This window comes from Cervus elaphus, chromosome 6, assembly GCF_910594005.1.
Source record: "Cervus elaphus chromosome 6, mCerEla1.1, whole genome shotgun sequence".
NCBI lineage: Eukaryota > Metazoa > Chordata > Mammalia > Artiodactyla > Cervidae > Cervus > Cervus elaphus.
In genome coordinates this window covers 6,835,386-7,123,743 of record NC_057820.1, presented here as the reverse complement: position 1 = coordinate 7,123,743, position 288,358 = coordinate 6,835,386, and the positions used below count along the sequence as shown (strand labels likewise).

The following is a 288,358-nucleotide window of genomic DNA, read 5'->3' as shown; positions in this document are numbered from 1 at the left end:
ACTCAAAGTGGCATGCTGACATAAATGTCTATTTGTTTAAATTCAGAACCTATGTTTAAGACACAATGAAATCACTTATGGACACGGGGAAAGGGGAGGAGAGGGTGAGATGTATGGAAAGAGTAACATGGAAACTTACATTACCGTATGTAAATAGACAGTCAGTGGGAATTTGATGTACCGCTCAGGAAACTCAAATGGTCTCTGCATCAATCTAAAGGGGTGGGACTGGGACGGAGATGGGAAGGAGGTTCCAAAGGGAGGCGATATATGTATACCTATGGCTAATTCACGTTGAGGTTTGACAGAAAACAAAAAATTAAAGTTTTTCCAGTAGTCATGTACAGATGTGAGAGTTGGACTATAAAGAAAGCTGATTGCTAAAGAATTGATGCTTTTGAACTGTGGTGTTGGAGAAGACTCTTGAGAGTCCCTTGGACTGCAAGGAGATCCAACCAGTCCATCCTAAAGGAGATCAGTCCTGAGTGTTCATTGGAAGGACTGATGCTGAAGCTGAAACTCCAGTACTTTGGCCACCTGATGCAAAGAGCTGACTCATTTGAAAAGACCCTGATGCTGGGAAAGATTGAGGGCAGGAGGAGAAGGGGACGACAGAGGATGAGATGGTTGGATGGCATCACTGACTCAATGGACATGGGTTTGGGTGGACTCTGGGAGTTGGTGATGGACAGGGAGGCCTGGTGTGCTGCAGTCCATGGGGTTGCAAAGAGTTGGACATGGCTGAGCGACTGAATTGAACTGAACTGAAAGCAATTATCCTTCATTAAAAAAATAAATGAAAAAAAACAAAAACAAAAACAATGAAACCAATAAGTCACTGCTAATTTACACAAGCAAATTACAGTTGAGGGCACAGACAACAGTCACAGTTTTCTGTAAGTTTCAGAATGTCATGTGTGTTTGAATTTTATTTGTTATACAGAATTGGATAAATTTCTTTTCCACACAGATTCGTAGCTGCAAAGGGCTGGCAGTTCCTAAGGAGCTCATCTTGGAGTGTCAACATCTTTGGTCTTCAGTAAAACTAGTACACATGTTACAAAACTGCATTGTTACTAATATTTAGCTATGGGATTTCATCCAGTGGTTAAGACTTCGCCTTCCAATGCTGGGGGGTGCAGGTTGGATCCCTGGTCGGGGGGAACTAAGATCCCACATGTCTCATGGCCAAAAAACCATAAAACAAAAGCAATATTGTAACAAATTCAATAAAGCCATTAAAAATGTTCGACATAAAAAAATCTTTTTTAAAAAAGCTTGACTGTGACTCCACACTCTTTATCTTCAATTTCTGATTCACATCAATAGCTCTTAAAATGGACAGTCATCTGAGAAATTACCTGTTGGGATTGTTGTCATAACACCAGGTCCAACAGTTCAGTTTCCCTCCCCCGGCCCTTACTTGTGCACTGAAGGAGTACTCTAGAAGGGTTCCTCTGCATACAGTTTTACATGAGAGGGCCTTAATTGAACCTGAATTTAGAGGGGGAAAAAAGAAAGAAAAGAAACAAACAGAAAACCAGAGCCTTTCCAGACCAATGCTACATTCCAAAAATATTCAAAGACTCACATTTTAAGCTATCAAGAAAGATTTACTAGAGCCTTCCCCAAAGTGAGATAATCTGGCAACTCAAAGTATCTCACTGATGGCCTCAGTCATCAATGAGTTAAAATGTAATCTGTAAGGCACTTATGTGTGTATTGTTTTATATAGACAGTTCAACAGCAATTTCAAATTGTGTGAGAAAAATTTTAAAAATACTCCAGGAATTCCTGAAGTGTGCTTTTTTTGAAAAAACTATCCTATGATTACATGTAGCTTTCATCAGTACATACATATATACAATGGGATATTACTAAGCCATAAAAAGGAATGAAACTGAGCCATCGGTAAAGACACAGCTGAACCTGAAGTCTGCAACACAGAGTGAAGTAAGTCAGAAAGAGAAAAACCAATATCATATTGACATGTGTGTGCAGAAGCTAGGAGGATGGTACAGATGAACCTACTTTCAGGGCAGGACTAGAGGCACTGGTGTAGAGAATGCCCATGTGGACACGGGGTCAGGGGGTAAAGAGGAGGGATGAACTGGGAGGTTGGGATTAACGTACGTTCCCTCCCATGTATAAAACCGACAATAGTGGGAAACTGCTGTATCTCACTGGCAGCTCAGCTCGGAGCTCTGTGATGACCTGGGCGGATGGGATGGGGGTTGGGAGGTGGGAGGGACTTCCAAGAGGGAGGGGAGATGCATATCCTTATACAGCAGAAACTAACACCACTTTGTAAGGCACCTATAATGTTGTTGGTAGCAGTGGCTAAGATAGACCCAACTCTTGAGTTTGGGTAGGCTCCAGGAGTTGGTGATGGACAGGGAAGCCTGGCATGCTGCAGTTTATGGGGTCGCAAAGAGTTGGACATGACTGAGCGACTGAACTGAACTGAACTGAACTTTGTGATCCCATGGACTATAGATCGCCAGGCTCCTTTGTCTGCGAGATTTCCCAGGCAAGCATTTCCTTCTCTAGGGCATCTTTCCGATCCAGGGATCAAACCCGCATCTCCTGCATTGCAGGTGGATTCTTTACCACTGAGCCACCTGGGAAGCCCAAGACAACTATACCCCAATAAAAAGTAAATTAAAAAAAAAAAAAAAGACTTCATGAAGGCTGACCCTTCTCCTTACCTGGCTGTCTTCTGTGAAATGGCATGGGTGGGTATGAGCAGAGGAGGATTTACCAGGAAGGTAAGACATTTGTGCCTCAGGTCTCTCTCTTACAGGAGTCTATTTCAAGGCACTCCTCCTGCCATCTGTCTTTTTGAAAACTTCCAAAATAAGAATTTGTATCCTTTTCCCAAGCAGGCCAGGCAAACTGAGTAAGCCTCAGGCTTCATGAGACCTGGATCTGGGCCCGGTCATTGGTCATGAGGAGTAAAAGCCCTCTGCCCTTGGTAGCTCTTCAAGTGAGTGTTTATTGAGCACCTACTATGCAGCAGGCACTATGAAGCTCTCTTTACTCCGACTTGGAAGTAGAGAGAAGGAAAGGGAAAGATTATGGTTCTGCACCTCACCCTTACTTCTGCCCCAACTCTGATGCTCCCAAGGACCGTATCTGTTTAGATCCTGCCTTGTGCTACCAGAAAAATGAGGTGACTCATGGGAAACACATTTGACAAAACTGTAAACCTCAAAAGTAAAACCCAAGTCGGTGGAGACACCAAACCGAGCAGGAGCTTTGTGGATGCAGCCCATCAAGTTGTTCCATCATCTAGGAGGGCGAACAGGAAACCTCAAAGCTGGCAGAGGTGGGAAGGGGGCTGCATGGAGAAGGAGTGTTAGGACCAGGAATGCCAGGGTGCATGGTGGCTGGGCATCAGCCAGAAAGGGGACCCAGCGGTTGTTCAGCCAGTGAAGTCGTTATCGCCAAAATCTTGGCTTTCTCTGCCCACCGAAGTCAAATACAAAATTACGGAGACAGAGTTGGGAGGAAATAGAAAGGTGGCTTTAATCTTCAGCCAGTGGAAGAAAGACAACAGTAGGCTCATGCCCCTAGATCTGTGCCCCGCCTTCCATGAGGAATCTGGAGGATCATATAGAGGAGGGCGCACAATCAGAGGCAGGCGATAAGGGACAAAGTTGTAAGCATCTTGTGTTCTTCCTCTTGCATTGTTTCAAACACAGTCATAGGCTGGTGTCTGGTAGCCTGGGTTGTTGGGTCCATTGTCTCCTGTTTATTGCACTGCGGCTTTTTTCTGAAATGCAAAAAGAGAAAAACTACAAGGGGTGGTCTGCAAACAGAGAGCTGTAAAGGTGATCACCAGATACAGGATGTGATGAAAAAGAGTTAAAGGATAATATACAGGTGGGGCAGTGGTAAAGAATTCGCCTGCCGATGCAGGAGACTCAAGAGACGCAGTTTCAATCCCTGGGTCGGAAAGATCCGCTGAAGAAGGAAATGGCAACCCATTCCAGTATTCTTGCATGGAAAATTCCAGAGGAGGAGGAGCCTGGCGGGCTACAGTCCACAGGGTCGCAAAGAGTCGGACCCCAGTGAGCATACATGCACACATGCACAGGGGCAGAATGTAGCTCATGCAGAGTTAGAGGGCGATGGGTGTAGGATGTAATTTACATATCAGGTTAGCCTCTCGAAAAACAAACTACAGATTAGGAACAGTTAAAATAAAAAAAGAGTAGTTACAGACTACAGACTAGGAATGGTTAAAGTAAAAAAGAACCCAGCAAAGGGCAAGAGAAAAAAGAAAAACTTTTCCCACTGCAACAAAGTAGTCAAGAGCAAGGCTTTGTGGGTCATGGATACTTGCTACAGAACTTGGACTTCTCCTGTTGGAACCTGGGAGACACTCAAGCATTGGGACCATCATGGTGACAGTAACTGGACTTGTTGGTGATGTGAGACAACTCTCAAGACTTTGTGGGAAGTGATTTTAGGTTGCTCAGAAGACCCTTTTACGCATTTTCCTACATCCAGCTGTCTTTTTCTTGTCGTTCAGTCTCTAAGTATGTCTGACTCTTTGCAACTCCAAGCTCACCAGGCTTCCCTGTCCTTTGCTATCTTCTGGAGTTTGCTCCGATTCCTGTCCATCGCGTTGGTGATGTTATCTTACCATCTCATCCTCTGCGGCCCTCTTCTCCTTTTGCCTTCAATCTTTCACACTGGTTATCTTTCCTTTATGCTTCTACCTGCACCAGCTGGCATGAAAACTTTTTCTCTTAGCCTCCAAGGTGGTCACAAGACCCAAGATCTGCCGTCATTCCCTGTCTTTTGAGAATCTGAATATTAAGTTAGACACAGAGATATGGTGGCCAGGGCAGCAGTTAGAGCAAAGTTTTCTTGCAGCAGCCAGGGGAGAGAAGGTTCACCTGTTCTACTCCCCAGGCCCTCAGGGCCTCCCTGGTTCATATCTTCCCCAAGGTGCGGTGACTGAGCCTCATTTCTGAAAGCTTCCCCAGTGTTCTTCAAATAGATTCATTTTGTGCTGAAGTTAAAGGACATTTCTGTTATATAACCCTTGGCATATGTACCCGCAAATATAACCCTTGATTTCTCCCTTGCAAATAGCTAATGACTATACTTTCTATAGTCTATTACTTAGCTTTTATCACTTACTGATAACCAATGGCTCTAGGCAGAAAAGACTGTGGATTTCTCTAAGTCATTTACATGTTAGTGTGAATTATTGCTAACCCTTTAATTAAGGAGTATCCTGAAAGTGGTAAAAGACAATAGCATGGAGGATGGGGGAAGTATGTCATTGGGCAAGAAAGAGGAAAAAGTTTCTAGAAAGCCCAGTTCACAGATTTCAGAGTTTCTCTAATGTTAATCCCATCTTCCTCATTCTCCTCTCTCTTATTTCTCCATTCTTGACAATCCCTGTTCTTTTCAAGACTTGTGGACATCTCTAAGAAATCCTAGCACCTGCTGATGGTGATGCTCGCAAAGAGAGGAGTACATTTCAGGTAAGTTAGACTCTTCCATGCACAAGGTCACGTCTCTCACAACAGCATGATGTCTGTAGATGGACACTCCCCGCTAGAGAAGGCTTGCTGTTGTTCCCAACAGTCAATTCCTGTCAGGGTTAGTGCTTATACAGAGTTGGGTCTGACTTCCTGCAAGGTTCACACATTGGCTCTAAGGTTTTTTCCTGAAACATGCCTGCTCTATCATCTATGGTTACCTTACAAACATTTGAAAATAGCCATCATGGGAGCTGGAAGATTTCTCTGAGCAAAATAGATCCACACAAGACTTACCTTTTCATTTGCTGTCCATCGCGTTGGTGATATTATCTTACCATCTCATCCTTTGCGGCCCTCTTCTCCTTTTGCCTTCAATCTTTCACACTGGTGATCTTTCCTTTATGCTTCTACCTGCACCAGCGTGAGCTCCTCATGCTGGATTATTTCCCCATCTTGTCATTGTCTTTTTGGAAACATAAGCCCTGGGGTTGGACAGGGAGCAAACTCCAGATAAGGTTTAATCCGTGCAAAGTAAAGCACACAGATCACGTCCTTTGACCTGGAAATGTACATACCGAGTTCTATCACCTATTTTGTTAGTTTTCAAAATAGCTGATTTGTTGCAAGCTTGGTTTTTTCGCATGATAAACAATGGAAAGTAGACGGAACAAAGTCACAGAGGCTCATATGCTGTATTAAGGTATTTTGACTGTTACCTATAGATGGTGGAAAGCATGATCTGTAGTCAGTTGGTCTTGAATCTCTTAAAAGTTTTGTTTCCAGTTGAGTTTTTTGAACCAAAATACAGGAGCTTCCATTTGCCCCAGCCTGTGTCCTGGATTGGGGGTTGCTCCTATGGGTTTGACCCTGTAGGGGCTTCACAGGGCCTAGAAACGGGTTGAATCGTACTCTATACTGGCTTCCTCCATCCAAAGAGATTTCCGCCTCTTATTTTTAAGCATAGCTACATCATCCATGTGCTGTACTCTGCTCAGATGCTCAGTTATGTCCAACTCTTCTGAAATTTCATGGACTGTAGCCTGCCAGGCTACAGAAGAACTAAAGAACCTCTTGATGAAAATGAAAGAGAAGAGTGAAAGAGTTGGCTTAAAGCTCAACATTCAGAAACTAAGATCATGGCATCTGGTCCTATCACTTCATGGCAAATAGATGGGGAAACAGTGGAAACAGTGGCTGGTTTTTTTGGGGGGACTCCAAAATCCTGCAGATGGTGACTGCAGCCATGAAATTACAAGATGTTTACTCCTTGGAAGGAAAGTTTTGACCAACCTAGACAGCATATTAAAAAGCAGAGACATTACTTTGCCAACAAAGGTCCATCTAGTCAAGGCTATGGTTTTTCCAGTAGTCATATATGGATGTGAGAGTTGGACTATAAAGAAAGCTGAGCACAGAAGAATTGATGCTTTTGAACTGTGGTGTTGGAGAAGTCTCTTGAGAGTCGCTTGAAGTTCGAGGAGATTCAACCAGTCCATCCTAAAGGAGATCAGTCCTGAGTGTTCATTGGAAGGACTGATGTTGAAGCTGAAACTCCAATATTTTGGCCACCTGATTCAAAGAGCTGACTCATTTGAAAAGACCCTGATGCTGGGAAAGATTGAAGGCAGGAGGAGAAGGGGGCGACAGAAGATGAGATGGTTGGATGGCATCACTGACTCAATGGACATGAGTTTGAGTAAACTCCGCAAGTTGGTGATGGACAGGGTAGCCTGGCATGCTGCAGTCCATGGAGTCACAAAGAGTTGGACATGACTGAGCGACTGAACTGAACTGAACTGAGCCTGCCTGGCTCCTCTGCCCATGGGATTCTCCCAGCAAGAATACTGGAGCGGGTTGCCATTTTTTATTCAACCAGGGGATCTTGCTGATAAAGGGATTGAACCCATGTCTCCTGCATTGGCAGGTGAATTTATTTTACCACTAGAGTTACCTGGGAAGCCCCACAACATTCATACATATATATTATTCATTCATTCATTCTATCCTTAACTTAAAAAAAAGAAAAAAACTTGAAATCTTGCATTTCTCCCTGTCCAATTTCATAATGCCAATTTTACCTTGGCTTTTTCTTTCAAGATCATGTAGAATTTTGATTCTATCATTTACCTTATTATCATTTACATTATCATTTACCCTATTATAAACCTCCCTGTCAGGTTTGTTTCTCCTTCTTATTTTCCCATAAACCTTCCATGTTTTCCCCAAGGCAGAGGATCCTGGCATAATTTAAGTGTTTCAGAAATAAATAAATGTGGGGGAAGACTTTGGAATCCCACTGACCATGGAATTATGGGATTTGAATCAAGCTACCAAGATTTCAGGGCTTCCCAGGTGGTGCTAGTGGTAAAGAACCCGCCTGCCAATGCAGGAGGTATAAGAGAGGTGGGTTCGATTCCTGGGTGAGGAAGATCCCCTGGAGGAAGAAGTGGCACCCCACTCCAATATTCTTGCCTGGAGTATCCCAGGGAAAGAGGAGACTGGTAGGCTACAGCCTATGGAGTGATAAAAGAGTCGGACATGAGTGAAACGACTTAGCACACACCCATGCACCAAGATTTCAATGGGCTGTGGGGTTCCAGCTGATAAGTGGGTTCCCCTGGAGAGATCTGACTTCAAACAGAAGTGCAAAGACACACTGATTTGCACCTCCTTCTAGGAGTCTGTTTAGGTGCTGAGGCAATGGAGGCAGGAGCAGAGAGGGTCATAAATTCTAAGGCAGAGTGGAGGGAGGAAGAAATTCAAAGCAGCTATTCCCAGGTTCCCCAGCTGGATCCACAATGACTCTCAGTCTATCAAAAAGCCCCTCTGCCTCCTCTCCCGCTGCTCCAGAGGACGGAAAAGTCAGCATTCTCCCCATGCTGATGACATCTGTTACTGCCAGGGATTAAGAACGGCCTCCAAAGATAACCGCCCTGTTATCTGTTATTTCCAGACTGAATAGCCTAAAGTCGCCCACTCTAAAACCAAGATTCCTTTTTTTTTTTTTTTTCTTGGTTTGTTTTTTTTTTAATGGCCTAGTAAGACCTGCTAGGGAAATTCTCCAGGCTATAATGATCACATTCATAATCTATGGAAATGGATGGCTCTTAAGCCAGCATAAGGAGGTCTGTATGCATCCTCAGCCTTTTCTCAATCACAGCGATATCACTTTTATATGTTCTTTATATGGGATTTCTGCATCGAATTTACCTAAATAATGAGTTCTACACTTTAATTAAGGTCTTAAAAGTGTTGCTGGGAGCTTTTTGAACTTAATCTCTCTTCTGTTTGTCTTTGGGTGGGAGCAGAGAGAGAGATATGGGTTTTCCTGGTGGTGCAGATGGTAAAGAATCTGCTTGCAATGCAGGAAACCCAGGTTCGATCTCTGGGTAGGGAAAATCCCCTGGAGAAGGGCATGGCTCCCCACTCCAGTATTCTTGCCTGGAGAATTCCATGGACAGAGGAGCCTGATGGGCTACAGTCCATGGGGTCACAAAATATCGGACATGACTAGTGACTAACATACACACATAGAGGGAGAAACAGTGTTTGAAAAAAGAAAACTGACTCTGCCCATATATTCTCTTGATTCACCTGCAGGTAGATGAGGCTGTGGCCATGTGTCTTTGTTAATTGCAAGAGATAAAACCTCTCCTTAAGTTTATCAAGGAGCATTCATTGGCCTGTGTAATTGGGAAGTGCAAAGGGTAACCTGCTTCAGGCATAGCTGAATCCAGGTGCTCAAAGGCTATCATCAAGCAGCTGCCTCTGCTCACATTCAGAGATGCTTTCTCTTTTCTTGACTTTTTAATTAATCAGATGACCAATTTTAAGCTAATCACCTTGCTCAGGAGATGGAGAATGCTTGCTGGCCTGCCTGGGTCATCTGTCCACATCTGTAGGAAGGCCAACAGAGAGAGAGGGGAATGTCTCTAAAAAGAGATGAAAGGAAAAGTGTTGGATGGACAAAATGATAAAAATTTATTCCTACCATTGTAATAGACTAGAGACCCCAGAAACTAAGGCATGTTTATGTAGAATCTAATATATGGATACAGATGGTTTGACAGATCAGTGGGGAGATGAGATGCTATTTACCAAAAGGTGGTGATAAAATGGTCACTCATCATGGGAGGAAAAAAGTGAAATTGGATCACTGCCTGACACCACAGCAAAAATGAATTTCGGATGAATGAGAGACCCAAGGGTCATTGTAAAAACTTTCAAACTCTTATGTAATGTAGTGAAAAGTATCTTTCTCATTTTAGGATAGGGGAAAAAAAATAAAGATAAGAAGGACTAAGTATAACAGACTGACAAATTTAAGAATATTATAATTAAGAAATTTTGTTAATCAAAAAAGACATATTAAAGAAAAGAATCAAGCTATAAACTAGAATATATACATACTACACACACCAGGCAAAGGGTTATTATAAAAAGACACAAATATCAAAACATTTAAGACCTCTCACAGTACAACAATATGATAAATCAATAGAAAAAAATAAGCAAAAGGCATGGAAAGACATATTACTAACCAAAAAAACATGCAATAAACTTAAGAAGAGCTGCTCAACCTCAAGGGTAATCAGCGAAATGCAAATCAAGATCTTGATGAGATTGAATTTTATGTTCAGGTAATTGACAGAAATTGACAGAAATTTAAAAGTCTAACAATATCAAGTGTTGATCAGAATGTGGAACAAAAAGAATGCATATTGTACACTGCTAGTTGGAATGTGTACTGGAATGTGTAGTCATCATTGTATAAGACAGTTTGGCATCAATATGTAAAGTTGAACATTTATTATCTATAAAGAAAGCTGAAAGCCAAAGAATTGATGCTTTTGAACTGTGGTGTTGGAAGAGGCTCTGAGAGTCCCTTGGACTGCAAGGAGATCCAACCAGTCCATCCTAAAGGAACTGAGTCCTGAATATTCATTGGAAGGATTAATGGTGAAGCTGAAACCCCAAAACTTTGGCTACCTGATGCGAAGACCTGACTCCTTGGAAAAGACCCTGTTGCTGGGAAAGACTGAGAGCAGGAGGAGAAGGGGACGACAGGGGATGAGACGGATGGATGGCATCACTGACTTGATGGACATGAGTTTTAGCAAATTCTGGGAGCTGGTGATGGACAGGGAAGCCTGGTGCACTGCAGTCCATGGGGTCGCAAAGAGTCGGACGTGACTGAGTGACTGAATTGAACTGAATGAATGAGGAGTTCACTCCTAGGTACACCCCTAAATGCATCTCTAACACATGTGTCAGCAGATGTGACAAGATGTTCATAACGATGCTAATTTTAATAGCAACCCAGAGACAACCCAAATGCCTATGGACAGGAAAGTGGTTACAAATATGGTGGTATATTTGGAGGGATTCTCTGGTAGCTCATCTGGTAAAGAATCCGTCTGCAATGCAGGAGACCCTGGTTCAATTCCTGGGTTGGGAAGATCCCCTGGAGAAGGGATAGGCTACCCACTCCGGTATTCTTGGGCTTCTAGTGACTCAGGTGGTGAAGAATCTGCACAGCAGTGAAAAAGATTGGCTGAGGCCATAGAGTACAAGAGATGTGGACCTTAGTGACCTAATGACATACAGCATACCTTTTCAAATACAATTCAAATAACCACTGAAAACAAAAGATATCTCTTTTAGGCATACATACATATATATGTGATAAAACTGTGTCTTAAAAAAAAACAACAATGACAAGGAAATGACAAAGTAATACACAGAACGATGGTTATTTTAGGGTGAGAAGGACCAGGAAAAGAGCAGGTGAAAACCACATAATTGTGTAAAAAGTTCTAGCTCTGGAGATGCCCTTGGCTCATGGGTGTTCGTTGTATGAATTGACTCTGACAGTGAGTCTTGACTGGAGGATTTCCATTTATCTGACTCCGTGCTCCAGAAATCCGTTTGGTTTTTAAATGGTAAGTTGTTGGATAAATGCATGCAAGTGTGAAAGCAAAGATCAGTGCTTAAGAGAGACAGTCAGAAGCTGATGGTTCGAAGATGATGTTTGAAGCCCTGGGAAGAATTTGGATGATGAGGAAGAAGTCAAGGAAGGGAGGCTTGTGGTCACCACTGTTTAGAGACATGGCAGAGAAGCTGAGCCAAGACGGGGTCCCGAGGAAGGAAGGAGAACACTTGAGTGCGGCATCTGCCCCCTAAGAAAATAATGCATCTGAAGAAGAAGGTAGTGGTTAGCTGTGTTGAGAAAGGTCAGGCCAATGAAGTGACCACTGGATTTCACAAATTCAAGGTCATTGATGACCTTGAGCAGAGAAGATCCTATGGAGTGCAGCGAGATGAAACCTCTTTTCCTCAACAAGTAAGTGTGGCCAGCATCTAAGACTGGCTAATGCTTCCTAGGTATGGCAAAGAACCCCTCTGCCAATGTAGAAGACCTAAGAGATGCAGGTTTGATCCCTGGATCAGGAAGATCCCCTGGAGGAGGGCATGGCAACCCACTCTAATATTCTTGCCTAGAGAATCCCATGGACAGAGGAGTCTGGAAGGCTATAGGCCATAGGGTTGCAAAGAATGGGACACGACTGAAATGATTTAGCACCCACACATAATGGATCCTCTCTGAGTCCAGCACGGCCAGTTCCTGGTTCCCTGGCTTCTTTGAATTGCAAAGGCTTTGGGAAATAAAAGGGAATTTTATTTTAAACCATTATTATGCGACACCAAAAGTGTTTCTTGTTTTGAAATGCCTAGTGACGACCGGTTTTATTTTTATACCCACCATTTCCTTGCAAAGAAATTAAACAAATAAACAGATGCCTCTCTCCCTCTGTTTTGGCTTGGGTCCATGGACAATGCAGTGCTTCCTGCACCATCTGCTGGCTCTGTAAAGGTAATTAACAAACGCACACTATTCCCAGATGAGGCTGGTTTCTAAAGGACAAATCACACCAGGCAAACGGGAGAGAAACAAAATTAGACCGTGGCAGGCATGCTGGCGGCTACAGACCCGGCCTCCACCGCGGTGCGTTGTTAAAGCCGCTTGTCAAATTTTAGCTCCTGGAAATGAATTCAAATGGATTTAGCTAAGGAAACTGAATTTCACTCCTGCTGGGAGGCCCTTAATAAGGGGAGAGGACAATTTCAGGGTGTCCAGGATGTTTGCTTCTCAGATCTCATCCTCTGTCTTTATTTATCATCATTTTCTTAAGATGGAGAAATTAAAACAGACCTCAACAAAAGCTCAGGATATAAGGCGGCATGGGAGTCTGAACTTCGGCTTCAGAGGCAGGTCGGTTCGGAAGCTCAGCGTCTGTCTGATCTGCGACGTGCTGTGCAGCCCCCCTGAGCCTCGTCCTCCCACCTGCACGCTGGGGACAGCAGTGATAAGGAATGTTCGGACTCACCGTCACAACGAACGGGATCATGGATTCAGCTCAGGGGCCGCCTCCAGTGTCCGGCCAGTATGGAGCCCACCGTCAGTGGTAGCTGCTGTTAACATCACCATCAGGTGAGGATTCAGGACAGGTGGCCTAATCCACCCTCAGTGGCAGGGAATTAATAACCCTTCGAGCAAGATCCATATTCTAAAAGGGGCAGAAGCACTGAATTTTGTAAAAGGAGAGACTGGAAGAGTTGACCTTAACAAAAACCTAACTCATCTGAAAAGACCCTGATGCTGGGAAAGATTGAAGGCAGGAGGAGAAGGGGACGTCAGAGGATGAGATGGTTGGATGGCATCAGTGACTCAATGGACACGAGTTTGGGTAAACTCCAGGAGTTGGTGATGGACAGGGAGGCCTGGCGTGCTGCGGTTCATGGGGTCGCAAAGAGTAGGACACGACTGAGTGACTGAACTGAACTGAACCGAAGTCTTAAAAAGATGCATTTAGGGGCAGAAGACACAATTACCATCCATACATGTTCAAAATATCTAAAACCCAACAGAGTAAGTGCTCATTTAAACTAGATTGAGAGGCTGGAGTAAGAGGTATGGGGTGGAGATTTAAAAAGTGGAGGAGAAAATGGGTTGCGATAAGATTGAAATAAGAATTGTGGAAGCAGAGAATTGTCTTCCTGGGAATAAGGAAATATTTGATATGCTTCAAGTTGTTGCTGTTTTTCAGCCGCTGGGTCCTGTCTGACTCCTTCTGTCCCCACGGACTGTGGCACACCAGGCTCCTCTGTCCTCCACTGTCTCCCGGGGTGTGCTCAAATTCATGTCCGTTGGGTCAGCGATGCTATTTAAGCATCTCACCCTCTTCCACCTGCTGCTCCTCCTGCCTTCAATCTTTCCCGGCATCAGGGTCTCTTCCAGCGAGTCAGTTCCTCACATCAGGTGGCCAAAGTATTGGAGCTCCAGCTTCAGCAATAGTCCCTCCAATGAATATTCAGAGTTGATTTCCTTCAGAACTGACTTATTTGATCTCCTGGCAGTCCAAGGGACTCTCAAGAGTCTTCTCCAGCACCACAGTTCAAAAGCGTCAATTCTTCAGTGCTCAGCCTTCTTTATGGAGTTAGAAAAGACCAAACAGGACATAATGAAAGACGGGGAATCTTGGCATGCTTCAGTCCATGGGGTTGCAAAGAGTCAGACACGACTTAGCAACTGAACAATGACAAACAGGAGATGGTTCTGTAATCTTACAGAGGCTCAGAAGATACAGAGTGAGCGGACGAGGATGGTGGCTTCTTTGTTTTCTTTGCCTCTGACTGGTCAAGTCAGGCGTCAAGGGACCTGCTTCTGGTTCCGCAGAGAAAAACATCCCAGAAAGCGCTGTTCAGTGAGAGACCCGGGGCTGCCAGAAGCAAAGTTATAACGTGGATGTTTGTTTTCCGATGGCAACAGAAGATGTCTCGGCCAGTAAAACGATAATGTCTGCGGTCCACGGTCCTCTCCCTGACAGCTGGAACTTCACTTTTGTGGAGGGAAAGAGTCTTCGTAAATGTCAAATTCACCCACACTCACTGCTGGTGCCAGATCTCTTAAAATGTCACCTGCTCAGGGGCACCTGGCCCATGGCCAGAGAAGCCAGCAGCCAGCAGACCGACCTGGAGAACAAAAGCTACCACCATCTATCTGCCCTGATTTTATTCAATGAACTCTGTCTTCTTCCTACTCGACAGCCTTTGATACTGACCTTCTCCTTGGTGACAGCTGGGAATTCAGAGCACGGTGACCTCACAGCATCCAGTTCTTCCTGTGAAATGCTTTTGGAATTCTACCTCTTCCGTGATGTGTTCCCGAAAATCAGGACCAACCGTAGATAAATGCTCCTCCTCGGTTCTCTCTTCATGTTAGGGGCATCCTGCCATCACTGTTCCTCGGATCTACTTCCTCATAAAAGAAGTAGCAATTACTATAGACAATACGGTAGTGGATGTGTTAACTGGGCACGTGATGGCAGAGAGAGGCTTCCTGTAAGAGAAAGCCCTCAGTTCTGAGTCAAGAGTTGGGCTTTCCTAGATCAATGAGGGGAGGATGGAATTCCAGTAGAGAGACTTGGAGAAGGCTTGGTGGGTGAAATCACCACTGTGGTCCTATTTTCTTGGCTGGAGTATTTAGTGGGCACAGAAAGTGGGTGGCAAAGCTAAAATCACAAACTGTTTTGCTTTGCAATGGCCAGGCCATGGAAGCAACCTAGATGTTCACTGACAAAGGAACAGATAAAGAAAATGTGGTATAGAGAGATCCACAATGGAATATTAGCCAGCCATATAAAGAACAAAATAGTACTGTTTGCAGCCACATGAATGCATCTAGAGGTTGTCATACTCAGTGAAATAAGTCAGGCAGAGAAAGACCAGTATCGTATGATATCACTTATATGTGGGATCTTTAAAAAATGATACAAATGGACCTATTTACAAAACAGAACGAGTCAACAGATGTTGAAAACAAGCTTATGGCTACAGAGATGGAAACTAGAGGGGAGGGATAAATTGCATGATTGAGATTGACATATACATACTACTAAATATAAAATAGATAGCTAATAAGATAACTAACCTATAATAGATAACTAATAGATGACTAACTATAATAACTAATAATAACTAAAAACTAATAAGTTTCCTCCTGTATAGAACAGGGAACTCTACTCCACACTCTGTAATGACCTATATGTGAATGTGTGCTTAGTCGTGTCCGACTCTTTGCAACACCACGGACTGTAGCCTGCCAGGCTCCTCTATCCATGGGATTCTCCAGGCAAGAATACTGGAATGGGTTGCCATTTCCTTCTCCAGGGGATCTTCCTGATCCAGGAATTGAACCCAGGTCTTCTACATTGCAGGCAGATTCTTTACCATCTGAGCTACCAGGGAAGCCCATGGTATATGAGACTAGAACCTAGAAAAGAGTGAATATATGTATGTGGGTGTGTGTTAGTCACTCAGTCACGTCTGACTCTTTGCAACCCCATGGACTGTAGCTCACCAGGCTCCTCCGTCCATGGGATTCTCCAGGCCAGAAAACCAACCTGGAGATCGTCCCAACCCAAGGATTGAACCTGGGTCTCGCACATTGCAGGCAGACTCTTTACTGTCTGAGCCATCAAGGAATCCCAAATATAGGTATATGTATATGTGATTCACTTTGCTGCTCAGCTGAAACTAATGCAACACTGTAAATCAACTATACTTCAAAAAAAATTAAGTTACAAAAATAAAAGGCTTTCCATGACCTGTCAAGGAATTTAGACCTTGTATTCAGGACAAAGAAATCTAGTCAGAGTCTAAATAGCGGTGACATGATTATATGTGTTTGAGAAGGCTCATTCTAATGGCCGTGGGGGGAAGGGATTGGACAGTAGCAAAGGAGACCAGGGTGCGGGTTATTGAAATCGTCTCTGTGAAAAACGATGAGGGCTTGAAATAAACAGTCAATGCCTTGCCTATAGAAAGTGCTCACGTGGTGACATCACTAGCAATGGGCACAACTCGGGAGGAATCTCAGCTGACAGATGACATCCAGGTTGCCCGCTGCCTTATTTGCTCAGGTCTAGGATTCCTCTATTAACAAGAGAGAGATTTGTGGACGGACTTTTCTCATTCACTTTTGCCTGTCCAATAACTATTTTGGTGCCTGATACTTCCCCCCCCCCCCACCCCTTGGATTGAGCGTAATTATTGAATTTAATGGAGCTTACCTGGGGTGGAGACAGAAGGAATAAAGTGTCCGGGTGGCAAATTTAATGCTTGGACAATGATTTTACACTTTTTCACAAACACAGGCTCTCTTGGTACAGCAGGTGCTTTTGAGCAGATGGCACTATCATCCCCCGATTTTGCAAAAGGGAACTGAAGTTGTAGGGACTGAGGCACCTGTGCAAGGCTGATTCCTGAGCAGTAGAAATGCTGAGAGAGTAGCTTAGAGCCCAGGACACAGCCTCTTAGGACAGAGGCCCTCGCAGAGCTCAGGGTATTCTCGGAGGAGGCGATAGCTTCTTTACCTGTATTCTCGTGGGCATCCTCTCCCTCCCAACTGGACCTGGCCCACTGGTAGCAGAGCACCCAGATGCTGAGGTCTGAGTTGGAAATTCTACAAACACCTGCAGTGGACACAAGGCCAAGGACGGGCATTTCTGGAGCCCCAGGTGAGGCATGGCTGGTACCAAGTCCTCTCTTTATCACCCCACCTCCCACACACGTGACACTGCTGAGATCTGTGATGATAGGTGACAAAGACTATACTGCAATCTCCCTGGGTCAGGGAGACCCCCTGGAGTAGGAAATGGCAACACATTCCAGTATTTTTGCCTGGAGAATTCCACTGGACAGAGGAGCCTGGTGGGCCTCAGTCCCTGGGGTGGCAAAGAGTCAGACCCGATTGAGCAATTGAGCATGCATGACTGCAATCTGGGGATTTCCCAGGTGGCTCAGTGGTAAAGAATCGCCGGCAATGCAGGAGGCACAAGAAACTCAGGTTCCGTCCCTGGGTTGAGAAGGTCTTCTAGAGTAGGAAATGGCAACCGACTCCAGTATTCTTGCCTGGGAAATCCCATGGACAGAGGAGCCTGGCGGGCCACAGTCCATGGGGCCGCAGAGTTGGACACAACTGAGTGATGGAACACAGCACATACTACAATCTAGGCTTCTCTCCACCCTTTCATCTGCTTTCTTCCCTGTTCCCACCCCTGAAATGGCATCGTAATATTTATGGAACAAGTTCAAGTTCCCCGCCTGGCACTAGAGAGCACCCTTGACCCCAGCTGTCTTCTCTTTCATCATCTGTCCTCCTGTCTTTACAGGCACCTTCTCCTGTAACCAGTGTGGATGACGTTGGCTTTCCTGCCCCTGAGGTTGCCTGTACACTGAGGGGGTCAGGTAAACTTGAGGTCAATCCCACGCTCTGTAATTTATTAGCTGTGTGATCTTGGGCAGGTTTGCTCAACTTCCCTGAGCCTCAGTCTGTTCTTTACCACGGAGCTAATTATCCTTTCCTTGCAGACTTGTGTTGAGAGTGAAGCAAATGTATGCCACGTGTTAGCACACACCAAGTATGCCGTACTATCGACACCCATCCTCTAAGATCAGTTCAAGACCAGCCCCTTCCTTATCCCTGACCATCACACAAAGCAATCTCCCTCCCTTCTGCCTCCTGGAAACATAATATTTGTTGAGATTTATTGAGTATTGAGGGTTTCCCAGGTGATACAGTGGTAAAGAATCCACCTGGCAATGCCAGAGACACAAGAGAAGTGGGTTCAACCTCTGGGTTGGGAAGATCCCCTGGAGAAAGAAATGGCAACCCACTCCAGTATTCTTGCATGGAGAATCCCATGGACAGAGAGCCTGGTGGGCTGCATCCATGGGGTCACAAAGAGCCGGACACGACTGAGCGTGTGCACACACGCATTGAGTATTGACTCTAGGCCCAGTACTATTTTCATGGGTGATCTTAGCTGACTGCACCACAAGCTTAAGCATCTTTCCTACCTGTATGCTATTGCTGTAGAAACTAAGGCTCACGAAGAGTCAGCTATTAGCCTAAGATCAGGTAGCTAAGTGGGAGGGGAAGGATTCCAACCCAGGCATTCTCATGAAGGGCAGGAACTCTTAACTGCGGTGCTGGATCTAAGATGTCTACACCTGAAAATGATATCCTGGGAGACGTAACTAGAGTTCCTCCTTCTGTGTGTTCGGCTTGCAGACATTCATGGAAGCCCTAGTATGTGCCAGCCATGTGCAGAGAGAACCAGCAAGCAAGGTCCAGTTGTAAGGACCTCAGAGCCAGTTGAGAAAAGGACACAGGTGCCCAAACCAATGCCACTCAACACTGCAGGCATGGCAGCTGAGCTTGTGTGCAAGTGAGGTCAGTGTCGGTCTGGGGAGGTCAAGGAGGACTTTGTGGAAGAGGTGGTCATGTGTCTTCCCATCTGGCATCCTTCTCAAGAATTAGTGTTTCTGGATCGTCCTTTAACTTCCATCTCATTTTCCTTCTCCTCTCACCCTTTGGAGGGAGAAGCTTGTTTTATAATCTTGGGGTGCCATAACAAAATACCAAAGACTGGGTGGCTTGAATAATAGATATTTGTTTCGCACGGTTCTGGAGGCTGAGGTCAAGGTGTCAGCAGGGTCAGGTCCTGGTGAGAGCCCTTTTCTCAGCTTGCAAATGCTGCCTTCTCACCGTGTCCTCACATGTCAGAGAGAGGGAGCTCTGGTCTAAGGCATCCTCTTCTTATAAATTTACCAAGTGCACTGCGTGCCTACCTTCATGACCTCATTGAGCCCTGATTAACTCTCCAAGGCCCTGTCTCCAAATACTATCCCACTGGGGATTAGTGCTTCAACATATGAATTGGTGGGGGGCGGGGGGGGGTGGAATAGAACCTTTTGGTCCATAATAAGCTCTGGGAGTTGGTGATGGACAGGGAAGCCTGGCATGCTGCCATCCATGGGGTCGCAAAGAGTCAGACACAACTGAGCAATTGAACTGAACTGAATAACTTTTCAGTCCATACAGAAGTCTTTAAAATAACCAAGTGCCTGCTAAGTCTCTTCAGTCGTATCTGACCCTTTGTGACCCCGTGGACTATAGCCCACTGGGCTCCTCTGTCCATGGGATTCTCCAGGCAAGAATGCTGGAGTAGGTTGCCTTGCCCTCCTCTAGGGGACCAGGCATAGAACTGCATCTCTTATGTAATTCTTCAGGTGTAATAGCATGGTGACATCATATAGTGAGAGAGAGGAAAATGAGGGAGTTATCTCTCTGCATTGTGGGTCCTCCTCTAAGGATCTGAAGCTTGGAAGATCCAGCATCACTACTTTCAGGCAGGAGAAAGTCAGCAGGCAGGAAGCCTCAAGGTTCCGAGGCAGTCCCTCTGGAATCCAAAGATAGAAGGACTGAGGGGGAGAAGAAGGAGGTTTCAAGAGAGGATGGGACTCCTAATTCACCCTTCCAGGTACATTCTGCCAGAGAAGGACAGGTTAAATGATGTGAAGGTGAAGACACGTTTTGTATCTTCATCCAGGCTCCCCGTGTACCTGTGACCCGCAGGGATCAGACTGATGTGTCCAGATGCCCTTCTTCACAGTGAGATTAATTAAAGTGAGAGACAGAGAGCAAGATCGTCTTTGCAAAGTCAGGAACGCAGCTCTGCCTCCTGTGTATAGACAGTGCTCCATCTGAATGTTGAACCCACCCTCAGAGGCGGCTCCCTCATCAGGCACTGAGTCGTGACTGATCACGCTCAACTGTGCACCCAGCCCATGCTCGTCTGTTTCCTCTCTCTGCTAGTCTAGACTTTGTCACTAGATCTCCAGCTCTGCACTTGGCTCCCAGCCATTCCCTCCACCCACGCCCAGGGGCCCCCACGCCTCTCCCTGTTCCCTATTCCGTCTCCTCCCTACAGTTGGTCAAGTCTGAAACTTACAAGGTTTGTGATCCGTTGCCATGGGGCTCTTGGTTCTATGAATGTTGCCCTTTTGGTGGTACAGGGCTCCAAGCTGGGCAGCACGGTGAGCATCTTTTACTGGGTGGGATGACAAAAAAGATCCTGGAGGTGGTGTCAGAAAACCTTCCACCTCAACCCCAGTTCCTGCACTTACTGGCAGGGAGATGTCGTGTATGTCCATCTTTCTGATCCCGAGCTCCCTCCTGCCAGGGTTTGTGAAGGTCACCATCACAGCCCAGGGGTTGCCACTGCCCACACCACCGCCTGATAAACAGGGGTGAAGTGTGACACCCACACACCAGGCCTGGTGAGAAAGCCCCATCCTGGGCCCTGTTCTCTAGAGGGCAGGGGTGCAGCTTCCGAGACTCCAAGCCCATCAGGCAAACAAGCCCATAAGAACCTGACAGGCCCCTTCCCAGCCGCAGTTAGGGAAACAAAGGCTCCCTTTAGGCTGCACCCTTCTCCCAAAGTCCCTGAGGCTGCTCCCTGCTTCTCAGGACGTCCTCAGAAACAACTGGCCCTTGTATTGATGATACAGAAAATCAAGATCAAAGAGACTGATGACTCATTTGAGGTCACTGGAAAAAAAGGTGTTGGATCTCTCCTGGGTTTCTGTTCCTCCCAGCCCTACTCCTCTGCTGCTAATTAAGAATCTACCTGGTGAGGCAACTGCATTTACAAAACTCCCTCTGTTTGCAAAGTGCTACTGAAATGTGGTTACAAGGGGAGTCTGACCTCACAAGCTGAGCCCAGACAAGTGACTGATGTCGTCTGATCAGTCCTGAGTGGTGCTAAGGGCTTGTCCTGAAACTGGAAGCAGGTAAGGCTGAATGGAAAGGGTGAGTCTGAGTAATATTAAGAGCAGCAATCACCAAGCACAGAGAAAATGGAGGAGTCGTCATTCGGAGCAGCTGCCAAATGAAAGAGGCGGGGTCTTGGTGGGTGTGGACCTGCCCACCGACTGCCTCTCTGGGGTCATCCTCCCCCATATCCCCCCATCCTCCACCTCCGGGCCCTCCCAGAAACCAGGACCCCAGTTGGACTTGCTGTTGCTGGAACATGCTGGGCTCTTTCCTGCCTCCCTGACTCTGTACACGGAGCTCCCTTCCCTCGAATGCCCCTTTCCTCTGTGTCTACAGGAAGAAGAAAAATTGGCTCCATCTCTCCTCTTCAATGAGGCCTTCGCCAGTTTCTATAGAGAGAGATGACTGCCGCTGCTTCGGGCTCCATTTGAATTGCGGTGAAAAGAACAATGGGTCCTTGAGGGCTTAGTGTGCATGCACATGCGTGTTTGTATACATGCGTATGTACGTGCGTGTGGTCTATATAGAGGTCAGTAGATAGCCAGATAAAGTGTTAGTCTCTAGTGGTGTCCAGCTCTTTGCCATCCAGTGGACTGTAGCCCACGAGGCTTCTCTGACCATGGGGTTCTCCAAGCAAGAATACTGGAAAGGGTTGCCATCCCCTTCTCCAGGGGATCTTCCCAACCCAGGGATCTAACCAAGGTCTCCTGCATTGCAAACTGTCTGAGCCACCTGGGAAGCCACAGAGAGATAAAAATCTCAATTCTTAGAGCAACTCTGCGCTATTAGCCCCGTTTTACTGCTGAGCCTCCAGAACAGAGGGCTAGAGACTTTAATTAACTTTCCCGAGAAGATTCAGCATCTGAGGTTGGACTGAGGCTCAAACTCTCGCTTCGTCTCTCAGACAGGCTGCTGCTGCTGCTGCTAAGTCGCTTCAGTCGTGTCTGACTTTGTGCGACCCCATAGACGGCAGCCCACCAGGCTCCGCCATCCCTGGGATTCTCCAGGCAAAACACTGGAGTGAAAAAAAAAAAAAACACACTGGAGTGGGTTGCCATTTCCTTCTCCAATGCATGAAAGTGAAAAGTGAAAATGAAGTCGCTCAGTAGTGTCCGACTCTTCGAGACCCCATGGACTGCAGCCTACCAGGCTCCTCTGTCCATGGGATTTTCCAGGCAAGAGTATCTCAGACAGGTGGAAGTCCTTTTCTATTCCAAAGATGGTGACATCTGATTCACCTGCTTCATGGCCACCCCTGCTATCAGGGCCCAGCTCTGGAGCGGAAATCCAACGCACATCTGTTGAATAGAATTGATTTGAAGAGAGCTGGCAATTAGAAGAAGGCTTTTGCAGACGGCGGTGGGACAAGGTGCAGTGGCATAAAAGATGAGTGAGGAAAGCAGGAGTCAATTAGCAGAGGATGCTTCAGCCTATGATAAGGAGCTTTAATTTGATGGGAGACAATGGGGAGCCATTCATTGCCGAGCTCGGGGAAAGGCGGTGACAAGCCCCTAACGACACACGAGGGCCTTTGAAACCTTTAATTGCTGCCTGCAATTTTCCTATTTCCTTGCAGAAGTGACGGGCCAGGCCCAGAGGATGAGCTGCCATTTCCCAGGCTGCCCCACCCACAGCAAGGTCTCCATGAGATCACCACCCCTTCCCCAAGTGCTGAGGGGGGAGGCTGCGAAGGAGCCCAGGTCACTGCCCCTGCCTGTACCTGAAGCCTGATCAAGGTCCTCCCAGCCTCTCACCCCCCCCCAGTCTATGTGGCTCTTGGGATGGAAGGAGTGTGCAGGAACCCTCGGACCCCTCACCCCGTCACAACCCTCAGTCACCATCACTGTTGGCCTTTCTGCAACCTTCTGCTCACCTCCACCCTCCCTGTCCCACCTATGAACCCTGCCTGGTCTCTGTCCAAAGAGAGCATCCATCGCTTCCCAGGATGTCAATTGCACCGAAGCAGGAGGCTTCCCAGCCCGCCCCATCGTCACTTTAAGAGCCCCCTGCACAGAGACAGAGGAAGATGATCGTGAAACCCTGCTTGTCCAAAGATGGCGGGCTGCTGGGGATTTCATCATTTATTTTTTCCAAGCTTGGGATCTCTCGCTTCTTCGGTCTGGCACAAAACCACCAGGAGACCAGTGCCTGGGGCTCTGGCCTCCCAAAGCCAGCAATCGGCCAACAGCAGGACGGGTTCCAGGCGTAAAGGACAATGGGCTCTTCAAGCCGCAGAAAGTCGCTTAGTGCTGTATTGTTTGCGTGTGAGGCGGCTTCTTGAGCACACACAAACACTCCCCCTACTTTTTTTTTTTTACCAGCCCCGTGACAATGACTTAATTACCGCCAAAGATGCTGAAAAGGATTCAAGCTGCAAACTTCTTTCCCCACCTTCCCCCCCAACCCGCCACCGCCGCCCGCCTCGCCAAAAGGGAAGGAAATAAAACCGAGCTCCATGCATGAGACTTTTAAAAAAGCTAGGCACCGGGCAGGAATGTGAACTCGGCAGCGGGCACCAGGTGCATTAATTACACTCGATTGCGTGTGGGTTTACGACTGCGATCACTGGCGTTCGATCACCGGCCCAGCATCTGTGCCCAAGGATATCCTTGGTATTTTGCAAAGCAAGATGAATATCGGCCAGATGGTGACTTCACAAGGGCATCACTCACGTAGCACTTTCTTGCCCCAACACAGATTTCTGTGAAGGAATCTTGAACGCCACGCCGAACAAAACAGAACAAGAAAACCCAGTTCCCCCCAGGAGGCGCAGCCGTAAACTGAAGATGAATGGTTTTGACAGTGACTCCGACAGGAGCCCACAGGGCCGGCAGGTCCCAGGCTCCAAGCTGCAGATCCTACCAACCCCGTCACAAAGTGACATCATCCCGGCGTCTTCAATGCCCAGTGGGAGGGGGAGGGGGAGCCCCGAAATGTCACTCTGCAGGAAACCGGCTCCCTTAACTTTTTTTTCTTTTTTTAATTAAGTGTGTGTGGTGACAGGTCTCGTCAGCACCTGCTCGCTCGGTAATTTGATTTTGATGGTGACCAAGGGTTCTTGCCTGGAAATCCCCACGGACGGAAGAGCCTGGCGGCTACAGTCCGTGGGGTCGCAAAGAGTCAGACAGGACTGAGTGGCTGAACAACAAAGGGAAGAATGTACTTTTGGCTTCAGCAACCAGGACTAGTTCCTGGGCACTGGAAGGGACGCTGAGAGCAAAGCAAATGTCTCTTAAAACAATCTTAAAGCTCTTGAAGCTCTTAAAAACAAACAAAAAAAGCCCTGGGGTTATCAGGCCACTCGCTAGCAAGCGACATAGCCCAGTTCCGAGTTGGTTTGAGAAAGTTCTTGCTCTCTGAGGAATAACGTGCGTCTGACCCACATGGAGTTAAGCGAGCAGGCGTCACGCACCTGCCAGTGGTGTTTGAAGTGTGGTCAGCCTGTCTGGAATCCATGCAATTTCTACAACCTACACACTTCAGTCCGAAACCACAAAAGAAGGACATGCAGCTGTAGGTCACGCTGCTTCAAAACAAGGTCAGCCCGAGACAGTTCAGAAGCAGATATAACCAGAGCATGCAGCTGGGGTGTGGCCTCTTCACGCCCGGGGTCTCTGCTCACAGACCCTCCAAGTCCTAATGAGGTGGGGCGAGACAGGACAAAAACCAGCCTGGAGAACAACGTCACAGCGTCGTTTTTCTGCTGTCGTTCCTTGTCTTCAAAGGCATCCTTCGGTTGTGTTAAAGAAATAAAATAATAGTAGTAACACCAACTGAGGACACGCCCATTTGCACACCTGCTGTCTGAGACTCACACGTCCCCGCCCATCATATAGCCTGCTTCCTGGTGTAACTGTCCAGAGGATGGGCCCTGGCGTTCAGTGTCCTGCTCCCCCAACCTGACTGCTGCGTGACCATTATCAAGTGACTTGACCTCTCTGAGAGTCAGTGTCCTCAAGAGGTAAACAAGAACAAGAGAACCTAGTTCACAAGCTGGTCGGGACTGACTGAGAAGATGCTTTGAAAGCGTGGTAGGGAGCTTGGCACTCGGCAAGCGCTCACGTTGTCGTTCAGTCACTGAGTCGTGTCCACGTGTTTGCGACCCCATGGACTACAGCTCATACCAGGCTTCCCTGTTCTTCACTAACTCCCAGGGTTTGCTCAAACTCACGTCCAGGGAGTCAGGGATGCCAGCCAAACCACCTCATCCTCTTGTCTCCTTCTCCTCCTGCCTTCAGTATGTTCCAGCATCAGGGTCTTTTCGCTCAGGAAAGTGCTTGTGAAAGGTCAGCAACTATTATTACGCAGCGTGGCAGCTCTGGAAGTGAAACAGGGCCTGCAGACCTCCTCCAAGGGCACATCTGTCTTAAGTGGTAAAAATAAGATCAGCGGAACCCAGGCCCTTCTGGGCTGTTGCTTCCTGCTCTGTCCGACGGATGCAAATTCGTGGCACGGAGCCCAGAGACCGCGGGGCCTTCTCCGCTGGCATGATTTGGCAGGCCACCCTGGCAAGCAGCCCACCTTACCCCATTAAAAAAAAAAAAAAAAAAAAAAAACCTCTATTGTTTCTGAGGAAGGCTATTTGATCCTCCAAATAAAATGCTATTCACCGTGCCCCTGGAACAGAAACAGCTCAGGGGAGCCAGCCCCTCCTGCTAGGAATCTGCGGGCCCCGACACCAGCCAGGAGGGGCCCGAGCCGGGTGACTCAGCAGAAAACGGCCTGCTGCTTGCTTACAGCCCGCCTACCCGGCAGGCCCGGAGAGGAAGGCCTCTGTGAGGCAAACAGAAAAGGACTCTGCTCCCGTCCCCGGGGCCAAAGCATCCTTTGTCCCCTGGGACTTTAGACAGGAACCGCCCGTGTTGACGTTTCAGCTGGCAGAACCGGCCAGGCCGGCCCAGAGAGGCAGGAACCCCCCCGGGTGCTGGGAGCCTTCGTCCACACCCTGCGGCCTCCTTCCTGAGCCCTTTCTACAGATTTGCTTGTTGAATCTCATGGCTATGAGTTGTCAAACTGTCGTGTTTGTAATCCGCACATTTAGGCACCAGGGTTTTCTCAACCTCTTCCTTTTTTTAAATTTATTTATTTCAATTGGAGGCTAACTACTTTACAAGATTGTGGTGGTTTTTGCCATACATTCACATACATCCGCCGTGGGTGTACATGTGTTCCCCATCCTGAACCCCCCCAACCTCTTTCTTTCGCTTGCTCCTCACCACAAACCTGGGAAAGACCCAGAATTCATGTCCCCTGCTGTGTCTACTGTGAGAAGACTGGGGATCAGAGAAGTTGTCACCTGGCCAGTGTCACAGAGCGAGTAAGTCATGGCTGGGATCAGAAGCCGGATTTTTGACTCCCAGCCAAAGACTCTTCCTTCTGGCCCAAATTTCCAAAACGCTTGGGGTTTTAATATCTTATGACCTGGGGAGCCAGATTTGAGACAGATTAAGGAAAATTCAGATGCGAAATGTTTTATAAAGAGCCTTAGTAGCCTTTCGTGTCTAAATCACTCCCAAACTGTAACAGTCACTCTCTGTTGTATTTGCTATAATGACTGTCATTTCTTATAGCAAATGGTGACCAATGTCAAAATGGTGAACACCGTGAGATTAATAACTGACGGGTGATGAGTGGTCCTGAGTGATGATGCTCCTAGGGCCTGAACCAGAGCACAGGTGCTGGTAACTTCAGAACATGTCTTGGAATTCGAGTCTGGAATCTGCCCAGCCCAGGTCTTGACTGGTGATGCCGTTGTTCAATTGCTAAGTCATGTCCAACTCTTTATGACCCATGGACTGCAGCGCTCCAGGTTTCCCTGTCCTTCACTATTATGCCCACTGAGTTGGTGATGTTATCTAACCACCTCATCCTCTGCCGCCCCCTTCTCCTTTTGCCTTCAATCTTTCCCAACCTCAGAGTTTATTCCAATGAGTCAGCCCTTTACTTATCTTTCATCCTCAGTTGCTCAGTCATATCTGACTCTGGGTGACCCCAAGGACTGTAGCCTGCCAGGCTCCTCTGTCCATGGGAGTTTCCAGGCAAGAACACTGGAGTGGGTTGCCATTTCCTTCTCCATTATTTCTGTTTATTCCTTGTTACATTTGAGTGCTCTATATCTTTCTTCCAAGGCAACTCAAGAGCTAGAGCTAAAGCTATAGACAGGGAGACAGAGAGCATGCACCTACCAAGGGCCAGTCTTGTCCTATGCACATTATATCCCTCACATTAGTTCATCCTCACAGCCATCAAGTCAGGTTAACTGGTTGTCCAATTAACAGTCCAATTAACTGGGACACCAGTAGGAGTGGTAGAATGGATAGGTCCCTGGCTTTGGCCTCTTAATCACTGCAGTAAATACCTAGAGATGTCTATCTAACATTCTGCCATCTCCACAAACTCAATCAGCCCAAAACTCACAGGGCCTCCTAAGTGCCTCTCTTTAGCTATTTGCTATTTAGTTACTAGGGTTTCCCTTGTGGCTCAGCTGGTAAAGAATCTGCCTGCAATGCAGGAGACCAGGGTTTGATCCCTGGGTTGGGAAGATCCACTGGAGAAGGGAAAGGCTACCCACTCCAGTATTCTGGCCTGGAGAATCCCATGGACTATAGTCCATGGGGTCGCAAAGAGTCAGACACAACTGAGCAACCTTCACTTCACTTCAGTTGCTAAGTCATGTTCGGCTCTTCGGCTGTTTGAATTTCCATGGACTGTAGCCCGCCAGGCTCCTCTGTCCATGGGATTTTTCAGACAAGAATACTGGAGTGGGTTGCCATTTCCTTCTCCGGGGCATCTTCCCAGCCCAGGGGTAGAACCCACGTCTGCTGCGTTGGCTGGCATGTTGTTTATTCTGAGCCACCAGGGAAGCCCACCTCTCTTTACAGACTCTCAGGTCCATCCTGCGGGCTGCCCACCCAGCCTCACATCTTGCCCTCATTCTGAGCTCCTCCCTCTCCTCACCCACAGCACCTGCTGAGCCCCTGAAGGCTGCTGCTTCCTCCTTTGTGTGGTTCTTCACACGCTCCCCTTCCTTTGCGGTCTCACTGGCACCCCCAAGCCCAGTCCTTCATGACATCATCTCTGAACTACTGTAATTGCTCCCCAATTTGTGTTCCTGATACCTCCGTCGATCTGTACTTATGATGATGCAATTAATCTTCCCAGAAGGTCATTTCACACACACTGGCTTCTCTATGCTTACACTCTGCAGGGGTGCCTCCTTTAATAAAATCCATGTCCTTCACCCCCTTCCCCAGCAACTCCAATGTGATCTACCTTCAACTTCTCAAGTAGATTCTTCATCTCCCACCAAGCTGGTTGTTTCTTCAACTATTTTCAACATATATTGTTGGGGTCAAACTGAGGTGATTCGCTACTTCAATGAGATTGAAATAACGTTGTATTATGCAATAATTGGAAACTTAAAGACTTGCAAGAACAGTTTGCAGGTTCAACAAGGGTTACCATCGTGCTACACTTGCTTCTCTTCCTGTGGTCATGGACACCTATTAATTTTTTCTGAAAACTGATATCCACATGCAGATAAATGGATGTGCACCCCATCCACAAAAATCAACTCAGAAATGGATCAAACATTTAAATGTAAGACATGAAGCAGTAAGATGCCTAGCAAAGCTCTGGAACATTCATCTTGGCAATGATTTCTTGGATATGACACTGAAATCACAGGCAACAAAGGCAAACATAGACAAGTGGGATTATGTAAAACTAAAAGCCTTCTGCACAGCATGGGAAATGATCAACAAAATGAAAAGGCAACCTACAAACTGGGAGAAAACAATTGCAAACTGTATATCTGGTGGAAAAAAAAAAGAAAAAAAAAAGTTAATACCCAAAATAGCCAAGAAACTTACTCCATGTCGTATCTCTAATCTTTAATTTTCTTTAACCTGGATTTCTTCCTCAGCCATTTCTTTATGGATGACTTTTGAAAAGACTACAGAGCGGTTGTTTTAAAAAATGCCTGTCAGTTTCCTGATGTGATATTTCCCTATGATTAAAGTAATGCTTTCTTTTTGCAAGAAAAAGAAAAAAACATATTTTTTTTTTTACCCCATTTCCATAGAGTTTCCTCTGGAGTTAATGGTTTTTATCTTTCTCTCCACCAAGGCTTTTCTGGTGGTTTAGACGGTCAGAAAACAAAATCCACCTTCAATGCAGGATACCTGTGTACGAACCCTGGGTTGGACAGATCTTCTGGAGAAGGGAATGGCTACCCATTCCAGTATTCTTGCCTGGAAAATCCCAGGGACAGAGGAGCCTGGCGGGCTACAGTCCATAGTGTTGTAAAGAGTCGGACACGGCTGAGCCTCTAACACCAACACATTGCCATTGGCCAGTGCATCGCCTGTCTTCTAGAGTTCCTTCAGGGACAGCACCCCCATGGAGCATTCCCCATGCACCCCGCCTATCCAGATCCTCATCACTTCTGATTCCTCTAATAGCTTCTGGACCACACATTCGGTTCTCAGCCAAGGATGCCTTAGTCATCTTTTATGATGTTATCTGGTCTCAGCTACTAGTTTACATACGCAGAATAGATCTTTGCTGTAACCAAACATCTCTAATTTTCCAGGACAACAGTGAATCAAAATTTGTGCTTGTTAAAAGATCATAAGCCCTGATTTTACTTCAGAAAGTAGAGTAGATGAAGATCTATATACCCCATTTTTATCTCCAGTGCTTAATGCAAGAGTATATAATAAAAATTGGCCAAGTCTGACTAGGTTTTTCTTTAGCCGTATGACAGCAGGTATGTCTCTTTTGCTCTCTTGGCCTGCTGTTTTTAAATGGTGGAGTTGGGTTAAAAGAGGGGTTGTTCTTGCTGTTGTTCAGTTACTAAGTCATGTCCCCCTCTCTGCGAACCCAAGGACTGCAGCACGCCAGGCTCCTCTGTCCTCCACTATCTCCCGGAGTTTGCTCAACTTCATGTCCATTGAGTCAATAATGCTATCTAACCATCTCATCCTCTACCACCCTCTTCTCCTTTTGTCTTTTGTCTTTCCAAGCCTCAGGGTCTTTTCCAATGAGTCAGCTCTTCACATCTGGTGGCCAAAGTACTAGAGCTTCAGCTTCAGCTTCAGCGTCAGTCCTTCCAATCAATATTCAGGATTGATTTCCTTTAGGATTGACAGATTTTATCTCCTTGCATCAACTCTTCAGCACTCAGCCTTCCTTACGGTCCAACTCTCACATCCGTACATGACTACTGGAAAAACTATAGCTTTGATTATAAGGACTTTGGCAGCAAAGTGATGTCTCTATTTTTTAATATGCCTCCTAGGTTTGTCATAGCTTTCCTTCTAAGAAGCAAGTGTCTTTTAATTTCATGGCTTCTGTCATCATCTGCAGTGATTTTGGAGCCCAGGATAATAAAATCTGTCACTGCTTCCACTTTTTCCCTTCTATTTGTCATGAAGTCATGGGACCAGGTGCCATGATCTTCGTTTTTTGGATGTTGAGTTTCAAGCCAGCTTTTTCACTCTCCTCTTTCACCCTCATAAAGAGATTCTTTAGTTCCTCTTCACTCTCTGTGTACATATCTGAGATTGTCGCTATCTCTCCTGGCAGTCTAAATTCCAGCTTGTGATTCACCCAGCCCAGCATTTCACATGATGTACTCTGCATATAAGTTAAATAAGCAGGGTGACAATGAACAGCTTTGTTGTACTCCTCTCCCAATTTTGAACCAGTCAGTTGTTCCACGTCCAGAGGGGTTGTGAGAATATAAACTTTGGAATTCTTAAAGCTCTAGAGACCGTTTCAAGAGTATTCTGGGAGAGAGGGTAAAAAAGGAGGTAAGTCAAGAGGTAGGGGCCACCTCTTCCAGGTCCTGACTCCTTCTGCAGAGATGCTCTTCTTAAATCTACTTCATAGGTTTATGTTTCATGCCTACAAAGCATTCTTCATGGTTTTAAAATATTTTAAAATTACTCTAATAGATTATTTCTAAAGGCTTTTTGTTTTTTATCTTTTGCCTGTTGCTGAGGATAAAGGAAAGGAATGCAAGTATTGAGTCTTACTATATGCCGGGCACTGTGCTCACTGCAGACACTCTGATTAACCCCATTTTATAGGAGACATGAGGGTTTGCATTAAGGCCTCATGGTGGTGAACAAAGTCAAGATGTAAATCCCCAGTGCAATAGCTATTACAGTAAGTCCCCTACATATGAACAAATTCAGATCTGAGAGACATCATTCAGAAGTCCAATTTGTTTGTAAGTCCGTTAAGTCAGACTCTTTGCAACCCCATGGACTGCAGCATGCCAGCCTTCCCTGTCCCTCACCATCTCTCAGAGTTTGCCCCAGTTCATATCCATTGAATCTATGATGCCATCCAACCATCTCATCCTCTGTTGCCCTCTCCTCCTTCTGCCTTCAATCTTTCCCAGCATCAGGGTCTTTTCCAATGAGTCAGCTGTTCACACCAGGTGGCCAATGAGTCAGCTGTTTGCAACAGGTGTCCAAAATTTTGGAGCTTAGGCTTCAGCATCAGTTAGCATAGGTGCCCAACTAACACAATCTGGTATATAGTACTGTACTATAATAGGCTTATAATATTTTTCACACAAATAATACATCCAAGACAAACACACATGTAAATAGAGAAAACATTTTTAGTCTTACAGTACAGTATGTTAAGAAGTTCAGTAATACAGGACCACAGCTGGCATACAGGGGCTGGCACCCACTGAACAGGCAAGAAGAGTTACTGACTGGAGAGGGGAGAGGAGACGTGAGATGATAGAGCTGAAGGGTGGTCAGCAATAGGAGACGGAGGGCAAGCTGTGATTCCACTCACGCCTGATGTTGATGGAGTGCATGTTTGCATCTTTGAAAGTTCACAACTTGGAGGTTCATGTGTAGGGGACTTACTGCACCTGGCTTTTGTGGGCTGTCCAGAGAGATAGGTAAGGAGCTGGAGCATGCGCATACTCCTCCAGCATTTTGATGAGAAGACAGCCTAAGTGATAAAGCAGGGCATATGACCTCTGCAGAACTTTTGGTCAAGGTGGGTCAGCCAGCTGGTCAACCTACGTCTCCTCTAAGAATGGAAAGCTTGGATGGGAATGCCTGTGATGTCCATGGCTGGCATATATTCTCTCTCTGACTGTGTTGGTTGAAGTCTGGAGGAAAGCTGGGCTTGCAGGGCTTTAACTAGACCTGACCTTCCAAGGGTTTAGCATTTCTGGCAGCAGTGCTGACCTCTCCAAACCGCAAACCGCAGCATGGCTCAGAACTCAAGGTATTGAATTGAGCCCAAAAGAGCCTTCCGGAAGCTTGCCCACAAACCAAGATACATAAGGCAGGTGTTTCTAGCCAGTGAATACCTTATGCATGACTATGCAAAGCCAAGACTTTACCGACGCTCAGAGACACTAGGAAATCTTAAATGGAAAATGTGGACAAAGGAAACTGGCAATTTGATTCAGAGAGAACGGGTTCCCAACTGAGAGTGGTCTCAAGACAAGCAAGACTTAACCTCAGTCAGACCATTTGCCTAAGATCCCTCACCAGGAACCAAATCACTCACACATTAAAATCTGTAAGTCCCACATACCCAGTAGAGCTGCCAAGGTGTCTGAGAGAGGCTGGCCCACCTGCCTATCAAGCCCATCAAACCATTTTCCCCTCTGCTGACAAGGGTGCTCTGGGTGCCGCTTGATTGGAAGCTAGATTACTATTTAGCAAAAGTTGTTCCATGAAGCCGATGTTCCAGGAGCCATGATTTAATTTTGCTGGGAAGTCATGAGCCTGATTTTGAAACTGTTGGTATTGTTATGGAAATTATTGCTGTACTCGATTCCAATCAATCATTTATTTACTTATTTTTCTTTTTTAAACTAGGTCAGAGGAATTGAATGAATGGGGGAAATGAGGCCTTTAGCAGAGAAAAAAACACAAGAGAGCATTTCAGAGGATAAATACAGTAAATTATAAAGCTTAAAGAAAAGAAATGGCATTTCTCTGAAATTCTACCCATTTTCCACCTCCTTCTGCTCATCCTTGGAGGCACCTCCTCGTTTTTCCTAAAACACTCACAGTTGCCTTAGCTTCTGGTACCTTTTGACACATCATCTCCTGATGTGGAGGTTGTAGGATGGTGAGGTCTCGCAAACCAGACTCTTAAGGACAGATAATAGCCCTTAATGGGCTAAAGGTCTATCTTTCTTCTGAAGCTCTCAATGGCCTAGAATAAGGCCCTGCCAAATAAGTATGTGTGCTCAGTCACTCAGTCCTGTTCGACTCTGCGACCCCGTGGACTGCAGACCGCCAGACTCCTCTGTCCATGGGATCCTCCAGGCAAGAATACTGGAGTGGGCTGCCATGACCTCCTCCAGGAGATCTTACTGACCCAGGGATCAAACCTGTGTCTCTTAGGTCTCCTGCATCGGCAGGCAGATTCTTTACCACTGAGCTGCCTGGGAAGCCCGCATGCACTAAATAAATGGAGCAGATGTTATTGAACTTCTATTTTCTGAGCAGAAAACTGAAGGAATTGACACCCAAGCAGAAAGCCCCTCCTAGATTAATCTTTTCCAAACCTGAGGAGTAACCTTTATGTGTGTGTGTGTGTATGTGTGTGTTTTAAGTGGAGGGAGAGGGACTTCTCTAACAGGTTCTAAAGAATAAAGCTGTTTTCATTTTTTTAAAAAAAAGTGAGAAAGAAGATGGAAGGAAGAAGGGAAGAAAGGGGAAGGATGGGAGGCAGAGAGCAAAAATAAAGTCAAGACTACAATCACACACTGCAGAATGAACCTACCAACAGAGATTTTCCCTACAGTATCTGTTGATTGGGAAAGCATATAGAAAAATAGATATGACTCCATCTTCTGGTAGTGTGAAGTAATAGCAGGAGCAAACGTCCATTTCTCTGATGTCTTTTTGTTTTGTTTCTCTTTTAAGGTACTCCTCGAGGTCTGCCTCTTCTTACAGCAATGGTCATCAGAAGATGTCTGCCTTATCAATACTTCTATTCCCTAAAGCAGAAACAGGACGAGGAGCAGCTTTCAAGGACGCTTCAGAGTCTGATGCTAAAACGCATCACCCATCTGTGTGCACAGTACAGAAGTCAGAGCTGCCTTCCTTGCACAAAGATGGGGCTTCTCTTGTAGCTCAGTCGGTAAAGAATCTGCCTGCAATGCAGGAGACCCGGGTTCAGTTCCTGAATCAGGCAGATCCCCTGGAGAAGGAAATGGCAACCCACTCCAGTATTCTACCTGGAGAATCCCTATGGACAGAGGAGCCTGGCGGGCTACAGTCCATGGGGTCTCAAGAGTCGGACACAACTTAGGGACTGAACCATGCACAAAAGGAAGCAACGCCCTTGGGATTAGCTCAGTGAAATAAACACTCACCATGGACCTGAATGTTCTAGAAAGATAAATGTCAACAGGTGCTGGGTGACAACCCCGCCCCGCCGCCCCAGCGTAACAGGACGGTGCCTGTTCTGCAAGTAAGACGGGTCAGGGAGCATGACCACCACCCTCACCTGCTTCTCAACAACGACCAGTTCTTCCCCAGATTTAAAAAAAAAAAGTGCTCACACAACCCAGACCCACCCAGAGCACATTTCTGAGCAAGAATCCTGTGAAATGTTTGTGTGGGGGCGGTGAGAACTGAAGGACAGAGCAGTGCTGACAGGAAGATGTGGTCATGCTTTCTTTTTCCTGAGATAAAACGGAGAGTGGTGTGAGAAGCCGCTGGCGGAGTCGGGGGGCTGGACAAGTGCCTCACTTGGGTTTCCTGCCTCTGTGTCCCCCAGGACACAGCCTGGCCGTAGAGCGTGTCTTGGGATTGACTACCAGGGTCTTCCCAGCGGGGGTGGGCTGGATGCAGGGTTGACCCAAAAGGCACATCATTCCATCCCTCAATCTCAAATGAACGTCCCCAACATCCCATGGAAACAGCAACCTCTGCAGAGGTCAGATGATAGCAGCGCTGTAAAACCCGAAACAGGAGGCAGGAGCGGGAAATGAAGTACCTACCTGGGCGATAAAATCAAGGCCATGGGCCTCCTCGTTCTGAAGCCAGGGAACCGTCTCAAGTTTCAAATCAAAGGACAAACTAAAACCAAGAGGAAGACCCACACGTGACATCTCGTGGGATCAGCGATTCCTCTAGAGGGCGCTGCCCCAGGCCCCACCTGCTCCCCACTCAGTCCTATTCTGGGGGGATTGGGGAGCTCAGCTGAGGATCAGTCTCCTTATAATCATGATATTGGCTACAACAGTAATGATAACAATAGCACCCAATCAAAAAATGGATTAGTCAGTCAGCTCAGTAGCTCAGTCATGTCTGACTCTTTGCAACCCCATGGACTGTAGCACGCCAGGCCTGCCTGTCCATCACTGACTCCTGGAGCTTACTCAAACTCAGGTCCATCAAGTTGGTGATGCCATGCAACCATCTCATCGTCTGTCACCCCCTTCTCCTCCTGCCTTCAATCTTTCCCAGCATCAGGGTCTTTTCCAATGAGTCAGATCTTCGAATCTGGCCAAAGTATTGGAGTTTCAGCTTCAACATCAGTCCGTCCAATGAACACTCAGGACTGATTTCCTTGAGGATGGACTGGTTGGATCTCCTTGCAGTCCAAGGGACTCTCAAGAGTCTTCTCCAACACCACAGTTCAAAAGCATCAATTCTTCAGCGCTTAGCTTCCTTTATAGTCCAACTCTCACATCCATACATGACTACTGGAAAAACCATAGCTTTGACTAGATGGACTTTTGTTGGCAAAGTAATGTCTCTGCTTTTTAATATGCTGTCTAGGCTGGTTATAGCTTTTCTTCTAAGGAGCAAAAAATGGGTGGAAGATCTAAGTAGAAATTTCTCCACAGAAGACATGCAGATGCCTAAAAAGGCACATGAGAAGATACTCGATATCAATAATTAGGAGAGAAATGCAAATCAAAACCACAATGAGGTATCACCTCACACCTGTCAGAATGACCATTATCAAAAAAATCTACAAAGAAGAAATGCTGGAGAGGGTGTGGGAAAAAAAGGGAACGCCCCCCCCCACCCCGACTGTTGGTAGAAATGTAAACTGTTGCAGCCACTATGGAGAACGGTATGGAGGTTTCTTAGAAAATAGAGCTACCATATGATCCAGCAATCCCATTAATGCACATATATCTGGAGAAAATCATAATTCCAAAAGATATATGCACCCCAAAGTTCATTGCAGCACTATTTACAATAGACAGGACATGGAAGCAGTCTAGATGCCCATTGACAGAGGAATGGATAAAGAAAATGTGATGCACATAGAATGGAATGAAATAATACCATTTGCAGCAACATGGATGGGCCTAGAGTCTATCATACTGAGCGAAGCCAGTCAGAGAAAGACAAATACCATATGATATCACTTATATGTGGAATCTAAAAAAGGGGGCACAAAGGAACTTACCTATAAGACAGAAATAGAGTTACAGATGTAGAAAACAGATTGATGAGTGCCAGGAGGTAAGGGTGGAGGGATAAATTGGGAGATTAGAATTGTCATATACACACTGCTACGTGTAAAATAGATAACTAATAAGGTCCTACCATATAGCACAGGGACCTCTACTCAATACTCTGTAATGGCCTATATGGGGAAAGAATCTAAAAAAGAGTGGATACATGCGTATGCATAACTGATTCACTTTGCTGTACATCTGAAACTAACACAACATTGTAAATCAACTCTACCCCAATAAAAAACAAAAGGAGAAATGACCTAATTGTCCAGTTATAGAGTTGGTTAAATGACCTACAGTATAGTCACCTTCCAGAATCCAATCCTTTTCTTTACCTGAAAGACTTGAAGATTTCTTCTTTGAACTTCATTCATTTAGCTAGTTGATTGTTCACAGTTGATTGTTTCCGATAAATCTTTCCTAGTATCCTTTAACTCTATCAACTTGTAGATTAGGGCTTCCCAAGTGGCCCAGTGGTAAATAATCTACCTGCCAATGCAGGAGATACAGGTGACTCAGTTTCAATCTCTGGGTCAGGAAGATCCCCTAAAGAAGGAAATGGAAACCCACTCCAGTATTCTTGGAGAATCCCATGGACAGAGGAGCCTGGCGGGCTACAGTCCATGGGGTCACAAAGAGTCGGACATGACCGAGCATGCACTCAACAGCAACATGTAGATTATGGGACTTTTCTGGACTTAGAGTTTTAAATACTTGTTCTGGTCCATTGTTTTGATTCTCTTCTCCAGTCATAGGTAGGCTGGGCCACCTTTGCCAATTACTTTGCATTTCACCCACTTTCCCTCTGAAAATTTTTTCTTCCATACCCCTTATTAAATTTTTTACTCTATCAGTACTCTGTAATGTAGTCTTCATTGTGTGTGTTAGTTGCTCAGTCATTTCCAACTCTTTGCAACCCCATAGACTGTAGCCCACCAGATTCCTCTCTCCATGGGATTCTCCAGGCAAGAATACTTTCATGGATTGCCACTTCCTTCTCCAGGGGATCTTCCTGGCCCAGGGATGGAACCTGGGTCTCCTGCATTACAGAATCTTCATTACTGATACATTTTTTCTCCATGTCTCTCCCAAGTCTAAGTAGTTTTTTTGAAGGAAGGGGGGTCAAGGGGAGTCTATTTCTGGTCTTAGCTTTTATATTTCTGATTTTAGGTATTATTTCCTATTCCTAAATGAATTTACTTTGGTGTGTTTCTTTCCAGTAGTTTTGAGTTTTCTTCTGCTTCTTTGAATTTTCCGGTAAGGCTTTTCATCAGGAGAAATGCTTTGATTCTCATTTTCAAATGTTTTGCAATAGTTTTATATGGATGTGATCTGCTTTTCTGTGCTTTTATTTCTTTCACAAACAGGGTCCCTAGTTTAAGAACTCCTTGGTTCTTCCCCCTTTTGTACCATTTCTTTTATGGGTAATTTGGGTTATGACGGCCTGGGGAAAGGAGGTTTATTTTTCTGAGAGTCCTTAATCATTCCTACCTATTTCTTTCATTTTTTCATTGATTTGTCTCCAAGGGGTATCACCTTCTCTCTATGTATCTGTAACTCCCCCAGAAGTAATGCTTCTCAAATTCTGCCTTTCCGTTCCCACACACAAAACCCTTCCCTGCCTCCAGTGCTGTGAACTTCCAGTTGCAGCCTGTGTTTTGTACTTTCTCATTTAAAGCTGACTTTCTATATCCAGGGTTAGTTCATTTGTGTTTTATCAAGGTTCTCTGCTATCTTCCACCCTTCTCTTAAGCCTCCTGTTAAACTCACACCCTTTCTGTTGGAATTCATCCTCTCCTCTACTTGCAGGTAAATGAAAGGTCATGGTATCTCTGTCTCCTAGTAACGTCATGATCCTGTGTATCTTTGTTTGCTCTCCTGGTTGTTTCTATGTGTTTCCTGTTGGGAAGCCTCCTCTGCCTGGTTTCAGAGACAGTCAGCAAAGCCACACCTCTCCTCAGCTCTAAGCCTCACTCAGTTACCGCTTTGGGTCGACAATATGTTCCAAAGCTCCAGCCACCCGTTTCTTCTTGTTTTCAACTTCCCCACAAAGATGCAAGGTTTTCAATGATTTTGTCATTGAAAGAAAGAAAATCCTATTGCCTAAGTAATAATTTCTTCATTGATTCACTATAGCCAACAACATCCTGTCTGAAACCAGTCTTAGTGGAGTTGATCAGGTAACCATCAAGCAAAGAGGCACTTCATGCAGCCAGAGCTAAACATTTAATGGTGAATGTTCAGTATTCGTTAAAACTATTTAACACTGAAAATCACTTGTGAGTGTTAGTTGTTGCCTTTATAAATGCAGTCTCTAGGTTGGGATTATTGCCCTGTCCATTAAATCTCATTTAGACAGCAAACATTTACAGGCAACTAGGGTTACAGAGCAGAGAAAGCAATGGCAACCCACTCCAGTACTCTTGCCTGGAAAATCCCATGGACGGAGGAGCCTGGTGGGCTGCAGTCCATGGGGTCGCTAAGAGTCGGACACGACAGAGCGACTTCAGTTTCACTTTTCACTTTCTTGCATTGGAGAGGGAAATGGCAACCCACTCCAGTGTTCTTGCCTGGAGAATCCCAGGGACGGCGGAGCCTGGTGGGCTGCCGTCTATGGGGTCGCACAGAGTCGGCCACGACTGAAGTGACTTAATATTAGTAGGAGGGTTAGAGAGAGGAAGAACTGTACCCCAGCCATGAAGAAGGTCTTTATGGATGGGGCTGGGGGGGCGGTGGGGACAAATAAGTGTAAATTATCATTCAGGGTTATAAGGACCTGAATACATGTTTGTTCCTGGTAGAGTAGGGTCAAAGGAGAAGAAGGATTAAGCCTTCTCGGGTGAATCAGAAAAGATTTCATGAAGGGTATGTCTAAACCACTTCTTAAGAGGATGAGTAAGGACCTTTATAAACTCAGCTTGTTCCAGGAATCAGTGCCTCTCAAAATTACGTACCCCAAACAGTCAGAAACACAAGTTGGAGCTACCTCCACACCTTCCCTCCTTGAACACAGAAACACACATACACACACTTAAACGCAAAACTCAAGAGAAATTGAATATATTCTGTTCTTATTTTAAAGTGATTGTTTTAACTATGGGAGCTTATCAGAATCATCTGAAGAACTTTTTAATCTTCAAAACGCCCAAGCCAGAGACCTCTCTGTTAACAATCTTGCATCACGCAATCACTGACATCAAGGTTTACACAACCTTGCTCTCTGATGCAGAGAGAATTAGACTAAAGGACCCCTGTCTATCACTCTAGATTTCCCCAAGGCATGGAAGACTTCTCTCTATGGAATTAGAATTCTCCCTTTTAGACTGTAAAGGCGTGTCAGTCAAAATAGCTTTGAGTATTTCTAGGGTAAGACATGGAAGGTTTCAGTTCTCAAAGAATAAGTTCAAGAGCTCTACGGAGGTGGGAAGTGGGGAGACAGGACTATTTCCCCAGCCCCCTGTAAGGTGAGTCGAGTCAAAAGTACTGTCTGAGCACTCTCAGGGAAACAGAAAGTCACTTTTCCCAGTGCTTTCTTTCTTCCAGGAAAATATAAACCCATTGAGTTGGTCACTAGTTCATTCCGCTTCACTTGAACAATGTGAGCAGGGAATCTCCTGAGAAACCTCTCTTGGGTGCAAAGGCCAGCTGAGTCCCATCAGCCACCCCTCCCAGTGACACCCAACTGTACCTGATGAAAAGCTCTGGAGCTTCGTGCATCAACCTTCTGGTTTTGCAGGACGGCCGCAGTCGGATGATTGGCAACATGTGGGCACATATCCCAGGAAAACACTTTGGATTTTAAACTCAGGGACCTGTTTTTCAACTTTTCCAGGTCCACGCTGCCTCAGGTCAAGGTTATGGGGGCGTGGGGATAGTAAGAAGGATCAGAGATGAGTTATCTTCTTTTCTCCTTTTCAATCTCAAATCTGGCAGGGTTTACAGACTTCATGGGCGGGAGAGATAAGAAAACCTCAGGAGCTGACAACCATCCACTCATTGGGCACTTACGGTGAGCTGACTCCTCTTTGAACTGCTGGGGAAATACATGAGAACAGTCCCTGCCTACTTTTTTTTATAATAGATTGGCACAAACTTTTCTAAATTTTTTTTTTTAATTTGGCTGCACCGGTCTTGGTTGCGGCACACCGGACTTTCTCTTGCGGCATGCAAATTCTTCGTTGTGGCCTGTGGGAATTTAGTTACCTGACCAGAGGTCAAAGCTGGGCTCCCTACATTGGGAGCATAGAATCTTAGCAGTGGGACTACCAGGGAAGATCCCCCCAGTCCTTGACTTCTTCGAGCTCCCTGCCTAGGCAGAGAGAGAGACAAAGACACAGCTGGATTTTAAAGCACTCAGCATCCTTGCAGACACCTAGGCAGGAATGCAGCTGCCCCCAAATCAAGCAGCCCAGTGACCTACGAGCCACCCTGCCTTCCTCCCCAACCTCCCCTCGCATTCCCCCTACCTTTCTCTCTGGGCACATTTATTTCATACTTGTTGCTAAAAATCGCGAGGCATTTTCTCTACTCCAGGCCTTTGCATTTGTTGTGGCCTCCGTAGGAAAATACATTTTCCCCAGGTTTTGCCAAGTCTGCCCCATTTTTGTCCTTCAGCTTGTTTGTCTCTTCCTTGAGGAGACTGTCTTTGAAGTCTCCTCCAAGTCAGAAGCTACAGGTTTTACTTTTACCATTTTAATTCCTCTTTAAAACTTTTAACACGGTGAAAAAAACAAAAGGGCTGGACTTTTAACTGAAATATTTTGGCAATTCATTTGTAACTCCTGCTTTCTCCAGCCCCTGGCAATCAACATTCCATTCTTGGCTGCTATGAATTTGGCTGTTTTAGACCCCTCAAATGGTTAAAAGCATACAGTGGTTGTTTTTCTGTGCCTGGTTTATTTTGTTTGGCTTGTCCTCAAGGTTCATCTGTATTGTTGCATACTGCAAAATTCCCTTCTTTTTAAGGGCTGAGCGGTATTCCACTGTATGTATAGACCATATTCTTTATCTGTTCATCTGTTGATTAAGATTTAAATTGTGTCCACATTACAGCTATTGTAAACAAAACAATAGCTTTTGATTGTTTTGTTTGTTTGTTTTGTAAAAAAAAAACAAAAACAATTTTTCTACGAATACTGTTGTTGTTGTTTAGTCACTAAGTCAAGACCGACTCTTTGCAATCCCATCGACTGCAGCACTCCTGCCTTCCCTGACCTTCAGTATCTCCTGGAGCTTGCTCAAACTCATGTCCATTGACTCAGTGATGCCATCCAACCATCTCATCATCTGCCCCTTTCTCCTCCTACCCTCAATCTTTCCCAGCATCACAGTCTTTTCCAATGAGTCAGCGCTTTGTATCAGGTAACCAAAGTATTGGAGCTTCAGCTTTAGCATCAGTCCTTCCGATGAATATTCAGGATTGATTTCCTTTAGGATTGTCTGATTTGATCCCCTTGCAGTCCAAGGGACTCTCAAGAGTCCTTTTCAATACCACGGTTCAAACACATCAATTCTTCAGTGCTCAGACTTCTCTATAGTCCAACTCTCACATCCATACATGACTACTGGAAACACCGTAGCTTTGACTATAGGGACCAAGGAACACAGGAGTGCTAAAAATAGAGAGGACTGGACTCTTGTTAAAGGCAAGAAGACAGGTTTATTCCCATGACTGCTGTAAGGCAGTCTCCAGCGGAGACTGAGCTCCACTGCAACTAAGGCATAGGGGGCTGAGGATTTAAGGGAGACAGCGAGGGAATATAAGAAGGGTGTTAAGGGAGCTTAAAGGGAGACCACCAAAAAATGGAAAATTGCAGGAGGGGAGTAAGTGGAGAACTACTGAAACTGGCTTGGCAATGTGGCACATTCTGCCCTTCGGCACTATTGTGTTTTCTTGAGTAAAGACTCAGCCCAGGGGTGACCTGTAAGGACACCGCCTACTGCAGGTAGAAACCAGACGAACGTGTGGTCAAATCTCCCAGCACGTGTTCAGTTAAGTCCTTTGTGCCATGTGGGAGTTCATAGTTTTCAACTGTACTTAAGGTGTTTTGCTTTTTTATTTTACCAATATCTAGAGTTAATTGGAGTCTATAACTTCTTCCTAAATAGGATGAACTCTAATCAAATTTTAAATTCTCACATTCCTTTGGTCTGCTTTCAGTTACCAAATCTGGATTTATTTATCATATATTTTAATAATCAAAACACTTTTATTCTTTGAAATACATTTTATTGTTTTTTGTTCTCTCTTTTCGTTTTTTACCCCATATCTTCTTTTTAGATTTATTTTGGTTTGTTCCATCAAGTGCAATTTCTAGCAATTGTTTCAGTCACATTTAAGGAATGGCGAAACATCCCAGTCACAGAAATGTGCTTATTTTAACCTCTCATTTTTGAATTGAACAATATTTTGACTGTGTATAGAATGTTGATTAAACAGTTATTATTTTCCTCTCCCATTCAATGATATGGATGAGAAGACTTATGCTAATATGATTCTTATTCTGTAGAGAAGCTTTTCTCCCCCCTTGTCCAAAAGGCTTCTGGACTTCCTCTTTTTTGGTGGCCCATAATTATTCTACAATATTTCTGGATGTGGTCATTTTATATCCCTCCTGCCCAATACCCAGTAGTCCTTTTTAATTTAACTCATGTATTCCTGAAATAGAATATGTATCTTTCATTATTTGTTGACTCTTTCTATCTATCCTCTGCGTTCTTTTCTTCCAGAACCCCTCTTAGAACTTCCTATTTTTAATCGTTCTTTAACGTATTCATTTTTGCTAATTAACTTTGCCTTTTAAGAAAATTTGTCAGCAGCAATTTTCCAACTATGAATTCTCTTCTCAGTTCTGTACAGTCTGCTATTCAGCACATCTACTAATTTCCCCTTTTAGTTCAACAACTTTCTATAACCAAAGTCTCCAGTCGAGTCTCTTTATTTGAATTCAGTGTCCTTTCCCATCTCTCTGTATTTGCTACATTAATTTGATATCCTTAGTTCTCACAACTAGAGTTGGTTGAGTTTGCTGACTTGATTGTTAGACTGACTTTCTTTTTTTTTTTTTATACTGACTTTCTTAAATGTTGCCTAAGTCTTGGTTTTCTGCTTGTCTTCGTATCTTTGATCAGTTGCCAATTTGTGAGCTGGATAATACTACCTGTTACCAGTGATGATAAACTAAAAGTGGAGGTACTATCAGCTAGGAGGTCACTAGCTAGTCTTCTAGTCATTTTTGTTGTTTAGTAGGTAAGTGGTGTCCAGCTCTTTGAGACCCTCATGACTGTGGCACACCAGCCTCCTCTGTCCTCCACTCTCTCTCAGGGTTTGCTCAAATTCTTATCCAGTGAGTCAGTGATGCTATCTAACCATCTCATCCTCTATTGCCCTCTTCTCCTCTTGCCTTCAATCTTTCCCAGCATCAAAGTCTTTTCCAATGAGACTGTCCTAGGGACGCCTTATTTCCCTTGAGGGTGACCAGCCACCCAGGGGCCTTTTGCCTCTCAGGTCCAATGCCTCCACTTACTGCTTCAGTCTAGAGGCAGACCCTCCTGTCCCCACCCTCAAGGATAAGGTGTGATGGCAGTGGGGAGGGCAGGGACCAAGCCGTCTGGACTCTCCTACCACGGCATTGTAGAAGCACTTGGGCTGCTAAGAGCTCCTTAGAGCTCTCTCATGCTCCAGTATCCAATCCTCAGCCTTTAGACAGAGTATCTGAAACCACTCCCTGCTGGGAACAAGCTCCCCAGGGTGGGGTTAGGGCCACAGCCTCATCAATTATTCATATCCCATCTGCCTCCAGCCTTTCAGAAATTCCTTATCATTTCTGGTCTAAGGAGAATAATCCCTTTTGTCTTATAGTACTGTTATAGACAATTTTCTCCTATATACTTAGAGGAGGAAAAGGACATTATAGCATACGCTCAGTTTATCATCTTAATAGCATCTTCTGGGTTTAATTTGCAAATTTGTTTTTGATTAATAGCTGTACAAGAACTATAAGCATAAGGATATATATCCAATTTATTTGTGCACATTTAAATAATATTGCAATTAAAATAATTGAACAACACAAGGAAATCACTATGCATTAGAATATTCTTGGAAATGATGCCTATATATTATTCCTGTTGGAGAAATATAGTCTGGGTTCTTACTTGAGAACTTACTTCATCTAGAGTTGATTGAAAAATTGCAGAGGGAAACACTAAAAGCAATACTTCCCCTGCCTCAGCTGTAAAGCCTTAACAACAGAAGCAACACAATTGTTCATGTCCTCTGTAATGACCCCTACCTTCTGGTTGAAGCAATATATTTTGGTCCTGCCAATCTCCTGGCCAAGCAGAACAGGTAGAAGGGAGGGAAAGAAAGCTGACCAATAAATGATAGGGCTTACGTAATATTTTCAGCATGCCAACTAACATTCAAACACATTACATTGACTTGTCCTGACAATAACCTAGATGCCTTGATGTCAGAGAGTTGGGTATTAACCTCCATTTTACAAATGAGAAAACCAGAGGCTCAGTGAAATCAAGTGACCTGCTTGAGGTCCCCAACTACTCTTGACTAGGAAACCAACGTCTTTTACAAGGTGTATCAGTTAGCATCCCAGCAGGACACAGATGACATGCTGAACTTAGGAGAGTTCAAGATGGTTTAGTCAAGGGTTTGGACTTCCCAGGTGATGTTAGTGGTAAAAAATCCACTTGCCAATGAAGGAGACTTCACTGTTACCTGGGTCATGAAGATCCCCTGGAGGAGCGCATGGCAACCCACCCTAGTATTCTTTCCTAGAGAACCCCATGGACAGAGGAACCTGATGGGCTACAGTCCATAGAGTTACAAAGGGTCAGACATGACTGTAGCGACTTAGCGTGCACACACACAGTAAAGGGATTACTTAAATGGTGCAATGGAGAAGGAAATGGCAACCCACTCCAGTATTCCTCACTGGAAAATTCCATGGGCAGAGGAGCCTGGCATGCTACCGTCCGTGCGGCTGCAAAGAGTCAGACACGATTGAGTACAACACATGCAAATGGTGGGGCAGGGAGTAGAAAAATGATCAGTGCAGGCCGCCAAGTCAGTGAGAGAGAGCGGTCCCCACCACTAGGCTCAGTGCAACAAGGAGGGGAGGTGATTATTGCACGGATTCCTAAACTTTTGTCAGTCTGGGGGACCCAGAAGACCCCAACTCAAGAATAATGTTTTTAAATGAATTTGATAAAATACTTAGAATTGCCAAAGAAACCAATTCTATTAAAAAATGATGCATAACATATTCAAATAAAATATGTCTGTGATGAGTGAATGAAAGTCATTCAGTCGTGTCCAACTCTTTGCAGTCCATGGAATTCTCCAGGCCAGAATACTAGAGTGGGTAGCCAATCCCTTCTCCAGGGAATCCTCCCAACTCAGGGATCATGTCTTCTGCATTGCAGGTGGATTCTTTACCGTCTGAGCCACTAAAGAATCCCCAAAATAAAGACATGTTGTATTAAACCAAAATTCTTCCAAATAAATAAATAAAGGTGTGTTTTGATTTTCTCCATTAGCATTTACAGACCTTCTGAACTCGATCCACAGGCCCCAGACTAACAACCCCTTGGCTACGGGAACCCAGAAGGAAAAAATAATGCAGAGGCCACGTTGGAAAGAGCAGTGGCCTTTGGCAGAGGGACACACATCCATGCAGCCAGCCCAGGGAAAGGCCACCAGGAGGGAACTGGATAATACATACCCCAGTGTCCTTCGCTTCTTCTGTCCGATCACACGTGAACTCTCCACTTTGGTGTAGTTCATATAGGATGCCTTCCCAAGGCAGAGAGCAGGGTGAAGAAGGCTGGAGAGGGAACCTAGGGGCAACTCTTCAAAATTCTGAAGATCTGCCTAGTTTTGCACTCCACTTACATGCAACCTACCTCTTTGCTCCAAAGTGGCAACTGACTTATTTTAGTTCTAGAAAGTACTCAACTGCTTCCAACTTCAAGAGACACCCCCCACCCACAACCCCAGGGAAATTTTGCCTAACCATCATTCATATCCTATTATGCTTTCTCATTGAATAAGCTCATTCCCATTCCATATCAATAAACGCATCATTTACATAAGTATTTGTTTAGTGTTTTGGACCAAGGGGAATAATATTTGGTGGCTTGTACAAAGTGGCTCAGCTAGTTAAGAATCAGCTTGCAATGAGGGAGACGTGAGTTTGATCCCTGGGTTGGGAAGATCCCCAGGAGAACAGAAAGGCTACCCACTCCAGCATTCTTGCCTGGAGAATTCCATGAACTGTAAAGTTAATGGGGTCGCAGAGAGTCAGACACGACTGAGCGACTTACACTTTCAACAAAAATCCAAAGCCGAAAACAAAGGTTTCAACATAAATACATTACCATGTGTAAAATAGATTGCTAGTGGGACATTGCTATATAACACAGGGAGCTCCGCTGGGTGCTCTGTGATGACCTAGAAGGGTGGGATGTGAGGGGAGTGGAGGGAAGTTCAAGAGGGAAGGGACATGTATACACTTATAGCTGATCACGTGCTTATAGAGCAGAAACCAGCACAACACTGTAAAGCAATTATCTTCCAATTAAAAATTTTAAAAAGATATGTAACTGATACATTAATTGCTTTTACTACAGAACAAGAAGTCCCAAAGTAGGCAGGATAGGAATAACTACATGGTACCTTGTGATCATGTTGTGGCTTCATAGGCACAGGGAACAGTGTCTGCAAACCTATGGAGGCTTGAGGACCTCATCTTTGCAAGGCATAAAAACAGGGAATCATTATGCTGAGAAGATAAAATGTGGTGAGAGATGAAAGGTGGGGAGGGACGGGGAGCAGGTTCTGAGTGTCTGCAGTGGGTTGGGTCAGCCTCAAAGAGAGTGATTCATGTGGGAAACTGGGTCACAGCAGTTTCTGATGAAGGCAAGGATTAATGGCGATCTGTGTGTTACTGTTCTTATTTTTAAAAAAAATTAATAGTATGACTGTCTTCCTTAGGTCTGATGCCTGTTCCCAGCTTGGTCTCTCATTTAATTACCCGCAGAGGACACGAGCACTAACATGATTGTTGCCTCCGCCTAGTTTGTGACTCATGATGGGAGTTTCTGAATAACAACAGGTCCTTGTCACCCCGAAACCTCATCTAAGATCAGGCTTTGGGAAAGACAGGCTGAAGACAGTCTGTGCCACCAACACCTTTGTTGACTACACCTTCTCTCCTTTTTGTCTCATTTTCTCTCTTTCTTCTTTCCCTGTATTTTATCTTTCCTTCATTTTTATTCCAACTCAGGCTAGTGATGTAAATGAAAACTATGTCACATGGCAAAGATTTGACCAAGTCCTCAACAGGCAGTCAGCCAGCCCAGCAGATGGAGAAGACAGAATCTAGCTTAGGGTCACCTGCTCCTCATCCCTACTGGATGGCTTGAACTTGCTCAGCCTACTTGCACCTCGGTGGGCATAAAATAGAGCAGGGCCGTATGGTACTTTCCCCCCTGTCCTCTACCTGCCTTTGGTCTGTGGAAAACTTCAGTCGAAGAATAAGTTTAATCAGAGAAATGAGAAAATGCAGAAACAAAGGAGAATAGTCAAAGGAGACCAGAGAGTCATAATGTAGTCATCGAGCATAGTCGAGGACGTTTCATTCCTTCTCAATGGCTGTAGATAAAATTCTGAGCCATCTTATAGATACTGAAACCCCCACCAGGAGGAAGAAGTTAGCTGCACGATGGCCAGGCTGCAGTCATGACATAAACTGCTACAATCCTGAGAAGTGGCCTCAAGGAAATGCAAACAAGACAACCCTGGAACTGAAGAGTAACTGTACCTAAAACCACTAAGATGACACTGGTCAGACCATCAGCGATCAATCTGAAGATGACTGGCAGAGCTGACTGTGCTGTTTCATCATGTAACGCCCTCCCCCTTTCTATAAAAGCTCTGATCCCCTGCTTGTCATGGGAGATGTCTGCCCTCCCCTCCCCAGCAAGCCCCACCCTCCAGCTGCTGGCATCTGAAATAAAGCGAACTTTCCTCTCCACCAACCTGGCCTGTTTATCGGCTTTTGAGCAGCAAGCAGCCAGATTCCACATCTTTTGGTAACAGGCTCACATGAATAGTTCTAATCAATGGAAGGTAGGGGAAGCAATGTTTTACCTCCAGTCCGAAGGACTTCAAGTGCATGGGCTGTCTCTATACTCTTGCTCCTCCTTTGTCACTTGGCAGGATTCAGAGGAGGACCCCAAGAGTCTCAGAGAAGACAAACATTGGTAAAGAGAGGACACTGATCCACAGTGACTGTGCGCAGCAGAGAACACCCAACCTTACCCCCTCCCAATTTTGATATCCTTTTTTATAAATTTTTATTGGAGTATAGTTACCTTACAACTTTGCATTAGTTTCTGCCTGTACAACAAAGTGAATCAGTTATACTTGTGTGTGCACATGCGTGTGTGTGTGTGTGTGTTAGTTGCTCAGTCATGTCTGACTCTCTGTGACCCCATAGACTGTAGCCCATGAGGCTCCTCTGTCCATGGGATTCTCCAGGCAAGAATATTGGAGTGCGTAGCCATTCCCTTCTACAGGGGATCTTCCCAATCCAGGGATCAAGCCCAGGTCTCCTTCATTGCAGGCATATTTTTCACCATCTAAGCCACCAGGGAAGCCCCCAGTTATACATATATCCACTCTTTTTTAGATTTCCTCCCGTTTAGGTCACCGCAGAGCTCTGAGTAGAGTTACCTGGGCTATATAGCAGGTTCTCATTAGTCATCTATTTTATACATAGTCGTCAATAGTCCATGGAATTTTCCAGGCAAGAGCACTGGAGTGGGTTGTCATTTCCTTCTCCAGGGATCTTCCTGACCCAGGTCTCTCACATTGCAGGCAGATGCTTTATCATCTGAGCCACCAGGGAAGCATAGATATGTTAATCCCAATCTCCCAGTTCATCCCACTTCCCCTTCCCCCTTGGTGTGCACTTTTGTTCTCTATGTCTGTGACCCTATTTCTGCTTTGCAAATAAGTTCATCTGTACCTTTTCTAGATTCCACATGTAAGCAGTATTATGCGATATTGAAAATAAGCAGCAGGCCATGCCCTCACAGTCTGATGGGTATGGGGCCAGCTTATCAAACCTCCTCAAGCTCAGACCTCCACGGACAGTTTCCATTTTTAAGCACTGGCCTCCTGGGATTAAGGTAGGCAGAGAAGATCCGAGATTATTGGAGGGGTGAGGGAGGGAGGAGGGAAGACAGAACATCCAGAGTCTGTCCATCCTGGCCTGGTCTCAGACTCTGAACAAGGTTGAAGATAAGATGATCTGATGAGCTTTTCGATTCTATTCCATCTAGGCCTTGCTCAGGGGAGAAATGTCGACAGACTTTGCTCCTAGTACTACAGATACATGGAAATAAAATGGTTGGCTTCGGATGTCAGGGCCAAGAAGGACACACTGGGGATATAGTGTCACTTAGAAAAAAATCCTGCAAAGTGAAAGCTGAAATGAAAGTGGCAATTTCAGTACTTTGTACCACCTGACTTATTAATTCTTGTTCTACCTGAAATCTAGGAAAGGTAATTTCTGGGTCCACATCTTTTTAAAGCTTGTTTGAGCAACTCTTTTTATTATTTTTAAATATAGAGCACACATAGATTTCAAGCTTTAAGTGTCCTTTTCATCACTGCTGCTAGAAATAAAAAAGCCATCCAGCTGTTCCGCCTGTTTGTACCAAGTTGAATCTCTTCTGAACACTATGATTCTGATCCTGCGAGACAGTGCAGATGGACAGAAGGGCCAAGCAGGAACGAGACAGTGACAACTCTGAATTTTCATTTTTTTTTTTTTAAGTTTAACTAGTTTGGGGTCAGATTTGTTTTGGTTGAGAAAATACTACCCTTTGTCCCCTGTAGAGATTTCCACCCTAAAAGTCCATTGTTTTATTTGTTTGTTTGTTTAGTTTTGGGGGTGGAGTTTGGCTCCACCAAACATGGCATGTGAGTTCTTAGTTCACCTACCAGGGATTCAACCCATGCCCCAGCATTAGAAGGGCAGAGTCCTAACCACTGGACTGCTAGGGAAGTCCCCAACAAGTCCACTGTTGCAGGGAAGAGTCACTGACACAGCATCATGTTTATCTAGAGAAGAGAAGGGAAAAGAAAAGAGTTACAGGTATTTAGCATGTTCTATCTACCACATGCTCTTTATTATATAATCATCAAGACAACCCAGTGATAAAGGAATCCTTTCTTGTAGCGTCTACAGAATAAGACACCAAAGTTTAATTTAAGGGACTTACCCAAGGTCATATAACTGTGAAGGACAGAAAAAAAATCTAGTTTACCCTGGCTTGAGAATTCACAGCAATAAGTTACCATCAGGGCTTCCCTGCTGGCTCAGTTCTAAAGAATACACACGCCAATGCAAGAGATGCGGGCTCAACACCTCGGTCAGGAAGATCCCCTGGAGAAGGAAGTGGCAACCCACTCCAACATTCTTGCCTAGGAAACCCCATGGACAGATGAGCCTGGTGGGTTACAGTCCATGGGGTCCCAAAGAGTCAAACACAACTTAATGACTAAACAATGACAAAGTTGATATCACCAAATATGCAATCCAGTCATAGAGTTTTTAAGAAATGGCCTAAGAAGATAAAACAGGCCATATACACACAAATAATGCAGTCAATCTCACCCATAAATACTGAATAAAACTAACGTGAAGTGACAATCAATTTTAAGAATGTGTCCAGGAGGTGGTGAGATCTGAGGAGATTTGAGCCTGCTCATTTACGGATACTATTAATTTGTAAACATCATTAAATGTGAATATTGCAACATAGGATATTATAGTATTTTGCTGTGAAAGCTATGTCATGCTCTTTGCTTTATTTATTTTTATTGAGATATAGTTGATTTACAATCTTATGTTAATTTCTGCTGTACAGCAAAGTGATTCAGTTATACATATATATTTTCTTCTATATTCTTTCCCACCATAGTTTATTTCAGAATGCTTAACATAGTTTCCTGTGCAATGCTTTTTTCTTAATGAATTTATTTCAAAAATAAATCGAGCTCATTGCTCATTGCCTTTAGGCCTGAGTAATCTTAATTAAATACAATTCTTGACAGATTTATACACAAAGCTGATCCTTCTTGGATTCAATTGTATATGAATTCACCAAACACTTACTGAATACCTCCTAGGTTTTAGGGTCAAGATGCTAAGGCTTTGTTCTCAAGATACTTACAGTCTCACAGTCAGAAGAAAAATAAATATACAGTCATAAAATAACATGGCAAGTTTTATGCTAGAGATTATGTATGAGATACAGGATCCAGACAGGCGGTTCCCATGTCATTAGGGAGAGGTTTCATAGAAATAGTGATGTCAGGAAAGTCTCTGAAGGGTAAGGAGGAAATAGCTAGGTGGACAGACTAGGCAGCATATCACAGGTCAAGGCAGAAGTGTGTTGAAAAGCTCAGAGAAGCGACAGATTGTGCGGAGTCTTGACTAGTTTATTGGGGAGTGGCAGAAGGCGCAGTTGGACAAGTAAACTGAAGGTAGACCAGAAGGATGAGCTCTGAATGCCATGGGCCTAGTAGACATGCTAAAACTGCCCTTTCTCTCCTTACTTTTAGAGAAGGTCATCCATGGGACTGCACATTTAAGGTCATGCTTTGCTTTCTCTTTCAAAGTATTTTCTTTCTCGTCGTCCCACCACCATCTGGGCTCCTTCTGACATGTGTCTTCACTAGAGAATCAGACATTCACTTGCTCAGTTGTCTGCAGTGTGGTTTTACAAGTGAGAGTCTCTGGTCCCTCTCTCAGAACAGACACAAACTCTGATGGCTGGTTATAATGCCTTTCTCCTAAATCTTTCATATTAAAGACAGTTCTTCAAGCTCTAAAAGAATTCCAGCATTTACAAAGTACTTCGTGACTTCTGAGGGTTGCAAGATGCTATATGTGAGATATGGTGGCAGAAGGCTAAGAGGCCTTGAAAACAATATCCTTCGTGAAACAAATTAGAAAACCATGTCATTGCCACCTTTCATGGTCTTGTCAGAAGACAAGAATTAAGGCAGGACATACTGTCAAGGTCATTTCAGATGCTATTATTCTTCTTGTGAAACGATAATGATAATAAAAATAGCACCTTTTTTCATGACTTACACATTTTCAGAACTCATTCATCTATGATCTTCCCTGAATAGCTGATGGGGAAGGTGAACTTGGAGGACCAAAAATGCTCCCAACCAGACCTCATGGTTAAATGATATTTTAAGTGGGAGATGTGATATATGGAACATTTTTTAATCCATCATTCTGGATTTGATACCAAAAGATGGTTTCATGGACAGCAACGTCAACCTCCATGTTTCTAAACTTGAAATTTAGGTACATTCCAAGAATATCCTATTATTCCTATATAATCTATTATTTTTATTTGCTTATAAAATATTTAAAGCTATTTAAATTTTCATCTTTTTTTCTACTATGGAAAAAAACTTTTAAAATTTGTCATTTCCCCCAACATACTGTAAATTTTTTTCATTTGTACTAAACTTGCCCTTTTATACTTGCAAACAGTAGTCCATAGTTATTAATGATTGCAATTTCACTACTAACAAAGAGAATGTGTTTCAGAGACATACTCACTTGAGATCAACATAATAACTAGAGACAGAAATTATCTAGGAGACTTGGAGGAACTTTCCAGAAAACCATGGATAGGACCAAGAACTAGAAATCTTGCAAATTGTGCAAACTTTGGGGAGAGAGGGAAGAAGGTAGGACTTAGGTAATGTATCCTTTCCCCAGGTGTACTCTGTGGAACCCACTCTGCTTCAGGTTTTATGGTCAAATAAATTGGATATAGCACCTAATGTATCATATTAGACTAGCAAAGACTCCGAGAAGTCCTGCAGTAGAGTACTTTGCAAATTTTATTTAATCCAGAGTTTTTCAAACTCTTTGACCACAGATACTAAGGTTTTTTCGGATAGTTCTGCACGAGGCTTCTACAAAACACACTTTGAGAAATGCTACTTTGAAGCTGGAGAAAGTGTGAGAGAGCCTGACCTATACTTTGGGAGAAAAGGTGACCCACCAGCACTCCGAGCAAAAGCAAAAGATTATTTTACAGTATTTTCCTTAGAAGGCTTTTAGAAACACGCACAGTAAGGTATCTAGGGAGAAGAGTTCTGATGTCCACAACTCACTTCGAAATGTATCCAAAATAAACTGAATTGATGTTTGCACAGAGGGATAGACAGATACATGGTAAAATAAGTTTAGTAAAATGTTAATTGTAGAATATCGGTGATATGTATACAGCAGGTATTCACTATAATTTTAAAACTTTTCTTGATGTCTTGTTTTAAATTTAGATAAAACGTTTGGAAGAGAGAGAATACCCATGTGATCAACACTTGTATGAGGTACAGCTCCAAAGGAGGTGGTCAGCTTTCCATAACAGTTCCCATCTGTTGACTACATGCCAAGTATCACACTGCATACCTGACAGGTGAATGTTATCTCATTTAATGTTCAAACCAAATGAAAGGGAAGTTTGGGGATCCCTGTTTTAATGAGGAGACAAGACTCGGCAAAGCTGAATGTCAGGACAGAATTCACCTTTGTTAAACCATGTTTTTTTAAGCGGTGTGTAAAAGGCGCCCTAATTATGATTCTCATTTTCCCATTGCATTCTCCACTCAGGAAAATATGGCAATGCCTAGGGGAATTTTCCCCCTCCCTCCAGCCACCAATCTCTCTGTAGTCTTCAGCTCTACTTTATAGTTGAGTTATTTTATGGTTAAGTAGGAGAAGCAGTTATTTTATAGTTAAGTTGTGGGAGAAGCAGAAAAGTAGAAGTGAATTATCTATCCCAAGAAGAGCCAAGATTAACTCTGGGACAGGGAGAGAGGGGCAAAAAGAAAGAGGGAGAAGAAGGAAAAGATAATTTGGAGGACACGGATTGTGCTGGAGGAGATGGAAATGAACTCTCGAGACAGTTTTAGGAACAAGAGGAATGGAAGGAAATAATTTACAATACTGTGGTCACACATAGATGAGATTTTCTTTAATATTTTTTGAGAGATGCAGTGTAGATTGAGGCTAGCTTGGTGCCTTTGTTTTCTGTACTGTCTTCCTCAGAATGTGACATTTCTTTGCCTTATCTTTTCGGAACTGTGTGTAGGAAGCAGATTTCTCTTACTAAGAAGAAGGCATTCAGCCATGGCATCTGTGATCATGTGACTTTGGCGCCGGCCCAGACGATGGAAGGGATGCGTGTTGGGAAGGTACAGGCAATGATGGGGGACAAGCACCCTCCTCTTCTTCATACAATCTGGGAGCTTAAGCTAGCCAGCCACAGCAACCCTCACCACCATAACACCAGTCAAAGTGGTCTTAACTGCAGAGAACTTTGGGTAACTACCCATGGGATTCCTCAAGTCACCATAAATGGCAACCCACTGAAGTACCGCTGGAAGCATGTCATCAAAATCTCTGGGTCTGGAGAAGACAGGCCTGCCCTTAACCATTTAGCAAGACTAGGCCCGGGCTTGGTTTCTGGCTGCTTCCAGCCTGCAACCCCAAAAGATAACAGAGTCTTTAGCCCGACTGATGATTTTAGGTCTTTATGTTGAGCCAGGAATTTAGAATCATGTACTGAATATAGTTGGGCCTCTGAATCCAAAGGTTCTGCACCCCCAGTTTCAACCAACTACAGATCAAAAATAATTGGAAAAATGAAAAAACTCCAGAAAGTTCCAAAGACTTGTATTTGCTACATACCCACTGGCAGCTACTTACATACTATTTGCATTATATTTACAAATTATTTATATAGCATTTGCATTGCATTAGGTATTGTAAGTATCACAAGTAACCGAGAGATGATTTAAAGTATACTATATGGGAGGCTGCCCATCTATCATAGGCAAATACCACACTATTTTATATAACGGACTTAAGCATCCTTGGATTTTGGTATGTGGGAGGGAAGACTGGTACCAACCCCCCTCATAGCTCAGCTGGTAAAGAATCTGCCTGAGATGCAGGAGACCCGGGATCGATTCCTGGGTCAGGAAGATCCCCTGGGGAAGGAAGTGGCAACTCACTCCAGTATTCTTGCCTGGAGAATCCCATGGACAGAAGACCCTGGCAGGCTACAGTCCATGGGGTCACAAGAGTCAGACAGGACTTAGCGACTAAAAAGAGAGAGAGATACTTAGGGAGGGCTGTCTTGTCTTTAAGCTACGCCTTTCCAGTAGAAGCAACCACCCACTCACACAGTCTTAGAATTTCTTATTCCAGGTTCTCTGGCACCTTCTACCAGTTGCGCACCTTGCCTTCAATGAGCATTTTATTATTACTGACAGCGCCTGAAAATTGGATCCATGGTTTTGCCTCCTCCTGGCATATTTCCAGAGTTCTATCCCTCATCTGGAGCTGGATTTTCCCTTTCTGTGACCCTGACCTGGCCAAATAGTCAATCCCAATCTTACCCATGCAGAGGCCAAGAGCAGAGTTGGTGGCAGAACCTGCCTTCGCAGCTCTTAGGAAGACCTCTCTCTGCTGTTCCCTGCTGCTCCCAGGGACACAGGTCACTCAGCAGAGTCAGCCTCTCTCCATTTTCCGCTCCGTCTCATCTTAGTCTTGGTCTTTTCCACAAGACTCCCATGTGATGTGGTGAGCGCCTGGGCCCTCTGGGAGGGTAAGTTCACAGGTACTGGAAGGGGCCACGCACAGGAGTTATTCTCGTTCTCTGGGGGTTGACCCTAAACTCTATTTTGATTCCTCCGCACGTCAATGAATTAGTGAGCTATATCTCAGTGTGAGTCTTCAGCAGGAGACCCAGAAATACGGAAGTCTAAGAAAAGGACCACTCGGATCTCCTCGGGAGAGGCGATTGATGGATTGGCAACCCCAGCCCCACGCTTCAGGATCCACCCCTGCGTCCATGGTGAGGCCACACTTTCACCAGCGAGAGGATGAACACAGTGGCATCCTCTAAAAGCCCTTTACTCTGTGGCCCAAGACTCCTAAGTCAAGTGACTTTGGCTCGTGGACTCCCCATCTGCCTGATCAGAGCTGTGTAAGGCTGCTCTGCAGACCTAGAATCTTCCTAGCCAGCCCTCCATGCTTCCCTTCTCCTTCCCAGGGTCAGGTCTGCGTCTCCATTTCAAGGTTCTCTGCCTGCTTCTGCTCCTCCTCTGTTCCCAAAACAGGTGTTTCTTGCCCAGAGTTTCTTGCACATTTGAACTTATCTGGACACTTGTTTGGCTAGTGTCTGAACTAGTGTCTGAACTGAAGGTCTGAACTCCATGGCTATCCCAGATAGACTGAGGGAGGGGGCAGAGAAAGGGGAGGAAGGAAAGCTGATGGAGGGTGTTGCCTTGGCGACTGTGGTGGTCCACCAGAGGCTTAGCCCTAACGGGTACCTTCTGAGAAATCATGCAGCTCAGCTCAGAATTCTATCACCTGTTTCTCCTTCCCCTGCCTTGGGGTTACTCAGGAAATTCATCGTTTTGCAGGTAGTACATCCCGAAGCCTGTTCTGCCTCTCCAGGTGGCTAGATGGGGCCAGGCAGTCCACTCCAGAGCCCAAGCTCTTCATCACTAAGCTATGCCCCCCCAGTGTGTTATAACATCTAAAAGCTTGACTTTGAAACCAACCGGATGTCCAAGGGTTACTTTTATTTGGTCACAAATTAGAAACACTTTGGGAGTGAACACCTTTCTTACTGCAATATCTCATATGGACAGGGTGGAAAATCTATCCAGCTAGCAACTGTTACAAGACCATGAGTGCTTGCTAGCTGTGTGACCTTGGAAAGATGACTTAAGCCCTCTGGGCTTCCGTTTCTTCATAGATCAAAAGCAGATAACCCGTCTTCCAACTCCACAGAACCATTTTGAGGACATGCCTGAGGTGGTGCAGTTGGTAAAGAATCTGCCTGACAGTGCAGGAGACACGGGAGACTCAGCTTCAGTTCCTGGGTCGGGAAGATCCCTTGGAGAAAACGGCAACCCACTCTAGTATTCTTGCCTGGGAAATTCCATGGACAGTGGAGCCTGGCAGGCTACAGTCCACGGGGTCGCAAAGAGTCAAACACGACTGAGCACGCACATTATGCATCTGAAGAACTTTATAAACTGTAAAGTGCTATCCAAGAAATGGATTATGCTCCTGGAATAATCTTGACCTTTCTTCCTACTTCCCTGCTCTCTGCCGTTTCTGCATACTTTGTCTTGTCTGTCCTTCCCTGCACCCACCCCCACTGTGTTCTAGGCGCTTCCTCTGATTACAAAACTGGTTTCACAATCTCACCAGGACAGGTTGTTTCATTCTATTCCAACCTAGTCTAGATAACACAGATTTAAGAGTTTGTAATCCATCCTTCATTGATCAGTGTTCTTGGCTGTTACACGCTTGCCTGAACTCCATCCCATTCAGTCATAGCGTCAAAGGCTTAAGAACAATGACTGGTTTCATCTCTCTCTCATACCAGCTGGGAAGCTTTCTTTTAACCCGCTCCTCCTAAAGTGGTCCCTAAGTTTTACTGGGCTTTTTACCTCTCCAAGACTCTCATGAGGGCTAAGGCTTCTCTCTTCAGGGAGAAATAAAAATAAAAGCACACACCTTATGTACACACACATGTGCACACAGGCACACAGATGTACACACATTCACAAACCAGGTACAGTTCTGGGGGGATTCACGGGTCCTCACAAACACCAGGACTGTGGGTGCAGGTCTGAGGTGAAACATGGATCTCTGATATCAGATAGATCAAGCTTTAAATGCTGATTGTAAAATATTTTAACAATGATCCTGGCCCACGGTAAACGTTCAACAAGTAACAGCTATATCATTAAAATAACACAGCATCTCCAGAAACATTATTCAGTCCCAGGAAACGTTCAAGAAAAAACCCGGACAGCTTAAAACAGAGATTTCAGTTTCCTAGAGAAGAGAGGTTTACGTTCAACCATGGAGGAGCCTAGGGCAGGTTCTCCCCCTGCTGGCCCACGGTCAACTTGCATCCTTGGTTTTGATTGCCCTGGGTGTGGGCGTGGTCCTTGGGAAGGCAATGGGAACTGAGGTGGGAGATGAGGAGTTAGAGGGCCTGTGGGCTACTTCCCTGGAGCCAGGGAACAGACTGGAAAAGCTAAAGACAGGGACGTGTGTCTCTCCCTTTGTTTCTCTCCCTTTTCCTTTTTTAAGCCCTAATTATTATATTTGCTGAGCACATTCTTTCTGGGTATCTGCTGTGGGGAGACGGCATGATCCCACATGAATGAGATACAGCCCTGCCCACAAACCCTGGGTCTCACCCTTAGGAAGCTTGCCTTTCCTTTCTGACTTAGAGTTTCATTTGGAATCAGAGAGCACAGATCCACACTGGATGGCGTAATGATTCAAAGCAGGGGCTTTGAACTCTGACTCACAGCCCTGCCCTTGCTCATGGAGTGATGGGGTCACTGGGCCTCTCTGAGCCTCAGTTTTCCCATCTATAAAATAAGGTTAATAACAGCCTCCCTTACCCCTCTAGCATGGTTAGGCAGATTTGTAAACAGTAAGTTGGGTGCATGGTAGAGGGTTTAGCAATAAAAAGAACTTAAGTGGTAGGTTTTTGGGCTTCCCTGGTGTCTCAGACAGTAACAAATCCGCCTGCCATGCAGGAGACCAGGGTTCAATCCCTGGGTTGGGAAGTGATTAGCGTTATTTTTATTCTACTATAGAAATCAATAATCAATAAAAACCCTTTTTTATTTTTAAAATTCCACAATAATACTTGCTTGTTACGTAAGGTCAATCCACTTGGAAATTGCTAGCATTCAACCAGTTTTGACCTACAGAGCTAGCACATTTCCCTATGGTGGTGATTTAGTCACTAAGTGATGTCTGACTCTCGCAACCCCATGGACCGTAGCCTGGTTCCTCTGTCTATGGGATTTTCCAGGCAAGAATACTGGAGTGGGTTGCCTTTCCCTTCTCCAGGGGAATCCTCCCAACCCAGGGGTGGAACCCAGGTCTCCCACATTACAAGCAGATCCCTTACCAGCTGAGCTACCAGGGAAGCCCTAGGAGTGAAGTCTTGATCAAATCAGGTTGTTGCTTTTTTAGCTTAATCTGACAAGCAAAGGAGGGGTCAAATTTTCCCAGCGGGTAACAGGGTTATGAGTGGAGCACATGGACACTGAGATCATCACTAACATCCACTCTGCTTGAGAGAGATGTCCTGTTTTCTGTAGGATTCCAGCAGCAGCCGTAGCTAGCCTTTCCGCCTGGCCCTCCCCAGGGGCAGAGTGCTGACTCAACAGGTACACTTGGCTTTGGCGAGTGAGGGATGTGGCCTTGGCAAGCTGTTTCATCGGCTCCTTAAGATGAGATGAATTGTTACTTTGACCTTATAATTTCCCAACCTCTCTGGGTAATCAGGATTCGGGCTAGAGCACAATCTCTTACTGGAGTAAAACTGTGGTAGAGTTAAACCCGCTGTCTCTCTTTATTGTCCCAAGCATTTTGCCAACATCAACAACTCCTTGCTATTTTTGGAACTGGAATTGTTGCTATCAGGGTATGCATAGCCTAGCATGGCTTAGCCATGCATATCAGAAGTTTCTTAAATGTACAGAAGCTCCTGTTCAGAGGCATAGAGGGAACTGTGTCCAGAAGGGTCTGTTTTTCAGTCTTCTGGCCTCAGGGCTGATGAAATTCTCATCCATGTAGACATGGCTTAACGACTGTGCCGTGACTTACTATCCATGCTCACTTGGTTCCCACCACTCCAATGAAAGAGTGAATGTGGCGGTGTAAGAGCACAAAGCTAGGAGACAAGGGCCCTGGGCCCTAACTCTGTTAGCTGAGTCGGCGACTCAGGGCAAGTTACCCATTCTCTCTGATCTGTAGTTCCCCGAGAGAAAGAGCAATGGATTTGAATCAGGTGATCGCTAAATTCTTTCCGTTATTGTTTTCAAGCTCTCTATACCTAACAGTGTTCTTGCCTTGAGAATCCCAGGGACGGCGGAGCCTGGTGGGCTGCCTCCGCACAGAGTTGGACACGACTGAAGTGACTTAGCAGCAGCAGCTGCAGCATACCTAACAGAAATCCTTTCTCCTCATTCGCTGAGTCTACGCACTAGAAAATAGAAAGAATTCAAAGGTCTAAGGGGGAACTAGAAATTATGAGAATTGGCTTTGTTCATTAAACACACGATAAAGAGAATAAAGAGGCAACATAGAGAGTAATTCATGAATCAGACAAATGATGTATACCCAACATATATAAGAAAGAAAGAAAAGTGAAGTGGCTAAGTCGTGTCTGACTCTTTGCGACCCCATGGACTGTAGCCTAACAGGCTCCTCCATCCATGGAATTCTCCAGGCAAGAATACTGGAGTGGGTTGCTGGTTCCTTCTCCAGGAGATCTTCCCGACCCAGGGATCGAACCCCGGTCTCCCGCTTTGCAGGCAGACACTTAACTGTCTAAGCCACCAGGGAAGACCCAACATATAAAAAGAACACCAATACACCAACAGGCAAAAGGGCAGATAATTCCTACCTCCCCTAAAGCATTAAGTATTTCAACCGAAAGGGATATAGAAATAGTCCATAAATTTGATAAAAGGTACTCAATTTCATTAGTTATCAAGGAAATACAAATTAAAACCACAGAGACACCTTATACTCACAACAAGAGCTAACATTTAAAAAGATTGATGAGGCCAAGAATTAAAGAACATGTGGGGCAATTGGGATTCCATATACTGCAGGTGGGAGTATAAAACGATACAACCATTTTGGAAAATGGTTTGGAATTATCTATGAAGCTAAACAAGTATATTATTTGTAACCCAGTAAATTCACTTTGCCGACTTCCCTGGTGGCTTATTCCGTAAAGAATCTGCCTGCAGTGCAGGAGCTCAGGGTTTGATCCCTGAGGTGGGAAGACCCCCTGGAGAAGGAAACAGCAGCCCATTCCAGGATTCCTGCCTGGGAAACCCCGTGGACAAAAGGAGCCTTGTGGGCTACAATCCATGGGGTCACAGGAGTTGGACATGACTTAGCGACTAAGCCACCACCAATTTCACTTCATAGGTATGCACTCAACAGAAGTTCACACACATATCTCTCAGAAGACTTATGCTAGAGATCAGCTCTATTACTAAGTAGCTAAAAATCTGAAACCTACCAAACTTCCATCAGTCGAAGAATGAATAGATAAATGTGGTATATGTTTACAGCGGAAGCCTGAGCCGTAATGAGGATGAACAAAACACACGTAAACACAACAACTGGGAAGAATTTCATAATATAATGAAGAATATAAGGAAAGAGACACAAAAGAGAGCATGCTATGTTATTTTATGTACATGTGCTTCGTCACTTAATTCTGTCCGGCTCTTTGCGACCCATGGACTGTAGCCTGCCAGGCTTCTCTGTCCATGGAATTCTCCAGGCAAGAATACTGGAGTGGGGAGTACTTCTCCAGGGGATCTTCCCAGTCCAGGGATTGAACCCGAATCTCTGGCATTACAGGCAGATACATTACCATCTGAGCCACTGGGGAAGCCCTCCCATTTTATATACATAAAGCTCACTAATACATGAAGCTGCCTCTGCTGTTAGAAGTCAAGACAGCAGTTTCCCTTGGAAGAAGGTGATGACTGGTCACGGGGACATGAAGGGGCTTCTCAGATGTTGGTAATATTCTGGTTTTTAATCCAGGTATTAATTACAGAAATTTGTTCAGTTTGTAAAATTTATTGAACTGTGTAGTTATTTGTATTGTAACTTTGGACGTATTGGTGTATGATACACCAATTAAAAAGGTTTTTTAGCAAAAAAGTTGTAATTTTCATACTTTTTTTATATTCTTTCCCTAATACCATCAGAAGCTTTTTAAAACTATGCTTCTGTTGACCATCCTCTCTGTCTCATACAACCCAGCACTTGACAACATGCTATTTTTTCACAGTTTTCTAATTATTTTATTTTCTTTAATATTGCAATGTCCACTGCATTGTGAATTCTAATACGTGGAAGCTGTGTTTTCTATCTCTATCCTCAGGCACAAAGTAAAAATGTCAACTCTGCCAACCTGTTGTTCAGATCCCATACTTGGTGGGTCAATATTCCCATGCCATACTGTAGTCCTCCTTGTTTGTGCTATACTTGTCCCATTTGTTTGTAAACCTGTCAGTTCTCCTTACCCGTGAACTTCCATTCTATAGCATCTGCAGGAAAGCCAGCACTTTTATCTGGATCTTGCTGGCTTCACGGTTCAGTTCTGCACAAATTCAGTGGTTGATCCATGTTGGATACTCTCTGAAGCCCCCAAAATATGTGTGTGTTCACTTGTGTCCAACTCTTTGCAGCCCCATGGACTGTACCCCACCATGCTCCTGTGTCCATGGAGTTTTCCAGGCAAGAACACTGGTCCGGAACCAAGGGAGCAAACCTGCCTCTCTACCGCCTTCTGCATCGGCAGGCAGATTCTTAAACTCTAGCGCCACCTGGGCAAGTGCCCCAAGAAGTTACGAAATTGAGTCCCCAGCCTCAGGAGGGGGGCTGGGCCATTGAAGACAGGCTCCGAAATAGAACATGTCTGGTTGATTCATTCGCTACATGGAAACAAAAAGAGATAGTCAGCTCAGCCATGGGTAGCTCAGAGAAGTCTTCCAGGGCAGAGAGTTTTCCTAGAATCCAGTCCTGGAGGGTGAGTCGAATTTGACCAGGTGAAGAAGGAAGAGTCTTTTCAAGCAGTGGAAACAGTGAGGGCAAAATCAGAGAATCACAAAAGAGCAGAGCATTCCCGTGTATGAGGGTGCATGTGTGTGTGTGTGAGGGCTGGGGAACAGAATTCTAATAACCAGTTGGGTACTTCTGGATTTTAAGCAGAGGGATGGGAAGGAGAAAAGTGAGCAGGGACAGTATTTGAAGCTAAAGAGGTGAGTAGGGGCTAATTGAGGGGCCTTGAATCTCAAGCTGAGGAGCTTGGAGCCAGAAACATAGGACAGGGACTGGCAAACCATAATTGGGAGGCAAATCTGATCCTCTGCTTGCTTTGTCAACAAAATTTTACTGGAACATGGCCACAACTGTTGATTTATTGTCTATGGCTCTTGTTGCATGACGATGGCAGAGTTAAGCTGTTGCTATAGAGACCACACATCCAGGCCTTGATAACCCTCAAAGTAGAAGATGATGAGCCATTGAGATGTTCTAAGCAGGGGCCTTAACATGTGTGTCTCACCCTGACACAGCCTTGGTCCATGCTATGGAATGGAGGTGATGTATTTTGCTTATGCCTGAGAAACATCATTGAGGGCCGTCTCAAGTTGAGTACCGTACTTTTGAGCCCAGGACCACACTGAGTTCATCTCCAAACCTACAGAGATTGATTGATATAATGGTACACAATCGGGGAAGCAGCTGGACCCCAGGAAACTCAACAGGGTTTGAACTGAGGTGGAATCCAGCAATCTTGGGCTACTATCCTCCAACACATGGGTTTAAGTTTAGGGAGCTGTATGAAATATACTCTTTCCCTCTTTTGAGTTTGGCAGCCGACTGTTAGAAAATCCTAGAAAAAGAGAAGGGGGCAACAGAGGACGTGATGGTTGGATGACATCACCGACTCAATGGACATGAGTTTGAGCAAACTCCAGGAGACAGTGAAGGACAGGGAAGCCTGGTGTGCTGCAGTCCATGGGGTTGCAAACACAACTTAGTGACTGAATAAGAAAAGTGAATAGAAATAAAAATATGATCATTATTGTTCATACTTCACCCGGAATCAGACAAATTCAGAGACAATGGCTGAGCTGACCCATCTCAGGACTCTCCCTGTGAAGACTAGTTCCTGAATGGGCTCTTGGGCAAACCAGCAGGGGCAGAGAGAGGCAGACTGGGCTCCTTCTCTCGCGGTGCTGATCAGATGGGTCACAGTTCTGACCCTGGACAGGGAGCAGGAGGAGAGGCAGTCGGGTCACCGTGATGGAGCTCCTCCACAGAGAAACATGAAGGCAGGGGACAGAACCGTGCTGTCCCCATCACTGTCGTCATTTTCCACCAAAGAACTATATCTTTCAGCCGTAATCTCTCGTGGGATCATCCCTTCGGGGCCATCAGGCCAGACTCTACATCTATGGAGAGTGGTTTCCCTTTTAGAGAACTGAGGTCCTCACTGTCTGTCATCTGGGAAGCTGATGATGCTGAGAAGAGAACCAAGGTCATCCAGGCACAAGTCTTAGGCTAGGCGAGGATGAGCTTGGCTCAGAGCCTTAAGTGCGAAGATGCCTGGAGCATTTGTGGTGATAGGAAGTTCACTGCAGGGCAAGGCTTGTGGAGGATGGGCCCGCCCCCAGAGGGGCAAGGAGATGATCTAAGAAAAAACACTAGGATGAGAAAGAGCCAGTTGGGAGGAATTATAAGTTATAACCAGCCTTGCACAGTGCTTCTGCTACCCCTGAAACTTCAGTCCAATGCTGTCCCACAGCCTGATGCCAGTTGCTGGTTGGATATCATCCACGGTCCCACTCTGTGATTCAGAGAGTGTAACAAAAGGAAGAACAATCCCAAAATGAGAAAGAGATGAATAATTACCAGCAACCACTCTCCTCAGAAGAGAAACAATCCCACAGGCCGCTAGAAGCAAAGAAATCAGCATGGAGGTATCACAGGAAACCTGTGGTGGAAAAAGTCAAGGTCTTGTCCCTTAGCAAATGTATATCACCTGGACCTCTTGGAAATGGTCAGGGACACTTTGAGAAGGGCTGCTTCCCAGAAATCAAGTGGGACTCAAACTGTCTTAATTTGAGAGTTAAGGTAAATGAGATGTTATTTTGAAATCACAGGCAGCATATCCAAAATGCCGAGCCCATTTGCCAGCTCTCTGGGGCTTCCCAGGTGGTGCAGGGCTAAAGAATTTACCTGCTGATACAAGAGATGCAGGTTCGATACCTGGATCTTCAGGAAGATCCTCTGGAGTAAGAAATGGCAATGACTCCAATTTCTTGCCTGGGAGATCCCATGAACAAAGATGGTGGGCCATGGGAAATCCCATGGTGGGCTACAGTCCACGGGGTTGCAAAGAGTCAGAAATGACTAAGCAACTAAGCACATACACAATCACACACACACACACACACACACACACAAGTGAGCAATAACTACTCAATACACAGGACCTCCTGTCATTTTCACTGTTGCATTGTGATGCTCTGTGCATTTCGGCTTTCATTGCCCCAGGGCGACAGGTCACGGTGGCTTCAAAGCTATTTGGGGATCCCCGGACAGGCTCTAAACAAGGATTTGTAGAGGAGGAGGGTTCAGTGTTTTATTTTCAGAACAGTAGGGTTTCAACTTTGCAGAGTGAAAGAGGCTCTACAAAAGGTGGGTCAAGGCCCCTGGAACCTGCATGGTCTGGGGGGAGATTTGGCCGCATTCATTTCATGCACAGGCAGGAAGAAGGTGGGAATCAGGAGAGGAGGAAGAGAAGCAGGAAGCTTATACAAGGTGATTTTGTATAAGATCAAACCTGACATATTTTTAGGGCCTGTATAATAAATGCAAAACAGCCATCTCACTTAAGAACCTTCGATGAAATTGCAATAAATTCTCCTTGACAGAAACTCAGTCAAGTCCAGCATGTAATCTCCTACTGTCAAGAAGAGTAATGCCAAGTGGTAGATGTTCTTTTACTGTAAAATATATATATATAAGAGATTGCTGGCCCGGGAAGATGGAAGTCAATTTACCAAAGCGGCTTCTCAAAGATCTGCTTGCTTACCTTGTGGGATCTCCTGTTTAGCCATCTTGTGAAAAATGACTAGCTTGAGGGTGGTCCTCTTTGGCCAGTTCCTTACAATAATGTATCTCCTGGGCTTCCCTGCTGGCTCAGACAGGAAAAGAATCTGCCTGCAATGCAGGAGACCTGGGTTCAATTCCTGGGTCAGGAAGATCCCCTGGAAAAGAGAATGGTTACCCACTCTAGTATTCTTGCCTGGAAAATCCCATGGACAGGGGAGCCCGGTGGGCTATGGTCCCTGCGGTGGCAAGGAGTCAGACACGATGGAGCGCCTAACACTCACTTTTTCCCCATGAATTAGGAGCAAGAGGATCTGGAATTAGACAAACAGGGATTGAACCCTAGCTCCACCAGTTATTGTTAGTGACGTGGTCTGGAGCAGGCTGTTTCTCATGTCTCAATCTCAATAAACTCACCTGTAAACAGAAGCCACAGTGGTACCTAACTCACAAGTCTTGTTTTGAGGAACAGGTGAAATTAGGCAAGTTAGGTTCTGACATGATGACTTGGCATTCAGTATGTGCTCAATAAACACGAGTATTGTCATCATCACCACCCCGATCAGCACATCCCTGTCATCTTCTTCTTCATTGCTATCCCCACCATCGCATTGGAAGGACTGAAGCTGAAGCTGAAGCTCCAATACTTTGGCCACCTGATGCAAATAGCTGACTCATTGGAAAAGACCCTGATGCTCGGAAAGAGTGAAGGTGGGAGGAGAAGGGGCAGCAGAGGATGAGTTGGTTAGATATCACGACTGACTCAATGGACATGAATTTGAGCAAACTCTGGGAGATAGTGAAGGACATGGAAGCCTGGTGTGCTGCAGTCTGTGGGGTCACAAAGAGTTGGACATGACTTAGCGACTGAATAACAATAAACGTCTGTATTGTCATCGTCATCACCACCATCATCATATCATCATCATTTTCTTCTTCATTACTGTTATTCTCCACCATCTTTAGGTATATCACATTTTTGCCCCAGTGCACATCCCTAACTTTATTATCAGAGTCTCGGAATCTAAAGTCATGTTTTATTTACAGTAGGGGGGTTTGAGATGGGGAAATCAGATGATTTTTTTTTTCCTCTCGTATTTTACCCTGAACAGTTCTGCTGTGTTTGTGTGTGCATATATGCCCCCTCCTCATGTAATTTTTAAAATTCCATTTTAACTCAATTGCTCAACAAACATCTTTGGAGAGTTTCTATGGGGCATCCTTATCAGAACACAGGTCTCCCAAACTGCTACCAGTTTTAAAGATAAAATAATCTTTCTGGACTGCCTATCTTCCTCCAATCACTGCCCATTTATCGGGTCCTCTTTACAGCAAAACTTCCCCAAAGAGGTATCTTTAGTTGCTGAATCTTCTTGCCATCATGTCTTTTCAGGACATTCCCACAAGGCTTCCTTCCCCATCATCACTCAGACTGCCTTTGGAAAGCTGGCAGCAACCTCTGTATTTCTAAGTTCACTGGTCACTTCTCTTTCTTTGTGGTACTTGACCCTGAAGCGGCATCCAGGCAAGTTGATCCTCCCCTGTCATATAACATCGGCTTCTACTGGGGTCCATGATCCCACCTTCTCCAGATCTTCCTACCATCTAACTAGCGGTGCCTTTTCAGGTTTCTTTGTTAATTTCTTCCCAGTGGTTTGAAATGCTCCAGGGCATTTCCCAAGTCCCTTGCCTTCTCACTCTATGCTCTCCTTCTAGGATCCCACCCAGCCCAATGGCTTTAAACCCAAGCTACACAATTTTGAATTTCAAATTCTGCCTCAAGATTTAGCTTCTCTTCTTGGTAGATCTACATTAACTCCCATCAAATGACATCTCTTCTTGAATCTGTTTTGTTCCTAGTATGCCAAAGGAGAAATTCAACCACATCACACCCTTATTTGAAATATATCAAAGGTCTTCACGACCTGGCCCCTGCCTCATTCCCCAAGCATCATCTTTCAGCAGAGTCTGACTTTTCTAACCTTAATACCCACCTTTACCCGTGACCAGTGCAGGTTCTCCACAAACCGATGCTTCTTTCCATGCGGAGGGAACTATTGGCAGAGCAGTTGTATCCTCTCCTCCTCAGGAAAAATGAATTGAGTCTTCTAATTGGAGAGGTTAGAAGGCAAATTTTGCCACATGGAGTACTTCAGATCTTCTTTGGCTCCTTGTAAGAGTGAGGTATCTGCAATGAGGTTTGTTCTTCTGTGCCAAAAATGCTCTGTGACTAGAGGGATCAGTCTTTCCAATTCTGTCTTTCCAATCAGTCTTTCCAGTGGGGTAGGGGGTGTTCTATGGATCCCAATTTTGGTTTTTCCATATCAGCTTTATCAGTTTAGCTTTTCTTAAGTGTTATACTGGTCCCTAATGACCCTTTTATAATTATTTCTTTTTTTATGTTGTTCTTTTTTTAATTTTTAATTGGTGGATAGTTGATTTATAACATTGTGCTGGTTTCTGCCATATATCAACATGATACAATTATTTTTAATTTGGATGAGAGTTCAGCAGGGAGACATGGAGACTACTGCATACCCACTCAAAGACCACAGCACTTAACAAACTCTTCAGTGTTATTAGCCCATCCCCTAGGTTCTCAATGAAAGTTGGTTAAACTCAAAGGAAATGAAGTCTAATACAGGTATGGATCAAGGTCATGCTGTGGTAACTAATTTGTTAATTTACCATGAAATTCATACACTTGTTTATTTCTTGCATGCCATACATCCAGTACAGCTCGGTGGGGGAGACTCTGTTCCCCAGACACTCTCAAGAGTCTGATCTCATGCAATCACCATCATGTTATGATTACACTGTCTTAGCTGGGTGACTTCAGGATCCTCTTAGCAGTAAAGGAATATTTGGGAGCTTATACCATCCTTTACTGCTTCATTCACAACCATTTGAACCAAACAAGTAATATGGCTGTCTTTTAGCTACAAGGAAGGCTGGGAAATGTCAGAGAGCACAAGGCCTACTCAGTAAGCCCTTCTGTCTCTGCCTCAGGGCCCTTGAACATCATAAGACACAATATTTGGAGACAAGGAACTCTTTTTCTCTTCGCAATGATGGATACATGGATTAGCTTGATTCTGGTCATCACTTCACAATATATATGTGTGTCAAATCATCACACTGTACACTTAAAAAAATCACAGGTATAACTTAAATGTATATAAATTTTATGTGTCAGTCATATCTCGAAGTTGGAAATATAAAAGAAAAATGATAAAAAATAATCAGGTTAATTACCCAAAAATAAAATAAGGTTTATTTTTATTTCAATGAAAATAGCAGTTAACTAAAAACAATGATGAGGCTAAAAAAAAAATTCTAGTGCTGGTGTTAGGCACCACACTTACCAGTGTGTGTGTGTGTGTGTGAGCTGCCCAGTCGTGTCCGACTCTTTGCCACCCCATGGACTGTAGCCCACCAGGCTCCTCTGTTGCGATTTCCCAGGTAAGAATACTGGGGGGGGGTGTTGCTATTTCCTTCTCCAAGGGATCTTCCTGACTCAAGGATGGAACCCATGTCTCCTGCATTGCAGGCAGACTGCAAAGTAAGTCTCTCGTTAGAAGAAAAAGTAACACTCCCAGGAGGTAAAGCATCTTTCCTAGTGCAACTGTGAACCCAAGTTCATTGCTCATTCAGGGAGGGAGACATGGAACTCTGGACTGGAATTCACGGCAGATGGAGTGCACTCTGCAAGAAGTGAGGCAGGTGGGAGAGGAGATCAGAGTTAATGTGCAGGAGAAAGGCGAGAGGCACCAGAGGCACCTCGACCCGGTTCTCAAACTGAACACTCAGCTTCATTATTTATCCAATGAAGAAAGTACTTTCTGCTTTGTAGGATGTGGTGAAGATGAAGTCAGCTAAAATAGAGAGAGTGCCAAGCACAGTACCTGGCTTTTGTTTAGTGTCCAAGAAATACCACTTTCCGGCACTGAGCTGACTTCAAGATCATACAACCCCTTTGATTTCCACCATTTACAACACTTATCTAAAGATACAGGAGTTTTCCTCAGAACAAAGGAAGCTCTGTTTTCAAGGGCTTACAAGGACTCTCATATTACGCGAGACCGTCTTATGACTGTGTTTGGAACAAAGCAGAACTCTTTGTCAAGATACATTAGCCTGAAATGGACTCAATTAACACTGAATTTCAAAGTGATGGAGGTCACCTGAGAGCATTACATTTTTGAAAGGAGGAAAAGGAATTTGACGCAGATTTAGTCGTTATTTCTGGGGATCGGGTGTGATTTTCCAAATTGCAGCACAAGTTATCATTTTAAACAAACCATTTGAAAGTGACTTTAAAAACAAATTTAAATGAAAAGAAAATAAAAACTGATACATGCTGTAACATGGATGAATGTTGAGAACATAATAGAACATAATAGAAGTGAAAGAAGCCAATCACAAAGAAACATATTGTATAATTATATTTATATGAAGTATCCAGAATCAGTCCTGAATATTCACTGGAAGGACTGATGCTGAAGCTCCAATACTTTGGCCACCTGATGTGAAGAGCTGACTCATTGGAAAAGACCCTGATGCTGGGAAAGATTGAAGGCAGGAGGAGAAGGGGACGGCAGCGGATGAGATGGTTGGATGGCATCACCAACTTGATGGACATGAGTTTAAGCAAGCTCTGGGAGCTGGTGATAGACAGGGAAGCCTAGTGTGCTGCAGTCTATGGGGTTGTAAGGAGTCGGACACAGCTGAGTGACTAAACTGAACTGATCCAGGATAAAGTCCATGGAGATAAAGCACCAGTCCATTGGTGCTTCCCTGGGCTGCAGAGGTAAGGTTGGGAAGAATTGTGAAGTGACTGATAATGGGTACAGAGCTTCCTTTTGCATGAAAAAAAGAGAATTGGGCCATAAAAGAAGGCTGGGCACTGAAGTACTGATGATTTCAAATTGTGGTGCCGGAGAGTCCCTTGGAGCAAAGAGATCAAACCAGCCAATCTTAAAAGAAATCAGTCCTGAATATTCATTGGAAGGACTGATGCTGAAGCTGAAACTCCCAATATTTGGCCACCTGATGCAAAGAGCCAACTCATTGGAAAAGACCCTGAAGCTCAAAAGATTGAGGGCAGGAGGAAAAGGGGCAACAGAGGATGAGGTGGTTGGATAGAATCACTGACTCAATGCACACGAGTTTGAGCAGACTCTGGGAGATAGGGGAGGACAAGAAAGCCTGGTGTCCTGCAGTTCATGGGGTCACAAAGAGTCAGACAGAACTTAGCAACTGAACAACAATGGTTTCACAACTCTTCTAATATACTCAGACCATTGAAATGTGCATTTTAAATGGATGAATTGTATGGTTTGTGAATTATGACTCCATTAAAGTTCTTGTAAAAACAACCTAGTAAGTTGTTACCCTGTAAATATTACACATGAAGAATGAGATAAAACCCAATGCAAATGGATACTAATTGCTTGGAATAAAATTTATAGTAATAGCGTCATGGATCCAAAAAGCTTTGAGTCCCAAATAACTTGGGTGGGAATGGAATTGATGTGCTCTGCAAATCCTTCTTAGAGAACTCACAAAGTGGGTCTAGAGATGGCCAAAAGGCTACACCACAGAGGCATATGGAGAACTGAATAAAACTGTTTCATGAAAGATGAGAGAAGACAAAAATTTTAACTAACGTATCATTTTATGTACTGTTCTTCATATCATGCTATATTATTTGTACATTCATGTGCTTTATAACTAAATACAGTAACTAAATTAATAATGGTGTGACTAGACACTTGACCATGTCATCAATATCCCTAATATTTATTTAATCCAATTGGCCACATAACTGAAGGGAATCTTTGTACTGGAAAAATAGAGTTTCAACTGAGAATAGTGGTATTTAGTATCCTGACATTCCATAGAACAAGGAAGAGCCCTACTTGTACTGGAGAATCCTCCCTGTCTTATTGGCCACTCCGTTCTACACATCATGAGATGCAGGCCATGTCCAGGTTCAATCCTAATTAGAGGGAATATTTCTTGAAAGCACAGACTGCCTAGACTAAGTTAGGCACTATTAAAAAGTAAAAAAGTAATACACCTGTGAATTCTGCTTTCAAAGTATTAAACCCCTTGAAAGAAATGGTATGGACCCAACAGAAGCAGAAGATATTAAGAAGAAGTGGCAAAAATACACAGAAGAACAATACAAAAAAGATCTTCACAACCCAGATAATCACGATGATGTGGTCACTCACCTAGAGCCAAACATCCTAGAATGTGAAGTCAAGTGGGCCTTAGGAAGCATCACTATAAACAAAGCTAGTGGAGGTGATGGAATTCCAGTTGAGCTATTTCAAATCCTAAAAGATGATGCTATGAAAGTGCTGCACTCAATATGCCAGCAAGTTTGGAAACCTCAGCAGTGGCCACGGGACTGGAAAAGGTCAGTTTTCATTTCAATCCTAAAGAAAGGCAATGCCAAAGAATGCTCAAACTACTGCACAATTGCACTCATCTCACATGCTAGTAAAGTAATGCTCAAAATTCTCCGAGTCAGGCTTCAGCAATACATGAACCGTGAACTTCCAGATGTTCAAGCTGGATTTAGAAAAGGCAGAGGAACCAGAGATCATATTGTCAACATCTGCTGGATTATTGCAAAAGCAAGAGAGTTCCAGAAAAACATCTATTTCTGCTTTATTGACTATACCAAAGCCTTTGACTGTGTGGACCACGACAAACTGTGGAAAATTCTTCAAGAGATGGGAATACCAGACCACCTGACCTGCCTCTTGAGAAATCTGTATGCAGGTCAAGAAACAATAGTTAGAATTGAACATGGAACAACAAATTGGTTCCAAATCTGGAAAGGAGTACGTCAAGTATATTGTCACCCTGCTTATTTAACTTATATGCAGAGTACATCATGAGAAACGCTGGGCTGGATGAAGCACAAGCTGGAATCAAGATTGCTGGGAGAAATATCAATAACCTCAGATATACAGATGACACAACCCTTACGGCAGAAAGTGAAGAAGAACTAAAGAGCCTCTTGATGAAAGTGAAAGAGGAGAGGGAAAAAGTTGGCTTAAAACTCAGCATTCAGAAAACTAAGATCATGGCATCTGATCCCATCACTTCATGGCAAGTAGATGGGGAAACAATGGAAACAGTGAGAGACTTTATTTTGGGGGGCTCCAAAGTCACTGCAGATGGTGACTGCAGTCATGACATCAAAAGACACTCCTTGGAAGAAAAGTTATGAACAACATAGACAGCATAATAAAAAGCAGAGACATTGTTTTGCCAACAAAGGTCCATCTAGTAAAAGCTATGGTTTTTCCAGTAGATGTGAAAGTTGGACTATAAAGAAAGCTGAGTGCTGAAGAATTGATGCTTTTGAACTGTGGTGTTGGAGAAGACTCTTGAGAGTCCCTTGGACTGCAAGGAGATCCAACCAGTCCATCCTAAAGAAATCAGTCCAGAATAATCATGGGAAGGACTGATGCTGAAGCTGAAACTCCAGTACTTTGGCTACCTTATGCAAAAAACTGACTCATTTGAAAAGACCCTGATGCTGGGAAAGATTGAAGGCGGGAGGAGAAGGGAATGACATAGGATGAGATGGTTGGATGGCATCACCAACTCAATGGACTTGAGTTTGAGTAAACTCCGAGAGTTGGTGATGGACAGGGAGGCTTGGCGTGCTGCAGTCCATGGGGTCACAAAGAGTCGGACATGACAGAGTGACTGAACTGAACTGATGCTAGAACTGTTCAAATGAAGATAGGATGACCAAACATCTGCCAGTAATTCTGTAATCCTGTGTTTTTAAACTGCAGTTGCAACACATTAGTGAAACAAGTAATCCATTTAGTGGTTACCCAACCAGCATTGACATTTATTTTATCTTATACATTTTATATCATGTATGATCAGAATACAATAGAAGAAATTAGAATAAGGTTGAATTGATTGGTATATATGGGAAGGGATAAGTATTGTTTCCTGAAAAGTTTTTTCAGTAATATGTGCATGTGTACATGTTTATGAACATCTCTGGTTGCCATGCAAAATTTATTCCTTTTATGATTTGCAGTTTAAGAATCTTTGAAACACAGTTGTAGAAGAAATTCCCATAGTAGGTAGGAGTTTGAATGAGATAACCCCTAAGTTCTTGGTAATGATCTAATTCTTGGGCAATAATTCTGGAATTCTCAGCACCAAGGAAGCAAAAGTGTGAGGTTCTTCTGAGATCAAGGAGATGATGTGTCATCCTGCATTGCTCCAACACACACATGAGAAGCAAGCCACCGACCATATAGTAATTGCAAGTACATTGCCTGGCCATGTTCATCAGCTCCGGTGGGAAGTTGCAGGAGAAGCAAAACCCAGCAACTCTTCCATTATTGTTGTAACAGGAAAGTATTATTTCAGTGTTTTAATCCCAAATCTAATGAATCTAAATGGCCAGGCTATTTAAATTTCTAGACAGAGGAGGCTTGTAATCAATAAACTTCCTATCCAGAGTTCGTCCTAGAGGCCCTCATTTGGGTAAATAAAGTTCTCAATAGCAGGTCCCTTACCACTGACAATATTTTCAATGACGCGTCAGTGCCAACTCTGGATCTAGAGTGTAGCATTGCAGTTGGAGACATGAGTACAAACTGACCACAAAGCCCTGGAACATCTCTTAAAAATTCCAAAACAAGCTTTTAAAAAAAAAAGGAATTAGAGGCTTTTTCCCCTTAAAGGATGATGTGCTGCCATTTGCCAAGTAGCTCTGTGAGCATTATGTTATTATAAACGTATTTACATTTTGGAGTAAAGTAATGGAAACTAAAACAATCTGGCTAAATCATTAAGTCTGCAACTGTGCAACTCTCAAAAGCAATGGTCTAAATTAATTTAAAACTTAAAAGTGGGTTAATATTTATTGAGCACAAAATATGTACCAGGCATTGTGGGAAGTGCTATGAGTTGGCTGAAAAATCTATCAGACATAAACTCCTGCTGTGTCTCAAGGATATGGAATGTAATAGTGGAAGTGGGCTGTTCCTAAATAACAAAAACAGAGGGTGGGCCACGGCAAGGATCAATCTTTTCTGGATCAAAACCCTTTTTCCGATGTAATGAAAGCCATACACTCTCACAAGGAAAAAGCCCATATTCATACCATCCATTTGTTTGCAATTTAATTCTACGTGTAGATTTAGGGTTTCAAATATTTAAGGGAAGTTTAACAAAAGTTTTATGGAAGAGTGAAAAATACATTCACAACAGAAGCTCTCTCATCTAACCTCCTCTTCACCAACTCACTGGCTTAAATACTGTTCTTCGTCTCCTTTTTAAAAGATCCAGCTGAGACTGAGGTATCTATATTCCCTGTATTCCCTATCTAAATATGGACAACTCTCTATGTGTATTTCTGTTCCCGTCACTTAGGGTCTCACTGACCAAGGATCCGAAGTGTTTGCTCCTGTGTTAGCTCTGGCTGTCATACAAAATACGATAGACTGAAATGGTTTAAACAACAGAAATGTATTTTCTTGAAGTGCTGGAGATTAGAAGTTACAAGATCCAGGCAATTCAGTCTCTGGTGAGGTCCCTTCTCCTGGCGTGCAGGCAGCCACAGTCTTGCTGTGTACTCACGTGACCCCGTCTTTGCAGGCAAGTGAGGACAGAGAGGGAGGGAGGAGGGGGAGAGAGAGCAAGCCGGCACTCAGGTGCTCGGTGTCTCTTCTTGCGAGGACACTAACACTCTCAGATCAGGTCCCCACCCTTATGATCTCGTGCATGCGAGCTACGTTGCTTCAGTCATGTCCAGCTCTGTGCAACCCCATGGACTGTACTCCACCAGGCTCCTCTGTCCATGGGATTCTCCAGGCAAGAATACTGGAGTGGGTTTTTTATGCCCTCCTCCAGGGGATCTTCCCAACCCAGGGACTGAGCCCGCATCTCTTATGTCTACCTGCATTGGCAGGTGGATTCTTTACCACTAGCACCATCTGGAAAGCCACTTAACCCTAATTACTTTTGTAGAGGTCCTCTCTACAAGTAGAGACATACTTTTGTTTTGTTTTGTTTGACATTGAGCTGCATCATTTGCAAATATTTTCTCCCTTTCTGAGGGTCGTCTTTTCATCTCATTTATGGTTTTCCTTGCTGTGCAAAAGCTTTGCAGTTTCATTAGGTCCCGTTTGTTTATTTTTGCTTTCATGTTAATGCTTACACGTGGAATCTAGAAAAACGGTGCTGATGAACCTGTTTCCAGGGCAGGAATAGAGACGCAGATGCAGAGGATGGACCTTGTGGACGTGGTGGCGTGGACACGGGATGAGCTGGGAGATTGGGACTGACATGTGTACACGGCCACGTGTAAAGCAGATAAGTGTGAACCTGCTGCGTAACACAGGGAGCGCAGCTCGGCGCCCTGCGGTGACCTAGCGGGGCGGAACTGGTGGCGGGGAGCGAGCTCCAAGAGAGAAGGGGTATGTGGGTACGGACAGCTGATTCACTCTGTTGTGGAACTACACAACATCAGGAAACTAACACAACATTGTAAAGCAATTACACCCCAGCAAATAATTTAAAAAAAAAAGACACACTAGGGGTTAGGCCTTCAACACAGAAATTTGGTGGTTCGGCAAGGGCATGATTTGGACACAAACATTCAGCTATTAAGGGCTCCCAAACCTGATTTACACCAACAATTACATAATTTCCTTAATATAATGTAAATCCAGGTAAAACAAGAATGAGTCCTGCAGAATAATGGCTCCCCAAAGATGTGCTCACCTTAATCCCCACACCTATAAAAATGCTAGATTATAAAGCAAAGGAGAGGTAAGATTGTAGATGGATTTATGACGTTAATAATATAAGCAGACTATCCTGGATTACCCAGTGGACCCAATGAAATTGCAGGGGTCCTCAAAAGTGGAAGTGGCCATCAGAAACAAGAAATCCAGAGAGACGGCAACACACACCGGTCAGAATGGCTGCTATCCAAACGTCTACAAGCAATAAATGCTGGAGAGCATGTGTAGAAAAGGGAACCCTCTTACACTGCTGGTGGGAATGCAAACTAGTACAGCCACTATGGAGAACAGTGTGGAGAGTCCTTAAAAAACTGGAAATAGAACTGCCATATGACCCAGCAACCCCACTCCTGGGCATACACACTGAGGAAACCAGATCTGAAAGAGACACGTGCACCCCAATGTTCATCACAGCACTGTTTATAATAGCCAGGACATGGAAGCAACCTAGATGCCCATCAGCAGATGAATGGATAAGGAAGCTGTGGTACATATACACCATGGAATATTACTCAGCCATTAAAAAGAATTCATTTGAATCAGTTCTAATGAGGTGGATGAAACTGGAGCCCATTATACAGAGTGAAGTAAGCCAGAGAGAAAAACACCAATGCAGTATATTAACGCATATATATAGAATTTAGAAAGATAGTAAGGATGACCCTATATGAGAGACAGAGAAGAGACACAGATATAAAGAACAGACTTTTGGACTCTGTGGGAGAAGGCAAGGGTGGGATGATTTGAGAGAATAGCATTGAAACATGTATATTATCATATGTGAAACGAATCGCCAGACCAGGTTCGATGCATGAGACAGGGTGCTCGGGGCTGGTGCCCTGGGATGACCCTGAGGGATGGCTTGGGGGGGTGGGGTGGGCGGGGGCTTCCAGATGGGGAACACATGTACACCCGTGGCTGATTCATGTGAATGTATGGCAAAAACCACTGCAAATTGTAATTAGCCTCCAATTAAAATAAATAAATTTTTTTTAAAAAGAGGCGTATACCTAACATTTTTGGCTTTAAAGATGGAGGAGAGGGGTCATAAGGCAAGGAAAGTTGACAGTCAAGGGACATACTCTCCCCTAGACCTGCCAGAAAGTATCACAGCTCTATTTGATTTTACCCCAATGAGACACATTTAATCCCAACGTGCTGGACTTCTAATCAGAATTGGAAGACAATAAATGTATGTTGTTTCAAGCCACTAATTTTGTTGTAATCAGTTACAGCAACAGTAAAAAATGTAGAGAACAGGAAAATAGAAGCCCCATAATTTTTTTCCCATAAGAACTGGGGTAATTCTTTATAAAGACTTGTTAACAAGTTAAGTCAAAGTAAACATTTGGGCCATATTAAGTGTAGCACAGACCCATTTTAAAACATCAGTGGGGAAAAAAATAGGGCAGAAGAAAATCTGAAGATAAATGATAGCTAAGATATATATTTTAGAACTATAGAAAGATACTTCACCACAGATTCAAAAGACACTATAAATCCCAATCATAATACCATTATAAAGCTGATAAAAACCAAATAAAAGAGAAAATATCAAAAAGGGAGATGGATATAAAATAAAATTATCTTCACCTGACTCTCACCAGAATAATAGGAGACAAAAAAAGAAAAAGAAAAACAGTATGATGTCTTCAAAGTGGCAGATAAAATTTCTGCCAACCCAAACTCTTGTACCCAGGGAATATACCCTTCAAAAATAAAAAAGATTAAAATGAGAACACTTTTAGACAAAAATAGAATTTGTCACCAATAGACTAAAAGAAATACCAAAAAGAAGGAAAATGGTCATAAATAGAAGCTGTATGGAACAGAAACTAATTATGCATATAACTCTAAATGAATAAATGGATAAATAAATATAAAATTTCTTATGAGGTTTGTTCTATAACAGGTTTGTCAGGTATAGGTAGAATAGGTAAGTGCAGTTAAAGAGTTTTATCATCCTTATATGGACTGGAATATGATAAGGACAATTATACGGATTTTTTAAGTCATAAAAACATATCATAAAGCTCAGAGTAACCAATAAAAGAAAACGTCAGTAGTTTATTACTTCTTTAATAAATCTCATTATATGCATTTTATATAACAATTATGCATAGTACACAAAGTTATAATACAGTAAGTAAATTATGCACGCATGCTCGGTTGTGTTGGACTCTTTGGGACCCCATGGACTGTAGCCTGCCAGGCTCCTCTGTCCTTGGAACTCTCAGGCAAGAATACTGGAGTGGGTTGTTATTCCCTTCTCCAGGGGATCTCCCCGACCCAGGGATGGAACCCGGCTCTCCTGCATGGCAAGCAGATATTTTTACCATCTGAGCCACCGTATTTTTCCCTAGAACTAAACAATGTAGAAAGTGAAAGTGAAGTCGCTCAGTTGTGTCCGACTCTTTGCGACCCCCTGGACTGTAGCCCACCAGACTCCTCCGTCCATGGGACTTTTCCAGGCAAGAAGACGAGTGGGTTGCCATTTCCTTCTCCAAAACAATGTAGAGGTGTGGTTATACTTTATACAACCACGAGGGGGCAGCAATGTGCAAATAACGCCTCGAACTGCTCCTGGTCTCCGTCACTTGGCCTGGTTTGGGAGGAGAGCCTGGCCCTTATTTCCCCGTGAGCATCTCAGGTTTTAAATAATGGTAATGCAACCACTTCAGTCTTGCTCTGGAAACTGTCAGAGCTAATTCATTTCAGACAAAATATACTGACTATCCGCATTTGCCTCCACATCAGTCTTTTCAGGATTCAGGCTCTGCTCATTCTGTTATGTATTCATCTAGCCTGTGCACAGAACTACCGAGGGCCAGGTATTACTCACGGCCGCACTACCTGCCGGGGGGCTTTCCCAGCCACCTCGTCTAAAAATCGCAACCCTCCCTGTTCTTCAGCTCCTCTTAAGTCTTATTCACTTGCTTATTCTATCTAATTTTTTGTTTGTCTCCCCCGCCCCTTAAGAGCTGACGCTTTATTCGTTCTGTTCATCAGGGTCTCCTAGAACGGTGCCTGGCACATAAGGAGGACTCAAAAACCATTTGCGGAATGAACAAAAACACCACATTAGGGACACCGGCTGCCGTGGAGATGGGCGTGTGCATCCTCCTAGCGTGAACTAGATGTTGCTAAACCAAAGAATCCTCCTGTAACGCAGGAGATCCGGGTTCGATTCTTGGGTGGCAAAGATCCCCTGGCGAAGGGATAGGCTACCCACTCCAGTATTCTTGGGCTTCCCTTGTGGCTCAGCTGATAAAAAATCCGCCCGCAATGCGGGAGACCTGGGTTCAGTCTCTGGATTGGGAAGATGGGAAAGACTACCCACTCCAGTGTTCTGGCCCTGGAGGATTCCATGGACTGTATAGACCATGGGGTTGCAAAGAGATGGGCACGACCGAGCGACTTTACTTTCATTTTCACAAACTGTTTTCGTTTTTCATTGCCACCAGCTGTGGATGGGAGCAGTACCCAGATGGAAGGCTATTTGACATGCACATTTGAAGGGACGTGGGGGCGTCAGCTCCTTTGGCAGAAGGGAGAAGTGAAGTCTGAGTGGAGGAGAGGTTCGCCCAAGGCTGCATCGATCTTGAATGGTTGAGTCCATCCCAAGCCAGGACTCCTAACCTCTGCTTCCCTTGCTGCCTACCTGACCTCTTCATTTTCCTTAAGTATCCTTAAAAATCACCTCCTGGAACAGTAGGCTGCATTCATTAATCACCTGATCTGTATAACATTTATTCATATTTGGTAATTGACTGAGAAAAGACTTGGGTGTCTGCTTCCAGATTCCCCAAACCAGTACTCTCAGGCGCTTCCCTGGTCAAACTCTCCGCTCGAGACCCAACCCTCACCCCCCAGCACCTGCATTGTGTCAGATCCTTCAGAAACTGCTAGCCATGTGTTTCTCACAACGCTACATATATACTGCTATCATCCCCATTTTACTGATGAGAAGCTGTAATAATGGTGTACGTTGTAGCCACGTGGCGCTTCGAGTGGACTTGGGGTTGTCCCAAGGGGTCCATGCTTAGAGCTCATTTAATTCCCTCCAGCATTTCGGAAGTAAGCACAGCTGTTATCGCTATCAGAGATGTGGACCCAGAGGTCTAGGCAAGATAAGAAGCTTGTCCAAGGCCACTCTGCTTTGAAATGGCAAAGCCACCACGTGTTTTATTCCCACACTCTGCCATCCGGCAGAAAATAGGGGCTGGCAATAGTGGGCCACACTGGTACCATCTGACCCCACTGTGGTGCCTAATTAGGGTGCAAATTTGGGCCAGAATCCTCTCATTAGAAAATCGTAGGTCTGAAGCTGGGCAGAAGAGAGGAGGAGGAGGCAAACCTGCCCAGGCTGCCAACCACATCTTCTGATTTGCTGTCGTCTGCCAAGATCTTCCCTGATAGCACAGTTCTCCCAGAGAACTCTTTCAAAGACTGCATTAACTGGCCAAAGGATGTGCTGGACTGTCTCTCTACCCACCCCTCCATCTGGGCATCCAGATGCCAGCTCTGCTGTGGGCATGGGGGGGCGGTGCTCCCCAGAGCTTGGTCATTCCAGTCTCAACTGGATGGTGAACTGTGGTTACCTCATAGAGACTTGGACATGATGTTTGTGGGAATGAAGCTGGTTCGCTCAGTTACTCTGTCCAATGATTCTGGGCTCGGAGCCCCTTTGAAACTCATCAGAAGAAACATGGTCTAAAAAAGACAGACAGGAAGCAGATCTTGCACTGGCTGGAGGTGTTCTTGCTGATTGAACTTTTGCATCTGGTTTGAAATAAATGAACAGAAAAGGCTTGGCTTACTCGTTCTATACTTTAGTTCATTGCTGGATGTCTAGCCGCAGATTTGAGCCCTAGAACTAGAAGGTACTGGTGACTCACAGAGCCTCTTTCTGATGGTGAAAAATAATGTGATGAACTAAAGCTTCATAGTCCAATGGACCAGGATGCTCTAAGTGAATCTGTGGGCAAGCGACTTCACCTGTCTGAGCCTCAGTGGCCTCAGCTGAGTCAAAACAAAGCCCTTCTCATGGGGCTGGTGTAAATATCTGACATTTTCTGTTGTTGTTATTTAGTTGCTAAGTCGTGTCTGAGTGTTTGCAATATTTTGGACTATAGCCCACCAGGCTCCTTGGTTCATGGGATTTCCCAGGCAAGAATACTGAAGTGGGTTGCCATTTCCTCCTCCAGGGGATCTTCCCCACCCAGGGATCAAACTGGGTTTGATCAAGTGGTCTCCCGCATTGACAGGTGAATTCTTAACCACTGCATCATCTGGCATTTAGCATATGCTCAGTCAATGGTGTAAAAGGCAACAAAAGAGCAGACCTGGGTGTCTGCTCCACCACCTGCTAGGTAGGGGCAGTAGACACGTCACTCCCTTCTTGCAGGTTTGAGTTCCTCCTCCCCCGGGAAGGGAGGAGACTGAAATATCACATTCTCCTGGGTCTCTGACCACTGTGATCTCCTGCCAGATGACCACCTATCTCCGGCATACCTACACTGGCTTTCTTTTTTTTTTTTTTTAATTATTATTATTTTTTTTTTCCAGTGGGTTTTGTCATACATTGATATGAATCAGCCATGGATTTACATGTATTCCCAATCCCGATCCCCCCTCCCACCTCCCTCTCCACCCGATTCCTCTGGGTCTTCCCAGTGCACCAGGCCGGAGCACTTGTCTCATGCATCCCACCTGGGCTGGTGATCTGTTTCACCATAGATAGTATACATGCTGTTCTTTTGAAATATCCCACCCTCACATTCTCCCACAGAGTTCAAAAGTCTGTTCTGTATTTCTGTTTCTCTTTTTCTGTTTTGCATATAGGGTTATCGTTATCACCTTTCTAAATTCCATATATATGTGTTAGTATGCTGTAATGTTCTTTATCTTTCTGGCTTACTTCACTCTGTATAATGGGCTCCAGCTTCATCCATCTCATTAGGACTGGTTCAAATGAATTCTTTTTAATGGCGAGTAATATTCCATGGTGTATATGTACCACAGCTTCCTTATCCATTCATCTGCTGATGGGCATCTAGGTTGCTTCCATGTCCTGGCTATTATAAACAGTGCTGTGATGAACATTGGGGTGCACGTGTCTCTTTCAGATCTGGTTTCCTCAGTGTGTATGCCCAGAAGTGGGATTGCTGGGTCATATGGCAGTTCTATTTCCAGTTTTTTAAGAAATCTCCACACTGTTTTCCATAGCGGCTGTACTAGTTTGCATTCCCACCAACAGTGCTACACTGGCTTTCTAAAGTTCTCAGAGGGATCAATCCTGAAGATGGAGATCTTCTGGGGTCTCCACTGTTGATCTCTGGGAGGAAGATAGTATTTATTGAACATCTGCTAAGTGGCAGCCATTAATCCAGATACTGTGTCTTTGTGAACCCACTTACATCTGTCTGTAACCCTTGACAAGGGTTATGACCAACCTAGACATCATATTAAAAAGTAGAGACATCACTTTGCCAACAAAGGTCCATATAGTCGAAGCTGTGGTTTTTCCACTAGTCATGTATGGATGTGATAGTTGGACCATGGAAAAGGCTGAGCGCAGAAGAATTGATTTTGAACTGTGGTGATAGAAAAGACTCTCGAGAGTCCCTTCGACTGCCAGGACATCAAACCAGTCAATCCTAAAGGAAATCAACCATGAATATTCATTGGAAGGACTGATGCTGAAGCTGAAGCTCCAATACTTTGGCCACTGATGCCAAGAACTGACTTACTGGAAAAAGACTGTGATGCTGGGAAAGATTGAAGGCAAAAGGGAGAAGAGGGTGGCAGAGGATGAGATGGTTGGATGGCATCATCAACTCAATAGGCATGAACTTGAGCAAATTCCAGGAGATAGTGGAGGACAGAGGAGCCTTGCTTTTTGCAGCCCATTGGGTCACAAAGAATCAGACACAATTTAGCCACTGAACAACCACAACAAAACCCTTGGTGTGGGTTCTGCTATCACTAGACTATGAAAGAGGAAACAGACTAAAAGAGTGTGGTCAGAAAGTCACAGTAACTGAGGGGAGCAGAACCTATACCTCCACATCTATGTCTTTCTCAACCACCCCTGACCCCGGACAATCTCAAGTTGGAGAAGTGAAAATTCCTCTTCTGTAAAGGTCAGGGGCCTTTGTTCTATGAAGGACTGACACCAAGTCCTGCTATTTCTAATACTGGTTTTTCCAACTCCCATATGAACGCTCATGCTTTTGGCAATGGACAGATCTACAAGTTAATTTAGCCATGCTGGTCCTATAGAATAATAGATCATTTAGATTTAACAACAAACTTCATGGTAAACAATCCCAAGTAGCCTTTGGAATTCTCCCAGATACAAGGGTTTGGAGATTCCCATATTTTGGCTGATCATCTCAGCTGTCCTAACATTGGCCAGTTCATTGCATCCTGCATGTGGCAGAAGAAAAGACAGATATCAATTGGAGCAAAAAACCACAGAGGACAAAATGAAGTGGTTCTTGCCTTGGTTTTTCCCCTATTATATTTTTGATGCTATCTCTTAGAGAAATAATCAAAACAACTAGGAAACCACTAGATGTTTTCCTCACTTCACATGCCCTGGGCAGCAGCTGATGGAGAACCAAATTGCTGAGATGCATAAGGTTGCTGGTTAATTAGGGGGAGCATTCCCTACCCGAGGATTTGGATGTGATGTAGCTGGCATGTTCTACAGGGCAGAAACCTATCTGTTCTTTCCTCATTGTTAAATTCTCCTCTTAAAATCCTTCTCCAAGGGAAAACTTTAATTTAGAAAGGTCATAAATTGGAGCTTCTGCCAAAAACAGCACAGGCTGGAAGAACAGACCATAATTTTGCCATAGTAATCACTGGCCACCGGAGGTGATGGAGATAGCTTCTTTTATCCCCTTAAAATGTTATTTTTCTATTTGGGTCATTTTAGTTGTAACAACACATACAACATTGTGTGTGTGTGTGTGTGTTAAGTCTTTCAGTTATGTCTGACTTTACAACCCCATGGACTGTAGCCCACCAGGCTCCACTGTCCATGGAATTTCCTAGGCAAGAATACTGGAGTGGGTTGCCATATCCTTCTTCAGGGGATTTTCCCAACCCATGTCTCCTGCATTGGCAGATGGATTCTTCACCCCTGAGATGCCAGGGAAGCCCTGATGAATGCATAGCAGTTTCTTTATTACCAAAAGTATTAAGCAGCTATTATGACAGTGTGTGACAGTTTCTCAGGAGAGATTAATTATGGCTTTTTTTGTTGCCAAAGACATTTAAGTAATCTAAGTATTTTAATTGGGGTTTCCCACGTGGCATGAGTGGTAAAGGACCCTGCTGTCGATGCTGGAGTCTAAGAGGTGCAGGGTCAATCCTTGGGTCGGGAAGAGCCCCTGGAGGAGGGAATGACAGCCCACTCCAGATTCTTGTGTGGAGAATCCCATGGACAGAGGAGCCTGGCGGGCTACACTCTATGGGGTGGCAAAGAGTCAGGCATGACTGAAGTGACTTAGCACGCATGCACACAAGCACTTTAATTGTTCAGCAAACCCTTAACCTTTCCTGTAGAAGTTAAGAAAATGGGAGTTAGGGAGGAAGTAAAGGTCAGAAATCAGATGAGGCTGAAAGAGGGAGATCCGTTCGTATCATTTGCTTCCTGGGTGGCATCAGAAAGGCTGAGTTTGGGCTGGAGCCTCCTGCAGCATGCAGAGGCAATGGGTGAATGTGGACTACACAGATGGCGATTATCAAGGGCCAGTTCAGAGCAGTCAAATCCATCACTGGTTCCAAGGAGAAAACATGGGGCCGGAAACAGAAAATTTAGTCAAAAGAGGTTGAGAGCCAGGAAAATACAGAATCAACATGGGATTGAAGGCAGCTGCCACGAGGAGCCAGGAAATTCTGCCACAAACATTTATTTCCTGCAGTCTCTCAATGTTCCTTAAGCACCTTGTATGTGCCAGTTTTCAAGTGGGAGAAGCCAGTCTCCGCCTGTAGCAACCCATCATTCTCTTTGGGTGGACACTGGCAATGTGGTACTTGGGTGAGCAAGTCTGACCTCAAGTTCAAGGTCAAGGGCAGAGGCAGAGCTCTTCATGAGGAGATCTGAGAAAAGGACAGCTTTAACAGGTGCTAAGATGCTTTCAAGGGAAAGTCCCTTCTTCTGCGGTTATTTCCATCCTTCCTATGAGTTCTAAAGCCACCCCAGGGCCAGCCCACATTGTGGAAATGCTGAATTGGGAAATTTAAGAGTTGAAAGAGCTCTTATAAATCATTGAGTCTGGACTTTTTTGTTTTCAGCAGAGGAAAAGAAGTCTTTGATATAGCAGTTCCCATGGGGCTGTGGGTAGACCAGCCCCAAAGACTCACATTTTTACACCAAGATCTTGTTCAGCCCTGTTCCCTTGATATGTGATCTACATGGCATGGAAATGATTAAAACTGTTTCACTTCACAAGTATCTATTGAACTCCTGCCTGTGAGACCCACTCACTCACCTTGGTGATCGCCCTTCTCATCTCTCTCGTGTCTTTTTCTTTAAACCTGATGCGATCTTTCACTTAAGTTGCCCCCCAGTGGTCTTGGTTCTCCTTCCTGGAGCTCTACAGAACATATCTGATCTTTCTTCCATTTTCATATATGTGATTAAATCTTATTTAAAAAACTGCTGCATCCACTAGGAATTTTAGCAAGTCAGAGAGAGCACATTCAGATGGAGCCACTGAGAAAAATTTATAAAAGTACTTAGTCACTCAGTCGTGTCCTCATCTTTGCAGTCCCATGGACTGTACCCACCAGGCTCCCCTATCCACGGAATTCTCCAGGCTAGAACATTGGAGTTGCCATTCCCTTCTGCAGGGGATCTTCCCAACTCAGGGACTGACCCCAGACCTCCCACATTTACCAGCGGAGCCAGCAGAGAAGCCCCCTCAAAGACCTGGATAGGATTAAAATGAAGCAATGCCATGATGCCCTAACCAGCATTGGCCACAGAGGAGAGCCAGTACCATGATCAGCACCCAGGAGTGGCCGGGATAGAAAGTGGTTAGCTCCAGGAGGGAGCCAAAGACTGAACCTGTGGTTTGGGATAGAAAGATTCGGCCAGCACTCCTGGGCCTACCCGAGAAGGGGCAGAGGAAGGAAAGCAGACCTCCCCCTTCTCCTGCCTGCCCTTCCCATTGTCAGAACCTGACCAGAAATCAGAGTCTTACTGATGCAGGTAACAGGTGTCCCCAGTAGCTCAGTGGTAAAGAATCCGCCTGCCAAGGCAAGAGGCACAGGTTCAATCCCTGTGTGGGGAAGATCCCCTGGGGAAGGAAATGGCAACCCACTCCAGTGTCCTTGCCTGGGAAATCCCGTGGACAGAGGAGCCTGGCGGGCTGCAGTCCGTGGGGTCACCAAGAGTCAGACACGACTGAGCAGCTAAACAACAACAATGAACGTCAACGTCTCCGTTCCAGAAGAGCATGAAGAAGAGGGGGTGGGTGCAGAGGCGCAGATGGAGAATGCCAAGCCAGGCACTATCCTTGAATGTTGGAGAAGGAAACGGCAACCCGCTCCAGTATTCTTGTCTGGATAATTCTGTGGACAGGGGAGCCTGGTGGGCTAGGGTCTTTGGGATCGCAAAGAGTCACGACTGAGCACCCAGCACATCCTTGAAGGTGGAGGAGTTGGGGGGAAAGTCTTGGTCCATGACTTCACAGAATTTACAGGTCAGTGAGGGAAAGAGGAAATAAACCAGTGCATGCACCGATGAACTTGGCTAAACACTTGAACGAAAGAGTGGGCTCCATAGGATGTAATAATAAGGGATCAACTTTTTTTAAGATTCCTTTCTTGATGTGAACCATTTTTAATGTCTTTATTGAATTTGCTACAATTTTGCTTTTGTTTTATATTTTAGGGTTTTTGTGTATTTTTGGGGGGGGGGCCTCAAGGCATGTGGGATCTTACCTCCCAGACCAGGGATCGAACCTGCACCCCATTGGAAGGTGAAGTCTTAATCACTGGACCACCAGGAAGGTCCCAAGGGATTAACTTTAGATTGGACGTCCAAAGGTCTTTCTGTGGATATACCATTTCAGCTGAGCCAGCCAAGTGGATAATGCAAAATCAGCCTCCCAGAGAGAAGCAGAGCATGAACAAAGGCCTCCGACGCATACAGCTCTTCAGGTACTTGATTGCTCAAGAAAAAAATAAAGTGTTAATCGCTCAGTCATGTACAACTCTTTGTAACCCTATGGATCGTAGCCCACCAGGCTCCTCTGTCCATGGGATTCTCCAGGCAAGAATACTGTAGTGGGTTGCCATTTCCTTCTCTAGGAGATCTTCCCAACCCAGGGATTGAACCCTGGTCTCCTATATTGGCAGGCGGATTCTTTACCATCTGAGCCACCAGGGAAGCCCTGATTGCTTGAACTAAAAGTGAATTTGCATGAAATACATGGCTATTATTTCTTAGCAGTTGCTCCCAGAAGTGCCCAGATCAGATGGACAGACGGTGGCCTGGGAGTCAGGAAGCCTGCTCCAGCAGCCCTGGGTCTGGCCCTCATTGTCCAGGAGATGAGGCTGACATCACTGGGCCTCTCTTTGCCTCCATTTTTTATCTGAAAAGTGAAATATATGCTTGCTGGCCCTGAGTCCCTTTCATTTCTAAAATCCAGTGTGGGTCATAGACTTTATTTATCTTTTTAAAGATACTTTTCAACACTTTTCAAAATTCTGTTTTCTGCCACGTGAATGCCCAAGAGCAAGTTAAATTTCCTTTAGCTTGGCAGATGAATGGCAGTTGAATGAGAGCCGTGCTGAGCCCAAGCTGAGTTCTATGCACAGTTCTACAGGGATTAAATAATATTCTTTGGTGTTTGGCCAAAGGAAAAGCACCAGCTCATTGTAAAACTAAGGAAAGAAGCTCTAGCTGCGTTTGTGGTTTTTAGGAAGAGTGTGTGTCACAGGATCAGAAAGTATCTGGGTCATCTCTCTGACCCCCTCCCAAAGCCCAATTTGCCCTCTAGCAACACCTTCTGCCTCCAGTCCTATGGAATTGGATGCCCTTCAGAAACTAATGACCATCTTCTTCCCTCTCCCCTCCAGATTCTCAAACTCTCCATTCTGTCATCCTGGAACACTGCTCTCTTCCTCTCCAAAAAGCTCCCAGGTTCTCCCTCTCAAGAGTGTACTTCGGGTCTCAGCGGCAGCGTCTCCTCGCGGGGCAGACTTCCGACACCACGTTCAGCTGGATGCTCTCCTGTCATCCAGGCTGAGCAGCTGTCCCCTGCCCTTGCTCCATCACTTGTGTCCCCTCCAAACTCACGCTCAGGGGGAGCCCAGACCACGTGGACTGCTCTAACCTAGCACCTAGAGCAGAAGGGAGGGACGCTTGGTTAATTGCCTCTGGCCTGAGGGATTTCAAGAAGACCTGGGCTTCACTAAGAATTTTGGAGTCCACAAAAACTGGAGTGAGACCTAGGAACACCTTACTGCAGAGCTTTAAAAAAATGACCTGTCCCAGCATTGGGTGCCTTTAGATATCTGTCTCCACTTGGCGTGTGTGCCTGCTAAGTCACTCACTCATGTTGTCTCTTTGTAACCCCATGGACAGTAGCCCGCCAGGCTCCTCTGTCCATGGGATTCTCCAGGCAAGAATCCTAGAGTGGGTTGTCACGCCTTGCTCCTTCCCGACTCAGGGATTGAACTGGAGTCTCATCCGTCTCCTGCGTTGGCAGGCGGATTCTTTACCATTAAGGAAGCCCGGGGGCACTTTAAAAGGTGTGATAGAAAGCATAGTCTCTGTTCTGGCTGATTATGAATTATTTTCTGTGTGTCACACATTGTAAACAAAGAATTGTTGTTAAGTAGAAAGAGCAGGTTTCTAAACAGTGTAGGCTGTGAACCCTGTTTGTGTGAGAAAAGGCTTATCCACACACACACACACACAAGAGGAGGTCACAGATTTTGTGGATCCACAGCTGTGGAATTAGAAAAATTTAGAGTCTCGTAACAAAGTCGAGACTATAAAATCGATATAAAATATGTTCAGAGTCTCGGTATAAAATCAAAATACAATAAATCCCTCAAGACTTTTAAAAACTGTCAAGATTCAAAGAACTTGAAATCTAGAGGTCTGAAGAAATGTTCATCGATGACTGTGCCGTGGAGAGGACCCTCTTTGCTGCTAACTAGGAATCTTCACCATCCTGGCTGTCGGTGTCGGAGCATCACATTGTTAGTCTAAGATACACTCTTTTTTTTTAAGTATAAAAAAGTATAGTTGATTTATAATGTTGTGTTAATTTCTGCTGTACAATAAGTGACTGGGTTACACATATACACATTCTTTGAGATATTCTTTTCTGTTAAAGTTTATCCCAGGATATTGAAAATAATTCCCTGTGCTATACAGTAGGACCTCGTTGTTCATAATTGATGTGATTTGATATCCTCAAATAATGTTGACCAAACTCATTAGACAATGCTACTTTAATGGGAAAACCTTTATAAATAATCAACAACTTTTATTAGTTGCAATTAAGTGTTACAAAGAAGGCCATAAAAAGGGCCTGAAATGAGATGTTGCAGTGTGAACTTTGGAGTGAGACAAGTCTGAAATGAGACAATGGTTTACCAAGGTCTTCATGTAACCAGGAAAGAATAATGAAAGACCATACAAAAAAAAAGCTTATTACTTGGTTACAAGATGTACGTGGTCAAAGTGTCCTTTAACATAAGGGTTATAGATTCATGTGACCCAAGAGCACAGTCCCTGGTACTTTATATTTAATTCCTATGAAAGAATTAGATTCTTTCAAAGCTTTGCTATTTTTATCTTTTTTTTTTTTTTTTATCTTATGTCAGTGCCATGTGGCATCTTAGTTCCTGGACTAGAGACTGAACCTATACCCCTCTGCATTGGAAGCACAGAGTCTTAACCACTGGACCGCCAGGGAATTTGCAAGGTTTACTGTTTTTATGTTAGGTGAGCTCTTCAGAAACCCATCCCTCAAATGAAGTGGGATTATGTAGTTAAAGCTGGGATGATATGCATCAAAATATTAAATGTGGTAGGCTCTTGGGGACAGGATAAAATGAGTAGCTTGTATTTTCTTCTCTATGCTTATATTTTTTTCTAGTTCTTAAAAGTTAGTATTAACTGACTGTAAATAAATAAATGAAGTGTTACATAATCTGTTTTTAAGATACAGCTAGTCCCAGAGGCAGTAGACGGCTGAGGCCAGCAGCGTCTGCCCGTCTGAGACGTTTCCTCGAGCCAGGGTGTCATGGCGGCTTGACGCAGCACAGATGTGCCCGGCGTCCTCACTGGGCGACTCTCCTCTCCCCCAGAAGCTGGCTTCAGAGGGGACAGGCCCTTCACGACACACATCATTGAATGTGGGCAGGAACAAGAGAGGGGGCGGGAGGGGAAAAGACAAAACCACCACCCACTGCTTTTTGGCTTTTTCAGAGCCAAAAAGTTAGGAACTGGTCTGAGTTGTGGCTCAGATAGTAAATGCAGAAAACCCAGGTTCGACCCCTTAGTTGAAAAGATCCCCTAGAGAAGGGAATGGCAACTCACTCCGGTATTACTGCCTGGGAAATTCCATGGACAGAGGAGCCTGGTGGGCTACAGTCCACGGGATCACAAAGAGTTGGACACGACTAAGCACTCATGACAGTCATTTTATACATTTAAGTCCCAGAATATTTGAGAAGGCACATTTTATTCCCTCAGCCAGAAAGGAGAATCCCTTTTTAAGTCCTTGATTTGAAATAATCTAGAGCTTCCACCCCAATGTCCATCTCTAAGGATCAGGGTCTGAATTTTTCTTCTGTCTGAACTTCTAAAGGTCTCTCTGGGTAGGTCCCTCATCTGTGAGACTGAAGAGAACCAATTGCTAATTGTGAGAAATCTCTGGTTCTGCAGAGGGATATGGCCCCCTAGGGAATTTTTGATAATGAAGAAAAAAAGTAGAATATTAAAAAAAAAAAAAAAAGAAAGCCCTCTAACGAGCAGATGTGTTGGGCACGTGATTTTATCCAAACAACCATTTCTGGTAACTTTCCTCACCCATTCTCATCCCTGCCTCCAGAGATGACCAGCAGGCCAGGCCTGGACAATCAAAGGTCCATCCACTTTCTGGCCACAGTGACAGGTTAAGGATGGACATGTGAACCAGTCAGACCAGTTACTCCTCAGGTCATTTGCTGGAATAATCTGGAAAGAGATGCCCTCTTTCCTCTGGGACCATGATCTAGGAAAACACTCCAGTCCTAGAGCTGCCCTGAGCCATCTAAGCCTCTTCAAGAAAGTGAAGCAACACTCGGACTCAGGAAGAGAGGGACAGGTGTCAGAGCATCATTTGAGCCCTTGGTCCAGCCCCCTAGTTCAGAAGAGCATCCTCTGAACTTCTCAACTGCATAACATACAAATTTTCTTTTTTGATGAAAGTCATTTTACTTGGTTTTGAAAGTTGGATGGAAAGCCTTGCAAATGAGAAATTCCTGATTAATAGAATAAGTCTTATTCTAGGAGTGAATTCTGTCAAATATGATGTATAGAAAAACTGCTTGGGGTCCATAATAACTCACTCTTCTAATTACAGAATTTGGGGGCTTTTCGCTTTCTACCTGGTCTGACATATCCCCACTAACACAGACTTTCTGGTTTCTGATATTAATAATAAGCACCATATTTTGAGCACCCATTATATACCAAATACTGTGTTCAGTTCAGTCAGTAAAGTCACTCAGTCGTGTCTGACACTTTGCGACCCCATGAACTTCAGCACGCCAGGCCTCCCTGTCCATCACCAACTCCCAGACTTTACTCAAACCCGTGTCCATCGAGTTGGTGATGCCATCCAGCCATATCATCCTCTGTCGCCCCTTTCTCCTCCTGCCCCCAATCCCTCCCAGCATCAGGGTCTTTTCCAATGAGTCAACTCTTCACATGAGGTGGCCAAAGTATTGGAGTTTCAGCTTCAGCATCAGTCCTTCCAATGAACACCCAGGACTGATCTCCTTTAGGATGGACTGGTTGGATCTCCTCGAAGTCCAAGGGACTCTCAAGAGTCTTCTCCAACACCACAGTTCAAAAGCATCAATTCTTCGGCACTCAGCTTTCTTTATAGTCCAACTCTCACATCCATACATGACTACTGGAAAAACCATAGCCTTGACGAGAGGGACCTTTGTTGACAAAGTGATGTCTCTGCTTTTAATATGCTGTCTAGGTTGGTCGTAACTTTCCTTCCAAGGAGTAAGCATCTGTTAATTGCTTGGCTGCAGTCACCATCTGCAGTGATTTTGGAGTCCCCAAAAATAAAGTCTGCCACTGTTTCCACTGTCTCCCCATCTATTTGCCATGAAGTGACAGGACCAGATGCCATGATCTTAGTTTTCTGAATGTTGAGCTTTAAGCCAACAGTTTCACTCTCCTCTTTCACTTTCATCAAGAGGCTCTTTAGTTCTTCTTCACTTTCTGCCATAAGGGTGGTGTCATCTGCATATCTGACATCAGGCACCCCCAAAAAGTGATCTTCCCTCAGTACTTGAGGTTCTTCATGTTGAACTGCCCTCTTTGGTCCATTTATTCCTCCTTATTCTATTCTATTCTGCAGAATATTCTCTTCTGATTCTATTCCATGCTATCTCTCCTTGCTACGAACTTGACTCAGTCCTTCGCCAGTTTCTGCGCTTCTCTCTCCTTTCAGAGGTGGGCTTGTTCCACTCGCCATCCTGGGGGGGACCACTGTCTCCCACTGACTCAACCCCACAGCGCCCCCCTCCAGGCCAGCCTCCCTGGTGCTCACTGTCCTGAGCTGGTTCTCATGGGATCCGCGAGCGGCAGCTGGATCATTCTGTCTGAATTCCCAGAGGAAAGCAGGATGAGGCAATTGGCAGGTGTGTTAGTCTAGGTTTTCTGAGAAGCAGATGACAAGTTGGGATTAAATGTCCCAGGGTTTTATTGGGAAGATGCCAGTCAAGCAGAACAAGGAAGGAGCTGGGAAAAACTGAGAGGCCATTCGAACATGATGAGAGTCTGATTAAGTGAAGGGGAAAGGAAGAGGAGGCTATATAGAGGCATTGTGAATGATCTGCCATTAAATCAAAAGAGAATTTGGCCAAGGCATCAGTGAGTCCCTGAGATAAAGTTGCCCATCGGAGAAGCCCCGAGTCTCCTTAGCATCTCCAGCGTCATGGTCAGACCTAGGCAGGAGCACCCATGGAAAACACAGCCTGAACACAAACACAGCAGTGGATTTCAAAGCCCCTGTAGGATTCAGTTGTCAGTGGTCGGGGCGTCTGAGGCATATTCTCATGGCCCTCATGGCAGGCCACTCTTGCTAGTATTTGCCTCTGATTCTCTAAACTCTGAAGGCCTATGCTTGGAAAACACGGAACATGAGAAGCATCATTGAGTCACACATCGAGGCAGCTCCCACTGTGGGGAGGTGGATTTCCAGTTCTTCCAGGCTGCTCAGCGGTTCCCAGGGAATGGACTCAGGAGCATCCTTGGAAGTCAAGAGGAAGTCAGTTCCAGACATCAACAGCACGTCAACCAGAGCGGCTGTCCACTGACTATTTCATACCCTGGAACCATGAGTAGGAGTGTTTGTTAAAAGAGCAGAACACTTACAGAATTTTCCAGTCTAATTTGCAAAGGGATCCAATGAGTCCAATCCTCCTGCATCTCCATTTCCCGCCTTCCCTAACACAGAACCTCCCTACAGAGCCTCCCCCAGTGGCTCAGCTGGTTAAGAATCTGCCTGTCAGTGCAGGAGACACAAGAGACAGGGGTTCGATCCCTGGGTCTGGAAGATCCCTTAGAGGAGGAAATGGCAACCCGCTCCAGTATTCTTGCCTGGGAAATCCCACGGACAGAGGAGCCTGGTGGGCTACTGTCCACGGGGTCCCAAGAGTCGGACATGACTGAGTCTGCAGGCACACGAGCAACCCCTACAGAGGCACTCGGTAAAGGCCTCTACTGATGTCTGAGCAAATAGTGAATGAATGGAGTTGGTCCACGGGAATGGATGGCTCTGCAAAATAGATTATCATTGTCCTCACTTCACTGATCCCAACTTGGTATTCACAGAGTTGATCTTAACTGGTCTAAGTCATCTGAGCCCAAACCTAGAGACTCTTGGACTGCGCTCCTCTGCAGAGAGTGTTCAAGGGCCTTCTCTAAAACCGCCAGCGCTGCATCTGTAGCATCTGACTGCAGACAGTGTGAAGCCCAGACATTTTCAGTTTTTCAGTTTTTCTCTCTGTGGGCCTTTGGCAACAGCTACTCTCCACTCTGGATTGTCAGCAAGCTTAAAAAATAGTCTGCTCTCTGCCTATGTCTACATTCCTCAGAAGATTTTCAAATGCTCGAAGGCCATATCCTTTCATGGTGCAGATGGATTGCAGGCCTGGGGCGAGAGGACTTGCAGCCTCATTGGTTCTCTTCTCAGGATGTTTTCTCTGTACTAGAAAACGTGCGCCATGCCCAGAACAGAATTATTAAATTGTGCGCTGCTGCCGATGATAATATAAGAGATACTGAATGAATGGGACGAACCTTTGCTGTGGCTCTTGTGGGAAATAAATCTTCTTGGGACTTTGACAGTTTGGATTGCGTCTTTGATGTGAAATTTACAAGAAAGGAAAAACCTTGTACAATTGGGCTGGCTTGGAACACTGAAAATCAAAATAATAATAATTACTCTCTCTGGGGACCAGATGCCATGCTAGCACGCTGTGAAACGCATCTCAGTTAATCCTCCAACCGCCCTAACAGGAGCTGCAATTAGTATCCTGGTTTTATAAATAAGGAAACTGAGTCTCAGATGATAACTTGGCAAAGGAAATGCAACTGGTAAGTAATCAAGCTGACATGGAAATCTTAGCAGCGCACAATTAAAAGCAAATGCAAGTATTAAATGCAGAATTCTGAATTAATGCTGGCTATGCTTTCTATGCTGTAAACGCAAGGATGATGCTGTTAGTGTATTTTAAAATTTTTCTTAGGGTAACTGGATTGCAGCTCTTCAAGACAATAAGGGTATTAGTCAATATGTTATATCACTGGTTTGCAAGATGGGTTTAAAAAGCCAACCTTGGAAACCTCCTCAGAGTCCCCTGACTTCTCAGAGTTTAAAAGCTTTTTCCATATTAGAAACATCCCACATGCTGACATGATAAATGATAACACTTTCATGAGCCTCAATTCCCACATTTGCTTCAGTTCTTCCACTAAATCTACACAATTGTTTGACATCTTTGAAAACGTTCTTGAAAAGTGTCTGTTCATAATAAAAGTTTCACTCTTAAGATACATTGATGGCAGAATACATCACCTGTGGAGTTCAACTCTTCACTAACGCTCTCTTCCAAATTCCTTAAGCCAGCTATTAGTGATACTTCTGAGAGTTTATCTTAAAAAAAAAACCTCATCGTATTATGCCTGGTTGTATGTCATACATGTATACATATATTTATGCTATATTTGTATGCACATTATATATATTTATATATTATGTATATAAATTTTAAAGGCATACACATTTCTTTCAGTGTGGCCCTCGATTAGGACTTAATATTTTAATTCATTTATATATATTTCATCTTCTTTTGGACCTATGCAGAGAAATAAGTAAAGCAACCTGTTAAGGGTTCATTCAATCCCAGGTACAAGAGAGACTCCTATGGAAAACAACTCCTATTAAAAACGAACTCATACTTTTAAATTTACAAAGTGCCCAAAGATCACAGCTGTTAAAGGAAAGAGCCAATAGAGTCAGTAAGTAGTATAATTCACATCTAAACAATAAGCGATCATAGAGTCACATAAAAGGAAACTAAAAATAAGTAAAGCATGTTAAATAGTCAAGTTAAGAAATAAGGGGATAATATAAAGCAGAACTTTTTAAATAAAACAGGAGGTATAATCAGTGCCCCGTATCTGTCAGTTTCATCCCTGCATCAACCGACCTTTGATCAAATAGTATTAGTTCCAGGATCATCATGGATACTGAGGACAACTGCAGATTTCAAAATGAACCCTAAAAGAAAACTAGAAATGAAGAATTATAGTAGATGAAATAAATAATGACATTCAACTAAACACAATTGAAGACAGCAGTAGACTAGAACTTCATATCTTGGAGTTCAAAGTCAAGTAGGTCTTAGGAAGCATCACTATAAACAAAGCTAGTGGAGGTGATGAAATTCTAGCTGATCTATTTCAGATACTAAAAGATGATGCTGTGAAAGTGCTGCACTCAATATGTCAGCAAGTTTGGAAAACTCAGCAGTGGCCACAGGACTGGAAAAATCAGTTTTCGTTCCAATCCCAAAGAAAGGCAATGCCAGAGAATGCTCAAACTACCACACAATTGCACTCTTCTCACACTCTAGCAAAATAATGCTCAAAATTCTCCAAGCCAGGCTTCAACAGTACGTGAACTGTGAACTTCCAGATGGTCAAGCTGGATTTAGAAAAGGCAGAGGAACCAGAGATCAAATTGCCAACATCTGTTAGCTCATTGAAAAAGCAAGAGAGTTCGAGAAAAACATCTACTTCTGCTTTATTGGTTATGCCAAAGCCTTTGACTGTATGGATCACAACAAACTGTGGAAAATTCTTAAAGAGATGGGAATACCAGACCACCTGACCTACCTCCTGAGAAATCTGCATGCAGGTAAAGAAGCAACAGTTAGAAACGGACATGGAAAAATAGACTGGTTCAAATTGAGAAAGGGGTACGTCAAGGCTGTATATTGTCACCCTGCTTATTTAACTTACATGTAGAGTACATCATGCAAAATGCCGGGCTGAATGAAGCTCAAGCTGGAATCAAGATTGGCAGGAGAAATATCAATAACCTTAGATGCCTGCAACACCACCCTTTTGGCAGAAAGTGAAAAGGAACTAAAGAGCCTCTTGATAAAGGTGAAAGAGGAGAGTGAAAAAACTGGCTTAAAACTCAACATTCCAAAAACTAAGATCATGGCATCTGGGTCCATCACTTCAGGCAAATAGATGGAGAAATGAAGGAAACAGTGAGAGACTTTATTTTCTTGGCTCCAAAATCACTGCAGATGGTGACTGCAGCCATGAAATTAAAAGACACTTACTCCTTGGAAGAAAAGCTATGACAAACAGAGACAGCATGTTAAAAAGCAGACACTACTTTGCCGACAAAGGACGTCCAATCAAAGGTATGGCTTTTCCAGCAGTCAATGTGTTAATGTGAGAGTTGGACCATAAAGAAAGCTGAGCGCCAAAGAATTGATGCTTTCAGACTATGGTGTTGGAGAAGACTCTTGAGAGTCCCTTGGACTGCAAAGAGATCAAACCAGTCAATCCTAAAGGAAATCAATCCTGAATGTTCGTTGGAGGGACCGATGCTGAGGTTGAAGCTCCAATACTTTGGCCACCTGATGGGAAAAACTGACTCACTGGAAAAGACTCTGATGCTGGGAAAGATTGAAGGTGGGAGGAGAAGGGAATGACAGAAGACAAGATGGTTGGATGGCATCACAGACTCAAAGGACATGAGTTTGAACAAGCTCCGAGAGATGATGAAGGACAAGGAAGTGTGGTGTGCTTTTTTCTATGGGCTCACAAAGAGTCGGACGCTACTGAGGGACTGAACAACAAGAAGAGAACTGAAGATTCTACCAGAAAGTAATTAAGGAGACAAAGAGATAAAAAATATGAAAGTGAAGTTAAGAGAGAGGAAGGAGAAAAGGACAGGATTGAACAGGTATCTAATGCAAGTTCCAAAAGTTGAGAAGAGAAAAGAGATTGAGCACAAGACTCTTGTCTACTCTGTTTACTAGTGAATCTCCAATTACTAGAGTACTGGTTGGCCGTGGTAAATGCTGTGTGTGTGTGTGTGTGTGTGAAGCAAATAGTGTAGATGAACACTTAGGTAAATAGAAAGTAAAAAATAACTAAAATCTGATATAATACCAGAAGTCATCTTCCTGAGATTAAGATGGTAGCTTCAGGCTTAGACATCAGACCTCCATTCAAGACAAGAATAAAGAGGAAAAGGTCAAAATGGACACTGCAAATTTTCACTTATTTCTCACTGGTCAGAACTGAGTCAAAATATTTTTGGAGCTACCAGGGAGATTGGAAAATCAACTACTTCACTTTTATAACCCCTGTAATGGAGACAATTATGGAAAATGGGACTGACTTTGGAGCTTACGTGAGTCAGTCTGTGTCAGTCGCATTTAAATTCAAGGGATTTGAACTGAACAGGAAGGAGAGGAATGTAAGAAAGAAATTTATTTTTTAAATAATAGAAACATCCTAACTTAACAAGAAAATAAAGCAAGACATTTATTTTCATAATATCTCAAAGGTTTTGTTTTGTTTTGTTTTTTCCATTTATTTTTATTAGTTGGAGGCTAATTACTTTACAATATTGTAGTGGTTTTTGCCATACATTGACATGAATCAGCCATGGATTTACATGTGTTCCCCATCCCGATCCCCCCTCCCATCTCCCTCTCCACCCGATTCCTCTGGGTCTTCCCAGTGCACCAGGCCCGAGCACTTGTCTCATGCATCCAGCCTGGGCTGGTGATCTGTTTCACCCTAGTTAATATACATGTTTCGATGTTGTTCTCTCAAAACATCCCACCCTCGCCTTCTCCCACAGAGTCCCAAAGTCTATTCTGTACATCTGTGTCTCTTTTTCTATTTTGCACCATCTTTCTAAATTCCATATATATGTGTTAGTATATTGTATTGGTCTTTATCTTTCTGGCTTACTTCACTCTGTATAATGGGCTCCAGTTTCATCCATCTCATTAGAACTGATCAAAGGTTGCAATCTGAAGAAAGATGTGATACGGACTTCCCTGGTGGTCTAGTGGTTAAAACTTTGCCTTCCAATGCAGGAAGTGCAGATTTGATCCCTGGTTGCTTCCCTGATAGCTCAGTTGGTAAAGAATCCACCTGCAATGCAGGAGACCCCGGTTCAATTCCTGGGTCAGGAAGATCCCCTAGAGAAGGATAGGCTACCCACTCTAGTATTCTGGCCTGGAGAATTCCATGGACTGTATAGCAAAGAGTTGGACACAACTGAGAGACTTTCACTATCACTGGGGAACTAAGAACCCATGTGCCTCTTGGCTAAAAAACAAAAACAGAAGACAGAGGCAATAGTATAACAAATTCAATAAAGATGTTAAAAAATGGTTCACATCAAAAAAAAATTTTAAAAAGCAGCTATGATGGCCAGAAAGAAGGTGTACAAAGGGGAACAGAATGCTCCCTGTGATACCGTGGTCTGCCTCACACAACAGCTGAAAAAGTGGTTTCTTCTCAAATCTCTCTCCCCACCAAATCAAAATTCATTCCTGATAGAACCAAGGCTCTTAATTACCAGTAGGCAGAGGAACCCTCCCTCCCAGCCCTGGATAAAATTTTTCTGTGATGTGTTAGCAGCACAGCAGTCTTCAGACAGCAAGATAAGAAGGAACCAGCCACTGGGCTGGAAGACAGGGTACCTTTTGGCCAGACGGCTGGAGTTTGACACCATTCTTCTCTGCGTTGCTGAGAAACTGTGGAATGTGGTCAGGCTTCATTCAAGAGTAAAGAGGCTGCAACTGGTGATTGGGTTTTACTTTTAAGGACTCTTTGGAACTTCATTCAGAAATATGTACACCTGTACTCAACACCACCAGAGGAGTGGACAAACCACTTAAGCCACCCCTCCCTTCAGCCCAACCCCTGGACACACTCCTACTCACGTCATATAAGGAACAAGCTCACTGTCCCTCACGGAGCAAACAAGCCAAGGGGCCTGTTTGCTGCAGCAGGGGGCCCAATAAAGCCTTGCTCGAAAAAAAAAAAGAAATATATACATACATATACATATATGTATATGTATGTATACCTACTGGCTGCTGATACACATGGGGACCCAAGGACAGAGCTACAGGGTCACAATTTATCAACATGTGACATGCCTCCCTGGTGGTTCAGTGGCAAAGAATCTGCCTGCCCATGCAAGACACGCAGATTTGATCCCTGGGTTGGGAAGATTCCCTGGAGAAGAAATGACCACCCACTCCAGTATTCTTGCCTGGGAAATCCCATGGACGTAGTAGCGTGGCAGGCTAGAGTCCATGGGATCGCAAAAGAGTCAGATACAACTTAATATGTAATATGTAATACAACCACAATATGTAATTATTACTCTCTTAGCAGTATTAAGTCTGATTTTCTAACATATGACACAAATGAACCTATCTATAAAACAGACACAGACTCACAGACTTAGAGAGCTGACTTGTGGTTGCCAAGAAGGAGGGGCTGGGGAGAAGAGGGCGGGAAGTTTGGGATTAGCAGACGTAAACTAGTGAGTATGGGCTTCTCCAATAGCTCAGCAGGTAAAGAATCTGGCTGCAATGCAAAAGACACAGGAGACGAGGGTTCAATCCCAGGGCCTGGAAGATCCCCTGGCAAAGGAAATGTCAACCCACTCGGTATTCTTGCCTGGGAAATCCCATGGACAGAGGAGTCTGGCAGGCTTTTGTCCATGAGGTCGCAAAGAGTCAGACACGGCTGAACCAATTGAGCACAGAAACTAATATATATATATATATATATAATAGATAAATCGACAAGATCCTACTGTGTAGCACAAGGAACTATATCCAATGTTCTGTGACAAACCATAGTGCAAATGGATATATAATAAAAAAAAGAATGTCTATATGTGTATAACTGCGTCACTTTGCTGTACGTCAGAGACTGGCACAACATTGCAAATCAACTATATTTCAATTAAAAAGCATTTTTAAAGTCTGATTCTAAAAGAAAAGAGGCTGAAACATCTCCTTCCAAGAGGAAAAATGTCTCGAGGTCCTTGATTGAGACCAGGCCTGGCTCAAACCCCTTCCCTGTCTCCACCCCAGTGTTCTCCATGCCATTCTCATGGACAGTGCCATCCATGGCTCTGGCGACCTAATTCTGGCCCCACCAGAGAAGGACATTTTAAAGGAAACTTGGAAGGGAGAAAAGAAGGACTACATCCTACCTGAAAGTAAAAGTGAAGCCACTCGGTCGTGTCCGACTCTCTGCAACCCCATGGACTGTAGTTCGCCAAGCTCCTCTGTCTGTGGGATTCTCCAGGCAAGAATACTGGAGTGGGTTGCCATTTCCTTCTCCAGGGGATCTTCCCGACCCAGGGATTGAACCCAGGTCTACCGCATTGTAGGCAAACGCTTTACCATCTTTAGGGCTGATCTATTTGAAGGCCAGTCATACTAAGATGTGGATGACAATGTACTGACAAGAGAAAGAAACCCACAGCAAAGGCAGAGCGTGGGGAGGTGGGGGGCAGGGGCCCACCCAGGCCGCCTGCTGGGCATCAGCCATCCCGGCAAACCCCAGCAACAGCAGTTTGTGTAGCCGCTCCTTTGATAAACTGGGCCTAGGTCATTTTCCAATCGGCCCTGTTTTTCTCACCAAGTCATTAGACAGGGAGATATCCTGTGGCCCCGGATGCCAGACTCGAGTTTTCTCAGTGCAAGTCATCCCGCGGTGGGAATCCGGGTTTCTGTCATAGCGTCCAGAATCCCATCTCCCTCAAAGGGGGTTTTGCATGCAGGGGCTGTGGGCGCTGCTGTCTTTCTGTTCCCACAGCACGTGCTACTGCTTTCCCGTGAAATCCACAGAGCTGTCGCCCTCTTTCCACGCACACCGCCTTCCACGCGGGGAAGAGATGAGCTATTACAGCAGGATGCAGCGGACACTGGGAAACCAGCTGGACCTGACTTGGAAACCTATTTTCTGAGAGTTTCTTCATTCTCAAGGATAATACCTATCCATCCTGCCGAGTTACCGTGAAGACTGCAGTTATTATGAGGACTAGAGATAATGCATGCCGCGTTCTCAGGATGTGCTCACATGGACCAGGTTCTGAATAAATGACCCCTGTGTATTCTGGTGTCTAATTTTACTGGACTGGACTCCTTCCTGTAACTCCAACATCTTCACACACACACACACACACACACACACACCTGAATATCCAAATCCCATTGGGTGGACAAACTAGGGAAATACTCTGTGTGTGTGTGTGTGTGAGTGTGTGTGTTGAAACTGAAAGTCACTCAAGTCATGTCTGACTCTTTGCAACCCCATGGATTATACAGTCCATGGAATTCTCTAGGCCAGAACACTGGAGCGGGTAGCCTTTCCCTTCTCCAGGGGATCTTCCCAACTCAGGGATTGAACCCAGGTCTCCCACATTGAGGGTCGATTCTATACCAGTTAAGCCATCAGGGAAGCCCAAAAATACTGGAGCGGGTAGCCTATCCCTTCTCTAGAGGATCTTCCCGACCCAGGAATTGAACCAGGGTCTCCTGCACTGTAGGCGGATTCTTTACCAACTGAGCTTTCAGGGAAGCCGTGTGTGTGTGTGTGTGTGTGTGTGTGTGTGTGTGTGTGTGTGTGTGTGTGATGGGTTAATTTATTTATTTGGCTGTCTTGGGTCTCAGCTGTGGCATGCAGATTCTTCGTTTTAGTGCATTCTCTAGTTGCAGCACGCAGGCGGACTCAGTACTTGCGTTGCTTGGGCTTAGTTGCTCTGCAGCCCGTGGGATCTTAGTTCCCCGACCAAGGATCAAACCCACGTTCCCTGCACTGCAAGGCAGATTCTTAACCACTGAAACCCCAAGGGAGTCCCGTGGTGTGTGTATTATGTTGATTCTGTGTGACCACCAGGTACTGTGCTACAGAAAACAGTTAGAAATGTAGATCTAAACCACACGGAAGACCGCCCAAACCTGTGTAATGTACTCATGTATTTAATCATAGAAGAAAGAATAAGGCACTAAGGGTCTGGGTTTGTGGGCTTGCTTCTGCCAACACCACATATTATCCTTATACCAAGAACATAGAGTGCCAACAGCATCAAAGGAGAATGTTACATATAGCACCTCATTTAAAGGCCCCTAAAGGATAATGATCTGAGCACGCAGGGCATTTCTCCTCTCCTCCTGTCCCCTCCCCAAGGGGAAAGAGAAAGAAAGAAAGAAAGCCTTCCCTAATGTGTGCTCCTGAGAAGGAATTTAGCCACAACCCCTGGGGCCTACCCCAATTTGTGGACACACATACTCTCTGATCTTGGATTTGACAAGCTTCCAGGGGACCACTCTGCCCCTTCTTGAGACATTTAAGTGATTCTTGGACTCCACTTGGGACTAGCAAAGGAGATAGGATTCAGGGAGGACATTTTAGAGAACCCATCTGGGTATAGAGTCACACCCCACTTCTTCAAGTCAGTCTTGATGCTAATAAAACTGAGGCCTCGAGCTTCACCTGTGTGCTTCTTATAGCTGTCTTTCGAGGGTCTCCAGACATGGTGGAAGTGACAGGGGTGGTATTTAATGCTTCCTTTAAGCCCCCCAAGCAAGTACTTCCATCCCCATTTTAATATATGAAGAATCTGAAGCTGAGTGAAATTAAGTCACTTGCCCAGGGCTGTTGAGACAGCGGGTCATAAAGGTGGAATTGAACCCAGTCCTTCTGGCTTCAAAGCCTATGGCCCATGCTTGTGCTAAGCTGCCATTCCAGAAAGCAGATGCTCCAGCTGAGTTAACTTGAACCAACAGTCTGCTTTTTATAACACAGTCTGGGGAGCTAACCTCCCCCTCTTGTTCTTGGTTTTGATATCAGCAAAATCAAAAGCTAGAACTAAACACCAAGAAAGTCCCTCCCAGATCAAAGACTTTCTTTCAGTTCAGTGTATCTTCAGTGCTGTGGTTCCACAGATTCTAAAGCTCTGAAAGCAGAGGAAATTAAGTTTCTCACCTTTCATTGTAATGACAGGTATAAACCTAAACTTAGAGATTAATAATTTTTAAAAATAAAAGCAGAGCTGGTCAGGTTAAAGTGTCAGTTGAGAAGGTGTAGTCAAACATTTCTGGTCAACACCAACCTTTCAACACATTGAGAGAGCTTAGCGCAAACCTGGAGCACCCCGAAATCCAACTAGAAATTCACCCAAGTAACAGGAATAACATGAACTTTGGGGCCAGAAGGCCTGGGTTCCAGTGTAAGCTATTACATTTATGAGCTGTTTTCCCCAGACAAGTCATTAGCATTTCTGAGTCTCCAACTGTCATCTATAAATTAAGAGTCTATTTTCAAGGTCGCTAGGATGCAAACTGTTTTGGAAAATGTCAAACAGTACAAACATGAGTCATTAGTAGCAAATGTTCAGTCATTAAGTCTTGTCCCACTCTTTTTGACCCCATGGACTGCTGCATGCCGCATTTCTATGTCCTTCAGTATCACCCAGAGTTTGCTCAAACTCAGGACTTCCCTGGTGGCTCAGATGGTAAAGAATCTGCCTGCAGTGTAGGAGACCCGGGTTCAATCCCTGGGTCAGGACAATCCCTTGGAGAAGGGAATGGCAACCCACTCCAGTGTTCTTGCCTAGAGAATTTCATGGACAGAGGAGCTTGGTGGTCTGTAGTCCATGGGGTTGCTAACAGTCAGACATGACTTAGCGACTAACACTTTCACTTTCATGTCCATCAAGTCAATGATGCCATCCAACCATCTCACCCTCCATCACCCCCTTCTCCTCCTGCCCTCAGTCTTTCCCAGCATCAGGATCTTTTCCAATGAATTGGCTCTTCACATCAGGTGGCCAAAGTACTGGAGCTTCAGCTTCAGCATCAGTCCTTCCAAAGAATATTCAGGGTTGATTTCTTTTAGGATTGACTGGTTTGATCTCCTTGCTGTCGAAGGGACTCTCAAGAGTCTTCTCCAACATCACAGATCAAAAGCATCAATTCTTCAGCTCTCAGCCTTCCTGATGGTCCAACTCTCACCAGGACGACTGGAAAAATCACAGCTTTGACTAGACAGACCTTTACTGGCAAGGTGATGACTCTGCTTTTTAATATGCTGTCTAGATTTGTCATAGTTTTGATTAGTATAAATAAGGTGGTATTTTATCTTTAATAAGACCATAGCTTCCTATGAAAATGATCAAGGGATGCCATGTTAGAGATGGTATCTTAGAGACTCAGGGAAGCTTTGTGAAAATTCAGCAACTTGGACCAAACAGGATTCAAGAGAAATGGGACTGAAGAGGCTGATTGGAGTGATGCTCTGAGTCTCTCCCTTGGGTTGAGCTGTCAGCAGGGCAGCAGCAGACCTTCCAAGCCTCACAACTTCTCAACTACCTAAAAGGCTAGCCCTCCCCATGCAGTTGGGTAACACATGTGTTTTCAATGTCATGCAACTTTGTGCTGTGACTGGAAAATCTAATGTGTGGCAAAGAGCTCAAAGATGGAATGTGGGGCTATCGATCACCTCTCCCCCTCCAACTGCCCTGAGCTGATTGAACATCATTTTCCTAATGAACTTCCAGATGCTTTTTAGGAAGTGCCCCCTCCTTAATAACATTTAACCTTTGCAAAGAAAATGGATCCCTTTTTCGTTCTCTGTTTCTATTGCAAGCTATATTCTTGCATCATAATTTCCAGGAGTTATTTTCTATCAGGTCACCATTAAAACTCATTTGCTAAGCACTGAATTCTTGCTTCTAAGGAAAATGCGTTTAGGTTTCTGCAAACCTCTGGTCACAACACTCTTGTCAACTGATCAATACATAATCTTAATTCATGCACGTTTCTGTCTAGAACACCTTATGCAATATATTATTTGGTTGACCTATTAACACCAAACTGCCAGTGGCTTAGCAGTAAAGAATCCACCTGCAATGCTGGAGCCACAGGAGACATGGGTTCCATTCTTGGGTCGGGAAGATCCCCTGGAGGAGGGCATAGAAACCCACTCCAGTATTCTTGCCTGGAGAATCCCATGGACAGAGGAGCCTGGCGGGCTACAGTCCATGGGGTCACAGAGAGTCAGACACGACTGACCAACAGCATTGTGACTCGTATTTGAATAAAGCTTATCTAACACAAGTGTTTTCTCCAAAAAGCACACCACATCCTGAGTGTTCTTGTACTCAGAAACACTAGACTGCACGTTAGCACTATGGCTGGAGGCCATTTTTAACAGCAAAGTCACCACAAAAGGCACAAAAATGCAGAAAGCATGGCTCTAAACAGACCATGGAAAGAACAGCGTGTTTACAGAAGGAGAGTCAAAACAAGAAGGCAAAGCAACCCTTGATCCAGCCTCAGCTGGCAATGTTTGTCAGGAAACTCGAATTTTTCACTGCTCTGTGCATATCTGCAAATAACATGGAAAATGTCATCATTTGGGAGTTACAAGTAAATTCAGCAAGTAGACATATTTTCAAATATGGTGCATGGATGCTCTGTCATGTTCGACTTTTTGTGACCCCATGGACTATACACCTTCAGGCTCCTCTGTCCATGAAATTTTCCAGGCAAGAACACTGGAGTTGGCCGCCATTCCCTTCTCCAAGGGATCTCCCACACCCAAGGATTGGACCCGGTCTCCACATTGGCAGATGGACTCTACCACGGGCAGCACCTGGGGTGTGTGCTGTGAATGTACTCATGCATGTACTCATGTGCATGCGGTTTGGTCTGAGTCTCTGAGACCCCATGGACTGGAGCCCGCCAGGCTCCTCTGTCCATGGGCTTCTCCAAGCAAGGATACTGGAGTGGGTTGCCATGCCCTCCTCCAGGGGATCTTCCCGACCCAGGGATCGAACTCATGTCTCCTGCATCTCCTGCATTGCAGTCGAATTCTTTACCCACTGAACCATGGGGAAACTAGCGCCAATCTGGACTCCCCTGCAAATATGGATTTCATAATTATCTGGAGATGAGCTATCTCTACGATCGAGCGCTTATAAAGTTAATGGACCATACTAGGTAAAAGGCCTAAAACTTGACATATAATTATTTTGCTGATACTTTCTGCACATCTCTAGTTCTAGCCCCAAACTTTCTCCCAAGTGCTAGAATTATGTTCCCATCTGCTTATGGCAAAGGAACACAAGTTCAACAATTCCCAAGCTGAAATCACCTGCATTTTCCCTAAAATTTGTCTTTTCTTCTTTTATTTTTCAATAAGGATCTCTTCTTTCCAAGAAGCTTCAGTGTCTACCATCATAGATATAGTTCCTGAGCAGCTACCCTTCTGAGCACTTTATTCTTTCTTTTGATCTTGAAGAGGATTCTGTGAGATACATACAACTATTACTTCCATTTTACAGATGAAAAAACTGAGGCACAGTAAGTAGAAGGGCATGGCCCCAATCTTCCAGCAAGTAAGCTGTAGAGCTGGCTTTTGAACCTAGGTAGTCTAATTCCAAAATATGGGTGCTTTTTTTAACCATTCTGTTGTACTGATGAAATCTTGTTAAACATAAGCCATTTTGACGGTCATCTGCTTAAAAGTCTCCAATGACTCTGTATGGCCTGCAGAAGACAGACAGGTAAGTCAATAGATAGAAAATGCTCCTCCACAGAGAAATTCAGGACCCCTCCTGATCTTGTGCCAAATTTTCTTCCCTGATTTAGCTTCATGTATCCCCCTGGTGGTTCAGATGATAAAGAATCTGCCTGCAATGCAGGAGACCCCAGTTTGATCCCAGGGTTGGGAAGATTTCCTGGAGAAGGAAATGGCAACCTTCTCTAGTATTCTAGCCTGGAAAATTCCACATACAGAGGAGCCTGACAGGCTAAAGTCCAGGGGACTGAAATGAGTCAGACATGACTGAGCAACTGACACTTTTTCCCTTTCATCCCCTTCATGAATGTGTCACTACTGATGCCAAGGATGGCCATCTTTCATTCAATACATTTTTACCTTGCTGCCTTTGTGCGTTTGTGCTTGCAGACAGTCCCTCCCACCTGGAATGACTGACTGGTCCTGCAATGTGGAGGTTCTAATCCCACCCATCTCTGCAGACTACACCTCATAACACAATCAGAAGAGCCCAACACAACAGTCGGAGGCGACACGTTTGTCCTGTGGCAACAGAGGTAAAAAATTTCTGCATGGCATAAATCCTCAAAGCAGGAGGAATCACAGCACATTCCTGGTTGGAGGGACAGCATCCCACTTCCGCATGGGGGTGCTAATGTTGAGGCCAGTGTGAGGAAAACAGGAGCGACTCCATCTTGAAACCTGTCATTCATCTTAAAGACACGATGTGCACCGGGCCTGAGCCCTGCCCAAGAGTGAGGAGATCATTGCTAGTGAAAACCAGGTCTCCTGGAGACTTCCCTCCCTATGAAGAGGGAAAGCTCAATTTTTAACATAACCTCCTGCTCCTGCCTCTATAACTCAGCTTGCCCCTTGCAAGCTGGATCACATAGGTCACGTAGTCTCAGAAAGTGGGGACTCAGGATACTAGGAACTGGAGCTTATCTCACTCACCCTGGTCCTGCTCTTTGCAACTGCCCAGGCCCTGCAAACCTACTTACTCATGAATATCCGTGTAAAGGTCAGACATCCCCCTCCCAGTCTTGACGACTGTTCCCGCGCGTGCATGCAAACCCTCTTAGTTCAAACCAGCCTATTAGCAGCTAGTGTTGTGTTCTATAGTAGGCCTATAAAAACTCTGTAACCCCCTTATTCAGAGCTCAGAGCTTGGAGTGTTAACTCCTCTGGGCCCGCCGGCATAATAAACCTGAGTTCTCCAATTCTCCAAGTGTGGTGCTTGTTTTCTCGAAGACTGGTTTCTGCAACATCTACAGACAGCAAATGGAGATTGTAGTTGAGGTCAGGCTGCCCCTGTTAGATTAACCATGGAGACATCCCCCCTTCATGTATAATCATTGTTCCCCCCCGCCCCAACCTTCATTGCTTGTTCTCCTAACACCTACTTATTATATACAACTCAATCATATACAACAAAGAGGTTGCTAACATGTAGCCAGTCACATAGTGGGGTTCATAAAACTGGACCTCTCAGAAACCTCAGGGTCCTTGTTGGGAACTGATTCCCCTGGGACCCTCTGGTGTAATAAACTACCCCACTGTCTTGAGTGTCCTCCGAGGTGTGTTTTGCGACTCCAGATTCCACAACACTGATACCGTACATGATACAAGAGTCTGCCGTTCTCACTAGGCTCTGGTTGAGGGGCAAGAGTCCATGTTCTCCCATCTTCCCGACTGTTGTTGGACTCCAGGAAGAATGCCTGCCTATTAAGAGGTGCAGTGGTATCCTCCAAGTATCCCTGAAGGTTTTCTGCAAAAACTAGTTAGTTAGGGAGGAAATCTCACTTATTCTTAGGTACTTGAACACCAGTAGGACTCAGGATCCCTGAACCTTGCTTCCGAAGCCACCATCCTCATTGGCCTTGTGTCTGGGTGGTGCTTGCTCTGAATTTGTTTGGTGGCCCATGAGCCCCTGGGCTTCCCAGGTGGTGCAGGGGTAAAGGAGCCGCCTGCCAAGCAGGAGACACAAGAGACTCGGGTTCAATCCCTGGGTCGAGATGATACCTGGGTTGAGACGATCCCCAGAAGGAGGGCATGGCCACCCACTCCAGTATCCTTGCCTGGAGAATCCCACTGGACAGAGGAGCCTGGCGGTCTATGGTCCACGGGGTCACAAAGAGTTGAATACATCTGAGCGACGGAGCACCATGACCCCCAAATCCAGTTTCCTATAACGTATTTTAAAGACAATTTTAAATATGGTGCAAAGTGAAAGGAGAAAAAGAGGAATGAGTTTCTTTTCTTCTCTCCTGAAAACAAAGAAAATAAAGAGAACAGTGAGCAGGCCTGAACATTCCTAGTTTTTTTACTTAACTGCCCCAACTCTGCCCGTCTGTAACTAAGTTTGCTTTTCTGCCCCTCACTCTGTAGGAGCTTCATTCCGCACCTATTATGTCTTCCCCTTGTAGTTCTTCTTTTTGCATATCAGAAAGAAGTTCACAGAGCCAGGAACTACCAGACTGAATTACTGGATTACTGATTCCAGCCTATGACTGTTTTCAAAGCAATGCAAGAGGAAGAAGACAGGATCCCATCACCTTTGTTCTTCATCACGGACTCCTGACTATGATCCCTCATCTAAGCCCCTAGACTCCTCATGGAAGGTGGGCACAGTTCTTGAGTCACAAGCCTACTCTGTTCCCCTCTTTGCTGACTGAGAATTAAAGCCAACTTTCTATTTCCTCCAAACTCTATCTCCACATTTTTTATTCTGCTGTTCACTAAAAAATATGTTCACAACCTGAAAGCAGAGAGCTGTTTTATTTGGTAGGAATATTTAGGACTCTGAGCCCAGGAGGCCAGCATCCCAGTAGCTCTGAGAAAACTGCTCCAAGGAGCCAGGAGGGGAAGTCAGGCTATATGCAAGTTTGCAACAAAGGGAGCAGGCAGTCTGAACATCAAAGATCAGGTATCAAGTTAAGGCACTTAGCATTCTCTCTATGGGAAGATGCATATGTGTATGGGCTCACTGAATCCATTCCTTTCATATGCACCTCAGCTCTCTGGAGCCAATCCTGTTTCCTTGTTCACCTTGCTTCTTGCGTTCCCCCAGCTCCTCAGCAATCACTGTGCGGGGTGGCAGCATCCACTGGATTGCAGTTTTGGGAGCTCTCATTCACATTTGGAGGCCAGAAATCGCTGATGGCTATGACCTTTCTTGTTTATTAAAACGGCAGGAAGTGAAGTGAAGTGAAAATCGCTCAGCTGAGTCCGACTCTTTGCATTCCATGGACGATACAGTCCATGGAATTCTCCAGGTCAAAATAATGGAGTGTGTATCCGTTCCCTTCTCCAGGGGATCTTCCCAACCCAGGGATCGTACCCAGATCTCCTGAGTTGCAGGTGATTCTTTACGAGCTGAGCCACAAGGGAAGCCCAAGAATACTGGAGTGGGTAGCCTATCCCTTCTCCAGGGGATCTTCCTGACCCGGGAATCGAACCGTGTCTCCTGCATTGCAGGCAGATTCTTTACCAACTGAGCTATCAGAGAATATGGCAGGAGACATTTTTATTTCACATGTGTTGATGGGCAGAAAAAGCTTAAGATTTTGGCCAGCAAGAAATATATTTGCCCTTCCAGTGACTAATATAGGACTGTCAAGGGTGGCCCTAGATTTCTGACTGAACTGGAAAGATTCTGTGGCCATTCAATGAGAACAAGAGAGTGGAAGGGGCTTGGGTCGGAAAGCATAAAAGAAATTGTGAGTTTGGCTTTGGACTTGGTGAACACAGGTGCCTTTGAATTTCCCCGGTGCAGAAGCTGAGTGGAGAGATGAAAGGGAGGCCTTAACTGACGTAAAGACAGAAGTCACTAACATACAGGTGATGAAACTGAAGCCATGAAGATGAGGACGTTGTGGGAGAGACTAAGGAAATGATCTAAGAAAATGATCTATGGTGGAGTTCAATGAGTTCCAATTTGTAACGAAGAGAAAGAGCAGGCCAAGCCTGCAAAGACTATCAAAAACAAGGAATGTATTGTATCACTGAAAACAAAAGGAAGAGCGTGCTGCAAAAACATGAAATTCTTCTGACATCAAGTGAGATTATAATTGAAAAAGATCCTTTGAATCTAGCCACTTGGAAGCCATTGGTGGCAAGTAGCAAGAACCCTTCTGGAAATGATTATCCAAGTCAGATTAAAGTGGCCAATCAGGAAATCAAAATGAAAATTATAGATGACTAGTCTGAGGATGATGGATATCACAGGACCGTAGGTGGAGGGGGGCCAATAACAATGGCCATGAACTTGATCACTTCATGACTTCACCTCCGCCTCTTAAGACAATGAAGGGATTCTAACTTGTCTTGGTTGGGTTTCCCTTCTCTTCTGGCTACTCAATGGTAAACTGAGTAAATTACAGCAGTAACTAACACAACATTGTAAATCAACCATACCTCAATAATAAGCAAATAAATAATATCTTTATTCTGGAAGGTGAGGAAACGGTGAGACAGTCAATTGTGGAAAAGAAACATCTAAGCAACGAAAGGCATAAAGCTTTTAACTCACACTCTCCTCCCAACAGCTTCCTCCACCCTGGTGAGAAAAAAGAAGTCCTTGGGGGAAAAAAATACTCCCAGGCTAATGCTTTAACGTGTAACTATTTTTACGATCACACCATATAAAATAAATTTTGCAAAACCAATTTGGGGTGGGCCAGCCTTTCAAAAATCACTTCAGGCAGTCAGAAAGAATGTTGCATAGAAGCCAAGTTCTTAAAAAGGTGCTAAGGCAATTTATGTCTATTACTGAGGCGCATTGCTGGTGTCCTGGGGAGGTTGGTTTCCACAAGACATGGTACTTCCCTGCTCCCTCAGGATTTCTCCTGAGCACTTACTTGTCTCCTGATCCATCTGAGTAACAGAGAGTCATCTGTATACAGAGGAAGCTGACTCGTCCTGAAAGAACCCATTCGAGAGTGCTTGCCCGGTTATGAACGTGTGCCCTTTATTTCATTGTTTTGAGAAATATGAGGCTTTGCACACACCCAGTAGCACACAGCATCCAAGTTCCATATTTTTGCCCCTTTCACTCTGGGTCCAATACCTAATACCTTTGTTTATACGGAGCTTATATAACCGGCTCATGTTACTGTGTTGACTGGGCTAAAAACATAAATTATCTGCCTCACGTTTCAACAACTTTCAAATTAGGAAAACATTGTCCAGTGGACAGCTCGTATTCACTGTTTGGCCAGGTGATTTGGAGCAGATTGAAATCATCTCAGGACGTTTCAGTGTCTGACTCCAGAAGAATGAAAATTAGTCAGGCCTAAGGTCCCAGCAGCTTTGTACAAACTGATGAGCTCAGGCCAAATTCCCTCCAGGTGACTGATGTGTTAAGTTGTCAACAAACAGCTAGTCACTGATCAATTGTCTGAAGAAATAGCAGGCAAATTATTAATTCGGTTGCTTTTGCTTTAAGCCGGTCTGGTATGCAGTAAAGAGACAGCTTCGTGGGGGGTGTTAAAGAGGAACCAACCAGCTTACCTTCATAAGAGTCTATGCGTTAATGTATGATATTTGTTTTTCTCTTTCTAATTTACTTTACTCTGTATGACAGGCTAGGTTCATCCATAGTAACGCATGTATTTAGAATCTATAAAAATGCTACTGATGAACCTATTTGCAGGGTGGGAATAGAGATGCAAATGGGGAGAACAGACTTGGGTACACAGTGGGGGAAGGAGAGGCTGGGATAGATTGGGAGGTTGGTATTGACATATACACAGTACCATCGTGTCTGACTCTTTGTGACCCCATGGACTGTAGCCCACAGATTCCTTTGTCCGTGGAATTCTCCAGGCAAGAATACTGGAGCGAGTAGCCATTCCTTTCTTCAGGGGATCTTCCCAACTCAGAGACTGAACCCAGGTCTTCTGCATTGCAAGCAGATTCTTTACCTGTCTAAGCCATCGGGGAAACCTGTAAAATAGATTGCTATTGGGAACTGACCATACAGAACAGTGAGCTCTGCTGGGTGCTTTGTGATAACTAGAGAGGTGGGGGTGTTGGGAGGGAGAGAAAGAGAAAGGGGTATATGGATATATGTATGTAAATAGCTGATTCACTTTGTTGTGCCGCAGAAATTAACACAACACTGTAAAGCAAATCAGTGGCTCAGTTCAGTTCAGTTCAGTTTGGTTGCTCATTCGTGTGTGACTCTTTGTGACCCCATGGAATGCAGCACGCCAGGCCTCCCTGTCCATCACCAACTCCCGGAGTTTACCCAAACTCATGTTCACTGAGGTGATGCCATCCAACCATCTCATCCTCTGTTGTCCCCTTCTCCTCCTGCCCTCAATCTTTCCCAACATCAGGATCTTTTCCAATGAATCAGTGCTTCGCATCAGGTGGCTAAAGTATTGGAGTTTCAGCTTCAATATCAGTCCTTCCAATGAACACCCAGGACAGATTTCCTTTAGGATGGACTGGTTGGATCTCCTTGCAGTCCAAGGGACTTTCAAGAGTCTTCTCCAACACCACAGTTCAAAAGTCTCAATTCTTCGGTACTCAGCTTTCTTTATAGAAACAAATATACTTCCATAAAAAAAAAAAGGCCTTTGAATCAAACACTGCCTCTGATGGCTGTGAACTCAGTTGCCATATGATTATTGATCTTGTTCCTTTGTACATCCCATCTTCTCCTCAGATGTGACAGTGGAAACCTCTTCCATCTTGACCTTCATTTTTCCTACTAAATCAGCAACTTAGGGTGAATTCTTGCCTCAGTCAACTTCTGGCCACTCTGGGAAAATGCCAGAGCCCCCGGTCCAGCCCAGGAACATCCACCTCCCACTAAGCACCCTGGATCCACAGCTGTGCAAACCTAAGTGACCTTCATACCAGCCTTTCTGAAAACCCAACCCTACTAACCCCTCAACTGCCCATTCCTTTCTCAGTGACTATGGTCAATTAAATGCATATGTTCAAGTTAATAGTACCAACGATGAGCCTCCTGTGTGAAATATAAAACCCTTAAATTCCACTTTTTAATAACAATAATAATGATGCTAGCCAATATCCTCAGTGTGCTGTGGACACCCAACAGAAACAGGAAGGCCCCCACTCACCCCAAATGTGGGTCAGATGTCAAGACTGACAATGCATACAAACCAAGGAAGCATGAAAAGGTTTATTATTTACACATAAGGCTTTCCAGGGAAAGCAGAGCAAACCGCTCAGGCTGGTCTGAAACTGGTTTGAAACAGTGAGGCAAGGAGACTGGCTTGAAGTTTCTATTGTGGTTAAGGGGTGGGGCTGGGTGTGGATTTCAGAAGCTTATATGGTTTGAATCTTCCATCAGTTCCAGAGGAGGGACCACCCTGGCTTTTTACTTAGCTTGCCCAGATGTGAGGCAGAAGGGGAGAAAAGGGGGTGAAGCTTAAGAGCTGTCAGCAACCAAATATCAAAAATGGGTTCAGACTGTTTATTACACCGAGGCAGGTCCTGTGCTAAAGAGTTGATATGTCAACTCACTGGATTCATTCCTCAACTCCATGAAACAGCTGATTAGCCCCATCTCACAGATGAGAAAATCAGTGTCCAAAGAGGGCCAGACACATCCCCAGGTCAAACAGCTAGCCAGGATTTGTACTGATGTCTAACAACGCTCTTGCCTGGAAAATCCCATGGATGGAGGAGCCTGGTAGGCTGCGGTCCATGGGGTCGCTAAGAGTCGGACACGACTGAGTGACTTCACTTTCGCTTTTCACTTTTCACTTTCACACATTGGAGAAGGCAATGGCAACCCACTCCAGTGTTCTTGCCTGGAGAATCCCAGGGACGGGGGAGCCTGGTGGGCTGCCGTCTATGGGATCACACAGAGTCGGACACAACTGAAGTGACTTAGCAGCAGCAGCAGCTAACAACAAATGCCTTGGCTTTGGCTTTAGCCAGATAGCCAGAGCAACCTAAACCAGCCTGACACCAGGCACCCTCACACCATCAATTTACGTCCTTGTCCGTACATACACTGGGGGCTTCCCAGGTGGTGCAGTGGTAAAGAACCTGCCTACCGATGCAAGAGACACAAGAGACATGGGTCCAATCCCTGGGTCAGGAAGAGCCCCTGGAGTAGGTAATGGCAACCCACTACAATATTCTTGACTGGAAAATTCCATGGATAGAGGAGCTTGGCAGGCTATAGTCCATGAGGTCAAAAAGAACTGGACACAACTGAGCAGACACACACACAGTACATACAGTGGAGGTGGAAATCATGCTTTCAATAATGAACGTGGTGGATCAGAGTCCAGAACTCGGTCAGAGAGGTCAGAGGACAAAACAGGAAGACCTCAGTCATTGAAATCAGAGAGCTCTAGGATTGACGCCTGCCTTCCTCATTTGGGGGAGTTCAGGAAAAATCCTTACTCTCTTTGAACTTTAATATCTTAATCCACGAAATACAGGGTTGCAAAGAGTCGGACACGACTGAGTGACTAACAGTTTCACACTTTCAATGTTGTTGTTCAGTTGCTAAGCCATGTCTGACTCTTTGTGATATAGAGTACAGCATGCCAGGTTCCCCTGTTCTCCACTGTCTCCTAAAATTTGCTCAAACTCATGTCCAAAGAGTTGGTGATGCCGTCCAACCATCTCTTCCTCTGTCGTCCCCTTCTCCTTTTACCTCAGTCTTTCCCAGTGTCAGAGTCTTTTCCAATGAGTCAGTTCTTTGCATCAGGTGGCCAGAGTAATGGAGCTTCAGCTTCAGCATCAGTCCTTCCAGTGAATATTCTGGGTTGATTTCCTTTAGGATTGACTGGTTTGATCTTCTTTCAGTCCAAGGGACTCTCGAGAGTCTTCTTCAGTTCCACAGTTGGAAAGCATCAATTCTTTGGCATTCTGATTTCTCTAAGGTCCAACTCTCACATCTGTACATAACAACCAGAAAAACCATAGCTTTCACTATATGGACCTTTGTCAGCAAAGTGATGTCTCTGTTTTTTAATATGCTAAGTTCCTAATATAGCCTGCTAATTAGCACACTGAGCACTTTAAGAAGTACAATAGAAGCTTCTTTTCCTGTGGCCTTGTTGATCATAAGGCTTGGGAATAGGCTGGTTGCTATGTTTGCCTAACACATCCATTTTAGCATTTATTTCCAGATGAATGTTTACTGGCCAGATACTGGAAAAATGGTGTCAGGTAAGAGCAAAAAGATACAGACAGGCTCTCCAAGAGCTATCAGTGAGCTGTGATTTATGCTCCTGCTGTGAAAACTCTTTCCCAATCTAATCTTATCCTAACCTGTCCTAATCCAGTTACTGAAGGAAAATCAGGAGTGGCTCTTGTGCCAAATGGTTTTTCTTTCTCATCTGATAATAACCCCTTAGGACAGATTTTTGTGAGGCTGACCCAATCTATTCAGAAAGAGAATGTGAAATGTTTCATTAACATCATGTAAAACATAGAAAGAAATCCCAGGAGAAAGTTAATATCAACGATATTCAGAAATAAAGCTGGTTTCCCTTCGGAGCAGCTCCTATTCCAAGGTGTGTCTCTGCTTTGGCAGCCTCATTCCCATTTCCTTGTGGCTTTCTCATATTTCCATGTCCCCATTTAGTTAGATTTCCGGAGATGATGTTGAAAAATAGTGAGGATAAATGACTCAGAGAGTCATTCTGAAGGGTGGAGAAAGGTTAAGAAGCCTGGATATGAAACTGGATGTACTCTCCTAGTCTCAGTGACAGGGGTGAGTTCTCACTCTTCTCTGAACTGCTGTAAAATGGGAATAATATTCCCCACCTCTAAAACAGGAACCGTATTCTCTCGTGCCTGTGGATGTTGTGAGGATTAAGGGAGATCTAGAGAGAAAGGTGTCTAGGCATTTGCTGGGTAATAAGTAATGTTTTGAGGTGTGTCTCTTTTAAATGCAAGGGACAGAAATCAAATTCCAACCATGTTGATATAAGCTAGAGTTGAAGTTGACTGTATGGCTCTCATAACCAACCATCGGTTCAAGGGTGGATTCTCTAGATGGCTTAGAGCCTGTCTTGACTGATAAAGTCAGTACTGAAGGGAGATGATCAATGATGTGCCTCCTCTTCATCCTTCAGCTCTACTTGCTTCTGCTTGGCTTAATTATCACACATATCCTCTTCACATGGTTGACAAGATAGCCACACAGCTCCCTGGACTCACAGCCCCGAGTTACCAATGCTAGTGGAAGGACTTCTTTTCCTGATGGCCATATATGAATCCAAATGAAGACCCTGATTGGCTCTGCTTTGCTCGTAGGTCCATCTCTGAGCCAATCACTGCAGCCAGGGTGAAACTGATTAGCATCTCTGACTAGAGGGCAGGTTACCCAGACCATGGAGTGAGGAAGAGCAATTTCCCAAAGTACGGGATGCTGATACCTGAAAAGGAGAATCAGTGCACAGCAGCAAATACTTAGGACACCATCTCTTCCCTAAACAGGTGAATGAAACCACTAATGGAGAATGTCTTCCTCCTCACCCCGCCTTCTCCCTGGACAGCTCAAACCCCAGCTGGCAGAGTGAGCTAAAGCAAGTGTGTGGAGCATGAGCCCAAACCCACACAACAAACATAATACCCAGTACATGATTTCTGGGATATTATCTCGCAATTTTCTAAGCAGCTCAATACAATTTCTTCAGTGAATTGAGTAAATAGAAGAGCAGGTTGTGTTTAGCCAGAGAAATGATAGAGTGTTGGTAGGGTTTTTTTCCCCCCAATATTTGAAAAGTAGTGACACGTAATTGTCTTGGCTCACAATCTCATGGAAATTCACATAACAGCTCCCTTCCTCTCATAAGCAATTTCCTTCCTGACAGACTTAAGTGAATGAGTGATTGCACCCCTGCTGCCTTCTGGAGAATCTAAGTGAAAAGTGTCTTGGAGCCAGGACTGCAATCTTAGAATGTTGTCTGCTCAGATCCACTGTAAAGACTTACATTAAGTCTCTGATGCAAACCTTTACAGAAAAAAGTAAGTCCCCTTAATCTTCAACCCAGACCACGGGTAAAAGCAAAATTATAGCTGAGTGGACAAAGAGATTTCCAATTAAGAAGGCTGAGCACCAAAGAATTGATGCTTTTGAACTGTGGTGCTGGAGAAGACTCTTGAGGGTCGCTTGAACTTCAAGGAGATCAAACCAGTCAATCCTAAAGGAAACCCACCCTGAATATTTACTAGAAGGACTGATGCTGAAGCTGAATCTCCATTGGCCACCTGAGGTGAGGAGCCAGCTCACTGGAAAAGAGCCTGATGCTGGGAACTATTGAGGGCAGGAGGAGAAGGGGGTGACAAAGGATGAGATGGTTGGATGGCTTCATTGACTTGATGGATATGAGTTTCAGCAAGCTCCAGGAGTTGGTGATGGACAGGGAAGCCTGGCGTGCTGCAGTCCATGGAGTTACAAAGCAATGGACAGACTTAGTGACTGAACAACAACAAATTTATGTAACCAATTGGAAAAACACTGTGACTCCTTGAGCCCCATGGATCTTCCATGGTGGGTAATGGTTGATGACGTTAATGGGAAAAAAGCGTCCATAGGGATGATAGCTGGTGTTCCAGAGAGCTTGAATAACATCATCTGTTTACAGCAGGTCTGGGCTGAAAATGAAGACTGACTACACCCGCTTTCGGTCGCTGGAGTGCGTCATTCAGGAGCACACACACACACGTGTGCTGTGTGGGAGGGGGACGCTGTGACAATAGGAGTGATTACACATCTCATCACCTGGGATGCATGTGAAGATGGAGCCCTGAGACTAGGATGGGACAAGGAGGAGAAGGTGTGTGTCTCATGTTGTCTGTAGCTTTGTTACCGATGACAAGTCGCAGATTAATTTTTTCATGATGCTTTTGTGCACCGGCAGCTTTTTGGCATGAGTCTAATGTCTCTGAAATGGAAAAAGAGGCTTGTAGAAATCAGCCCCGGGCTGTCAGCTATGACTGATGGCTTAGAAGGGATTCTGTGTCATCCAGGTTACCACCGTAATTGGATAAAAGGGAGAGGCAGAAATGACGTCATCTGGGACCTGAAATCCCTCCAGCAAGTGAGTGCTAGACGATAGGTTGAGTTAGACATGTATGAAGATCTCAAGATAACTTAAATACATAAAGTAGCATATGAGTAATGATTCAGTGCCTAGAAAAAGTCCTTGTATCTGGTAGGTAGTTTGTGAATGTGTGTGTGTCTGCTCAGTCGTGTCTGACTCCTTGCAACCCCATGGACTGTAGACCGACATGCTCCATGGTGCTCTCTGGGCAAGAATACTGGAGTGGATTGTCATTTCCTTCCTCAGGGGATCTTCCCGTACCAGGGATCAAATCTATGTCTGACCTTCATTGGCAGGCAGATTCTTTACCTCTGAGCCATCAAGGAAGTCCAAATGAGGGGATACTGATCTCTTTTCTTTTCTATCTTACAGTGTCCCAGAATCACAAATATTTTCAAGTTTAAGCTAATTGGCCTATGAATTCCTTTCCTCTCGAGAGTTGAGGAATCTGAGATAAGATGAAGCTAAGTGATTTGAAGATAACACTTAATAAATCCCAGACGAGGCGGACGGAAACCATATCTCCAACTTTCTGCTTCGCCTCCAGAGAATATTCTGATTCTTTCACCGTTTCTATCAACTTGCTGCTTAGAGACACTCTATGGTACAACAATATGTGTAAGAAATTTGATTTTTTGAGATGTGATCCAGAGCGGATCTGTCTCTCAGTCCCTTTAAGGATGATGCCAAGAGAAATGTCCTTCCTCTCTTCTCATAAACTTGAATTGTCTCCCTTACCTTCTTTGAAGATCATTGCACTCCTGATAAGAGTTCATACTAAACTGTCAACTTAGAGTGGATGCTTGCATCAGCCAGCTCCTCTGGGAAAATGCCTCAGCCCAGTCCAGGAGCATCCACCTCCCTCTGGACCCGGATCCAGACTTGTCCCAACCTGGACAATAGAGCCAGAGAGGATCTGAGAAAAATCCAGATGCCCTGAGAAGATGGGTGTGACCTCAGCCCACACCTGTCCTTCCCCACCTTCTGCAGATGAGCAAAAGGGGTCTGCAGAGTGGGGAAGCCTTGTACCAGGGCCAGAACCATGCCCCAAGTGTGCCCAGTTCACCCAGAACCCGAGGCATCTCCAGAATCACAGACAGCACCTCTAGGGAGGGGCTGGTTATCCCATCATCGTACTGGTTTTCTTGGATTGTATGTTTTGTGAGGTTAAACAAGTTACTCTCCCTCATCTTTATTTGAGATGCACTAGACATTGAAGAAAGTGGGGAAAACCACTAGACCATTCAGCTATGACCTAAATCAAATCCCTTATGATTATACAGTGGAAGTGAGAAATAGATTTAAGGGACTAGATCTGATAGACAGAGTGCCTGATGAACTATGGATGGAGGTACGTGACCTTGTACAGGAGACAGGGAGCAAGACCATAAAGAAATGCAAAAAGGCAAAATGGCTGTCTGAGGAGGCCTTACAAATAGCTTTGAAAAGAAGAGAATCCAAAAGCAAAGGAGAAAAGGAAAGATATTCCCATTTGAATGCAGAGTTCCACAGAAAAGCAAGGAGAGATAAGAAAGCCTTCCTTGGTGATCAGTGCAAAGAAATAGAGGCAAATAATAGAATGGGAAAGACTAGAGATCTCTTCAAGAAAATTAGAAATACCAAGGGAACATTTCATGCAAAGATGGGCTCAATAAAGGACAGAAATGGTATGGACCTAACAGAAGCAGAAGATATTATGAAGAAGTGGCAAGAATACACAGAAGAACAGTACAAAAAAGATCTTCACAATCCAGATAACCACAATGGTGTGATCACTCATCTAGAGCCAGACATCTTGGAATGCGAAGTCAAGTGGGCCTTAGAAAGCATCACTACAATCAAAGCTAGTGGAGGTGATGGAATTCCAGTTGAGCTATTTCAAATCCTGAAAGATGATGCTGTGAAAGTGCTGCACTCAATATGCCAGCAAATTTGGAAAACTTAGCAGTGGCCACAGGACTGGAAAAGGTCAGTTTTCATTCCAATCCCAAAGAAAGGCAATGCTAAAAAATGCTCAAACTATCGCACAATTGCACTCATCTCACACGCTAGCAAAGTAATGTGCAAAATTCTCCAAGCCAGGCTTCAGCAATACATGAACCGTGAACTTCCAGATGTTCAAGCTGGATTTAGTAAAGGCAGAGGAACCAGAGATCAAATTGCCAACATCCGCTGGATCATCGAAAAAGCAAGAGAGTTCCAGAAAAACATCTATTTCTGCTTTATTGACCAAAGCCTTTGACTGTGTGGATCACAACAAACTGTGGAAAATTCTTTCACAGGCCCTAGAGAACATATGAGGTCTCTAAGAAGTTGGTGGCCTTTCTCTTGCAAATACAACTGAATTCTTTTTCCCCTGACCTGTTCTGGGGAAAGATGAGCTTCTGATAACACTCCCTTGCTGCTGTGTAATAAAATCGAGTCAGCACCTCTCTGGGCCTTATTTTCCTTCTTTGTCAACAGAGGATGAAATCTGGTGGTACTTAGGATTTCTGTGGATTGTGCTGTTGTGACCTCCTTGGAGAAGATGTCTCCCAAGGGAAGTGCGCAACAGTTTCTGCTCCCTCCCAGTTTTATTCCTATGCCTCTACACGTGAGGTGTGGTGTGTGTGTATCTGTGTGTGTGTACCCAATCCTGTCCAACTCTTTGAGACCCCATGGACTGTAGCTTCTCTGTCCTTGGGATTTCCCAGGCAACAATACTGGAATAGGTTGCTACTTCCTCCTCCAGGGGTTCTTCCCAACCCAGGGAAGGACCTGTGTCTCCTGCATTGGCAGGCAGATTCTTTACCACTGAGATACCTGGGAAGCACTGGTTTTCTATTGCCTGTGGCCACAATGCTGCCTGCATTGCCTGAAAGGCACAAGGAAGGAACACCCTAGTGTCGCTTCTTCACTGTCTGCTCACGCAGGAACCTCAGGTGAAACTGTGAGAAAGGGGTCCTGAACTTCAGCTTCACCTCGGTAACTCTTTAGTCCAAGGACCCTCGAAGATAAGGAAGAAGCTACACTGGTATCAACCCAAATCAACTGCAGAAAGTCACCTCCTCATTATTTCATCCATATTTCATGACATGCATGCATTACTCTCTAGAGACTGACAAGGACCCCAGATCAGAACCCCAACCTTCTTCAACTTTGAGCAAGTTACCTGGCTTCTCTGGACCTCAGCATTCATCTGTAAAAGAAAAATGACAAGAGAACTTGCCTCATAGGGTTGTTGTCAAGATTTTAAACGTTATACGTGTGAAATGCTTCCAGTGCCTGGCATACAGGAAATGGGCTCACTGTTGTGCGTGCGGTTCTTTTTTATTTCGCTGCTCTGCTCCAGAGTCTTTGCTGATGTCCAGCCAGCAGTTATAAGTAGTATGGCCCCTAAGTGACAGAACTCACAGCCTCACAAGACAGACCTACACGCAGCTTCTGTTTGTGATCCGCCTGCAGGTCGCTTCCAGAGCTCTGTCCGTGTGCTGAGCGCTCTGTTGGGTGCTGAGGACATAAAGAGGACACACGTGGTCCCTGACTCTGTAGAGTCGGGGGAGTTGTGGGGAAGTCCATGAGGACTTGGGCTGCCTTGATACGAATCCAAAGTGCCAGTTGCTAACCATGTGTGTGACCTTGAGCATGTTCCTTAATCCCTGCCACCTTCCATTTCCTCTCTGCAAGACAAAGAAGCCAATGGCATTGACCTTGAATTTTGGATTAGATGTGATGCATGAAGACCTGGCCCAGGACACAGCCTAAGGAGACCCTAGCAGCTCCTTCTGGGTACTTAAAGCAAAGGGTGGGGAATGCCATGAAGGCAGCAGACCTCAGGGGCTGTAGCAGCCCAGAGGAGGACCACCCAACTCAGACAGACTGGGAGGAGGTAACAGCAAGGCTTTCTGGAGAAGGGGGTCCTGGGGTGACTGTCAAAAAGCCAGCCAGGGCTGACTAGATACGGCTTCCAAGAACACTCCAAGCAGAGAAATCACGAGATCCAGAATACTATGCAGATAGAGTTTTTGGCAGAGTTCTCTCACCAAGGGACACCTGCAGTATAAAACTGCTCTCCTGCCTGGTTCAGGTCAAAGGAAGTAGAATCTTGAAGCTGAAAAGCTTGAGTTTGAGCTAATTGCCCGTGAGGGACCAGTCTAGCTTCCACGGCTGAGCCAAATCTCCCAGATTTGTTTGGGACACTGGAATCGAAAGAGGAGGTCTGTCCCTGGAGTATCAGCATCCTAGCTGTCTGCATTTGATGTGAAATTTGACATGAAATAGAGCCAGCTTAGCAAAGCCCATCTTGAGTGGTTCAAAACTGAGTTAGACTATATCCCTCCATGCTCTTCCTCAGAAGGTCAAAATTAGTACAGCGAGGAGACACAGTGTGAGAAGGTCAGCCCACCCCTCAGTTAAGAAATTAACAATGTTGAAAATTCTGGCAGCTTCTCTCCAGGCCCAGGAGAATCCTGCGGACAGGCTGCAATGCCAAGCGCAATTATGTTCCGCAGACATGCACCACAGGGGGCTAATGTTCAACATGCAAAGGACACCTTTAAAGACAGAAATTAAATCTTCCGCAACAAACGACCCCAGAAAGCCAAGTCACCCCCAGACTCCTAGCCACTGAAGCTGTAAACTAAGAGTCACATGGGGAAGTGGATTTGGAGGGGCCAATGGGGCACAAGCTTGTGTATTTCAAGGGAGTGATAGTTGCTGTCATGCCAGACTCTTTGCGACCCCGTGGACTGTAGCCTGCCAGGCTCCTCTGTCCATGGAATTTTCCAGGCAAGAACACTGAAGTGTGTTGCCATTTCCTTCACCAGGGTATTTCAGGGAAGCAGTGGGCAAACTCAAGAAAACATGGGTAGGAAGATGAAAATAACGACCAAAGCAAGAATGCCCCTCTGCTGCCCTTGTCTCAGCTTTAAGCATGCCCCTGTTTAGATAAAACGATGTGTTAGTGTGCATCCACATAAGGGTTTTGTTTGTGCACTGGTCTGTACGTCCCCTCACTGGTTCTTTGGTAAACTCAGCTTCAGAGTGTTGGGTGACCCAGGAAAACCCAGAGTTGGCATCTGCTTCCCTTGGCAGTAGTTCTGTATGGATGAAAACCATTAGTCCCTATCCTACCTGACTTTATAGACCAAACTTCAGGATGTATGCAGTTTTAACCCCAAACCTCCCTCTCTCCACATGTCCACCAGTGTATCCCCCCATACCTTGCACACCATTTCTCCCATCATTATTGGCCTCATCACTAATAACCCCCTTCAGCTCTGCTCTTCTATCAGCCCACATTACAAATGGAATGACTTATAGGCAAGAAAGACATTTCCAGACAGAGGTCAAGGTGTGGCTGAAGATGAGAACAAGGCGGACTTAGGGGCAGGTTGGGGGTCGGAGTGAGAGGGGATCACAGTAGGGATGTATTTGTTGAACTAGCATCAGAGGTTGTTTCTTGTTTGGGGAGCAGTAAAGCCGGGGGGAGAAAAGGCTATGGTCAGACACTGGTGGACCTTAAATAATAGGCTGAGAAGTTTGTACTTCTATCCTGAAGGCAACAGAGAACTTTGGAAGACTTTTCGCCAAACGATCTTGTGTTATATCGCATGAAGGGGGAGAGGAGTCATACACTGCCCTGGTATAATTTGTTGTTTTAGTCACCGAGTCGTGTAGCTCTTTTGCGATCTCATGGACCGAGTCCGCCAGGCTTCTCTGCCCACGGGATTTCCCAGGCAAGATTATTAGAGCGGGTTGCCATTTCTTTCTCCAGGGGATCTTCCTGACCCAGAGATTGAATCCACATCTTCTGCATTGGCAGGTGGATTCTTTACCACTGAGCCACCTCAGAAGCCATGATTTAAATTACATGATGCTGAATAAATGAAAGTGTGAGCAGAGCAAGCAAGAGATGAAGGGACCCAGAAAACATGGAAGAACAGCCACACAGTGTAAGGATGGGTAGTCATGCTCATGACTACGTGTCAGCTGGCTGGTATGTGTTGTATGTCCAGTAATGTGATAAGTCCTTTATATATGTTCTCTCATTTAGCTTAATTAATCCTCACAATAGCCATGTGAGTTAGATACCATTACCCCCATTTTCCAGTTGAGAACTGAGGCCCTTGGAGATTTAATCATTTGAACAAAATTGCACAGCTGCTGAGAGATGGAAGGGAGGCTCAAGTCCACGGTCATTCTCTGACACCTGGAAGACTAATAGCAGAATGCCTCCAGTCTGCCTAGCAGGAGGCGTGGCCCTGAGCAGCTCCACGTGGACTGAATTTAGACAAGCTTTTCCTCTCCTAGCTGTTCATATAGAAATCTGTGTTTGGTTAGCCTCCCATCTGCAATTTCAGGTCAAAGTGAATTTTATTCCCACATTCTTTTCTTTCAAGCTCCAACCTCTATCTCTGTCATTGGCTTTCAATTGGAAAGTGACCCCAGAAACCTCCTTGGCCAAAATCTCCTCTCTCCTTCTGCACTGGGGTGATACGATGATTTACTGGTTGGGGTTCCCTGTAGATGGTGAGCGGAGGGGTGACCTGTCTTCTTGAAGGAGTCCATTAAAACCCAGCTACTGAGCCAAATGCAGTTATGTCTCTCCCCTGAGGCTTTCTGTTTCTCACACCTGCAATCATTTCTCATCCTGTCTCTGACTGTTTTTCCCTCAAGCATCCTCTGCCCTCCCTCTATCCATCTTCAGCCAATCTGGGCTCTTGCCCTGCGGTGCAGAGATTCCCCACCTCACCCTGGATGTCTCTCTTGCTTTGGGATAATTGCAACCCCAATATCTTACATCCTAGCCATGAACATCCAAGGCTCTGCACTTCTTTCAAATCCAGCTGTCACTGTTTCCTCTCACACCCGGGTCTTTACCATTTCCTCCCAATTGTCCCTTGTGAATTACTGATATTTCATGTGTAGCCACTTGAGATTGACTGAATGATGGTCGCTCAAAGATGTTCACAACCGAATCGCCCATTACCTGGGAATATGTTGCCTTACAAGGTGAAGAGGGACCCTGCAGATATCATTAAATTAAGGACCTTGATATGAGAAGATTACCTTGGATTTTCTGAGCAGCCCTAAGGTAATCACAATGGTCCTTACAAATGGAAGAGAGAGGCAAGAAAGAGCGTGATGCAATGTAAAGACTCAAGATGTCGCCACTGACACTGTAGACGGAAAACAGGGGATAAGCCAAGAAATCAGATCAGCTTCTAGAAAGTAGAAAAGACCAAGAAATGAGTTCCCTATTTTCTTGGGCTCCAAAATCACTGCAGATGGTGACTGCAACCATGAAATTAATAGATGCTTCCTCCTTCAAAGAAAAGCTATGACAAACCTAGACAGCATATTAAAAAACAAGCACATCACTTGGCCGACAAAGGTCCATATAGTCAAAGCTAGGGTTTTTCCAGCAGTCACATGTGGATGGAAGAATTGTACCATAAAGAAGGCTGAGTGCCAAAGAATTGATGCTTTTGAGTTGTGATGCTGGAGAAGACTTTGGAGAGTTCCTTGGACTGCAAGGAGGTCAAACCAGTCTATCCTAAAGGAAATCAACCCTGAATAATCATTGGAAGGTTATTATGATTCAACAATAATCAAACTGAAGCTCCAATACTTTGGCCCCTGATGTGAAGAGTCAACTCATTGGAAAAGACCCTGACGCAGGGAAAGATTGAAGGCAGGATGAGAAGGGGGCAATAGAGGATGAGATGGTTGGATAGCATCACCGACTTGATAGATATGAACTTGAGCAAACTCCAGGAGATAGTGAAGGACAGGGAACCCTGGCATGCTGCAGTTCATGGGGTCACAAGGAGTCGGATATGAGTTAGCAACTGAACAACAACAGCTAGAGCCTCTGGACAGAATGCAGAGATGAAGAAACCGAGGCCAAAGACCATGTGGGCAACAAAGGACGAGGGTAGATCTTCCTAGCACCAACACCTGAGTTCTTCTTTTCTACTTTACTTCTCTGGAGAGTTTGGTGAAAAATAAGTCTATTGTCTTAAAGAAGCTGAAGCCCTTAAGTCTTCTGAAGACCCTTCATTGAGCACAGATGCCTCTTCTTATTGAATTTATTCTACTATCGATACATTTTTGCATATCTGCCTCCCAGGTCTGAGGGAAATTTTTTATTCCCAGGGTTTGGCATAGTAATCAATAGCATTCAGTAAAGGCTGACTGAATAAGTGAATAATAGTAATATCCAGTGGTTATTGCAAGTTTGGACTTCCCAGGTGGCTCAGTGGTAAAAGAATCCACCTGCCAATGCAGGAGATGCAAGAGACACAGGTTCGATCCCTGAGTTGGGCAGATCCCCTGGAGAAGGAAATGGCTACCCACTCCAGTACTCTTGCCTGGAAAATTCCATGGACAGAGGAGCCTGGTGGGCTACAGTCCATGGGGTCACAAAAGTTGGACACGACTGAGTACTCACACCCAGTTGCAAGTTTACTAAACATCAAGCACTCCACTTCATCCTTGCTGGCCTCAGGCTCCTGCTTTATAGTGGCTGGATGGATGAAGAGTTACATAGAAAGGGATATGGGAATGGATGTGTGGATGGTTGGATGGATGGATGGATGGACAGATATTTGGATGGATAGCTGGATGCTCAGATAGGGGAAAATATATCTTACTACCTAGAAAGCTTTTTTTTTTTTTTTTTAACCAAAGTTTTGAACCTGATTGCAACCCTCCCACTTTTGTGTAAATAGTAAGCACAATCAACTGAGTAAAGAGTTGGAAATGCCTCTAAGATGATCTCGATCCAACCATAATTGGAAGTAGTGAGTTATTGCCTAGAAAGTGCTTTAAAAATAAAATTTGGAGGAAATTTCATGAAAAATAACAAGTGAATTGCTAGACTCCATCACAGTGCATGGGCTTCCCTGGTGGTTCTGCCTGCAATGCAGGAGACTCAGGTTTGATCCCCGGGTTGGGAAGAACCCCTGGAAAAGGGAACGACTACCACTCCAGTATTCTTGCTTGGAGAATCCCACGGACAGAGGACCCTGATGGGCTACAGTCCAAGTATATACAAGCTTCATTTTAGGGCTTTTTTTTTTCTTTTCAGTTCAATTTTGTGGCTTTCTTTAAAGTTGATTGTTTAACTGTTTCTCACAACAGTTCTAAGTAAGTAAATTACAAGGATAATATTTTATTTATTTCTGCATTTCTACTATAAAGCATAGAAAATCTGAAATATATTATTTGTCAATAAATAATGAATGAATGAATGAACTTAATTGCGCTCAGTACACATTTAAAAATCGAGAGTTTATAAACTTGTCATTCTTTCAACAAATGCTGATTTTAAAAAGCCTGATGGCCTCCAGATCCTGTTCTGCTCACCCTGAGGGAGGCACATGAGCCTCTCGAGGCCAGCATAACTACACATGGGCTGCGTGCAGAGAAACTGAGAAATCATTGAATAGGTCCATCTGCACAGCAAACGTCTATTGACCACCGACTACATGCCAGCGAGTGCTGGCGACTTTGTGAAGAGTCAGGAGTCACATGTGGTCATTGATGGGCTTTGTGTTAAAATCAGAGCTGAGATGCAGGAAGAAAAGGGTGAGGATGTGTTGCTGTCCAATTGAAAAGCACCTAAACCTTTCATCTCACAAATGCTGAGCTATGTGCATCTCCATCATCTCTATCAAGTTCTATTTGATCTGATTTTCTAAATCTCTGACTAAGAGCATGGCAGGGATGGACCTGAGGAAACTGGAAAAACACTAGCTGGAGCCCAGCTCTCCCCGCCAAGTGGGAAATGGAGACAAGCCTGTGACAAGTTTATTCCTAAAAAAATAATAGGAATGAATTTACATACAAAACAGAGATAGATTCACAGACATAGAAAGCAAACTTATGATAACCAAAGGGGAGAGGGACTTTGACTCTGGATTTTTAAACTTCTTGGACCAACGACAGAGATGGCATTTTGCTGCTTTATTTTTGGAAAAGTGACTTTTAAAAGTCTGAAAACCTGTTGTTCTTTCTTTCTGTAGTGAATAGTACAGACCTTTTCTGTAAAGGGTCTATGCTATTCTCTACCGTTACTGCATGGTATGGATAACATGAATTCTGAGGTCAAAAGGACCCGATCCTGAGTCCCGGCTGTGCTTCTGATTAAGAGTATGATCTTGGGCAATTAAGATTCTCTCTGGGCCTCAGTGTTCACATCTGCAAAATGGGAGTAATAATGTCCTTCATAATTTGATGAAGTAACAAATGCGAAGGATGTTGGTCTGTGCATGGCATAGAGCAAACGCTTAATAAATACCTGCCAACTGGGGGACTGTAGACATGGGGTGGAGGGGTCAGCCAGTTACTGAGCACCTAGTGTTTGACAAGCTCTCCACTGGGTGCTCATGCACCCATTTACTCAATGAAATTTGTGCGTGTGCCTGTGCTTAATCATGCCCGACTCTTTGCAACCCTATGGACTGTATGTAGCCCGCTAGACCCTTCTGTCCATGGGATTTTCTCCAGCCAGGAATACTGGAGTGGATTGCCAAATGTTCCTCCAAGGGATCTTCCCGACCCAGGGATCAAACTCACATCTCCTGCATTGCAGGCAGATTCTCTGCTGCTTAGCCGCCAGAAGCCCTATTTAGTGAGACTTAGCATGCCTTTTCTAGGAACAAGGCACTGTTCTGAAAACTGGGGTCACAGCAGTGAAGAAAACACAGTAGAAGCAAAACTCCTTACCTTCAGGGAGCTTCTATTACAGTGACACTGTTTATCCTCAAAATATGCCTCAGTTTCCTCATCTGTGACGTAGCAACAAGGACTGAACTTTCCTCCCAGGGTTGTAAGGGAAATTCAGTTTTTAAATATGAAGTGCTTCAAACAATATCTGGCACAGAATACGTAAGGATTTGCCTCCTAAATAATAGCTGTTGCTATTATTATTATTATCTACCTTCTATAACACTAGCACCAGCACAGAGCTGTCAGGACTGTCATCTCTCTTTTACAAGGAGGTTGAATAGTTTTATTAAAATGACACAATTTCTAAAGGCAGAGCCAAAATTTGAGAAAAATCTGTCTCCAGAATTGATATACTGAAACTTTACCCGCTATAAACATTCCTGGCTCCTTCTCCACCTGCCCTTGAGAAAAAATTTATTTTATATACTTTGATTAGTATAGACAACTATATCATAGTTCCTTTTCCAAAGTCATTTAAGTTCTTAATAAGTGGGTTTTCCTGATTTTTTTTCGGAGCTGAATGATATCATTAGCAGTTGCTATTTAGTCGCTAAGTCGTGTCTGACTCTATGACCCTGTGAGGTGCAGCATGCCAGGCTTCCCTGTCCTTCACTATTTCCCAGAGTTTGTTCAAACTCATGTGCAGTGAGTGAGTGAGTGATGCCACCCAACCATCTCATCCTCTGCCCCCCTCTTACCCTCTTGCCCTCATTTCTTCCAGCATCAGGGTCTTTTCCAATGAATCAATTATTCGCATCAGGTGGCCAAAAATTATAGCTTCAGTTTCAGTATTGGTCCTTACAGTGAATACTCACGTTGATTTCCTTTAGCATTGACTGGTTAGATCTCTTTGAATTAGCAGAGCCTTTGGAATTTTTACTCCCAGGCTGACCTCATTAGCCCCGTTTATGGATTAGGCAGAAAATGTTAGATCCTGTACAAGCAAAGAAGGTCATATAGGATAGGGCAGCTTGCTTTGATTACCCATTTTGGACCACAGAAGCCTGTACAGTAGTGATTTTATTAAGTGTTTTAATATGAACCAGTGAGACAGCTTTGGAGTTCCAAAGTGCAGGCAGGGATATGGTTTTGTTTTTGTTTTTTGGGTTTTTTTTTGAAAAGTGACATTTAGGAGTCTGAAAATCTGTTGTCCTTTCTTTCTTCCAGTAATGAATAGTAAAGACCTTTTCTCTAAAGACAATTTGAAATCCCCTTTAAGCTATAGATTAACACGATGTTGAAAATTATTCTCTCTGATAGAGGGACAAATAAGACAATGATCAATATCTTTTGTGTGGTGATGTTTCACAAAGAGTGAACTTCAAAGTTAAAGCTGAAAACTTCAGGAGGGAAAATATGCAAAATATATGAGAGGAAAGTTGAAAGATGAAGGGAAAAATGGATTCATAAAATCTAGGCCAGGGTAGAAAATCAACCTAGACATATTTTATTTAAGCCTTTGAGCTTGTTTGGGTTGAATTCTAACGGCTTTGGACGTCTTCAAAAATATCTAGAGATATTTCTTCCAGAAGGAGATGCTTGGTGTGAATATAGGAATTCAGTGAGATCCATTAATTATTTCAGTTCCTGAAGTCCTTGTTAGAGTGTCCAGGTTCTTCTGGGAAATGAGGCTCTCCTCCTGCTTAGAATGTACCTGAGAAGCGTATTATAACTATCGATTTCCTGACCGTATCTGAACCAACTGAATCAGAAGTCCAGGTGCAGGGGTAGGGGTGAGTGAGGAGCTCGCATTTTTGACAAGACCACAGGTGACTCTGAAGCAGGGAACTGCACTCTATTTCAATCTTTCTTTACCGGTCTAGTAGCCTGTTTTGTGGATGAGAAAGCTGAGAACAAGAAAAGGCAAGTAACTCACCCTAAAATTTTATGGTCAGATATACGTAAAATTCACCATTTATCCCTGTCTAAGTATGCAGTTCCATGGCAAATTTAGTTCATTCACTCTGTAGTACAACCATTACTGCCATCCATCTCCATAACTTTTCATCATCTCCATAACATTTCATCATCTCCATAGCCATTCAACAATAATTCCCATGCCTGGGGCTTCCCAGGTGGTTAGTGGTAAAGAATCTGCCTGCCAATGCAGGAGAGGCAAGGGATGTGGGTTTAGCCTCTGGATTGGGAAGATCCCCTGGAGAAGGAAATGGCAACCCACTTCAGCATTCTTGCCTGATAATTTCATGGACAAAGCAGCTTGGTGAGCTACAGTCAGTGAGGTCACAAAGAGTCGGACATGACTGAGCACAGTGACCCCACTGCCTCAGCCCCTAGTGACCACTCTTTCTGCTTTCCCTCTCTGTGAATTTGCCTATTTTAAGTATCATGTGTAAATGGAGTCATACAATATGTAACCTTTTCTGTCTGGCTTCTTTCACTTAGCATAATAGCTTTAAGATTCATCCATGTTGTGACATGTGTGCAAATTCTGTTTGTAAAGCTGAATAGCATTTCATTGCATACATGTATATATCACATTTTGTTTATTCAGTCATTCATCAACTGGCATTGACTTTGGATTCTTAAACTTCTTGGACCAAGGACATGACATTTCACTTAGAAATCTTTGTTCTTCCATCTTCTTCATAGGGTTGCTAAATTTAACACATAAAACTGTTTAGTTGAATTTCACTTTAAAAAAAATTCATGTACATTTTGAGTGTAAGTATGCCCTATACACTATTTGAGACATACTAAAAACCATTCATTGTTTATCTGAAATTCAAATTTAACTGTGAGTCTTATATTTTATCTGGCAGCCCCCTGGTCCACAGTCAATAAAACCATAAGTCAGGATATTCCTATCTACTTGGAAACTTGAGTTGCCAGAATTCTTGCTTTTGAAACTTATCTTAATCAAGATTAATATAAAGCAAGCAAAATCACAGTGTAAGCAAGCAATCTTTGTACACGTCTTCTCTGGTTCCAAAGCTTTGTCTGATGTGTCACACCATCTCTTCAATCCTGCAACTACCATCTCTGTTTTCTAGATAAGGAAACTGAAACTTGTACCTGGGGAGCTCCTAAACTCAAACAGGTGGTAACAATCAGAGGTTTGGCTCAAATCCAAGACTCCCAGACTTCAAATCCAGTCCATGTTTAATTTTATTTTTCACTTTAAGTATAGAAATACAATAGGCTTTGAAAGAACATGCACTCATTCACTGCTGGAGAAAATACAAAGTGATACAACTCCTAGAGAGAGAAATTAGGTAATAGTTAACAAGATAACCTGAGCATAAAGCACGTGTCCATCAACGTAAGAATCCCACATTTAGGAATTTACCCCAAATATAATGGAGGAGCATGGTGGGCTACAGTCCATGGGGTTGCGGAGAGTCGGACACAACTGAGTGACTTCACATACTCTTTAAACAGTATAAAAACATATAAAAACATGCAATTTCATTGCTTTATTTATAATTAAAAATACTGGAAGCCACTTAAATGTCCAAATATAGGATGTTGGTTGAACAAACTGTAAGACATAGCCAATGGAGTACTACTATACAGCTGGAAAAAAGAAGGAGGAGGAGCTCTAAGAACTGATATGAAATGACTTCCAGGAAATAGTGTTAAATGATGAAAGGAACATGCAAAAAATATATATCCTTTGTGTAAAAAGGAAAAGGAATTAAGAAACATATATCTGTTTATCTTTACAAAAATAAACCCAGGAAGGATAAAGCAGGATATACTGATATTGGGTGTGGGAGAATTGGGTGGAGGAAATGCAGGAGTAGGAGACATTCCTCTGAGTCCACTTTCTGCATAGATTTGACTTTCACAGTTAAGTTCACTTTCCACATATTTTAAAAATAATCTTAAATCAAGCAGGATGGGATGGAGGGAAGAAAACCTAAAACAGAAAATAAAGTGAAATAAATAAAGCCAAATATATTTAACATGAATACCCAAACCACACTGATGGGACGAAGGAGGTAGATAACTAATTTGAATAACTATGACACAGTATGTCACAGTTTTGAATGGGCTTGAGGATAGGGGAACAACTGAATTCCTGTTCTTAGGTTTGCTTTGCTCAGTGGTATGAGTAAAACAATTTTAAAACTACTTTTAGGATGTGTAATAGGATTGAGCCAATGTCTACCATGTCATTGAGGTTGTTAGTATCAGGGTTCTCACTAGGGAAGAAAGGAAATTTAAATATGGAACAGGGATTGGCTGAAGCAGATATGATATACATATACAATAGAATATTATTCTGCCATAAAAAAGAATGAAATCTTGTCATTTGCAGCAACATGGACAGACCTGCAGAACATCATAGTAAGTGAAATAAATCAGACAGAGAAAGACAAATACTGTATGATATCACTTGTATGTGGAACCTAAAAAGTAATAGGAATCAATTTATATACAAAGCAGAAATAGACTCACAGACATAGAAAACAAACTTATGGTAACCAAAGGGAGAGGAAGAGAGGAGAGACAAATTAGGAATCCGAGATTAACAGACATAAACTACCATATATAAAATAAATAAGCAATGAAATAATACTGTATAGCACAGAGAAGATAGCCAATATCTGATCATAACCCATAATGGAATATAATCTGCTAAAAAAAAATTAATCACTACACAGTATATCTGAAACTAAATAATACTGTACATCAATTATATTTCCATTTTTTAAAATGGAATAAATAAGTCAATATGGAAAGAGAAAAAGCAAAAGCCACCACCCGGATTGGACTCAGAGGTTGTAGTCAGTGCACGCTATCAGTCCCCAAATGAACATGTGTGTGTGTGTGTGTGTGTGTGTGTGTGTGTGTGCGTGACTGTACACATGTATGTGTATGCTTGTGTGTCGCTCATGAGATCTCATTTTTAAATTTCCAGACAGCCTGTGAGCCCATTGCTAGAACAACTGCTATTAAAATCAAATTATATGAGCTTCAAATTAAAAGAATTACATTAAAAGGAAAGGTAGCAAACATGGGAAACTCCTAAAACCTTCATTATTTTACTACATTTTACTCTGTGACTTTGATGTTACTTACATTTATTGTTAATCTCTTCCCAACTCCACATTCAGTGCAAACATCACATTGGTAGCTTAAAATTGGCTGCAGTGGGAATATTTTTAGCACTGAAATCAATAATCACTAAAATGCAAAGTCTTATATGTTTGTTTGTGAATCTGGTTGTGAAATATGTGCCAGCATATAATGAGTGTGTATATATGTAAGTATACATTCATTTTTTTCCTGTTCATATTACTGCAACTTTAAAAATGCATGTCTAAGAACTGGTGGAATGCAATCTTTGTTCACTTGGCGTTCGTGGTCTGCCCCAGCCCTTTGGAACATTCATTCTGGAAAAGGAGAACTTTGCTTACTTTGTGAATTGATTTAATTAGGATAAAGCCTGCCATTAGATGGGTAGTTGATAACCATTTGCCAAATAAATGAAAAGACAAATAAGTGACTAATAATTCTCACTTCAAAGTTCAAAGGGGTCCCTGATTAATTATGGTTATATATATCAAGATAAGCCTACCAAAGAATCCTAAGCTTCTAGCCAAACATGAGTTTAACAGACTGCTCTCTCCAGGAGTATAAATAGAATGTCACATGAATTCAGTCTTCTAAGCTCAGACTAGTGTCTCCCAACCTCTCTCCCCACCAGTGCTGGGGAAACTAGGTACAAGGGCCTGTTGTGATCACTACCAAATCTCCAGCTCCATGTATTAGGCCTTTAATTATGAAAATGGGATTTCTTCCAGAAATTCTCAAAGAATGAATTTGAGCCTTTCCCCCTTTTGGATCAGCACATTATTACTCCTACCAGCACTTACATGCATAGCCATCATCCCTTAATTAACCTCAACGTGTCTTTAGTTTATTGACTACACCAAAGTCTTGGCTGTGTGGATCACAACAAACTGTGGAAAATTCTTAAAGAGATGGGAATACCAGAGCACCTTATCTGCCTCCTGAGAAATCCGTCTACAGGTCAAGAAACAACAGTTAGAACCAGACACGGAACAATGGACTGGTTCCAAATTGGGGAAGGAGTACGTCAAGGCTGTATATTGTCACCCTGTTTACTTAATTTATATTCAGAGTACATCGTGCAAAATGCTGGACTGGATGAATCACAAGCTGGAATCAAGATTGCCAAGAGAAATATCAATAACCTCAGATACACAGATGACACCACCCTTATGGCAGAAAGTGAGAGGAACTAAAGAGCCTCTGATGAAAGTCAATGAGGAGCATGAAAAAGCTGGCTTAAAACACAACATTCAGAAAACGAAGATCATGGCAACAGGTCTCATCACTTCATGGCAAATAGATGGTGATACAATGGAAACAGTGACAGACTTTATTTTGGGGTGCTCCAAAATCACTGCAGATGGTGACTGCAGCCATGAAATTAAAAGATGTTTGCTCCTTGGAAGAAAAACTGTGACAAACCTAGACAGTATATTAAAAAGCAGAGACATTACTTTGTCTACAAATGTCCGTCTAGTCGAAGCTATGGTTTTTCCAATTGTCATGTATGGATGTGAAAGTCGGACCCTAAAGAAAGTTGAACGCTGAAGAACTGATGCTTTGAGCTGTGGTGTTGGAGAAGGCTCTTGAGAGTCCCTTGGACTGCAAGGAGATCCAACCAGTCCATCCTAAAAGAAATCAGTCCTGAATTTTCATTGGAAGGACTGATGCTGAAGCTAAAGCTCCAATACTTTCACCACCTGATGCAAAGAGCTGACTCATTGGAAAAGACCCTGAGGCTGGGAAAGATTGAAGGCAGGAGGAGAAGGGGACAACAGAGGATGAGATGGTTGGATGGCATCACCAACTCAATGGTCATGAGTTTAAGCAAGCTCCGGGAGTTGGTGATGGACAGGGAAGCCTGGTGTGCTGCAGTCTATGGGGTCTCAAAGAGTCGGACACAACTGAGCAACTGAACTGAACTGATGTGACTTTAAATTAGTCAAGGGAAATTATTCATAGAAAACAAAAAGCTGAAAACCCAAATATTCAAATCCAGTGAATAATACTTTTGAAATCAAAGAGATTATTCCATGAAAACCAAAACTGGCCAAAGCACAATTGGCCGGCTGGAGAGCCAGCCAGGTCAGGTAACATAGGAGACTCACTTTATGATGTTACTCACTTTATGATGCTTAGGAATTCAGCCTTCTCTGGACATGGACTCCACTGCAAACCTGAACTGTGAATCTTTAGCCAGTCATGTGGATTCCCTCCCTGTTTGAAGATAGCTCTGACCTCTGGTTTTTATTTCCTGCCACATCCTTTGCAAATCCTTCAAAATGTCACATCCTCCCCAAGTATCCTGGTGACCTCATCCATCACTTAGATCCTGAATTTCTTCCCATTTGAGAGGGACCCCAGACACCATGCTCCACTCGATGTCACAGGCTTCTCTCCCTTTCTCACTTGGAGGAGAGAGCTGGGCTCCAGCTGGTGGGTTTCCAGTTTCCCAGGAGAACAAACATGAGCTCTTCCCTTATGATCAGGAAGGATGGGATTGTTTGGTCCTAGAGAGAGACAGGAATGTCGTGTCCTCAAGAACCTGACCTGCAGATGTCGTGTTTGGTTGGATTCTCCAGAGTAGCCTTGACTCTCCACCATCCTGTACACAGCCAGCTCAGTCGCTTACCTTCTGGCCCCCAAAAGCTAGAGTTTGGGCCTCTTTGGGATGTATAAAACTAAATGTGCCTTACTGCTAGAGGATTCATTTCTTCTGAAAAGTCTTGTCTGGACTGCATTAAAAATTTATAATCCTGCTCCTTGTGTAACTGACCTCTTTTCTTAAGCACTAATAGCCTCAGCCACGTTGTGCATTAGTTGGTCCCTATCCTCCCTGCCAGCTCCACCCCCTCCTTCCTGTCCTGACTCACTTCACAGTGGTTCCAGCACCAAGGGCTCCATGCCCCAAGGGCTTCTCTCTAGTCTAGGCTCTGTCCTCACCACAGGAAGGAAGATCAAAGAAGAGTCTGTGACCCCTTGATGCCAGTGATTTTCCTAACTTGCTGGATTGCACTGACAGGATAGTGAGATGGCTACTGAGGAGACAAAGGGACATTCCTAAAACCAGACACAGCCAGGCCCTGCATTTGGCTTTGCTAAGAAAACGTGCACAGAGAAGCCTGAAGTCCCAGTGCCTCCATGGTTTCATACCTAAATGAAGGCAGCAACACTCCACTTTTAAAAGTTAAATGAGGCTATGGAAGTCAAATCACTTCTTGTGGTACAACAGCTATACAAAAACACAAGATTGTTGCTCTTTTTCAATCCATGCACTTCCAGCTTCTCCTACACAGTGTGATTCTTCTATCCACATTCAGAACCACTAACCAACCCTTGACCTCTTCAGTTTGTGAAAGCTGCAGATAAGTCAATTAGAAGACAGATGGGGATGATCAGAGGCATGACTTCAAAGGGAAAACACTAGCGCCGTCATCATTATGGTCCTGGTATGATTTCAGGAGACGTGCTTCCTTCCTGCCCATAAGGCCCCAGCGATTGCTTTCAGGTTCCCTTCACAGAATGATTATAACTTGATCCCCAATTTGGCTGCTCATGTCAGTAATAACCATCTCTGTCATCTGTAATATATTGAAATCTGCTGAATCTCCCACCACCACCCACTCTTGGAATAGGAAAAAAACTAAGCATATCGCCAACACATGTGACCAAACAAGAGGGAGAAAATATGGGAACCATCAGTGAACGCTTCCTCTCTACATTCCTCCACCTACTTTACTGTGATGTGGAGAGATACAAATTAAAAATAATGATGAACATTTATTAATGCCTCCAATATAACACTATTTTTCTTAACCCCTGTGTTATCAGCCAGGATTCTCTAGAGAAACAAAACTCAACGAGACAGATAGATAGATATAGAGAAGTCCATAGAAGTATACATTCAGTTCAGTTCAGTCGCTCAGTCATGTCTGACTCTTTGCAACCACATGAATCACAGCACGCCAGGCCTCCGTGTCCATCACCAACTCCCGAAGTTCACCTAAACTCATGTCCATCAAGTTGGTGATGCCACCTAGCCATCTCATCCCCCATTGTCCCCTTCTCTTCCTGCCCCCAATCCTTCCCAGCATCAGGGTCTTTTCCAATGAGTCAACTCTTTGCATGAGATGGCCAAAGTATTGGAGCTTCAGCTTCAGCATCAGTCCTTCCAGTGAACACCCAGGACTGACCTCCTTTAGGATGGACTGGTTGGATCTCCTACATATATATTATTATATAATATATAAACATTATCTCTACGTGTATGTCTGTGCTAGCCACTCAGTCGTGTCCAACTCTCTGAAACCCCATGGACTGTAGCCTGCCAGGATCCTCTGTCTATGGAATTCTTCAGGCAGGAATATTGGAGTGAGTTGCCATTCCCTTCTACATATATATGCATGTGAAATTGAAAGTGTTAGTTGCTCAGTCATGTCCAACTCTTTGTGACCCAAGGACCCACCAGGCAACTCTGTCCATGGAATTCTCCAGGCAAGAACACTGGAGTAGTTAGCCGTTCTCCAGGGGATCTTCCTGACCCAGCAATTGAAGCCGGATCTTCTGCATTGCAGGCAGATTCTTTTACCATCTGAGCCACCAGGGAAGCCTTGTATATGTGAGTATGTGTGTATATATATATACACTTAAGGAATCAGCTCATGTGATTGGAGGCTGCTAAGTTCTTCATCTGTAGGGCAACCTGGCAAGCTGGAAATTCCATGAAGATTTCTATGTTACACTCTTGAGGCAGAATTCCTTCTTCTTAAAGACACCTCAGTTTTTGCTCTCAAGGCTTTCCTTGGTTTGGATGAGGACCACCCATAATACTGAGGTTAATCTCCCTTACTTAAAAATCAATTGTTTATAGATAATAATCCTATCTATAATCAATCGCCTTTCTAGCAACATCTAGACTGGTGTTCGACCAAACAGTTAGCACCATAGCCAAGTTGAGACAAGACTGAACACCAGGTCTGTAAGGATGGCTATACTAGGCCCATTAGGGTGAGGAAACTGAAGCCCTGGGCATTAGATCATTTATCCAAGGTCACATCACTAGTGAAAGTGGGGATAGAGCTTGACCCTTGATGAAGCCCCCCCTCTCTACTCCAGCACATTACAATACAGAGAGACAAATGAACTTGCAAAATAAGCAAACTACAAGAATGATCCTAGGGACAAAGTATGGCTAATAATAACAATTTATTTCCTAAATGGTATATTGGTGGAAAAAAGAGTTTGACCAGGGTTGCTGTAATGTTTGTGTTCTTTAGCCTCTTGCTACCCAGTTTAATCTCCAGACCAGCAGCATCACTTGGGAGCTCATTAGAAATGCAAAATCTCAGGCTCCATGCCAGACCTGCAGCTTCAGAAGAATCATTTTACCAAGAGTCTTGGGTGTATTTGTTTTCTATTTTTATGTAACAAACTATCATAAACATTTTTCTTAATTTTTATAAAATTAAGAAAATTTTAATTTTCTTTCTTTCTTAATTTTTTAAATTTATTTCTTTACTTTTCTTTCTTAATTTTTAAAAATTGTAGTAGAGTTGATTTACAATGCTGTGCTAGTTTCAGGTGTATAACAAAGTGATTCAGTTATAACATATACATGTATCTTAGTGAGTGAAAAGGAGACCCGTTTATCAACTCCCAGTTCTTCAGGTCAACAACTGGGGTACAGGGTCAGCTGAGTTTCATGCTCAGAGTCTTCTAAGCCCCAAATCAAGGTACTGGCCAGGCCACTCCTATCTGAGGGTGCTGAGGGAGAGTGTGCATCAAGCCCATTCAGATTGTTGGCAGAATTCATTTTCTTGCAGTCGCAGGACTGAGATTTTCTCTTCCCTGCTGGCTCTAACCTGGGGTCCACTCTCAACATTTGCATTTCTCCCCTGGTTGGCCTCCTCCAAATTCAAAGCAGCAGCAGCAGTGCATTGAATCCTTCTCACCCTTGGAATCTCTCTGACATGTGGGTTGCCACCAACCAGCCCAAAGATGCCCTCTGTGTTCAGGGGCTTCTGTGATGAGATGAGGGCTTCCCTAGTGGTTCAGGGGCAAAGAACCCGCCTGCAATGCAGGAGGCACAGGTTCAATCCCTGGGTTGGGAAGAATCCCCTGGAGAAGGAAATAGCAACCCACTCCAGTGTTCTTGCCTGGAGAATCCCATGGACAGAGGAGCCTGGTGGGCTACAGTCCATGGGGTCACAAAGAGTCAGTCACAACTTAGCAACCAAGCAACAACAAAGTGATCAGATAAGCCCCCCACTCCCCCGAAAACCCCCCTCTCCTCAGGTTAACTGTGCCACATCTTAAAACACAGTCACCAGAGATTTCCTCCCATTCACGGGTTCCAGGGATTCAGTTCAGTTCATTTCAGTCACTCAGTTGCGTCTGACTCTTTGCAACCCCATGAACCACAGTACGCCAGGCCTCCCTGTCCATCACCAACTCCCAGAGTTCACCCAAACCCATGTCCATTGAGTTGGTGATGCCATCCAACCATCTCATCCTCTGTTGCCCCCTTCTCCTCCTGCCCTCAATCCTTCCCAGCATCAGGGTCTTTTCAAATCCAGGGATTAGCCTGTATGATATGTGTTTTTTCCCAACACCTCAAAGGTTTCTCCAATTCTCAGTGAAAACTGACCAGGCACTCCATATTTTAACTCATTTCTGCTGCTATCTCCCTGGAGACGTATCAGATACCACAGGTTACAAGGCTGCCCCTCCACCCTTCAGACACCAATCACAAGTCCACGTTGTGCTTCTGAACAACTGGCTTCAAATGGGAGGTTCTCCCCAGGTTCAGTTCATTTTCTAGAGCAGCTCACAGAGCTCAGATTAAAAAAAAAAAAAAAAAAACAATTTTTTTTGTTTACTACTAAATACATGACCAGTTTATTATGAAGGGGTATAACTCTGGAACAGCCAGATGTGAGAAAGGCATAGGGCAAACTATGAGTTAACACAGCTGATTTTAGATTGCACTTGCATTACCTCATTTCATTCTTCAGACGACTTACATGTGGTCATGGATACACGCCTTCTGAAGAAGAAGAAACTAAGACTCAGAGCATCTCACCATTCTTGCCAAGGTTATAGGTCAAGTGCACAGAACAGCTGACATTTGAACCTGAACTCCTGATTAAAAGCCATGCATACACATGGCACACGTTCATTCTTCTTCCAGGTTGAATAATGTTCTATTGTTTATAAGCGCCACATCTTCTTTATCCACTCCTCTGTGGGTGGACATTTTGGGTTCTTCCACGTACTGGCTATTGTAGATAGTGCTGAAATGAACATTGCGGGGCATGTAGCTTTTGGAATTATCATCTTCTCAGGGTATAAGCCTAGGAGTGGGATTGCTGGGTCGTGAGGTAATTCTATTTTTAGTTTTGTAAGGAACCTCCACACTGTTCTCCATAGTGGTTGCACCAATCCACATTCCCACCAACAGTGCAAGAGGGTTCCCTTTCCTCCACACCCTCTCCAGCGTTTATTGTGCGTAGATTTTCTGATAATGGCCATTCTGACTGGTGTGAGGTGACATCTCCTGGTAGTTTTGATGCGCATTTCTCTAATAATTAGTGGTGCTGCATATCTTTTCACATGTTTCTTGGCCATTCATACATTTTCTTTGGAGAAATGTCTGTTTAGGTATTCTGTCCATTTCTTGATGTTCTTTTTTAATATTGAGCTGCAAAAGCTGTTTGTATAGACTGTCTATACAGAGTGAAATAAGTCAGAAAGAGAAAACAAATATTGTATATTAATGAGTGTATGTGGAATCTAGAAAAATGGTACAGATGAAACCATTTGCAAAGCAGAAATAGAGTCACAGATGCAGAGAACAAACATGTGGACACTAAGAGGGGAAAGGAGGAACGGGGAGTGGGGTGAACTGGGAGACTGGGATTGACATGTACACTATTGATACTATGGACAAAATAGGTGACTCATGAGCACCTACTGTATACCACAGGAGATTCTACTCGGTGCTCTGTAGTGACCTCAATGGGAGGGAAACCCAAAAAAGAGGGGACACATGTATACACAGCCATTTTGCCTTTTGCATTTCTTTTTCTTGGGGATGGTCTTGATCCCTGTCTCCTGTACACTGTCACAAACCTCCGTCCATACTTCATCAGGTACTCTGTCTATCAGATTTAGTCCCTTAAATCTATTTCTTACTTCCACTGTATATCATAAGGGATTTGGTTTAGGTCATACCTGAATGGTCTAGTGGTTTTCCCCACTTTCTTCTATTTAAGTCTGAATTTGGCAATAAGGAGTTCATGATCTGAGCCACAGTCAGCTCCCGGTCTTGTTTTCACTGACTGTATAGGGGTTCTCCGTCTTTGGCTGCAAAGAATATAATCAATCTGATTTCAGTGTTGACCATCTGGTGATGTCCATGTCTAGAGTCTTCTCTAGTGTTGTTGGAAGAGAATGTTTGCTATGATCAGTGCATTCTCTTGGCAGAACTCTATTAGCCTTTGCCCTGCTTCATTCTGTACTCCAAGGCCAAATTTGCCTGTTACCCCAGGTATCTCTTGACTTCCTACTTTTGCATTCCAGTTCCCTATAATGAAAAAGACATCTTTTTTGGGTGCTAATCCTAGAAGGTCTTGTAGGAAGCCTTACAAATAGCTGTGAAAAGAAGAGAAGCCAAAAACAAAGGAGAAAAGGAAAGATATACCCATATGAATGCAGAGTTCCAAAGAAGAGCAAGGAGATATAAGAAAGCCTTCCTCAGAGATCAATGCAAAGAAAAGGAGGAAAACAATAGAATGGGAAAGACTAGAGATCTCTTCAAGAAAATTAGAGATACCAAGGGAACATTTCATGCAAAGATGGGCTCAATAAAGGACAGAAATTGTATGGACCTAACAGAAGCAGAAGATATTATGAAGAAGTGGCAAGAATACACAGAAGAACTATACAAATAAGATCTTCATGACCCAGATAATCACGATGGTGTGATCACTCACCTAGAGCCAGACATCCTAGAATGTGAAGTCAAGTGGGCCTTAGGAAGCATCACTATGAACAAAGCTAGTGGAGGTGATGGAATTCCAGTTGAGCTATTTCAAATCCTGAAAGATGATGCAGTGAAAGTGCTGCACTCAATATGCCAGCAAATTTGGAAAACTCAGCAGTGGCCACAGGACTGGAAAAGGTCAGTTTTTGTTCCAATCCCAAGGAAAGCCAATACCAGAAAATGCTCAAACTACCGCACAATTGCACTCATCTCACACACTAGTAAAGTAATGCTCAAAATTCTCCAAGCCAGGCTTCAGCAATACATGAACCATGAACTTCCAGATGTTCAAGCTGGTTTTAGAAAAGGCAGAGGAACCAGAGATCAAATTGCCAACATCCGCTGGATCATCGAAAAAGCAAGAGAGTTCCAGAAAAACATCTATTTCTGCTTTATTGACTATGCCAAAGCCTTTGACTGTGTGGACTACAATAAACTGTGGAAAATTCTTCAAGAGATGAGAATACCAGACCACCTGACCTGCTTTTTGAGAAACCTGTATGCAGGTCAGGAAGCAACAGTTAAAACTGGACATGGAACAACTAATTGGTTCCAAATAGGAAAAGGAATACGTTAAGGCTGTATATTGTCACCCTGCTTATCTAACTTATATGCAGAATACATCATAAGAAACGCTGGGCTGGATGAAGCACAAGCTGGAATCAAGATTGCTAGGAGAAATATCAATAACCTCAGATATGCAGATGACAGCACCCTTATGGCAGAAAGTGAAGAAGAACTAAAAAGTCTCTTGATGAAAGTGAAAGAGGAGAGTGGAAAAGTTGGATTAAAGCTCAACATTCAAAAAACAAAGATCATGGCATCCAGTCCCATCACTTCATGGCAAATAGATAGAGAAACAGTGGAAACAGTGGCAGACTTTATTTTGGGGGGCTCTAAAATTACTGCAGATGGTGACTGCAGCCATGAAATAAAAAGATGCTTACTCCTTGGAAGACAAGTTATGACCAATCTAGACAGTATATTAAAAAACAGAGACATTACTTTGCCAATAAAGATCCATCTAGTCAAGGCTATGGTTTTTCCAGTAGTCATGTATGGATGTGAGAGTTGGACTATAAAGAAAGCTGAGCACCGAAGAATTGAGACTTTTGAACTGTGGTGTTGGAGAAGACTCTTGAGAGTCCCTTGGATGGCAAGGAGATCCAACCAGTCCATCCTAAAGGAGATCAGTCCTGGGTGTTCATTGGAAGGACTGATGTTGAAGCTGAAATTCCAACACTTTGGCCACCTGATGCAAAGAGCTGACTCATTTGAAAAGACCCTGATGCTGGGGAAGATTGAAGCTGAGAGGAGGAGGGAACAACAGAGGATGAGATGGTTGGATGGCGTCACTGACTCAATGGACATGAGTTTGGGTAAACTCTGGGAGTTGGTGATGGACAGGGAGGCCTGGGGTGCTGCGGTCCATAGGGTTGCAAAGAGCAATTGAGCTGAACTGATACACTTAGGGAGTCTGGTTTTCCTGGATTATTAGAAAAGAAACTCTGGTATTGTTTTTTTGTGTGTGTGTGTTAATGTGTGACATGTAAAAGACTAATAGAATAATTAAATGATCCAGTGTTTGGTGAGTGACTTGCTCTGGTGAACAAGACAGACTCTCATCTCTGTCCCCACTGAAGTGGGATGTCAACAGTCAGCAGACAGGGCACTAAGGAGCCAACTGCTGTTGTTTAGTTGCTAAGTCAAGTACAACTCTTTTGCTACCCCAAGGACTGTAGCCCACGAGGCTCCTCTGTCCATAGGATTTCCCAGGCAAGAACACTGGAGTGAGCTATTTTCTTCTCCAGGGGATCTTCCTGACCCAGGTATTGAACCCATGGCTCCTGCCTCATCTCCTGCATTGTAGATGGGTTCTTTACGGCTCGAGGCTATAGTGAGGGATTCTAACCTAGTCTTGGAAGCTCAGAAAATCCTTCCAGAATGACTTTCGATTTATGGGAGTCAATTTAAAGACAAGGCACTCCAATAGCAATTTTGAGGAGATATTTTTGGATGTAAGAACTTGCCTCTTAAATCCTTCACAGCGTACCCTGGGATTTAGGTAGACATACCATGAGTCTGTGCATAAAGAAAAGAACACTTGCCTTCAAGGAAAGTTTAGAATCTAGAAATCAGGTTTTCAACTGGGCATCTGCATTTGTCAAGGGCAATGTCATGTGCTACCTCTGAGTCTCAGGTTTTGGAAAACCCTGGTTGGTAAATTAACTTTATGATCCTTCTGTTCAAGAATTCTCCCCTGGAGACAGCAGTAAGGTGTAAAAAAAGAGCTGATGGAAGGAGGGGAGCAAATACCCGGAAACCACATCTTGGAAACCATCCCAGCCCTGGTGGCCATTGGCTCTGCTCTTAGTCTGCCTGCCTGGGTAGAGAGCTGAGGCTAAGTTATTGAGCAGAAGCCAAGAAAGCTAGTAGCATTAGAGTGGGCCAAAAAGAGGTGATCTGGAGGAATCTTTTTGTTGACGGCTTTCTACGTGGCTCCACCTCGGACCTGGAGGGTGACTGGGGTCAGTGGTGGTGTGGATCTCTACTGGTTCTGGAACTCAAGTCCTGCTGAAAACACCAAGCCAGACCCCTCAGTGCCCACCACCGGCCACTTTCTCCTTTGACATTTTAACAGCCCAAGTGGAAAACTCTTAGGGACCCAGTTGGGAAGCATGGTGAGCCATGTCATCAAGTTAAATGATGCCACCTTCATGCTTTGTTTCATCTGGAAGTTTCTTAAAGTCTGCATTCTCTGAAGAGCCTGAACAGCTGGCCACCAGATGCCAGTCTGCAACCCTTGAGTTGTGTTGGCAGCTGATATTTGGGATGATTTAATGACCAATCTCACTTAAGTTGGTGCATAGTTACTTCCAAGCTGGACTTTTATTATCACCTGGCATTTAAATCCAAGACTAAGGAAGGCTTAATGAAAAGAGGACAAAAGTGGGTCAGGAAAATAGTCCCAAGGGTAGGATGTCTGGAGCCAACATAAGTTTTAAGAATTTTTGGCTTAGGATAGTATGCCTGGGTAAATAAACAAATGAGAAAAAAATATACAAAAATAAGGCTGGATTACAGATAACTATTCAAAACAAGTACCAAATTACACTACACTTCAAAACTTTCTAAAGTTTATCAAGCATACAGCCTTGGTACAAAGAACTGAAGACAACACAAGGCATGTGAGAATATCAATAAATAGTCATAAATATCAATAAATAAATAATTTTTGCCTTACTACTGCAGCGTTCAATTTTCTGAAGCAGACACAGAAGCTGAAGAATCAGAATCCTCAAAACAATTGCAGATTTTTTTTAATCAACTTCATTTATCTATAATTCACATGGCAACCATCTATGTGTATGGTTTGGTAAGCCATGACGATTATCTACCATTGTAGTCCCCTTCACAGTCAAGACACAAAATGTTCCTGTTACTCCCAGAATTTTCCACCCTGGGTTTTCAAGCATCTACTAATCTGCTTTGTGACAATAGTTGATTTGCTATTCTAGAATATCTTATAAATGGAATCATATAGTATATTCTCTTTTGTATGTGGCTTCTTTGGTTGAGCCTAGTGTCTTTGAGTTTCATCCATGTTGTTACATATCTCTGTCTTTTATTCTTTTTCTACAGTGTAGTAGTAGTCCATTATATGTGCTCATTCTCTCAGTCATGTCTGACTCTGTGACCCCATAAACTGTAGACTGCTAAGTTCCTCTGCCCATGGAATTTTCCAGGCAAGAATACTGGAGGGGGGTGTCATTTCCTATCCCAGGGGATCTTCCCGACCCAGGGATCAAACCCGCATCTCCTGCATTGGCAGGCAGATTCTTGACCACTAGCACCACCTGGGAAATCCTTCCATTGTATAAATTTAATACTACTGGTTTATTCATTCACGTGTTGATGGACATTTAAAATGTTTCCTGTTTTATTGTTGAGTAGTATTCTACGTTATGGACATACTCTGTATTGTTCATCCACTCCCTTATAGATGGATATTTTGTTTCCAGATTTTGGCTATCATAAACTAGGTTGCTATGAATATTCCTGTATTTACTACCTGTAGGTATATTTTTTCATTTATCTTGGGCAAATAACCTAGCAATGGAATTGCTGTTTTATAATAAACCTATAGTTCACTCTATATACGAAGCCGCCAACTAGTTCTCTGAAGGGTTTGTTTGGGCTTCCCAGGTGGACAGTGGTAAAGAATCCACCTGCCCAGCAAGAGACTTTGGTTCCATCAATCCTGGGTCAGGAAGATCCCCTGGAGAAGCAAATGGCAACCCGCTCCAGGATTCTGGCCTGAACAATTTCATGGACAGAGGAGCCTGGCAGCCCCAGTTCATGAGGTCAAAAAAGAGTTAAACACGACTGAACACATGGGCACAACGCTACACAACAGCTCCACACGCCTGTCAGCTCTCGGCATCCTGCATCCTCGACACGCTCGGCGTGATGAGGGTATGTAGTGTTACCTCACTGTATATTTAATTTTCATTTCCCTGGTGACATGAGCTTTTAAGACTTTTCAAGATAGGAAGAGAGACTACCTGGACTCAAGTGCAAAGAAAGAAGCTCATGAGTAGAGTTACCATATTTTCCAGTGTGCCTAAGATAGTCGTGGTTTATTCCAAGTGTCCTGGTGTATAATTACCAACAGCACGTCTGTATTAACTCAGGTTGCCGAAACAGAATACCATGGCCTGGGTGGCTTAAACAACAGAACTTTACTTCTCACACCTCTGAAGACCAGGAAATCCAAGATCAAGGTTGTGATCACTTTGCTTCCCCAGTGAAGCCTCTCTTCTGTGTTTTCATATGATGGAGAGGAAGAGACACAGGAAGCAAGCTCTCTAATCCCATTGTGAGCATCCCATCTTCCTGACCTCAACTAGATCCAACTACCTCTCATCTCCAAACACTAACACAGTGGGATTAGGGTTTCAGCATATGAATTTGAGAGAGGACAGAGAAAGTGAAGTCACTCAGTCATGTCTGACTCTTTGCGACCCCATGAACTGTAGCCTACCAGGCTCCTCTGTCTATGGGATTCTCCAGGCAAGAATACTGGAGAGGGTTGCCATTTCCTTCTCCAGGGGATTTTCCTGACCCAGAGATCAAACCTGGGTCTCCCATATTGCAGGCAGACACTTTACCATCTGAGAAACCAGTGATTTGAGAGAGGAGGTCATGCCATAACAGCCCTGTATTTTGGGTTAAGTTTTGCTGTTAAATGTCTGATGCAATCTCCTCTATCCTCACAAAACCTTCAGCAAATATATATTTCTCACCAATACATTTGAGATTATAGCTGTGCTTGTAAGTCAGGTGCCAAGAGAATGAATTACTCATTAAGACCCCATCACATTCATACGACAATTATTATAAACCTTGATAGAATTAAAAAGCTATTGTTGTTTAGTTGCTAAGTCGTGTCCAACTCTTTTCCGAACCCATGGACTACAGCCCGCCAGGTTCCTCTGTCCATGGGATTTCCCAGGCAAGAATTCTGGAGTGGGTTGCTATTCCTTCTCCAGGGGATCTTCCTGTCCCAGGGATCAAATCCAGGTCTCCCGAGTTGGCAGGCAGGTTCTTTACCACTGACCCACCAGGGAAGCTCTAACATTAAAAAATACACAACACTATATGTGTTATATCACTGAACTTTTAGCTTTCTTCCAGTCTAGTATTTTCTTTTGAAGAGCAAAGCCATAAAGCACACAGCAAGTTTAAAGAACCACTATTATCAATGAAAATATATTGTTTCAAGTTATGGTCAACTCTGAACTAAAACTGAAGATTTATCCTAAACATTTTATTTCGACCTTTTGCGAACTGAAAGAATCACCCTCCACAATCAGGTTCAAGTTTATCCATAAAAGCAAAATAAAAAGTTGAGCCTGGGATTCTGTCCACCTCAAAACCAAACCCAAGCAAGAATGTTTTCTTGACTCCTTTCCCATTTTCCTCTTTCATCCTGGCCATGAACTACCATCAGAATGAAATGATTTCAACTTCACGTAGTCTCTCTCTCTCAAGTTTCACAATATGATAACATCCAGTCTCAAGCACTATATCTGGTTAGTACTTCACAATTCTTTGAAAATGGGTGAAAGCACATATGCTCACCTCAAACTTGCTTCATATCTCTGAACACATTCTCACAACACACTCTTCCAATTGGTTTTACCCTTATGTGTTTTCATTTGGCAGGGTTTTTTTTTTTTTTTTTTGTATGCACATAAATACAAGGTATTATGTGAGTCACCATGGAAATAATAGAAAGTTACAATAAAGGCTAAGACATCATCCCAGCCTTCGAGAAACCTATACTTTAATGTGAAAAAAAGGCACTCATATAAAGAAATATGACATGAAACAGAGAGTGATAAGTACCCTGTGAGTGAGATAAATGACTGCAACTTGAACGCATTGAGTGTCACTAGAGGAAGGGCTTTGCTGGGATGAGAAAACTATGCACACACTACGTAGGGAATTAAAGTAAAGCTGTTTAATAGCTTTGCAAATGCCCATGCATACCCTGGTCAAGGAGAAGCAAAGTTGATCTTTTCTCATGTGGGGTACTGAAGCCCAAGGGTTTGTTTCAAATTCCTAATGAGCTCTTACACATTCCTCCTTCCACCCCCTAATCCACAAAGCCAAAGCTGAACCCACTTACTTAAGCAATTGCATGGGACAAAAGTTTAACAAAGTGAAGGAATGGCGTACCCACCTCTGGGCAGATGACTTTTCTGTTATCACCTGGAAACAGGAAATTGAGAACCACACCCCTCACCGGGAGCAGGGGAAGTGAAAGGGTAAAATCAGAGAAGAGCCTCTGTCCAGCTCTGAGGACAGAAGTCAGTCCCTGATCTATCACAGAATCAGAAGGGAGCTCAGACCGGAAAGCCCCAGTCTGTCAAGGCAATGCTTCCACCTACTACTCCACTGTAGCCAGCAAATTTCAGTTTTGGACCAATCAGACTGAGTCCTGGACCAACTTTTCTCCATTAGAGGGACACTAGACAAGGAAAAGATGGAGAAGGCAATGGCACCCCACTCCAGTACTCTTGCCTGGGAAATCCCATGGACGGAGGAGCCTGATAGGCTGTGGTCCATGGGGTAGCTAAGAGTCGGACACGACTGAGCAACTTCACTTTCACTTTTCACTTTCATGCATTGGAGAAGGAAATGGCAACCCACTCCAGTGTTCTTGCCTGGAGAATCCCAGGGACGGGGGAGCCTGGTGGGCTGCCGTCTACGGGGTCGCACAGAGTCAGACACGACTGAAGCGACTTAGCAGCAGCAGCAGACAAAGAAAAGAAGATTATGGAAACAGAAAGCAGTAGCATTATCTCTTTCTCTCCTATAGGCTGGAGATGAGATGTGAGCAGGGGGATAGAAGTAGTCCTTTTCAAAAAGAATCTGAAAAAGAAACATATGGATAGATAGATGGGCTTCACTAGTGACTCAGTGGTAAAGAATCTGCCTGCTGATACAGGATATGTGGGTCCAATCCCTGGGTTGGGAAGATTCCCCTGAAGAAAGAAATGGGGCAACCTGATCCAGTATACTTGCCTGGGAAATCCCATGGACAAAGGAACGTGGCAGGCTACAGTCCATGGGGTCACAAAGAGTTGGACATGACTTAGCAACTAAACAACAAACAAAATACAGATAGATCTGAACTGCTGTACTGTATATCTGCAACTAACATGATATCATAAAACAAGTATACTTCAATAAAAAAATACATAAATTTTATAAGTTAAAAAATAGAAAATAAGTATTCCCTTTCTCCTCATGAGTGCCATTACCTTAGAACAGCCTTTTCCTAAACGCCCGCCTTGCACAATATTTGTAACATAATGTGTGCCTCAAAATAAGCAATCTTTGCATCAAGTATTTCTTTGGAAGAAAATGGAATATTTAACCTCCTAGCAAAAGATTGATTGCACCTTTGACACAAACTGTTGCACATTCTTGTATCTATATCTGAATTGGTAGACTCTAATTCTGTTAAGTTTAGTTCAGTCGCTCAGTCATGTCTGACTCTTTGTGACCCCACGAACCACAGCACGCCAGGCCTCCCTGTCCATCACCAACTCCCGGAGTTTACCCAAACTCAGGTCCATTGAGTCGGTGATGCCACCCAACCAACTCATCCTCTGTCGCCCCCTTCTCCTCCTGCCCTCAATCTTTCCCAGCATCAGGGTCTTTTCAAATGAGTCAGTTCTTCACATCAGGTGGCCAAAGTATTCAGCTTCAAAAACAAGACTGGGAGCTGACTGTGGCTCAGATCATAAACTCCTTATTGCCAAATTCAGACTTAAATTGAAGAAAGTAGGGAAAACCACTAGACCATTCAGGTATGACCTAAATAAAATCCCTTATGATTATACAGTGGAAGTAAGAAATAGATTCAAAGGACTAGATCTGATAGACAGAGTGCCTGATGAACTATGGATGGAGATTCTTGACTCTAATGCCTACCCTGGTCTTAAACACACAACTTGTTTTGGCCAGTGGGTCAAAAGTAAACTTGATGCAAGCAAAAACTTGAAAAATGAGTTGCAAATTTCAATTTCTTTCCATGGACTCTTCTAATTATCTGAAGACATGTCCAGACTATCCTTCTAGGGAATGAGAACCATGGAAAGGAATCACTCGCATAGCCAAGAATATCCAGGATCAGCCCACAGCCATCGGGCCACAAGACATGTAAACAAGCCAAGATCAGAGCTGCCTAGCTAAGCATAGCCAAGATCAATAGAACTGCCAGGTCAACCCACAGATTCATGAGGAATAATAAATGTTTGCTGTGTTGTTTTTTTGTTGTTGTTGTTTTAACACAGAAGTAGCTAAGTGATGTACCCTTCTTGAAGATTGCAATGGACTGAATTGTGTCACCCTAGAATTTGTATGCAAGGAGAATAAACCATCAATCCTAAAGGAAATCAACCCTGAATACTCATTGGAAGGACTGATGCGGAAGCTCTAATACTTTAATCACCTGATTGGAAAAGAGCCAACACATTGGAAAAGAGCCAACAGATTGGAAAAGAGCCAACAGATTGGAAAAGACCCTGATGCTGGGAAAGACTGAGGCAAAAGGAGAAGGGGACCAGAGAGGATGAGATGGTTAGATAGCATCACTGACTCAGTGAACATGAATTTGAGCAAACTCTGAGAGAGAGTGGAGGACAGAAGAGCCTGGCATGCTACAGTCCATGGGGTCACAAAGAGTCAAACATGACTTATTGACTGAAGAACAACAACAGAATTCAGAGGTTGAAGTTATAACCCCTGATGTGATGATATTTGGAGACAGAGTCTTTCTGAGACAATTAGGCTTAGAGGAGGACATGAGGGGTTGGGCCCTCATGATAGGAGTAGTGCCCTATAAGAAGAGGAAGAGACACGAGACCCCTGTCTCTCTCTCTGCCTTGGGAGGGACATCTAAAAGTCAGGAAAAGCACCCTCACCAGAATTCAAGCACACTGGCACCTTGATCTCAACTTTAGCCTCCAGAACTATGAGAAAATAACTGTCTGTTGTTTAAGCCACCTGTTTATGGTATTTTGTTATGACAGCCCAGCAGACTAAGACAGATTTGGTACCAAGCTGTAGTGCGTTGCTATAACAAACATCTAAATATGTGCAAGCAACTTTGGAGCTGGGTAAAGGGTAGAGGCTGGAAGAGTTTTGAGATACGTGAGGAATATGGACATTAAAGACAATTCCCATGAGCTTTCAGACAGAAATGAGGAACGTGACATTGCAAACTGAAGGAAAGATGACCCTTGTTATAAACTGTCAGAAAATTTGGTTGAATTGGATTTACTATTGCGTGGAATGTAGAACCCGTGAGGAATGAAATTAAGTATTTACTTAAGGGGAAGTCTAAGTAAAGTGCTGAAGAAGTGGCTTGGTTCCTCCTGACTGCTTGGAGTAAAACACTAAAAGAGAGAAATGAAGAGAAATTATTAAGCAAAAATGGGCCAGAACTCAAAGATTCAGAAAATTCTCAGCTGATCCATATTGTAAAAAAATTTTTAAGTCTATTCTAAAAACACTAAGGGTATAACAAAAGTTTGAAAAAGCATCCTAGGTGAAGTGCATGAACTTAATCAGAAAGCCATGAATAGATATGAGATGATGTTAGCAGAGATATTGCCAGTTTGGGGTAGAAAATATCAAAATAAATTAAGGAAACTGTCAGACATCTTCACTATTACAAGTTAGGTCTATAGAGCTGTGTATGTTTGCGCATGCTCAGTTGTGTCTGACTCTTTGCAACCCCATGGACTGTAGCCTGCCAGGCTCCTCTGTCCATGGAATTTTCCCGACTAGAATACTGGAGTGGGTTGCTATTTCCTTCTCCAGGGAATCTTCCCAACCCAGGGATCAAACTCACATTTCTTGCATCTCCTGTGTTGGCAGGCAGTTTCTTTACCAGTTGAGCCATGGAGGAAGCCCGCTCACAGAACTAGATGTCTGTAAATGTGTGCTATCTTTCAAGAAGACAGAAGAATATCCAAGGCAATTCAGATACCATCAAGGTCACCGTTCCCACCGCAGTAGGCACAAGGACAGGAGTCAAAGCTGCTGCCACCTCAGTGTGACAGGGTGGGCCTGCACAGCCACAGGGGTGGGGTCACCCCACTGAGACACGGGGATGACAACCCCCGCAGTGACTCTGAAGGGCAGAGCATCGAACCAAAGTCTGAAGAGAATTATTCCAGAGTCTTCAATCTAACACAGACTGACATAATATGTTTTGGGCTGGCCCAGGTCAATCACCTCATCTTTCCTCCCTAGTTCTCCCATTCGGAATGAGACTGCCTATCTTATGCTCTTCCACTACTGTATCTTGGAAGCATATAACCCATCTGGTTTCACAGGTTCACAGCAGGAGAGGAATCTTGCCTTATGATGAGTCATATCTCAAGGTTCACCCATATTTGATTTAATGATATGAGATAAGAATTTGTAGTTGAGTCTTTAGTCGGTCCTGAATGAGTTAAGATGGTGGAGGCTGTTGGGATGAGATGAATATATTCTGCATGTAAAAACAACATGAACTGGGGGGAGGTCAGGGGCGGAATGTTATGGACTGAATTGCGTTCTTCAAATATTCATATGTCAAAATCCTTACATTCAATTTGATGACATTGGGTTGGCCAAAACATTTGTTCAGATTTTTCCATAACCTGAATGAACACTTTGAACAACCCAATATTCAGAGATGAGGCCTTTGGGAGGTAATTGGGTTTTGCCATCATGAGAACAGGGCTATCATGATTTAGTGCCCTATAAGAAAAAGAAGAGGGACTTCCCTGCTGGTCCAGTGGTTAAGACTCTGTGCTTCCACTGCAAGGGGGCATAGGTTTGATTCCGGGTTGGGAAACTGAGACCCCATATGCCTCACATCATAGCCAAACCATTTTTTTTTTTAATTTTTTAAAAAAGAAAAAGGAAAAGGAGAGACTCCAGACCTATCTCTTTTTACCATGGGATGACCCAGCATGAAAGCACCCACTGCAAGATGGGAAGAGACCGCACCAGAACCTGACCATGCTGGCACGCTGAGCCGTCCTCCAGCTTCCAGAACTGTGAGAAAGGAAATATCTATTGTTTGAACCACCACTTTGTTACGGCGGCCCAAGCAGGCTGAGGGAGTATCATATATAATTAATGTCACGCAGACTGATTTTGGGCTTCCCTGGTGGCTCAGTGGTAAAGAAATTGCCTGCAATTCAGGAGACCCAGGTTCGATCCCTGGCTTGGGAAGATCCCCTGGAGAAGGAAACGACTACTCACTCCAGTATTCTTGCCTGGAGAATTCCATAGACAGAGAAGCCTAGCAGGCTACAGTTCATGGGACTGCAAACAGTCAGACACGGCTAAGTGACTAACACTTACACAGATTTATTTTACCATTTTGTCCCTCTCCATGGAACATTTCAGAATATGATTTCAGAGACAACAGTCCAAGGAGACATTGGGGTGAATAAATTGTAATAAATAAGTGCCCTGGAATGTCATATTTTAGAGACATAAAAAAGAAAAGACAATCAAGATTTAATGATGGAGTGTTCTGGGAGAGTAGAAGAAGGAGTAAAAACAACATATGTTTAAAAGCCAGAGAACCTGAGTAGACTGTGGACTTGAAGACAGAACCAAGCAACTCAGGAGAAGTGGGTTTGAGGGAAAATAGTGAAGGACAGGGAAACCGGGCGTGCTGCAGTCAATGGGGTTGCCAAGAGTCAGGCATGACTCAGAGACTGAACAATAACAACAGATTTGCTTTAGAGAGATTAAACCTGACGGCAATGTACTATCTCTAGTAAATGAGGTTTAGCAGCCGTCAGAAAAAACAAGAACAATGCCAGGGGAGAGATCGGACTGGTTCTACAGATTCTAAGTGGCGAACGATCGACTCGTGAAAGAAGACCCTGCCGAGGGAAGAAATTCAGGAACTGAGTGAGGCATCTCCAAATGCCGTGATACAGGTGAGCCAGACATACAGAGGCCAGGGCGGGCAAACAAGACCACTTCTCACTTGAGGTACATTTTGAGGCAGATTCAAGACTACATATACCTCCAACTGTTGATGTCCTGGTAACCTGACAACAGTGTTCATGAGTCATTTAGCCATTAATTGAATATTGATTCACAGAAGGGCAACCAACCAAGATGGTGACCTAATTGCAATTATGTTGCCTGAAGAACAGTCGAAAGAGCCAGAATCCTTGAACTTGGAAAAAAGGAAGAGGGAGATATGGGGGAGGGGGGAAGGCTGGGCATTGCTTTCAGTTCCTGTAAAGGCTTTTATGGGATGAAAGCAGAGCAGGAAGAGTGGCTGTTCCTCAGAGGATTCTTCTGTGCCTTGTGAAGGCGTGGCTCCTTCCCCGGGGAATCATCAAGTGGAGTGGAGGAGCCATCTGCTTAGATTCTGCAGATGGATCAGTATGAGAGTGAGTGAAAATACCCTCAGGGCTTCTTCCAAATCTGAGATCCTGCATCTATTAATACAAATACGCTGTCTCCTTTCCTAATTTAGACTTTCTCCAGGAGGATCTGCAACCTTATATCACCAAGAAAGCAAAACAAGGGCCTTCAGATTGGGTCCCCATGACCAAAACCCATAAAAGGTGAGCTGGAGACCTCAGACTCAAAGAAGTGTCTTCTGCTCCATCCACACCTCTCATACCCAACAGTGACGAGCAGACAGTACACATCTGTGTACCACCTGACAAATTGGAGAAAAGCAGTATCTCCTATGTGACTGTACCTTGAAGTCAGGATTGAATTATATACAGTCAGCCCTCCATATCCACACGTTCCACATCTGCAGATTCAATCAACCACAAATAGAAAAAACAAATTTTTTTTTTAAATTTCAGAAAGTTCCCAAAAGCAAAATTTGAATTTGCTGCACACTAGCAAATGTTTACATAACATCTTCACTATACAACTACTTACATAGTATTTACATTGTGTTAGATATTCTGGAGATGATATAAAGCATACAGGAAAAATGTGGACAGGTTATATGCAAATTTTAATACTACGTCATTTTATGCAAGAGACTTGGGCATGCTCATATTTTGGCATCTGCCAGGGTCCTGGAGTGAACTTTCCCAGTTGCTGAGATGGTAAAGAATTCACCTGCAATGCAGGACACCTGGGTTTAATCCCTGTGTTGGGAAGATCCCCTGGAGAAGGAAATGGCAACCCACTCCAGCATTCTTGCCTGGAGACTTCCACGGACAGAAGAGCCTGACTGGCTATAGTCCGTGGGGTCACAAAGACTGAACAACTAACATACCAGGGTCCTGGAACCGGCCCCCATAGATACTGAGGGATGACTGTGTTTCCTGTCACTCTCTATAAATTACATTTTATTTGGTCTCCAATCTCCAAACTTTAATAACCTCTTCCAAGAGGAAGACACCAAAGTTTCCCAACAAGGTTCATTTCTCCTTTGGCCTCTTCCTCAGCATCTTCACATATTTGATAAAACTTAGCAAAGGCTTGATTATAAAATCCAGATGAAGCCACCTGGGTTTCAGGATATAATTTGAAACTTGGCTGCTTTACGCACACAAAAGAAAAGAAACCAAGTCAACTATAAGAACACAAAGCTTAATAAATGAAAAATGTTCAAACTTTATATTCAGATAGGAAAGTGAATGTTTTCCAAGGAAAACAATCTGCTGCCTCTAAAGGATTAGAGTGCCTTTCAGAGGTAATCAGTACTCATCTCCAGGGCAATGGATACTAAGGAAAATACATGATGTATGCATATTCTCTTTATTTGGTGTGAAAAATGTGCTTTAACCAGCATTTAAAATTTCAGGTACTGCAACCAGGCAATCTAAGTTCAAATCCCAGTTTTTCTACTTACTGGCTGTGTGACCTGGAATTAGTCACGTAACCTCTCTGAACTCTAGGTTCCCAACCATAAAATGAGAATAAAGTTAGCATCTACCTTATAGAACTGTCAAAAGAATGAAATGACTTAATCCATTTACAGAGCAATAAAACAATTCCTAGTACATAGTTGGTGCTCAATGAATGTTTGTAATGATAATTGCTGTTGCTTTTAAATAGTAGAAGAGAAAAAGGTCTGACTTTTTTTTTTTTGAAAGAGTTTGTGGAATGAAGAAAGCCACATATCTACTGAGAATTACTCAAAATACCTGAGGTAGAAATAAAATGTGTCCACTAGGTCCTTCTGAACCTCTATCTGGAGCAGTTCAAAACTGGTACAAAGAAAAAAAAAACAAAAAACATGGCCTGAGTAGAGGGCAGTCTGCAGAAAAATTAGCTCTCGACTAGCATTAATGAGATATTCACTCATTTTTACAGAGGAGCAGCCTGGAACAGTCAATGTCAGAAGGATGACTTTGTTTGTGTACACACAGTAAAACAAGTGTTTGGGTAATGGAGTTTATACCAGTTAGAAGCTAAGGAGAGTACTTAATTTGTAACTTGGAATTTATAACTTTCTTTATCCCCTGCTTTGAGGGTTGCTTGTAAAATCTGACAAGACAATATTGACAACTTTCTTAATAAATGCATATATTTTAGAAGACAGGGAATAAATTTTGTTTTCAGCATATATTTTGGCCTCTAATCTTATTATGGTCTCCAATTTATTTTGCCCATCAGCACACAGTGCAGAAAACCTAAATTTATAGAAATACAACTGGCGTTTAGCTAGATTCATTTTGCAAGAGCAAGAAAGTAGGAAATAATGGCTAATATAAAAATAACTATCATTTGTTGAGCACTTATTATTGTGTTAGGCCCTTTTTGCATTTTTACATCTATTATCTCAATCAGTATTCTAAGAATCTTTCAAGATAACAATGTGTATTAGAGTAACTAATGCTAGCTAAATCCTTACAAATTAATCCCCAAACTCAGTGGGGGAACTCAGTATAGATTTGAGTGCATGGTAAGTCGCTTCAGCCGTGTCTGACTCTTTGTGACCCATGGACTGTAGCCCGCCAGGCTCCACTGTCCATGGGAATTCTCCAGGCAAAAGTACTGGAATGAGTTGCCATGCCCCCCTCCAGGGTCTCTTCCTGACCCAGGGATCAAACCAGTGTCTCTTAACATCTCCTGCATTGGCAGCTGTGTTCTTTACCCCTAGGGCCACCTGGGAAGCCCCCCAGTATACATTTGCATGTCACTAAATAATGTCTGATGCAGGCCAGGTGACTCTCCTGGGTAGCACTCTTCTAAGGGATGCCTTGCGGTGTGGGGTTCCTTCTATTATGGGGTTCCAGCACCTCTGAGTCTTTTGCTTCTTGCCCTATAGACAGGGGAGAGAGGAAGAATGTGGAGTAAGTATAGTGCAAGCAAGTGCAAATGCAAGTCGCTCAGTCATGTCCGACTCTTTGCGACCCCATGGACTATACAGTCCGTGGAATTCTCCAGGCCAGAATACTGGAGTGGGTAGCCTTTCCCTTCCCCAGGGGATCTTCCCAACTCAGGGATCAAACCCAGGTCTCCTGCACTGCAGGCAGATTCTTCACCAGCTGAGCCACAAGGGAAGCCCAAGAATACTGAAGTGGGTAGCCTATCCCTTTTCCAGCGGTCCTTCCTGACCCAGGAATTGCACTGGGGTCTCCTGCATTGCAGGCAGATTCTCTACCAACTGAGCTATCAGGAAATATCAGTTTCTAACTACTGCAGCCCATAATTAATCTATATTACTTCTGCTTATACCCCATTGGTCAGAAATCAGTCACATGGTCAATTGTACTGCAAGGGAGGCTGGGAAATGGTGAGGAAAATGTAGACCCTTGTAAATACTAAAAGTATCTGCCATGCAACTTAGCCTGTGGTCAGCGAGTATATTTCCTTCCCTCTCTTCAAACACAGAGCACGCTTACTCCTCCTCAAAGGAAGCTATCTCAACTTCCATCTGGTCACTGCAACCAGCTGAGAGTCCAGGTCTTCTGGGTTCTGAGAATTTCTGGTTGTTAAGTCCAGATACGGCATCTTTCTTAATATCTATCTATTTGACTGTGCTGAGTCTTAGTTGTGGCAGGCAGGATCTTCTAGTTTTCACTGCGGAACATGATCAAACCCTGGTCCCCTGTATTGGGAGCATGGAGTCTTAGCCACTAGTCCACCAAGGAAGCCCCATGGATGTGGCATCTCTTTATTCAGTGTCCTATGAATGAAAAGGAAAGTGATGGAGAAACCAAAAGGCCAAGTGGGTTCTCTCTCTCTCACATATACACAATACAAATGGTATAACAGCAACAGAATAACTATAATAAAAATCCCCATCCAGGAAAGAAAAAATGGCAGAAATCACAGCAGTTACTGATGCTACACATGGCCAGGCAGATATACCCACCTTCTACCTCGTGGACAGAGAAGGTTCTGGACACAGCCTTGGATCTGCTCTTTGGGGGAACTCCTTTGTCTGTTTTTCTCAATGGCCAGCAGTTCCTCCACCTCTAAGATGTGTGTTTAGGAGCCACCCCTCCAGGCAGACCACCTCTTATTTGTGGAGGAAGTTGTTTTCATTCTTCCATGACATTTTTCATATAGGGTTATGGTTATTTTAGCAATGTAAGTCCCTCAAAAAATCGTCAGGCTCTTGCAAGCCATCAAATCTATGTAGTGTCTCTGTATTCCCTTTTATTTTCCTTTGTAACTTAGCTATGTCACTCCTGGGTCCATGTCACTCTTGAAACATTTGCCAAATGCAGTCAATAGTGGCCAACACACACAACTAATGATGTTTCCCCCATTTTCTCCTTCTAGAGCTACAAGGTTACTTGGCACACATGACCTTCCAAGTTGTGACAGGTGTTAATTTCACCAAATGTGTTGTCACTGCCAAACACAGCATCTCATCTTTCCAACACTTGGTATCAAATTAACACCTACTTCCTGACTATTAGGCCAATGCCACCAAGTTTAAGATTTTGTTAGCAGTATCCCTTGTGCATTACCGATTTTGGTAGCTGTCAGGGGAAATAACTCTAGGCACGTGATAAATCACAATGACCCCATAAACAGGTCTTGCTAAGTACCTTATACATGTTGTCCAGTTGCCAGGTCATGTCCGAGTTTGCAGCCCCATGGACTGCAGCACACCAGGCTCCCCTGTCCTCCACTGTCTCCTCGGAATTTGCTCAAATTCATGTCCATTCAGTCAGTGATGCCATCCAACCTCTGTTGCCTTCATCTCTTTTTGCCTTCAGTCTTTCCCAGCACCAAGGTCTTTTCCAAAGAGTTGGCTCTTCACATCAGGTAGCCAAAGTATTTGAGCTTTGGCTTCAGCATCAGTCCTTCCAGTGAACATTTAGAGTTGATTTCCTTTAGGACTGACTGGTTTGATCTTTTTGCAATCCAAAGGACTCTCAAGAGTCTTCTCCAGTACCACGATGCGAAAGCATCAATTCCCTGTCACATAGCCTTCTTTAAGATGCTTATTAGTATTACTGAAAACGCAGTATTAGGGGTGTTATACGCAAATCAGTTATTTGAACATACTTGTGTTTAACCTTTATTAATTAAAGAAACCAACACTCAACAAATTGGGCTTCCCTGGTGTCTCAGGGGTAATCTGTCTGCAATGCAGGAGCTGCAGAAGCTGCAAGTTTGATCCCTGGGTCGGGAAGATCCCCTGTAGGAGGGCATGGCAACCCATTCCAGTACTCCTGCCTGGAGACTCCCACGGACGGAGGAGCCTGGTGGGCTACAGTCCATAGAGTCACAAAGAGTCAGATATGACTGAAGGGGCAGAGAAGAAAGAAAGTAAGTAACACATCAGAGTTCACATATCTGGGATAATTGATCCAAGTCTATGACACCACCTATGCTTGTGTCTCTGGACGGCTCCGCAGTATAAGCCAAAACAAAAATATGTTCCACCATGAACTCTGCTTCTATAGCAAAGGAAATCAGAAACTGAAGCATTCCCTGAAGTTGTAAATCCTTTCTCTCTTTGCTCTATTCCAGAGGCATTACCCTCTATCCATAGAATAATAAAAGTTATTACTATGTAATAAAAGACAACTCAAAAACACAGTGGAAAAATAATCTGTAGTTTTTGAGATGGTGAATGAGATTCTTGTCTTGAAATTTGTTTGCATAAGTTTACACAGTGAGCTTACTTAATAGATCGTGCCTCTGTCAATATTTCTATCCTCCGCCAAATGGTTTATTTATTTAATGAATGTTTTCTGTATTAATTTAGGGAATTTTTTTATGTCATAAACATTCATTAAATCTGGCAAAGGTACACAGTGTCCAATGTTTACTCTCTGTACAAGCTTCCACATATTAACTTTCCCTACAGGAACATAAATGCAAACCAAAATTGTCACAATCGTTACTTGATCTGAACCCATGCAATATTTTATCCATTCAGTAAATGTTTATTAAGTATTTGCCATATATCGGGTGCTAAGCAAGACAGCCTTTAAGATAGACTATAAGTATTTTTAAATCACCAATTTCAGCTGACCACACTTGAAGCTGGCTGAAATTTCAACTCACAAATGTGTGTGTGTGCATGTGCACGCATGTGTGTTTAATGGCAGTTGGGGAAGAGTGGTGAAAATAGTAAAAATTGCTAACATCGATTACAAGTCTAATGTCAGAAGACTTATTCAGCTACATGGATAGACTGCAAAACAAATTTCCTTCCCAGAGATGATAATTTTCTTGCAGAATGCAAATAACATCATTTTAGATATTTTCCCCTGTTAGTAAAACACAGTGTACACTAATTTAAATTTTCAAACAGCTGCATTAGGGAGAAATTGTATGGAAATAATTGTCAGTAAAAGTGATGTTTAAACACAATTTCACTAACGTCACTGTTCCATAAATGGGGACCTAAACTTTCCTGTGTGCTATTTGCTTCCAATGTAGTGATACCACTTGGTCTTAAGGCATCACTTTTAAAGGCAAAAGCCACTTGAAGGAACATGGTGAGGCGAGCAATGGATAAAAGAGAGAAATAGAACCGTTTAGATATCCGAAACCCTCGCTTTTCATTTGCCTCAGCCTGGGGTTTGCAGGACGTCACCCACTCCCACTCATTCCTAACAAGAGTATATATTAAGCTCTTTGAAATGTGAGTATTATGGGAAGGATCGCAGTTGCTTTAAATTATAGAAGTTGGCAAGTGCCTGGGAGGAGCAGGAGGTTGTTTAAACCGAGAAAGACAGTTGCAAAACTTTGTACAACAGTATGAGCTCCAAGCTTCAAAAGTATTCTCATGCGCAGACCAGCACTTTATTTTTCATCAAGCTATTTTTTGAGTTGTTTTGAAGCCGCTTCAAATAATAAACACATATTTCTGCTGGAAACATTGTTTAATGGTTTCTGAATTCATGGGACAAGAGAAGCAAGAAAGCCTCATGATTTGGTGGAAGGTTTGATGTCAGCAATGCCTAGAAAAGGTAAGCTTCCCTTTTCACTGCATGTTTTCTCTTTTTTTTTTTCCACCCCCCTCCTGTTGGCTTTCATCAGCAATATTTACTGAAAGGATTTAAGACAGCTACTTGTAGGGAAATGGGGAACTTGTAGAAAGTATGTCAACAAATGATAAGTCAGAGGTCGGAAATCCTCAGCTGTAATGTTTTCTACTTTCTATTCCGCTTGTCACAGGAACCTCTGTGAACCATTTTTGAGTACATGAAAAATGCCATTTCTCTCAGAAATTGTGTGCAGGTCTTCAAAATCTCCAGTCTGATGTGCCTAGCATTTGCCAGTGTGCTGTTGGGCTCATGTATTGCCAATGTCAGAGTGTCTATGTTTTCTTATCCCGTTATAGGCAATTTAACTTCCAAAACTGTGATCTTGCTATTAACTCAGAAATCTTTCCCATGGAAGACTGTAACATTAGTCCAGAAATTCTCTGAAGTGTGCTTACTGTGAATTCTTATGAGCTTGTTCTGCAGCCTACGTTTTTTAAAAGTTAAATAAATCGTTTGACTTCTCTTTTGGAGTGGCACAAAAGGACTGTTACAGATATTATGTCCTGGGCAGGGAGAAAGAGTTCAACTCAAAATCTGTGAAGTCGCGGTTGACAGGCAATGCTATGGACTGAATCGGGTGGCTGGGTCCTCCTGGTTGTGCTTCAGAAGCAGGCAGGAGGCAGAGAGGTTATGATAGTCCTGGTTTTCTGTGCCGGGATCGTAGGAGAAGCATCTTGTGGTTTTAGATGAAGGGGAACGTAAGTAATGTGTGTTTCTGTTTCCTTGAGAAAGCCTGTGATATCAGTCTTGCCATCATGTCAAGAGAGAATTCCAGGTGCAAAAAATCTAGATACAGAAAAGAAGAGATTTGCAAATTTCCCCCCACCGGCAGGTTGAGATTTTATCAGAGCTCACAGTCATTCCTCTCGCACACACATGAACTTGCAGGCGGAGGTTAGAAAACCCTGTGCGTTTGCTGGAGTCTGAATCGTTTGGGACACCAAGGCGACCTGGATCTATGAAACCCACTGCTGGCAGAAACTGATCACAGGTCGGTCAGGCCTGGGTAAGAAAGTGGGGTGCTACCCAGGAGCCCTGGCTCTCGGCGTCCAAAGGGCTCTTTGGGTACCAGTGGTTGACGCTGTTTCTGGAAAGCTTTTCCTTCTGCGTCAAATTCTAATGACATGAAGTGGATTACAGCGTCTTCCCCTGCCTTTGGGGGTTCTTGGGGATGGGAGATAGATTAAGATCAGACGGAAGGACAGGGATTGTAGAAAACTGAGCAGGCAGCTCCATCAGCTCACTGGCAAGGCGGTGGGGAGAGAGCTTAGTCTTTTTCTCTATCCACGTTTGTGAGTGGAGGAAGTCGGACCCCAGCCTTGCCCCTTCACTGTCCAGTTCCTTCCCGGACTTTTCTCTGCTTCCCTCTCCCCCTCCTGGACGATCCACGCCAGCCACGCAACCTCCAGAGGGGGAACAGTGGGTTGGACAGACAGGCTAGCATCTCCTCCTTCTCGTCCTCTCCAGCCATTCCCAGACCAGTTGGGGAAGCCCCCGCCCTATTTGGAGGGGGTCTCCAGGACCCCACCCCGTGACCTCATCGCAGGCAGCCGGAGAGCTGGGATGGCCAGGGGTTGCGTGGCGCCTGAGTGCACCCCGGGGATGGGTGCGGCCACGCGCGCGCGGCGTGGCGTGAGGGACTCGCCCGGGATGCAGCGCGCACTTCCCATCTCGGGCTCCCACGGAGGCTGGCGGCATTTCTGGAAGCCAGAGCCCCCAGGCCCCGCCTCTGGGCCCCCAGGAGGCCCCAGAGAGGACCAAAACAAAAAGGCAATTAGAGTTGCTAATGAAGCCCCAAGCCAGATGACTCATCTGGGGCGCAGCCACAGGGGGCGGGAGTCGGGGTGTGGGGCTTTGCGATGAAACCTGGAAAAGACGGGTCAGGGTTGTCCCCAGAAAGGATGCTGAGGTGCGGCCCAGTGTGACCTAACCGTGCCTCCTCACCTCACGGAGGCTGGGACAGAGGCCACATCTGTGAGGGACCAGAGCGTTAACTAATGAACTGCCGGAGTGCGAGCGCCACGCTGTCTGAATCTTGAAAAGCGTTGGAACCAGACTTAGCCCAGGTTGCCAGCTACAGCCGCACACCCCGAGTCCGTGGATCCGGACCTGGGAAGCCCCAGACTCGGGAATCAGCCCCTCGGGCGCCTGGGGAGGAGACACTATTGCAACTCAATAGACCTTAATTATGTGTCCACGGAGCGCCAGAAGCTTTGCCAAGGCTCTTTGAACTTGGCCCATGATGGAGACCCCAAGTGGTAACAGTCTGGAAGGTTTATGGAAAACTGAAGAGGGGCTTTGTAAATCAGCCAGCTGAAATCAAAGAGAGCTTCTGGTTACATTTGAACTAGACCTTGGCAGAGGTGTGAAATATCACGGGAGAGATCACAGGGTCAAGAGCATCTAGGCAGAAGCCAAGAAGCAAAGAGAGATTAAAGGTCATGGCTGCTCCCAAGGGAGGTGGTGAGGCTCTGTTTCCTCAAGTCTATTTCAGGTCAGTTTCATGGGTCATTAATAAGAGGATAACCAAAAGTACCTCCTGGTCAGGCAAATTTGGGAAAGCATAAAACTGTACACCACAGAGGACCAGAACTCAGGCTGCAGGGTCACAAACATGTGACTTCAAATCCCAACTCCACCCCTTAATTGCATTGTGAACTTGGACCCAGGCCGCTCCAACTGTCAAGTAAGGCCCATTATCTGCATTCTTATGAGGACACTTGGAGGATTTAATTAGAGAATTAATGAAAAAGGCCTACTATCAAAGTGTCTGGCTAAGTGTCATGGGGCCAAAGTGTCTGGCCCCATGAATGTTAGTTATTCTGACTAGTTATTAGATGCTAGTTTCTTTGCTGCAGAAATTCTTACATTTTAGTTCCTTGATTTGTCCTCTATCTCTCCATGAGTGGGTCATTAAAGTCTACTGTTTTCTAACTCATCAGAATATGAAACCACTTTTTTCTTCCCCCAAAGAGTGTCACACATGGGGAACTTGGAATGCATGCTGGAATATGGTTGGGTTGGCCCAGTGAGTTGAGGTTACCATGGCCTGCAAGCCCATGAAGTTTTCCAAGATTTAATTGAAATTTATCAGTCTTCACCTGCAGCTGCGTGAACAATCTTCCCTATTTCTATGAAACAGAAACCCCCAAACTGGGATTCTCCTATCAAAAGAAATTGAGTTATTTTCCTTAAAACTATAGTCAATTTTTACAAGGAAGAGAAAAATAGGAGCAAAGCAAATTCTTATCCATTTTGACTTTCACACCTTAAAGGCCAACCTCTGCCTCTGGTTTGAGGGCCTGTATTTGGTGGGCAAAGGCAAGGGCATAAGCTAGAATAAAACATGATCCCATCTTCAAGGAGTCATCAGTCAGATTGTCGTTCAGTCTCTAAGTTGTGTCCGACTCTGCGACCCCACGGACTGCAGCGCATCGGACTTTACCATCTCCTGGAGTTTGCTCAAACTCATGACCATTGATTCAGAGACTCTAGCAATAAGGTAGAGAAAATAAAGTGCGTGTCCTCATTTCAAAAATGCAAAATTAAGTTTACAAGGAAGAATATAGGAGGGACTCAAAGTGAATTCTGTGAAAGGGAGGCCTCAAGTCTCTGGAATGATCAGAGCAATAGGTAACTTTCTTTGACATTTACCAAGTGTGAAGAACTGTGCTAAGTATTTTGCAGTGATGACTCGTGTGTACCTTATAAGGCTCCAAGGTGGGTGTTGACTTCCCCATTTCACAGATGAACAAACTGAGCCCTAGAGAAATGCAGTAACCTGCCTGAAGTCTTCCAGGAAATATATGGTCTCACACTCAGGTCCATCTGATTCTCTGTATCCCTCACCCAGGAAAGACTCTTCAGAGAAGATAATGTGTCACTTGGCCTTGAAGGATGGATACAGATTAATGGGAGGGGAATTTCAGGCAGTGAGAAGAAAACTAACAAAGTCATGAAGGAGACCAGTATGGGGAGTGTCAGAAAATCCACCTGGTGAAACAAAGGGTGTACATAGAAAGAAGAGGGAAATGAGCTCAAAAGCCTTGGTTAGATCTTAAAAGTTTTCGTTGTCTGCGTGGCCAGTCGTGTTTGATTCTTTGCAACCCCATAGACTGTAGCCCACCAAGTTCCTCGGTCCATGGGATTCTCCAGGCAAGAATACTGGAGTGGGTTGCCATTTCCTACTCTTCCTGATCTTCCTGACCGAGGGATCAAACCCTCACGTCTTGAGTCTCCTGCATTGGCAGGTGGATTCTTTACCATTTTGGCACCTACAAGGGCAAAAATTGATGTTTGATGATGGGTGTTAACTAGACTGACTGTGATATTTCACAATATATACAAATGTTGAATCAAGATGTTGTACACCTAAAGCTAATAGAATGTTCTATGTTAATTGTTATCTGAATTAAAAAACAGAAAAAAAAAAGAAAATTCTAAAAAAGAAAAAAAAGAGTAGTTAGCTAGAAAATGCCCAAAAAGACATTATGAAAATGTAGGCGAATGCTGTTATAGAAATATGTAGTTAATAAAAATTTATGTTATTTTCTGGGGGAAAAAAAGAAGACTTGGTTGGAAAAAAAAAGATGTGGTTGGAATCAGATCATAGAAAACCTTGAATGCCAAACCACAAAGTTTGGATTTTTTTAATAGAGGAATCATTAAAACTTTGTAAACAAGAAAGTAACAGCCTGGCAGTGCTTTAGAGCAATAATTGAAGATGATTAATCAGTGTGTGCAGCAGGGGCAAAGAGGAAACCTCCAGTTACTAGGAAGTCATGTTTGTCCAGGTGGGAGACAGCAGTTGTTTGCTCCCATAATCCCTAAGGGATGCTGATGCTCGTCAGACCCAGGCTCCTAAACCTGCTACCCCAAAGCCTTGACCACCACAATGATCTTTCCAAGCAACGACCGTGAGGCCTCACTACATCCAGATTTAACCCTTAAAATGACAGAGGGGTGGAATGGAAGGGGCAAGAGGGGCTGGCAGACCTCTGAGGACCTTCTCAGCTTTCAGACTCCACGGAGCTACAAACTCTGAGCGCTTTTATGAACATCATTACCCACACATTTAGCCATTCGATCACCAGTTTCCAGACTTGTTCCTATCAAACAGGCCTGTTTCCAAAAGAACTTGAGAGTCTACAAAACTTTTATGAGTTTACAGCTATAGTGATTGTGTAATAATGAGATTGGCATGCAGGGATTACTGGAGGGCATATTTTCATATATTCCTTCAGGAGAAATTTTCATCCATCCTCTTGGCTGTCTGCCTTTTGCAAAAATTCAGCTGTCCTCCCCTTGTGTCTGAGAACACTTACAGCGGTGCAAAACCACCCCAGGATCTTGTGAGGTTTGGATTTTTTTTTTTTTTTTTTTCCGGCTGTGACGAGTCTTTGTTGCTGTGTGGGCTTTTCTCTAGTTGCAGTGAGCAGGGGCTACACTTCAGCTGCAGGACACAGGCTTCTCATTGCAGTGGCTTCTCTTACTGTGAGCTTCTGATGGCTCAGACGGTAAAGAATCTGCCCACAGTGCAGGAGACCAGGGTTCTCTTATTGAGGAGCACAGGCTCTAGGGCGCTTGGGTTTCAGTAGTTGGCATGTGGGTTCAGTAGTTGTGATTCATGAGCTGTAGAGCTCAGCCCCAATAGTTGTGGTTCACAGGCTGACTTGCTGCATAACATGTGGGATCTGCCCAGAGGGCAGGCAGATTCTTTACCACCGAGCCGCCAGGGAAGCCCCCTTGTGGTGCTTTGAATAATAGTTCTTCGTGCCGGGGTCCTATGACTCGCAGCAGTGCCCACATGGGAAATGGCAGCCCACTCCAGTACTCTTGCCTGAAGAATCCCATGGACAGGGAAGCCTGGCGGGATGGGGTCCACGGGGTCGCAAAGAGTTGAACGTGACTGAAGCGACTTCACACTCAGCACTCAGCTCCCGCAGAGGGTGAGCTTCAGAGAGCAGGAATGAAATCATCTTTAGATTTTCCAATGCCTTACAACTGTAGTAGATCTGAATCAATCTACAAACACAGGTCTGCAAGAAATCTCACATTTTTCCATTTTATTTCATACAATTTAAATCTGATTCCAAGAGTTTGTGGCAGCAGGAAGTTTAGTTTCAGAAGTGATCAAGCTCCTACCCCCCACCATCGCCAGAACTGGGGAGGTCTTCCTTCAGATCACTGTGCCTTCTCTTATAAGTTGCCTGTCCCTTTGATGTCTGTGGACTAGGCTTTCCAGCCCTGCTTAGGAAGTGACGGTCACTGTCCAGCCAGGAAGCTGGGGTCTGAGTGATGCTCAGCTGTCCTGTCCTCTGTGGTCTGGCCACACAGTGTTTCCACTTCTTACGGATGCCCCGGTCCCCGACCCCAGGCCCCCCGGGTCTGGGGAAGTCGCCCATCAAAGGCCCTGCATTCTTCTCTTTCCCAGCATCTACTCTTGGATTTGGGCTTTAGGAAAGAAAGGAAGAAATATTATTTTCAAGAAATGTCTGCTTCCTGCTCTGCCTGTATAACCTTGAAACAAAGAAGCCCAAGGAGCCAGGCAACCTTCTTGCGATAAGTTGGGAGTAGAGAATACACATGAATAAATATTTCCCTAAGTTATTTTGTCACATTACCCAACAGGTATTCAGCAGTGGCTAGTAGAATACATCTTCTGATAATTGACGAAATGGCATCTTCAGAGTTGCTCAATTGATCACCAGAGCTCATCAGGCTTTTTATTAAAAACCTACTATACGCCAGTGCCTTGCATATACTGTCTACATGGCCCCATTTTCCAGATAGGAGAGGTGGATCACTTACTTAACTTCCTGTGAGGACTGTGGGGGTGACGTAGGCATTTAAACTCCAGTTGAACCCATCTCCAAAACCCACACCCTTCCCGCCCTGCCACATGGACTTCTGGCAAGGATTCCTAATTCTCTAACTAGCAGTTCAGAGCCCTGGTATTGACTCATCTTAGAGTAGACATTTCCAATTAACATTTTTTAAGCTCATTTTGGTAAAGTATAGTTGATTTACAATGTTTTGCTGATTTCTGCTATAGAGCAAAGTGATTCAGTTATGCACACACACACACACATATACACAGTTTTCATATTCTTTTCCATGGTGATTTATCACAAGGTATTGAATCTAGTTCCCTGTACTTTATGGCACAACAAGGATAAACCTTGTTGTTTATCCATTCTCTATATAATAGTTTGCCTCTGCTCACCCCAAACTCCCAATCCATCCCTCCCCAACTTCCTCTCCCTTGGCAACCTATAGATCTGTTCTCTGTAACATTTGTTTTAAGTAGAGATTTTTTTCACCATGAACATACTCTGACTCTGTTTGAAATACTGACAATCTCATGGAATGGTTTTTTACCCCCATCTCATCAGTCATCTGTGAGGCAGCAGGGATGGAGATTTAATCCTATTTGAAAGATGAGAGCAAGGCAAAGTGACTTGTCCACGGCCAAAGGACTAGAAGGGAGATCAAAGTCCCACAAGCATTTGTCAGTCTGTCTCCCCAGCAAGGGGCAGGAGTTAGTCCTAATTAATCAAAAGTTAACTAGAAGACAGCGTTAAATATTTGCACGTTTAGTGCCTGCTCATACCGCCAATAACAGGAAACCATAGCTGACCTTGTTGCCTTAAAACGCATCCTGCTAGATGTACACGAATGATATTTGAGAGGTGTCCTTAAAACTTCAGTTGGTGGCCTTGTCAATTGCCAGCATCCTCAAACCAGGTTACTCTCTTAAACTAGTAAGTTTTTTTTTTTTTTTTTCAGTTTCTTCCTTGCACCTTTAATTTTTTTTGGAAAAAGACTTCTTTAACTAATTTTGACCTCAGGCCACTGTAAAATCTAATTTAAAATCAGTAGCATCTCAGTGTAGGGATTCTTTGAATTACCACCCCATTTTATTTTATCACAGGTGTTCATATCCATTCCTCAGATCCTTAGCCTGACCTCTTTTCCTTCCCAATAAAGACCACATACCTTGGTATGATCATGGGGTGGGAGGCTTGAAAGTCTGTCTCTTGCCCACTTCCTCGTCCCCTTCACCCCTACTACTGGCCTCCATATCTCCATATACCTGCGTATACCAAATACAAGACTGGGTGGTTTAAACAAAAGAAATTTATTTTCTCACAGTTCTGGAAGCTAGAAGTTCAAGACCAAGGTGCCATAGGTTTGATTCCTTTTGAGGCCTCTCTCCTTGGCTTGCAGACAGCCGCTTTCTCACTGTATTCTCATGTGGTCATTTTTCTGTAGAGAGCATGTGGCCAAGTTCCCCTTCTTACAAGGACACTGGTCAGACCGGATCAGGGCCCATCCTCAGGTCCTCGTTTTAACTTGCTCGCCCCTTTAAAGGCCTTATCTGCAAGTACAGTCACCTGGTGAGGTACTTCAACAGGTGACTTTCAGAGAAGCCCAATTCAGTGCAGAGCACCCCAAGAGCTATGTGCAGTGAAGTCATCATAGCCTCTAAGTCCTTCCTTCTCTCCAGGTGACACAGGTCTGAAGGATCAAGTCTGTTCCCTTCGCATGAATTATGTTGAACCATACACAACGGCTGACCTTCAACCATTCTATTGCGTGTGTGCTGTGTGCTAAGTGCTCAATAGTGTCTGATTCTTTGCAACCTTTTGGACAGTAGTCCACCAGACTCCTCAGTCCATGGGATTCCCGGGCAAGGATACTGGAGTGAGCTGCCATGCCCTCCCCTAAGGGATCATCCCAATTCAGGGATCAAACCTGGATTGGCACGTTCTGTACCACTAGTGCCAGCTGGGAAACCTTAACCATTCTATTACCTACGCAAAATGGCAATTTTATTTAACTCCAGTATAGTCTAGAGACTTAAAAACTCTCATATTCTGAAAACAATTTAGGTACAAAGTCCTTATAATATTACAGAAGTTGTCATATTTCCATCCTCCTGTCTGTTCTTGAGTCTGAGATGAAATGGTCCCAGACAAACTTTGAGAATTTATCCACACTGCAAACTCCACCTTCAGCTTCAACACCAATCATAGCAAAATGTTCATTCTTAGTAAAGCAGCCCCAGCTTCCCTTGTGGCTCAGCTGGTAAAGAATCCACCTGTAATGCGGGAGACCTAGGTTCGATCCCTGGGTTGGGAAGATCCCCTGGAGAAGGGAAAAGTTACCCACTCCAGTATTCTGGCCTGGAAAATTCCATGGACCATATAGTCCTTGGGGTCACAAAGAGTTGGACACTCTTTGCTACTTTCACTTTACATTAAAATACCACCGGTCACCAGAAAATTCGTTCTTATGAGAGAATCTGACCCTTTTAAATGTTTCTCACTGGTCTTGTTCTATTTTTAGGAGTAGCAAGAATGCCACCACTTTCCTCTGGCTTCTTAAACATTTGAAGACCGTCACCATCTGCCTACCTAACCCTCGCCAGGGTCTCCCTGGACTTGCAGGGAGAAATTTCCCTGACACTATGTAGTTTACTAGACATACCCACGCCCCTCTTGAAATGACATCCAGACCTCAACACCAGATACCAGATGACTTTCACAGTCAGTACTAACTCCGCATCAGTTTCCTGGGATGGGTAGCAGCTATGCAAAGACCTGTATGGAGAAATAATCTGAACCCAATCTAGGGTTTGCAGGAAAGAATGTAAAATTCAATTAGCGATACCTTAAGGAGGATCAGATGCTCTCCAGAACTGCTTTAACTATTAATACTACACTGGACACTGTCTGACAGTCCAGGTCACAGGGGAGCTATTACTCTCTGTGATTTAAATACTCTGTTTTCCTTAATGCTAAATTTGCATCAGCTTTTCTAGTCAGCCCATGTCAGAAAAAAAGATCAAGTATGTTGCTCAGATTATTTCTTTTCAGCGCTGTCTCTTGCTGTGGAGCACAGGCTCTAGGGTGTGGGTTTCATTAGTTACAGTTCCTGGGCTCTGGAGCACAGACTCAGTAAATGTGGTGCTTGGGTTTAGTTGCTCTGAGGCTTATGAGATCTTCCCGATCAGGGATCGAATCCATGTTTCCTGTGTTGGCAGGCAGATTCTTTACCACTGAGCCACCAGGGAAGCCCCAGATTATTCTTTCAATTTGGTTGTAGCAAAGCCAATATTCATCCGTGCTGCAGTTCTGCTTTTCTTTCTAGTTAACTATAAAGAATGAGGAATCGGGAATTGTGACCTCCGGGTATGACGTGCCCAGTCCTAATCCTTCCTGGCTGTGTGATTGTAGGCAAGTTATCTGAACACTCGGAGCCTCCATTCATCATTGAAAATGAGAACAATAAGTATCTACTCCAGCGGATCCACTGGTATCTTAAATAAAATGTTATATGAGAAAACGTTTGTAAGTCAGAAGATGAAACACAAATACTAGTCCGTGTCAGGAGTTGTTAGTTTTGGCCAGCCAGCTCATTGTTAACCTCAGCCTCTTTGTTTGAGGGGGTTTCTTCTCAATGGACAGACTGACACCTTCTCTTGTTGTTTTTCACTCAGTCGTGTCTGACTCTTTGCGACCCCATGGACGGCAGCACGCCAGGCTCCTCTGTCCTTCACTATCTCTTGAATTTTGCTCAGATTCATGTCCAGTGTGTAGGTGATGCCATCCAACTAACTCGTCCTCTGCCTCCCCTTCTCCTGTAGCCTTCAGTCTTTCCCAGCATCAGGGTCTTTTCCAATGAGTCAACGCTTAGGGATTAAAAGCAGAAGTACAAGCAAGAGGCCTGGACACACACTGGGTACTCAGCGAATGGACTTGCACAAGAGTATGAACTTGTCAAGGGAAAGAATCTTGGCCGAGACCGAAGTGTTTCCACCGAGCTGTCAAAAGTGAAATCCAGAGTGCCTTTCCCTGGTTGTTTTGATTATTCAAGGTCAAAGATGTTTGGTTTGGGATGATTTGCAATTGCCATCTGCTTACACAAATCAACACTGATGACCTAATGCTTTTGCCTGAAAAGAAAATATGCCCATCTCTCTGGATTTTGTCAGCAACACGTTATCATAGCTCTATACCATACACTCCATCAGGGGCCACACCCGAAATCTACAATGTGGCCGAGACCCAGGAGGCCTGAAACCACGCTCTCCAAACAACATGGGCGGTCATCACCCACTCCCGCAGGGATCTCCAGGGTTAATGTAGCTCTAAGAGATCAGATTTTCTTTTTTTTTTTTCCAGGAAAATCCATGTACCTGGGGTTTTATGTGGCATGTTTCCATTTTAAAAACAATTGCTGTGAACTATTACATCTAGAATGGATAAACAAGGTTTTAACTGATAGCACAGGGAACTGTATTCAATATCCTGTGATAAGCTATAATGGGAAAGAACCTTAAAAAGAAGAATGGGTACAAGTGAAAAAAAAAATACTTGCTGTGTCTTGGATCTATAGAAAAGATAATGTCATATTGTTCAATCTAATACAATCTAGAGACATAAAACGAGTTCCCATTTCCTTTCTATGTGATAAATTTCAAGAGCCCTCACTCTCCAAAAAAATTTTCTAAATTAACATGCACACGTGCTCTAGTAATGCAGCTAACAGAGAGCGTTTCCTACACAGAGGTATGCTCCTAAGCCAACCCTCATCGAATCTTCCCAACACACCAGTCAGGCTGGTACTATGTTTAACCCTATTTCACAAATGAGACCCAAAGCCTCCCCATCAGTTAGCAGTGACCCACATGTGGCTGCCCTGGAGGCTCGGACAGTAAAGAATCTGCCTGCAAAGCAGGAGACCCAGGTAAGGACGCTCCCCCGGGGAAGGGAATGGCTATCCACTCTGCCATTCTTGCCTGGAGAATTCTGTGGACAGAGGAGCCTACAGGGCTACAGTCTATAGGGTTTTAGAGTCAGACATGACTGATTTACAAATGAGACCCAAAGCCTCACCATCAGTCAGCAGTGACACATATGTACACGAATACACAGTCCCCTCGCCAGCAGAGCCGAAGTCCTCTGTCTCTTGAATTTCAGGAAGAAATTTAAAGTGTGTGTTACTGGGCCATGCCCAGAGATGGCCATGTTGGGGTGAACAATGATTCCCCTGGCCTCTTCTGGTACTTTAAAGTTCCATATGCCTCATGGGAGTCCACTCAGGCAGTCATAACAAGGTAACACCATCAACTGAGGGCTTAAACAACAGAAATGTATTTCCTTGTGGTTCTGGAGGAAGGAAGTCCAAAACTCTCTTTCTGGCTTGCAGATAATCACCTTCCTGCAATTTTTTCATGTGGTGCAGAGAGAGAGAGATCTACTGTGATGTCTCTTCCTCTTCTTGTAAGGACACAAGTTCTTTTGGATCAAGGCCCCACCTTTATGACTTCGTTTAACCTTAATGACCTTCTTAAATGTCTTGCCTCCAATTACAGTCACACTGAAGATTTGAGGTTTCAACCTATGAATTTGGGGGTAGGGACACAACTAAATCCTTAACACTCAAACTTTTTCTATGGATAATCAGCCTTTCCTGCCTTTTTCTCTTTTCTGCCCTCACCCTCAACCCTCTTCCCGCCCAGCCTACATCATTCAGCCACTTCCCCCTTTCAACCCTATTCTTTGAGTCCTGCAATTCATTATTCAACACAGCTTCTCACTTACTTAACCCCTCTTCACTCATTCTCTCTCTCTCTTTTTTTTTTTTTTTTTTTTTTTTGGCCCAACAGCATGTGGGATCTGTTCCCCAACCAGACCATATTCCCTGCATTGGAAGTGCAGTCTTAACCACTGGATGACCAGGGAAGTCCTCATGCATTCTCCACTTATTTCTCTCTTCTTTCTCAGCCTTTCTCTTTCATCCCAACTATCACCTTCTCCAATATCCTCCTCCCTCTTCGTTTTCTTCTCTTCTTCTCCACAACAACCCCCCAAGTCTAAATTCTGTGTTTTTGCTTGTTTGCCTCCACACTTCATACCCTGCAGGATATACACCCCCATAAGTGGATTGCCCTTGTTACTGAGACCAAACTTGATCTGCTCACCACACAAAAGGCTAATGAATAAGAGATGAGGTGCAGAGGCAAAGAATAGAGACTTTATGCAGAAAGCCAGCTGACGGAGAACATGGCAGAAAATGTCTCAAAATAACTATCTTATCAGGGTCTGGATGCCAGGTCTTTTATAGAACCAGAAAGAGGAGCAGTGAGAAACTCAAGTCAAAAGACAGAATAAAGAGGGAGAGGCAATGAGGAAATGAAGTAAAAAGACCCATCTGTCTTGCAAAACATCTCCAGGAATGGCCAGCATTTGGCAAGGGATGTGTTTATCTCCTCTTTCTTGCAGCCATTCACAGGTGGGCAGGGTCAGATTATCTCTGTGAGCTGAACAAAGGCACTGGAACAGTCAGGCAGAGGGACAGGGTCCTCTGAGGCAGGCCATTATATATGATTATAACAACAAAGCTCTAAAACTCTGGCCATCTGATGAGAAGAACTGATTCATCGGAAAAGACCTTGATTCTGGAAAAGACTGGGGGCAGGAAAAGAAGGGAGTGACAGAAGATGAAATGGTTGGATGGTATCATGGATTCAATGGACATGAGTTTGAGCAAACTCCAGGAGAAAGTGAAGGACAGGGAAGCCTGACCTGCTGCAGTCCATGGGGTCACAAAGAGTCAGACATGACTCAGCGACTGAACAACAACAATGACAATAATAACACAAGCAACACAAAGCAAGTCAAAGAAACAATTCCAGCATGGAATCAGAATTGGTTCTTCTCTGTAACACCCTGAGCAGTGTCTGGAATGTAGCAGAAACCCTGTAAATGTCAGAATGCCCCAGCTATACAGGATTTGAAGCAAGTTAAAAGAATTGTGCAAAATGAAGCAGTCTTAGTGGAAATTAAAAAATCAAAGCCATGCGACAAAAGAGAAACAAACTATGTGAACCATAAGGCGCAATCTGGTTATTGTGATTGAGCATGAAATTTCACTTCCTGGCAGCCAAACCCAGCATCCTTTCAGACTTAAAGTGACCCATGTGTTCTCTGAGGAAAGGAAATGAATTTCGTCCCTCTTGCCCTGACCCGTGTCCTGCCCTGGAACAACTGTTTTCTCTATATCTCAGCTTTCCTTTCAACATTCCATTCATCTTGCACTGACTATCCAGCCCCTTATGGTGTTAAAAACTCACTCCAATCCTTTTTAGAATGTTGTTTTTTGTCATAAAGAATGCAAACCTGATAATGAAGGCAGTTTGGAGTTGAAGTGGTTGCTAGGAGGTTCCTAAAGGAAAGCTGCAATCTTGGGTTGACCAGAAAGCTTACTGAATGAGGGTTCAAGCAACAGCTGTGTGGTTCACAGAAGAAAAATATCAGATAAAGGAAAGAAGGGAGGGGAGAAGGGAGGGAGGAAAGGGTTCTCCAAATCCTCTTTTGAAAAGATTTATTTATTTATTTTTGGCTTTTGGTTGTTCTGGGTCTTCACTGCTGCATGCTAGCTTTTCTCTAGTTGGGCCGAGAGGGGGCTACTCTCTAGTTGGCTATGTACAGGCTTCTCACTGCAGTGGTTTCTTTTGTTGTCCAGCACGGACTCTGGAACTCAGGCTTCAGTAGTTGCAACACAAGGGCTTTGTTGCTCCAAGGCATGTGGGATCTTCCCAGATTGTGGATGAAACCAGTGTCCCTTGCATTGCAAGGCGGATTCTTAAGCATCGGATTACCAGGGAAGCCTCTGTCTCTGAATCCTTTTCTACTTTCTTCTAAAGGTATTGAGTTTCCACATCTTCCCTTACATTGCACCCCTTCCCCTTTTCTGTGACTGTCACTTTCACTCTAATGCCGACAGAGAAACCTTTATTTCCATCTCGGACTACCCTCCCACCCCCCCACTCCCCGCCATGAAAACCTAGTCCTTTATTTCTAGAGCTTTCTCCTGAACATAGTATGTAAGTTCAGTTCAGTTCAATCACTCAGTCATGTCCAGCTTTTTGTGACCCCATGGACTGCAGCATGCCAGGCCTCCCTGTCCATCACCAACTCATGGAGTCCACCCAAACTCATGTCCATTGAGTCGGTGATGCCATCCAACCATCTCATCCTCTGTCATCCCCTTCTCCTCCTGCCCTCAATCTTTCCCAGCATCAGGGTCTTTTCCAATGAGTCAGCTCTTCACATCAGGTGGCCAAAGGATTGGAGTTTCAGCTTCAGCATCAGTCCTTCCAATGATTATTCCAGACTGATTTCCTTTAGGATGGACTGGTTGGATCTCCTTGCAGCTCAAGGGACTCTCAAGAGTCTCCTCCAACACCACAGTTCAACAGCATCAATTCTGCAGTGCTCAGCTTTCTTTATAGTCCAACTCTCACTTCCATACATGACCACTGGAAAAACCATAGCCTTGACTAGACGGACCTTTGTTGGCAATGTAATGTATCTTTTTAATTTGTTTTAATGTCTTTTTAATATGCTGTCTAGGTTGGTCATAACTTTTCTTCCGAGGGTAAGTATCTTTATTTCATGGCTGCGATCACCATCTGCAGTGATTTTGGAGCCCAAAAAAATAAAGTCTGCCACTGTTTCCACTGTTTCTCCATCTATTTGCCATGAAGTGATGGGACTGGATGCCATGATCTTAGTTTTCTGAATGTTGAGCTTTAAGCCAACTTTTTCACTCTCCTCTTTCACTTTCATCAAGAGGCTCTTTAGTTCTTCTTCACTTTCTGCCATAAGGGTGGTGTCATCTGCATATCTGAGGTTATTGATATTTCTCCTGGCAATCTTAATTCCAGCTTGTGCTTCCTCCAGCCCGGCGTTTCTCATGATGTGCTCTGAGTATAAGTTAAATAAGCAGGGTGAAAATATACAGTCTTGACGTACTCCTTTTCCTATTTGGAACCAGTCTCTTGTCCCATGGCCAGTTCTAACTGTTGCTTCCTGACCTGCATACAGATTTCTCACAGAAGGCAGGTCAGATGGTCTGGTATTCCCATCTCTCTCAGAATTTTCCACAGTTTATTGTGATCCACACAGCCAAAGGCTTTGGAATAGTCAATAAATCAGAAATAGATGTCTTTCTGGAAACCTCTTGCTTTTTTGATGATGCAGTGAATGTTGGCAATTTGATCTCTGGTTCCTCTGCCTTTTCTAAAACCAACTTGAACATCTGGAAGTTCATGGTTCATGTATTGCTGAAGCCTGGCTTGGAGAATTTCAAGCATTGCTTTTCTAGCATGTGAGATGAGTGGAATTGTGCGGTAGTTTGAGCACTCTTTGGGATTGCCTTTCTTAGGGATTGGAATGAAAACTGACCTTTTCCAGTCCTGTGGCCACTGCTAAGTTTTCCAAATTGTTGGCATATTGAGTGCACACTTTCACAGCATCATCTTTCAGGATTTGAAATAGCTCAACTGGAATTCCATCACCTCTACTAGCTTTGTTTGTAGTGATGCTTCCTAAGGCCCACTTGACTTCACATTCCAGGATGCCTGGCCGTAAGTGAGTGATCACACCTTTGTGATTATCTGGGTCATGAAAATCTTTTTTGTACAGTTCTTCTGCGTATTCTTGTCACCTCTTCTTAATATCTTCTTCTTCTGTTAGGTCCATACCATTTCTGTCCTTTATTGAGCCCATCTATCATCATCATAAAGTTTCTGTGTTGTTGTTAACTCAGCCATGACCCCAGGACATGGGTGATAACTGGTCGGTGACTAGGACTATCACTGTTACTCTAGACTCTGGACAGCACATGTCAGTAGGGTCATTGTCAAGCTGAAATGGAGGTGGCATGACTGACCAGAGGATGAGAAGAATTAAACCAAAGCACACAGACAAGGATAAAAGGTCTCACCGTGGAGATGGGAAAACTGATGGGAGATGTGAGAATGATTTCAGGTATTTGTCAGTCTCCTTCGAGTAGGATTTTGGAAGCAATTCTCCAAGATTTGGCATCAATTTCTTTGGTTTCTAATCCAAAGAGGGTTTGACCTGAGTTAAAATCACAGTTCTGTCATTTTTCTAGGCTTGTGTCCTTGGGGAATGAACTCTGCCCATCTCCACTTTTTTGATGTGAACAGTTACGATAATAGCATACATCTGGCTGAGGTTGTCACATAACATGGTGCTCAATCAATCATAGCTAAGATGAATATTCCTAGTACTTTTGTTGAAATACAATAGAGGAGAAAGCATTAGATAGAGAGGGCTGTTGTTTGGATCATAAGAGCCAAAGATTTTCTTTCCTTTTTTCCTTCCCTCGTTCTTTATGCATCATATCCATATTCAGTCATACCTTGAATTTCCATTCAGTAAGCTTTCTGATTAACCAGGAGTGACAGATTTCCTTTAGCGATGCCAAAGCAACAGCTCCAACTATAAATTGCCTTAATTACAGTACTTGCATCCTCTATTACCTAAAGCCACACTCTAAGAACAGGATTTGAATGAGACCCCAAAAGATATTCAGAAGATATGAAACAGAGCTTTGAAAAATTATGTAAATAAAAGAGAGAGGGAGAGAATCTTAGCTGTGGTTCTCAACATTTGCTCCACCTTAGTCATCCACAAGGGAGCTTTGAAAAATCCCAACACACAGACTGCAACCCAGACCATTACCTCAGAACCCCTGATGCTGGACTTCAGGCATAAATTATTTTTAAAGTCCCTCAGTTGATTCTAATATGCAGCCAAGGTAGAGAACTGCTATTTTAGAGAAAGTTAGTAGCCAGTGGTGTAGAAAGTGGCAGAATGATAAGACTGGGCGTGTACGCAAGGTGTGAGCACATAAATGACATCCTAGACTCTAGCAAGACCTTTCAGGAAAGCCCTGGGATCAGAAATCAGGCTTGAAAGGAAGGACTGAGTGGCCAGGAAGAGTACACAGCAGGCGCAGCTTAATCCTTCAGCAAATGTGGTGGAACCCAGAAAGGAAGAGTGAGGAAGATGGCTTGAGGAGTGAGCAACAGCAAAACAAGGTATTTCCAAAGTAGGGGAGATGTAAACAAGTTTCAATCAAAGATGAGTCTACCACATCTTATACATTTACTATTTAAGTTTGGGGATATCTTTAAGAAATTGGGAATAAAACCACTATATGAGCCAGCAATCCCACTCCTGGGTGTATACCCTGAGACAATCATAAGTCAAAGATACATGTACTCCAATGTTCATTTCAGCACTATTTACAATAACCAGGAAGCATCTTAGATGTATGTTGATAGAGGAATGGATGAAGAAGATGCCTGTGTGCACACACACACACACACACACACACACAATAGAATGGAGTATTAGAATATTACTCGGCCACAGAAAGGAATGAAATCCAGTCATTTGTGGAGATGTGAGTGAACCTAGAGTCTGAGATACAGACATAGAAAACAGACTGTTGACCCCGGGAGGAGAGGGAGGGATAAACAGAGAGAGCAGCACTGACGTTTATACACTACCACGCTTCCCTGGTGGTTCAGATGGTGAAGCGTCTGCCTGCAATGCAGGAGACCTGGGTTCGATCCCTGGGTCAGGAAGATCCCCTGGAGAAGGAAATAGCAATCCACTCTAGTACTCTTGCCTGGAAAATTCCATGGACAGAGGAGCCTGGTGGGCTACAGTCCATGGGGTTGCAAAGAGTCGGACACGACCGAGCGACTTCACTCACTTCACATGTGTAAAATAGATAGCTAGTGGCGAGCTTCTGTAGAGCACATGGAGATCAGCTTGGTGTTCTGTGATGACCTAGAGAGGTGGGATGGAGGGGGGGTGTGGGATGGAGGCCTGAGAGGGAGGGAATGTATGTATACTGATAGCTGATGCATGTTGTGGTTCAGCAAAAACTGTACAACCCACTCCAGAAAACTTGCCCGGAAAATTCCACGGACAGAAGAGCCTGGTGGGCTACAGTCCATGGTGCTGCAAAGAGTTGGATGTGACTGAGTGACTAAACAACAATATCAACAGCTGCAAAAATGAACACAACATTGTAAAGCAATTATGCTCCAATTAAAAAATAAATACATACAGTTTTTAAAAATGAAGTGTCAATTTGGGGAAATAGTGAAAAAATGTTTACATTGACCCAGTAGATTTGATTTTGATGATTTCAGATACATCGCAGGCTCGTGACCAAGCATACCTTCTGCTTTATGCCTCCTAACTCCATTCATTTTTATGCCTCGTAACTCCTTTCATTGTCATTTGTTCAACTTTCTGCTTTCTGGTCAAACATGTCACTTGTTGGCCTCTCTTAATCCTCACAAGATCCCATAAAGAGGCTGCCTCCCACTTTCCAGATGGGGAAGCTTTCCAGATGAAGAAATGAGATTCAGAGAGGGCCCCTGGTTGGTCCAGAGTCAATAAATGACAAAGTGAGATCCACACCTGAATCTGAGTGACCCAAAAGCACACAGCCTTTGTACATTGCTTCTGTACAAACTCAATCCTTAGAGAACTGTGTGCTTCCTTTGAAACCTGCAAAATGACAAAAACTATGCCCTACAAGACTCTTGTGAAGAGTCTGGAGAAGACTCTTGAGAGTCCCTTGGACAACAAGGAGATCAAACTGGTCAGTCCTAAAGGAAATCAACCTGAATGTTTATTGGGAGGACTGATGCTGAAGCTGAAGCCCCAGTACTTTGGCCACCTGATGGGAAGAACTGACTCATTTGAAAAGACCCTGATGCTGGAAAGATTGAGGGCAGGAGGAGAAGGGGACAACAGGGGATGAAATGGTTGGATGGCATCACCAACTCAATGGACATGAGTTTGAGAAAACTCTGGGAGATGGTGAAGGACAGGGAAGCCTGGCGTGCTGCAGTCCATGGGGTTGCAAAGAGTCAAACAGGACTTAGTGACTGAACAACAACCATACCCTGAAGGGTTGTGTCCAAGCACCAGGGCCTCTGGATGAAATCAATGAAAAATGGAAAATGTATCAGAGGCTGCAGAAGTACTTGAGCAAGGTACAAAGCATTTTCAGAGAGAGGTGGGCATGAGGTCTGTGTCGTCACTGACACAGGTGCCCAGGAAGATAGCTGAGGGGCGGCCAGAAGTGGGGTTGCCCACAACTGATACTAACCTGAAAACACTGGGCCTTGGGCCCTGTGCTCAAGTGCAGCAGAGTTTGGGCAGGAACGGCCACTCTCAGCATCATTTTCCTCCACCATCTGTCCACGCCTTCCTCCTCCCCTGGACTTGTCATCCTTGCTAATTTCTGCCTACCCAACCATCCAACTTGCGCCCACTCATTTGGCCACCTCCTCTTGCTGAAACTGAATCTCCACATCCCCTGATTATCCCTGGAAACTGATTAGCTTGCATTTGCAAGCAATATTTTCCTCCTAGTACATCCAGGGGCTTTCCAGATGGCTCAGGGGTAAAGAATTCACCTGCCAGTGCAGGAGACTCAGGTTCTACCCTTGAATCAAGAAGATCCCCTGGAGGAGGGCATGGCAACCCACTCCAGTATTCTTGCCTGGAGAATCCCATGGACAGAGGAGCCTGGAGGGCTACAGTCCGTGGGGTCGCAAAGAGTCTCACTGAGCAAGTAAACAACAACAGTACATCCAGATATATGGGGTCCAGAAGACTGCTTCGCTTTCTGGGATCTTAGCTTAGAGGGGAATGAAATGTAATAAAAAGTATAATATGAGTTCCAAATAGCTGCATCATCTGTGTCAAAGAGATGCTTTCCATTTGGGCTGCCATATGTAGATATTATTACCAGTTATCCTTACGCTCAGATGGGGGAGTGAGCAAAACATTGTTTTTCCTTCCAATCCAAAGGCCTGGAAATTGCTGATGCAATGTCCAGCAGGAAAGAGCCAGCAACATTTTGTGCTGCTTTTTTAAAACATATTTTAATATTGTGTTTTAAAGGAAACTGGCCAGGAAGGTCGTTCAAGGACACATTTTAGACTCTTTGAGAATCAAGTTGGGCAAGACCATTACAGACTGTTTAGTTTGGATAGACAAATTGCCAACATGCCCATAAAAGGAAGGGTTGGCTGAATATTTTCTTTTGGCTCTTTTTTTCAGATTTTCTTCAAAAGTTAGTCTGACAAAAATTGAAGAGAAGCCATGCAATACACCCATGAAAACAAACACTTCAAATAGAACTTGTATCTCAGAACAAATCAGTCTAGGGAATTTGTGCTAATTTGGATGAGATTCCTGTCTGTGAGGTACCAGTTTGATTACAAAATTCACTGAAAGGAAAGATGGGGCATTTGCTGGGTGTCCACTGTGTGTCTAGAGTGTGCCCAGCATCCTAACAGGTACTGGAAAAGCATTATACCATTCAGTCCTCGCAATTCCACCTTCAGAATGCTATTTCTCCCATTTGTGTGCGTGGGAGCTCAGTTCAGCCTCTCGATCGTGTCTGACTCTGCAGCCCCATGGACTGTAGCCTGCCAGGCTCCTCTGTCTATGAGATTATCCAGGTAAGATCACTGGAATGGGTTGCCATTTCCTTCTCCAGGTGATCTTCCCAACCCAGGAATCGAACCCACATCTTCCGCGTCTCCTGCCTTGGCAGGTGGATTCTATACCACTGAGCTACCTGGGAAGCCCCATTAGCTCCATTTATCAAGAGAGAAAAATAAGTAAAACTATGGCTAGCATATGGGCAAGATCTGAGTTGAAGAATGAGATTGAAACTACTATTTATTCAAAATGTGTCTGAATCAATAAATGAATGAACCTCACAAAGTAACCAAAAAAAAAAAAAAGAGGGAGAGAGAAAAATATACAAGGAGTCAATAAGCCCTGTATCCATTTCAACCCTTGGAAACTGGAAGCTGATGTCTCCTGTGAATCTAAACCTTCGGTCAAGGCATATCCCGATATTCATGGATCTCCCTGAAGAAGAGCCGCCAGCTCTTCTTCCCCCACAACTGTTTTGTGGTCAACTAGTTAAGGGAGCTTAATCCTCATCACAACGCACTTTGAAACTAGGGACAATGAGCGTCAGAAGCCTTAAACATCAGAAGAGAGAAGATTGGATGAGGTCTTGAAATGATGAGGACCCACACACCCAGTGGAGAACAGGAGAAAAAAAAGATTTGCAGATGGAATCCCTTAGCCATGGTCAAGTAGCCCTGTTTGATCAGAGAATGTTCCAAAAGGAAAGTAGTGAGATGCAAGTCGGGCAAGGGCTGGATAGGGTTCAAACCGTGAAGGACTCAGAATATAGTAAGCCCCCTACATACTAAAAAGTTTCATTCTGAAAGCATGTTTTTAAATCCTATTTGTTCTTAAGTCCAACCAAGTGAGCCCAGGTACCCAACTAACGCAATCAGCTACAGAGTACTGTACTATAATAAGTCTAAAATACTTGTCACACAAATAATACATAAAAACACAAAAAATAAAGAAAACATTTTTAATCTTATAGTACAGTACCTTGAAAAATTCAGTAGTACAGGACAACAGCTGGCATACAGGGGCTGGCATCCAGTGATCAGGCAAGAAGAATTACTGACCGGAGGAGGGAGAGGAGATGGGAGATGGCAGAGCTGAAGGATGGTCAGCAACAGGAGACAGAGGATAAGCCGTGATTTCACTCATGCCTGACGCTGCTGAAATTCGTGTTTGAAAGTTCATGACTTGAAGGTTCGTATATAGGGAACTTACTGTATGGGAGAGGTGATTTTGACTTTATTTTCAAAGACCTGAGAACCCATCAAAGGCTTTTGAGTGAGGGAGGCACGTGGGGAACAGAATTTGAGAAGAATTAAGCTGGCCATATGGGGCTTCCCTGGTTGCTCAGACAGTAAAGAGTCTGCCTGCAATGCAGGAGACCCAGGTTCCATCCTTGAACTGAGAAGATCCCCTGGAGAAGGAAATGGCTACCCGCTCCAGTATTCTTGCCTGGAAAATCCCAGGGACAGGGGACCCTGGCGGGCTGCAGCCCACCAGGTCGCAGAGACTCAGACACGACTGAGTGCCTGACACTAGCACTTCAAGCTGGCCACATAGAGGGACTGGAAGTGGGGAGGCCAGCTCAGGGACTTTCCTGAGAAGAATTCCATGACACTCAGGGCCGCGGTCATTGGGAGGCTCTGCGTGCCCAGCTGGCTGGGCTGTGTGCTGTTTGGTCCTGGCACGCAGCTTTAGGCTGTTTGTGCTCCAATGTGCTCCCGTGGAAAGGTCTCATTACCCAGGCCTTTGATGTGGAAATGTCATCCTGACAGTGAGTGGATTCCAGGAACTCTTCCAGCAGAGATCACCCACTAGAGAGAGAGGACCCCGTGACCGGCATGTTAACCTTAGGAAGCAAGGAGATGGTCATGAGAAGCAAAGTGCTTGCTTTTTTTTTTTTTTGTAAAATATTTATTTTCATTTGTTTATTTGGCTGCACTCGGTCTTTGTTGCAGCACATGGGACCTTTCTCAGCTGTGGCACGCACACTCTTAGTTGTGGCATGTGGGGTCTAATTCTCTGACCAGGGACCCAACCCGGGGCCCCTGTCTTGGGAGCTCAGAGTCTCAGCCACTGGACTCCTAGGGAACGAATTCTTTTCCTTAGAGACACTTGCTTCACCGCACCCCTGCACCACTGAATTCTTGCTTTTCTCAGAGCTATCTGCAAAGACCCCTGTACTAGGAACATCCTAACTAAGCCTTGCTTTGGGGGGCTGAGTGGATCTATGCATCTTACAGGTTGTAAAAATACAAGAAAACAGTGTGGGAGAAAAGCCTGGAGAAGATTGCCTCTCAGCTCACTTAGACATCTGATCTGGGACAAATTCATTTGGCTGCAGAACAGTCATAAAAGCATGAAGCTCAGATGAAATAATACAGACGACAGCATTATACAGGAAGGGCTGACTACAGAGGTCAGCACGCGCCTCCCTCCAAGGCCAGGCAGGGAATGCAAATGAGTACAGTGGGCTGTGTGAACCAGAGCTCCCATGCCCAGCCCAGAGAGGGTACCAACTTCTCGGTCACACTCAATTTGCTCCCGAATGTATGAATAATAATAACTAATTCAGATCATCTGCAAAACCCCAAACAAAGCCGTGGATCAAACTTGGCTGCCAGTTTGCAGACACGGATCAGCTGATGGCAAAATGTTAAGCGCAAATCCCAGCTCTGCCACATGCTAGTTATGTGTGTTTAGACACCTTTCGCACCTTCTCTAAATCTTACTTTTCTCATCGAAGAAACGTAGATAAGATGGGCAGCGCAGACAGTTGTGGTGGAGATTAACTGAGATGGTGCACAGGGCTCCGCAAATCGCAACAAATCGCAAAGCGGCAGGTCGGACCTGGGTATGGAAGCCCCTGCTGCGCCAGACATTAACGCTTTAGTTACAGGTCTGCAAGGAGGTCTAGTGGGTGAGAGGGTGGCAGCACAGCTTTCACCAAAGCCCATCGTCCAGTGTTCAGTCTCTTTAATATTCAACAAGTGACCACAGTTATTTTTAATAACTGAAGTATAGCTGATTTACAATGTTGTATTCGTTTCAGGGGTATAGCAAAGCGATTCAGTGTTCTTTTTCAGATTCTTTTCCATCACAGGCTATCACAAGATATAGTTCCCTGTTCCATAGAGCAGGTCCTTGTTGTTTATCTATTTTATACATAGTAGTGTGTATCTGTTAATCCTAAACTCCTAATTTATCCTTCACCCCCTTTCCCCTTTGGTGATCATAAGTTTGTTTCCTCTGTCTGTAGGTCTGTTTCTGTTCCATAAATAAATTCATTCGTATCAATTTTTTTTAGATTCCACAAATAAGTAATAGTATATGATATTTGTCTTCCTCTGTCTGACATTCACTTAACATGATAATCTCTAGGTCCATCCATGTGGTTGCCAACAGCATTATTTCATGATTTTTTGTGGCTGGGTAATATTCCATTTTGTATATGTATCCTATCTTCTTTATCCATTCATCTGTTGATGGACACTTAGGTTGCTTCATGTCTTAGGTATTGTAAATAGTGCTGCTACGAACATTGAGGGGCATGCATCTTTTCAAATTAAAGTTTTGGTCTTTTTAGAGCAGTTGTTTTTAAGGTTCCATTAAGGGTCACTCTGCTCCCCATCCAGACAGATTTTTGTATCACTCAAAACTGTGCTCTGTGTTAAGGGGGGATAAAATATGAGGAAAACACAGACCGTGACTACTAGAGGACAGACAGTATTTGAATGTCCAGCTTTTTGCGACCTTATGGACTGGTGCCTGTCAGGCTCCTCTGTCCATGGGATTCTCCAGGCAGGAATACTGAAGAGGGCTGCCATTCTCTTCTCCAGGGAATCTTCTTGACCCAGGGATCAAATCCGCATCTCTTGCATCTCCTGCATTGGCAGGCGGATTCTTTACCACTGTGCCAGCTCAAAGCCCTCCATCACAGTAAAGAGCAAGGTCACTAGACTTGGTCTGTCCCTGAGCCCTGACCTGGTTGAGTTTGGCCTCCTTTCTCAAGGTCTGGCAGACGTAGGAGGGTGGTCTGGACCCTTTAAAAAGCCTCAGGTATTCCACTTGGATAGCCAGCTCTCCTCTGAATAATCAGGGCTTTGGGGCTGAAGTGGGTGACGAGGCATCTGAGAGTTGGGTTCTATGAACAAAAGCAATCCATCAATCTTTTATGAACACAGTATAGTCAATTCTTGCTGTTCACAGTAGCTGTGTTATATTTAAGGTCATTCCAAAGGCTGAATTAGCAAGTTCATTGCTCCTTGGGGAAAAACAGAGTTAGGTTCTTGCAAGCCCCTGGTCACAGCATTTTCAGTAATTGACCTACACATATCCTGGTGTGACATGTGTTTCCGTTTAAAGACACTTTATTTAGTACCTATTGTTGATTCATTAGCATTGGATGCACAGCCACGGAACTGTAACTCATGCCTGAAAGATGATTACCTAACACACATATTTTCCCCATAAGGCATATCACAGCCTTCCTGCATTTAGGAACCACCAGACAGCACTCTTCTGCTCGGGGGCAATTTTAAACAGCAAAATCACCAACAAAACCCAAAAAGTGCAAAAAGCGTGGCAGCACACAGACTATAAAACAGATATACTCATTTACAGTATAGAGCTGACCTCAGCTGGGAACACGCACGTCAGGTGACTTAGATATTTTGCAGTTTTGTGTGTGTCCGAAAATGACCAGGAAAGCACTCTGGGTGTTGATTGGTGGGTTGCAAACACATTTCAGCAAGTAGGTGAATTTGCAAACGAGGAATTCATAGATAATGAGTGTTGACTGTATCTAAAAGTTATTCACACACTTATCATTTGCATTTAAACTCAGCCTGGAAAGACTCTGGTCAATTTCTAACAACTCAATTTATTTTTAAGACCTATGAGTACTAAGTAGCCTGAAGAACATCATGGATGTTGTAAAAGATAAAATGTTTGCATTGTAGAATTGGTTTTTGTTGTCATTGTTTTCCTTGAAAGGACACAGACACCAAACGAAATTATCCCTGTGGCATCTTAGAAAGATACTACATTAGCCCCTTGTTTATTTTAACTTGAAATTGATTTAAAAAAAAAAAAAAAAAACCTTCTTCCTATTAAGGCAGACTCTCTCCCTGGAATTTCTACAAATCAATCCTAGTTTTGGTGGCTCCGGAGGTAAAGAATCTGCCTGTAATGCAGGAGACCCAGGTTTGATCCCTGGGTTGGGAAGACACCCTGGAGAAGTAAATGGCAACCCACTCTAGTATTCTTGCCTGGAGAATTCTATGGACAGAGGAGGCTGGCGGGCTACAGTTGGTGGGGTCACCGAGTCAGACAAGACTGAGTGACTAACACTTTCACTTTCCCTAGTTCTGTCCTTGAGACCTACATAGGATGGGGCCAAGTCTCCTTCTACACGATGGTGTCTCAAGTATCTGAATACACAACCAATTCCCTCTTTCAAGACGCTCTTTCCCACTGTTGACATCTCCATTTCTCCCAGTTACTCCAATCTCACCCTCTCTGTTGTTTTCTTAGAACAGTGTGTCTAATCTATCAGAAATTAACCACCATGTCCTACTTAGACTCTAGAGTGAAATGAGTTGCCTAAACTCTGCTGCTAAAGTTGTTAATTTACACAGCTTCACTGACGAGTACCATGGCAGTCTATGTGAAACTTTTCAAAATAAGCACACTATTCCGCGTCTTGAAATTTATGCTAAAGAAATTATACTAAGGAAATGTGTATGCTCAGTCACTAAGTTGAGTTTGACCCTTTTGCAACCTCATGGACTGTAGTCTGCCAGGATCCTCCATCCATGGGATTTTCCAGGCAAGAATACTGGAGTGGGTTGCCATTTCCTACTCCAGGGAATCTTCCCAACCCAGAGATCGTATCCAGGTCTCTTGCATTGACAGGCAGGTTCTTTACCACTGAGCCACCTTGGGACTCCAAGGAAATTATTATGGACGTGTGCTAAAACTAAGTCATAGGGGATTCCCTTCAGTCCAGTAGTTAGGACTCTGCGCTTTCACTGCCAAGGACATGGGTTCAATCCCTGATTAGCGAACTAAAAATCCCACAAGCCAGGCAGTGGGACCAAAAACAAACATACGCAACAAAAATTTAAAATAAGGTAAAACTTAGTTATGAAAAGATGTTCATTACAGGAACCTTTATTATCCCAACATATGGAAACATCCAAGAATAGAACAATATTAAAGAAATTATGGCGTATCCATACAACCATTAAAATGACAATATGAATAAATCTACTTTGACTTACATAGGTATTTATATAATTATAATACAAAAGATTGTAAAAGAATGGTTATAATCCGGTTACATGTTATTAAAACATCCATCTATAAGAAAGGAAAACATTCCCAGGAATTTAGCAAAAGCTCTTGAAATTCAAAGTATTTCCCTTCTTCTTTATTTCTTCCTACAATATGTTATTACATTCATAATAAGGGAAAACAATTATGTTCAGTGTTTCAAAAGACTGCAATTAAAACAACACTTTGGTAGTTCCCTGTTGCTTTCAGAAAAAGGTCCAAACATCTGACTTGGGACATAATACTTTTTATGATCTTACCTCTCAGGTTCCATCAACTACCTGGCCTTATAAGTATTGATACTTTCCACATTGACCATAATGAACCACTTAAATTATGCCCAGTTTTTATCCCTGCTTTCCACCTTATACCTTCTGCTTTGACATATCCTCTATCCCCCATCTCCCCAACTGGTTTGGGGAGACGGGGCTTCCCTGGTGGCTCAGATGGTAAAGAACTGCCTGCAAGGAGACCTGGGTTTGATCCCTGGGTCAGGAAGATCCCTTGGAGAAGAGAAAGGCTACCCATGCTAGTATTCTTGCCTGGAGAATCCTCATGGACAGAGGAGCCAGGCAGGCTACAGTCCATGGGGGCTCAAAGAGACAGGCATGACTGAGCGACTAACACTTGAGCTTTCTTTCTTTGGTGAGATTACCCAAATATTTTACTACTGGCCAAACCAGTCCTGGCTGCCTGACTCTGAAGCCCACGTTGCCTCCTCTGGATCAGAATGAAAAACTGAGACAGTCAAAGTAATATTTTTCTAATTATTTTTGGTGCCATATTTAATCTCAGCATTGGCAAGTGAATTATTGATACTTGAGCATCTACAATGTTATCTGGAAGAGAAGGAAAACCCTAACATACAGTCCATTCCATTGACATATATACAGAGAGTTAAAATGATTTTTAAAATGTGAACTTTTTCCTTTTAAAGACAAATGGTCCAGGGTATTTGGAGCTATATTTTACCCAGACATTGAAGTCTAGTTCTCAAATCTATGCCGTGTGTGTCAGATTTCACTAATCTGGCCCACTCTGACTTCTTTGTCTCTTTTCATTATAAGAAGTTAATATTAAATTTCGAAACCCAAACAGCATAAATAAATTCCAGATGCCTTCTCAAATCCCTAAATCTCCCATTAGAATAAGGAGAAACTTTGCTGTATGTCCGTAGTGGGTTACATTTTAATTCACTGAAATGCTGAAAGAATCACTGAGCAATTCTTCAGCCTTTATTTCACCAAGAAAACACACGAACTTTTTGGACTTTCTTAAGGAGCAGAGTCCTCAAGAGTCACAGCACAGCTGTCTGACTTATGTTTACTTTATTTCTCCCCTGAAGAGGTAAAATAACATCATCATGAAAGGCGGGGCGCCCAGAGTCAGGCTGCCTTGATTCCAATCTAACTGGGTGATTTGGGGCAAGTCATTTAACCTCTCTGTTCCTCAGTTTTCTCATCTGAAAAATGGGGATACTCATCATACCCACCTCACAGGATTGTTGAAGAGAGAAGTGACTTTAAAGTATTCAGCACAGTGTCAGCCACAGAGCAAATGTTTGCACCCATTATTACTTAGAGGTGTATGGCAAGCTGATGGAACAGGTCTCTTTGGCTAGAAATTATTTTCCCTTCTTTCTCTCCAGATGAACAGGGCTTAATCCAAGGTTAAGGAGGCTCTCATCTTTCCGTGAGTGACTAATAAGCTAACTTCAGATCCCAGACCTTTCACCTAAGCCTGGTCCAGACCAAGACCTCCTTACTTATGTCCACATTCTTGAACCCTATGTCTTAGTCAAGCTATCCCACCAACTTTGCATCCAGAATAACTCCATTTTTGTAAACGTGAGAGCTCTGTACTAATGAGAACCTAGCATGTAGCACGGGGGACGCTAGTCAATGCTCTGCGGTGACCTACAGGGGAAGGCAGTCTGAAACGAAGGGGACAGATGCATAACTAATTCACTTCACTGTAGAACGGAAACTAACAGCATTGTAAAGCAACTGTATGCCAATAAAGATTAATTAAAAAAAAAAAAACTGTCCTCAGAGGATTTGTAGATGCAGCTTCACATCTCCAATTAATTATAGGAGATCCTATATGTAAAACGCCAAAGGGCGGTGTGTGTGTCACTGTGTGCTCAACCACTTCAGTCACGTCGACTCTGCAACACCACGGACCACGGCCGGCCGGGCCCCACTGTCCATGTGATTCTCCAGGCGAGAACACTGGGGTGGCTCTGACATGAATCACAGCAGGAGCCTCTATGGCCCACCTCCCAGAGTGATGGAAATGAAAGCAAAAATAAACAAATGGGACCGAATTAAAAGCTTTCTCACAACGAAGGAAACTATAAGCAAGGTGAAAAGGCAGCCTTGAGAATGGGAGAAAATAATAGCAAATGAAGCAACTGACAAAGAATTAATCTCAAAAATATACAAGCAACTCATGCAGCTCAATACCAGGAAAATAAACGACCCAGTCAAAAGATGGGCCAAAGAACTAAACAGACATTTCTCCAAAGAAGACATACAGATGGCTAATAAACACATGAAAAGATCCTCAACATCACTCACTATCAGAGAAATGCAAATCAAAACCACAATGAAGTATCATCTCACGCCAGTCAGAATGGCTGCTATCAAAAAGTCAAACAATAAATGCTGGAGAGGGTGCAGAGAAAAGGGAACCGTCTTACACTGTTGGTGGGAATGCAAACTAGTACAGCCACTATGGATAACAGTGTGGAGATTCCTTAAAAAACTGGAAATAGAACTGCCATATGACCCAGCAATCCTATTGCTGGGCATACACACCAAGGAAACCAGATCTGAAAGAGACACGTGTACCCCAATGTTCATCGCAGCACTGTCTACAATAGCCAGGACATGGAAGCAACTTAGATGTCCATCGGCAGACCAATGGATAAGAAAGCTGTGGTACATATACACCATGGAATATTACTCAGCTATTGAAAAGAACACGTTTGAATCAGTTCTAATGAGGTGGATGAAACTGGAGCCTATTATACAGAGTGAAGTAAGTCAGAAAGAAAAATACCAATAAACTATATTAACACATATATATAGAATTTAGAAAGATGGTAACAATGACCCTATATGCAAGACAGCAAAAGAGACACAGATATAAAGAACAGACGTTTGGACTCTGTGGGAGAAGGCGGGGGTGGGATGATTTGAAAGAATAGCATTGAAACATGTACATTACCATATGTGAAACGAATCGCCAGTCCAGGTGCGACGCCTGAGACAGGGCACTCAGGGCCAGTACACTGGGACAACCTTGAGGGATGGGTTGGGGAGGGAGGTGGGAGGGGGGTTCAGAATGGGGGACACACTACACCAGTGGCTGATTCATGTCAATGTAAGCCACTACCATATTGTCAAGTAATTAACCTCCAATTAAAATAAATTAATTTTTTAAAAAAGAATACTGAAGTGGGTTGCCATTGCCTCCTCCAGGGAATCTTTCCAACCCAGGGATGGAACCCAAGTCTCCTGGGTCTCCTGCATTGGCAACCAGATGCCTTATAGCTTGAGCCATCAGGGAAGCCCCACCAAAGTGCCATAATAAGTGCTCAAAGATGATCGTTTTCTTCCTTCCTTTCCCTACTGACATTAATGATTGATGCCTATGTTTGCAAGAAACATTTAATTATAACCATGCAAGACCTGCCTGCCCTTCTCACATTCAACAGAGAATGTGCACTCCATATATCCTTCAGCATCTCAGCTTCACCCCTCTAGACCTTGCATCCATGCCAGAAGGCAACGAGACAATTTTGGTGCTATTCCACACTTAATATATCTTTTCACCTCTCAGTAGCAATGAAAGCTGGCGTCATATTTTAGTACATACACATACCTTTCACATACTTCCCCTTACTTTTCTATCAACTCTTTATGGAGGTATTTTCATTGTTGCTGTTGTCATCACTATTATCGCAATTTTGCAATGGAAAAAACTAAAGTCTAAACAGATGAAATGTGAATGTGAAAGTCGCTCAGTCGTGTCCGACTCTTTGCGACCTCCAGGCCAGAATACTGGAGTGGGTAGCCGTTCCCTTCTCCAGGGGAATCTTCCCAAACCAGGGATCAAACCCAAGTCTCCCGCATCGCAGATAGATTCTTTACCAGCTGAGCCACAAGGAAAAAGCTTCTGTCAAATTCTACAGCTGGTAAGTGACTTGGTGGGGATTTGAACCTGGATTCTCTGCCCTGAAAGTCTTTGCTTTTCTTCTATCAAATTTCACTGCTGAAGTTACAGGAGTGCAAGTCTCAAAAGAAGCCTCACAAATTCTTGGCTTATATCAGTTCCATTGGATGTCCTATTTTATTTTAAATTCTGATTTTTTTTATGTTTTCTCTGATGTTGCCATGGTTGGCAAAACCAAGCCCAGCACAGTCATTTAGCCAGGTTGGAGCCGTTTTTGTAGGCTATCGTGATTGTGTATTGGATGGCTGGTTTTAAAAAAAAGTCATGTTTAATTGCTGTTTTCTTTCAAGCAGAATTCTGTTATATTGCAGCCAAATAATGCCTCATCTAGAAGGAAAAATGAGGTATTCCAGAAAGTTTGTTCAAAGAGAGGCAACATCTTTTGCAACCGTGAAGTACAATACACAAATGTGAAGGTCATCCATATGCAGAACAGGACAAGGAGGGGCAGAAAAGCTGCGCCATTAGAAAATGTTTGATTTCATGGAACAGAAACACAACTTCAGTGACCTGACTCAACAGTGGCTTGCTTATGCTTCTCCTCTTTTCAAACCGAAGTGAGTTTGGAGATATGCAGTCAAGGGTTAGTACAATGGCTTCACAAGGTCATCAGAGACCCAGGTTCCCACTGCCTTTCCGTTCTTCCATCTTGGCCCATGGAACTCCTTCTCACGATCACGAAATGTCAAATCTACATCAATGTCATGACTGCCTTCTGCGTGAAGGCAAAATACAAAGAGCAAAATCTGAACAGGTGGCACCAGCTGTCTTTCTCCTTTAGGAGGTTTCCTGGCAACGTCTTCCATCAACCCCTGCGTATGCACCATTGTTCTGCTGGGTGGGTCACATGACCTTCCCTGGTCACAGGGAGTCTGGGAAGATGGGTATCACTGGGTGCCATTGCCTCCCCTAAGCAAACAAGGGCACTGTTAGTAAAAAAAAAAAGAATAGCAAAATCAACATTGGGAATCAACTAAGAGTTTGCCAAGAGGACTACCATTTATCAGAGATCTGCAATGTGTTAGACACAAACTAAGACAATACTGATGCTGAAGTTCCAATACTTTGGCTACCTGATGCAAAGACCCAACTCATTGGAAAAGACCCTGATGCTGGGAAAGACTGAAGGCAAGAGGAGAAGGGGTGACAGGATGAGATGATTGCATAGCATCACTGACTCAATGGACATGAATTTGAGCAAACTCCAGGAGATAGTGAAGGACAGGAAAGCCTGGTGTGCTGCAGTCCATGGGGTCACAAAGAGTCAGACACGATATAGCAACTGAACAACAGCAGCACAATGCTAAGAAGGAAAGAACGGTATTCTTACATTAGACCTAAAGAAAATGATATCCAGAGAGATGTAAAATGTGAAATGACGCGCATTTTCCTCAGAAGATCTCCATGTGAATTTTTCTCATGTGACAATGCCTGGCACAGAAGAGACACTCAAAAATGATTTCAAATATTTCCCTTCTCTTTGTCCTCTCTTGCAAATGAAATTAGAAATGCAGTACCAGCTTCCTCTTGGAGTGCTTTAATATTTGCATTTGTCTAATTGTTCTTGCTATGATCTAACTCAGGCTGCTGTTCTGGCCGGTGTTTCCATACCCCCAACTTCTGGCAAACACAGCACTGCTGACTTTATTAGATCATGTCAGATCTTTTCCTGCTTGATATAGTCTCTCTTTTGAATTTTCTCTCCAGAGCCATCATGATATTGTTTTCACTTGTAACTTCATCAGCTATGACATAAATAGCCTTGGGTTGGGTTTTTAATCAGTATCTTCTCCTGACTGGCACTTAGTAGGAGCTCAATGTTGTCTGTTGAACGAGTGAATCTGTTTCATCATCTGCCAGCTCTGTAAGCTTGGGCATTTCAAACCTGCCGTGATGAGAAAAGAGAAAGGCTTGTTCTGAGGTTGCTTATCAGGCTTCAGCATTAGAGCTGCCGTAGCTGATGACTACAGCCCATGGCCAGGTAGTGTGTACCGTCACTCCGTTGTGTCTGGCTCTTTGCGGCCCCATGGACTGTAACCTGCCAGGTTCGTCAATCAGTGGAAAATTTTCCAGGCAAAAATATTGGAGCGGGTGGGCATTCCCTCCTCCAGGAGATCCTCCTGGCCTAGGAATCCAAGCCACATCTCTTGCATTGGCAGGCAGATTCTTTATCACTAGTGCCACGTGGGAAGCCCCAGGTAGTGAGGGAGGGAAATTCATGCAAAAGAGACGATCAGCAGATAATGTCAAAGGCAGTTACTATAGAATAGCATCCATGCTCTAACAAGGTTTGTTTTCTAGAATTCGTTAAAATTAACAGAAAATCCTGAATTGTGATAACCTCACATATAATAAAAAGTGACACAGGGGCTTCCCCAAATCCTACTTGGAGGTTTTTAGAGCAGGCAGAACACCACCGTGGAAAGAAATGTTTTCTGGGCAAGCATCGTTTTGTTGTACCAGCGGGCAAACACACAGGGTGCCTACGATAAAAGAAAGTAACCAGAATGCTTATCTCACTGACGAGTGCGTGACAAATGCATTAGCTTTGAGTTATGGGAAGCAATTAGGCAACCTCTGTAGAATGAGTAAAGAATTTTTCCTTTGTCAAAAATTGCGTCTCTTGATTGTCAGTGAAAACCAAAGCTGGAGGAAATCTGATATGTGGTCTCCTGGAGCTTTATCCATACCAGAATGTAAATTCATACCAGTGTAGAATGGGATTTCTATCTTTCCTGATACCTTTAGGTATCTGACCTCTCTTTCCAATATATTCAATGAAACAAACTTGGGACTCAGCAAGTAGGTGTTTGGCACCACATACAGCCTCATACACACAGGGTATGAGTCCCAGCACAAGTGTCTTTTCAAGGCATCTGTTAGGTAGCAAAGGGCAACTCTCAAGAGATTTCTCTTTGTCTGGCAGCATAAACAACTGAAAATGTATTCATGTACTTTAGAACCAAACAGACTTGGATTTGATTCCAGGTCTGCTATGGAATAAATGTGCAACAGGAGGCATACTAACCACCATTGAATTTTTTCCTTATCTGTAAAACGAAAATACTTAAATTGAACCAAGAGAAATTGCCATATTTAAAGTCAAGAGAAATCAAATATTCATGATCTCATATGGTTCATCCTATACCTGCGTCACAGGACCGAATCCAGAATAGAAGACTAAGTCCATGTAAGTTTATGAGTCACAGCTCTGTTGTTATATGCGATAGGCACCCAACTCAGACTAGCTTTAGAAAACGGAATATATACCAAATCACCGTAGTGTACACTGTAAATGTCTTTTGATTTTATTGGTCAATTATACATCAATAAAGCTAGAATGTCTTTAAAAGGGGAGAGAATGCATTAGCTCATAAAATTGGACAATCTAGGAATGGTGTCAGCTTCAGGCATGGCAAGATCCAGGGGCACAAAGGATGCTCTGTATCCCCATTCTCTCTGCTGCTCCACTTCCTTCGTATCTGTTGACTTTGTCATACATGATGGGCAGGATGACCAAAGACAGTCTTCACCAAAAGCAAAAGGAACTGTTCTGTCCCAAAGGCTGTCTTTCTTGTGTGACATGTTCAATCCTCAACTAATTGCCATTTCCACAGTGTGAGGTGCCAACTACTAGGCTTGGTCCAGCTGGTTGACTTTCTCACTTCCAGAGAGATGATGGGAGCAAAGGGACCAATGCACAAAGCCTGATTAGAGCCACAGAAGATAGGGAAGCAGCTCCCAAAGAATCCCGTAGTGCTAGGCAGGCAGGGGGAAAAAGTCCACTACAGTATATACAACACTTAGTACAGACGCTGGCAAGCAGAAGATGCACTAAAATTAACTGGAGAGTTTCCTACACTGTAATCAGAGATATAAGACAAAGTGACCGACTTTTCTCAATTTTCCCAGGACTTTCTTAGTATTAACACTCTAAATTTCACACCCTGGAAAATTCCTCAGGCCCAAGCAAAACATCTCAGTTCATCTGGACTATCCTTGGTTTAAAATGGAAACTCCCACATCTGGGGAATCTCCACGGTCCCAAGAAAACCCAGACAGCTGGTCACCCTGTTCCAAGATGGCACTTGTAAAGTGTAAATCTTAGCTGAGGTTGAGGTCTTGTTGGTACATACACAGTGGAATATTTCTTGTGTGCATGCATGCTCAATCACTCAGTTGTGTCCAACTCTTTGGAGCCCCATGGACTGTAGCCCACCAGGTTTCTCTGTCCGTGGAATTTTCCAAGCAAGAATACTGGAGTGAGTTGCCATGCCCTACTTCAGGGTATCTTCCCAACCCAGGGCTCGAACCCGAGTCTCTTGCATTGCAGATGGTCTCCTGCATTGCAGGCAAATTCTTTACCATCTGAGCCACCAGGGAAGCCCTGTTAGGTCAGTTTATTAGTTCTTGCATCAATAGAAGAATGATGTGCGTGGTACATCCAAACCCATCGAAATTGTAGGTAAATAGTCCCATGGAAAATGCAACTTTAAATTTTATTTAAAGTTACAGGGTCTGCCCCCTTTTCTTTGATTTCCCCTTCTGCTTTCTTCATTTTCTTTAGTGTTTTTCTTTCCCCCTTTCCTCTTCCCTTTCTTTCTTTCCTTTGTTCCCATCTTCCTTCTTTCTGATCTTCCTCCCTTCTATCTCTTATTTTCTTCTTTTTCTTTTCCTTTCTTGTTTGGCAATATAGTCACCTTTCAAATAACATGTGATTTAGATTTTGCTTCTGATCTTCAAAGGAGCTGCTATGTGTTGTTTGACTAAAACACGCCAGCCTCAGTAAATACATTTATCGTGGTTAATCCACTAAGTAAGTGGAAACTTCACTGTTGGTTAGGACAAGCAGTACATGTGCAATTACCATGGACTGGCTTAGCTATCGTGGTCATGATGCTGAATGTGAAGAATGAAAAAACCAGGGGTGGGGGAAGCAAAGCAAAGAAGAGGGTGACGCTTGTGAAATAAGGGGCTTGAGACTGAATTCTTTCAAGGGACATTTTGGTTTATCTGTTTACACAGGGGTTACATCTACCACTAATGGAAACTGCTGAGATTTGGGAACTCTTTCTTCTTTCAAATCAATATTATCATTAATTAAGCAATGTAAACCAGGAAATCCTTCTTGGTTACAAACTATGCTTTGAAGCCAGGCCTGCATTTGAACGTCTTCAATCAAAACCTTAAAAGTAAGCTTAGGAAGAAAGCAATGTCTAGTCTTTGAAGGAGAGCTATCATTGGGGAAAACAGAGCCTTCTCAATTAAACTTTGGCAAGGAATGAGAGTTTTATTGCCCTTATTAAACTGCTGAAGTTCTAAAGAATTAACTCCAATTTTGGAAGCAAATCCAAATGGTGCCTCATGACAGGGCTTCCACCTACAGATCAGGATCACAGCCTTGGGACTTCCACTACATTTGGGTTTTCCAGATAACAGCCATCACAGCACTTTCACAATTTTTGTCATTATGTAGTACAACTCACACCGTTTGTTTACAAAAAATTTTCCTACAATTTTACTTTTTTAATTAGTTAGACTAAGATGATATAGCCAATGCAGTTCATTAGGGCTCATGCATAGTAGCATCCACTTAAGAAGGCTTTCTTATCTCTCCTTGCTCTTCTTTGGAACTCTGCATTCAGATGGACATATCTGTTCTTTTCTCCTTTGCCTTTCATTTCTCTTCTTTTCTCAGCTATTTGATAGCTGAAAGTTCATTGCAGTAAATGATGTAATGTGACAATGCCCTGGGCAAAGACAATAGATAGAAAAACAGGCAGAAAAAAAACTACCATTGAGCAGTATTTTTTTCTGAAGCATGGTTAATTTGCAAGGTTGTGTTACAGGGAGCCAAGCCTGGTGCTCTGTGATGACCGAGAGGGGTGAAATGGTGGGGTGGGAGGGAGGTTCAAGAGGGAGGGGATATAATTATATGTATGTAACCGACTCACATTGTTGTAAAATGAAAACAAACACTACATTGTATAGCAATTATCCTCCAGTTTAAAAATTAATCAATTAAAAAAATGTGTTAATTTCTGCTGTATAGTAAAGTGATTCAGGTTCACATGTATACAGTGAACAGAGATGCTATGAATATAGGGTGCATGTATCTTTTAGATTTATAGTTTTGTATGGATATATGCAAGAAGTGGTGTTGCTGGATCATATTTTCACTTTTCTGAGGAACCTCTGTACAGTTTTCCACAGTGGCTGCACTAATTTACATTCCCACTAACAGTGTAGGAGCGTTTCCTTTTTCCACACTCTATCCAGTGTTAGTTATTTGTAGACTTTTTAATTATGGCCATTCTGACCAGTGTGAGGTGGTACCCCAATGAAAAACATTTTAGTTGAGTAAATGAATGAACATAATGGAATGTAAAAAATAAAACTTAACCACAAGGCTTTAACTATGAAATAAAACCAGAAAATTATCCATCAAACCAATCACAACCAATTGGGAAAAATCACTCCAGGTAGGAATTTAGGATGAGAAATCCTAGTCTTAAACAATCATTGAAAGAACTGTAGAGAATCTATATGTAGGGTCAAATTTCCCTGGACTATACAATATGCAAACGAATCCATGAGAAAAGCTATGCTCTGCATAAGTTCTTTAGTCTAGTTAATATTGTTGCACTGATGCCAGTTTTCAGTTGTGATATCCTATTACAGTGATGTATGATGTCCTTGGGCTTCCCAAGTGGCTCAGTGGGTAAAGAATCCACCTGCAATGCAAGAGATGCAGGAGACGTAGGTTCAGTCCCTGGATTGGGAAGTTCCCATGGAGGAGGGCATGGCAACCCACTCCAGGATTCTTGCCTGGAGAATCCCATGGACAGAGGAGCCTGGTGGGCTACAGGGTCGCAAAGGGTCGGACACGACTGAGCAGTTGAGCACATATACATGCAAGATGTCCCTATTAAGGGAGGCTAGTTTTTGTTTTATTTGGGTTTTTATGCAGCTTTCTCTAACTTCCTCTGAATTAAAATCATCATTGTAAGTGATTGCTTTACATTAGTTACTTATAATAACATTGATTATTGCATAGTATGTTAGTTTGGTATATACACTGATTTGTGTATAATTATTTATAAATAAAAAACTTTTTTTTACAAGGGGGCTGTGGAACCAGCTTGGAGAAAGAACATGCTGTTTTGCTGGAAACCCAGAAGGGCAGGATTGCTAAGAAGCCACACTGATGTATGAGTAGAAAGGTCCAGGGGTGGATGATGCCAAGCTGAGAGCACACATCCCAGACCACTGATATTTATAACAACAGATGCCATAGATCCATAGATTGATAATCTAGTCTTTGAAAAGGGGGTTAGAAAAAAAAATTAGACAAAATTTTCAGTTTATAAATAAAATAAATTCATAAATAAGTCAAGTTCCCAATATAGTTTCTTGGTTTCTTCTCTAAGCTATCTTCACCCAAAAGAAATTATAGTAAGCAAGTTGTCATAGGATTTTTCCAGTTTATAAAATAATTCCACATGAACGCTTTTACTCACCCACCAAACCATGCTGAAATAGAAACAGATAATAATGAAAACAGTGAATATTCATCTAACTCTTTTATTTACATGATCACATTTCCATGCAACTCACCAGTAAAAGTGTGCGCTTTGTAGTTCTCTAAAGAAAAAGCACCATCTTTTCATGTCTTTGTGTATGTGGCTGCTTTAGCTGGTATAAATTTCTCCTGGAGGGCTCTGTGCCTCTTCATACTCCGTTCCACCAAGATGCTGCTTCCTCTTTTTCCTGAAAGAGACTGAGTCTGATAAGATATAAACAGGCATCCCCAGATGTGCTGCCCTTGGGAAGAGTCCAGAGTTGACCAGCACACCAAGACCTGTTCCTCAGCCGCCTCTCCCGACTCTCAGGACTTAGTCCTTGGTCAGCCAAATCTAGCACCCCCATGCAAAATAAAAAGGAGAAGAATAAAGTTGGTGGTAGGCAGAGGACTTAATAAAGGTCCCAATTAGAAGGAGCTCTGTCTCAGGCATATACGTGCCAGTCACACAGCTGTAAATGAATCTGGTAGCTTCTTTCTACCATTAACTTCCCTTTAGTCACCTTTTCCTACCATGTCAGTCTTCATGTCAGTGTCTTAATGGCTACAGATACTTCAGGGGGCAAAACCTTGCTGCTCTCAGGGAGTTTACAAGCCAGTAGGAGGACAAACGTTATGCAGATCATCTTAGAGCTACTTAGAACTACAAACGTTATCTTAGAACTACTACATCTATGAAGCAACATTTATGAAGTTTTACAAAAGGAAAAAAAATCATGAAAGGGCAATTTAGGATAATATATAAGAGAGAGTAAGGGAGAGCTAAGGCAGGTGAAGGGCAAGTCAAAGAAAGCATCCTGGAGGGAGGAACAAAGTTGAGTTTGAAATGATGAGGAAAAAATGTATCAATCAAGGGACTTCCCTGGTGGTCTAGTATTTAAGACTCTACACTGCCAATGCAGAGGAGCCAGGTTCAATCCCTGGTCAGGGAACTAGATCTTGCATCCACCAGCTAAGACCTGGTGCAGCCAATTTATTTTTTTTTAAGTATCAACATAAAGGAGGCTGAGAAGAAAGAGAAAGAACCTTCTGGGCAGGCTTTCCAGAGCTGTCAGTTTAAACTCCACAGGGACCCCGAGAGAAACCTCAGAGCTGCCTCTACAGTGCTGTCCTTCTCAGAATGCTGTGGGTGACAATGTCGTCTTTCCAGGCAACTGACCTGGGAACTCGCAGGAAGAAGAAATGGAGGTTCATGGCTCTGATTCAAGGAGAGAAAACGAGATGGAGGCAGAATGTGTAATGGAAAGAGCAGGGCTTTGGTTACCAGAGTTCACACTTGGACATGGCCAACTTCTTAGCTTTGTGACCTTGGAAAAGGTATTATGACATCTCATAGTTGTTGTGAGGATTGACTTAGAATAGAAACAAGCAGGACATTGCATCCAGTGTTGAAAAAATTTGTACAACATGAGAGATGCAACTTAAGTTTTATGAGATAAAATGAGAAGTGAAGCCAGTGTTTCAGGCAGCTCTGAGAAACTGCTCTGAGGAGGTGAGGGGAGGAGTTAGGATATATTAGAGTTTTGCAACAAAGCATAAATAGTTAGGAACATCGAAAGATTACTATTAATTAATCTGAAACCAGTCATGTCAAGTTAAAGAATTTAGTGCTTATCTATGTACGGGAAGATGCAGGAGTCTGGGCTCACTGAAATCATTCCTTGGATACTCACCTCAGTTATCTGGGGCCAGTATCCTGTATTTTCGCATCCTGAGTTTCCTCAGGGTTCACCACTGGGAGTGGCTACATCTGATGGTTGCCAGATAGCAGGTATTCTTCTCCTTTCTGATTTCCCGCAGGGCTCACCAGCTCACCCTGATGACTGACATCTTTGTTAACTGATACGGCAGGAAATAGTTTATTTCTTGAAATATCCCATTTCTCACCAGTAAGGACTCAATAAATGTTCGCTCTCTTCTCTCACTTTCTCCAGGTTCCATAGGCACTGAATATACCCACCACCACCCCTCCCGCAATTTATACCCTGAAGCCCTAACCTCCAATGTGGCTGTATCTGGCGTATCTGGAGATAGGTCTTTAGGAGGTAATTAAGGTTAAATGAGGTCATAAGGGCTGGATGGGGGAGCTGATCCAAAAGTACTGCAGCCTTATAAGAGGAGAGAGAGAGAGCAAGGTCTCTCCCTCTCCCCTTTGTGAGCAGACACAGGAAGAGGCAGCCATCTGCAACTACAGCTGGGTTCCCATGAGACCCCGGCCATGCAGGCACCTTGATCTCAAGTTTCCAGCCTCTTGAGCTGGAATGTCAGTTGTCAATTTACATTGTCAATTGCTGGACTTCCCTTGTAGTCCAGAGACTAAGAGTCCACCTGCCAATGCAGGGGACATAGGTTCAAACTCTAGACTGGAAAGACCCCCAATGCCTCGGAGCAACTAAGCTTGAGCACCACAGCTGCTGAAGCCAGTACCCTTAGCGCCCATGCTCTGTAACAAGAGAAGCTACCTCAATGAGAAGCCCATGCATTGCAGCTAGAGAGTACGCCCCGCTTGTCACAACTAGAGAAAGCTAGCACACAGCAACAAAAACCCAGTAGAGCCAAAAACAAATTAATAAAGAAAATTTTTTAAATATTCTGTTGTTGAAGCCACTAGCCTATGAAATTTTGTTATGGCAGCCAAAGCCAACTAAAACAAGTCTCCATTAGAAACTTGCTCTTAACAGATCATCAAGTACAAATCATAACTACAATGACATCCAACGAATGGATTTATGAAAGGGCAAAAGCAGTGAGTGTAATCATTAAACTTGAGCTGGTTTCAGGCTTGAGCATTTTCAAAGGCAGACATGAAAGTGAAGGTCGCTCAGTCATGTCCTACTCTTTGTGACCCCATGATCGTATGTTCAGGGAATTCTCCAGGTCAGAATATTGGAGTGGGTAGCCTTTCCTGTCTCCAGGGGATCTTCCAAACCCAGGGATCAATCCTAGGTCTCCCACATTGCAGGCAGGTTCTTTACCAGCTGAGCCACAAGGGAAGCCTCAATTCATTTGGTGTTTGGCTGTGATGGCTTCCAAAATAAAGATCCAATCTGGGTCAAGACTACAGATGATGCTTTCCAATGTGGTTGAGCAGAAATGTTTTCTCCTTGTTTTTATTCTTACTGTTGCATGTGAAATGGAGACACTTAGACTCTAAGAAAACAAGTAGTGGCCAGCACAGGGAGACAAGCGTCAAGAGATGGGACGATGGGGGGAAAGGAGAAATATACTCCTGAAAAGAAGAAAAACAAAAAGTCAAGGGCCCGGGATCCCAGGCGGTCAGGAGTGTGAACTGATCCCACAGATGAATGGGATGTGACTATGGGACCACACCATTGTCAATGTATTCTCTGTGAAGTGCTGTGTTGGACACTGGCAAACACTGCTTCCCGATTTCAAAGCCTAGACAGGCTGATATGTAGCAGCTCAGTGAAGACCTCATTTGAATCTCACCACAGCCTACAGAGGGGAGCACAGTGAAGAGGGATTGTGTCCTCAGGGATGGAAGTATGGTTTCGAATAGTTAAATGAGGTTCCCATGGCTAGTAAGGCTTCCAGGGTGGCTTGGTGGTAAAGAATCTGCCTGCCAAGCAGGATGTATGGATTGGATCCCTGGGTTGGGAAGATCCCCCCAAGAAGGAAATGGCAACCCACTCCCAGTATTCTTGCCTGGGAAATTCCATGGACAGAGGAGCCTGGCAGGCTACAATCCATGGGGTCTCAAAGAGTCAGACACAATTTAGCAACTAAACCACCACCACCAACCATGGCTGGCAAGTGTGAGAGGCAGTGGCCAAGCCCTGCTTTTCTGATTTCAGAACCAGTGTTCTTTCCATGGCAAATGTTAAACTTTGCTCCATCTTGTCGTCTGATCTTGACCTGATTTTCCAAATCAAAATTTTCTCCATGCTCCATCCCATTTTCCAACCTATATTCTCCTCCTTCCAAGTCACCTGATGGCTTCTTCTAGCACAGAAAGTAATATTGGTGGAACATGAGCATCACAAGAAGAGAAGAGTGTAATGTGGGCCAGGTTTATAAAAATCCATCATATAGCGCAATTGCTTTCTTCCTTGATGAAACTTATTCACAGCAATCACCATACTACTGGGTTGACCAAAAAGTTCATTCCAATTTTTCTGTAAGATGTTATAGAAAAACCGGAACAAAACTTTTGGCCAGCCCAACATATGACCAAGCAGGGAGAGCTTTTATTAGGATCCCCATTTTGTAGCTGGGAAAACTGAGACACAGACGAACTAAGGACAGAAGTATCCAGTGACGATTGTTCAACATCAAGAAAGTGAAAAAAAGTGAGAATGCCGGTCATTCAGGGTGTCCGACTCTTCAAGACCCTGTGGACTGTAGCCTGCCAGGCTCCCCTGTCCATGGAATTCTCCAGGCAGATGCTCCAGTCTACATGGTGGCTTCAAAGGTCAAGAATCTGCCTGCAATGCGGGAGTCCCAGGTTTGATCCCTGTGTTGGGAAGATCCCCTGGAGAAGTGAATGGCTAATCACTCCAGTATTCTTGCCTGGAGGATTCCATGGACAGAGGTCCATGGGGTCTCATGGGAAAGACCAAGAGCCAGATTTCAAACCCTTGTGTCTGTCTTCACCTCCAAACAGGAGACAGAGCTGTGGTCTGATCACCAGGAAGTCATTTGGTTCCAATCCATCCCCTCACCACCCGTGTGGTCCTAGTTTAGACTTGTCACCCCTCGACTTGATCTCCTGCCTCTGTAAACTGAAGGGGCTGGGTGGCCTGGTCTCCAAGAACAATCTCTAAAGAGGTTCGTGAGAAAACACTCACGACCCGCCCTGAAGACCTGTCAAAGATGCCCCTGGTTTTCCCCCAGCAAAAAACATGTGACACCGTTTCACTTGAATTTTACACTTGTAGAGCAAATATCCTCCAGACTCTTTGTGCTGTTTCTCAAGTGCGATTCGGGGAGTGAGCCAACAGAGAGAGGAGGAGATTTGTTTTTGTTTGTGAAGTTCACAAACCCTTCTTTCAGGCTCGATCAAACCATTGGGAGGTCTGTGTAGGCCGCGCATCTCCGCGTTGCGTGGGGCTGGCTGGCCTCTCTCCCCCGCTGCCTCTGCTCAAAGTCTGGGAAGATGCTTTGGAAATAAACCAGGAAATTACTTATCAATCTAAAGCCCCAAAGAGCTATGTGTCCTCCTCACTGCCAACGGGAAGAGGATTTCACGGGAAAGCTCCGCATCTGTGTGCAGTAGAGTTCAAAGACGCCGGCTGCCGGAAGGTCTTGCGAGGGATGTAAGTACAGCGTCCCCTCTCGCGATTGAAATGAACAACTGCAGGCTTTTTTCTCCCAGAGATGAGCCTTTTTTGGCTCGCGCGGGTATTCCTCTTTCTCTGCCCTACTCTGAGGGTGAGGGGGTGTTTACTGACCCGGACTTACTCAATGACACATCTCCTCTGAGGGCTGCTCCTGTGGAACAGAAGAAAGCAAGCAAAAGTCGTCAGAAGCGGCTTTGCTGGGTTCATTTTGCAAATAGCCCTGGACTGGGTAGACACCCTCCCTTCATGGTTATAGATCCATAAACAAGAGGAGTGTGACGTGCATGTGCGCACTTGTGGAGCAAATGGAAGGGGCTCCATCACCTCCCCCCAAACACAAAATTGTCATCGCATCTGAGCCTAAATAATTCAGGTGAAAGGTGTCCCCTTTGTGTTGTAGGCTTTTGAGTACAAGAGAAAGAAAACATTAGCACTCTTCTTCTCCTGTGGAGAATTGCCTTGCAGCAGTATAAACTGTGTGCTCAATTTATTTTTGCAGCCAAATGCTCTACCACTGAGCTATACCCCCCTCAATTTATTTTGGGCTAAGGGTGCTGATTTATTTACTTTTATTCATGTATTTACATTTATTACTTTTATTTTATTACTAAAATAAATAATAAATACATTATTATTTATTTTATTAAATAAATGTGCCTGTCCCTGCATGCGGCTGTAGGGAAGACAATACATTCATTGCAATATACAAATGTAAATATCTAGGCGGTGTTAGTAAAACTATGGGTTTGTATAAATGGTAATTGCATGAATGGATCGCACAGTTTCATAAATAACACATGGCTCTGGAGCATGTGTCTTTTATGAGTATTTTCAATCAGACTGTGGTTAAGGGCTGGGAAGTCATTGCCGGAATGTAGTTCTTTTAAAAGAAATAGCTCTGTTCTGATGGACCTCTGCTCCATGAGTCCCCACGGCTTTCCCCGGGACCCCGTGTCCTTTTCCAGGGTCCCTCATCAAGAACCCCATGGCTGCGGGAACACATGTGGTGCAGAGAGTCATGAGATGGAAGGATGCAAGCTTGGAATGTGAAAGGAAATTCTTCAAGTCTGGGGAACCACGTACTGAGTCTTTGCCATGTGTTTGGCACGCTGCTTGCCATGTGTCTCGTCGTCTGTGGAACAGGTGGCTCTGGTGAAAAGCGGTGTGTTTGAAACCAAAGCACTTGGCAACTTGGCCCCAGTTAGCCTCTGTGTGACCCAGTGTCAGTTACTTAACTCCTCTGTGCTTCAATGTCCTGTCCATAAAATAAACGTAATGACAGTGGGAAACCCAAGTTTGATTCTTGGATCAAAGGAAGATCCCCCAGAGAAGGGAATGGCAACCCACCCCAGTATTCTTGCTTGGAGAATTCCATGGACAGAGGAGCCCGGTGGGCAATGGTCCATGGGGTCCCAAAGAGTCGGACATGATTGAGCGACTAACCTTAATTAATTAATTAATTAGCAGCATTCATGTGAAGCTTGAGAATTAATGGAAGTATCGTTTTCATCTCTGTCATACATGAGCTACTGTTTTATTGTTCAGTTGCTCAGTTGTGTCCAAATCTTTGTGACCCCGTGGACTATAGCCCTCCAGGCTCCTCTGTCCATGGGATTTCCCAGGCAAGAATACTGGAATGGGTAGCCATTCCCTTCTCCAGGGGATCTTCCCAACCCAGGGATCGAACCCAGGTCTCCCGCATTGCAGGTGGATTCTTTACCAGCTGAGCCACCAGGGAAGCCCAGTGAAGGATGGTGATGGTTATCCTCCAGGAGGCCCTCTCTCTATGCCTATTAACTAAAGCAGGTCCCTGGGTCCCTGTGTTAATAGTTCTTCAGAGGGTTTGGATGTGCATCAAAGCTGAGCAGTTGCTATTCTCAACATGTTTTGTAAACTGGGCAAAAATGGATCGTGACATCTCATACAAACTTCACTTGAAGAAGGTGAAAAGTTCTGTTAAGGACAAGAGGGCTCTTTTCCCCATTCAAATTTATGGATCACCCTGTGGTCAGAATCAATGTTATTTCAGAGTATTTACTATCTTGTTTCTATCCCAGCGTTTTCCTCATCTCTTGGCACACATCACCTTCTAAGCCGTGACCATCTGAACTGCTTGTCATCAACCCCTCTGATTGCATCAGTCTCCGATGATCAGCAGAAGATATGTTTCTTTCCCTTTGGAAGCTTTTTGTCACAAGTCAGTACAACTTGGTGGAATTCACCACCATATTCGAATAGCATGAGTTGTGTCCCTAATATGAGAAAATGACTCAATCAGCTTTACACAGAAAATCAGCAACATAGAATGTTTACTGTGCTGAATAAAGTATTATCAGATTGATTCCTCTGGAGACTAAGGCAGGACAGAAAGATACAAGCCAACAACAGGGGGATGTCATAACCCAGTCTGGGAGCTTCAGATGCCTCAGAAGGAGGCCGCAGAGGGCGTGGGAGAACAGGAACCTCTGAATGTTGAAAATAATTTCTGGTGATGGCAAACTTCAGGGTGTGAAGGGACATATCCCTGGCTTGTATTCTGGCTTCACCACTTTGTGCCTCCAAGACTGTCTCGTGTGTCACCTCTCAAGTATGTGTAACACACATAAACATCTTAGCATAGAACCCAGCACAGTAGATGCTCAATGAACAGGGAGTCCTTTCCTCTCCACTGTGGTCCATTCAAGCCACAAATATTTATTGAGCACTTCAGTTCAGTTCAGTTCAGTTGCTCAGTCGTGTCCAACTCTTTTTGCGACCCCATGGACTGCAGCATGTCAGGCCTCCCTGTCCATCACCAACTCCCGAAGTTTACCAAAACTCATGTCCATTGAGTTGGTGATGCCACCCAACCATCTCATCCTCTGTCGTCCCCTTCTCCTCCTCCCTTCAATCTTTCCCAGCATCAGGGTCTTTTCCATGAGTCAGCTCTTCGCATCAGGTGGCCCAAGTATTATAGTTTCAGCTTCAACATCAGCCCTTCCAATGAACACCCAGGACTGATATTCTTTAGGATGGACTGGTTGGATCTTCTACTGAGCACTTACTATGTGCCAAGTATTATTGTAGATAGAACAGTAAACAAGAGCCTAAGCCTATGCCTTCGTGTCTTTAGACAAGGAGACAACAGAATTACAAATCATAATGTAATCTGGGAAACTGAAAAGTGCTATGAAAAAAATAAAATCTGATCATGAGACAGAGTGACTAGCAAGGGCAGAAAAGGGGATATTTCTTCACCTAAGGTGGTCAGGCATTGCTTCACTGAGGAGGTGGTAGCACAGTCTGGAATCATAAGGAAAACACCAAAGCCATGGTTAAACCACTAACTCGCCATGTGACAATAGACAGGTCGCTGAAACTTCTCAGGTCTGGGCTTCGTGACCTACAAACCTCAGAGCCGGAAGAAACCGACGGGGCTTCTGTTAGTCCTGAAAGTGTGTTTTGTCATTTCCTTTCCCTGTCTTGGGATCCTATGCCATGAATAATTATATGAAAAAAAAAAAAAAAAGTCCTTGAACTAAACTGTACTACAGTTATTTCATTCTTTCATTCCATCTCCTGGGGATTTTTTCAAAAAGTTTTTCCTAACATAGATAAATGAGTAGGTCCTCAATGAATGAAGATTAATTAATGATTCTTTTCACAAAGCTCAAATCATCACAATTCCTAGGGATTACATTGCTGGAAAAGACAAGACCCACCGTATGGCAGATTTTGAGGGATGAATTGTGTAGCTTCCCAATGACTTCATGTGTGGCTTCAAGTCTGAAATCGCACATCTGTCAGTGCAGCCAAGATGCGAAGCTGCCAGAAGTTGGCTGATCCAACGCTCTACTAGCCAAGAGTCATGTGCATGGCTTTAAAAAACAATGCCTGGTCTGAAACATTTCCTTTCTTAAAATGGTGCAGCAGACCTCCTGTGGGGCTGAGACGGCATCCATCCAAAGTGAAGGTCACAGTGCAGATAACCTGTACCCGAGGAGTCTTTGTCTCTAAATTCGCTAAATATTTGTGGCCAGAGTATTCTTGGCTGTAATGATCTAGATGACTGTCTAATTACTCCACTTTGCTGTGAGCACCGTGGGGTAAACCCCAATCATGGGTCAACAGCTTAGAATGAGAGCTTTGTGTGCATGGCAACCTAAAATGTACAGGTCAATATTTTCGATTCTCAAATGCTGATATTTGGCGCTTAATTTATAAAATTGTGATCTCTCCAAATTGCAAACACATTTTTAAAAGTTGTTTTGAAGACACGGTCCAATGTTAGAAAATTCAAAGTTAGAATCGAAAGGCTGAAGAGTTAGAGCAAAGAGGATGAGACTGGGACATTGGAGTTAATTAACCGGTAGTAGAGAGAAAGTCGCTCAGTCGTGTCCGACTCTTTGCGACCCCATGGACTATATAGTCCATGGAATTCTCCAGGCCAGAATAGTGGAGTGGGTATCCTTTCCCTTCTCCAAGGGATCTTCCCAACCCAGAGATCGAACCCAGGTCTCCCACGTTGCAGGCAGATTCTTTACCAGCTGAGCCACCAGGGAAGCCCTTGTAGCAGAGCGAGTTGTGGGCAATTCCGTGATGTTCCTTGAAGCTCTGAAACAATTGTAAGCAGTGAACTGTTGTCCAGGAGGGAGAGCAATGGGGTAGGGAACTACTATTGTGCACTTACATTTTTTAAAATTAATTTTTATTGGAGTATAGCTATTTTACAATGCTGTGTTAATTTCTGCTGCATAGCAACGTGAATCAGCTATACATGCACATATATCCCCTCTTTTTTGGATTTCCTTCTCATTTAGGTCACCATGAAGCACTGAGTTCCCTGAGCTATACAGTAGGTTCTCATTATTCATCTATTTTACATGGTTGTTGTTTAGTCACTAAGTCTTACCCAACTCTTCTGTGACCCCGTGACCTATAGCCCACCAGGCTCCTCTGTCCATGGGATTTCCCAGGCAAGAATACTGGAGTGGGTTGCCATTTCCTTCTCTAGGGGGTCTTCCTGACACAGGGATTGAACCAGCATCTCCTACATTGGCAGATGGGCTCTTTACCACTGAGCCAACAGGGAAGCCCTATTTTATGAATTTTAAAAATATCAATAGTGTATGTGGGGCTTCCCAGGTGGTGCTAGTGATAAAGAATCCATCTGCCAATGCCGGAGATGCAAGAGATGAGGGTGTGATCCCTGGGTCGGAAAGATCCTCTGGAGTAGGAAATGGCATCCCACTCAGTATTCTTGCCTGGAAAATTACATGGGCAGAGGAGCCTCGCAGACTAAACTCCATGGGGTTGCAAAGAGTCAGACAACTGAGTGACTGAATGCACACACACACACACACACAAACACACACACACACACAGTAGTGTATATATGTCAACCCCAATCTCCCAATTCATCCCACCCTCCCTTCACCTCCTTGTGCACTTATATTTAATGCAAATGATGTTTCAACCTTTTACATACATTAGCTCCTTGCCGCGATCCTCCTGTAGTGTGGCTATGTCTCTGTTTATTTTACAGATGAGACTCTGAGATGCAGTGTAGTTGAGTAACAGTAGTTAAGTTCATCAGCCAATAAATGGCAGAACTACAACTTGAATCTAGGGCTGCCTTAGTTCGAAGCCAATCAGCATGCCATTTGACTACTCTGCTTCAGAAAGATAAAGGGCTCTTTAATTCCCACATGCACTACACATCCTATTTAAGTTAAAAAACAGAATTTACTGCAAGTTTTTAAATGTTGAAATGGCCTCCTGAGGGAAGAGGCAGAGGATTTGTCTTCTTTGGAGGTCTATTAAAACCAGATCAGTTATCATATACATCTAGTATGACTCTAGTGTGGTCCTTTCCCAAGGTGAAAAGATAACAAAATGATTCCCCTAGTTTCCTTCTAGTTTTCCCGTCCAAAGATGAACTCTATCGCTGCAAGGCAGAAACGGGGGTGATGGGTTTAGTCCCCACTTCCTACTCTCCCTCTCCTGCTCCACGCTGATTGCTTTGGCTGAAGGGATGGCTAGACTTTCTGGAAGAACTGTAGCCACTCAGTCACTGCTAGTCCTTTTCCCACAGTTAGGAACGGGTCTCAGCTCTCTCCTACTTTGTGCCCAACTACATGAACACCATTCCAATGACTCTATTACCTAATTTGAGCCTGTACTTCCAATGCTTCAGAGCTACAAATCAGGACCAAAGTTGCACAAAAATGGAACATTGTTGGAAAGCAAGAATGTCTTTTAAAATTCTAGCTATTATGTGTATCAGCTAGGATTACATTTGTATTAGAAAGCCCAATTTCTTTCACATGGAAGAAGTTTGTTCTTCTCACATAAGAAGAAGCTGAGAAGTAGGGGATCAAAAGATGGTGGAACATTCACACGTCACCAAGAAACCAGGATCCTTTTATATTCCTGTTTCAATAGTGTTATCATGGGGCTTTCATCCTCACAAGAGCAACATGGCTGCTGCAGTTCCAGGCATTGAGTGCATATCCCAGACAAACTTCTTGTCAAACTTTGGCTTTTATTTGAGAAGGAAAATCCTTTTCTGGGACTTTTCATATGCCTCTTATTGGCCAAACTGTGTCAAACTGCCACCGTTAGCTGCAAGGGATCTGGAAGTTTGTACTGTTTCCAGTCTTCCATGTAGAAAAAAGGCAGGGGAGAAGTGGATTGGGATGGGTTGCAAGTGAGCCAACCTACGGTATTTGTCAAAATATATGCTATAACTATGCTTGTAATTTGATACTACATTACATAAAAAATTTTAGCTGCATCTATTTTAGTACTTGATTGGAAGCATGAAAATAGTCTTTGAAAAAAAGTGATAAGAAGTAGGTGGGAACAGCATTCTATCTGAAGTACTACAAAGTAATAGAAAGAAGTGTATCGGATGTCAGATCAAAGTGTGAATCCCAGCTCAATAAATAATTAGGTGTGGGATGTCTCTGGACCTCAGTTTCTTTTATTCAAAATAACAGTAATAATAGTTACCCGTAGGATAGCTTTAAAATTAAATTAAATAATATATAAAGAGTCTGACAGGTAATAGACGTTCAACAAATAGTCGTTCTCTTCTCTTTTGCTTTGCACCTTTTATTCTGCAAGTGCAAAAACCTTTATAAAAACCCAACTCAGCCAAGAGCTGACAGTTGAAGGCTCAACCCTTTGATTGCAAGAAATTAGAACAAAGCCGCTGAATGGTGTGTAGGCTTTCTCGATCAACACACGCCAAGATTCTTTCATGTTGGGCTTCATCACATTATCTTAGCACACCAGACAAAAATGTCTAAGCAATTTTGTTTTTTAAGCTGCTTCGTTTGCTTCAAAGTGCCATCTGCTTGTGACATGTTACAAAACCAAGTCAATAGAGCCATTTGGTGACCTTTTAAAAAGTGACTTCAGTGTTTGTTACCAAGGGATGTGGTTCCTAGAATTTGTGCAATTTGTTCTGTGTTGTCGAGATGTGAGCTAAAACCTTCACAGAGACATTCAGCTGTTTCAATACATTATCTTCATCTTACCCCAGGAAGCCAGGTTTTAAATTGACTTTCTTTCCATTTTAATTATCTCCCCATGTCACTCCGACCTTTCCAGTCAAAGATGGATGATTAGAGCTTATCACCTCATAGTAACCGCTGTGAAATTAAAAGGAGGAAACAAAACAAACCGAAAAGAGCTCACAGATTTGCAGAGCCAAAATCTAGCCAGCAGCCAAAATCTTGATTTCTGCACTATTTTAAGGTAGGGGAGAATGAGAGAATGCAGTTCAAAGCCACGGGTTCTCCTTCACATATGAATTCTGTGACTTTTAACAATCTATTTAAACGTATTCTTTGGATCCTTAGCTGGGAAAAAAAAAAAAGTGACCATGCCTGCCCCTCCTATCTCACCTGGTTGATGGGAAGATCATTGAGGCAATGTGCTAAACACTGTTATTTAGTCGCTCAATCATGTCCTACTCTGCAACCTCATGGACTGTAGACCACCAGACTCCTCTGTCCATGGAATTTCCCAGGTGAAAGTACTGGAGTGGGTTGCCATTTCCTTCTCCAGGTGGTCTTCCTGACTCAGGGGTCAAACCCACGTCTCCTGCATTGCAGGCAGATTCTTTACCATCTGACTCACCAGAGAGAGAACCATGTCCACACGTTGAGTCACCTGGCCCCAAAGTAGCTGTGCTTGTACTCAAAGACTCAAGTCTTTACTGGAAACATCCTTCTGAAAAGTTTTCCTGGAAACACTCCTTTCAAACTGTCCTGACACTGATTACTCTGTCCATAAAGCCTCAAAACCAGAACAGAAACCATGGTGACCCTCCATTGTCCTTATATGTTCCTTGCTGTATTTAGACACTTCTGCAGACACCTCCCCCAAGCCTCTCACCCTTAATGGTCAGTCTCTAATTTCTAGCTGGTCTTGGCTAGAACACTCTAGAAACCAAGGAGATCTGGGAAATTTTACACAAGGTTTGGGCCTTCATTTTGGTGTAGTTAGGAAACAGTCATCACCACCTACTCCCAAGCACAGGATGGCTGGACATACATAGATGCTTTTAGGGAGTAACCTCTGAAGAGTAGATTTGCCTCCTTCACCCCTTCTGGTATTGTTCAGTCGCTAAGTCATCTCCTTTTGGAGTCTACAATATGCCATTAACCAACAAATTTTATTTTCCTTGGAAGAACAGAGAGACATGGTGGTTAGAGTTGGGTCAAGGGAGCCAGGTCAAGGTTATTTCAAGGGTAGAAAGAGACTTGTGCCTTAGTACAGGCTGAGAGCAACCAGCCAGTGGTGGAGGTTGAAGACATAAGGAAGGAGAGAAGGTCATCCAGGTGAAGTGAGACATGGGTTCAAACAAGCACTCCTGAAAGGCTTTGTGGTTGTTGTTCAGTCACTAAGTTGTGTCTCACTCTTTGCCACTCTATGGACTATAGTATGGTAGGCTTCCCTGTCCTTCACTATGTCCAGGAGTTTGCTCAGATTTATGTCCACTGAGTTGGTGATGCCATCCAACCATCTCATCCTCTGCCACCCCCTTCTCCCCCTGCCTTCAATCTTTCCCAACATCAGGGTCTTCTCCAATGAGTCAGCTCTTTACATCAGGTGGCCAAAGTACTGGAGCTTCAGCTTCAGCATCAGTCCTTCCAATGAATATTCAGGGTTGATTTCCTTTAGGATGGACTGGGAAAGGCTTGGGCTTGAGCAATCATGAGTCCTGTGTCCACTGAGACAGGCAGGATGCGAGAGAGAATGGATGGGAACGTGAGTAAATTAAGGATGGTCCTGCGTGTGTGTGTATGCTTAGTCACTTCGGTCATGTCTGACTCTTTGCGACCCCATGGACTGTAGACCACCAGGCTTCTCTGTGCATGGGATTTCCCCAGCAAGAATACTGGAGTGGGTTGCCATGCCCTTCTCCAGGGGCTCTTCCTGACTCAGGGATCAAATCTGGGTCTCCCACACTGCAGGTAGACTCTTTACCACTGAGCCACCAGGGAAGCCCAAATTAAGGATAAGAGGGAAGTTGAAGGAATCATGACGATGCTGTTTGTTCTTCTGTAGAAGGTTGGAACTGGGACCATAGCTTAAGATCAGGACAGTGAGCTGGTTAAGTGTGTATTGCAAGCATCCAGACAAGTTACTGTACGAGAGTAAGTAAGCACTAGAAAAAAAATTATATTCCCTTCTTTCCGCTTGGCAGGTTGAAATTGATAGCAAATGTTTGTCTCCAAAAGGCCTCGTATAAAAATAGCCATCAGGACGCCACCCATATATTTTGCATTTTAAGTGAAACACGTGAGCCTTCCCGAAACTTTTATTTTAAACCCTGAACCATAAAGACCTCTCTAAACTCATCTCAGTTTTGGAAATAACTTGGCCCAGGTGCAGCCTGTGTCAGAGAGGCCCCTGTGACCACACGTATTCTCTCTCCATGACCCATGAGTCTGGAGAATGTTCTGGAACTTCTCCAGCAAAGAGGTGCGTGCTGGAGGAGAAGTGCTCTCTTGGAGCTCTGGATTTTAGTGCTGTTGAAATTGCTGCCGACATGACAAACGAGAGGAAGATAATTTAAAACACGGGCTGTTCGCCTGTTCGGCCTTTGAAGATCTTAATAAGCATCAGCTTTCCCGAGCCGGATCAGGTTCTTCGCTCCCAAACGTTTCAGATTTAGACTGTCTCCCTTGGATTATTTCAACTCGGAAGGGTCAGTTAGGGGAAGGTTTGTGCTCAGACCTGAGGGGCAGCTGGTGGAAGAAAGGGAGCAGGCGGTGGCTTCTGGTGGGAGCTCTGGCTTCGCCTTTCCTGGCCCGCCCTCCCCTCGCCCACATTATGATGGGGAGAGCACAGACAGGAGTGGACCAGGTCTAGATTCAGCTGGGCTTTCAGAAATCCCAGGAGAAACCACTCGTGAGAACAAGGGAAGGAGTCTCGAGTTTCTTGAGCAGTAATTTTCTCAACCTCTCCCTGTCTTTGGTCTCTCGCTGTCTCTCTGTCCATCCATCTCAGTCTCCTTCTCTCTCTCTCTCCCTCTCTCTTTTTCCCTTTCTCTATTCCCCTCTCTGTCATCTCATTTTAGAATGTCTGTTTAATTTGTTTTTGGCCGTGCTGGGCCTTTGTTGCCGTGATGGCTTCCTCCCGGCGCGGTGAGCGGGGGTACTCTCTAGTTGCAGTGCGCATGCGTCTCGTTATGGCGGAACCACGGGCTCTAGGGCCCTCGGGCTTCAGGAGCTGAGGCTCACAGGCTCAGTAGCTGCGTTCCCCCAGGCTCTAGAGCACAGGCTCAGTAGTTGTGAGGCATGGGCTTAGTCGCTCTGTGGCCCGTGGAATCTTCCTGAATCAGAGTTTGAACCCGTTTCCCCTGCATTGGCAAGTGGACTCTGCACCCTCTGCACCCGCACTCCACCAGGGAAGCCCCTGTTTCATCTCATGTAACTGAGTAATTGCTAGTCTCTTTGGCTTGCCTGTTAGCTCCTGTGGTAGCTCAGATGATAAAGAATCTGCCTGCAATGCAGGAGACCCGGGTTCGATCCGTGGGTCAGGAAGATCCGCTGCAAAAGGCAATGGCAACCCACTCCAGCATTCTTGCCTGGGAAATCCCATGGACAAAGGAGTCTGGTGGGCTGTAGTCCATGGGGTTGCAAAGAGTCAGACACAACTGAGCAATTGATACTTGACTTGCCTGTTAGGATTTCTGGTTACCACAAAACCACTACAGTCATAGGGAAACAGGATCAAGAATCCACAAAAGGCTGGCACTATCCTGGGCACTTGGGACAGAGCTGGGATGAAAGTGAACTCACTCCTGGCAGAGCTCGTTTGAGGGATAGACAGACAAAGAAAACACACGTGTGTGTGTATGTGTGTGTGCACACGCACGCGTGCACTCATATGTCTGCCACACACATTGCACCACAAGTGATGAGGACCATGATAAGAAAGTGAAGAAAAAGAGGGCAGATGTGTTGTTTAGACAGATGGGTCAGAGAAGGCTGGGGCCATGGAGAGCCATCATCTGAGCTGAGACTTGAAGGCACAGGAATGAGCCACACCGGCACCTGGGCAGGGCTGTAACGAGCAGGAGAGGAGGCAGGACTGATGATGCTTGGCTTGTTGCAGGAACAGGAGGACACCAGGTGACTGGAAAGAAGCACATGAAGTGGACACGTGAGGTCAGAAGGGAGTGGCGGTCCAGAGCATCCCAGACCTAGGGCTTTGAGCTTCATCCTGAGGGATGTTCGAAGCTCTTCCCGGGCTGTGAACAGGAGAGTGCTGACAGGTTCGGACTTAAATTCTCCAAGACCACTAGGACCATTGTTCTGAAAATGGACTGTCGGGTGGCCAGGCTAGACAGATGACGTCATCCCCACTCTGGTGCTCAGTAGACTTGCTAGGACGCTTGTGGTTTCAACGCCAATTGCAGGCACCCTTGAAACAATTCACAATAAAGTGGACATATATTGAAAGTCTGACAATCTTCACCTTACAGATTACATCTTACATTAAATCATTCTGCCTTAAAGACAGACCCCATCGTAAGCCCAATCATAAAATGTAATGAAGTTGACTAAGGACATTCTATTTGTGGCATTTTATTTCACCAGCCAAAAAGCTTAAATACCAGACTGTTATGTTCAAAACCAGACCTAGAAGCCAAAGGAAAAAGCTGTCTGTTTGTTTTTGTTTTTCCTGGACCTGCCTTTGCTGGCAACGGGAATAATATCTGCAGAGAGCACGAACCATGCCCGAGTCCCAGCCCAAACCACCAGGGTTCCGGGGTCTTTCTTCCGTGTTTGTGACCCAAGCACCAGCTCTAACAAAACGTTCCTTTGCTTGGCCTGTCTCTTTCGCGTGAGACTCCTCCAGGGCACCCATGGAGGGAGGCCGGCTACAGAAACTGTATAATTAAAGACTTGGATGTGTGTGAGCACTCATGGGTCCCCAAAAATAGTGTTTATCAACATTGTTAGCTTTTTTTAAATTAACTTTCATTGGAAAGATTCATGCTGAAGCTGAAGCTCCAATACTTTGCCCACTTGATGCAAAGAACTGATTCACTGGAAAAGACCCTGATGCTGGGAAAGATTGAAGCCAAAAGGAGAAGAGGGTGGCAGAGGATGAGATGGTTAGATAGCATCACTGACTCAGTGGACATGAATTTGAGCAAACTATGGAAGGTAATGAAGGACAGGGAAGCCTGGCGTGCTGCAGTCCATGGGGTCATAAAGAGCCAGACAGAATTTAACAACTGAACGGCAGTGGTTGCTTTACGGTGTTGTGTTAACTTCTTCTATACAGCAAAGTGAATCAGCTCTATGTAGACATATAGCCCCTCTTTTTAGATTCCTTTCCATTCCTTTCCTACAGGGCATTATGTAGAGTTCCCTGTGTTGTACAGTAGGTTCTTGTTAATTATCTACTTTATGCATAGATTCAATAGTGCTAGCTTTAATTATTTCATCAACCGATACACATCCCTAATACTCACAGATATTGTTCTAAATGCTCTGTACTCGGAAACCAAAAGCATGAATGAAAATACCTACCCTCAAGCATCTTACATCTTAGGAGGAGAAAAGGTGATACAAAAATAAATAAGTAAACACGCAGTGTCAATGGAAAAAAATGCATAATCTAAGAGTTGCAAGTTACATTTTATTCGGAGAACTTGCTAAGGACTGTAGCCCAAGAGACAAACTCTCAGATAATTCTGAGGAACTGTTCAAAGAGGGAAAAAGGGAGCCAGGATATATAGGAGTTTTTGCTGTAATCAAACATCAAAAAATTACTGCTAATCACAAACAAACAAACAACTCACGTTAATGATTTTGCTGCTTTTCTATGTACGGGAAGATGCAAGTGTCTGTCCTCATTGAAACCATTTCTGAGCTATGCATCTTAACTGTCTAGGGCCAGCGGCCTGTTTTTCTCCATGCTGAATCCCCTCGGGGCATGCCGTCTGGGGTGGCTGCAGTGGCTGAAAGCTTGTTGACCGCAACATCCTGTTTACAGGAATGGCAGGCAACCTTCTTTGTTTACTGTAGTGGCAGGCCACATTTTTTGTTCACAATAGCATGTTAGATGATGACACATGTGATGGAGAAAATAAAGTTTAAAAGGGTGTGGAATGGTTGGATTTGCAGTTTTAAGAGTAATGGTCCAGAGAGGCTTCATTGACCAACTGCAGCTTGAGAGCAAATCTTTAAAAAGTGGTAGAAAATGATGATACACGTGCAGATACAGCTGTAGATGTCAATGTAAGTGTTGGTGTAGGTATCGGTCTAGATGGAGTTACAGGTTAAGTACAGATGATAAATGAGAATAGAGGATAAATATAAAAAATTAATAAACAGAAACCTCAATTAAATAAAATTAGGAGACTAGAAAGGGAAGTTCTCATGCCCTGCTATCAGACTCCTCTTCCTTCCTGGCAAGGGCTCAGCCAGTTAAAAGCCACCGACTCTACCAGAGCCCTCCCAACTTCCTCTTCCTCTTACCTGCATACATACAAAAGGAAGTCAGAAAGAGAAAAGCAAATATCGTATATTAAGACATATATGTGGAATCTAGAAAAATGGTACAGATGAACCTATTCACAGAGCAGTAATAGAGACACAGATGTAGAGAACAAACATTTGGGCATCAAGGAGGGAGAAGGAGGTGGGATGAGTTGGGGGATTGGGATTGACATATATATCCTACTATGTATAAAATAGACAGCTAATGAGAACCTACTCAATGCCCTGGGCTGACCTAAATGGCAGAGAAATTTTTAAAAAGAGGGGATATATGTATAAAAATAGCTGACTCACTTTGCCATATAGTAGAAACTAACATTACATTATAAAGCAACCATACTCCAATAGAATTTTTAAAAAAAGAAGAAAAAAGTTCTTCCCCTGCACACAGCTCAGTGTGGTTTTTCAGAGCACAAATTGCAATTCTCTGCTGATCCTGAATAAACCCTTAGCTGCTAAACAACAACAATAACATAGTAGGTGATACCTTTATGGGTCTCATCACTTAGGAAATTCCAAGAGTTTCAGAAGCTCTGTGTCAGAAGCTAGTGGAAGACCAAATATACATACATCACAATATCACAATGACATAGAAATAGAAATGCAATAGAGATAGAGACAGAGACACGCATCTGAGGGAAATCTTTCCAGGCAGAAAGAAGAATGTAAGCAATCTTTCAGTGACAGGGATATGCTTCAGGAGCAGCACAGAGACAGTATGTTTGGAGCAGCAATGAGTGAAGGAGAGAGAAGTAGACCATGAGGTAATGTGGTGGAGAAGGGCAGACCTGTGGCTCATTCTAAGCCTTTCATTTTCACCCTAAGAAGGGTCATATGGACCTCCCATGAAGGATCAATCTGGGGATCATAATAATATTTCTCTGTTGAGTGGCTTCCCCAAGAGCAGGAGCAAGAAGTCCAAATCGATGTGATCGCACTAATTCAGGCAGGAGATTCCATTGATAAGGGCAAAGGTGGCAGCCATAGAGATGCTGGGCAATGGTGAGATGCTTGAGATAACATTTAAGGAAAGTCAGAAGGATTCATGGGAAGAAGAGCATCAAGGGTTCTCCAAGTTATTTGGCCTGGACATCTGAGTTTGTTATCAACTAGGGATCTGAAGAAGCAGCAGCAACTGAGGAAGCAGACCTCAGGAGCTCCTTGTTGAACACGTTAGGGTCATGGAATCTATTAGACACACACGTGGAGATATCTAGGGGTGATTGGACGTGAGTCCAGAGTTCAGGAGGAAGCTCTAAATTGGAAATAAACTTCTCAAGTCATGTGACTGGATGGGCTCACCAAGCGAGAGAATGTCAATAGAGAAGAGAAGGGATCTGAGGACTGAGCCTTGGGTTTCCAACATTTATGGGTTAGGAGGAGTAGCAGACCTAGGAAGGGAGACAATGAAAAACAAAGGACAAGAGGAAAACCAAGAGACGGTGGTTCCTCAGGATGAGTGAAGGAAAGAAAGGAAGAGCTGCAAGTCAGTGCCATGAGGACTGAGAAGAGACCACTGATGTAGACACGCGGGATTGTTGATGACCTTGACAAAGGTGATTTCAGAGGAGTGGTGGGCTGAAGCCAGATGGGGTAGGTTTGGGAGAGAATGGGAGGGATGAAATTGTAGATATCATTTATTCAAGGAGTTGAGCATAGAGATCAGTTATTCAAGGTGTTTACAATAAAGAAGACCAGTGAAATGGGGCAGTGACTGGAGGGGAAATGTCTAAAGAAGGTAACATATGAGTAATGTACCTAGTATATAGAGTAATATATATTACTATATATGTAAAATTTACTTTATTTCTATACACTATGGTATGATTATATATGTATGTATAACATATATACATTCTAATCACATTCTAATCACCCAGATAATTTCTATTTCTATACAATGTATGTTGTGTGTTTATTACACTCCCACAGAAACTGTGAAGCCAGGATAGGTGATGGGTTTTCTAAGTAGATACAGAAGTCACTGAGAATTATGACAGTGATGTTGGAGAGACTGACGGGGCCAGCAGCCAACATATCCAAAACTGAGGCACGCAGTATAGATTAGGAAATGACTGGTGGATGGCATGGACTAACGACATGAGACTCAGTGCTGGAGGGATACAAGACGGCAGGAGAATGAATGATCTGGAAAGAGCAGGAAGGAGCAAAGAGGTGACCTACTTCACCTCCAGGCCCAGTGGAATGAGGAGTAAAGTAGGAAGCAGCTACCACTTGAGTGGGCTGCAGGGACAGCAATGACCTCAGTGGAGACCCAGGCTTTGGTCAGAGCAAGGAAGTGAAAGAACATCCACAAAGGAGGAGGAGGATACAGAGGACTTTGCTGGTATGAGTGGAACTTGAGTTCCAAGGGAAACTAGGGAAGGACATCTGGGCTACCCCTGGAAGGGGTGGGAGCTGGGCTGGAGAAGGGGCCATCAGAATGAGAGTCCATGGGATGAGTGATGACCTGGGAGCGTGAAGGGCATGAATTGCATAAAGGATGTGATGAGGCTTCCCTGAGGGTCTCAAGGCAGAGTGGTGGTGAGTGAGGCTGACGAGGAAAGGAGAAGAAAAGCAAAAACCTTGACAGATCCACAGAGGCTTGGAGCTGAGAGAGTGGGAAGCCTTACCTGAAGCACCCAGGGAGTCCTGAGATGCCTTCCTTGCTCCCAACATAGACTTTCATGAACCCTCTAGAGAGGTCCAGGTGCATTGGTAATCCTAGTTGAGATGTGAAAGGATAGGGTCAGCAGAGGCAGGTTATGGAGAACTGTGCATCATGTTGAAAACTTCAGCCTTTATCCCACAGACTTGGTCTTTGTGATGGGACAAGGGTCCTTATGAACATGATGCTTTTATTTCCCCTCCCACCTAACTCTTCGGGGAGTGAGGGGTTGTATATGTCAATGTTCAACCAGAGAAACAGAATCAGTTGAAGGTAATATATATACATTAAGAGATGTATTGTGAAACACTGGATTATGTGGTTGGGAAGATTGTCTGGAGAGTCTGAAATCTGTCAGGGAGACCTCCAGGAAAGGCAGACTAAAATTGTCAGGGATGAGCTGATGCTAAGGTCTGTAGGTGGAATTTCTTCTTTCTCAGGGAAGCCCAGCTCTGTGCTTAAGACCTTTGAACTGATTGAATCGTGTCCACCCAGATTATCTAGGAAACTCTCCCTTACTTAAAGTCAACCAGTCACAGATTCTAATCACATCTACAAAATACCCTCTGTGCAAAAGCTAGATGAATGTTTGGTGAGAAACTGGGAACCGAAGTGTAACCAAACTGATATATCAAACTGAGCATGACATCAGTGTATCCCTTAAAATCTATAGATCCATTTTGGGAGTTCCTTCTGTAAACAAGAATCCATGGAGCATAATACGAAGAGGAGCAAGATGGTCCACCTTGTACTTCAGAAAAATCAGATCTTTGGGCTTAAGTGATAAAAATTCTTCAGAAGGAATTTGAGCACACAGTACTAAAAATAAAATATGAGTTTCTCCAGAGTAAACCCATGTGAATTATGGTTGATCTCAGAGGGAAATAAAGCATGTTGGAAAGAACCCCAAAGAAAAGTTATTCCAAATTTCTCTGGATATTTCAAGAAAGTTCATATTTGCCCAGTGTGCAAAGATTTTTAAGCAATAGTTCAAAATTCCCATCTTCTACTAAACTTATGATTAATGAATTGACGAATATTTATGGGCACCTAATCAGTATCAGGCATTCTAATTAAAATAGGGGAAAAATAATTAAATCATAAAATTAAATAATGCCCTGAGAAGCAATTTCTCTGCAAAGGCTATTAGCTAGCACTCTCTCAACTTAAAGTGAGAAAAGACCCAATTCGAATGCTTCAAAGCAAAAAAAAAAAAGGGGGGGGGGGGGAGGAGGAATTCATTAATGCATAAGTCTGGAGTAGAAGTTCAACTTCAGGTTCGGTTGGAACCAGGTCCTCTAAGGAACATAGTCTGAATCCCTGTCCTTTCTGCATGTCTTAGCTCTGCTTTTTTCTGAGGTGGTTTTGTGGTTGATCAGGTCTCTCCTGAAAGAGGCAGAAAGGGTCACCAACAGCTCCAGGCTCACATCTTAAAGTCATCCCAGCGTTGAGTTTCCCTGGACTCGTGTAAGTCATTAGCCCTTCCCCACCCCCAAGAATGAATCACTGTGACCAGAGCCATGTAATAACCTGGAAAGGCTGGAACATGGGTGGAGAGAGCAAAAGGTCCCCAGGGGGAAATCAAGAGGCCCTTCCAGAAGCAGGAACAGATAGCGGGTAGACAGTAAAAAGCAGGGGTCTCTGTAGGAACATTACAACTCACAGTCCAGAAACCAGTGCCAGTCAGAAGAGAGCTGAGAATCCCACTGGGTGTCCTGCCCTCACTTTGAGGCTCTATTTCCTCATCTCCAAATATGGGCTCATAACAACACTTACTGTGTCTCACGGCTACAAGTGTTATTAAAACTCAAGTGCAATGTATGCAAATATGCCTTATAAATCATAAGTCATTTGAAAATAAGATATGGAGAGAGCTTTATCCATGTGGTGGGGCTTAAGTTTGTATTGCAAAAAGGAAGCAGGAAGAAAAAAAGCTAGCAGGAAAAAGTATCACTATCTGGGCAAAATGACCCACAGGTTGAGAGACTTGTTCTCTTCTACTAACATAGTCAATGCAGGTTATCCTTTACATTCAGAATTTTCATCTGAGAAAACGAAATAGTTGGACTTCCCAGGTAGCTCAGTGGTAAGGCATCTGCCTGCCAATGCAGGAGACACAGGTTCAGTCCCTAAGTCAGAACAGTCCCCAGGAGGAGGAAATGGCCATCCACTCTTATATTCTTGCCTGGGAAATTCCATGGTCAGAGGAGCCTGGCGGGCTACAGGCCATGGAGTTGTAAAAGGTCGGACACTACTGAGCACACACGCTAGTGAGAATTGTAGATTTGTTCCTCACTAGCTATATGACTTTGGGCAAGTTTTTTAATCTCTCACTCTCTCAGTCTTCTCATCTGCAAAATGGGATCATAGTAGTACCTGCCTCATAGGATAACTATAAAGACTGAATGTGTTAATACAGGTAAAGCACTCGGCATATACTCAGGCTCAATTGCTAAATCATGCCCGACTCTTTGCAACCCCATGAACTATAGCCCGACAGGTTCCTATGTCCATGGGATTTTTCCAGGCAAAAATACTGGAGTGAGTTGCCATTTCCTTCTCCAGGGGGCATATACTAAGTGTCTTATAAATATCAACAATTGTTACTGGCCCTCAAAATCATCTGGCTTAGTAGGTATTTTAATTCTCTTTTTTTTTTCTGGATTAAGAAGCTGATGCATAAAGAAATTAAGTAGATGAGGTAAGATTTGAACCCTGATCTTACAGACTTCAACTCAACTTCACCAGGCGCCACCAGGCCCCACAAACAGGTGGGTAGGGAGAGAGGCAAGAGACCACAGAGGGAAGGAGGGATGGGAGAGAGTATTCATGATGTCTAGGTTACTACCTGGACTTACTTTAAGCAGGAGTAAACGAGGTCTTCTAGAATATTTCTTTAGCCCTGGATTGAATGATAGTGTTTGAACGGCTTTGTTAGAGAAAGTTTTCAGTTCAGTTCAATTCAGTTGCTCAGTCATGTCCGACTCTTTGCGACCCCAGAGACCGCAGCCCGCCAGACCTCCCTGTCCATCACCAACTCCCAGAGTTTACTCAAACTCATGTCCATTGAGTCTGTGATGCCATCCAACCATCTCATCCTCTGTCTCATCCACATGGCATTTAAATGCTATTCTTATCAAAATCCCTAGACTCCACTGCAGAGATGGAGAAACCCGGCTCCATTTTCTCCCAGGAGACTGAAATTGCACGTTCATCCCATCGCGGTCCATGCCATTGTCTATGTATCTAGAGGCACTTACCTAACCTCGTCTCTTTCACTCCTCACCACAATGGCCCAGCATGGACACAACCTCCATGTCAGCCCCACAGGGCCGTAAAGGATGGAGGGGCAGGCCCTGTAGGTGAACTGAACCTTCTCTCCCAAGCCCACTGCCCCTTCAGCTCCGTTACAGGCATCTGACCCAGGGCGCCGCCAAGCCCAGCGGTGTGAGCACTGCCTTGCACACTCCAAGAGTCCTGCAGGACCTCCCATAGAGGCAGGCTCCTTCCTGGACTGTGAATTGAGACCAGGAGGCTCCCAGGGAGGGGAGATTAGACGGGATAATGGGAGAGACGCCTGAGCCAGGAATTCCTTATGAAGTTGCTCTGTCTCCTTGTCAACATATGTCCTTTCTCCATCTCCTAGCAAGAAACTGCAATAATTCTCATTCTTAAAAAAACAAAGCATTAAGAGTATTTTCAAGAGGAATTTCAGTGAAAGTGTAGGGGGAGAGAAAACAGGAAGAGAGGTGAATGCCAAAGTCTGGGCCCTTGCTAACCGCCAGCTAGGAAGAATCATATACAAAAGTCGATCCGACTCTTCACGACCCCATGGACTATCCATCCAGTCCATGGAATTCTCCAGGCCAGAATACTGGAGCGGGTAGCTTTTCCCTTCTCCAGGGGATCTTCCCAACCCAGGGGTCTAACCCAGGTCTCCCTCATTGCAGGCAGATTCTTTACCAGCTGAACCACAAGGCATCATAACAATGGCAATAAAAGCTCAGAAATAGACTGTGAGTTTGCCTGGAGACACAGTCTCCCTAACTGGGCACTCATCCCTTGGGGCCACTCTGCAGGACTCTCCCACGGTGTCTGCAAGAGGGTGGGAGGGAGCAGACCCTCTGGGAAAGCTAACACACATTTTAGAGCAGCGGGTTCCCAACCAGACCTTCCCCAGAATCACCCGAGAGCTTGTTAAAATGCAGACTCCCAAGCCCTACCCCTAAAGATCCTGCTTCTGAACCTGTGGGGTGGGGTCTGGGCATCTGCGGTTTTAAGAGGGTCCCCTGAGAATTCTGATGAGTTCAAGAACCGTCACTCCTGGTCACTCCCTTTCTGTGTGACCTAGGCCAATGAGGTCACCTCTCTGAGCTTGGGGCATAGCAAGAGCTCATAAGAAATCGCGGAATTCCATAAAAGAAATAACTTTGAGTCAGTTTAGGGGGGAGCTGGCTGAAACTAGAGCCTGTTATGCAGAGTGAAGTAAGTCAGAAATAGAAAAACAAATACTGTATATTAACACACATATACGGAATCCAGAAAAAAAATGGTACTGATGAGCCTATTTGCAGGGCGGGGATGGAGACATAGACACAGGGAACAGACTTGTGGATGCAGCGGAGGAAGGAGAGGGTGGGACGAATTGGGAGATTAGCATGGAAACATGTACATTGCCGTGTGTAACAGATACCTAGCAGAAAGTTACTGTATAACGCAGGAAGCTCGACCTGGGCTCTGTGATGACCCAGAGGGGTGGGAAGAGGGGGTGCAGTAGAAGGGAGGTTCCAGACGGAGGGGGCGTATGTATTCCAATGGCTGATTCACGTTGTATGGCAGAAATCAACACAACAGTGTAAAGCAACTATCTTCCAATTAAAAAAAAAAATTTAAAAGAGATCGCTGAATTGACAAAACTTGGCAGCCTGATGTATATCCTTAGGGGAATGTCGGGATGACTCAGACTTCCCTTAGACCACAGAACCTCCGACTTGAGGGCAGGGACGGACAATCACTGAACACCAAGGAGAGAAACAGCAAGTTGTAGAAAACAAGCATCCAGCTTTCTAAAGAAAATTATCATAGTATGTGGACGTGTTTGTACAGAGTTTGAAAAAAAAAAAGTGTGGAGTATTGTGCCTGTGGGTTGGTTACTAGGATTCAAAGGAGGGGGTTTGTGAAAAAGGGATTCACTGTTTTCTTTGTATACCGCTATATCATTTTAATTTTCATGCTGAAAATGTTTATTTTATAATTTTCAGAAAATACCCAAGATATAGGTGTTTGGGGGCTTCTCAAGTGGCTCAGTGGGTAAAGAGTCCACCTGCAATGCAGGAGTCACAAGAGTCTCGGGTCCAATTCTTGGGTCAGGAAGATCCCCTGGAGGAGAGCATGGCAACCCACTCCAGGATTCTTGCCTGGAGAATCCCATGGACAGAGGAGCCTGGTGGGCTGCAGTCCAGGGGGTCACAGAGAGTCGGACACGACCGAAGCGGTTGTGCACACACGCACGTACAGGTGTTTGATCCAAACTGAACAGGAATCTGCTCCTCACATTTCAGCAACCACAGAGGAGATGGTGAAGAACCTCACTGGTCATGAGACCTGGTTCTAGCACTGTCTTACCTAGAACCACCTAAAGGGCCTTGGGAAAGAAATCTGCACCCAGGGGATTCTAATCATCAATAACAATCTGAACACTCCATCAGTTTCCCCAAAGTAAGAGTGCCTCAAAATGGATCTGCAGGACTTTAATTTATGGACGTGTTTGATGATGACGCAGAGAGATCATGACCCCAGGACCACCCGGAGAAGCCCCCTGGCTGGTCAAGAGGCTGAAGGAGAGAGAGAAAACCCTAGACCAGGACCTTTATTGCATTTTCCACAGGAAAAGTGAAAGACAGGGCAGGATAAAGAGAATTGGCTGGTTTCAAAACTTCCAGCCAGCTTAGAGGCCTAGGGACTGCCCCCAGCTGCCTGGCACCTGTCCTTGGGTGATTTAGGGCAGAGAGAATGTTGGCTTGGTGTGTGAACTGGATAAAGGAGCAGCTTAGGATTCTGGGCTCTGAATTGGACTTTGCTTGGAGAGGCACCTTCCCAGGCCAGCCCTTTGCTATCTCCACAGACTGGAGAGCCTTGGGAGGAGCAGGCTCTCCCAGGGCAGTGAGGCCATCAGTACCAGAGCATCAAGAATATAGGAAATAAGAATACGGCACATACAGTTGGCTCTTTAATGAAAGAATATCAAAGAGAGAGAGTCAGAATTGAGGAAAACAGTTAAAACAATGACCCAGTTAGGAGGCCAGTGTCCTGGGTCATAGCTCAGACCTTCTCTGCAGGAGGCATAATGGGGTGGGCGTTGAGATGAAGAAAGAAGGGGGAGGCAGGGTCAAGGCCAAGTGACAATGGGCAGCAGCAACCACCCAAATGCCACTGATGAGACAGCAGACAATTGTGGGGCCTACTATGTGCTGAGCCAATACAGAGCATGCTGAAATTATTACCTTTCTCTAAACCCCTTGAAACAGGCATTACTAACACCATTGCACAGATGAGAAAACTGAGACTCAGGAAGGATAAAGATCTTGCCCAAATTCATGCAGCCAGTGAGCAGTGGGGGGAGGACTTAAACCTCAGGCCGTGTGACTCTGAAGCCCAGTTCCTCGTAAGTCTGGCTTGAACCCGGGCAGATGCTGCTCTGAGGAGGTGGATGCTGGTGAGTTAGGGGAAGAATGAGGGCTTGCAACAACGGAGGCTTCTGATCAGGGTGCAGCCACATGACGGTTCTGAGCAGAGCTGCCAAGCAAGAAATTCAGTGCTCCTGAGACACTCGTGAGGATCTCAGGGCAGATGTTACTCCAGTCCTGGTGAAAATGAAAGTGATAGTCGCTCAGTCGTGTCTGACTCTTTGCGACCCCGTGGACTGTAGCCCGCCAGGCTCCTCTGTGCGTGGGATTCTCCAGGCAAGAATACTGGAGAGGGTTCCCATTACCTTCCGCAGGGGATCTTTCTGACCCAGGGCTTCAACCCAGGTCTCTTGCATTGCAGGCAGATTCTTCACCATCTGAGCCACCAGGCCAGCCCCTAGTCCTGGGGGGCAGCAGGTAAGGAAGAGGGCTGCAGCCTGAGGGCATCCAGATGTGGGCACCCAGCCACTAGACTTGCCTCCTGGGCCCCACAGGTCCAGATCCCCATGAAGGGGCCCTGAGCCAGCCTCGGGCAGGTTTGGAGATAAAACTGGACCATCTGTGGATGGGAGGGGAACAGTGTCTACAAACTGGGGGTCCAGGTGCACCCAGAGAGGCCCTATCCAGAAGTCAACTGAATTAGCACAATTGTGCACCAACTCCTCTGCAAACCTCCGTGTTATTGTGGTTTGGGGGAATTGAGGACAAAGCTCATCCATTCCAGCAATAGTTATTGAGCACTGACCATGTACATGATATAGGGCATCATAGTCTGGTTATCCCTAAGGCAAACCCTGGGCTTCCCAGATGACTCACTGATAAGGAATCCACCAGCAAATCCAGGAGACAAGATTCATTCCCTGGGTCAGGAAGATTCCCCTGGAGGAGGGAATGGCAACCCACCCCAGTATTCTTGCCTGAAAAATCCCATGGACAGAGGGGCCTGGCGGGCTACAGTCCACGGGGGTTGCAAATGAGTTGGACATGACTGAGCAACTAAACAACAGCAAAAGCAAAGCCTAAGACGAAGGTTTGGCGCATAAAGCAGGAGGTGAGGGAGAAAAGGGATAATAAAGCCAGAAAATGGTCTATTGTTGAATAGATTAACCCTGTGAGTACCTGAGGCTCCATCCCTCTGGGGACCCTAAGGAGTCACACAGAACACGTCTCAGAGTGGTCTCATCAAACATGGGAGGCTGGGCTATTTATTAATATCCACCATCCCATATCCTACATGGCCTGAGGTTCTCCTCTGGGCTTCCCATCTTCAGTACCTCCTGGCAGCCCACAGTCTGGCTGAACAGGCTGGAAAGCAGGTCCCTCTGGCAAGGAAGCAGAGCCCCATGGGCAACTCCGGGGCAGTGGTCAGTGTGGGTGGGGACTTCCGACCACCGCGGTGAATGGGTATGAGGTTTGGCCGAGGGCCATGGGGAAGGGCAAGCCCAGCTTCTGATCCTCAGAGAGCCCTTGCAGACTCTGTGCTTCCAGGCTGATCTATCTGCAATTACCTGGCACAATGGCTCGGCACCCAGGCCCCCATCTGATTGGGAATTCGCTCGTCACCCTTCAGGGCTGATCTCAGGCATCCCTTTCTCCAGAAAGCCTCTGGCGACCATCCCTGCTCAGGTGAGAGTCTGCTCCCAGTTCCTCCGGGCATCACTAGAGGCTCCACTGATAGTGGTCAAACACACGTGCTGTGAGCCACAATGGGCTTGAGGACACCATGGCATGGCCCTTACCTTCAAGGGGCTCACATTCATGAGAGGGAAACAGTCTCCGCCCTCCAGGCCACAAACACGCCCAAGAGTCGTGACGGCTTCATAGGCTGAGAAACGTGCTTCCTGAGAAATGAAAACAAGTAGCATTCTTTGAAATCAGCTTCCCTCTAGATCCTAGATTGTCACAGGGCACCGAACAGCCCACCTAAAAAAGCCGCACCCATATGGTGACTTCCTTTGTTGGGAAGATCCCCTGGTGAAGGAAATGGCAATCCACTCCAGTATTCTTGCCTGGAGAATCCCATGGACAGAGGAGCCTGGAGGGCTATAGTCCATGGGGTCGCAAAGAGTTGGGCGTGACTTAGAGACTACAAAAAAAAAAAAAAAAAAGAATGAAGATTTATGATAGCACTACGTGTAGAGTTGTCATATGGATTGAATGAAATGGTCCATGTAAAGATTTAGCCTGGAGCTTGAGCAGAGAGTAATCACTCAAACGTTAGCTCCTGGAACCTCAGAATACATACCCTTGACTTTAACTGGTACCTCAATTTGACTATCACCTTCTTGCACGCATGCATGCTCAGTTGCTGAGTCCAACTCTGCAACTCCATGGACTGCAAATCCATGACTGTAGCCTGTCAGGCTCCTCTGTCCATGGAATTTCCCAGGCAAGATTACTGGAGTGGGTTGCCATTGCCCATTCCAGGAGATCTTCCTCACCCAGGGATTGAACCCACGTCTCAAGTATCTCTTGCACTGGCAGGCATATTCTTGACCACCTGAGAAGCCCCGTCACCTCCTTATGTTACTATAAATAATTATATAGGTGTTGAGTACATAAAGGAATGAATTGATACACCACTTGCAAAACTTGAAAGATGCCTTCAAGTCATCTGTCCTGAGTACCCACTTGGGATCAGGCACGGCTCCAGGGGTTTTCCCAGGTATCAGCTCATCTGCTCTTCTCAATAGTCCTGAGGGATGAAACAGTCCACTGCTATGATCATACTTTTACAGAGGAGAGAAATAAGCCCAGAAAGTTTATGCGATTTTTCCAGGGCTGTGCCATTAAAGAATGGTAAGGCAGGGGTTTGAGCCCAGATTGTCTGACTCCAGGGACCAGATATGACTGTGGTCTAACATGCATGCTGGAGTTTAGGGAAATGAGACTGGGCCAAGATCATCATCTCTAGGCACAATAGTAAATCAAAGAGGTAATGCTCTCTTCTTAGAGAATGTCTAGGATTGCACACTCATTTTTTTAATTGTGGCAAGGAGAAATACTTTATTTTAAAAAGAAGAAGAAGAAGAAAGTATTTACAGAGGGCAGATGGCAGGAAGACTGGAAAACAACAGCTCCCATGGCCCTTACAGGGTTAGATGATCGGGGAGCCCATCAGAAATCAGCCGAGTTTGTTCAGAGGTAGTAAATATTGCTGTCAACGGCACTAAATTCAGCACACAAGAAGATATATGAAAGTAACCAGAGAGAAACAGAAAAGGGCTAGATTCTATTGTTTCGTTTCCTGGTGAACACAGGAAATCTGAAACCCTCTGCAACAAGAGAGGTTCTTCTGAAGAGTCTACAAAATTCCCCCTCCGACTCTCAGGGAAACCATGAAGCTGGTCAGAGTTCAGGACGGGTGATGAATGGTGTGCTGTGATACACACCTTTCCAACCAGCCCTTTCAACCTCTTCAGTGCCTGCACTTCCTAACATTCCTTGCAGAAAGTGCTGGCTTTTCTCTCCCTTTATTAGTCAAAGAGGCTAGGTTATGCAGGAGTAACAAATGTCAAATCTCAGTGGCTTAAGACAGCAAAGTTTATACATTGTTTATTGCTGTTGTTATTATTGCTACATTTTGCTGTTGCCACAATACTGTAACAGCTGCGAGCTCCCTGGAGATTACAGAGTAGGCATGCAGGGACCTGCCCGTCTCCACCATCCTCCGGTATCACCATCATGTCATGAGTCTTCACAGCTCTCTGTGGAAGGGGAGGAGAGCATGTAGACTTCATTCATGTCACTTCCACTCACATTTTACTGGCCAAGCAATCCATCTGGCCGTGGCTAGCTTTGAAAATGGAGGAAGAACGTGTCTCCGAAGAGGATAGACATGGAGATGCTCGGGGGCACCAGTGCCGTGTGCCTCACAAAGGAGAAGTCAGAGCATCTGTGAAAATACTCATTGTGAAATCTATCTCCACATTGCAGACAGCTGTAGGGGAAGGGAATGGCAAATCAATGATAAGGAACCAGGAAGACACACCATGTTTGCTGTTTAGGAGAAGTCTCTGGTTAGGAAGTCCTGGTTGGCCTGCAAAGGGGTAAGCAGGACAGAGGAGAGACAGCCCTGGAGTCATAACTGTAAGTCTTTCATTATGAGCTGCACTGACCCTCTGGAGACCAAAGCCTGAAGGAGACAACTCACCAGGGCCTGCTGGGTAGGAGGGTAGAGACCATAACCAAATTTTGAGCCCAGTTAACCATGCCCCCTGTCCCCCTCCCACACTACTGTCGATCAAAAAGCTAGGTGCACCTATTCCTATTTGAGTAACACCAAGAAATAAACCAGGCAGCAAGGACCCCAGCATGGGTATTGCAAGAAGGAGGAAAACACAAATACAGAAGGCAGATGACAAATATATACAACACAGATGATCTGTTCCAGAGAACACAGATTAGTCCTCTTCTGTCTTAAAGGAACAGACAGTACAGTTTTTCAGAAAGAAAGTTCAAAGGAGCAATAGGAATGATCAAACAAGAAATAAGGAAACCAGTTGAAAAGTGAGCTGGCAGAGCTCAGGAAATAAATGGAAGATGAAAAATAAAGCAATTAGAGAGATGAAACAGCTTAGAAGTGACAGAAAATAGATAAATACTGTTGAAAGCACAGGCCAAGTGAAAGAAATCACACAAAATGAAATAGAAAGAACAATGAGATAAAAATGATGACAGACGACAGACGAGACAATACAAAACTGACAGACACAAATCGATGTTCTGAACAGGCGGGATAAAAAGGAACAGGAAAAAACTTAAAAGGCTCTTGAAATTAAAAAAAAACTACATCTCTAGATTTAAAGCATATACCGTATGCTAGAGGGGAAAATGTAGAATTGGCAATGTAGAGATACACACTGTGAAGACACTGACTTTCAAGGGGAAGTGTTCCATCTGCATCATGCAAATAACAGAAATCACACGATTTTTCTCAGTCCCGTACAACACTTGACCCAAGAAAACCAAATCGCATCTACCCGTTCTAAGGGGAGAAGGATGACCCACAAGCTTTGCACTCAGCCAAATTCTGCTGTGACTATAAAAGAAACAGGCAAATGTTCTTAAGCATTCAGGAGTTCAAGGACTATGGTAACAAAACGCTTCTTGAGAAATAGCTGATGATGAAATCCAGAGTACAAGGCTTGATTCAAAGTTAAACACCCAGCCGTGGAGAAAAGGACAACAGTAAGCACTGGATGCGTTTAACCACGGAACTGAGGCTAAGGAACAGTGGGAGTCCACTGGCAGAGCAGAATATAAACACGATAACTCCAGGCAATCCAAAAATAATAATGAAACTAACTGAAAATCAGGAGACTGGAGATAGAAGCGAGCAGGAAGTACATAAAATCCTCCCCCTTTGTGGCAGAAAGTAAGTGTCTATTATATAAAGCGGGAACACACAACAGTTTTTTTTTTTTTAAGCAAAATAATATTAAACTCTTTATATTTTCTCAAAATTGTCTTTGAACCTTAGAAACATCTTTTAGGAATTAATCTATGTCGTTACGAACAAACGGTTATCAGAAGTTCGACATTCCTTCAGTTCGATCCTAGTTTACTTTTCTTCAGGTCATTTCAAGTAGACATTAAGTTTAGTGTGGAGATCACGGACTCCAATCCACAGCACGCAGGCTTCCCAAGCTGGGTTCAGTAATCGTCTCAATTTAATACGCATTGAGTTATTTGGAATTTTAATGATTTGCATGTTATTCTGGGGAATTACTAATGGAGTCAGCGCCCACTTTTTCTCAGTGATAAATGCATCAGTTAGGAATGTGTTGGCTGCAACCAACAGAATATCCGAGGAACCAGCAGCTTAAACGAGTAAGGGTTTTTATTTTTTCACATAACAAAAAGTCAGAGGGTCACTGGCATGGGTTCAGCTGCTCATTAAAGTCACTGAGACCCAGGCTGCTTCTCTTTTCCCACCATTGCACCCTTAACATGTTATCTTTCATCCCCAAGCTTGTCATCAAGATGACTCTGCACTTGAGACATCACCTCTGTGCTCCTCACAGGACAGGCAGAGGAGAAAGTGAGGAGGCACCAATTGTGTCTGGAGCTTTCATCAGGAAAGCAAACATTTCCAGAATTCTCCATTCAGTGTTTTCTTATACCTGATTGGTTAAAATCACATCACATGTCTCCCAAGGCCAGCTGCAAATGAGGCTATGTAATGGGCTTATATTGCCATCTGACAAAATTGGAATTCTGGCAGCAAACGTAGATGGGGAACAAATACTGATTTCACAACAGCATCAGCCACAAAAAGAAATGTGGAAAGCTGGGGAAACTGAAAATTCAGAAATCCCTGTTCCTTTCTCCTACCTAGTATCTGCTGAAGAGTTCTCATTCTCCCTGCCGAGGGTTTTGTCATCTGGGTAATGACAAAATTGGTGTTGGATACATTTTGAACAGAGCGATCTTCTGAAAATGAAAACCAGATCATGTTCCTCTCCTGTTTGCTTCAAGGTCTTGCCATTGAACTTCATGTATGATTTAACTCCCCCCCGTGACCTCCAAGACCCAGCATGATGTAGTCCGGCAAAATGCAGCTCATCTTCAGCACCCTCGTTCTTGTTCTCACTTCCGGTCATCTTGTGTCCTTCCTGCTTCAGTGTCCTGATAATGGCTAATCCTCTGCAGGGTTGCTCCTCCACCCAGATTCGTAGGTCTCATCTTTGCTGCATTTAGACCTCTAGTCTGTCACTGCCTCCTCAGGGAAGCCTGCTTGATCTCCTCCCCAAGACGTGCCATCCTCCTAAGTGTGTTCTAGTCTTCCCAGCAATTCCCGCTAGTTGAGGTTATCACTGGATTTGTTCCATCAACTGATGTCTGCCTGCCACTCTACCGGACCACCCCCTGAGAGCCAGACCATTTTCTGTTGTATTGGCCCCTGCTTCCCCAGTGTCTGGATCCCTGCTTTGCACATCTTATGTTCTCAATTGATCTCTATTGAATGAGTAAAAGGAGGGACCAGAGTTAAGAGTCCAGACAACAATATTGCCAATTTATAAAAAATACACGTCAGAGTTGAGAGTTAAGTTTTTGTTTTTAAAACTTTAAACTTTTTATTTTGTATTGGAATATAGCCAATTAACAACATTCTGGTGGTATCAGGGGGACAGCAGAGGGACTCAGCCATGCATATACATGTATCCATTCTCCCCAAAGGCCCCGCCCATCCAGGCTGGCACATTACATTGAGCAGAGTTTCATGTACTCTACAATAGGTCCTTGTTGGTTATCCATTTTGTGAGTTAAGTTTTATTGGGGGAAATGAGGACTATAGCCTTGGAGAGAGCCTCTCAGATAGCTCTGAGAAACTGCCTCAAAGGGCAGAAGGGAAGGTCAGTATAGACATGATTTTGGTGATAGGTGCAATCAAGCACATATTTTTCCAGAAAGTTTCTACTAGTCTTGTGAAGCTTTGCTAGTAACGAGGAGCAGTTGTCACTGTGAAGGATTTTGGTGCTTTTCTAGATATGACGGGATGCAAGAATCAGGCTCATATAATCTGCTCCTGAAAATATATAACTATCTGAAGATCTCTTCTGCCAGTTTTTCCCAGAGCACAAAATGCCTCATCTCTGCTTCTCCACCCTGACCTTCTTTTGGGGAGGGCTGAAAATCAGCAGCTACAGCAGCACACGATTTAATCTTGTAGCAGTAGATGCCAGGTGCCCATGGCAAGTGCCAATTTGTAGTTGACATTATCCAGGCAAAACCAGCAACAGAGACATGCATTCAGGCTAGCAGATAGGGTAGGAACACAGGGAGAGCCCATAATGGTGCCATAAAGAAGAAAAGAAGAAGATGAATAACGTGCTCACTGCCCTCAAAGGAGCAAACATCCAATGCATGCATAACAAACCATCCAGGGGACTCTGCAGAGGGAAGCAAGAAGAAAGGAGGGTGTGGGCCGAGTATGACAGCCACCAACTTCAAATTTCCAGACTGGAGAATGGTGCACAAAGGTCTCACCAGATTGATGTATTGCAATGCTACTGGCAAAAGCCAAAGTTAAAAACAACCAAAGCATCCAACAATGGGGGGCAAATTAAGACAATTTCCATACATACTTATAATATAATTTTAAATTACATTGCAGAATTATATTCTATTATATGCAAATATGAGTAAATATAGAATATGTGACACAAAGATTCCCCCCCAAAAAAATAATGCGTAGAGTAATGGTAATTTAAAAGAGAGAAAGAAAAGGTATTTTTCCAGATGGAGATGCCAAAATGATAACAGGATTATTTCTGGGTGGTCTGATTAACAGCTGATTTCTATTTTCTTTTTTGTTGTTGTTTATCTGTATAGTCTAATTTTCCCATGATGAATAGATATTAATTGCGCAATTTCTTCCTACTTTCAAATAACCAAATCAGGATGCATGCTTTAAAGTCCATCTTAACAGTATGAAGAAGCACTCGCTATCAGAAGGCCTTTCCTTGGAGCAGGAGAACAGCCTGCTGTTGAATATTCTTCCAAGCACATGCACACATTTAAAGGGCTTGGCTGACATGGGGCAAGAGTGTCAGGAGGGCAACACCAGTGGTATAGCCAGGAGGTGGCCTTGCATCACTGAAATTGATAGCACTATATGGACCTGGGAAATAGCCCCCAGAGTCAAAATGTCACTTAGAGTTGCATCTTGTGCCAGACTCACTTTATCTTCAGAATGTGCAGCTTAGGTGTTACCCAGTTTATAGGTGAGAATTCTGGAGCTCAGCGAAATGTTCAATGTCTTCCAAGAGTAAAAGCTAGACTGATTCCAAAGACCTTGTTTATTTCTTTGCCTCAGTTCATCTTCATACGTGTCAACCTCAACCCCAAACAAGTGGAAGACACCTAGTGAGCAGGTTGTCCAGTGGAAATCAAATATTTCGTGTTGCTATTCTGTAACTCTTAGTTTGAATAAAATCTAATCAGAGGCAAAATCAAATAAAACAATAACTTCAATGTGGTATCCTGGGTTGAAAGTGAAAGTGAAGTCGCTCAGTTGTGTCCGAATCTTTGTGAACCCATGGACTGTAGCCTAACAGGCTTCTCCATCCATGGGATTTTCCAGGCAAGAATACTGGAGTGGGTTGGCATTTCCTTCTCCAGGAGATCTTCCCAACTCAGGGACTGAACCTGGGTCTCCCGCGTTGTAGGCAGATGCTTTACCAACTGAGCTATGAGGGAAGGCCAGAGTTTAACTTAAACTAGCTTCCCTAGTGGCTCAGTTGGTAAAGAACCTGCCTGCAATGCAGGAGACCCAGTTTCAATGCCTGGACCAGGAAGATCCCCTGGAGAAGAAAATGGCAACCTACTCCAATATTCTTGCCTGGAGAATTCCATGGACAGAGGAGCCAGGCAGGCTACCACCAATGAGAATGCACAGTCGGACATGACTGTATGACTTTCACTTTTCACTTTTCAAAAAGATGATTGATAGATAGATAGATAGATAGAAAAAAGATAAATGGATAGATGACTAGCTAGCTAGCTAGATGATAGATAAAGGATTAGATAGATAATCGATGGGTGTGCTAAGTCACTTCAGTCGTGTCTGACTCTTTGCGACCCTAGGGACTGCAGTCTTCCAGGCTCCTCCGTCTATGGGATCTTCCAGGCAACAATACTAGAGTGTGTTGCCATTTTCTCCTCCAGGGAATCCTCCCAACCCAGGGATCAAACAAGCGTCTCTTGGGTCTCCTGCGTTGGCAGGCAGGCTCTTTAGCATTAGCGCCAGCTGGGAAGCCCAATAGATTGATAGATGATAGATTAGATAGGTGATAGATAAATGATTAGACAGATATTTAGGTAGATAGGTAGATAATAGTTAAGTGGATAGATGATAGATAGATAAATGGGATAGGGAGGTAGATAAAAAGGGCAATTCTCTTGAGGAATGATGAGGATGAAGAGGGGGCTAATCTAATAAGGTAGAAATCTACCTACTCAATTACCACCACTTCCCTCCATCTCAGCCTCAAAGAGAGCTCCATGTCTCCCTCCAGACCACTTTGGAAACCCTTGAGCTGGTCCAGTCAGTTTACCTTATAAATGAGGAAACAAGCCCAACAATCAGAGTAACTTGGTTAAGAGTCCTCGCCCAGCCATTGGCAGAGTGGACTGGAAGCCTAGTGTGCTGGACTGAATGTTTACGTCCTTCAAAATTCATATGCTGAAGCCCTAATTCTCAATGTGATAGCATTTGGAAGTGGGGCATCTGGGAAGTAATTAAGTTTAGATGCAGTCTTGTGGATGGGACCCCCTTGCTAGGATTAATGTCCCTATAAGAAAAGGAAGAGAGACCAGAGCTCGCGCTCTCCATCATATGAGGACACAACAGGAAGGTGTCACCTGTAAGCCAGGGAGAGGCTCTCACCAGGAACAAACTGTCTGGGATCTTGACTAGGGGCTTCCCAGTCTTAAGAACTGTGAGAGATAAACATCTGTTCTTTAAACCACCCAATGTGTGGTATTTTGTTACACAGCAGCTTGAGCTGACCGAGACAACCAGTCTCCCCAGGTGAGTGCTCCTTCCAGGACACCAGCTGGGGTCTGAGGACACATGGAATCCTGAGATCATTTTCAATTCCACTTCTGCTCAGAAACATTTCCAACTAAAATGTACCACTCTCTAAAATTGCTGGATTGCACAAATCCAAGAAAAGTTGAACTCATTTTATCAAACATCTATATTCCCAAAAGTCTGTATGCAAGTGAAATATTATTGACACAAACAACGTGAATTTGCTATTAGCTTTTTTTATTTGATTAGGCATCACTGCATCAATGGAACAATAATCCTTAGCCCAGGCCCTGCATCCAAATTATCTGGAAAGCTTGCTAAAAATCCAGGTTCCTGGGCAAACCTAGATTTTACATCATTAAAACTTAAAAATGGGCCCCTGATACCTGTATTTATTTAGTGCTCCCCATTTGCAATGATTTTCTCAGAAAAGGCAAGCTGGAGAATGAGGGATGAATGTGGAAAGGAGACATTGTCATTATATATGCTTTTATTGTATGAATTTTTCAAACACCGTTGCATGTTGCCTATCTGAAATTAAACTTAAAAATTCCCCTTGCATAGCCACACTAGGGAACTACAGATCTAGTGAGACAGCATTGCCTCTCTTAAAACTAGAGCAGACATAGAAAATGAACTTGTGAACACAGTAGGGGAAGCGGAGGGTGGGACAAAAGAGAGGGTAGCATTAACTAGCACACATTACCGTGTGTAAAACATCAGACTAGTGGGAAGCTGCTATATAGCACAGGAAGCTCAGTTCAGTGCTGGGTGATGACCTAGAGGGGTGTGATGGGGGGTGGGAGAGAGGCTCAAGAGGAGGGAATATGTGTATACATATAGCTGATTCACTTCATTGTACAGCAGAAATTAAAACAACATTGTAAAGCAATTATACTCCAATTTTAAAAAGTTAAAAATAGGCCATTATGCAAAATCAGCTTAAGGGTCTTGGGCAGCCTAGTGTGGTCAAGTCCTCGGTTGAGCTAATGAGCTTGGGAGTCCGACAGCCCAGGTCTGAACCTGCCTCTGACCCAATGAGCAATCTCTGTTCTGAGCATCTCGTCTGTAAAATCCATGTAGGCGGACCCACCTAACACACCTGTGAGAATGAGTGAATGCAACAGATATGAAGTGCTCAGCACGGAGCCTGGCACATAGCCAGACCACAGCAAATAATAGCTAGTCTTTCTCTTTCTTTTCTCCACAACTCCCACGCTGGAATGTGGATTACTGATAAGATCAGAACTGAATTATTTTGGAAAGAAAATTCTTCTTGGTTTCATGAAACCAAATCAGTTGACTTTAAGCTAGAGATCTAGTGTATATGCCAAAAAAAAGGTCTCCACCTGCCCTGCATTGTGTGAATGGCCAAGATTTCTCACCCCAGTTTTCTTGTCATCGGCACTGATCTAAGAAATCAGAGCTCTTGAGGCATTTTCATTCAGATGAACATGAGTTTTTATAATTTTCTTGGACTTCCTCCATACCGTTTTGAAGCTTTGGCTTATTACTTTTTTAAACTAATTCTTTCCCTTAGATATGTAAATAACTTTTATTAGATATTTGGAAAATAAAGAGAAGAGGGGAAAAAAAAACAATTCAAAATTTTGCCGCCTTAACACATTGGTTGACAATATTTTGGTATATTTCCTGCTAGGCTGCTAATGTGTGAGTTATAATCATAAAAAGTGTTATATCCACACCAAACAAACCTCATCTCCTGATTTTTCTTTTAACAGTGTGTTCCAAATATTTTCCTTATTATAACCATACTTTCAACTAACTGTCTGGTATTCCCCTGAGTGACTATCCCATAACACATTTAACAATTCTTTTGTGTTACATTATAGTTTATTCTGATTATTTTGGTTGTTTTTAATGCTGCAATGAACATCTTTCTCTGTAGATATTTTTATTGAATCAAGAACTATTTCCTTAGGCTAATTTTACACAAATGGTGCCTTCTGTTTTTCAAAAATAAAACTACATTAAAGAACAGTATGAGTCTAACTAGATAAACCTAGAGAAATTACAGCCATTTCATGTGAACGTGCTTTTTCCCTGGTTTTCAGAGTAATCAGGGAAATTAATTTCTGCAGAGCAGAAACGTGGCAGCCTGTGATCTACCAGAGACAAACGGAATTGCAAACAGTTCAAAGGGCAACATTTTATTTGGTTGCTGTATCTTCAACATCAATTCTGAATTTAAGCAAGAGACAAAGCAGGGTTTTGAGAAGCATCAGCACTTCATCCAGTTTGCAACTCTTTCCATATGTGAACAAGAAGGGGAAGACACTGCCATTGGCCCCTGTGGAAAGAAACTTGCTAAGGAAATGAGCATATGTGCAGTGCTCGGCTGCTAAGTTGTATCCGACTCTCTGTGAACCCATGGACTATAGCCCACCAGGCTCCTCTGTCCATGAAATTTTCCAGGCAAGGATACTGGAGCAGGTTGCCATTTCTTCTCCCAGAAGAAATGGATCTTCCAGACCCAGAAATTGAACTCAGGTCTCCTGTGGCTCCTGCATTGGCAGGAGGATCCTTAACTGCTAAGCCACCTGGGAAGCCCAGTGAACATATATACTAACTAAAATCATTTTTCATACCATTCAAACAGCTGGAGAGTTTCAACTAGCATCTTGAAAACAAGAGTTCATTCATCCTCCACTATTCCAGGGAGACAGTCATTCATTTCAGTAAGAACTCATTTATTCTAACCATTTTTGTTGATTGAGCACTCACCATGTACAAATGGGCTAGTATATTTTCTAAACGAGTGCTAACTTTCATCCCATTTTATAGAAGGCACACTGAGGCTCAGAGAGACTGTCACAGTCTCGAGACCACACTGTTAGTGGGTGGTAAGGTTGAAATTCAAATCATACATTCTAGCTTCAAAAACCATGTTAAGAAGCCCAGCCCCACAGACCCCTACTCTTGCTGTTGCCTGGGGCTCAGGCCTGGCCTGCTGGTGTCACTCGTGTTCATTTTCTATCGCCGCTGAAGCAAATTGTCCCATACTCAGTGGCTTAAAACAACCGGTTATCAGTCCTACAGTCTGGAGGCCAGAAGTCTGAAATGGGTTCATGGCCTGTGTTCCTTTCAGAGGCTCTAGAGGAGAAGCTGTTTCCTTGCCTTTTCTGCCTCCTCGAGGTCGTCTCCATTTCTCCTCTCCCGGTCCCCTCCTCCATCTTCAAAGCCATCGAAGCATCGTCTCCCTCCAACTCTACTTCCCTCTTCCTCAGTCTTCACATCACCTTCTGTCTACATCTCTGACCACTCCCCCGCCCCGCCTCCTCCTTCTAAGGACCCTTGCAATGAATGACTCAGTGGCCGATGTGATCAATCGAGGATACTCTGCCCTCTCTCAAGACCCTGAACTTCACATCTGCTAAGCCGCTTCTCTGTATTCACAGGTGCAGGGGGTGAGGACATGAACATCTTGGGGGACATTATTCAGCTTATGACCAGTAATGAAAGCTAAATGACAGCTGGAAAAGTCACAAGTGTACCTGCAGAGTTATTTTTCAGGAGATGACACAATAAGGGAAAGCTGTCCGATGTAGGATTCAGTGGCCCCCAAAGAACCAACACTAGGAGATGGAGAGAGCGTAAAAAGAGCAAGTATCACATTACCGTATATAAAACCTACTGTGTGGCACAGGGGACTCTTCTCAGTACCTGCTAATGACCTATATGGGAACAGAATCTAAAAACGAGTGGCCATATGTATAACTATTTACTTTGCTGTATGTCAGAAACTAACACAACATTGTAAATCAACTGTATCCAACAAAAATTAATTTTCGAAAACTTTTTAAATCAAAACGAGCAGGCATCTCAGTTTGGAGCACCCACTGTGACCTATGTACTTCATGTCCCTTAACATATGTCATCTTCACAACAACGCTGACAGGGAGTATCCTTGTCCCCAAAATAGAAGTGAAGAAAACTGAGGCTCAGAGTAGTTAAGTAACTCTCCTGAGATCACACCAGCTAGCAACGGTGTTGGGCACCAGGCCTGTGATTAGGACTCAGGTGTCTCTGACCCCAAAGCCCAGGTGTTGTCCACTCTGCCCTATCAGTTGACACCAAAATGTATCAAAATGAACATCACCAGAAACGAGGATCTAACAAGGGCAGCCGTCTGTGCACCACCCCCCCATCACCCATTTCCTTATTTATTTGTTTGTCTGTGTCTTTATTATCTATTGCTCCACGAAGGTAAGGATCTTGTCGTTTCTGATTGCTGTCCCCTCAGCTCTGTGACAGGCCAGGGACAGAGCAGACACTAAAGAAATATTTCTGTGATAAATTAATAACAGTCTTTTGACACAGAAATAACCAATGTGAGCAAACTCAACCACTTACAACACAGATGGGATGCTAAAAATTAACCAAACCCCCCCCCCAAAAGAGTTCTCAACTGCCAAAATAAACAGTTCTCAATCCAAGTTAATGCTCTATCTCTTTGGGAAACCCCTGGAGACCTAATGCAGAGCCTGTGCTCTCATTCTGAAGAGTGATTTCTCACTGATTTGTTGAGCTCTTTATCACTCTACTTCCCTGCTTAAAAGGATACACTTTGGTTATAGTTAAAATAGTAAAGGAAGGTTATCCATCTAAAACACAGGAGCCAAAGGAGCAAGGTAACTGCACTTCAATGTTCAAATATTCAAGAGACACATCATTAAACTTACAGCCTCTGTTGATGGAGACACAGATCTGAGAGACTAATTCAAGACATTTTCCTCAACCTGACAAGTTGCCAAGCTTCAGTTCCAACATTTGTGTGACTCTCTCAGCCCCCTGCACAATGGACCACCTCAGACATGAGATTCCTTGCTCTCAAATACACACAACTAGGATGACCCAGACTCAAAGAGATTATATTCTTTCACACATAGAGAACTATATCTTATGGTCAAGTCATGTGCATTCATTTATTTTAAAATTTTGATTCTGCACGCAAGTATAATGGCCACTGCTTTCATAATTCACACTTTGACCTCAAATATATGTCCTTCATAGCAGCTATTCATTTCTTTTCTATTTGTCTCTTTCCCTGAGGGTGCTACAAACTTATTCATGACAGATCCATGACTTAGTTATCCTTGAATCTCTAATCTTAGTGATCGGCATTTGTCTGTTGGCTAAATGGATGAGTCTCTTATTATTTAAAAAAAAAAAAAGCCGGATCATTAGGAATGTCAGAAAATAGAGAAAGGTAGAGAGCAACAAATACAGTTTCAGATCATAAAAAAAAAATTCTTATATTTCTCTCTGATCTTTCTTAAAATATAGAATGCTTTTTTTTTCTTTCTATTTTCTTCCTATAAAATCCTATGCATGCATTTCTGTGTTGGGACTTTCTTACTAAACATTACAACATAAGCATTGCCACATGCCATCTCATACTTCTGAACCCTGATGAAGATAAAGAATAGTCTAACAAGTTTCCTGAAGGCACAAAATAATTTAATGTCACTGAGCACATTATTAACTGCAATTCTGGTGCAATCCAAAAAGAATTTCACCTGCATTCCAACTATTATAAATCAGGCTTCAGATCTTCAGCTCTCCGGAAAAATCCCTTTGTCCCCCCTCCTCTACCTTTCAGAATCCATGACCCAAATGAAGATGCTGTCCTGTTTTCTGGGTGTGGTGAGCAGGAACAGCCATTCAAATCTATCCCTAAAACCCTCCAGCAGGAGTTTTTTGGTAAAACATGGTGTTCGGCACTTCTGGTTCTACTGCTATTCTATTGAGGTTTTTCCTATTAAAAATAAATGTTTTCATGAACTCACAAAATGTGTTAGTCATAACCATCACAAAGTTCCAGTCGATGATTAAAAAACAAACTAGATTTGGGAAAAAATTCAAGATGCCGTCCATACTCCAAATTTGTTCCTAGTAAACAGAGAACAGGGGCCAATGCCTTGAAACCAAACATATTTTTATGAAACCAAACAATATAAAACATGAGTGAGAGTACCCTTACATCACTCAGGCCCCTAAGATTAATAGACACGCTGAAAGCATTTGCTTCACACTTGCTCAACTGAACAAATACATCATTTCACAAAACAAATCCAAAATCGTGGCCATTCCCAGATGCCTAAAATTCAAGACCCTTTGCTCTCAAATTCATCAATGAAGAAGTGTAGAAGAGAATTTGGGACTTTAATCAAATGTTGAAATCTGGTATCAAGAGGAGAAAAAGTTAAAATTATACATTATGTAGCCAAAAAAAAAAAAAAAGAGGAAGAAGAGAAAATACACTGAGGTAAATATCTGCAAATAATCTTTTATATTATCGACTTTCTATTTCTTTGAGAAAAAGGACTTTCAGACTTTCTTATCATCTACACAGGATACTGGCCATTGTGTGGGCAAATTGAGTTTGTTTTGTTTCTATGTAGTGTTTTTTGACTTTGTAAAAACCAAAAGGAACATGCTTATTGCCCCTCATGGAAAGCCTGAAAAACACACTAGCAATAACAGTAGAAAATACAAATCATTCATAACCCCTTCACAGGGTACATTAGCATCTCAGAATTGAAGCATCTCATGGTTTTGATACATATTTTATTTTGCAAATGAAAATGAATGTTCTAACACTAGAGACAGTATTTGGTAGCCTACTGTTTTTTTCTTTTAAATAAATGAGTTCCCTGTAGCTCAGACAGTAAAGAATAGCAACCTACTCCTATCTTCTCACCTGGAGAATCCCATGGACAGAGGATTCTGGTGGGCTACAGTCCATGGAGTTGCAAGGAGTCAGACACAACTGAGCAAGTAACACTACACTACTCTTTTTTTCAAGTAATAGACTGTGAATATTTGCCTTTGTCATTAAATGTTCTTACAGAACATAGATTTTAATGGCTGCAGGGTGGTCCTTTTGTTGATGTGCCATTGACTTAACCAATCTATAATTACAAAACAAGTAATTTATAATGAGGATAAAGAAAGGTGTCTCATTCTATGATCATCATGATTGTATGTATAGCTTTGCCTAAAAATTTTTTTTAAATTAAGTCTTAAGAGTGAAAATGATGAGACAAAGGTTGTAAAATTTCAGACTCTTTGTGTATATTTGTCAATATAAACATGGTACCACTAAGCGTATACTTCATATTTGCACAAACAACCTATGAGCAACCCTGCCTCCTGGCAGGTTTGGATTCTTTGCATCTTTACCAAGCCATTGGACCATTAAACAATGTATCTTGTTTTGCTGCCATTCATTTAGTCATTGAACAAATGCTGACCCAGCACCTTCTACATGCCAGGGGTTTTCTCAGGCTGGAGGCACTGCGGTGAGCACAGGCTCTCACACCAGGTAGATGGGCTTTGAATCCCATCCCTGTCTTGTTTCCCTGTGACCCTGAGAATGGTTCTCATCTGAGCCTCCATCTTCTCAGCTACAGAATGGAGGCAAATGCAACCTACCCAAGAGGCGGCTCTGAAAGTTAGCCATGTTGGCGCATGTTCAGTGGTGGGGTCCAGGAGGGGTCCTGGGGGCTCTCAGTAAGTGTTGGTGCCTGAACCCCGCTTCCCTACAAGCCCGAGCAGCACCAGCTCGTTCCACAACATTGGATTTGGCTTCAGCTGGGGAGACTCAGCCCTCCACTCATGTGCCTGGGTGCCTCAACAACTCCTCTTCCACTGGAAAGAAGAGAGACTAGTGGTGGGAAGCTGATCTCTGCTGTTGGTTAGGTCTCACCTCAACCCTGCATTCATCCTGCAACAGGCTCCGTGGCCACAACACACAGTGTGAAGTCCCTCCTTTTACACTGAAGTCAGAGGCTTTGACAGAAAGAGAACTGGGCTGAAACGTGGCCAACTCTGCTTCTCACTCGGCTACTGCGCTGTCTTTTAGCTCCTTTTCTCTATGTGAAAGAATTTCCAGCAACCACGCAAGTAATGGCAGATTACTTTTTTTGCTTCAGATCTTTTATAAAGAAATTTAAAGATTATTTATAAAGAAATAAAAAATGATAGGTTTAGCTAAAATCCCATTTTTGATCCTTTTCTTGATCCTTGGTTAACTACTAACTGGAAGCTAGTACATTTCATCCCAATGCATATTTTATCGAGGTGAAACTTAACATAACTTAAAATTCACCATCTTGATTCAATGGCATCTACTGTTAACAATGTTTACAGCCACCACTTCTATCAAGATCTAATAAAACATTTTCATCATCCCCAAAGAAATCTCTGAACCCAGTAAGTAGTCATTCCCCATTTCTCACTCCCAACTCCAGCCCTTGGCAATTCCCAGTCTGCTTTCTATCTCTGTGAGTTTATCTATTCTAGATATTTCATACAAATGGACTCATATAATACATGGCCTTTTGTGTCTAGCTTCATTCAATCAGAACAATGTTTTCAAGGTTCATCCATGTTGTAAGAAGTGTCAGTACTCCATCCCTTTTAATGGCTGAACAATGTTCCATTGAATGTTGACACTACCTAAATAGGTTTGGTTGAGTACCATGCTTCCCCCAGTGGTTCAGCTGGTAAAGAAATCATCTGCAGTGCAGCAGACACAGGAGACACAGGTTTGATCCTGGGCCAGAAAGATCCCCTGAGGAGGAAATGGCAACCCACTCCAGTAATCTTGCCTGGAAAATTCCAAGGACAGAGGATCCTGGAGGGCTACAGTCCCGGGGGTCACAAAGAGTCAGACATGGCACGTGCACTGAGGTCCATGCACACCTACTTGGTGCCTCTTGCCCCGGGCCAGGATGTCTAATGTGATGACAGTCCAAGAAGGGACCCTGCTTTCCTGATGGGTACACCTGCTGGGAGGGGCAAGCAGGAAGCATAGCTGCGTGAACCACACAGGGTCTTTGCCACCAGCAGCCCTGGATTCCAGCCTTGGCTCTACACCTCACAGTTACATGAGTGTGGGAAAGGCAGTTGGTGCTGTACGCCTTTGCTTCCTCATCTGTAAAATGGGGATGAAATAGTAACCACCTCATATGGACTTGCTGAGCCTAGTACACAAGATGATGCACATAAATCTTTGCTCAGAGATGATGCATAAATGACCCATTCAGCATATTTTAAAAACATTTGTCAACCATCTACCATGCTCTAGAGTAGGGGTACAGCAGCAAACAGAACAATAAACACTAGATAGTTCACAGTCCAGAGAGGAAGCAGAGGAGATAAGATGCAGATCTTCACCCCTGTGACAAGAGGCTGATTAGAGTGAGGTCCTGTGGGAGCAGAGAGACAGTGCTGGAGCCAGCTGGTGTTGAGGAGCGCAGAAAGGGCTTCCCCCAAGACATCCTGTTTGATCCTCCAGGACTTAAGCATATGTTCAAAAATCTCTCCTTTTCAAAAATCTCTCCTTTTCTCTGTCTCCTACCACCACAGTGACCAACATGACCATCTCTTGCCCACTTATTTGCATCAGCCTCCCAAGTGATCAGATATCTCCCCTGCCCAGCCCCCTTGGACCCACTCCCCACACAACTAGAGCATCATTTTCAGCATGATAGAGATTACAGTTTCCCCCTGACTAAAGGCTCCCATTGCTCCTATAATAAAAGTCAAGCTTTCCAAGCTCTGAAATGACATCACCTTGCCTATTTCTCTGACCTTCTCTCTTGTAGGCTATCTTATCCTAAAAGCTCCAACCCACTGTCCTTTTATTTCCTAGAGTTCCCAAAGCCCTCTCCTGCCACAGGACCTTTACACATGCTGGTCTCCCTTCCTGGAAGGCTCTTTTCCTGTCTTTACCTAGTGAAGTCACCCCTAGAAATCCTCTTAAGTGTTAGAGTTGTCTGCCTTGATCCCTTGAACTAAAGGAGTTTCCCTGTTTTTCATCTCTATCACCAGCCTCTCTTCTTCTGCTTTGTAGTTCTTGCTATCTTCAGCATATGTAGCTACTAAAAAGGGGCAGTAAAATACAGTGGCTAAGAGTCTAAGACTGTTCAGCCTCAGATGAGAGACTCACCTCTTACAGCTTTTCCCTGTATAAAATGAAAATACTGGTAGCAGTAACTACCTTCCAAGATTGTAAGAAGAGGGAGTGACCGAGTATTGACCAGTGCCTGGGCACAGAGTTGAATATTAATGAAGATGTTTTGAATGAATGTGGGGGTGAATCAGGTAAGGAAACAGAAAGCTCTCACAGGTTGAAAGAGAGGAGCAATGTGCAAAGTCACAGAGCCTTTTGAGAATCAAGTGTGTGCAAAGACTAGAGCGGGCTTGTCTACCTGCCACCCTGAGCACATGGCCATTGGCTGGTCCTGGGGGTGCTGGATAGATCTCCATGGAAAGAGTCAACAGCCTGGAGTTGGCAGAGCAGCTTCCAGCAAGATCTGAAAAACTGACAGGTTCTAAACAGCCTGTAGGCCAACGGAAGGCCAGGTTGAAAGGTCTGACCAGGGTGAAAGTCACGGGTAGGTCCAAGTCAGGATAGTACCTTGAGGTGAGGGCCAGGAAGGCCTGACACCTTGAGTGCAGAAGACATAGAAATGGAGTCTCCATCCCTGGTCATGTGATTCCTCCATGATCATGTGACTCTTTGAGCAAGGATCCCTAGAAAGCTTTTTAAGAGTGCCCCACACTACCAAGACCCCTTAGAACAGGAGTCTTGGGGACTGAGGGTGTCTGGTGCCCTTGAGCCCTGGCCACACCAGGGGCAACTGTTCAGTCCCAACACAAAGCTGCCACTGGTGTCCTGCCGGTGCTGTCTAACCAGGGGGCTAGTGAGAGGGCTTCAACCAGCCCGTGAGCCTCATCGTCTATATCTGATCTGCCCAGATGCATGGAGTGCCCGCTGTGTGCCCATCATGGGACTCAGTTCAGTTCAGTTCAGTCCAGTCCAGTCGCTCAGTTGTGTCCAACTCTTTACAATCATGGGACTAGTTCTACAAAATTAAAGAACCAGGGCTTAGCCCCGGGCTGAGGTTGTATAAAGACTCTGGGGCCACCCAGCCCAGAGAGGGTACAATTATTAACAGCGCTGTAAAACAAACTTTGACTTTCTCTCCACAAAACACACCTCTATGATGGAGTCTCAGTGGAGGTCAGGTTTGCTGAGCTTTAGCGTTGCTTCCAAATGAGAGATTCTTGGCTCTGTCTGTGTTCCAGGGACTACCAGTGCCTGACTGTGAAGGGCCTTACATTCCCGTGCCTTTGTTTTCATAAAGGGATGGAGCAGTATAAATTCACACCGCCTTTTGGAAGGCAGTTTGTCAGCATGTACCAAGAGAGACATAAAACATCCAAATTTTTTTTGACCCAGTAATTCCATTTCTGGGAATCTATCCTAAGGAAATAATCCTAAATAGAGATGAAGACTTTTGCACAAAAATTTTCAATATAATCTCATTTATAATAGGAAAAAATGGAAACAGTTTAATTGTCTAAATAAAAGGGGGCAGAGATTAAATGATGGTACAATTTCTTAATGGATATTGTTTGGCCGTTAACGGTGCCAAAGAATAACAGAGGAGAAATGCTTATGATAGAATATTGGGTTAAAGGAAAAACAAGTAGATGACCCAGCAATCCCACTTCTGGGTATTTATCCAAAGGAAAGGAAAACAGGGTCTCAAAGAGAGATCTGCCTTTGTATGTTCATTGCAGTATTGTTCACAACAGCCAAAATATGCAAACAACCTAAGTGCCCATCAAAGGTTGAATGGATAAGGAAGAAATGGTATACATAATGAAATATTATTCAGTCATTAGAAGGGAGAAAATCTTGCCATTTGAGACAACATGGATGGAACTTGAGTTGGATGAACTTGAGTGCATTTTGTTGTTGTTAAGTCGCTAAGTCATGTCTGACTCTGCGACCCCATGGACTACAGCACACCAGGCTTCCCTGTCTTTCACCATCTCCCATAGTTTGCTCAAACTCATGTCCATTGAGTAAGTGATGCTATCTGACCATCTCATCCTCTGCCGCCCCCTTCCCATTTGCCTTCAGTTTTTTCCAGCAATAGGGTCTTTTCCAATCAGTTGGCTCTCTGCATCAGGTGGCCAAAGTATTGGGGCTTCAGCATCAGTACTTCCAGTAAATATTCAGGGTTCATTTCCTTTAGGATTGACTGGTTTGATCTCCTTGCTGTACAAGGGACTCTTAAGAGTCTTCTCCAACACCACAGTTCAAAAGCATCCACATTTATTGAGGAATCTAATAAATAGTACCCACGCTCCCTGCCAGAGCTTTATGGAAATTGAGAAATAAACAAAGCATTGTTGGCATCCACATTGTGGAAACAAATGAAGACCAACTAAATGAGAAGAAAGACAGGTTATTTATTCAGAGCTTGCTCTAGCAAGGGAGTCAGCCACCAACATTTGAATTTTGGCAGAGATTCAAAGGCTGGCAGAGAAGTGGAAAAGTTTATTGTGGAAGACAGAGGGGGCTTCAGGCATGCCATGATTGGGGCAAACCGTCATCGGAGAGTTGTAGGTAGGGTAATCAGAAGTGGGGCATGCTAGGTGACTGGTTGGAGCATATGTTTGGCTTTCTCTGGTTGGACTTAAGTTAGAAGTAGAGACAATAACTAGGGAAGCTGTCAGTTGTTAATCAAGTTCTGGACATTTGAGGCTGACTGTTGCAGAGGTTATTGTTTTACTTCCTGGATTGTTACTAGAAATAGCAGTCTGACTTCCCATGAATCTAGCATGTAACAGACTGACTTTCTTGGCTGTCATCATAGGTAAGAGGGTTGGTTTCCTGGGCAGGTTCCCTCAGGTTGTGGGTCAAAGTCCACTGTAAATATGGTCTGGCCATTGTCTGTGTATTCACAAAAAAATAAAAACTTGACCCTTAATGTGCAAAAAAATAAAAACGTGGCCCTTGCCTCAACCCATATTAAAAAAAAAAAATTAAAAGGGATCATAAACCTAAATGTAAAAGCTAAAACTATAAAATTTCTAGGAGGATACATTTGTGACCTTGATTTGGGCAAAGATTTCTTAAACAGGATATATAAACACTAACTATAAAAGAAAAAAGTTAATAAACTATATTTGAAATGTTTCTCTTCAAAAGACATTGTTGATAAAAGCAAATCATGGACTAGGGAAACTATCTGTAAAACACACATCTGATTTATATCTAGATATATAAATTTTTACAACCAATGATAAACAGATAACCCAAAATGAACAAAATATTTTAAATGATTCTTCAACAAGGAAGATATACAGATGGCAAATAAGTACATGAAGAGATGTTCAACATCATTAGGGAAATGCAAATTAAAACCACAGCACAATGCTGTTCAGACATGCGTGCTAAGTCACTTCAGTCGTGTCCAACTCTTTGCGACCCTATGGACTATAGCCCTCCAGGGTCCTCTGTCCATGGGATTCTCCAGGCCCGAACACTGGAGTGGGTTCCCATGCCCTCCTCCACGGGATCTTCTCGACCCAGGGATCCAACCTGTGTCTCCTGTGACTCCTGCATTGCAGGCGGATTATCTACCACTGAGCCACCAGGCAAGCCCACTGCAATGCCGTCATACAAATTAGAACGGCTCAACTTTGAATGCAAAACTAGTAATACCAAGTGCTGGCAAGGATGTGGAGATAAGAACTTACATCCATTGCTGCTGAGAATACAAAATAGCATAAGCTCTTTGGAAAACAGTTCAGCAGTTTCCTATGAAGTTAAATATACACTTAAGGCTCAGTTCAGTTCAGTCACTCAGTCATGTCTGACTCTTTGAGACCCCATGGACTGCAGCACGCCAGGCCTCCCTGTCCATCACCAACTCCTGGAGCTTACTCAAACTCATGTCCATCGAGTCGGTGATGCCATCCAATCATCTCATCCTCTGTCATCCCCTTCTCCTCCCACCTTCAATCTTTCCCAGCATCAGGGTCTTTTCCAAGGAGTTAGTTCTTCACATCAGGTAACCAAAGTATTAGAGTTTCAGCTTCAGCATCAGTCTTTCCAATGAATATTCAGGACTGATTTCCTTTAGGATGAACTGGTTAGATCTACTTGCAGTCCAAGGGACTCTCAAGAGTCTTCTCCAGCACCACAGTTCAAAAGCATCAGTTCTCCGGCACTCACCTTTCTTTGTGATCCAGCTCTCAATACACTTAATTCACTTAAGGTATTCACCACCTATCTAGGTATTTAGCCAAGAGAAATGGAAATATGTGTCCACACAAAGACCAGTGAAAGAGAAGTGGAAAGACCATACAAAGATCAGTACATTAATGTTTATTGCAGCTTTAATTTAGAAGAGCCAATCACTGGAGGAAAGTCTAACGTTCCTTAGCTGGTACATAGACAAACCAACCGTGGTACCCCCATAGAGCAGAATAGTCCTCTGCAGGGAAAGGAACGTGAATGACTCTCAAAAGCTTATGCTCAGTGAAAGAGAGGCTACAGACTCGAGAGCCCACATGTTGTATGACTCCATTTCTATGACATCCTGGAAAAGGCAAAATTGTAGGGCCAGAAATAAGATCAATGGCTGCCAGTGGCTCGAATGGGAGAGAGTTCTTACTACAGGGGGACATGAAGAAACATTTAGAAAGGGATGGAAATGCTCTATCTTTAGTCTGTGACTTACACAACTGCATACATTGTTCAAAACTCATTGGACAGTACACAGAAAAAGAGTGACTTATACTCTTTATAACTTATACCTTTTAGAAATATTGTTTTGGTGTGATGGCAAAGGAGATTCTTAATCAAGATTCCCTGAAATTGAGCAGATTTTCATCCCCAGTCAATTGAGCAGAGCACAACCTAGTTTTTCCCAAAAGTCCCAAATCCATCTATACCCCTTCTGTGGGGTAGAATAAATGAAGGGGTGGAGTGTTTTTGGGGAATCCCTCCCCCTGAAGACAAAACGATCAGGGGCAAGGCTGTCTCCTCCACCATCATCCCACCTCCCTTGTGTGTTTAACTTTGAAGTAGCACATTTTAATAGATGTTTCCCATTCTCATTGCTGTTGAGTGTGTTGAATGTCATGAAAGACTCCTAATCCAAAATTTGAGCAATCCTTGGATTTTACCCCTATGGATGAGGTGATCACTAGTGAAGGTGAGGGTTTTGGAGTCCAGCTCTGCCCCTTACCAGCCTTGCCCACCTGTCCCTAACCTCAGCCCTCCTCCCTTATCATGGGGAAATCATAGTTGCTACTTCATGTGCTCTTAGTAAAGAATAAATAAGAAATGCATAGAAAGCACTTAGGACAGTGCCTTGCCATAATAAACTCTTGATGAACGGTAACTTTATTTTATTGTTTATTGCTCAAATATATGGCATCTCAGAAACAACTTTGAGTGTTCATCAATGGATGCATGGATAAAGAAAATCTAGTGTATATACATACATTTATACAATGGAATATTATTTAGCCATGTAAAAATGAAGGAAATTGTACCGTTTGCCATATTATGAATGAAACTTGAGGACATTGTGCTAAATTAAATAGGCAAGGCAGAAAAACAAACACCTTATGACCTCATGTCTATGTGGAATATTTAAAAAAAAAAAAAAGGTGAGATCATAGACACAGAGATCAGATTGTTGGTGGCCAGAGGTGGGGGTGGGAGGTAGGTGAAATGAGTGAAGACAGTCAAAAGGCACAAACTTCCATTTATAAGAGAAATGGGTCCTAGGATATAATATATACCATGGCAACCACGATTAATCATACTGTATTGTATATTTGACAGTTGCTAAGAGAATAAAAAGATTGGGGGCAGGAGGAGAAGGGGACGACAGAGGATGGGATGGTTGGATGGCATCACTGACTCGATGGACATGAGTTTGGATAAACTCCAGGAGTAGTTGATGGACAGGGAGGCCTGGCGTGTTGCAGTCCATGGACTCACAAAGAGTTGGACACGACCGAGTGACTGAACTGAACTGAAGAGAGTAAATCTTAAAAGTTCTCATCACAAGAAAAAAAAAAAAAGTTTGTAACTACATGTGGTGCTAGATGTTAACCAGACTTGTGATCATTTTGCAATATTGCATGTATGAAACCATTATTCGGTACGTCTGGAACTAATAAAATGTCATATGACAGCTACATGTCAATTTAAAAAAGAACACACACACATCAGAATATAAAAATTTTAAAAAAACAAAGATGCAGAATCTCTCATATGCCAAATCTTTCTCAGGGAGATGTGCAAATTGAAGTCAGTGCTACAGGAAGCACAAACGTGGTTATGCAAACGCGCAGAGTTCTGGTTCCTGTGGTCTGCCTTCCAGGTCAGCATTTCCCTGGTCTCTCTTTTCTGTCTGCACCACTGCAGGGACGGAGGAGGCCTGTCCAGCTCCGCTGAGATCCTTCCCCAGGGCTGACAGGCTCCATTCTGTGCCTGCCAACTCTGATTAAATTTCCGAGGCAACGCACATCACTCTGTTGGCCTTCGCATCCCAAGATTCCAGGACTCCCTAACATTTTAAAGACGGCGCTAGTTCTCTTGTGTTTCCTAAACAATCTTCAGACGGCATGACAGGTTACATGAGCAAAAGCCAAGACCCAGAGCAGCTGGCAGCAGCCTCATCTCTCCTGTATGTGCAGCAGGACCAAAGTCCAGCCCTGCACCGTGTTCTTTCCCAGAACCCACAGGCCCACAGACAGGCCTTTAAAGAGCTCAAACCTTCTTGGAATTTCTGTAACAAGTCATCAGAGAGCTCCCCGTGAACTCTGAAAGCTTCACTGAGAAAGCCTGACAGCTGCATAAAATTACATTTCAGAACTTTTAGTGCACAGTCTAACAGTTTGTGCGTAAAGTGCTTTTAAGACATTTTTGACTTGCCTAAAGAATGCCCTTTTTTTTTTTTTTTTTTTTTTTTTTTTTGGTTAAAAGGTCTCCAGGGCCGATGAGGCTGCATGGTGTCAATTGCTCTGCTATTATCCAAGATGATAAAAATTCCTAGGTTTTCCTGAAATAGTTGTGAAATAGATAATATGATATGTGGCATTTGCTTCCAAACATACCAAATGCAGGGGTGGGGGACCAGTGAGTTAGGGGTGTTGATGAAATAATATTCCCCCTGGGAACTGTTGAGCTGGGGTAGTGGGTGCACTGCAAGTCATTTTCCATTCGAGCTCTTACTGTTCTGTATGTTCAATATTTTCTGTAATTTTTACGAATTTTCTTATGACTTAAAATATCAGAAGCGATGTTTGGGGCAGAAAGGTGAGAACCAAGTATTATGATCTGGGATAATATCATTATGTTAATTCTCAGTTATCCATAATAATAGGTATTTATGTGTATGAAAAATACTGCTGTGTCTTCTCCACGTGAACCCAGGAATCAGGTCCTAGTGATCAGATATGCTGTCTATGCAGAGGAATTATTGTTGTTCAGTTGCTAAGTCATGTCCAACTGTTACCCCATGGACTGCAGCATGCCAGCCTTCCCTGTCCTTCACTATCTCCCAGAGTTTGCTCAGTTCATGTTCATTGAATCAGTGATGCTATCGAACCATCTCATCCTCTGCCACCTTCTTCTCCTTTTACCTTCAGTCTTTCCCATCATCAGGGTCTTTTCCAATGAAGCAATTCTTCTCATCATGTGGCCAAAGTATTGGAGCTTCCACTTTACCATCAGTCCTTTCAATGAATATTTAGGGTTGATTTCCTTTAGGATTAACTGGTTTGATATCCTTGCAGTTCAAGGAACTCTCAAGAGTCTTCTCCAACGCCACAGTTCAAAAGCATCAATTCTTCAGCACTCAACTTTTTTTATAGTCCAACTTTCACATCCATACATGACTACTGGAAAAACCATAGCTTTGAGTAGACGGACTTTTGTCGGCAAAGTGATGTCTTTGCTTTTTAATACGCTACATAGGTACGTCATAGCTTTCCTTTCAAGAAGCAAGCATCTTCTAATTTCATGACTGCAGTCACCATCAGTGATTTTAGAGTCCAAGAAAATCTGTCACTTCTTCTACTTTTCCCCTTCTATTGGCCATGAAGTGATGGGTCTGGATGCCATGATCTTAGATTTTCGATAGCTGAGTTTTAAGCCAACTTGCAGGAGAGAAGATCTTGGAAATGATATACAGGGGACCTGAGTTCTAATTCTGGTCTTATGTATAAATGTAACCTTTGGAAGTGTCACTTTTCACTGAACCTGTTTTCTCATCTATAAATTGGGAAAGTCAGGCAGATGGCCTTGGAGGCACCTCTCTTTCCTAATAACTTGAAATCCCCACTAGAGTGAGCTCGGCAGCATTAGAAGCCTGTCTTCCTCTTTCAGCCCCTCATCTCGCCCCTGGCACATTAGCAGAGGTCAACGTCATTTGTTCATTCGGTGCATGCATGAATTGTCTTTTATTAAATATACAGACTGCTTTTCTCACAACTTTTGGAGGTGCCCCTGGTGGTCCAGTGGCTCAGATTCTGTACTTTCAGTGCAAGAGGTTCAGGTTCCATCCCTGATCGGGGAACTAGATCCTCCATGCCACAGCTAAGACCTGCACAGCCAAATAAATAAAGAAATATTTTTTAAAAATGAACTTACATCTTTTAGTAATGAAAGCAGATTCAATTCAGATGCCAAATAAAGTCTCCTTAGTTTATTGATGTCACCTGCAAGAGCCAGGAAAGTGACTGTCAGCATCACCTCTATTTGCAACAACTTCATATTGTAACAGGGCTTGACGGACAGTTGACGGCCTGCCCCATAAAATCCCCTTCGCAGCCCTTCAGGATAAAGATCAGAGCCTTCAAAGGCCAGCAGAGCCCTGCCTGTTCCAGACACATCCTCCCTCCAGACATATGCTCTCCTTTGCCCCTTTCAGTGGACTTCTTTCAAAACCATTCTCTTCTACCCCAGGGCCTTTGAATGTGGCATTTCCGCAGCCTAGATGTGCTTTCCCACTGCCCTTCCTGGTTAGTGACTGTTCCCTTTTTGTATTTCAGATCACACATCATTTTTTCAGATAAGCTCAAGGTCTCATGGAGGTTGCTTTGCTAAATAGTCCCATAACACTCTTTGGTTTCCCTTCAGAACACTCTCCAGAGTTTCATGAATTTATCAAATGATTGTCTATGTCCTAAACAAGATATAAATAAGAAATAGCTTCATTTTTCTTCTGTCACTTCTTCCAATCAAATCCTGCTGGATCTTTACCTCTCCACTTTCATGACAACTCAAGCAAATTCCTTAGCTTTCTAGCCACTTTGAATGACGCGAACCCTCTTGTTAAGTCAGTTGTGATTCATTTTCCAACATTAAAAAGACAAATCAAAATCAATACCCCAATATCATATCCAGTACAAAGCTTGTCCCCTCTAAGGCATCAGCTGATAATATGTTATGCTTTTCAATCCCTCCCCCCCATCTTATACCTCTCCTTCCACTTTGAGCGTGTCTAGAGTCAGAGCAGAGAGGGAATTAGAAAAATGTGACCAAATTATTTTTACTTAATGGATGCTACTTGTATGATTTTATCCTGGCTGCCAATACTTACTCAGGGCCCAGGTATTAAAATGCTGTCTTTCTCTGGTTGAACATTTCTCAGGGCCATCAGAGGTTTTCTGAGGCAGCTTCGTGCTGCACAGGTTTCTTTTTATTTTTTAATTAACTTTCTTGGCATATAACTGCTTTACAATGTGTTAGCTTCTGCTGTACAAGAAAATGACTCAGCCGTACATATACATACACATCCACCCCCTCTTTTTTGGATTTCCTTCCCACTTACGTCAGCACAGAGCTTGAATAGAGATCCCTCTCCTATCCAACAGGTTCTCATTAGTTATCTATTTTATACGTAGTATCAGTAGCGTATAGGTTTCTGATATGGGTGATAGCATCACGGACTAGGTGGACATGAATCCGAGCAAACTCCGGGAGATAGATAAGGATAGAGGAGCCTGGCGTGCTGCAGTCTAGACTCTTTGCTGGGGTCGCAAAGAGTCAGACAGGACTTGGGACTGAGCAACAACAATGGGTGACAAATTTCTGGAAGGACGCCCTGAGTTGTCCCCACACCAGCCTCAGCTTCTGCACTTGGTGATACACTACATGTCTTCTTCTTGGCTTTCTCATCCCAGGAGGATACCCTCCTGGCTCAAGAGGTCCCACTAAAGTGGTCCAGCTCCAGCTGCCATCCACAGTACCATGGGTCTCTAGGGAAACGCACACCTCCTTGCCTCTTCAATAGCTGCTTCTACACTGCTCTCTCTTGTGCAAATAGCCTTCTGCCTTCAGAATTCCCTAGTTTCTGTGTTCACATAAGATATCAAACATTGGGGGTGGGTCAAGTTCTCCCACATTTCTCTGATCCCATAAGAGCTGGGCAGCTTTCAGGTTCATAGCTCAGTGACACACCCACCTGGAGAACAAGATGGTTTCCTTCTTGCAATCACCTCTAACGCGCTCAGTGATTTCTTGGGGAACATGCCACTAGGTTAGGAGCTGGACAGTATTATTCCTCCCTCCCCTCCCACACACAAAGGGAAGGTAGAAGGCATTCCCTTATCCACTAATAGCTCTCTACCTTGATGACTTGCTTCAACTAACTATTCATTGGGTTTGAATTTCCAGTTTTCTCTTATAAAAAGTGGTAAAAGTGGGCAATGGCTAGTATCAGATCCAGCTGGGTTTTGGCAAGTCTTAAGTGAATGTGTGGGCACGGATTGCCCATTGTTCTCTGCCTTGAGTCCTTAACTGAGACTCCAAGAGGATGGAAAGTCCCAGTTAACATCTGTTCAACACAGTCTTGTGATTATTCAATGAATGTCTATCTCCCCCCACTAGACTTTTTCTCTCCAAGGGCTCCACGTTTGCTCGCTGTTGAATACCAAGATCAAACACTCAGTATCTGGCATATGATAGGAGCTCAATAAATATGTGATGAGGTGATGAATTGAAAAAAACAAAAACAAACAGGAAGAAAGAGTGAGAAGACCAGATCAGATTTATATCACTAACACTCCCTGGCTTGGAGAGACTAACAGAGGAGGCATCAGTTGAGCAGAAGTAGATAAGGGAAAGATTCCCAATGCCTGGCCGCTGAGGCTTTCAGAATTGCCCATATAGCCTTTTTGAAAGAAGTTAAGTACCTGCACCCAATCCACTGGTGTGCGGATGCAATAGATCTAGTTAAGAACCCATGAGTTAAGACGCATAAGAGAAATCTAAACAATCTGTTAAGAGGCTTCGAAGGAAAGAAAGGCTGCACCTGCTGAGAGCATCAAGGAGACTTTCTGGAGAACGTGACATGTACGGAGAACAAAAGCGAGGAGGTGAAGAAAAGGACGTGGGACAGACATGGCTAGCGGGGACGTGCAAGCCAGAGAAGGTGATGTAAGCAAGGCCCTGAGGCTAGAAAGACAAGATTCCCACCCGAACCCAGAGCTGTGGGGAGGAGAAGAGGGGGTCAGGAGAGTCAGGTGTGCAAGCCACCGACTGCCAGCTCTGAATGCAGATGCAGGAACCTGGTCTTATAAAGTCAGCAAGCCCTTATGGCACGTGGCAGAAGGGTTACGTGGGCCCACTGTGGGTCACCCTGCCTAAATTCCTCATCTTCAAAAGAAGAGTGATAAAATTAGTCACCTTAAGAGGTTACGGTGAACTTACCTGGTGGTCCAGTGGTTAAGAATCTGTCAGCCAATGCAGGGGACACCTGTTCAATCTCTGGTCCCAGAAGATCCCACGTGTTGTGGGGTAACTAAACCCCTGCATCACGACTGCAGAAGCAACAAGAGAAGACACTGCAATGAGACGCCAGTGCACCACAGCTAGAAAAAAGCCCACACAGGGCCCCAGAGATCCAGTACAGCCAAAAATAAATGAATAATTTTTAAAAAGAGGTTAGGGTGAGGATTAAAGGAGAAAATGATGTAATGTCTTTGCACATAAGCTGAGAAAGTGAAAGTCAATCCACCGTGTCTGACTCTTTGCAACCCCATGGACTATACAGTCCATGGAATTCTCCAGGCCAGAACACTGGAGTGGGTAGCCCTTCTCTTCTGCAGGGGATCTTCCCAACCCAGGGATTGAACCCGGATCTCCCACATTGCAGGCAGATTCTTCACCTGCCGAGCCACAAGCGAAGCCCTAGCACATAAGTTAGGATCTTCTTTTTAAAATAACTCTAGTACCTAGAATTGACATATATATATATATATATATATGTATGTGTGTATGTATGTATTCTCAGTGTTGTGCTGAATTAGCTGAGACCAGCAAGCAACGGGCAATTCTTCACAGCTTTGCTTTCAGTAAATCAGGTTGGTAGCTTGAAACTGGCTCTGATGGGAGTATTTACACCAAGGAAATTGACAAAGCTACCAATCTGAGCCATTTTTTTGAGAGCTGTTTCACCAGCACACTATGAAATGCTGCGTGAACATTGATTGCACTGATCTAGATTGAACTGAATTCTGTTGAAAAGTGAGTTAAGCCTACAGAAAAAAAAATCACAAGAAGAAAGGAAAAAAAAAAATCTGCCTTAGGAAAGACAGAATAAGACCTTGGCCTGAGTATGAGTGGCAGGTGAAAACAGAACCCCACTCCTTACCCTCAGTCACTCTCTCCTCCGTGGCTCATCAGTGAAGAACCCGCCTGTCAATGCAGGAGACCTGCAGGAAACCTGAGTTCAATCCCTGGATCGAGAAGATCCCCTGGAGAAGGAAATGGCAACTCACTCCAGTATTCTTGCCAGGAAAATCCCATGGACAGAGGAGCCAGGCGGGCTATTGTCCATGGGGTTACAAACAATCAAACACGACTTAGTGACTAAACAACAACCATACTCTCCTCAGCATATTTTTCTACCCATCATTTTTTTGCCACTGTCTCTAAAATTAGTGTGAAAACAGCTGAGTGAAATAGGCAATAACAAGCTTTAATTCCGTCAAGGTCTGAACACTAGGAGATTATTTCAAAGAATTGTTCTCTCTGTGAAGAAACGTAAGTCCAGGAAAACATAGATTATAAAAAGTTATCTGAGATGAAAAATAATGGAAAAAAAATCAAATATTGCAGAATGAAAAAAATACTGTGATTTTAATAATATAAGAAACCTTGCCATCAAACACTATAGGGAGTTTAAGGAAGTTATGAATGATACAGAAAAAGCAAATATGAACATCCATAAATAGTATTAAAACTTGGCCAAGTTAAAACAGAAAAATAAGAATACATCTATCTCTCTGGCAGTCAACAAATTCATCCATTTCTAAGCTCTTTGGCAGAGGCGGTGCCAACACAAAGAGAAGTGGATGAGAAAAGCCCTTTAAGAAATCATTACTTACACGCACCCCAAGGTTCATAGCAACACTGTTTATAATACCCAAAACATGGAAGCAACCCAAGTGCCTGTCAGCTGATGAACAGACAAAGAAGATGTGGTGCATATATACAATGGACTGTTACCTAGCCATTAAAAACAAAGGAAACAATGCCATTTGTAGCAACATGGATGGACCTAGAAATTATCATAATAAGTAAATTAGAGAAAGACAAATATCATAGGATAGCACTTAGTTAAAATATAAAATTTTTTTTTAATTTTTAAAAAAATATACAAATGAACTTCTTTACAAAAGAGAAACAGGCAAAAAATAGAAACAAACTCACAGATAGAGAAAATAAACTTACAGTTATCAAAGGGGAAAGGGAGGGGAGGGAATAATTAGGAGTTTGGGATTCAGTTCAGTCACTCAGTCGTGTCCGACTCTTTGCGACTCCATGAACCACAGCACGCCAGGCCTCCCTGTCCATCATTAACTCCCGGATTCCACCCAAACCCATGTCCATCGAGTCGAGGATGCCATCCAACCATCTCATCCTCTGTCGTCCCCTTCTCCTCCCGCCCTCAATCTTTCCCAGCTTGAGTTTGGGACTAGCAGATACATACTCTTTTATATGAGGCTTCCCAGGTAGTCCGAATGGTAAAGAACCCAACTGCCAATGCAGGAGACATAAGAGACATGTACTCATTTATATGCAGAGTACATCATGTGAAGTTCCTTGCTGGATGAATCACAAGCTGGAATCAAGATTGCCAGGAGAAATATCAACAACCTCAGATATGCAGATGATACCACTCTAATGGCAGAAAGTAAAGAGGAACTTTGCCTCTTGATGAGGGTGAAAGAGGAGAGTGAAAGCTAGCTTGAAACTCAATACCCATAAAAGATCATGGCATCCAGTCCCATCACTTCATGGCAAATAGAAGGGGGAAAAGTGGAAGCAGTGACAGATTTTCTTTTTTTGGGCTCCAAAATCACTGTGGATGGTGACTGAAGCTATGAAATTGAAAGATGCTTTCTCCTTGGCAGGAAGGCTGTGAAAAATCTAGATAGCGTATTAAAAAGCGGAAACATCACTTTGCCAACAGAAGTCCTTAGAGTCAAAGCTATGGTTTTTCCAGTGGTCAGGTACAGATATGAGAGTTGGACCATAAAAAGGCTGAGTGCCAAAGAATTGATTCTTTCAAATTGTGGTGCTGGAAAAGACTCTTGAGAGTCCCTTGGACTGCAATGAGATCAGATCAGTCAATCCTAAAGGAAATCAACTCTGAATATTCATTGGAAAGACTGATGCTGAAACTGAAACTCCAGTACTTTGGCCACCTGATGCAAAGAACTGACTCATTGGAAGAGTTTGAAAAAAACTCATAGGAAAGTTTAAAATAAAAGGTGGGGGGAGGAGGCGGCAGAGGATGAGATGGTTGGATAGCATCACCAACTCAATGGACATGAATTTGAGGAAACTCCAGGAGATAATGGAGGACAAAGGAGCCTGGTGTGCTGTAGTACATGGGGTCACAAAGAGTCAGACACGACTTAGCAACTGAAAAACAACAACTACTTCATATAAAATGTTTTAATAGATGGACAACAAGATCCTACTGTATAGCACAGGGAACTATATTCAATATCTTGTAAGAAACTATAAAGGAAAATATATATATAACTGAGTCAATTTGCTGTATACCAGAAGTTAATACAATATTGTAAATCAGCTATATTTCAATCGAAATAAAGTCATCACTTGTATACAAATATATATAACACATATCCACAGGCTGGCATTCTGGTAATTAAGATTATAAGGACTGCAATTCCAGTCCAGGCTTTTAGAAGACCTCAGAGGAGAGTGTGGGGAGATTCCTGTAAGTGAGATAGTCAGGATTTTCTTACACATGACAGTGAGTTGTTTTGTGGTGCAATCCTAGGAGTGAACTAATGAAAACATTCAGCCTCTATGATCTGTGTGCTAATTCAAGTTCAAATATAGTCATGCCATTTTTTTCTTCCAATTGCTTTTCAGGTTCCCATTTGCTTTTATTAGTAGGTAGACTAGTCAAGCGACTTCCCAGGTTTCTCAGCTGATACAGAATCTGCCTACAATGCATGAGACCCCAGTTTGATCCTTGGGTCAGGACGATCCCCTGGAGAAAGGCATGGCAACCCACTCCAATATTCTTGCCTGGAGAATCCCCATGGACAGAGGATCCTGGTGGGCTACAGTGGACTATACAGTCCATGGGTTCACAAAGAATGGGATGCGACTGAGTGACTAAGATCACATACACACTAGTCAAGATCTAAGTCCTTTCTCTCCATGAACAATTTAAGAATACTAAGGGCTTTCTTGGTTGGAATGGGGTCCTTTCTAACTCTAACTCAGGCAGAAAGTGAAAACCAAAACCTCTGATGTTCCACTTGCCTTGTTGTTTTAACTTCTACCAAACTGCCTCACTCTGTGCAGAGTCCAATAGATGCTTGTCCATTTGCAGGAGATGTTCTCGCTGACCTCATTATCACTCACTCACCAGGCTTCAATATGATGACCCTCTTAATTCACCGTGGTGTGTTCAACCACTGTTTCCCAAAGGAGAGCCGCCATGACAGAATGACTGAAGACAGATGAACAGTCAGCCTCACCAATGTATTCTACCATAACCAGCCAACCACAAATCCTTGAGGCTTTTTGGCCCAGATTCCCACATACCACCAGCTCAGTTCCATCCTCTGGTCCACGGTGTCCTTTCCTCACAGCAGACTTTGGATCAGGCCAATCCTGTCATCCATGACTACTCTTTAAACTTGCATATGGAGAGAAGGAGCTTGGCCCTTGATTCCTTCCTTTCCAGAAGTAAACACCCTTGATTCCTTCCTTTCCGGAAGGCCTTGGAGGCTTTAAGTAAACAATCTCAACCCCTCTCCTTCCAAGGGTCCCTGAGAGGCAAGTCTTCATCAAGCCACTATCAAGGGCATCCTTTATGCACTAACAGGGTCACCTGAGGGACTTCTCTCGATAACAAGTATCTCCTTCCAAGTGACCTATATCTCTACCTGCATATATGCAGGAGCTGACATTAGTTTTTAAGTTCCACCTCATTAATCATGAGATGAAACAATTTTAAAAACTATGAGAAGACTTAGTAATAATCACACACAACATCTTATTTTGAGGATGAGAAAAATAAACCCAGGGATTCTCTCTGATTAACAAAAACTCTGCCTCATGTCTGTGCTCAAGGCATTGGTTTTGTGACCCTGTGTTGGCACTCAGATTGTGCACAGTCAAAAAATTCAAAAAACTATTTTCTTCAGAATGGGGGTTGATGGTGGATGTGCGTGTTTGCTTAGTCACTCAGTCATATCTGACTCTTTGCGACCTCAAAGACCTTAGCCTGTCAGGCTCCTCTGTCCATGGGATTCTCCAGGCAAGAATACTGGAGCAAGTTGCCATTTCCTTCTCCAGGGTATCTCTCCAACCTGGGGATTGAACCCATATCTCCTGTGTCTCCTGCATTGCAGGCAGATTCTTTACCCACTGAGCAATTAACCCAAGTATGGGAGGACAGATAGCCAAGACAAAATAAACCTTTTCAGAGTAAGGAGTCCACCAGTCTTCTTGATCAAATTTGTGACTTGTGCCCACTTCCCCAACGGGAAGTATTTCTTCCAATTTGCATTCTCAGTAGCTTGAAAAGTATGGTGGGAAAAGCAAGATAAAAAACAAAATTTTTCGGTGACTTAGTTTCCATAACTGCTGTCATAAATTACATACTACTTTTGCTAAGGAGATACGTGAAGTTTGTACCAAAGGACAAAAGGAAACTAATTGCACTGACGATGAATCGTCATAGGGTTTGGAGAACCATCTGCTTTTTGAGTTGTTGTGATCAGTTCTCTACAGGAAAAAGACCTATTAATCTTCTAAAAACACCCAATCATTTATCCATTCAGCAGAGAACAAAGAAAACAGAAGTACAGGATTCGTCCCCCTCTTTCACTTTGCAGCACATAGAATGAGGGACCATTTTCCTGCCGTATTTACCCAGGACAGGGACCACTCCCCTTGCTATCCCAGGAGACACAAGCCCAAGTCCAGAATCTGAAGATTCTACATTGAAAATGCTCAAATAGGACATAACTGTTCTCTCTAAGTTAACAACTAATTTCCAGTCAGTGAGTAATTTTTTTTTCCTGAAACATCCACTCAGCGGAAAACAAATGAAGAGGGGAAAAAATTAAGTAAACAAATCTGAAAACGAGGCCACGACACACAAGAGATGGAGGCGCCTCTACACTTAACGGCGGAGAGAAGACAGTGCTCCCAGGTTTATCTTAAACAAAAGCATGGTTTCAACTGGCGCTGACTGAGCCTCACCCGATGAATGACTTCCAGTGCCTCTGGCTCTTAGGGACCAAAGGAGAGAATTATTTTTAGCACAACTATTTGGAAATCTCTGAGAACTTGGATCTGTTTTTCTGTCTGGTACCAAAGCAAGATTTTCTCTGAGCTCTCATGAAAGATCCTCAGTCTATTGTGGATTTAGAATTCTGGAGCAACCCCTATCCCAGAGCAAGGTATGGTGTTTACTCTTTTTTCAGCATCTTGGCAGATGGCAGCTGCAACATCCTGTTTCATTATGGTAGCTTTTACATTTAGGAAGCAAATAGCTCTGGAAGAAGAATCCATGAAACTGAAGACCTCGGTTCAAATGCCTGGTGTAGCTCTAGCTTTGTGGCTGCAGACAAGTCGCCTGACTTCTCTGCACATGGGTTCCCTGTCTTACCTACCAGGAGAGGGTCTTTGGGAAGACAGGGCTTCACGTGTCAAACAGACAACAAACTGTTTGACAAATGTCAGCACTGATTATCGCTGTACCATCGTTGCCTTTTATATAAAGCAACCAGAGCTTTATAAATCAAGAGCTGTTGATAAGAATAAGTATCGATTAACTCTTTTCCTTCACTCAACCCTCGTCGAGCCTCTGCGGTAGATCGGTCTTTGTCCTAAGTGTCAGTGATGGAGTTTACATTCTGGTGCAAGAGTCAGCCATCACACCATGTGGCTGCTCCGTCATGGAGGGTGGAGTAGGGACCAGAGTGGGAGGGGCCTCATGGTCAACAGAAGAAGGCGGTCTGAGAAGGAAAACCCGGGCCCCCCAAGGCAGAGCTGAGGAAGCACAGACAGAAGGCTCTGGGGTGTGAGCACCTCAGTTCTCGTCCTGTCCTGCTCACAGCCCAGGGGAAGACACAGCCCACTGTTGTGAAATCCTTTCCCCTGTAAGCCAAGGATGTATCTCGCTTTGGCAGCCATGCTTACCTATCCTTCTAATGACTTCCAGGCAAAACACATTTTCAGATTGAATTAGTAATCGAGCCCTTTGCCATGAAGTCATGCTACAGTTTCTCTCACATGATGTCGGGGAAAAAACCCAAGTGTTTCGAGACAAAAGAGCTCGGTTCAAATCCTGCCTATCTGGGCTGTTTTAGGGCCGTGTGCACTTGAGCCCTCAGGCTCTGCTTGTTGTCGCAAATGGAAGAGTTTCCTTTTTTGTGGCTGAGTAATATTCCACCGTATATTTTATATATTTCCTTTACTCATTCATATATTTCCCTTATCCATTCATCTGTCAAAGGAAATTTAGGTGGCTTCCACGTCTTGACTAGTGTGAATGATACTGCTATGAACATTGGGGTGGATATACTTTTTGAGTTAGCTTTTTTTGTAGGAATTCAGATATCTCTTCAAGGTAATGATTTTCATTTCCTTCAGATATATACCCCAAAAGCGGGATTGCTGAGTCATATGGTAGTTCTAATTTTAATTTCTTGAGGATCTCCATACTGTCTCTTCTAATGGCTATACAAGTTCATATTCTCATCAAGGGTGTACCGTATTCTTTTTCTCCACATTCTCACCAACACTTGTTTTCTCTTTTCAATGACAATCATTCTCATAGGTATGATAGCCCGATGTGTTTCTGATCTGCATTTTCCTGATGATTGGTGATGTTGAGCATATTTCATGCACCCACTGTCCATTCATACGTCTTCTTTGGGAAAAAAAAACTGCCTATTCAGATTGCTTGCCCATTTTTAATTTGATTATTTGGGTTTTACTATTGAGTTATATGAGCTCATTATGTATTTTGGATATTAACCCCTTATCCGATACATGATTGGCAAGTATTTTCTCTCCCATATTTGCCTTTTCATTCTGTTTATCACTTCTTTTGCTGTGCAGAAACTTTTTAATTTGATGTAGTCCCATTTGTTTATTTTGGCTGTTGTTGCTTATGCTTTTGGTGTTATATCTCCAAAACTGCTGCCAAGACCAGTGTTACTGTGCTTTTTCCCTATCTGTTCTCCCAGAGGTTTTATGATTTTCAGCCTTACATTTAAGTCTTTAACCCACATTTTGAGTTTTTTTGTGAGTGGTGTGAGACAGGATTCCAGTTTCATTGTTTTTTTCTTTTTTTTTTTTTGTTTTTTTTTGCGTGTGAATATCTAGTTTTTCCAACACCATTTATTTATTGAAGAGACTATATTTTGCCTTGTGAGTATTCTTGGCTCCCTTGTCAAGTATTAGATGACCATATATGCATGCGTTTATTTTATTTCACAATAAAGGAAAACCATACTATTTACAGAAAGATCTCAAACTGTAGACAGATGTTCTAAAAGTTGAACCTTTGCATTAATTTATCCAGTGTTTTTCCAAGTATTTTACATAGCTAATTTAACAAAAACAAAGGGTTCTATGACCAAGATTTGTAAAACACTGTATACTATATTCCTACATTACAGATTCAAAATACACATTAACATGAAGGTTTTGAAGTCTACAGTACCACAGAGTAATTTTAAAAATATGTACTTAAAAGGATTAAAGTTCTGTTACTTTGTAATCCTTACAGAAAAATTGCATAGAGAGTCATTTACAATTAATATCCAGGACAGATCTGTTCAAATTAACAATAGTTCCAGACTTTTAATTTTATAAATCCAAAGGAGCACAATAGTGGGGAAAAATACATTTTAACACAAATTCTACATAAATTTACATAATTCAATGCAATCTTTCAGGGTATTTTGTATGAGGAGTGAGTGCTAATGTGTATAAGATTTCCTTTTATAATTTTGAAACTGTTCCAAAGTTAGATTGTGGTGTACGTTGAGTTGTATATTTTAAATTGGTCAGTTTTATGATGTTCACATTAAACCTCAAAAAACTTTTAAAATATTGTAATGTGTACAGACTCATGACTCACATAGTTTATTCTCATCCAAAATAACCAGATTTATTGCAAACCAATGGGTGAAGGATGGATCTTTTAATACAAAGTGTTAATGGTGCATCCCTACCTCACACTTTTTACTAGAAAAATTTCCAGTAACTCAAATTTTAAACATGAAAAATGAAACAAAGAGAGGGAAATGGACACCCACTCCAGTGTCCTCGCCTGGGAAATCCTGGTGGGAGCCTGGTGGGCTACAGTGCACGAGGTTGCAAAGAGTTGGACACAACTGAGCAACTAACATTTTTAAATATATAAATGAAACAAAAAGCTAAAAGAAAAGTAGAATTATTCTTGTTATCTTGAAATGGGAATGACCTTCTAAGCACAAGAAATTGAACCTCAAAAAATTACTTTCACAATAAAAAGACTTTAAAAAATACACAAACGAAGTGAAAAAACAAACTAGGAAATGCTATTGCTGCTCATGTTATAAACCACATGCAAAGAATATATATATATATATATATATAAATATCCATTGCACTATTGTTTGGAGTAGCACAAGGATAAAAATATCCCAAATATTCATCAATAGGTGACCTGTTAAATATAATACACCTTTATGATGGATATTCTATAACCATTAAAAAAAGAATGAGGCAGCTTTATCTATATACTGATATGGAAAGATCTCCAAGCTAGGTGAAAAAACAAGGTGCAAGAATTTGCATACAGTGCTTTTTATAGGGGGAAGGACACTAAAGTCACAAGCAACAGGAATTGCCCCTAGAGAGGGAACCTGGATGTCTGGGAGACAGTGGGGAAGGAGAAGAGATTTCCTTTTTATTGCACATTTCTTTTTTAAAATTTAATGAATGTGCATGTTTTAGCTATACAAAAAATAAACATTTTAAAAACTCTAGATTATACACACTTAAAACAGCTTAAGTCCTTTATCTGTATTTCTCAGACACTGTGAAAGGAACCCATAGACTCCAGGAATATTTCTTTAAGTCCTCTCTTTCCTCTTCCTTTTGTAATATTCTCATATTCTATAATTCCTCTCTAGTCTTTTTTCCCCAAAAAAAATCACACCTCCCTCCCAAAACAATCTCCTCTGCCCCAACCTGATTTTTTTTGTGCCAAGCACTATTCTAGAAATCAGTGGCTAAGGCAAAGATCCTTCCACTCATGGAGCTTGCATTCTATCAGAAAGAGATATTAAAAATATTTTGATAAATAAAAATAAAAATTTTAATAAAATATTTCATATAATAACCCATTGCTAATAATAAATAAAATGAGTATTTAAATAAGAATAATCTAATAAATTAGAGGAGGATGAGAACAATGGACAAGAGAAATATTAGAGCAGCATGAGACAGGTCAGGGAGTAGGAGATATTGTGATGTTAGATAAGGAGATAGAGTTGTCTTTAATGAAAGGGAAACATCTGAGCCAAGACAGCAGATGAGGAGATGAGACGTGCAGGCATCCTGGAGAAGAGAGATCCAAACAGAGGGAAGAGATAGTGTGAAGGTCCTATGGCAGAGCATACCTGGTGTCTTCAAGAGACATCAAGCAATACAGTTTGTGGTTGAAGCTGGGGAAGTGGGAAGGAGAGTAGAAGATAAGGTCAGGGAGGTGAGGGAAGTGGACAAGGTAAGACCTTGTAGATCATGTACCAGGAGGCTTTTGACTTTTAAATGAAGGACAATTACAAGGTGATCCCACAGTGTGTGTGTGTGTGTGTGTGTGTGTGTGTGTGTGTGTGTGTGTGTGAGAGTCACTCAGTGGTGTCTGACTCTTTGCAACCGTAGCCTGCCAGGTTCCTTTGTCTCCGGAATTCTCCAGGCAAGAACACTGGAGTGAGTAAGTCCCTTCTTCAGGGGGATCTTCCTGACCTAGGGATTGAAGCCGGGTCTCCTGCACTGCAGGTAAATTCTTCACCATCTGAGCTACCAGGAAAGCCCCTGTAGTTTTCTATCATAACCCACATTCCCTTGTTACCCTGATGACTCGAGTCCCAAGCCTTGAATAGTCACTCATCATCGTGTTATCATTCATCAGGTACCACAACACCTCATCCCTCAATTCTGATGAGGAATTTTAATGGATAACCATTCTGAGGGCCTTTCAAAAAATTCTAACTGGGAATGCTTTAGGCATTCAGACTATTGTGCAAACAGTATTCCAGTGCATTTGCCAATGAGTGGCCATCATTTATTCAATGATTACATCAGTTTTGGTTTTAATTTATCATTCCTTTGAGCACCATGGTCTGGCTTGTTGTTTTTGCTGTTGTTTAGTCACTCAGTCGTGTCTGACTCTTTGTGACCCCCACGGACTGTAGCCCCCCAGTCTCCTCTGTCCATGGGATTTTTCAAGCAAGAATACTGGATAGGGTTGCCATTATCTTCTCCAGAGGTCCTTCCTGACCCAGGGATCAAACTCGCATCTCCTTGGTCTCCTGCACTGGCAAGAGGATTCTTCACCATTGAGGAAATATTAATATCCTTTTTTCTGAGCACATCTTTAAAATTTCCACATCTTCTATCCATCATAACCTCAACTTTGACCACATGCTCCTCCATAGACTGATCCCCAATGATTGGCATGTGTGTTTCAGTATCTCCACCAGTGTCTGAGATGCCATTGCCCAAAGCATCTTCCCTCCAGATCATTTCAGATCCCTCCTAGGACCAGCTCCTGGGCTCAGCTACAACAATCCATTCTTGGTCTGATTAAAAGCTTCCTTATAAGTACCTGTTCTTCTCTTTCAAATCCCTTCTCAAAGCTTCCTCTAATCAGTTTTCTACAAAGGGGAAGAAAGTAGCAATTTAATAACCATGTCTTGTTTTAACTGACAAGGGTTTGGATGAAAAGATTCTTTCCATTTTCTCTCATCTGAGTCACCTTTGGAAAGACTGATATGTTTATCTGATCTGTTGGGGTTTTCAGAAAGTGCCTTAATTCCAGTAAATTAATAGGATAAATAATTTTGAGTTTGTGCTCTAAACAAAGCATAGCAAAAATATTCTCTTTCATTATTTTGGGGTTTCTTTCTTTTTATGAAGGGCAGGAGCACTGGGAACATGGAGATTTGGTCAAGGATTCAGAGCCTATATTTGGATAAGTTGCTTCAGTTTTTCACTAAATACGATTTCTAGGAATCAGACTTATTTCAAACCACATGTACACTCTGTTTTTCTCAGTTTGTCATTCCTAGGCTCTGGCAAATTTCTGGATCTGATTCCAAGATGTTGCAATTTCCCCATGGGTGCCATTAAAAGTGGTACAGCGTGCTGGTTAATTTTCTGATGTGGTTGTCAAAAAATAAAGAAACTCTATCCAATTGCTTTTCTCACAAGTTATAATTATTTCCTTTGGACAAGGATATTCCAGGCACAGACATCAAGCATTGTACAGATCTCTTATTAAAGCACAGGTCCAACCACGCAAAAACAGCTCATTTACACCATTCCAAAACCACATGTATACTTCCCCCACCCAAGAGGCTGACAGCCCTAAGCCTAGAAAATCAACTGTCCCCAGCCTAACTACCCACCACTCCATCTAAATGCCAAATGTGGTGCTAATAGATGATCCATCACTGTCAGCGTCCAAGCTCTGTGGAGAAAAAAAAATCCTATTCGATCAGAGCTGATGAGACCTGTTGCCTATTTCACTCAGAGCACATGGCAACTTGCATGGCTTAATTTCACTCAGCTATTTAATTGAGCCCCAAGACTAACAGCTTAATGGGACACTACAGTATTCCATCCTACAGGTTTTAAATTAAAGTTTGAGACATCTCCCACTCAGGACATGCAAAAAACTCCAATTAACACTAATTGGCATTACACTTGATTAGCAAGTGGAAAACATGATCTTCCTGAAAATGTCACTTCCCTTCACTTACTTTAAAAAGTCTATAAATTCTAAGAAAATGACCATGGATGCATACAAAGATTAGACATAAAGATGTCTATCTAGCATGGTGCTTATCCTGGCAAAAAAAAAAAAGAAAACAACTGGAAACAAAGATCTATAAGGGGAAATGGTGTACATAAAGGACCATAGAGACAAATGCAAATATGTTTTTAATGTTATGAAAATTTTTGACATGGGGAGGTATTCCTTACATATTGTTCAGTGCGAAAAAAGTTAAAGACTTGCAGGAATGTCATAATATCACTTTTCTTCATAGTACAGGAAAAAAAAAAAAAAAAAGACCAGAAGAACATATACATCTAAGTATAAACAGCAGTTATCTCCGGATGGCAAGAATAATGCTGATACTTATCTTATTCATTTGCATTTCTTTTTCTTTTTTAAAATGCATGTTGTTGTTCAGCCACTCAGTCGTGTCTAACTCTTTTGCAACACCATGGATTGTAACCCACCAGGCTCCTCGGTCCATGGGATTTCCCAGGCAAGAAGACTGAAGTGGGTTGCTATTTCCTTCTCGAGGGGATCTTTCCAACATAGGGATCACAGGGATTGAACCCAAGTCTCCTGCTTGGCAGGGAGACTCTACCACAGAACCACTAGGGAAGCCAAAAAAATGCATACTTTCACAAAAAGATAACATTATTTTTCAAAGTCCATCATTAATTCCTGCAGGGAAAAAAATGCAACAAAGTGATTTATTTTGGAATTTTAAAAATCAGTACTTCATCTCCACCAAATGAGAACTATCAGTAACGTGCTAATTCAGACAATGTTTTCTGAGTCACCAGGAATTTTACAAAAGCATTCCACCAAAGTAATTTTGTTCAATAAATACATTTTTCTTCCTTCTGATTTAAGATAATATTGTGCTTTTACAATAAAGCTCATTAATAAAAGAGTAATATGTACCATATGTGAAATAGATAGCCAAGGGGAATTTGCTATATGACGCAGAGAACTTAAACTGGGGTCTGTAACAACCTAGAGGGGTGGGATGGGGAGGGAGGTGGGAGGGAGGTTCAAGAAGGAAGGAACATAGGTATCCCTTTGGCTGATTCATGTTGATGTTTGGCAGAAACCAGCACAATAAAGTAAAGCAATTATCCTTCAATTAAAGAAAAATAAATTTAACTATAATAAAGAATAATGTGCTACTAACCTCAAGTGGAATTATGAGGGCAAACACAGCATTTAGACATCAGTGGCGAAGTGGTCCCTGGGGTGAATTGCTGAAAACGCCCACTCCTGTGTTCTTTTATCCTGAAACCCCCACCTCAGAGGGTGCATTGATGTCCATGTGTTTCTCTTTCAGAGCCAAAGATGTTTGTCTTGCTCTATGTTACAAGTTTTGCCATTTGCGCCAGTGGACAACCGCGGGGTAATCAGTTCAAAGGAGAGAGCTACTCCCCAAGGTATATCTGTAGCATTCCTGGCCTGCCCGGGCCTCCAGGCCCCCCCGGAGCGAACGGTTCCCCGGGGCCCCACGGTCGGATCGGCCTTCCAGGACGAGACGGTAGAGACGGCCGGAAAGGAGAGAAAGGTGAAAAGGGGGCTGCAGGTAATGAGCGAAGCTCCGTAAACACCCCTCTGCCGCCCCCACCTTAGGGTGACCCCCCCTTGCTTTGCTGCTTTTCCGAACGAGAAGCGCCCTTTCGGTCCTGTCCTGACCTCACCTCCATGAATCAGAACCATTTAGTGAGTCCTTGCTGCTGCTCTAAACCCGCTAATTGCAGTCTCACTGCATTCCTAAAGACAGCTCTTCCAAGGGGACGTGGTCCCGTTCATAGATGAGGGCACAGAGCGGTAGATGAGTCAGTAAGTTAAGGATGAGGGAAGGGCAGGCTCATGCCTGGCAGAGCTGAATTCACCTGGAACATCTGATGCCTACAACCTCTGGGCTGGTACAGTGGCTGCCTGTGAGAGGGGGCATGGATGGATAGACAGACAGATGGGTGGGGAGGAGACGGACAGATGAAGCAGGGGGCAGGAATTAGGAGCCAGAAGCACAGGGGCCATCCTCTCTGCACTCACATCCTCAAAAAGACACAAAAGGCTTCTAGATTTTTCTTCTCAAACAGGTGAAATGACAGTAGTGCTGTATAACCTTTGTTGATCTTTCTTAGTTCAACACTCTCCCACCTGTCCTATAGCAGCTAAAAATCTAGATTTCTTACAGCTCTGTATAGCAAGACAATTGTCCCCTACTCTTTCAATAACTGTCACTTTTCCCCCCCACAAATAAGTTGGCTTATGAAGCTTGCTGGATTCTGCAATGCTTCAAAGTAAACCAAATTAAAATTCTAGTGAGGCTGTGTTAATGATAAAAGAAGAAGTTTTGGATGAAATCAATCTTTGAAAACAAGTTTCTGAGTGTAAAATGTGGGACAAAGATAGGAAGAAAAAAATCAATAGATCTAAGAAATATGTCTCTCATCACTGCATGTGATTTACTGATGTTATGGGAAATAATATCATAATATATATATTCAAGTGATTAGATAATAATTCATTGCTGAATTTCTTATGCAGAAAACATTTGGCAAATCAGCAGCTACCGAATCTGTGGCCCTTAATCAACACTAGATAAAGTATCTTTAGGTGAAGTTTCAACATGAGATCAACTTTCGTTCGGAGCTCTCATCTCATCTTTCAATGCCTTCTATTTGGTAACACCTGTGAACACACTACTGTGTCATGATCATGAATATGCTTGAAATTTTACAATAACACTATGATCATAGTTAGATATTACTGGCTTTTTTAATTTACTGTGTCTGGAAGCGGTAATGTAGTGGTCACACAAAAATGCATTTAGAGTCAGAAAGATATGATTCCTTCAATTACTAACTTGGCATCCTTGCTGGGGGAAAAGGCATTTGAATCCCAGTTTCCTCTTGGTAAATTGGAGTTAGTAAGTGTGATTGTGAAGATTAAGAAAAATAATACATATAAAATGCTCAGGAATAAGTGCCATGTGATAAGCATTCTGTAAATGTTTGCTGTTATTATCTATTACATTGTGATCTGTGAATATTAGTTATAGCTATGTTTGTGAATATCCAAAGCCATATAATAAACTAGAAATGGCCTGTTTCAGGAGGTAATTGTGGTGCTATTTAAAAATATGGATATGCATATGCATTCAGAGTAAATTGAATGTTAGTAATTGACCCTGGTGCTGAAATTGAATGTTAGTATTTAGATCCTGGGGACATCCCAGGTGGCATAGTGGTAAAGAATCTGCCTGCAGTGCAGGAGATGCAAGAGATGTGAGTTCCATGACTGGATCGGGAAGATCCCCTGAAGTAGGAAGTGGCAACCTACTCCAGTAGTCTTGCCTGGAGAATTCCATGGACAGAAAAGCTTGGCAGGTTACAGTCCAGAGGGTTGCAAAGAGTTGGGCATGACTGAGTGACCGAGGAGACCATGATGCTGGGAAAGATTGAAGGCATAAGGCAAAGAAGGCAGCAAAGGATGAGATGGTTAAATAACATCACCGACTCAGTGAACATGATTTTGAGCAAACTCTGGAAGATAGTGGACAGGGGAGTCTGGTGTGCTGCAGTCCATGGGGTCCCAAAGAGTCAAACACGACTTAGCAACTGAATAACAACAACAATTGCTACAATTTTAACCATATATGAGATCAGGTAACCCCCATATTCATCAGTCCATTCACTCATCCATCTATTCATGCATTTTTCACTCAACAAACTTTTTGTACACCTCTTGCTCTCCAATGTTATTCTAAACCAAGGTTCCTCAACCTCCACACTAATAATATTTGGATCCAAATAACTGTTTCCATGGGATAGCTATCTCATGCATTGAATGACATTTAGCCACATTTCATTTGATGCCAGGGCACCCCCCACCAGTTGTGACAACCAAAAATGTCTCCTGGTATTGCCAGTTTTCCCTTGGTGCTGAATTGCAACTGGTTGAGAACCCCGTTGTAGGGAATGGGAACATGAACACAACATTGCAGCCATCTTGATAAGCAAACATTGGGTGGGGGAGGCCAGTATGGAAGGACATGATTATCATATGTCATCATCATCATCATCATTATTAATTAAGAATTTACTGTACCAGTGATTTTTACATTAAGTACTTAATTTCAACCGTAACCTTATTAGCAAAAATCATAATCAATAATAATGTTACAAAAGACAAAATTGATATTCAAAAGTAAAAAGACTTCCCCAATTTTATTTAAATCCAATGTATACATACACATAGGTAAGGATACACACCAGCTAAGAAAAGCAAGAATGTCTGTGTGGTCAGTGAAGGCACATCTCATTTACAAACAATAAGAACAGAGCCCTGGGGCTTTGAGGATTAGCTTTTAATGTGTCTGGAACTGGACACAACTAGGCTGGGAGCTTCTGCTTTCTATTTCCCCTTTAATACTGTGTATGTCTTCTCATTTATCCCCACCACATCCACCTCAACCCCCAGGCAAGGTCAAGTATATGCTTTGTCCAACTTCCCTACTCTAAATTACACAGTTTGAATTATTAACTTTCCATAAAAATATGTCTCCCTTGCCATGAACTGAAAGTGTCCCTCAGTCATGTCTGATTCTTGGTGACCCCATGGACTATAGCCCAGCAGACTCTTCTGTCCATGAAATTCTCCAAGCAGGAATACTGGAGTGGGTAGCCATTTCCTCCTCCAGGGGGGACCTTCCTGACAAAGGACAGGTCTCCTGCATTGTAGGCAGATTATCGGCTATCTGAGTCATCAGGGAAGCCCATCTCCCTCACTGATGTATAGCAGTTATTGTGGTAGCATTTTTTTTTAATTAATATAACGTGAAATCACACCCCCCGGAGGAGAAAATGGCAACATACTCCGGTATTCTTGCCTGCAAAGTTCCAAGGGCAGAGGAAACACTAGACCCACCTTGTGAAGAGATCCTTCTATTTTATTATACAGCTTTGGACGCTTATGAACTTAGTTCTAACCCATATTTGCAGATCGCAATGTAACACGCCATAACAGCTAACTTGGGGATAAGGCAGCTGTCATTCACATCAAGGGCACTCAGCCCCAGCACAGCACGAAGCATGTAGTGGATGATCAATCAGTATTAGATGGTTTAGATGGATATATACATGTGCACATACACGTATGATGAGTGCATGGGTGGATGTATGGATGGATCGAAAAAAAGAAATAGCGCTAAAGAAAAAAATCCTTATAAGCTCATTTCATGGAGAACCAAGAAGAATTCCATTCTGTCCAAGTTTCAGTTTCTAGGCATAGACTAACACTCCATAATTCTCCTCTCTACCCAGCATATGTCTGACTGAATAGGGAGGGGAGAGTGATTTATCCCTTCATTCCATTCTTCATTAATTGGCCCTTATCACAGGGCAAATCCTTCAAGCACACAGGAAGAGTTACTATAAATTATTACAGTTAGTCCCTGGTTATCTAACTCCCAGCAGTTCAAAATATTCAATAGCTATAGAGATCCAAGTGTTGAGATTATAAAGACCTTTTCATGGCATTGTAAAACTGCATCTTAGTATTTATGGTCTGGTCTCTAAGAATTTTCAAAAGAATAAGACCTCAAGCAATCTAGTCCAAAACCTGCATTTCAAGGACCAAGACACTAAAGTTGGAGAGATAAAGTCCCTTCTTCACACTCACCCAACTAATCCACAGTTGAACCAGAACTTATCGGGTCTGCTGAATCACTGTTTACGACTTTCCCCGCCGGGTTTAGAGTGGATTTAGATCCAATATTTTCATAGTACAAATGTGGCGTGTGAAATTCAGACAAGAGTTGACTTGCCCAAAGTTATAGGGCCAGAGGAATTTTAGTACATAATGAAATTTAATGGTAGAAATTGTTACTGATGCCAAAATGTTTTTTTATTGATACATCAAAGTCATGTATAAAGACAGTTCCTATTGAAAATAAAATAGCAGTGTGTAAGTTGCAGTCCTTGATTCAAAAGTTAATTTCACAGTAAAATAGTATTCATATTCCATTTCTACCAAACGGAAACAAACATCAAAAGATCAGACTATCACAGCCTTATTTCAAGAAATAAATACTAGTTTGTTCTGGCTGGGGCTAGTGAAATTGTTACCAAGTCCAAGCTTACTCTGCTTACCGTACAACAGGCCAAGGAATCCGAGACGAGGTGTTGAGGCAAGAAATACGACTTTATTTGGAGGCCAGCTGATTGAGGAGATGTTAGACTAATGTCTCAAAATAACTATTTATGGGGTCTGGATTTCAGGTTCTTTTGAAGATCAGAGATGAGGGAAGGTGAGGGAACAAAGTAGAAAGGCCATTCATCTTGCAAATACCTCCTGGAATGGCAGGCCTCAGGCAGGGGATGTGTTAATTTCTTTCTTCCTGCCACCTACAGATGGACAGGGTGCTAAACAAGGCACTTTAATGTTCAGGCAGAGGGGCAGGCTTCTCTGAGATGGGCCATTATGTATGATTATAGTAATAAAAGTAATAAAAAACAAGTCAGAGAATCAGTTCCAACATGGAGTCAGAACTGGCTTTTCCCTGCAACAGAATTTAAACTTAACCGCAAAGGTCATCCAGAGCCAGAGGACAGCCCTACGACCAGTGACCATGCTGACTGTGCTGTTGTTGCTGCTATCAAGTCACTAAGTCGCGTCCGACTCTTTGCAATCCCATGTTGCCAAAAAAGGGATGCATTCATTATTAGCATTTTTCCATGCATCATAAAGTACTAAACAACTTCTTTGTCAAACCATTGAGACAAAACACTTGATGTTTTAAGGGTATAGCTTTAATTCTCCTGAAACTTGTATTATCCAGAACACTTCATTGCTAAATTTGCCAAACAACTGAAAAAATAATAAAAACTCATAAATTGATGTATGTGTAATAGCCAAATAAGTGATATAAAAGTACTATCAAGATAAAAGACTTAGCTTAATAAAATCCTGAGAACAGATGAAATTACACAGTATAACAACAATATAATTTCTCTGACTATAAAAGTGTATTACAAATTACCAATAATCTGGATATTTTTCAAGAAGCTATTTATGAAATGGATTTGGCCATAACACTGAATGACATTTTTTATACTTTTAGGTCATTGTTATTTTTCACAGCCCTTATGTCTTTCCTACGTACATGGAGACCCAGAGAAATTAAAGGACTTGCCTAAAGTAGTACATGCACTTAGCTGTAGAGTCAAAAAAAAAGTTTCTTTCTTTTAAGCTCAGCCCCAAAGGTAAAAGGCATTTTGATGAAGGGAGAACATCATTAAGCTTGACCTCCAGTCCTAGCCTTGCTACTGAAGCAAGTTTCTTCACCTGTCTGGGGCTCAGTTTTCTCCTGCAAGAAGAACTCCCACACAGGGGTAGCAGTCACAGTTGTTTGGTTATCATGACATATTGAAGAGCCCTCTCTGGGGTACACTTCACAATTTACACATCTCTCAAGAGATGTTCAGGTGCCAGAGTCAGGCAGGCTGGAGTTCAGATCACCTCTCCATCCTTCACTAACTCTGTTCCTTCAAACAAACTAACTTCTCCATCGCTCAGTTTTTTCACCTACAGTTAGAAGCAATAATAATTCCTAGTTAACAAAGTTGTTGCAAGACTTAAAGCAGAAGATGCATGCACATAAAGCATTGCAGCTGGGACATTGTAAATGTTTAATAAATATGAGCTAATCTAACTTGAATTAACTTTTTGTTAATAATACTGATAAAAGCTGAATGGGGCATGCAACTAAGTAGCTTCTAGGATTCATCTTGTCCTGCCTACTCCCATGACCCCACTCTGGGGAATAATATCATCATGCTCTTGAATTCCTCCAGTAATGATGAGTGTCTGTGTGTGTCTAATTTAGCAGCAGGTGATTCATCATCAAAATGATGGTTAATTTTTTTTAATTAATCGAGTTTTAGATGATTTCTCATATATTCAGGAAAATTTTCTTGATATTTTGATGAAATCTTTTCTGTCTTCCTTGCAGGACATCAGTGATTTAAAAAATATATATATATGAATTATTCAGTAGTATCCTGTTGAAAGTTGAGAAGACAAACTTAGGGTATGTGGGCATGTTGTTTGTGACTCTATATTTACAGGAACTATTAACTAAACTTTAAACTCTTTTTGAAGGTTTGAGAGGTAAGACTGGACCCTTGGGCCTTGCTGGAGAGAAAGGGGACCAAGGAGAGACTGGGAAAAAGGGACCCATGGGACCTGAGGGAGAGAAAGGAGAAGTAGGTCCTCCTGGGCCTCCTGGACCAAAGGGAGACAGAGGAGAGCAAGGGGACCCGGGGCTGCCTGGAGTGTGTAGATGTGGAAGCATCGTGCTCAAATCTGCCTTTTCTGTTGGCATCACAACCAGCTACCCAGAAGAAAGGCTGCCAATTATATTTAACAAGGTCCTCTTCAACGAGGGAGAGCACTACAACCCAGCAACGGGAAAGTTCATCTGTGCCTTCCCAGGGATCTATTATTTTTCTTACGATATCACATTGGCAAATAAGCACCTGGCCATCGGGCTGGTACACAACGGGCAGTATCGGATAAAGACCTTTGATGCCAACACAGGAAACCATGACGTGGCTTCAGGGTCCACAGTCATCTATCTGCAGCCAGAAGATGAAGTCTGGCTGGAGATATTCTTCACTGACCAGAATGGGCTCTTCTCAGACCCAGGTTGGGCTGACAGCTTGTTCTCTGGATTTCTCTTGTATGTTGACACAGATTATCTGGACTCCATATCAGAAGATGATGAGCTCTGATGAGGACTGCTGGCCTGAATGTCCCAAGATCCTTATGGCAGACACTTTGATTTAATCTGGGGCCCTGGAAGTTGGAAGGAGTGGAAATGAGATCCAAAAAGACTCCCACTCAGATTCCAGAGCATTTACAGACAGTTCTAGCAGAATCTGTTAAAACAAGTTGAACCACCAAACCATTGAAACCACACCAAAATGAATTATATAAAACAAAAACCCCAGATATGTTCTCTCAAAAGTGATGTTCATAAATATTTAAACAAATTAAAGACAATGTTACAAATTTTCTATTAAATTTCCTGAGTGCTAAAACCAGCTGGCAATGGTATTGTCTCATTAAATCTTCATAAAATTGCATTTTTGCCTGTTATTTAAGAAAATCAAAACATCCCAAAGTCCTTGACAATTCTCAAAAGACTGTAATAAGTAAAAACACAAAGGTGAGAGATGCCAAGTAATTTCAAACAAAATAAAGTGATTATTTTGCTGTATTATTTTTTCCTTCATGCTTCTATATATTCACTCAACAATTCTTTAATGGGACTGTAGGATCCAGACACTATATTGCTGGGTCAGATTTAATAATGAGTTAAGACAAAATTCCTAGGCTAATGTGTATTGAGCATGCTGTCACAGTTCAGTATGATAAGTGCCATGGCAAATAGGTTGACTCAGTGCTGGAGGCACATATGACTTGCTCTTCCTGGGGGTTGAAACCAGAGAAGATTTTACACCTGGAAGAAAACTGTATGTGCTAAGATGTGTATTTTTAAATA

General features: G+C 43.6%; 1 protein-coding gene and 1 long non-coding RNA gene across 4 annotated transcripts; both read left to right on the top strand.

Moving 5' to 3' along the window:
• The first annotated feature begins 40,595 nt into the window (after positions 1–40,595).
• Positions 40,596–57,667, top strand: LOC122696326. The gene is made up of 4 exons (XR_006341736.1): positions 40,596–40,682; positions 54,084–54,220; positions 54,896–54,998; positions 57,610–57,667. It is a non-coding gene; the product is annotated as an uncharacterized LOC122696326 (long non-coding RNA).
• A 107,428-nt stretch (positions 57,668–165,095) lies between these two features.
• C1QTNF7 (C1q and TNF related 7) lies at positions 165,096–288,073 on the top strand. Of its 3 annotated transcripts, none has more exons than XM_043906164.1 (3): positions 165,096–165,560; positions 280,121–280,366; positions 286,954–288,073. In XM_043906164.1, exons 1-3 carry the CDS (start codon positions 165,539–165,541, stop codon positions 287,583–287,585), a joined length of 900 nt encoding a protein of 299 aa, XP_043762099.1. In that variant the 5' UTR covers positions 165,096–165,538; the 3' UTR covers positions 287,586–288,073. The 3 variants fall into 3 exon arrangements, with proteins under 3 accessions (XP_043762099.1, XP_043762101.1, XP_043762100.1); XM_043906166.1 differs by lacking the exon at positions 165,096–165,560 and adding an exon at positions 210,045–210,433; XM_043906165.1 differs by lacking the exon at positions 165,096–165,560 and adding an exon at positions 271,874–272,191.
• Positions 288,074–288,358: the final 285 nt, after the last annotated feature.

Excerpts from the sequence above, each read along its gene's own strand:
- C1QTNF7 (XM_043906164.1), top strand. The coding sequence starts at position 165,539 with ATGTCAGCAATGCCTAGAAAAG. Across the intron at positions 165,561-280,120 it reads GTCAGCAATGCCTAGAAAAG|AGCCAAAGATGTTTGTCTTG; the intron begins GTAAGCTTCCCT and ends TTTCTCTTTCAG. Across the intron at positions 280,367-286,953 it reads AGGTGAAAAGGGGGCTGCAG|GTTTGAGAGGTAAGACTGGA; the intron begins GTAATGAGCGAA and ends CTCTTTTTGAAG.